This window comes from Cervus elaphus, chromosome 33 (genome assembly GCF_910594005.1).
Source record: "Cervus elaphus chromosome 33, mCerEla1.1, whole genome shotgun sequence".
NCBI lineage: Eukaryota > Metazoa > Chordata > Mammalia > Artiodactyla > Cervidae > Cervus > Cervus elaphus.
Genome location: NC_057847.1, coordinates 43,549,537 through 43,771,883, shown reverse-complemented (window position 1 = coordinate 43,771,883; position 222,347 = coordinate 43,549,537). Strand labels below are relative to the sequence as shown.

The window sequence follows — 222,347 nt, the reverse complement described above, 5'->3', positions numbered from 1 at the left end:
CTCCCTTGTTTTCACAATCCCATGATTTGATGATTTTCCAACAATTCAATTTTATGGATCTGGACTGAATGCAATATGCCATAAGAGACCATGGCATCTTAGAACAAACATGAAACGTGGTAAACAAACTGATGTTTCCACATGGGCACTATATTAGCTATTTCTGCACTTTGCCCTTCCATTAAGTTAACTGCCAGCCCTGGCCATTACAATCCAGCCTTCATCCCTCAATTACAGCCACACATTAACTCCGGACATTCTATGCCTTTCTAATAGAGCCATTTTCAGGCAGGACTGTGAGCTCTCCTAGGAGCGTCTCCCGTCTCTTCTGTTCCCATCTTGAACCCCCTCTGCTACTTGCAACTCTGAGTTCTGAACATGCTTATCACGAAGCCAGTTCCGGTCTCTATGGGGCATCCTTAAACCCAGGCATCCGTGTAAAGGAGAGCCCTAGTTATACAGACACATTATACTTCTCCCCTTTCAGAGAGAAGCCTTTCGTGCTTGTTGGGGGGTTTCTGTCTGATGCAGAGGGGCGAGGAAGAAGAGTTGGCTGGCTTTGGGGAGCAGATTTAGAGTCGCTTCTCATTGGAGGGGCTAGCTTTTTCCTGAGCTGCCAGACACTGCAGGCTCAACTGAGGCGCGGAGGTGCAATTCAGGCTGGTGAAACAGCGGGGGAAGCAGGACAGGCGGGGCTAGCGCGGCTCTGCAGCGGATCACAAGCACCCGCACACACACCACTCTCCCGCCGCCCCCCGCTCGCGCCTCGCTCCTTCCCACCCGGGCCGCAGAGACGCGGACCGGCAGTGGGGGGCCAGGGAGGGAAGAGGAAAAAGGCAGGCGCCGTGAAGCCGAGGAAAAGCTGGAGCGGCGCTGGTATTTCACCTGAGAGTCTGACCCGAATCCCGAAGCTCAGACCCCCTCCGGCAGCACCTTTGTCGCCAGCCAGGAGAGCGCGGCGGTGCCCAGGAGCCCTCGAGTCCCGCTCCCAAGTCTTCCCGTTGCCCGGTGCACCAGGATCCTCCCGCCGGGGGCCGCGCGGTGCCCCCAGGAAGGCGCAGAGCTTGGGGGACCGGCGTTGGCGCCCATCGTGGTGCGCCGGGAAAAGTGGAGGCGAGAAGAGCCTTGAGGGCAGAGTGCGAGGCCCGGCGGCCGCTGCCGCCCGCGGCGCCGCCTCCTGCCCTCTCCCCTCGGGTGAGTGCCGGGCGGTAGCGCACCGCCACGTCTCTGCCGGGCGCGGGGGCGGCCGGGGGGCCCGGGGGGCGCCCGTGGAAACTCCGCGGCCGGCGGACGGCAGGCGGACGCGTCTCTGGAGTCCGGAGAGGGGACTCTGAGCCGGGAGGACGTGGGTAGGGGCTGCTGCACCCGTGCCCGGGCAGACATGCCTTTGGGCGGGATTTGGGCCAAAAGATAGGAGGCGGGCGCGCCGGAGGGAGCCGGCAGCCGTCCCGGGGGGTGGGGGGGGCGGGCGAGCTGGGAGCGGCGGGGTGGGGGGGAGGGTCTGGTCGGAGCAGGTAGTGCCGCTTGGGCAACCCGGCGAGTTGGCCGGTGGGGTGGAACTCGCTGGTCAACTCGTTCATTTGAAAGCAGTCAGTTTGGGAGTGCGGCAGGATAGTCAGGGGGGGCTGTGAGAAGCGAGAGGTGGCCCCCGGGATGCCGGTGGTGGGGGCAGAGAGGAGAAGCCTGGAAAAGCTTGGAGGCGAATTCGCGCTTGGGTTCGTGGTCCTCGCAGCCCTCCTGCCTTGAGTGTGGGAGAACACTTTTTTCGGTTTTAAGACTCAGCGTGGAGAGAAAGCCTCCGTCCCAGGGGAGGAGAGACGTCTGCGGGGGGCAGAGACCGCAGCCACCGCCGGGTGCGCCCCCCACCCCAGGCGCGCCGGCTTTGGTCCCCCCTTTCTCTCCCGCCCCCACCTCCTTATTGGTGCTGGTTTGCAGCGCTCGGCTCCTGCGCCTTCGCTTCGCGTTTGAATCTGGCTCGCCCCTCCGTATTATGTCTGCACTCCGAAGGAAATTTGGGGACGATTACCAGGTAGTGACCACCTCGTCCAGCGGCTCGGGCTTGCAGCCCCAGGGGCCGGGCCAGGGCCCGCAGCAGCAGCAGCTTGTGCCCAAGAAGAAGCGACAGCGGTTCGTGGACAAGAACGGCCGGTGCAATGTCCAACACGGCAACCTGGGCAGTGAGACGAGCCGCTACCTCTCGGACCTTTTCACCACCCTGGTGGACCTCAAGTGGCGCTGGAACCTCTTCATCTTCATCCTCACCTATACAGTGGCCTGGCTCTTCATGGCGTCCATGTGGTGGGTGATCGCCTACACTCGGGGCGACCTGAACAAAGCCCACGTCGGCAACTACACGCCCTGCGTGGCCAATGTCTATAACTTCCCTTCGGCCTTCCTCTTCTTCATCGAGACCGAGGCCACCATCGGCTATGGCTACCGCTACATCACCGACAAGTGCCCCGAGGGCATCATCCTCTTCCTCTTCCAGTCCATTCTCGGCTCCATCGTGGACGCCTTCCTCATCGGCTGCATGTTCATCAAGATGTCCCAGCCCAAGAAGCGCGCGGAGACCCTGATGTTTAGCGAGCACGCGGTGATCTCTATGAGGGACGGGAAACTCACGCTCATGTTCCGAGTGGGCAACCTGCGCAATAGCCACATGGTCTCCGCGCAGATCCGCTGTAAGCTGCTCAAAGTAAGTGCTGTCCGCCCCCTCCCCGCCTGGCGGCCGCCATTCCTCACGCTCGGGGGAATTAACCCACCTGAGGGCTACCCTCTGGCTCCTAGGCTGTCTGACGCTACAGGCAAACTTGCCTTTTCGGGGTGGAGGATGGGGCAAAGAGAGTGCAGTCGACAGTTCTGTTCTTTTCCCACCCATTCTCTTGCACTTGTTTGCTTTATTCTTGTTTATATTAATCGGACGTACTTGTATCGCTTCTGGACTAGTAACACTGACGGAGTGGTGCTGGCTCCTGGACCTCTGAGGTACAGGCGGACCCTGTTCTGCTTCCCACCCTGGCTCTTTTCCTATTCAGAGAGCTTTGGGTTTGTTGTCAGTACACCACTCCAGTAAACTTGAAGTATTAAAACTGAACAGGCTTTTAGACAAAAGGTGCTGAACTTGCCTCAATGTTCACCTAAGGCTTTATTTATTTATTTGTAGTTCTTCCCTCTCCCTCCACCAACCCCGTCCCGCTCCCTAATAGTATCAGCAAGTGGATTATTGCTTCAGACCCAATAACTCTGTGGTCATCTTTTTAACAAGTACACAGATGGGAGAAGCAGTTTATCAAGTGGAAAAAGTAACACCTGGTTGTTGTCAATTTTTATTTTTCCTAAATATTATCCTAGAGAAGTATTCTGTGAAAGCTGAGTGCTTTTCCTGCAGTCTCTTTTATTCATTTTATTCTTAATTGCTTGTTTCTGTGAAGCCTTTGTCAATTACAGATTTCACCTGAAACTTCTTAGTGTGTATTAAAGAAGATTGCTTCCTACCAACAGCCCTGTAAATGCTAAGAGAAATCGCTTCTGGAGTGATTTTTAAAGCAAGGTCCATCTGGTCGTTAGAGGGCACCACTCCAAACAAGGAGGGAAGCCCCCTCTGCTCACTAACCCAATTAGAGTGTGGGAATGAGGGGTACAGGCCCAGTTCTCTCTGTGTTATTTATAGTTCATCTTTTTGAGGGATTCTCCCTAGTTTTCAAATGTTCATAAAGCAAAAAAGATGACCCGCAGTACAATCTCAACGATTTCTCTGAGATTCCATAGAAAGTCATAGCCCCATTCACAATTTAGCACTAATAAAATGAAAATCTAAAGTATTTAGGTTGACATTTTACCTTTGAGATTTCAATTCTACATCCCAGGTCTATATAGTTTTATACAGCTTCAGTTTACACGGCAGTTAAAGTAGTACCGTGTGCTTTTTAAAAGTTTGTCTCTTGGGTCATTTTTATCATTCATTTATAAGGTCTTGCCCTAATCAATTTTGACTATCTTGCTCAGTATAGTGTTAGAATTAAAGTAGCTCAGTTGTCCTGTCACTTCACATCATATGCATATTTCCTATGCTACAGACAGTAAATAAACAAATTGTGTGTAGCTTACTGGAAAAATTTTTAACCTAGTTCCAATGTATATGTTAATTAAGATAATTGTAAATAAGTAATTTGAGTGGATCATATTCTTTATAAAACTCCAGTGAGCTGCATGTAATTTTTAAAACATTTTAACTTAGTGTATCCTGCTATGGACCCCTGTTTGAACTGAGTTATTTGGATCAGGCTAGACATGCTGTAGACATGTTTGTTGTATGTGCCTGTTTCTATGTATAGAACAAGATACATAACCTCTTTTTTAGGTTAGGTGTACTGGGAACATTTTGTAAATATATAGCAAAAGTCTCTATTATGGAAGCCATGTTTGTGTGTCACTTTGAGATTCTTACTGAAGAATAGTTTACCATATTGATTGATCTACTAGAAATTAAAAATTAGACCTTAAAGGTCAGTTATTGCTATTCCCTAGTTTTTCAAAGATATAAATACATTTATTAAAACAAATATCTTTTTAAGGAAACATATTTGGATGTTTTTAGGTTGATCAGAAGTCAGAAATAAATAGAATTAATATGCATAGCATGTTTTGGTTATTGTTTTTGTTTTTTACAAAGTTATAGTGAATCTGAAGCCCCCCCGTCTCTAGTGGTTCAGGACGCTGATAGTGATTTTTCTTCATGAGACCATGTAGTGCATGTACTGTAAGAAGTGTCTTTATTAAAAAAATAGATTTCTAGTGTTGGCAAACTTGGAGCAAGGTGCTATATTAACACAAGGTGATTAAAAACATCTAATTAAAACAATATGTATACTATTAAAATTCTTTACTTTTGATATGTTGGGAAGACATCAGGGTTAAAAGTAAAATTGATTGGCATGTGGCGTCAGTTTATATCTAAACAAAATTATGATGAAATTCTGTCCTGATTTTTTTGTGAAGGGAGAGGGTTGATGAGTGGCAACTCTTCATCCAGTCACTTACTTGTAGTAAGTAGTTTGCTTGAAGTTGATTTCTCCAGTAGCCATGGTGACTAAAATGAATTCTCAAGAGTTCTTGTCATTTCCTTAGACTTCATTAAAAAGGGGCCATGTTTTATTGGGAAAATGATAACATACAGCAAAATTAGAGGGAAGATTTGCCTTTAGTAAATGACTCTTATTTTCTCTTAGGAACTGAGATGAAGTGACCCAAAGCAGCCAACTATATTTTTAAAGTGAAGCTATACCAAAAGCTTAAAGCAGTAACATTTTGATTTTAGTCTTATATATTCTTATTAAATATTATTACACATTTCAGTTTCTTCTCTTAACCCATGTTTGACATTTTAAATGTAAAATTTATATATCTTTAATACAAGGAAATACATAGACTTTTAAGGCAACAAAAGCTTAATATTTAACAATAGTATTATAGTCTGTATGAGTTCTTCCTATTACCTATTAATTTCATTTGTATTTTTTTCTATTACTGTATTCTTATTTGCTGAATAAAGCCTGTTGTAAATATTAATGTAAGAATTCTATTTGATGACTATAAAGCATGTTCTCTTCTTGCAAAGACAGTAAGAACATTCACGTGGCTTTCTAATCCTTGCCACTATGAGGTTTTTTATCTGTTTTTTGGGGTTCTCTTTCTTGATGGAAGTTTTTTATAATTTTTCTGCTTAATTATTAACTGTTGTTAACATACATGAAAGCAAATTTTATTTCAACTCTATTCCTATCTTCTGAGCTTGCAAGTACTGATTTTTATTTTGATGTTTAAATATAGATCTTCCAACTTTATGCTTGGAGTGATCAGTCCTTTTCTACTTAGGAAAAAATGAAAGTAGATTAAATAAAAATTTTAGGATATAACTGGAAATTATTCCTTAAAATGTATAATAATATTATAAATACAGCTATAGGAAGCTCTTTTAAGATGAATGGTCTTTCTCTTTTCCTCTTTTCATCCCCATATTGATGTTTTATTTGAATTTTCAGTTTATTTTAGCTATCTTTTTATTTTTTTTATTTATTTTTTTTAGCTGTCTTTTTAAAAAAATCTAAAATATAGGAACTAATGAATGGCACAGTTGTGTTAAGTTAGCATAACATCCAGTTTAAAATTTTAATAAAAATGCCTGAGTTAGGGAGTTGAGACTAATGGTTGGTACATTGGAGCTTGTAATTTAGTGTTGGGTCAAAAGGATTTGGAAATCTCACTCCTTCCCACAAATCTAACACTGATGGTTGACTGCCCTAGACTTCCATCTTGGTAGGGAAAGATTTCAACTTCTTGAGGCATCATGTAAGAGCTTGCACACTTACCGTCCGGAAGCCACTGTACTTACATGTATACATGTGTATATGTGTGTATATGTATAGATACTCAGTCAAACCTTGTTTACATACAATAAACATAAAATCAACTATTGTTAGATACATAATTTAAAATTAAGTGGTAAGGATATTTTTCTCATGGAAATATAATTTTATTTTTTCATATTTTTATTCATGGAAAATAGTCATCATCTTTCTTTCCTAGGATGCCAGCTATGTAACCTTTAAGCTCTCACTTAGTGAGAAGTAATGGTTCCCAGTTATCTTTTAATATATCACTTACATTATTTTTATGGTCATGTTTTCTATTCTCCATTTATATGGATACTCAAAATTGGATGTTATCTGGTTTCTTCATATGATTGTGATCCAGTGCAGATGCTATAAAAACAAAATTGAATCTGCAAAACTAATAAGCTCTTCATTCTCTTCATATGTCTTAATCTTTTAATCACAGTGATTCCTAGACCATATAATTCCTGATATTTTTCATATATTTATTAGTTTGTCTTCATTCTATAGCTTGCACTTAAATGTAATTATGATTTTGACTCTATATGACGCTATTTTATATGACTGACTCTTTTCCCCAGTTGATCTTGGCCAATTTGCACTTTAGTTTTAATCTTGAGATTATTAGTCATCTCTTTTAAATAAAATAATTCACAAATGAATATCTATTAAAAAGCCACTCTTTTCCTTAACATTATACATGTGACTAGTAAAAAGATTCAAGGAGTCTAAGACTGAGTACCCCAGAACTCTTGGGCTAGATCTTAATGTCAGTGAGGTTTTATTAGGTGGGTTTATTATGTCTTATTAAAAAAGTACAGTTCTTATTTAGCCTAGCTTTGCTTTCTCTGACAAGTACAATAATTCTGTAATAGGTATAGAACTTGGGTTCCTTTTAAAGACTATAATTATTCTTCTTCTTTTAAATAGTAGTAATATGTTGTTTTGTTTGTTTTTTATTTTTAATATGGTTCCTGCAAAGTACAGGGTGGCTTGTGCTTAGGGGACTACAGCATGAACAGAAATAAGAACATAAAGACCCACAAATACACAGCAGTAGGTAAGAACAAATGAGAAGCAGAGAAAAACACTTGATGGCTTTGAGGGTGTTTGGTGAGTAGGAGGAGAATGTGCAAGTAGGGTTACAAATCCCATCCACAGTTATTATTATAAATTCCATAAAAAGTCCCCAAGGAATTAAAAAGCTGTTCTTTCATTTGAATGGAATAAAAGCCTCACAAAAATTTATTACAAGATAAATTACATTCCATTCTATAAGTTACTTTCTTTTCATAAAAATGAACATATTTTTATGGGATAATTGGCTTAGCATTAAAAAGAATCTTTATTTTAGGCTTGATGTTGGTCATATTTTTTCCACCTGAGAATTGATGGAATTTCAAACTTAAGGAGTAAAAAATGTACAATTGTAGTTTATCCAGATGAAATTCTAGGTCCATACTTTTCTCTGCCTGACTCTAATTTTGGTCTGATCCCAAAACCATTGCCAGAGCAGCTTTGAGTCACAAGACATTGTTGTTCTTTATCCTTGTACCTGCTTTTGACTCATTTCCTAATTTCAGATTCCACGTGGTACCCTGACCTCATTGCGTGTAATTTTCTAACTTCAGCATATATTCAACATATGAACATACACTCAACATAGACACACACATTGCCCATTTAAAGAGAAGTGAAATTTCAGATAGAATAGTGGAGAGATGGTAGGCAAGAAGAGCCACCCTCTCCATCTTCACCTACTTTGCTTTCTTTTCCTTTCTGAACCACTGGCGCTCATTGCCTTTTCCAATGGAGACGTGTGAAAGGTGGTAGAGGGGTAGATCAAGTCTTAGAATATGATAAAGGTGCACCTCACATGTCAGATGTTAGTGACTAAATGTTTTTTTCTTTTTTCCCCAGATTCCCCTTGCTCACCTCTGAGCTGGGAAAGGGCACAATAGTTATAATTATAACACAGTTATGGGTTAGAGAGATGGGAGAAAGAGAGCAAAGAGATTGATTGTGTTGGTGAAGTTTGTCCATGTTGAATGAATGTGGGCAACTGACCACAAATTTCCCAGAAGGAGAATGAACAAATGTGGATCTGGTTATGCCAAGGGCAGTTGTAACTGTATCCCAGAGCAGTGAGTGTGTGTGTAAGTGTCTGTGTCTTTGGATATGTACTCAGCAGTCTTTCACTATAGGTAATTTGTCTGTAAAGTACATGACCATGATAATCCCTTCCAAGCATCTGTGACTTTTGGTTCTTTTATCACCTATAGTCAGAATTTGTTATTGATTATCTTGCAGGCCTTTTTGGACTCTAAGGGAGTTCAAAGTCATTTGACATTAGCTACTTCTTTGAAATTAGTACTTGTGACTATAGAATGAGTCACAAGCCTTAAGTTCTAGACATAGATCCATGTGACTTCTAACTGAAGTGTATATAACAGAAATAGTATATTTCAATAATAATATTTTATTACAAAGAATAACTTGGAAATTATTGCCAAGATCTAAATTGTATAAAATCATTTCAAATATCTATGATATTCTACTTATAATTTATTTGGACAATAAATCTAAACAAACTTTATGCCTTAGATTTCCTTGATTTTTCTCTTAATTCCCAGAATTTTCTATATGCAACCAACCAGAAAAGCTTTAAAATTTCAAAGAGATATTTATTTCCTTTTGAAAAGTTATTCTATACAACTGAAAATAAAAATATGGAAGTCATTCTGAAGTCCTAGTGTTTTCAAATTATGTTCTAAATTTTAAAGAATTAACTAATTTTCCATGGGCTGTGTTTCATTCCACCTTTCCCCCACTTATTCATCCAATAGTTTCAAGACTCTAAGTGATTATTTCATCAAGTAAAGTCAACCTCAGAAATTTTAACAATTTACCACATTAATCTTAACCTTTAGCAGGTGTTTTGAATTAATTTTTTTTTATTTTGACTGTATCTGTTTACATATTTTTATGTAAAAATGATCATGATTCTGTATTCCCTTTGGAATTAGGAGGTTTATACAGCTAAAAGATATGATGTAGACTAGGTGCAAACTGCTCTACTAATGAAAGATTCTTCTTTTATCATAATTCTTAAGATACCATAATAAATTAAGGTTAAATAGGTTTTTCTCTAAATTTTTTCTATTATCAACATTTCTGAGTGAAATACAGTAATTGTTATATAAATAAGGTTACTAGAAATAGATGAAATATTATTGCTCCTGATTTATTACATACTCAAGGTACAATCATAGTTTTAAGTTTATAAAGGCACATACGTAACTCCTATTTTTTCTTTGTGTTTGTCATGTATGTGTATGTATTACAATTCCTTGAGGAAAAGTTCTCAAACTCCAGTTATACAAGTTGAGAAACTTAAAACTATCATAGGCTTTTCTCCCCCCTTGCTCCAGAAAATCTCTAGAATTGCACCAGAATTAGAAAATCCTAGATTAGAATTCCTTGTAAGCTTAGAATAGAATGTGCCTGCTTCTAAAGATATATTTGGTAGGCATATATCAGTTTCTGGAATATTGTATTTGTCTGAGCGTTGATAAGATAACCTTGCTTTTGCCAGGAGCTCTGACTTCAAACAATTCCAATTCTACAAGCACCTGCCAATCCTTTCCCAACCTTTAAATAGAAGAGCTTTCTTTTTAATTCACAGTGATTAATAGGCTTCTCAGTCTACTGCAGAGTCAGAGAAGCAAACAGAAATTAGTGAGGTAAGCATATTGGTAGTTGAAATAGCTCTTAACCAAACAAAATGGAAGAAGACTTGAAAGATAAAATTGTGGATATATGTAGTACCTCAGAGTCCTTTAAAGAAAGGTTTAGGGTTACCCACTGGGAAATAATTTTCAATGAATGTGCAGAGAATTTCACTTATCTAAAAAAGATGTAATTGTGAGAATCTTTTTTCAGTGAAATGAAGTATTACTTTCCCTATAGTATCACAAAATAAATGCAGTTGTTAGCTTTGTTTCTGCCAAGACTTAGGATATAAAGCATTTGGAGGAGGGTATAGGCATAATTTTGAGTATATGGAACACATTTTTAAAATCAGAAGATAACGTAGAGTCTGAATGGAATAGATTCATACATATTTAAGTGTAAATTACCTACATATGAATTAACTGCTTGGCTAAAAATAAGACATTTCTTGTTCTAGGTTGGCATTTTCCTGATAGCCAGTCTGTTTCTAGGCCACTTCTTTCTATGGGTTGTAGAATAAGCAGAGAATATGAAGCTAATAGCTTACTCTGAGAATGAGGCACATGTATAAATAACAAATATATGAGTGAGGGAGATGAATTTCAGTCTTGGTGTATTATATAAAAGTAGAAACATATCTGTTCTTTGGGGAAAATTATTTTAAAATGAATGGGAAAGTGAGTTTAAAATTATACTTGTGAATATTTTTATTTCATGCAGAAAAAGCAGAGCTTAGAATAGTTGGTAAAATGACCCAAATTCTGATATTAACTATAAATGTCAGAATACCACCTTGTGTTTATATAGCACCTGTTTCTTAGTAGGTGGGAGAACAGTGACCCAGGATTTTTGCTTTTATTTTTGCTTTGTATTTAGCTTTTATTTTGCTACATAATCAATATAGCTATACAACTGTATACTTGGAAAGATACTGGTCTCATCTGTATTTTACCAATTTGAGAATATATAGTGAAAGATAAGTGAGTTCTGCTGGCTTAGAAATGATTAGTTTTCTCCAACATTAATTGTTAGAGCTGCTGTTTTTATTTTTGCACCATCAGGTTTTTCTGTGTGTGTGTTTTTTTTTTTCCTTGTCAGTAATCATTTTCTTCTTCTTTTTAAAAATTTAATCAACTACTCCTAGGGCAGAGAAGAAAAATAGTCTCTGTCTTTTCATTGGATGTTTTTCCTACTCAAAACTCCTGAGTGTCACTAATTACAAAGTAGCTTCATTAACTGACTAGCTTTGTTTTTAAGAATCTGCAATTGCTGCTACAACAATTTGTCACCAACTTTAAAGTCTTGGTTCTATTTTGCTATGGAGGGCAGGTTACTATATATATACCATAGTTCTCAGTGTTTTCAGGCTCATTTACAAAACCTCTGTCTTTTCTGGAACTCTGAGTAAAGACTCTGTGTTCAACCTACTGATTCACTGGACAGACCAGTGTTATGGAGTCTGTTTTGTTTATTAAATTAGCTTTGCAAAGAGTCTCTTAAAATATACTGGGTTTTTCCAAACCCCAGTTGACCAGCAGCAAGCCTCCCTCCACCCTGATTTTTCTGTATGTAACTGCTTAACCCAGCTTTTATTTTACCAGCATCATCATATAAACCTAAATACTTGCTTTTTGTGGTCCTTGTAAGTAAGATAAGGAATACAAATATGGAAAGACCAGATATGGAAAATGAATAGAAAAAGGAAATAAGTTTACTTTCATGACTTGCTAATTGTTTATAATCATGTGTATACTTTTTTTTCACCATGTAAGCAGTTTGTTGAATTAACCTTTTCAGTGATTTATATTGAATGCCACTGTCTTATAAAAATTTTAGTAAGCTACAAGTTTGTCTAATACAGATATTTTAAACTACATTTTGACTTAAATTCATTTGAGCATTAATTTTCACTATTTTTACAATTTGTTAAATAGGTAGAGAAATGAATAACTTTAATGCAGTTATTTAGTAGTAGTATGAAAACCACTAGTTAACAGCATCTGCCTTTATTTTTATTATGTGAGCTGTTGTGTATATAATGTTATTTAATATGATAACATCTTCACTATTCTATTCTAGTTTATATCTATTTATTACTTTACAAAGGTCCTAGAAAAATAAATTATTATGCTTGCTTTATAATAATGCAGTAAATCTGTTTTTAAATTATGATCAACCTTTCATCTTTAACTCCATAAGAATTGCCTACTTATATGCTTTGAGAGGAAGAAACATCTGGCATGCAGTGTGTTATTATTTAGTGATTTATGTCAAGCCGTAGCACATGTACAGTTAGTTCCACAGTTTGTGTTATCAGCCATTGTTGGACCAGGCGTTTCTCCAAAGCTCATGAGTTAGGGAATGGTAATTATAGTAAGTCGTGTATTATAAATAATGCATGTATGTTCCACATGAGTTATGTGGGATTTCGGCCCATTTGCTAGAACATAGCTGCATAATGATTTGTTTGGATTTTGTTGCAGATGATTGATAGTGCAGAATGTTGGCAATAATGTAAATTACTGTTGGGCTGCCTTGCAAATTTCAGTACAAGTGGTGATTTCTTCTCTTTTTCTGTGTGCTTGTCTAGTCTCGGCAGACACCTGAGGGTGAGTTCCTTCCCCTTGATCAACTTGAACTGGATGTAGGTTTTAGTACAGGGGCAGATCAACTTTTTCTTGTTTCCCCCCTCACGATTTGCCACGTGATCGATGCCAAAAGCCCCTTTTATGACCTATCTCAGCGAAGCATGCAAACTGAACAGTTCGAGATTGTCGTCATCCTAGAAGGCATTGTGGAAACAACTGGTGAGTAAAAACATAGCTATGCCATCGAATTTCTTTATTCCATGATAACTTTGTATTACATGCATAGTACCTCTCATAGGTTGGGCTAAATGTCTCAGCTCGCAATAATGAAAGTGATGATTTGTCTGTTATTTCTTTGTAACATTCAGTTGATACTGCTTTGAAAATGAAGATTTATTGTTGTGATGATTGCATGTATAATGTTAACTCAGAAATACTTACTGCAAGACAAAAAAGGGAACTGAGATGACTTCTAGAAATGATTATGATGTTCTAGTTTAATTGTGGAGTTGGATTTCCTATAATCATGTTTTTTAAAAGGTTTAAGGTTAAAATAGATTCAGGGCAATTAGTGAGCAGCCTGAACTCAGCAGGCATATTCTTGCCTTAGGGATGGTGATTCGGGTGTCACTGATAGAGCTTTGATATGCTACTAAGTGTAACCTCAGTGGAAAATTCCCTGTGTGTACATGTGTATGTGTGGGTGTGTGTGTGTGCGTGTGCTAACGCAGCATTTTAATTTCAAAGTAGGTCAGTAGATTTCCCCAGCTGAACCTTGACCAAAAATTTTTTAAAAAGAAAATTTCTTCCTTTTCTGCTTTGCTATAGCTAGCTGTGTGCTGTATGTTATTCTTTAAGATGCAATGTTGGTAGTGCTGCGAATACTCACAATTTACTACTCTCTGGGGAGAACAAGGATGGCAAAAGAAAAATAACAGTAAATCAGAGTATATTATTTGGGACCTAAGCATTGCCAGTTGGTTCACAATCTGCTGGATGCTTGAGACTAACAAAGGAGTATCTACATAGTTATATCTATCTGTCTGTCTATCTTGAGTTTTATCCTTGCTACAAATAGTGAGAAAGCAGAAATATTTTCACTTTCCATTTTTTTCTGCCAATATCATTCTAGTCATCTTAAAGTGCTAGTTATGTGTAAACTATAGCATTGAAAGTTTTAATAATATTGGCAATAACATAGATGCATTCAAGCCTTATGTCAAGGTAGGTGTTACATAAGGAAAGAATCTCCCACCTTGACATAAAGCTTTGTCCAAGGAGCAGGGGGAGGCAAGCCATTGTAATATTATACATCTGCTACATAATTCATATTTGAAATGTGGGCAAGATACTCAATCTCTATAAACTTCTTTTTCTTCTCTCTAAAAGGAGAAAGACATAATAATCACCTTGAAGCTACTTGTTGTATTACTATTATTTTGTTAACATTAGTGCTTCACTTTAAAATTTAAGGTTTAGAGGACAATGAGTAAAGACTTAATTCATCAATCTTTATCTGGAATTTGATTTCTGTGGACAATTTTATGGTTTAAATTCTCTAGATTTTTAACTTAAAATTGAAATCATGCTATAGTATATTTTTTACAATATATTGATAATGATGAAACCAATATGTAAAAGCTTCTAGTTCAAGAAATCTTTAAATTTCAGTTTTATTTGCCTCGTTTATTGAAGTAATAATATATTGTTAGTGCTTAAACAGCAGATGGTTTTTATTGATTTGTTTTTATAGCATATGGTTCTACTTTTGACACAGCTGGTTATTGTTTATTAATTACTTATTATTCTAATCACTGCTACAGTGAAGTTTCTGTTTCACTTGACAGTCTCAGAAACCTTTCACTAGTTCTTTCTGTCTACCTATCTATCCATTCATCCATTTTTCCCTACTTATCTCTAGTTAGTGTATATCTCTTAAGAATGAGAAAATTCTTCTACAAAGTCACAATGTAATTAAAAAAATCAGAATATTAGACAATGATACAGTACTATTATTTAGCGCATAGGCTCCCTTCAGTTGTTCTACTATCAGTTGTTCTAGTAATTTCCATCATGACTATTTTTTCCTGGTTCAACATCAATTTAAGGATTATGCCCTTATTTGTTTACTTGTCTTCTCAGTCTCAGGATGGAATAGTTCCTCATTCTTACTTTGTGTTCTTGACCTTGATGTACTTGAATTATAAAGGCCAGGTATTTAGTAGAACGTCTCTCAAGTTGGATTTGTCTGAGCCTTCCTTATTCATTAGTTCTTTCAAATTTTGACTTCTACATGGGCATCTTAAGGGAATACTGAAGCAGACTGTTTTTAAAATACTCATATGTGTTCTTGACTGAACTGATGTGTCTCCATCAGATTTCAGAGGATCATGGTTAGTAAATGATATTCTACATAAAGTAATTTGGAGTTTTGTAATGTTAAATTATTCATTAGGACTGTAGATTTCACTTTAACAATTTCTTCCTTCTCCTTTTTTAAAAATAATGAACTGGCAGAGAGTACTTTTCACAGAAAATGTGAAAACTTGACTGGAAACTGAATTTCTTATTTAGAGATTGCCTTTCATGGAGAAAAGAATAAAGTCTACCTCCTCTTAACCTCTTAACTTAAGCCTGTTTTCTAGATCCAGTATAGCAAGAAAAACAGCAAAACATTACTCATAATTTATACATGTTATTTCATGGAAAATTTATCTGACATTTTGTTTGTATATATGCCCTAACTAATTAAATCATGTACTGTTCAAACTCTGTAAAATCTGTCTATGTTCTCAGACCTTCCTGAGTCTGGTAAAAATATCATAAACGTTCTTATGTCCATATGATCATTTAAAATTATACTGAGATTTATTTAGATTCATTTTTCAGGATGTTTCCTCCTTTATCCTTTCATTCATAATACTTTCTCATAATAGTTATTTGCTTAGAATAAGGCAAATATGATCTTTGGGGATGTTTTGAACATCAGTAATACCATTTTAACTCCAGTGGTCTTTTTTTTTGTTTGTTTCACAGGCTTGTGACTAACTGTTTACTCAATGTAACTTTTCATGATACTTAACATTAAACCACTAAGATTTTTTAAAATCATTCATTCATTCACTAGATAAATATATGAATGCATGCTCTATACTTGGAAAATATTTGAAATTCTGGCAATATAAAGCATGCTTCCCAGTCTTAGGTTGACACTCAGGAAAGGTCTCTCTGAGAAGGTGATACCAAAGTGGAGACTTGCCTGTCAAGAAGGACCTCTGGGCCTGTGTGGAGGAGAGCACAACAGAGGCTGAGAAGCGACTGGTACAAGGATCCTGAGTCGGGAACCAACCTGATCGATTCCAGGAACTAAAAGAAGGAGGTGGTGGTTAGGATGGAGTGAGCAGTGTGGAGTGTGGGGTGAGAAGTAAGAGAGGTGGGGAGCACCTCTACATGACAGACGATTATATTGCATTGTTACAGCAAGTGCTGGGGTGTGATTCAAAAGCAAAGCCTGCATTGAAATGCTAGAGTAGTAATTTAGTAATCTCAAACTCTACATAACTAACAAAACACATTTTTTCATAAATAAACTGGATTGCGTGCAGTTTACTTATAAACAAGTGACCCCAACGCCTAGGGAGTGTATTAAACTTTTGACAGCTTTTGTATTAATAGTACTAAACTCACAGCCTTTACCCCCCAGCACAGGCACAGCATTGCTCACTTGGCTGCAATCCTCTGATGAGGATCTCCTGATGTCATTTGGTTTTTGCCTGTTTCCTTCCTGTAGTCACAGTGGGAGTGGTGCTGGTGATGAGAGGGGGGGTGGAAAATTAGAAGCTTTCTCATTTCTTTGAGAGTCTCAGCTTCCAGCTCAAGACTCACAAATAATTACTTTCCCCACCTCCTTGGAAATACTCCTCAGTGATCAAGTTCAGGGATGCTGCTTTGCTTGCTTCTAATGAGCTGGTCTTTCACTTCCATTAAGGAACAGAACATCCACCTCTTCATGAATAACCTCTGCTTCTTGGCTCACATAGCGAATTTCTAAACATAGGTTACCTCCAGCTCTTGCTCTCTTTGCTGCTTCTCCCAGGAGGGAGAGCACTGCTAGCGGCAAACAGCATTGCAGATTTGGCTCATTAGAACTCGATGCTTTCAAACTTCAATCTGCTCTCCGCTGCTGTTTGGCAGTCTTCTTAATTGTCTTTTCTGCACTCCCAGGCTCTGTCCCCATGGGATCTATTTTAGCCCTTTTCTCTCTTTCCATGCCCCCAGTCCCAGCTGTCCTATGCCTTCCTTAGCATACCAAGTCTTTCTACCTAGTCTATCAAAAAGAATGTGACACTTCAATTTTGATACATTTTTTTTTAATTTATTTTTTTTTGGTCATACATTGATATGAATCAGCCATAGATTTACACGTATTCCCCATCCTGATCCCCCCTCCCACCTCCCTCTCCACCCGATTCCTCTGGGTCTTCCCAGTGCACCAGGCCCGAGCACTTGTCTCATTGATACATTTCTTTTGCCCTCTTTGTCCATTTCTCATGGCTATCTTCTCTTTTTCTTTGCTAGTGTCTGTGAGTAAAATGTCTTTATTCTTCTTCAAAACCATCTCCTTTATCATTATATTTATTACCTGTGACTCAAGTGCCAATACTTAGCATACCTAATACTTAAAATAACTGACTCTCATTTCTCTCAAATGTATTCCAGTGTTTTCTTCATGAAAAATATAATCCAATTATTTATTCCTTTATACTCAAGGTACTTTCTGGAATTTAGAGACACCACATTCTCTCTCTCCTTCTTTTTTGTTTCTTCTAATTTTTATTTTCCAGTTGTTCCTTATAACCTGTATGACTGCCTCTCCCTGTACTTTTTTCCTGGATCGCTGCCCTTCCCTTCTTTCCTTTTGAATCAAACTACTTGATTTTTTTTTTTAATGAATCCACAAAGTACTTTCAAGTCCATTATTTCTCTTATCTCCAGCTATGAGAAGGAAATGGCGACCCACTCCAGTATTCTTGCCTGGAGAATGCCATGGACGGAGGAGCCTGGGAAGCTACAGTTCATAGGGTCACAAGAGTTGGACACAACTTAGCGACTAAACTGCTACTATGAAGTCTGTCACTGGCCTTATATATGCCATCAATTTCCAGGACATTCTTCTACTCAGATGTCACTTTTTTGATTCAGAGTCAACTTGTCTAAATTAACAAGTAATCATCTTACCCTCAAATTACATCCTCATCTGGAAAGTTTGTCCCTTTTAATCATGGCTGTTTTATCCAAGATCTCTTCCCCTTTCTTCCTTTTTAAAAATTATCCAATTAAATCATTTCACAAATATCTATTGAGTACCTGTTACAGGCTAAACAGTATTCTAGACTCTAGGGACATGTTAGTTAACAAAACACAATTCCTGTTATAATCACATGTGGAAATCAGACAATAAAATGAAGTGCCTCATTTAGAATGTTAGAAAATAAATGCTATGGAAAAAAAATAAGAAAACAAGGCAAGAGGGATTAGAGTTGTAGGGAAGTCAGAGTAGGCTGCGATGAGAAGAAGACTTTTAAGCCCAAACACAGTACCTTGAGTAAAGTAAATCTCTTTTCTTTGAAAGGGATTCTGGATAGAGCTTCAGCAGTTGTTAGAGCTCCAAGAGAGCTGGTAACTGGCTTCTGCTCTCTCTTCGTTATGTTTCTTAATTCAACACTTCCTGTCTAAGTTCACTTCTAAATCACAGTAGTTGTCTCAGGAATGGATTTAGTATTTGCTTACATGGAGACTGTGCACTATTGAATGGTTGCTTGGTGAATTTGCTTCAACACTACTATCATAATAAACCTGTGCTCAAAAAGCCCTAATGACTGCCAATCAAGATGCATGTGTTCCTTCCTGAGAAAATTAGGCTGCTCTGCTTCCTGTAATGTCCATACACTGATGCTCCCTTTTGCTCCTATGTCTGCGATAATACCATTTTCATTACCTAGGACAGCATTTCTGTCTTCTCATACATGGTATGAGAACTGCCATATTTGTTTATAGTTCTCCCTGGACTCTATAGTCCATGTGCTTTCCTTTAATAAACTCATTTAAAATGCTGTTTTATTTTTTTTACTATGAAAGGGCTATTAAATGCATTCTCATTATAGAAAAAAATTTAAAAATACAAATATGCAAAATAAACACTTTACTCTTATTTTCAGCTACTGTACAGTTAATGTATGGGTCATTAACCTTTCAAGTGTCTGTATTAAGATATATTGTTATTAAACATGTGCTGTCTTATAACATTCTTTATTGTATAATATGTGTTTAACATCTCTCATGTCAAATTACGGTGAATGCAATGGCAACCCACTCCAGTACTCTTGCCTGGAAAATCCCATGGACGGAGGAGCCTGGTGGGCTGCAGTCCATGGGGTCGCGAAAAGTCATACACGACTGAGCGACTTCACTTTCATTTTTCACTTGCATGCATTGGAGAAGGAAATGGCAACCCACTCCAGTGTTCTTACTTGGAGAATCCCAGGGACGGCGGAGCCTGGTGGGCTGCCGTCTATGGGGTCGCACAGAGTCGGACAGCGCCAGCAGCAGCAGCATGTCAAATTAGGGTTCTACACCTTTCATCTTAATGACTTTATTGTATGCCAATTGTGTGTATTTGAATTTTCATTATCTATCTCCTAGTCTGGAATTTTTAGTCATTTCCTTTTTATTGAGATAAATACCCTTATAGGCCATAGTTTTAATTTACTACTAACTTTACTATTTTATATTAATTCTTAGAGAAGAAATTCCTGGGTAAAGGAACATATATATATATTTGTTCTTAACATCTATTTCAGGGTTTCTGTATAAAAAGTTGATACCAATTTACATCTGGTATAAAGGTTCCCATTTCTTCATACCCTTGCCAATAATGGATTTTATATCAGCTTTATTTTTGCCAATTTGACATCATTTTATTCTAATTGATTACTAGCAAGGTTGAAATTATGGTATTTATTCGACTATGAATTTTATTCCATGAATTCTCAGACACTGTTGCTCATTTTGCTTGCAATTTATTGTATGCATAAATTGCCTATATAATTAGAACATTATTTTGAAAAACTCTATCCCTAGTAGTCTGTATACTATTATCAAAATAGTTTCTTTATTATGTATACATGTATATATTTTTCACATTCATCTCCCACATGCTTTATTAATATCTCAAGATAAACTGTAAACTGCCAAGATTGACTAAGGACTTTGTTTTGAGGCTATATTTTTTATATCACATATTGTATATCATAGATTGCAGAAAGTAGTAGATACCAGTAAACACTTCTAATCTGTTTATTGTTATTTTTAACTGATTTTAATAGAGTTGCTCTCTGTTTATAAGCTTGCTTTCTGAATCACACATTATTTTCTTATAGGAAATTAATCAACAAATCCTCGTTGATTATTCATGTTATGGTAGGTGTACGTTCGTGCCTACTCTTTGTGACCCCATGGACTGTAGTCCAGCAGGCTCCTACGTCCTTGGAGTTCTCCAGGCAAGAACGCTGGAGCGGGTTGCCATTTCCTTCCGCAGGGGATTTACCTGACCCCGAGATCAAACCTGCATCTCCTGTACCTCCTGCATTGGCAGGCAGATTCTTTACCACTGAGCCACCTGGGGCTCCCCTATCGTAGGTGTAAGATATTACAGAGGTAATAAAGGAGGAAGCCCACAGTCCAAAGGGAGAAAGAAGTTGAATGAAATTGACTATTAGCAATATGTGCTCAAACAGATGTATGTCATGCTATAGTATAGGCCAAGAGTAGTGGTTCCTGATGGATTCCTTCTTAAGCAGTCTGAGAAAGCCCCATAGAGGACACAGCATGGGTTGAGACAGTAAGGTGAAGGAGAAGATCATAAGGAGGGTGAGGAGAGCTGGACATTCCAGCCCAAGGAACAGCAAATGAGAATTCATTTTGTTAGAATCAAATCGTTTTATGTGGTCCAGATACAGGACAGGTGGAGGGGGATTGCCTGGAGATGAGCCTATCCCTGAGGCATGATTTGAACCTAATTCTACAAGCAGTAAAGCCCTCCAAGGATTTGAAGCAGGAGAATGCCACAGTCCTATTTGCGGGATTGAAAGCTCTCTCTGGCTGCAGGTGGAGGATGGATTGAGTGGGGCTGAGGCCGGAGGCAGACCAGTCATTAGCTGTTACAATAGGCCAGACCAGAGATAATTGGTTCGTGTGTGATTGTCTGACTCAGACAACTATATAACTGTTGAAAGTAATGAAAAAGGCCTCTGGTTCCAAAGTTGTTACTTATGATTAAACAGGAATGGGAAAAATCAGCTCTGGGATCTTTCCCACTGAAGTTCCTCTGGCTATTTAGAAGAAGCTGAGACAGAGAAACAATAAGATAAATTGAGAAAAATAAATCAAACAGCATGAACAAGCCACTGACTTCTCCTTACTAGTGAAAAACAGTTGGAAATTTTCTAATGAAAAAAATCACAGAGCAGAAGCTCAACTTGTGAATAATTGAGATGTGCCTACAATTTTCCTCTGTGAATGAGTCTATAATATTTAGCTTTATTGGTGGTAATTAATAGTTACACTTTAATGATCCTTTCAAAGATAGTGTTCAACAAACCCCTAGTGTTACTGCAAATGATGTAGCTCCCTCTTCACTATTGGAAATTTTATTCATCCTTCCTCATTGAAAGTACTGAATCATTAGCCTGTGAGCTCCTTGTCCCTTTTGTAGTCAGGACCTAAATCAGGGATGTCTTGTTTATTCTTTGGTTTCCCTGTTCCTGCCCAGGTTGCAGTTGCTCTTAAGGTAAGTGGTATTTCAGAAGACTTACCTTGCCACATAAGACCCATGGATGTGTACATTTTGGAAATCTCAAAGTACCCTCCTCCAAGTAACTTCTTAGGATTATATATTTGTTTGAAATTTATTGTTTCTTAATTGTGATTTTTTTCTCTTTTAGAGATAGCTTTTGAATAATTTGTTGAGTCGAAATAGAACTCAGGTTTTTGAAAACCATGGATTCTTTTTTAAATATAAGGGAATTTTTATGAATAATTCCTAAATAAAATCTTGGTTTATTATTTTCTTTTGATAGGCTATTATAGACATTTTCCCAGGGACTGTTTATTAACGCCTAAACAGTGAGGCATGAAGTAGGATGACTATCTCCACTAATCTGAAACTGAAAGTTTTTCTGGGGCATGTAGCTTTCAGTGCTATAGGAGCTCTGAGCAAACTGGGATGGTCACCGAGCTTCACAGTCAGGAATGTTAGTTAAGCCCTCCTAGAGGCCTGCTTCAATATAGAAGTGGAAGTTTGCTTCATTGGTAGTGGAATAGGTCTTCTCAAACTCATTATTGGAGTTACTCCACTGTTTTCCATATTCTGCCTTTGTCAATGCTGAATCCTCAAAAATACCTAAAAAGAGTATTTTCATGTTGTTTTCTCTGTTATTTCCCTATCTTGTATAGAATATTTAATTAATACAGCCCTCAGTGTTTTAGAATGAAGTTTATCGTTTGTTGTGCAGGAGGGTGGTATGGGTAAGTTACTGAGGCTAAAGTGAGTTGGGCAGGGTTGACACTATATTTGTCACAATTTGCCTATGGGGGATATGATAAAGTAGTAGTGTGTGTATGCTCAGTTGTGTCTGCCTCTTAGTGACCCCATGGACTGTAGCCCATCAGGCTCCTCTGTCCACAAGATTTTTCCAGGCAAGAATACCAGAGTGGGTTGCCAGTTCCTACTCCAGGGGATCTTCTGGACCTAGAGATCAAACCTGCATCTCTTGTGTCTCCTGCATTGGCAGGCAGATTCTTTACCACTGGGCCACCTGGGAAGCCAGCACAATAAAAGAAGTCTGCAAACCTTATAGATAATGTAGCTAATTGTTAAAATGTAAGCATGGGGGATTGTAATTGGGAAAAACAGTTTTGGTGAGGATGTGGCTTAGTCCAGTGACAAGGAACAAGATTTATACCTTAACTAGGTAATTTTCAGAGATTTTCAAGGTAAAGTCCTAGGACTAACTGCATTGGAGTTCCATGGGATACTTATTAAAATACTGACTTTGGGGCCCTCACTTAGTCTTAGAGTGTTCAAATATCTGGTATTTGTGAACCAAGAAATTTGCATTTGTAATAGGCACTCATGTGATTCTTATTAAGAACATTAAAGTTTGAGAACTCCTCAATCCAGCAACTAGTAAAGCCACAAATATTTAGTGAATTAATTACTCAACTGAAATACTAAGGACTAATGAAAGAGAACATAGCTCTTTAAATTTTTGAAGTCTTCATAGATGAAGCTTTGTGTCGACTCAGACTGTGCTGATCAATGTAGCCAAATGCAAATGAATGTGGGTGGAAAACAGTGAAAATCAGGAGTATGAATTAAAATGCATTGCTATTCATCATCATAACGAAGAACAAGATGTGATAGCTATTGTGGAACATTGTGTGAAGATATAATGTAAATGCCAAACAGCAGTTTTAGTGCCACTCACTGCTGGAGAGTATGCCGTTCACTGAAATCACTACATATGGGCTTGACCAGAACACTGCATGCAAGTATTTAATGCATGCAGTATTTACCATTTCATAAGAGGAATTATGCCTGTGAATGGCATCAGCCCCCAGTCCCCACCTTATTTCTGAGTCTTATTTTTCTTTATTCTTCTGTGGCACTGCTCCCTCAGGTCGGTTCATTGTTGGGCTGATCCCAACATTTGGCGCCCAAACAGGGACCTGAGCTTTTGAGGCTTCTTTGACAGTGCCAGAAGACGCAGGGAATTCCGGCTGAGAGATTGGAGGACAGAGAAAGTACCTGATGATGGACAACACCATTGGATACCAGGAAGGCATGTCAAAGAAAGGAAAGAAGAGGACATAATTTGACATCGATCCTCCTGGAGAGTCGCCTGGGAGGGGGATAAGAAGACTGACGATCAGCAACCACCCAGAACAGGCTCCAAGGACCAACAAAGCCAAACCATCCACTTGGGGTCAGTTGAAGAAATTGACCATTGAAGGGGAAAAATTGGTCAAAGAACAGAGACAGCTTTGACCTCGGCTACCTTGTTCTTGGCTATGTTACCCGTGATAACTACCACGGTAGGTGCCAATCATACTTATTGGGCATATGTACCTGGTCCTCCCCTATTACGACCAATTACATGGGAGGATTCTTCTGTTCCAGTTTTCATAAATGACTCTTCCTGGTTACCCAGACCTTTGGACCCGAGCCTTCCTTTAAAACCAGAAGAGGGCCGACAACTTTCAAATGTTAGTGTTAATTATACTGTGGGAACAGGTCTTACACCTATATGTATGGGAGACTCATTGTCTTAAGAGAGGATTACAAAGTTGGTTATCTATAAAGAACCTCAAGTGAACAAAACTCATTTTTTCTTATTAGAATTATTTGCCTTTAATATCACAGAAGAAAATACTACTATGTTTCCGCCTCATCTACCTAACTGTATTATTTCTATAAAATCTGGAATAGAATATTGGGTACAATGGAAATTATGTAAAGCTAATCTGGGCTTCCCTGGTGGCTCAGAGGGGTAAAGTGTCTGCCTCTAATGTGGGAGACCTGGGATCGATCCCTGGGTCGGGAAGATCCCCTGGAGAAGGAAATGTCAACCCACTCCAGTACTCTTGCCTGGAAAATCCCATGAACAGAGAAGCCTGGTAGGTTACAGTCCATGGGGGTAAAGAGTCAGACATGACTGAGTGACTTCACTTTTACTTTCAAGAAGAATTATCATTATGTTTACTGCAAAGTTCAATAGGACTTTTTTTTCCCCCCGTAATTTTACATTAAGATTAACCGTGGCTGTTGATCTTTAAACTAAAGATTTGGGGGCTTTGTTTTCTGGGATAAGTTTTGTGGATATTGCAGAGATTAAAGAGAAATAAAGTTATAATAGGAAATGGATAATGAGCGAGTAAATTTGAGATTCAGATGGATGGAGTTTGTCTTGACAAATAAGGATTCTAGACCCAATTTGGATTGCTTCATTTTGATTAGCTATTTCTTTGTCCTAGGCTCTGTTTGGAAGAGCTGAGATCATTAACCCATTCAGCTCGTAGTGGAGAGCTCAGAACTGCAGTTCAAGTGGGAAATCATGGCTGCCGTTGTTACTGTTGCAGTTGAAAATGAATGTTGAATAAAATAAAAATATATGAAGTTATTTTATAAGCTGTGCATTTTATAATTCATTAATGATGATAACAGGGTGCCATTACAAAACCGAGAAGCTATCATCCTGGGGCAGGAGAAAAAGGAGGATGATTCCTTCTTTGTTGTCCAAAGATGACTTACCCTTGGAGCCTAAACTTCATTTTGTTGATTATGAGTGGTGTGTATTTTCTGAATGTCTTGCACCAAAAATAACTCGCGAGCATGAGAGTAGCTCTTTTACAATCATTCCTGCTGCATAGTTCAAAGAGTGATGTCTGGCTGATTTGATCTTAAAGGCTTTTGAAAAAAGTGCATCTTTGTCTTCCAAATTACTATCAAGCAACCTTTTTGTACACCTCTAAATAATTTTTATTTTAATTTAGACCTTTTATTTTGTTTGATTTTGTTTTTACTTTAGATTTATTGTCATTTAAGTTGGAAACTTAATGACATTAGTTTTCAGGGCCCTTTTTAGGCACATGTAATATTAACTCTGTAGCTTATCTCAACATTTAGATACAGACAAAATCTGAGTCCGTGAGAGGAAATCTTTCTCCCAAATGTACGATATGAAGCGGTAACTTTGGGAAGGGAAGAGCTCATGGTGCTTTGATAATTAGGGAAGGTTTGGACCTTCGGAACAGAATGTACATATATAAGCTCCAAGCACTGTTTTTATTACTTTTTCAGCTAAGGGTTTACTTTCTGACTCATGCTCCTGATTCAGCAGTTCCCCAGAAATGGCTCCGATCCTTCCGTATTTGGCAGCACTGCTTAGAGAATGTAGAGAGAAAATGATGTAGCCTCTTTGTGTGTATTTATTCAGATTAGCATTATCGGTTCCAAAAATGTTTTAACATGTGTTATCTGTTTCTTTCTAGTTTTGCTTTGCTCTACATTTCTCCCAGTGGCTTTTTTTCAAATATGCTTCATTACCTTCATTTTAATTTGTATACATTAAATGCAAAGGTTTGTTAGGCTTATATGGCTTATTTTCTTCATTTAGTTAAGATTTTAACATTTTATAGCCTTTAAATTATAGAATGGTAGTGACTCACCATAATCCCTTATGAAAAAGTTTAGAAGTCTTGAGTTTTTAAGGCCCATTTGCCAAAATTGAGAACAGACTTTGCTCTTAAACTTTTAATGTCTCTCTTATACAATGCATTAATGGTTTGTTGTTTTTTGTTCAGTTATTTATTAGTGTTTACATTCAGTCTAACAAACTGAATTTTGCTTATATTTTTAAATATGTCTAAAACATTAATAAAGAAGGGAAATAACCTTTATAGAGTGCCCTTCTATATTCCAGGTTCTCCTAGACCAGTTGTGTGGATATCAGGTAAAATATTGTACCTTAGTTGAACTGGTCATTTAATCATATCTGCCCAATATCATGTGTTCCTTGGCTTGGATATGCTTGGTTAAGTCTAATATGCTATTTCAGCTTTGAAGAAATGTGTTTCTTTCTTTTCTTTACACTAGAAGCCATAATATTACCAAAACCAGAGAAAGTTGAGAGGAAGGAAAAAAAGGGCACATTTATTATTTTTAAAACCTAATAGAATTGAAATGATAATATTATAAAGATAAAGTGCACCTTAGTGATATTTTAGTTCAAATGGAAATGGAAACTCTCATTCGATGAGGTGAAATAACTTGCCTGTCTTTTGAGAACCAGTTGGTGGAAGAGTCTGGAATATATCTTTGCACTTTGAGTCTTTTTTTTTTTAAACAAATACATTAAATCAGCTGTTTATTTTTTTTTTTCCATTTATTTTTATTAGTTGGAGGCTAATTACTTTACAATATTATAGTGGTTTTTGCCATACATTGACATGAATCAGCCATGGATTTACATGTGTTCCCCATCCTGAACCCCCCTCCCACCTCCCTTCCCATCCCATCCCTCTGGGTTATCCCAGTGCACCAGCCCCAATCACTTGTCTCATGCATCCAACCTGAACTGGCGATCTGTTTCACACTTGATAATATACATGTTTCGATGCTATTCTCTCAGATCATCCCACCCTCGCCTTCTCCCATAGAGTCCAAAAGTCTGTTCTACACTTCTGTGTCTCTTTTTCTGTCTTGCATATAGGGTTATCATTACCATCTTTCTAAATTCCATATATATGCGTTAGTATACTGTATTAGTGTTTATCTTTCTGGCTTACTTCACTCTGTATAATGGGCTCCAGTTTTATCCATCTCATTAGAACTGATTCAAATGTATTCTTTTTAATAGCTGAGTAATATTCCATTGTGTATATGTACCACAGCTTCCTTATCCATTCGTCTGCTGATGGGCATCTAGGTTGCTTCCATATCCTGGCTATTATAAACAGTGCTGTGATGAACATTGGGGTACACGTGTCTCTTTCAGATCTGGTTTCCTTGATATGTATGCACTTTGAGTCTTATTCAGGCTTTCTTCTCATTACCAACAATGATTCACTTATTTAAATGTAATTCTTGTTTACCATCTTCAAAATAATTGATAATGATGGCAATTGTGTATCTTTTAAGACGTGTCAAGGATTTTCTCCCTGTTACTAGAGCTTTAGTTTTTGATCAGGTCAACTAGTTGCCCAGCTGAGGAGAGGGGAAGGTCAGTCAGGAGATATATGCCTTATAAATAGGCCTGGTCTTGAACAAGACTGCAAAATCCTTTTTTTTTTTTTTTTTTTAATACAATATGACCGGTAGTTATTGAGCTCATTCATGTTTTCAATAACTATGTATTAAGTAACTGTGTATTTCAAGCTCTGTGCCAGGCACTGGGTACATAGTGATAAATAAGAAAGTCTGAGGATGCCAGTTGGCAAAATTCATGATCCAGTGAGAACTAACACTTACCCAGGCAGTGAGAGTAATGTAAATTGGGAAATACACTGTTAGTGGTGTAATTAGAGACGTTTCAAGGCTACAACCTATGGTTAGAAATGGTAAGGGAGTTAGCCAGGCCAAGGAGGAGTAGTAAGAGCATTACTGGAGGACTGAACAAACTTGGAAGACCTCAAGTGTAGCAGAAAGAGAACACTTGCTTTGTTTAAGGTACTGAATGATATTCCCATGGTTAGAGATAGAGTATATATGGGGTTATTGTAGTTCAGCTGCTAAGTCATGTCTGACTCTTAGTGACCCCATGGACTGCAGCACACCAGGCTTACCTGTCCTTCACTATCTCCCAGTTTGCTCAGTTTCATGTCCATTGAGTAGGTGATGCCAACTAGGCATCTCATCCTCTGCCATCCACTTTTCTTTTTGTCTTCAATCTTTCTGAGAATCAGGGTCTTTTCTAGTGAATCGGCTCTTCTCATCAGGTAGCCAAAGTATTGGGGCTTCAACTTCAGCATCAGTCCTTCCAATGAATATTCAGGGTTGATGTCCTTTAGGAAAATATCATATGCAGATGATATATGGGGTAATGGAGAAATAAAGAAGTTTCAGAAGATGGTATTGGAAAAACAAAGGCTGGAAAATGTAGCACTTTTAAGACATTTATGTGTTTGCACTTAATTGTTTGAGCAATGAGGAACCACAGATGGCTTTTAAGTAGAAGAATGATGTGATCATAATTACATTTTAGGAAAAAAAATCACTCTGGCTGAATTTATCAAAAGTATTAAGCAGGAGAAAAAACTAAAGATGGGTTGATCAATTAGGGTGTTAGAGCAGTAATTTGGATGAGAAGTGATAATCTGTTGCTAGGGGAAGTTTGAAAATGCATTTGGTGGCTCAGCTGGTAAAGAATCCACCTGCAGTGTGGAAGACCTGGATTTGATCCCCGGATTGGGAAGATCCCCTGGAGAAGGGAACGGCTACCCACTCCAGTATTCTGGCCTAGAGAATTCCATGGGGTTGCAAAGAGTTGGACATGATTGAGCAATTTTCACTTTCACTTTAGCCAGCATATGGGGAAACCCTTGTTGAAAAGTCTTGTTGAGGTATTGCCCCTGATGAAATTTGATGTCTGAAGATGAAGACACTTAAGATGAGGAAATTGCAGACTTAGGGGTGCACAATACAGGGACTATATAGTACAAGATTTTCTAAATTCATATTTGGACTAAAGAGAGAGATGTATGAAGTGGAATAAGCCCAGAAATTAAAGCTGGGAAGGTATTGGGAAGTCGTGGATAGGTCTCAGGGCTGAAACTTCAATTTGTTAGGGAAAACAGAAGGTATAACAGGCTTTTAGAGCAGGAAAGTGCTATGATCAGATTTGTACCTAAAGGTCTCTGAATGATGATGTATAAAATAATAGTAGTGTATATATCAATAATGTTGTCTTTCTCATTTCATTGTTTTCTTTGTTCATTTTGAACCTCCTGGGAGAGGAAAGATAAGTAAAATGGATATGGTTTGAATTCCTTTACCTTTTGAAAAATGCTTTATATCAATATGATATGTAAATTTTGGAAATCAAATGAGATATGCTAAATACTTTAGTTAAAATAAGTGGTCCTAAATTATTATTTTCCATCAATATTCACTGCAAAAACTTATTCTTTAATTTAGATATGTAGAATGAGTTTGTCTTCAACATGATCTTTTTTCTAAAGACCTACTGTAGCGTGGTATATAAACCAAAGTGTCAAATTAGACTTGGAATTTAAAAACCTTTTTTAGATCTGTGTAAAGAAATCCTCTGTGTTAGTTGCTCAGTCATGTCCGATTTTTTGTGATCCCATAGACTGTAGCTCACCAGGCTCCTCTGTCCGTGGAGTTCTCCAGGCAAAATACTTCTCCAGGGACTCTTCCCAACCCAGGGATCAAACCCGACTCTCTTGTATTGCAGACAGATTCTTTGCTGTCTGAACCGTTGAAATGTTTATTTGTACTGTATAACTTAAAATTAAGTCCTAGAGAGCCCTGTTGAATTATGTTCCATTTATCTTTCAGAATTCTTTAGGAAATAAAATTATGACTCTGTGATGAAAACTAAAATCTCAGAAATTTGAAATGTGTTAAAATTAGATAAATGCTTTGTGTGAAGATAAATATTGTAATTTTATAGTTATGGAAATTAGTCTATTAGTGACAACATCTAAGATGATACTGTGAGTGTCTGAGCTTACAAAATGTTGATGTGTGTGTCTGTACAAATGTGTCTTCTGATGAACACACTTAAAATTAACCAAAAGCTGCTATTATTATTTTGACCTTTGCTATATTAAGAATAATTGAGTTCAGTGAGTGCTGAATATAGGTAAATTTCTGCCATGTTTCTTTGAATAAAATACTATTCAAAATGATCTTGGGAAAAATGATGTAGAAAAGTTCATTGCTCCTTAGAGTCAAGAATTTTCTTTCAGTGTGTTGCCATATTGAAATTTAAGTTGTTATACAAAATCCCATGGATGGAGGAGTGTGGTAGGTTACAGTCCATGGGGTGGCAGAGTCGGACACGACTGAGTGACTTCACTTTCACTTTCACAGTTCCTGCTCATGCAGTGGTTTTTACTCTGCAGGCAGAAGTGAGATTAGAACATACCTGTTGAAAAATGCCTTCCCTCACATCTTTCATTTCTTGGAATTGTACTAGCAGTCACATGTCCTAGGGATGGATTATTTCCTTTACGTGAACACTTTGCCTTGCCTCAATAGAGTATCATTTTAAATTGGATGATGAGAAGCTTAACTGGCCGGACGAATAAAACGTGATGTAATGGGTTAAAGTAAATTCTATTCCAGTGTTATATTATAAAAGTAATGTTTCACTTTACATTATTTATAAAGTAAAATGTTACATTTTACTTTTAACCTACACATGTACCTTTAATGCAGAGCTGAGACATGAAGTATTACTTAACTCTGAAAGAGTTTTTATGACTTATCTGGACTTTTAGTGTTTCATTTGAGAGATTCTTTTGCAGTTTAATGATTCATATTTCAAAAATAATGTTCTTAGACTTTCAAAATCTCCTTCAAGAAATAAAACTTCACTATTAGTATTATTAACTAGAACCTTTTGACTTTTTTCTTTTTAAATGAAATCTTTGAATTTTTTTTCTGGTTTTGACCGTATTCCTGTCATCACTCACTGGTCAGACAATAGATGTTTATTTTATTTTTTTTCCTTCCAAAATTCTCTTTTGGAAACTTGTCTTTTACTACTTTTTACATTTTGTATCTGGCAGCCTCCACCAGCTACCTGTGTACTTTGGGAAGATATCATTGAACAATTCCTGTTTTTAAAATTGGTAGTAATACCTTCTCCACTTACCTCTCTGTTACTATTCTAAGAATTCAAAGGGATGATGCTAAGACCATGCTTTGCAAAATTGAAGTTCTGTATCATAAAACATCCTCAAACTCACTGTGTCTTCCATTTTTCACTTCTCCCCACACCTGTGCCACTTGTTTGAAAACATAAACTTACATGGTTTTACTTCCTTTATTTTTCCCTAGTAATATTTGACTTAATTTTCTTGTGTCAAACTTTATTTCATTAACTCTTTTTTTTCTCTTTTTAAAAATTTTATTGCAGTATAGTTGATTTACAGTATTATGTTAGTTTCAGGTGTAGAGCAAAGTGATTCAGTCATATATATACCTATGTTTTTTGAGATTCTATTCCCATATAGATCATTACAGAGTATTGAGTAGAGTTCCCTGTGCTATCCAGTAGCTCTTATTTAGTTATCTGTTTTATATATAGTAATATGTTTATGTCTGTCCCAATATTCCAGTCTATTTGTTTCATTAATCCTTGGCAATACTCTTAAACTTTCCATTTTTAGCTGTTTGGTGTGATCTACACAGATCTGCCAATAACCTGAAGATTATTTTAATTTATGGAAAGATTATAAATCAAATCTACTCAGTAGCTGAATGTTTATGTGTTTACAGAATACTGTAGATTCTTTTACATGATATCTCACACTAACAGTTTGATTATATTGAAAACTAGAGTGCAGACATTATGTATGGTATTAACTTTTTCCAATGACATTTAGAGTAGTCTTCTACCAGCGTGGCCAGTTACTGTGCTAGAATGTTGAGTCAGAATCCAGTTCGGCCCTTGAATGGCCATGTTATCACTGCCAAGTCAAATAATATCCTTGAATAAAATTTTCATTATTGACAATATATGAATAACACTCCTTGTTCTGGTTTTTGCTAAGGCAAAGGGTAATTAATATTTTTTGAAATTATTAAGTGCCATAATATATAAAATATAATGATTTTGATGAATGGAAATACTAAATCATTTTTCATATTTCATATTTATTCATATTTTTTCATATGTATTAGTATTTTATTTATGTCACAGTTTTTCAAGTAGGCTCCTTTAACTCTTCTTTTTTTGGTTGTATCAAAATTTCAATAGTATTTTGTGTCATTTTGCATAGATGTTTAGTAAAAATTTATCTTTATTTTTTTGGCAATGCAGTTATAGCTAGTGAAACCTCTGATACTCTTGAGCTTGTTTATTTTTTATAGAAAGCCTTGTAGCTTGCTTTCATCCACCATGGTTTGTGCTTGTCTCTGTGTATTTTAAAATACTGTGCTCTGATGCTGGATAGCCATATAAATGCCAGAACTACCTTATATTGATGTCAGTTTGGAAGGGGAATATCTAAAAGATCATGCATTCTCAAAACTTTTGTCATGGTACAGTAAACCACTTCCCTATTAATCTACCAAGGATAGAATTTCACTTTCTGGGAATTATGTGGTGGGTTTCTGAAACCACTGGAACAAATTATTCATCCTTAGTGAAAAGATTCAGTATTTGAACAGTTGACTCATTGTAAAAGAATGTGTTGCATGATATTTCAACTTGATGATTTTTAAAATATGTCCATTAGTAAGAGGATATTGGGTTGTTTGTTAAATTTGAGAGAGTAAACTCACCTATAAGTTATAATCTATTGATTATAGATACAGACTTTCAGAGTTAGATTGCCTGACTTTAAAGACTATATGCTGTCTGTTATTCACATTGATTCTAGGAAAGTTGATTAATTTTCCTCTGTCTTGATGTCTTCATCAGTAAAATGAAGGTAAAAGATTTTCCCATCTCTTTTTCTTTGTGTGTGTATGGGGGGTATTAAACTAACAATATTAAAACAAGATAATGTCGTGATTGTGCTTAGTATATTTAGGACTTAAGGGCCACCCAGTAAAATGACCATTTGCTGTTGCTATCATCAAAATCCTTAGGTCTTAGTTGAACTCATTTTTCAATAACTTATTAACAGATATAATATATACCAATTTCTTCAGACTAATGCTCTAAAACTATTGACTAATGATAAGCCTTTATGTGAAATTGCAATGAAATTTTATTAATGAATGGCAGAAATGAAGCCTTCTTCAGTTTCAGCAGGTTTTTAATTGACAAGTGCAGGTTTAGCATGATTATAATGAGTTGAAAATTATATTTATTTATGCCAGTTTGGAAGAATTATATCCAAAATTTATTGCTGTCATTGTTCAGTTGTTGTTCAGTCATGTTCGACTCTGTGATTCCATGGACTTCAGCATGCCAAGCTTCCCTGTCCTTCATTATCTCCCAGAGTTTGCTCAAATTCATGTATATTGAGTTGGTGATGCTATCTAACCATTTCATCCTCTGTTGCCCCTTTTTCCTCCTGCCCTCAATCATTCTCAGCATCAGGGTCTTTTCCAATGAGTCGGCTCTTGGCATCAGGTAGCCAAAGTATTGGAGCTTTAGCTTCAGCATCAGTCCTTCCAATGAATATTCAGGGTTGATTTCCTTTAGGATTGACTGGTTTGATCTCCCTGCAGTCCAAGGGGCTCTCAAGAGTCTTCTCCAGCACTACTGTTCAAAAGCATCAATTCTTCGGTGCTTAACCTTCTTTATGGTAACTCTCACATCTGTACATGTGATGGAAAACCATACTGGAAAAACCATAGCTTTGACTGTACAGACCTTTGTCAGCACAGTGATGTCTCTGCTTTTTAATACACTGTCTAGGTTTGTCGTAGCTTTCCTTCCAAGGAGCAAGCATCATATATATATACATATACATATATATATATATACATATACATATATATATATATATAGTTTTTAAAATTACTAATAGTTTTTAGTTAGTTTTTAGTTTAGTTAGTTTTACTAATAGTTTTTGCTAACTATACATGGAGGAATTTCATCTTTTATTTGCAAGTGCTGTAAAATGTCATAAAGTTCTAACAAGAGTAAGGCGCTTTCCTTTAACTGAGTCAGCCATGGTCATTAATTAAGTTCTTCTTGAACTGGTCCATGAACCTGAATATAATATTCGGTGTTCAGAACATTCTTAGATATTTTATGTTTAACTCCTAATTGACTTAGGCTTTTTTTTTCTGTTCTGTGGTGCTATATTTTTGAAAGTGTTTTTCAGAAGCGTTATCATTTTATAAACCTCTGCCAGTAAATCATATTGGCATAAAGTGACTGATAGAAAAAGGTTAATTATTCTGACCTCTCATCAGTGAAAATCATGGACTTAGGACCAAAACACTACATGTAGAGAGCAATAGAGACTATATTTTGTTGTTGTTGTTTAGTCACGTCCAAATCTTTTGTGACTCCGTGGACTGTGGCTCACAGTCTCCTCTGTCCTTGGGATTTCCTAGGCAAGAATACTGGAGTGGGTTGCCATTTCCTTCATTGTGCTACCTGGGAATCCTAGAGACTATGTAAATCCATTTTAAAAACAAATGAATAAGAATAAGTTTTATTATAAAATAAACTATAGTAAAATAATTTAAAATCAGAATTACCTTAACTCAGAAAGCTTGATTTATATTTGCAGTCCTAAATAATACTGAATGAATTAGGCATGCATTTGATGGCAAATAGTAGAAAATCCAGTCAACAGTGATTTCAACAGCTAGAGCTTTATTTTTCATTTCTAACAAATTGTGCAGAAGCTGGCAGACAGGCTGGTCCAGCTGCTCAAAGACTGCTTAAAGACTCAGACACCTTCTTTCTTCTTGCTGTGCCATCTTTAACATATGTTTTTCCTGCCACTGGCCATTATGGCTGCCTCACTTTTAGACATTATTTAAAGTTACAAGCAGAAAGAAGGGGAAAGAGGAAAGGCTAACAGAGCTCTGTCCTAGTGAGACTTAGACATTATATTTAGGAGAGGAAATTTCCTAGCAGATTCTCTCTCCATTGCATTTTTCAAAACCTAGTCCAACTCTCTTATCACCCATGGAAGAGTTTTAGAGATTGAATATTTTGAGCAGTGCATAATTTCTTAGATTAAATCAAATTTTTAATATTAAGCTTTTATTTATTTGTTTTTTTGGCCGTGCCTGGTGGCATGTGGGATCTTAGTTCCCCAACCAGGGATCAAACCTGTGCCCGGAAGTACATAGTCTTCAGTGGACTGCCAGGGAAGTCCCTAGATTAAATAATACAAAGCAGTAGTACTCAGCCATAAAAAGGAGCGAATGTAGTCAGCTGAACTGAGGTAGATGAACCTAGAGCCTCTTATACAGAGAGAAGCAAGTCAGAAAGAAAAAAACAAATATTGTACATTAACACATTTATATGGAATATAGAAAAATGATACAGATGACTCTATTAGCAAGGCAAGAATAGAGACACAAATGTAGAAAACAGACTTGTGGACACAGTGAGGAAGGGGAGGGTGAGACGAACTGAGAGTAGCACTGACATATTACATTACTGTGTGTAAAACAGGTAGCTAGTGGGAAGTTGTAACACAGGGAGCTCAGCCCAGTGTTCTGTAATGACCTAGAGGGCTGGGATTGGAGCGGGGTGTTGTGAGGGAGGGGATATATGTATACTTATGGCTGATTCATGTTGTATGGCAGAAACCAACACAACATTGTAAAGAAATTATCCTATAGTTAAAAATAAATTTAAAAATACATTAAAAAATTAGAATGAAAATCTTGCTCTTTCTAAGTCAAAGTTTCTACTTAAACCTTGTAAGGTAAGCCAAGATACCTACCTAATAGTTTAAAACGTGCTGGCAGTGTACTTTATTATTTTTCCTACCATTCTGAAACTGTTTGTAGAGATAAAGCTTGATAGAAAGTGAGTTTTTCTGCTGTGTCTAATTCTGCTTATGTTTGTATTTTAAATTTCAAAATATCCTAGGTATCCCAGGACAGTTTTGTTGCTATGGAATTTGTCATTGTTTCCTAATTAGCATAGTATTTTGGGGCTTTTCTCTTTCTCAACCCTTACCTCCTTTTCTTCATATCAGTCCATACTTTTCTTACCCACTGGTGTTTAGATAAATGAAAGACAATGGCAGACTTCAATGGACTCTTTAGAAACATAAAAACATCTCACAGGGTCATATTCTGGAACAGGATTCAAAAAGATTTGTGGCTTTCATCAGTTTTTTTCCCTTTGTATCACCACTTGGTTTGAAGTTTTTCTTGGATGCAGTGCCAGGCTGGCATCCCAAGTAGCTCATTAGCTGTTCATTTCTGCCTTCTTTGCATTATTTCACTAACTGCCCATCAAAATTCAGTGTGTAGCTCTAGGCCTGCTAAGAACAATCTGGCAAGATATCATTCAAAAGCATGTATTATTTACAGATCACTTGAAAGTATCAGGGATTAATCAAGGATAGAAAGTACAAAAACACATTTAGCTTCTATGAGTGATTCATTTTAAAAGTGGAAAATAAATCAGATGTTTAGTGCATTTCTAGAAAACAGAGGCTAAGTTTCCCCACCATGATATTGGAAAAAGCAAGCAAGTAAAAGCTTTAGTATTGATTTTTGCTTTAACCTATTGATATGTAGACAGTTTGTTTCTTGAAATCTACTTTCCTTATACAGATTTGGAGACTAAACCAGCCAGCTTACCTGGACAACCGACTTGTGTTAAACAAGGTGAAACTAAAGAGCTGTCAGTGTTGTGCTCCCCTGCCTCTTATCCCTCCTCCTACTGTCCTTCCAGTTTTGCAGTACCAGCAGGTGGAAAAAGGGTAAGCGCGGTGATGGAGAGAGGGAATGATCAGACCACATGTCCCTACTTATTTGGAGTAAAAAAAAAAAAGTGACATTGAAGTTTGATTTTAGACAAGACTGAGCCATTTAGTAGTGAAAGTGAATTGTCATGATCAGCAAAGATACGATTCTTTCCATGGAAACTGAGATGTTGTCATTCATTGAAGAATCAGGAGCCAACAGAGTGAACTGAAAGGAATTAAGTAGAGAAAAAGGAAGCTTTTTCTTTTTCCTGTTCACCTCGCATTCAGGTTGTTCATTAAGCCGGTTCTGTTTGTGTTCAGTCAAGTAATAGCTCCAGCTTTAGCTTCCTGGACTTTACACCCAGCTGTGGTCTGTCTCCAGGTCACAGGAGTGAGTATCTCAATCAGTGTTCTTGTTGACACAAACCACCTGAGATTATAAGGCAATCAGCCTTCCAGGGTAGGAAGAGGCCTAGTTTTGTGGCAGCTTTTCTCCAAGCATGAAGGGAGACCCTGGAAATATGCTTAGTAAAATCCTACATTATTTTGTTTTCATCTGGGATGTAGTTAACTTAATTCGCTTGAATTATTAATGTAAGTACAAAATGTCTTTGAATATTAAGAAATTCGTTTAAAAAGTGAAACTTGGCATATGTAGACATGGTGCCAATTGCTCTGAGAATTGATTTTCTTTGTATGTTATTATAGATGGCTTCATTTATTTAACATTTTTATATTTATTTCCTTCAGAATAGTCAAACTTTACATTTGACTATGTAAAGTCATTGTGTATCACTCAGGTTTTCCCCCATATTATCTTTTAGGAGAAGCAAAAGAAAACTGTGAAATTTTGATTTTAAGTTACAGGTCCTGGACTGTTTCATAGAAAGATATTCTAGTTTGGCTTAAGAATTTTAGCTCTATCCTTCTAATTTGATACAATGAAGTAATAAATAATAAGCTCAATTCTGATTTTTAAGTTATAGTTTTTGACTATTAGAAGAATGTCCTATGCCAGTGTGTACCAGATGTGTGGCAATACTCTTTGGAAATTCGCAGTGTCTTCTGAATAATTCTTGGAGTTTCTGTTTCCTGTGCTTCTTTCTCTCTTGTTGCTATAAACTATATACGGTTTTCCTGAACTTCATTGGTTGGTATAAGAAATCATAAACTTAGTTATTGCAGCTCTCAATGCAGGCCACTTTAATGTCTAGAACCTGAGGCTGTTTCAACACTAACAGGCCCTGGAGACTTCCCTGGTTGTCTGGTGGTTAGGACTCGGAGCTTCTACTGCAGGAGGCCAGGCTTCAGTTCCTAGTCAGGGAACTAAGATCTTGCACGCTCACTGCACAGCCAAAAAAGGAAAAACAGCAGCAACAACAAAAAACCCCAAAAGTAAGAGATCCTCAAAGCCATAAGAAGTGGGAGAAAATGACAGGGTCACTGGTCCTAAGTATGAGAAACAAAACAAAATGAAAAGACCTAAAGATTGAATTCTGCTTGTGGCCACTCTGATTTAACTTGCCACGTCTGAGGGTTCACAGCGTGTATTTACTGAAGCAATAGAAATGGTAAAGAATAATGAATGTGGGGGAGGAAAGGACAGACTCGCTCTGAAAACTATACATTTGAAAGAAAAAAAAACCAGATTTCTGACTTAGCTACTAAATCATCATCATCATCCTGCAAAGACAGATTGACAAAGCATATTATCCTGCCTGAAACATCTGTAGAACACACTGTATTAGACAACAGGTTTCAAGACATTGGATATTAAACCTGGAAAGGCCCTGATTCCTGAGAGAGGAGAAACAAGTGAAGTGAGCCTGGCTGCCCTGCTTCCCCCCTGCGCAGGTTCCAGGCTGTGGTGCGGGGGAGGGCAGCAGGTGGAGCCTGGGGGTCCCCCGACTGAAAGGGAAGCGCCAGGAACCCAGAGAGAGGAAAGTGGTGGGATGTTCCAGAGGAGAGAGCTGCACAGAGACGCACTTTGGGAGGTCTGCTGAGGTCTACAGTCTTCAGACCCATGTGCTTGGGAACTACCTCAGGTGAGGGAAAGAACCACTGAAAAAGGTTAGCGGGACCGGACAGGGAGCATTCTTGTTTTCACTAGCCAGAGTGGAAAACCTCATAATTTACAGGGCCTCAGAATTCAGTCTTGGGGAGAATGCACACAGAAATATACCGGCCTACTTAGGCTAATACTTCAAGATATAAGCTGCAATGTATGCTTTGACAGATATGTTCTTTCTGCCTTTATGTTGATATTTGGGAAATAATTCAGTATTTTCGTTTGCATTTGGCAATTGACTGAGGTGGTATTGTGTCTTATAGGCATGTATATGAGTTTTTTCCTCTGTGAGTAGAAATGAAAGGCAGTGAGGTGTAGAAATGGAAAAGACTGGCTGATGGGAAGAAAATCTCCTTATCAATTTGCCTTAGAATGAAATGAAATACAAGGGGAATAATTAGGGTTTCTTAGGGTGAAGTAAAATTTGAAGTTGACAAAATATTCACCTATGGTACTTTTTTAATGAAAATATTCACCTATGGTACTTCTTTTATTAATTCTTTTCTTTGGGTTTTTTTTTTTTTTATTGGTGTTTGTTTTTTCTCATACATTAAAAGAGAAAGGAAAATTTATTTATTTGATTCTCTTTTATAGGGTTGTCTTTAATGGCTCATATCTCATTAAATAAATCGCTTACTCATGTCCAACTCTTTTGAGACCCCGTGAATTGTAGCCCATCAGGCTCCTCTGTTCATGGAATTGTCCAGGCAAGAATACTGGAGTGGGTCTCCATTCCCTTCTTGGCGGAGTCTTCTCAACCCAGGGATTGAACTTGGGTCTCCCACATTACAGGCAGATCCTTTACAGTCTGAACCACCAGGGAAGCCCATCATAGCTCATTACAACATAGGCTTTATTAATGATTTTATTTTCCTTTGAAACACTGAATAAGTTAATAACCATACTGGATTATTATTATTATTATTATTATTATTATTAGTGCTTCTTCTCACCTAAAACACAAGTAGAAATGTATGCTGTTTTGTTACCTTTTAGAAATAAAGAAATAGCAGCTAGATTTCTCTCATTTTTCCTTTCATTTCTTGAGAAATCTAGAATTACTTCTGACATTGGGGTGCTTTATAATCCAGTTTTCCCTAGCCAGTTTATATCTCTTACTTATAGAAACTGAACAGAATTTGCAAATCACAGGCTTTATCTTCATGTAAAAAGTCACATGATATTTGGATTGCATGGCCGTATCATACTTCCCAAACAAAGCAGAACAAACAAAACAACCTTCTTTATCTTTTCGAGTTTACTTAAATTTGAGACCTTTCAAGAGATTACCATCTGGCAATCTGTGTTAGATTTAGTTCATTGATGTATATGATGCCCATAGTTTTAAAATAATTCTTGGTATTTCTTTTTTAAAAAACAACAACACTTATGTAACTTGTGATAATGTAGATTGTGTTTTGCTAAGTCATGTCCAGCTTTTTGGGACCCCATGGACTGCAGCAAGCTGGGCTCCTCTGTCCTTCACTATCTCCTGGAAGTATGAATTTTCAGAATTTTACTTGAAAAGTGAGATTTAACTACACCAGGCTTGCTTTATCACACCAAGCTGAATAGCACTCATCTTCTGTCCTTGGGCCATTCTCTTCCCCACAGTTCTTACATTGTTGGCCTCACTCATCCATGTTACCTGCTTGGCACTTGAAGTTTGCAAGCTTATACTTTAGAACATAAAGCCCTAGTCGTCAAGTATACTTTCAGATTCAGTCTGATTGACAAGCAGCTGAAGACTATGAAACCTTTAAAGCCAAGTTTCTCCTCTGATAGAATGGAAATCTAAAGGGAGTAAAAAATCAAGTTCAAAAATATTTGAGCATGAAATAGGTTTTACTAAAGGCTATCTGTGCTTCTGGATCATAAATTCCCCATTGTAATGGTATTAATTATAGATTGTTTTTCATTTTTCTTGCTGAAAGCTGTCTTTGAATTATCAATTTTCATTATCAGGTCTCTATCTCTGTACTGTTAAAACAGCAGGAGAGATTTCCTTATTGTTTTTCTTCAGCTCTGCACTGTCATTAGAAACTATTTTTAGTAATGGCTTCTGTTATTATATTGCTGGTTGATCATATGTTCCCTGTTGTCACCCATGATTAAAAAAAATACCTCCTGGTCTCTTGGAAACCAGTTCAATCCAGATTTTACTTCCCATCCCACAAAGCAGTATGTTCATTTTTGTTAATAGAATTTTAGTAGTATAACTATTTAATGGAAGCCATTTTTCATTAAGAAGCATGCTTTTGTTTTCTTCTTAATACTTTGTTACCATTGTTACTGATGCTTTTTTAGAGAGAAATCATAGAACTCTAATGTCACGCCCTAGATGAGATTTTCCAGTTTTAGCATCTGTCCCCTTGGCATAATTCCTGGTGTTGACAGTTGGGTAAGAAGACACCCCTGGGTTTTAAGAAGTCCTCCTGCTACAGATGGTAGTTTTTGCTTGAGTCTGCTTTAGCAGTGACTCTAACCTCCTTCCTATGTTTTTTTTTTTTTTGTGTGTGTGTGTGTGAAAATTTTATATAATAAAAAAAAAACAAGTTTCTCATATAAAATCAATATAAAATTTTGCTATGGCATAGAACGTGAAATTAAAACCACATATTTTGAATTAGCCAAATCTACCCGTTCTGGCTTTACTTTCTACCAGACAGAAAGTGAAAACAAATTGCAAATAAACCCAAGACAAAGCGCTTTGGTCATTTTTCTTGAGCTTTTGGATTGAGTACAGAGTAACTCAACATTTTACTCACTATGACATAGCTTTCCAGGGAATCCTGTAACTGAAATAATTAAGGTTGAAAGGATATATGGTCTGGATTTCCAGGCATTGCCATCTCTATGCTTTCTGAGAAACACAGCTTTTTTTTTTTTTGCCATCCCGTGTGGCATGTGGGATCTTAGTTCTTCGACTAGGACTGAACCCATGCCCCCTACATTGAGAGCATGGATTCTTAATTAGTAGACCTCCAGGGAAGTCTCTACCTTTTAATAATCTTAAGAAATATTTATTGAGTAACTATTATAGAGTAATTCTTATTTTATTCATATATTATTTAAACCTCTTATTTAATTAGGTGGACACTGTTATCATAGGTGATGAAACTAATTGTCAGAGAGGTGAAGTAACTTCCTTACAGTCACACAGCTGATCAGTGATGCCTTTGAGATATGAGCCCTTGTGTCACATTTGTTTGATAAGTTTAATTCAAACTATCCTGTATAGAGATAAAAATATAATTGGTTTAGCTTTGCAATATTATTTTCCAATATTGTAATGAACATTTTGCTCACCACCCCCATCACCTTAGGCGGTTTTTTCTTGTCTTCTTGAAAATGGGTGACAAGGAATTGATTGTGTTAAAAATTCTAATTGTTCATTTCTCCATTCAAATCTTCTATGGAAGTAGGTAGAATAGGATGAAAATTTGAGCAAAAACTTTTCCAATTATTTGTGTTGAAAACTATAGCTGGAAACAGAGTATTGACTTATGGTTTCAGATGGCAAGTTTAACATGTGAGTTTAGCCCAAATTTCATTGAAATAGCAGACAGAGTAAGTGCAAAAAATGATTCCATTTAAGAATCCTAGGAAGCCAGAAAGGATACAATCAGTAAATAAGCTACTTTGATCAATTTCTAAAGTGTGTAAAACAAACGAAATAGAATAAGGGAGAAATCAGAGGAGAGAAATTCAAACCACAAAAGTTGAAACTGAAATTTGCTTCAGAGCAAAGAGACCTTGCTCCCAATGGACCTCACAAAAATTGTCTTCCCCTTAGGGAATAAACAGTGATAAACAGGAATTCTTAAAGACAGTCTGCTTAAAGGTTGGTCCATGTGGGTCCCTCTGGCCTTCTGCTTAATTTCAGTGCTTGTAACCTGGATACATCTGGGAGAACAGTTGTTTAGGTTAAGTGAGAATTTTCTCCTCTGAGATGGGGAGAAAGATAATGTTGGCATGGACTGAGGGAAGAGACAGACAAACCTCATCGAAGCCTCAAGACTCAAGAGGTGCATTTTCTGTTTGCAAGGAGCTCTTAGATTAGTTTGTATATCCTAGCTCTGTGATACTTAAAATGACAAAGAAAGCTCACTTAGGGAGATGAAGCTATTATAGCAAATGAATAGGCAAAGATATACCAAGCAAAATGAACTCAATGATTTTTTAAAAAATCAAGTAATGTGTAATTTAGAGTCTAATGCATCAGATAGAAAAACAATAGTAAAAAGTTCCAGTCTACCGGAAGATAGAGCTTAAACCTATTGGGTAATAAGTAGAAGAAACTTAAAAACGTTGAAATATTAGGAAAGAATTACAAAATACAAGGACAATTTGACAAATCTACAGTATTTCCAAAATTGATACTCATTTGACCACATTTCTTGCTACCATGACATAAAAATAGAAATTCAAAGCAAAAGATATATTTTTTACATCTCTAACCCAATTTATAGCGCCGGAAATTTAAAAAGTTTAGAAAATGCAAAAATCAAACAAGCAGCAATTTATTTTATGACATTCTGAGTTTAAATAATTCATACTAAATTTACAGACTGTTTGATTCAAAGTGACCAAGAATTCCACAAATTAAATCCTGTTTGGTGTGTAAATTTGTAGTCTTAATGGTATCTATTAGCAAATAAAAGGACATCACAAACTGACTTAACCTAGAAAAGAACAATGAAATAAAGCTACAGAGGTAAATGAAACAGAGAGTAAGACCGAAATTTGTTAAATAAACCTCTCCAGTCCCAAAGTAGAAGAGAACACAGAACCCTAAACCTGATTTGTTTAACTGGTAAAAAAAAAAAAAAAAAAGACAAATAATTGGCAAATCAGAGCGAGATGCACGGAGAGAAGATGTAATGCAAATGATTCTTTGAGAGTAAATGTGAACAATAGTCTTGGTATCAACAATAAATAAAGTTGAAGAATGTATAATATTATTGTAGAATTGAGATTTGCTTCTTATAAGACATGAAGCATATATGTCGTGTGTGGATTCTATTTAACTCACTTTGCAGTCTTTTGAAATTAAAGTCACAAAGGGCTGACTTTGAATTACTGATTTCAAGTTAAGTACATTCCTAAGGAAGAAATAAAGCCATCTATATATTACAAGATTGTATTGCAAGATAGTGTCTTCAGATGCCTTATGTTTTCTAAAATAACCTTATGTTTTCTAAAATAAATTTGGCAAATAATGCTTTTCTGAAAAGTATATGATTATATTCACTTTATAGATTGGAATATTTCATTTGTATTGTTTTGTTATGAAACAAAATTTCTGTATGCACTAAATTATTTGTGGTTATCCATTCCAGTATTCTTGCCTGCAGAATCCCATGGACAGAGAAGCCTGGTGGGCCATAGTCCATAGCATCACAGGAGTTGGATACAACTGAAGTGACTTTGCATGAATGCATACCTTACACACACACACACACACACACACATAGAGAGAGAGAGAGTTTCACTTTTACTAAGTGAATAGTTTCACTTTTGCTAAAATGATCTATAAAAAAAGCATGTATCTACAAATATGGGCTTTTGCATATGACAATAAAAGTGTCTTGACTTTTTAACAATGAATCTAAATTCCATAAATAAATATGTAATAGAGTAAGTATGCCAATAAAAGGGCTTAGAAATTAATGTGAATACCTCTTTGGTTCTTTATAGTACTGCGTAAAGTGTTAGGAAAAGTTAAGGACTAAGTCAATTGTCCTGCGATCATGACTGTGCCTCATAAGGACCATTTTCTCTATAAATTTCTTATTCAAATTTATAATGGAACTCTATTTGCTATCTCCATTAGGAATTCCAGTATATATTTCCAATTCAGTTAGGATGAATCTGGAATATGTGGATCTGGGCAAAGTCACAACTTTTATAAGCACAGAAAAGAAAGCATATTTGTTTTCAAATAGCACACCATTATATATTAAGATGAAAATGTAAGGGATGTAATTATTTATTTTTTAAGATTGTAAGGCAATTTAAATTACAGAATACAAAAGATGAGCTTTAGTCAAATATCTTCTAACCTGATGATTTTTTTCTTCTATATTATCGACTTGAGACACAAGATTTACATTTAGACTTGATTTTTATTTAATTTTTATAAGTAATCAACGTCTGATATCTCATTTGATCCTTATAAAACCATTGTATATTCAAAATATTCTAATTTTGTTAATGGAGAAGCCAATAACCTCAGAGGAGTTCAGAAATCTGTGCAAAGGTAAATAACTAATGCTTCTCTACTGATTCAGAGAATCTGAATCTGCCTGCCGGATTCAGGTTGATTGCCGGAGACAAGGTTCGATTCCTGGGTTGGAAAGATCCTCTGGAGAAGGAAATGGCAATGCGCTCCAGTATTGTTGCCTGGAATATAACATGGACAGAGGAGCCTTGCGGTCTATAGTCCATGAGGTCACCAAAGAGTCAGACATGACTTAGTGCCTTAAAAATAACAACATAACTCGTAAGTGGTGAAACAGTCAGTGTGCTAGCCTGCAGACCCATTTACTCTTGAACTTAATGTTCATAATGGTTTTACTTATAATAAACAATTTTGCACTCTTTTCTTATTACATTTTTAAATCCTTCAGGACAGATTTTATGCAATACCTTTCCCAAGTACTAAATATTTCTTGTAAGCTCTGCATAAATATTTATTAATTGATTTCTGATCCAGACTGGTGCTGGAGGAGGAAAGTTAGTTTTGTTATGTAGGTATCAACCTTTGAACCAGTGAAAGTGAAGTATGTGCCATCAAGTGCAATGTAGCCAAGTATTAATATTTGAAACTTCCAGACAATTTTCTGTATCTAAATGTTCTGCTTTCTGTCTTTCCCATAGTCTAGGCAGAAAACTTAACATTTTGCTTTTACTTTTTGACTTAGATCTCCTATTCTTGATTTTGCTTCTGACTTGACTTTTTCTGCTGATTGATCCGCCTGTTTTAGATCCAGTCATCCCTGCTTTCTGCTTACTTCTCTCATTTCAAGCTTTTGTTTAGATTCTGTGCTATACAGTTGGCCCTCTATATCCACGGGTTCCACATCTACAGATTCAAACAACCAGGGATTGAAAATATTTTTTAAAAATTCCAGACAGTTCCAAAAAGCAAAATGTTGCCACTCACTGGCAACTATTTCCATAACATGTACATTGTATTTATAATTAGTTATATAATGTTTATACTGTATTATATATTACAGGTAATCCAGAGGTGATTTAAAGTATAGGGGAGGATATAGGTAGGTTATATACAAATACTACCCATTTTGTATAAGAGACTTAAGCAACCTCTCAGATTTTGGTATCTTCAGAGGTCCTGGAATCTATTCCCTGTGGATACTGAGGAACGACCATATTCTAAGTTTGATTAACTCAGGCAGAGTGACTCATAAGAAAGAGCTAGGGCATCTTTCTAACTAATTTCAGAATCAGTTAGCATTTTTGAGTCTTAATTTTTTAAACTTTTTAAGAGATAATTGCAAATTTGCATGTACTTGTTAAGAAGTAGTACAGATCCCATGTACCCTTTACCTCATTTCCCCTAATGGTAACCTCTTGCAAAATTATAAACGTGACATCACAATTAAGATAATGACATTGGAACAGTCAGGATACAGAATATTTCTATCACTATTCTATAGATTGCTTATGTTGAATTTTGAAAGTTCTTTGTATATTCTAGACACAAGTCTTTTGTTGGTTATGTGGTTTGCAAATATTCTCACCCAGTCTGTAGCCTATCTTTTTATCATCTTCACAGGGTCTTTTAGAGAGTAAAATTTTTTAATTTATATGAGGTCCAAGGTACCAACTTTTTACTTTATGAATTATGTTTTCCAAGTGAAGTGTAATACCTCTTCCCCTGACCCTAGATCCCAAAGAATGTTTTCTATTTTTTTCTAATAGTTTTTGAGTTTTACATTTAACATGTAAGTCTGAGTTATCTTTTGTATGTAGCGTAAGATTTAAATCAAGTTTCGTTTTTCCATGTATGCCAATGAATGTTGAATTGATCTAGCGCTGTTGAAAGTGCCATCTTTTCTCCATCAAATTGCTTTTTGCACCTTTGTTGAAAGTGGGTTAGGTGTATTTGTGTGGATCTATTTTTGGATTCTCTGCTCTGTGCCATTGATCTATGTGTCTGTTGCTTTGACAAAACCAAATAGTCTTATTTCTATAGTCGTATGCTGCTGCTAAGTTGCTTCAGTCATGTCCGACTCGGTGCGACCGCATAGACGGCAGCCCACCAGGCTCCCCCATCCCTGGGATTCTCCAGGCAAGAACACTGGAGTGGGTTGCCATTTCCTTCTCCAATGCATGAAAGTGAAAAGTGAAAGTAAGTCGCTCAGTCGTGTCCGACTCTTTGTGACCCCGTGGACTGCAGCCCACCAGGCTCCCTCCATCCATGGGATTTTCCAGGCAAGAGTACTGGAGTGGGGTGCCATTGCCTTCTCCGTTGTATAGTAAGTCTCAAATCAGGTAGACAGATTCTTCCTGCCTTTTTCTTTTTCAAGGTTGTTTAGAAATTCTAGTCCTTCTGCCTTTTCATAAAATTTTAGAGTAATCTTATCATGTCTATAAAACACCTTGCTGAGATTTTGAAACATACTAGTTTGAACCTATAGATCAATTTGGGGAGAATTGACTTCTTTACTTCCAATTCAGGAACAATGTATGTCTCCCCATTTATGAGATATTCTTTGATATATACACTTAGCACTTAATAAGTTTTCAGGACACAAATCCTGTGTATGTTTTGTTAGATTTACTCCTAAGTATTTTCTTTTTTATTGATTGTTATGGTATTATTATTATTATTTTTTAATTTGAGTGTCTGTGTTCATTTCTAGTATATAGGGATAAAATAGATTTAAAAAATAAAAAAAAATAGATTTTAAAATATTCTACCTTGATATAGACTGAATATTTATGTTTCCTCCCCCCACCCCCAATTCATATATTGAAGTTAAATCCCCACTGTGATGGTATTAGGAAGGGGGGCCTTTAAGGTGGAACCTTCATGAACAGGAAAAGTGTTTGTATAAAAGAGACCTTAGAGCACTCCCTTGCCCCTTCTGCCTTGTGAGGACACAGCAGAAAGATGGCCATCTTTGAGCCAGAAAGCGGAAACTCAACAGACAACAAATTTGATGGTGCCATACTCTTGGACTCCCCAGCTTCTAGAACTGTTTGTTTATAAGCCACGCAGTCCAGGATAATTCTGTTATAGCAGACTGAATGGACTAAGAGATACCTGTAACCTTGCTGAACTCATTTATTCATTCTAGGACATTTTATAAATATATATATACTTTTGTGTGTGTGAAATTTCCTACATAGAAAATCATGTCATTTATAAACTTTTATTTATAAATTTCTTTCTGATGTGAATGCATTTTTATTTTCTTGCATAATTGCATAGGCTTGAACTTTCAGTACTATGTTGATTATGCATTGTTAGTATGGACATTCTTGCCTTAGTCTCTATTTGAAAAAGTAGCATTCATTATTTAACATTAAATATAGTGTTACCTATAATTTTGCAGATATTCTTTATAAAGTTGAAGAATCTGCCCTCTTATTTCTATTTTTGTATTTTTAAGTATTTATTTGTATTATTTATTTTGGCTGTGCTGGGTCTTAGTTGTGGCACGCAGGATCTTTTGTTGTGGTGTGAGAACCCTTAGTTGAGATGTGTGGGATCTTGTTCCCTGACCAGGGATCAAACCCTGGTCAAACCCTGATCAAACTCTGCACAGAGAGTGCAGAGTCTTAGCCATTGGACCACTAAGGAAGTCCCTATTCCTATTTTCTGAGTATCTTTAAACTTATGAATGGATATTAAATTTTGTCAAATATTTTTCTGCATCAATTAATATAATGAAGTGATTTTTCTCTTTTAATGGGCTAGTGTGGTAGATCATATTGATTGATTTTTTCACATTGAAAAAGCTATCATCCCTGGAATAAACCTCACTTGGTCATGGTTTGTAATTATTTTTTATATGTTGCTGAACTCTATTTGCTTATATTTATTAGAAATTTTGGCATCTATATTCATGAGGAATATCAATATTTTTTTTTAATTGACGTGACAGTTAACAGTTTATTTTCTTTATTTAAAAAATTTTTTTTTTTTCTTGGCTGTGCTGGATCTTCATTGCTGTCTGGGCTTTTCTTTAGTTGCAGCGAGCAAGGGCTACTCTCTAGTTGCAATACGAGGGCTTCTCATTGGAATAGCTTCTCCTGTTGCCAAGTGTAAGCTCTAGGGCGTGCGAGCTTCAGTAATTGCAGCACATGGGTCAGCAGTTGTGGCTCTTGGGCTCTAGAGAAAAGGTTCAGTAGTTGTGGCACATGGGTTTAGTTGCTTGAGGCATGTGGCGTCTTCCCAGATCAGGGATCAAACCCATGTCTCCTGCACTGGCAGGTGGATTCTTTACCACTGAGCAACCAGAGAAGCTTGGATATTGATATTTTTTGTACTGTTTTTGTTTTGGTATCAGGATAATCCTTGCTTCATAAAGTGAATTTGTGAGTACTTCCTTCCTCTTCGGTTTTTTTTGTTTTTTGGAAGAGAGTGTGTAAAATGGGTATTAGTTACTGCTTAAATGTTTGGTAGAATTTTCCAGTGAAACCAGCCTAAAAATTTCTATTTGGGGGATTTTTAGTTAGGAATTAAATTCTTTGTATCTGTAAGGCTGTTCATATTTTCTATCTCATATTCTATTTTGCTAGTTCATGGTTTTTTTTGAGGAATTAATTCATCGTATCTGAGTTGTCAAACATTTCTGTGTAGAATTGTTCATCGTATTCTCTTAAAAGCCTTTCTAATGTCTACAAGATCTGTGGTGGTAACCCTTACATTGGTTACATTTATTCTCCTCCTTCTTTTCTGTTAGACCTTTGATTAAGTTTTGTTGATTTTGGTAATTGTTTCAAAAAACCAACTATTTGCAACATTGATTTTTTTAGAGTGTTTTTCTGTTTTTAAATTTCATTTTTTATTTATTTTTTTTTACTTTTGTTTGTGCTCATCTTCCTTGCTGTGCATAGGTTTTATCTAGTTGTGGTGAGCAGGGGCTACTCCCTAGTTGTGGCTCATAGGCGCTAAAGAGTAGATTCAGTAGCTTGGTGCACAGTCTTTTTGCACTGTGGCGTGTGGAATTATTCTGGAACAGGGATCACACCTGTGTTCCCTGCATTGGCAGACAGATTCTTAACCAGTGGACCACCAGGGAAGTCCATGTTTTTAATTTCTTTTTTTTTTTTTAATGTACTTTATTGTTTCTTCCTTCTGGCTTCTTTGGGCTTATTTTACTTTTCTTTTTCTAAGTTCTTGGGGTAGGATTTTAGATTATTCATTTGAGGCCTCTCCTCTGTGCCAACATATGCATTTAGTGCCATACATTTCCCTCTAGTGTTGCTTTATCTATGTTGTGTGCTTTTTTCAATATGTGTGGGGCTTCCCTGCTGGCTCAGCGGTAAAGAATCTGCCTGCAGTGCAGGAGACTGCCTGCCATGCAGAAGACACAGATCCCTAGGTAAAACAATCCCCTGGAGAAGGAAACGACAACATACTCCAGTATTCTTGCCTGGGAAATCCCATGTACAGAGGAGCCTGGTGGGTCCATGGGGTCACAAGAGTCGGACAGGACTTAGGGTCTAAACCACCACCAGGTATATTATTTTTTTCATTTTCATGCAGTTCATTGTGCTTTTTTGGATTTCCTCTGAGATTTCCTCTTGGAATTATTTAGAAGTATGTTGTTGGATTGTCAAGTATTTGGAGATTTCCCTTGTATCTTCTGTCACTAATTCCTGATTTGGTTCCATTGTGGTCAGTGAACTCATGCTACATGATTTCAGTTCTTTTAAACCTGATGAGATTTATTTGTTGTTATTTATTTATTTACCTTGTTCTAGGTTCTGTGGGTATTGGAAATTAATGTACATTCTGATGGTTGTTAGTGGAATATTTTATAAATGTTGATTAGATTCTGTTGGCGGATGAGTCAGCTTATTCTGTATCCTTCCTAGTTTCCGTGTAACTGTTCTATCAATAGGACAAAAAGGGGGTTTTGAGTCTCCAACTATAGTTGTCAATTTGGGTACTTTTCCTTTCATTTCTGTCAGATTTTGTTTCACATGTTTTTCATCTTTGCTGTTTGGGTATGAGCACATTTAGGGTGGTTATATCTTCTTGGTGATTTGGCTTTTTATCATTATTTAATGTCCCTCTGTATGCCTGGTAATCTTTATTTCAGTTACTGTGCTTTATACTTCTAAAATTTCCATTTTGTTTATCTTTATATCTTCTATTTGTTTGATGAGATTGTCTTTTCCATTTATTTCAGGTGGCTTTACACTTGCTCATTAAAGCATTTTTAGGAAGTCTGCTTTCAGTTTTTTCTCAAATAATTAACAGCATCTTTGTCATCTTGGTTTTGGCATCTGTTGGTTGCATTTTATCATTTAGTTTGAGACCTTCCTGGTTCTTGGAATGACTAGTGGACATTTTATGGGTCTCTGAAATTTATTTAACCTTTCTGGTTTGGCTGGTTTCCTCTGACTCTGTTTGGATGGGAGAAGGTAAGAGGGCAGTAGAAATTTAGGTTCTCACTCAGCCTGCATTGTCTCCTCTTTACTGCTGAGCAGGAATGGGAATTCTGGCCCTCTACTCGGCTTCTGCTGGTATCTCTCTGTTGGGGAGGTGTAGCAAAGCCACCGTACGTCTCCACGCGTGGCCTCCGCTGACTGTAGAGGTGGAGGGGTGTCACATGGTTATGGCGAAAGTTCTGTCTCTCTACCAGGCCTCCTCTGACACTACCATAACAGTGTTGGGGGGATACCTTGTTACTGCCTGTTGGTTATACAAATCCAGATTCCTCATGTGGTCTCCACCAACACCAGAGAGGAGAAGGTAGGAGTTCCCTACTCAGCCTGCTCTGAGACCAGTAGAAGTGGGCTCCTTTGTTACCGCAGGTGAGGGTGGAAATCTGTATTCCCCACTTGACACTTGCTGGTGTCGGGGAAGTAAGGGCTGAAGGTTATTGTGTGGTGTTTGACTGGAGTAGGATTTTTGCCTAACAGCTTTCCATCTTGTTGGGCTGTCCTTTCTCTTTTTCTTTTGGTTAGAGGGACCACGCTTTTGTTGAGGCTTTTTATGTCTGTGTCCTTTGGTGTTTCTTAGTTGTGAGTTCTTTTGTTCCAAGTCTGGGATATATATGAAGTAAAAAGGAAATCCAGTGAACTAGTTACTGTGTCTTTTCTTGGGCCCTGAGAGCCACCGCTATTTTGCCTCATTCTCTTTCAGTTTTCTTATGTTTGCTTCAAATATAACATCTATGGAGTTTAGTTGTGCTTAACTGGAGACACAGGGATAAGTATATTTACTCCGTCTTCCCAGGGTTGGAAGTCCCTCTGAACTTTATTTTATTTATAAAATATATACCATAAAATCTATTAACTGGTTTTCTACTAGAGAAATTTATAAACATTTTTGATTCATAGATAGACATGTACTAAAATTATAAAGACATATAATGATATTATTATATTATCATTACTGGTGGTAAGGGTGTACATACACACATATATATGTATTTGAAATGTATGTATTTTGAAAGGAAATGACAGTGAGCACAAAAATGTTCATAAAAATGGCTAAAGCTACATAGAAAATTAATAAGCACCAAATTCTTCTCTCAGATGCTTCTTGCTATAACTTCCTGGAAAATCATTTGTGAAATGCATCTCCTGTCTTATGACATCATAATTATATGGACGGTGTTTTTATCTAAATAAGCAATAATTGCTTGCTGCTCAGATCATATCAATATAATCGAGTCTGCCCATTGTACAATGGCAGTAAGAACTTCTAGCAAGCAAACTACTTCCTGCTGTTGCCGTTGGAAGATGAGAGAAGCTCCAGAACATTATTTTTGTGCAGCAGGGGATACATACCAAGCTTATAGTACTTTTTCACTGCATAAACCCACTTTAGAGTTGTACTTTATAGTCTATTAAGTAAGAAGTGAATTGAAAATAATGCTTCTCTTGAGAGGTCAGTATTACATTTGTCATAAAATGTGTACCTTTTGAGCTGTTAACAGTTATTCCTTGTACTCATTTATCAGAGTGATTAGAGCTATATTCCCTAGTTCTTTTAGAATGGTTTGCAAACTAGAAGAGTTACAAACATAAGGCTAAAGAATTACTGAAAGGGACATTGAGAAACTTCAATTAGTATTCTACTTTACTTTTTTATTTTTTTTGTTTTTTCTTATAAAATTAATAAAACAAGGTATATTTTTAAGAAGAAAACTAGAGTCTAGGATTTTTTTTTTATTGTTGTTGCTGTGGTTTCATTAGGGACAAATGAATATAATATGTTTTTTATCCCTATTGTGGGAAAATGGGGGTGTAGTGGAGGGGTAAATTGGGGTGGTAAGGCACCACATTAATATTTCTAAAAGTCTGAACTCTGCTTACATTACCCCCATCACTACAGGTAAACAGCTTTGCCATCTTATGCCCTTTCCAGACAAGTGAAAGAAGAGTTATTTCTTGAATTCGAAAAGGACAAATAGCCCTCTGTGAATGTAATTTCTCAAGAGAAATGGGTTTAGAGCTGTAGATTTTTGAAATGGCAAGACTTTGATTGAGCCCAAAACACTATAGAGTCCTAGAGGAAGACCAGATGTTTGATGGAGCCAAATACCAAGGACCATGACTTTGGGAAATAAAGTAAAAGATTCCAGTGCCCAAGGCAGGAAAACAGTTAATCTTCAATGAACACGTGGGCTTGGTCAGGGAGCATTTTCTCAGTGTCCAATTCTCACTAAACTCAGTTCTTCTTCAAGTTTTCTAGACAAAATATGCCTCCCTGGAACTCTAATAAATCCCTAGAGATCATTAAGCTTCCTTGACTCTACCACCTACCACCTCAAAATATAATACATGAATAAGTTAGAATTTTCTGTGACCCTTTTGTGACAAGAAAAAATAAACCCTATTATGTTATTTTGATTGTTTTAAATTTACATCTTGACTTTTCTTCCACTTGAATTCATAACCAAATTCATAACTATCGCATATATGCCTATTAAACAATACTTAAAAAGATAATGTGACTCCTAGTTTAAAATTAGTTTAAATTGATAGATCACTTGTCCTTTTTTTTTTCTTTATTCTATTTCATGCACTAAAGGTACAGTGGCCTTTCAAATAAAACTTCTGTAAAATATAAAAGTATTAGTCACTCAGTTGTGTCCAACTCTTTGCAACCCCTTGACTGTAGCCCACCAAGCTCCTCTGTCCATGGAATTCTCTAGGCAATAATACTGGAGTGAGTAGCCATTCCCTTCTCCAGGAGATCTTCCCAACCCTGGGATTAAAGCCTTGTTTCCTGCATTGCAGGAAGACTGTCTACCATCTGAGCCACCAGGGAAGCCAATGCATTGGCATCTTAGAGGTGTGATCGCTTACCTTGATTATCACCTTTTAGAACTGAAAAGTTGAAAGGTACAGGTGGGTTCTCTGGCAGAGGCTAGTTTTTCTTTTCCAGTTGTTGAGGTGTATGATATTATCCAGCGAGAACAAGTAAGGAAGCAATTCTTTGTTACATCTCTAGGATGCCTGGGACCCTGTGTCTTATATCTTGGAACTAAATTCATCCAGAATTTAGTAAGATCTAATTTAGTAAGTAAGTAAGATCTAATTTAGAAGAAATATGAGTGAATTAAAAACTATCAGTCATACATTGATTGACAAATTTATTAGACACCTATACTCCTTTATTCATAAATAATGATTTACATGCTCAGGAAGCAGTGATAAAATTCAAATTTTTCTTTTAAATATTACTTTCAGTGAGAAGACTGATATTCTGGGAAACACAAGTTGTTTCATGTGATTTCACATGGTAAATATACTATAGGAATGAAAAAATTGACAATTCTCTGTCAGCTGCTTGACTTTTCCCTCACTTGGTGGTAAAAATGAACTGGCTTGCAAAGCACTGTACAGGTTTCAACTGACCAGACTCATTGAAAAAGAAACTGTTAATATTTTCACTATTCAACATTAGCAGGAATTGTTCTCATTCCATTTTTCAAAGTTACCAGATGCACTGCATAATGAGAATCACTGCTCTTATTTTTGGTTGGAATGGGCAATGGTAGGGTAAATTCTTGTCAACATAGATGTCAGTCTGTTCTTTTGGAAGCTATTAATTTTGTATAAATTATTGATTAGGAATTTTGCCACTGACCACTAAATAACAGATTCGCTGACAAGTAAAAGACCTTTCAAATACACTTAGTTGACACCAAATGACCTCCACCCAATATTAAAGTTTTCTCAGATGTCTACATTTGTAGCCAGCTCATCTGTATGTCCATGGAAAATTGAATTTGTTCAAAAGTTTTAGGAGATCTGCTTTATCATAGTTCATAAAGGTAGTTAACTTGCCAACCCCTCAAGCCAAATAATCTTTGGTTGCATCTGATTGTCATATGTTGCATAGGCATAACCCCAAATTGTTAAACTCTACAAGGATATAGTTATAACCCTCATCTCAGAGGGTTGTAACCCAAGATATTTTATCAGTTGCTTTTCTGTATTTTAAACTGTGCTTGAATACTGTTGGTTTTTTTTTTTTTTTTTCCTTTGCTTAGTGTTATGACCTTGGCAGAGTAACCTGACTTCTCTGATACTGATTTCTCTCTTCTAAAATGAAAACAGGTTACTTCTGAATTACTTGCTTCTATTATATTAGTTTTCTAGAGCTGCCTTAGAAGGTATCACAGACTGGCTGGTTGAAACAGCAGAAATTTATTTTCTTACAGTTTTAGTGGCTAGAAGACCAAGATCAAGGTCTCAACTCAAGTTTGTTTCTTCTGGCTTCTCTCTCCTTGGCTGGTAGATGGGCATCTTTTCCCTGTGATTTCACATGGTTTCCTTCTGTGTCTGCCTCTTGTATCTCTTCTTTCTATGACATCAGTCATATTGGAGCAGGACCCAGCTATGATCTCTTTTCAGTGTAATTACTCATTTAAAAGCCCTATCTGCAAATACAGACACATTCTGAAGTGTTGGGGTTTAATTAGAACTTCAGTGTATGAATTTGAAGGGGACACAATTCATCCTGTAACATCTACTAAAATTGTTTTTAATACATTTAGGGAAATACAGCTTTTTAATTTTATTTTCAATTAATTCCTTCTTAAACCAACTGTGCAAGCAAAATGGTTCTGTTTTAAAAATCTTGAATACAGAAACAATGGATCAGTGTACTGAAATTGAGATCACTTTTCTTTTAAAATAGACTATTGTCATTAAAAGAGTAATACCAATAAAGATCAATAGTTTTCCTTTGCAACACCAATAACCAATTAAGAAATGTGATGAGAAAATTAAACCCATTCATAATAATAATATAAACTGCCACACAAACTACAAAATATGTGTGAATAAATTTCAGAAGGATGGAAGTTACACAAAAAGTATGAAGCTTAATAGGAGGATATGAGAAACTTGAAGAAATGGAGATGCTTTTATACTTTATGATTTAAAATATTAGTTTACTAAAATTTATTTATTTGGTATATCCTTAACTAGAGGAAGAGGAAATATGAAATTTCATTTGATGATAATAATAATAATCATAGTAATGGCTAATCAGAAGCCTTTTCTGAATATTTACCATTTGTAAGTTCCTCAAGTTCCTCAAATACGTATTACTTGTTAGGTTCAAATATTTCTCAAATAGTTACTCTTTATAAGATCCTATGTAAACCTTCATATCACTAAATACATTGGTTTCCTTAACTGTAAAATAGAAATACTAATTGTTCTAGTAAGACATGAAGTGTTAGAAAGTTTGGGATTCTATTGAAACTGTTAGAACTCTATAAGAAAGCTATTGTTAATATGACTATATGAAGATTAACATTTTTGTAACAAAAGCATCATTAATAGAGATGAATGGCAGTCAGAAATAAAACATACATGAAATATGACAAATTGTGTCTAAAACATCTAATGTGTGTGTGTGTGTGTGCTCAGTCGTATCTGACTCCTGCGACCCCGTGGAGCCCACTAGACTCCTTTGTTCGTGAAATTTCCGGGAAGAATACTGGAGCAGGTTGCTGTTTCCTGCTTCAGGGGGTCTTCCCAACCCAGGGAATGAACTCACGTCTCCTGCATTGGCAGGTGGATTCTTTACCACTGTGCCACCTGGGAAGCCCAAATATTTAATAGATATAACCAATCAGTATATGAGACAGTTTAATGTAAGTAACATTGAACAGTTTTTATGTACCACATATTGTCCTAAAACAGCAATCCTATTTTGATTAGTGTTATTATTCACCTCAATGAAGACCTTAATCCTCTCTTATTGCACACAAATTTTGTCTAGTGATTATAATATAATGACTATTGTTTTTGTAGCAAGGCTTTTTGAGCTATTGAAATATTCCTTGTAATGGATTGTTAAAACTGTAATTATGAAGTCAAAGGCCAATAATGTGACAGCTCCCCATGCTTTCAGTACAGGTTATATCAATTACACTGCCCCGTTTATTTATGTTTATTTATATAATGTTTATTAAGAGCAGCCTTTCTGATTGATGTGAAACCACTTAGAAATAGCATGACAAAATTGGCTTACTAAGTTTTTGTTGACACTAACATTTGAGAAAATATCTCCTTTATTTCACATGTCGTTTCTTTATATATTGTTGTTCTTTCTTGAATTTAGGATGATAAGAAATCATGTTCATTGTAGTCTTAGTTCTGGACTCAGCACTGTAGCATAAATGCCTTGTCCTTCACCCAAATTTTAATTTCCAGTGAGTAGTTTTTTTTCCTCTTTGATTTGTTTTAACCATGTGAATGGCTTTGACTCGCAAATTTAAAATGGCATTTTGAAAATTGTATCTGAAAAAGGAAAAAATAGAGGTGGAAAAGGCTTGGCTTCCAGAGACTACTGAAAGGATGGGATAGGGACAGGAAAAAAAATTTGGCATTAATATTAATATATGACAGATTTTAAACATTATTCAGATGTTATTTCCAAGAATTTTTAATACATTTACTTCAATAGTATGATACATAGTTTCTTCTTTTTCCATGAAATTTGTCATATCCTTTCTTTTAAGAGGCATTATTTTGAGATCATTTTATATTTACAGAAAACTTAGATAAATAATATAGGGAGTTCCCACTTACATATCACCTAACTTCTCTTGATGTTAATATCTTTCATAACTGTAATATAATTGTGAGAACCATTGTATATGTAATAGTTTGCATCTACTAACCCCAAACTCCCAGTCCATCCTTCCTCTATCCTCTTCCTTCTGGGCAACCACAAATCTGTTTCTCTGTGTCTGTATGACTTTTCTGTTTCATAGATAAGTTCATTTGAGCTATATTTTAGATTCTACATGTAAGAATATCATATGCTATTTGTCTTTCTCTTTCTGACTTACTTCACCTAGTATGATAATCTCTCTAGTTGCATCCATGTTGCCACAAATGGCATTTTTTTTTCTTTTTATGACTGAGTAGTATTCCATTGTATATATGTACTACATCTTTATCATTCATCTGCTTTCATGTCTTGGCTATTGTGAATAGTGTCACTGTGAGCACAGGAATGAAGGTAACTTTTGGAATTACAGTTTTGTCTGGGTATATGCCCAGGAGTGGGAGTGCTAGATTATCAAGAAATTCTCTTTTTAGTTTTCTGAGGAACCTGCACCAACTTAACATTTCCACCAACAGTTTAGGAAGGTTCCCTTTTCTCCACACCTTCTCCAGCATTTGTTACTTACTGACTTTTTAATGATGACCATTCTGATTGGTGTGAGGTGATACCTCATTGTAGTTTTGATTTGCATTTTTCTAATAATTAGTGATGGGCATTTCTGCTTGTGCTTTTTAGCCATTGGTATGTCGTCTTTGTAGAAATGTCTGTTTAACTCTGCTGCCCATTTTTCATTTGTTTTCCTGTTGTTGAGTTGTATGAGCTGCTGGTATATTTTGGAAATTAAGCCCTTGTCAGTCACATCATTTTCATCTATCTTCTGCAGTTTCTTAATCCATTTATCTGTTAAAGAAAACTTTAGGTTGTAGTAGGTTTTAATTGCAAATCTAATTTCTTTATCAGTAATAGCACTATTCAGATTTTCTACTTTTTCTTGTATCAGTTTTGTCAGGTGTATTTCTAAGAGATTTGTTTAGTTATTCTAACTTGTCAAATTTGTTGATGCATAGTTGTTTATAATATCTTTGTTTCATCTTTGTAATATTTCTAATCTGTAATGATAGCTGCCTTTTCTTTCCTATAACTGGAAATATGTATTTTCTCTGTATTTTATTCATCAGTCTTGCATGAGGTTTTTCAACACTTAAAAAAGTTTTTCAAAAAACAGACTGGTGACTTTGTTGAGGTTCCCTATTTTGTATCTGCCACTTTTGTTACTGATTTCTTCTTAACACTATTTTTTCTTTTTTTCCTATTTCTCCTTGAGGTTGAGCTACAGTATTTTCCTAGCTTCTTGAGATGAAAGCTTAGATCATTGACTCTTGATTTTTCATTTAATTCAAAATATTACCGAATTTTCATTGTGACAAAATTTGTCACATAGGATATTTTTAGAATTTTGATGCTAAACATTAAATTATTGAATATTTTATTTAATCTGATATTTCAGGCATTTACAAACATTATTCTGCCTAAGATTGATGCTAAGCAATATTAAGACTCCCTGTGAATATTTGTGGCCAGAAAAATTACTCAAATTCAAATAATTTTAATTTTTGTTAGCATTTATAGGTTGTTTCTCTCTATGGTCAGCATTTTATGTTCATAAAACCTGAGCGCAATGATAGACATTTCATTTTAAGGTTCTCACTCATGTTTTTTTCTCACAAACCTGCTTTTCCTTTTAGTTTGATATTGAATCAAGATTAGTATATTCTCTGTTGCTTTTAAGTTTACATAGAAATGAAGTTACACAAAAGGAATATAAAGAATGTAACATGATTTCATCTAAAGGTTAGTGAGATAGATTGAATAGTTTGGGTTTGGAGTTTACCTCTAGTTTCTACTAGCTTTTTTATATCAGATAAATTAATTAAACCTTCCTAGAGTATCTTCATCTGTGAATTGGGGATAGTTAATATAGCTATGGGCTTCCCTGGTGGCTCAGAGGTTAAAGCGTCTGCCTGCAATGCCGGAGACCTGGGTTCGATCCCGGGGTCGGGAAGATCCCCTGGAGAAGGAAATGGCAACCCACTCCAGTATTCTTGTCTGGAGAATCCCATGGATGGAGGAGCCTGGTGGGCTGCAGTCCATGGGGTTGCAAAGAGTCAGACACGACTGACTCTTTTCAGTATAGCTATAGGTATCTGGAAGACTCTGTCACCAATTCTATTTTAAGTGTATTACTGTTTTTCCACATCATCTCCCCTTAAAGATGTCACTTTGAGGACCTTCACTGTTTACCTTTATTCCAATGGTCTTCAGTATTTTTCTGTTATGGTTCCTGGATTTCCAGACAGTTTATGTCTTGTGTAAATAGCATATATGGTACATGCCTTCTTATTATCACCATTTGATCAATCATAGACTAGAATCTGTCTTCCTTACTTCAAGTTGATAGAAATTTCATGTTTATATATAGATAGTGCCTCTATTCTATACTTTCTTATATTCTTCATTTAGTGTACAAACAATGGAACTTAATTCAATAAGAAGGGAATTAATTATTATCTATGAATGTAAATAATAATAATGATAATGATTGTAACAATTATTGTATATATTAATCACCTCCTATATATAAAGTTCTATCTTAAGCACTTTATATGTATGTAATTTAATTTTTCAAACTAACACTATACTATGTATTCAAGGGCTGTTATCCTCTAGTATAATTGTGACTCATGTTTGATAATTCATTGAATAATAAATAGATTCATATTTTATATATTGGAAATCCTTATACTAGATTTCTATAAAATTGCTTCTATAGATGGTTGTATGTTCACAGTGCCATTTTTATCAAATGTGCTATGTGGCATAAGAGAGCAGATACCTTTCTTTTAAGTCTAATTTAATATTTAGGATAAAAGAATTGGTTCAGATTTGTAAATTGTAAGAAATTTATAGTAGAAAGAGACCAAAACATGTGTGAGAGGATTTTGTGTGAGTTTTAGTGGGAAACTATGTAATCTTGGGAAGTTATAAAACTTAACAAATCTAGGCTTCTCTATCCTTCCAAATTAAATAAGTAAAAAAAAATATGATAACTTGACAGGCCATTACAAATACATTAATAATGAATTTAAAATATACTTTTAAGTGGGCATTATATAAATATTTTCACAAGTGTGGGTTTTTTAGAGTGAAATACAATATATTAATAGATACAGTATTACAAATGAAGAATATAAATCAACATATTTGAATGCAACGGAATGTTCTTCCCATTCCTCATTTTTTTTTTGGCTCTTTCTGGATGAGCAACTAAAGAAAGCTGCTGATTTTGTATTTGTGAGCAGCAGAGCGGTATAATAAGTGAAGTGAATATTTTGGGGGAAGAAGGTTTAGTATTGCGACAGCTGGTTCAGGCTGTTCCTTTATCAGAAATAGTGCCTCTAGACTATCAAAAATAGGAATAGGAACTTAAAATATAATTTTCACTCCATCAAGTAAACTTTGCCCTTTTCCCCTTCTTACATTCATCTCTGTATCTCCCAACTTACAACTGTGCACATTTTGGCTTTTTCCCCCTGCACATGAGATCTTATTATGTAGTATCAAATAGAAGAAAGATTTGGATACTTCAGTATATTTTGCAAGCTTAGTTTTAATCTCTGATTTTGATGGCCTCCTTAAAAATTCTCTGCTTAAAGTTGGAGAAATGCTCAGCATTTCAAGCTTATTGAACATAATCTTGACTAAGTAAATTTCCTTAATTTCAGGCATTTTTGTAAATCTCTTGACAATAGAGAATCTTTTGACAATTAGTCCCTACATTTAAGTTGAGTGGTTTTGCAGAGATGTTGGCAGGGGATCCCTCAGAATTTCAGAACAAGGATTATTTTAGTATGGGGAGGATGGCACTGGGTCAGCAACAGTGTTCAGAATTTATATCATGTTTGACTTCCAGAGAAGTCATAGTATTTGAAATGCAACTGATTACAAATTAAAGGCAACGACCAAAAGCTAGTGATGTCCAAGCTGCTTCTAGCCAAGTTTAGAACTTTGCTTAGTACTATTGGGTGTCCCTGGAGGGACTGTAATCTTGGACAACAGGCGAAATGTGACAAAGGAAAAAGAATCTTTTTTTTTCACATGAAACAAATGCCAATTCTTTAATTGGATTAAATAATAAACTCAATATGTAAGAGACAATTTAACTACTTGAGAGCCCAGGTTTAAGGAAAAGGGTACTTCTAAATTGTCTTGAGAGCTCTTTTTTTAGGTTTTTCTTCAGGGCATTATGCTTAGTGATTGTAAGTTTGCAGCTTACACTGATGATTGGACTCTTGAATTGGCCCTGGAGGCCTCTGACAACAGAAAACAAGGCTCAAAAGCAAAGAATTAAAATAGATGACAGAAATTCCCTGGTTTTGCTGACTCATGAACAGATGGTGCTCCCAATCCTTCCATTAAATGCTCTTTTATAACATTGCTGTCTGTAGCCAACCGAGAATGAGTCTCATGGCTATAAAGTCTAGGTTTGTGTGAAATTGGGATGAACTTCGGAACAAACTCAGAGTTCTGGGACACTAATGTCAATTCTTAGTCCGTCGTACAGTTGAACTGCCCTCCAGCCTAGTGTTTAGCCTAAGATGAATTTCAGATGTACCCGAGAGATGTTGTACTTTTGATGTTAACGTGGTTCCAAGCGATTTGCCATTTGAGCCACTTCTTTTTGCAATATACTTCAAGGACCTTCTTCATATTGGTTCTATTTCAGTTGAATTTTATTTATAAAATGTTTCAAACATATGGGTAAGAAGAAACATTTGTGTGTCCACTACTCAGTCTTAACATTTGTTTGAAAGTTGAAATGTTTGTTTGAAATTTTGTTTTAAAAACACAAATTGCTAAGATCTAACTGCACTTCTTTCTACTTCCTTATTCCCCCAAGGAGATTACTCTTCTGAAATGATGTGTATCAATACCATGCACAGTTTTTCTTTTCATCATATTTGTATGCATCTCTAAAATAAATATTGATTATTCTGCCCATATTTAAACTGTAAGTAAATTATATCACTTGTGACTTGTTTGTTTTTTTTTTTTATTGTTGACTTCACTGTGTGGTTTGAAAACTTAGATTAGCTTATCAGTCCCTAAAAAAAACCTCTCTGGAATGCTGATCAGAATCTTAATTTTAGACGTAAGTGGGGAAATTTGCAATTTTCATAATATTTAAATAATCATAATATTTATTTGGAGAAACTCATAATCTCCATAATATTCCCATCCTTTTATATTTTCAATATTTTTTTATTGTTTTATTATGCTTTCTTAGGATACTCAGCATTACAGAACTTGTGAATTATTAATATTACCTTACAATTGAAAGGGGCTTTGCAGATGTGTAATGAGTATTTTGAGATGGTGAGATGATCCTGGATTAGCCAGATGAATCCGGTGTCACTACAAGTGTTCTTATAGGCTAAAGAGGCAGGTAGGAGGTAGAAAAAGGACTTGTAACTGATGTAAGTAGAGACTAGGTTGATGGGGCCACAAGCCAAGGAATGTAGGCAGCCTCTAGAGGCTACAAAAGGCAAAGAATGGATTCTCTCCTAGAGCCTCTACTAGAAACTCAGTCCTACCATGTCTTGGTTTTGTATTTCTGACCTCCAGACATCTAAGATAACAAATTTGTGCTTAAACCACTAAGTGGTGATTTTTACTGAAGAAATGGGAAACAAATGGGCCTTCTGAAGAAATTGCTTTGCAAGGCTGTGATCTGATTTAGTGTGAGAAAGAAAATACCTTTAATATTATGTATCAAATATCAAATACTGTGTCTGTTTTTAAAAGGTTGTTATTTTGGTGAGAATAATCTAGCAATAAACATCTAGAAGAGGTTCACTCAGTGTTACCCAGTGTGTATAGGTGATGTTTCCACATGTGTCTCAGAGAATGGTCCAGAATTTTAAGCCTGGTTGAAGGTGAAGGAGGCAGTTACTTGTAATAAGTGAGACTTGGACTAGATGTTTGAAGATATGATGGTTACTTGTTTACATAAGTACCCCGGTAAAACCAGTTTGCCTCCTGGGAACTTGGTTTTTATTTTTTGTGCAGCAGGGTGTGTACTATTTCCAATATCCAAGAGTTGTTTGCAGAAACAAATAGGATTTTATATAAACTGTCAAGAGATACCACAGAGGGCTATGGTTAGAGGGACTCTAATCCTGGAGGCCTGCACCTAGAGAAATAGTATCAAAAAGAGAAAACAAACTGAAAATCAAAATGGATGATGGTCCCTTCTAACTGTGGCTGTCACATTAAATTGGGTGTTGACTTGAAAAATAGTGTAGGTAACCTCCACTGGTTATTGAGAAGGCTGGGAAGCTTTGAAGGAAATGGGCTGGGGGGTGGTTGGGAAAGAGTTCCTAGCAGGTGGTCTGCTGAAAATACAGAGAATTCCTTGTTCTGGTACCAACCAGGGTTCTTGTCCCTCACTAATCAGAAGAAATTGACCTGAGTCCAGACAAATTCGCCAAGGCTTTATTGGGGCTATGCTGCAGCAGAGGGGAGCAAGAATAAATAACAGGTTCCCTTGCTTGAAAGTTTGCTGAAGATGGGGTGGAAGCTTGTTCCTTATATGGAGTAAGGGTAGGGCTGTTTCCAGGGGTCAGGCTGGAAGTGTGACTTATGTGGTTTGTCCACCCCTGTCTGGTGGTATTGATTTCAGGGGGCATGCACAGTACCCTGCTTTTGCTCCCAACACCCTGTTTTTGCTTCTGGCTCTTCAGAAGTGGCAGGAGGGGCTTTTTGTATCTTTTGTCCAGAATTTATCTCCGTTGCTCCTTCAGTCCCATGTAGTTTCTCTATATTTTGTTACTGGAGGAGAAGTTTATCCAGGTGCATGCACTGCAGCAAAGGGTCCCAGGTCCCAGCCCGTCTCAGCTCTACTTTGAACTTACCTGCTGAGGCAGATTATTTAATTTCTCCAAGCCCTGGTTTCTTCATCTGTAACATAATGATTCCAAAGCTTTCCAGAACTGTTGTGATGATAAAATAAAATAATGAAAATGCCTTGTCCAGAATATTTATAATAGTAGCTTTGGGATTCATATTTCTGCCAATTTCTTTTGTTAGATTTTTTAACTTAGTTATTAAAAGTTTAAATATGTTATTGAGTGCCTTTTTAATTTCTTTTCAGTAAATCAAATCTGATTTGGACAGGTGACTTCTTTTTGTATGACCTGTTTTCTCTGCCTTAACATGAGGATATTTGAGGAGCTGAATATAAACAAGTGAGAAGTTTTAGCTCTAAACCTATCATATACAAACTAGATGTTTTGTATATGTATCTGCTGCTGCTACTAAGTCATTTCAGTCGTGTCTGACTCTGTGTGACCCCATAGACGGCAGCCCACCAGGCTCCCCCGTCCCTGGGATTCTCCAGGCAAGAACACTAGAGTGGGTTGCCATTTCCTTCTCCAATGCATGAAGGTGAAAAGTGAAAGTGAAGTTGCTCAGTCATGTCTGACTCTTCTTGACCTCATGGACTGCAGCCTACCAGACTCCTCTGTCCATGGGATTTACCAGGCAAGAGTACTGGAGTGGGTTGCCATTGCCTTCTCTGTATATGTGTCTGTGTGTATATATATAAATAAACCTATTACATATAAACTAGATGTTTATATATATAACATGTGTATATACATGTATATATATAAACATCCTTTCTCTTTGTTTTATCTATTGTGCAGCTGCTAATATTAGGAGGGCTTTTTTAAGAGTGTATGCTTCTTATCATAGCCTACATCTGATGGCTTATAGCTGGTGGGGATCCTACCTGAATTCTTCAAAGATGTTGTTTAAACAAATTAGTTTGTTGCGACATCAGTTTCTGTTGTCAGTTTACTAAGTCATTGAGTATGAAAATCCGCCTGCAATGCAGGAGACATAGGAGACTTGGGTTTAGTCCCTGGGGAGGGAAGATCCTCTGGAGAAGGAAATGGCAACCCACTCCAGTTTTTTTACCTGGGAAATCCAATGGACAGAGGACCCTGGCAGGCTATAGTCCATGGAGTCACAAAGAGTTGGGCACAACTTAGCACTTAAATGTCAGCAGCTACTATATCAATTACATTCTGGGGTAAAAGAAATATCAGTGTCAAAGTAATGAAAGTAATTATTTTAAATGGAAGCTAAAGGGTGAAAGTGTCTCTGATTATAAAATGCCCTCCTCTCTTTGTCCCTTCAGGTTTTTTGGTTTGACCAAAAACCAGAGTTATGCTTGATCAACTGTAGAATCTCACAGTTGCTCAGAGGCCAATACAAGCCATGACGCAGCCATTTAGTCCCTGTGTAGGCCTTTGTGTAGATCAGTATTTTCTTCACTGTGTCACATTTTACAGCAGAAGGTAAAGTTGAATGCTATCATAATATACTGCCCGATATTTCCTTGAATAATTAAAATGACAGCTACTGTGCTCCTCTTCTTTTTACCCTAAGGATTATTTAGGCAGAACAGCCTTTTTGATTACATTTTCCTCTAACTTTCTTCAGTGAATTTTAAGAATTGTTGCAGTTGTCTAAACTGGCCTCCATCTGTACAAACCCTCTCTTTGTTCATTGGATGTACTATGAAAGTGATAGTGAAGTCGCTCAGTCGTGTCTGACTCTTTGCGACCCCATGGACTATAGCCTACTAGTCTCCTCTGTCCATGGGATTTTCCAGGCAAGGGAGCTGGACTGGGTTGCCATTTCCTTCTCCAGGGGATCTTCCCAACCCAGGGATTGAACTTGGGTTTCCTGCACTGCAGGCAGACACTTTACCATCTGAGCCACCAGGGAAGCCATTGGATGTACTATAGTCTTACTATTTAAGAGTTTGTAAGTTCTGTTCCTTTTTTCTGGAATGCCCACTGATCCCCACCAACCCCAAACACACACACCTCCCCACACACCTATGTAAAAGCTTCTCAGCATCATGAACATTTGGGGTCAGACAATTCTCTGTCAGGGGTTAGCACATGTGGGCTGTCTGTGTATTCTAGGCTGTTGGCAGCATCTGTGGCATTTACCTACTGGATTGCCTGCAGCATCCCTCCCAGTCACAACAGCCAGAATGTCTTCAAGCTTTTCCAGATGTCCCATGGGAAGCAGACTCACCTTCCATTGAAAATCACTGCTTCAGAGTTTACTGCACATGTTATCTTTTTTTTAAGGGGGACTTCTCATCTCCCTTAAAATAACTTGATTCCCTCCACCCGTATTTATTCTCAAGTCAGCCTATGCTCTTTGTCAGTTTCCTTTGTAGCCCTTACCACACATAAAATGACATAATGAGCATTTCTTTAGATATTTTGCGTTAGTTGTTTTTGCTAGAATGTAAAGTGCAGGAGGGAAGTGGCTTTTTCTGCCTGGTTCCTCGCTGTATCCCTTGTGTCTCATGAGCTGCAGCCTCTGTGTAGGCACGCAGTATGCATCGGCCACCTTTGTGATCTTTGACTTGGGTTCAGTTGATATCCTACTGCATAAAATTAATAGTTTTTTGAAATGAATGATTGTTTTTGGCCACATAGCTGTGGAATCTTAGTTCCCGGACCAGGGATCAAACCCTGGCCCAGGGCAGTGAAAACCCTGAGTCTTAACCACTGGACTGACAGGGAATTCTCGAAATGAATGTGATCCTTGGAGCCCCAGCATTAAGTTTTGCTATTGTGATCCTAAAGCATCCTTAGCCCTGTGGTTTCTAAACCATGTGCCAAGGCACTCCCATTGAACTCACAGAGGCTATGGAATATTTTACAATTTCAAGGAAAATACAATAACATTTCCCATACACCCTACAAGCTACATGCTCAAGTTAGTTCAGTTTCAACATCAGACTGCATTACATTACTTTTGATGTTGTCATATATTTGTGAAATACAGGTTTTTGACAGTGCTGTGATACAAAGCTATTACGAGAAGGAAAATTAGTGTGTAATAGAAAATGGGGGTAATGATAGTCAAAGTGATTCCAGGATTTGAGATATGATATGATATGGTGCCAAACAGGTGTACACATGCCAGTTATTTAAGAATGAAATAAAATATTATTTTTCCTTTGATTTAGTTTTTAAAATGACTGCTAAGTTGTTAAGGGCATAAATAATTAGTAAATTGTTTGAATTTAATTGCTTAATGAACAGAACAAGCAGATATTTCTTTTGTATAAAAAGGTAAAGAAAAAAAAATTACTGAAGCAGGAAGGGAGCAATGAAGAGAGGAAGTGTGGAAATCTCTGCATTCACCAATTTAACCATTTTCATTCTAAACATTATTTTTAACTGACCCTAGTTTCTAGTTTCTTAAATAAGCAGTGACATATTTTAAAAGGTCTGACTATATTTCTCACCTGATGAATCATTATTTCTTATGAAAGAATATGTGATAAGAAACTTAAGATGGATATGAGTTACAAATTTTCTTTTGCCATTATGTGGAAATTCAGTCCTCAAGGAAAATGAGATTAGTTTTAGAGAGTTTTCTGTTACTCAAATTAGAAAGAAAAATATTTAGTTAAAATAATCTATTTTTTTATGTTCTCATTTTTATAGGGAGTGTCTGTTAATGTTGAAACTGAGCTTAATATATGTTTGACCTTATCATTGTATCTACTAGGGTTACTAAGCTACTAATAGGTTATTAATATTCTTGGCAGTACTAGATAAGGTTCCTATAAGAAGTTATTTGGAATAGGCCTTAACTGTCATTTTTAATTAAACTCCAGATCTCTTTGCTTTTGCCTTTTCAATAACTTTCAGTAAATTGTGCCATAGATTGCATAAATGCCATTATAATTAAAGCAAAATTATTTTAGCTGAAAATCTAAATCCTGTTTAATTGCTTTGATATTCTTTACATTTGTAATAGACTCTATACACTGATGCCAACATTCTGTGGTTATATGAATTACTGCAGACATGGGTAGAAGGGAAGCTTTATGAATCCTGAAACTATTAATAAATTTTGCATACTCATATTATTCTTCTATTGGTAGTTTTAATGCAGAAATTTTCAGTAATAAATTCAGGTCTTTTAAAAGATATTTATAATTGTGATTGTATCTACAGACATTACTATCGCTGGCTCTGGAAAAGTACTACAGTAAGGGGTGAAATTTTAAACTGAGTTCCACACTTTGGGGGAAATTCAATAGTTTACAATTCTCAGTGTTAAACATATTTACAAAAGATACAACTTTTTAAAAAATTATTTTATTATTGAAGGATAATTGCTTTACAGAATTTTGTTGTTTTCTGTCAAACCTCAACATGAATCAGCCACAGGTATACATATATCCCCTCCCTTCTGAACCTCCCTCCCATCTCCCTCCCCACCCCACCCCTCTAGGTTGGTACAGAGCCCCTGTCTGAGTTTCCTGAGACATACAGCAAATTCTCCTTGGCTGTCTGCTTTACATATGGTAATATAAGTTTCCATGTTACTGTTTCCATACATCTCACCCTCTTCTCCCCTCTCCCCATGTTCATAAGTCTATTCTCTATGTCTGTTTCTTCACTGCTGCCCTGTAAATAAATTCTTCAGGGCCATTTTTCTAGATTCCATATATGTGCATTAGAACACAATATTTTATCTTTCTCTAAAGGATATCGCATTTTTTGCTTTCTTATGCTTTCTCCATTAGTTCATATCTTTGAAATTCATTGCTGTTTCAACAGTTCCCTTTGAAATTCCAGATATTGTGCACCAAACTAATTTGTTAAAAAATAGTGTCACTGAGACTTCTTGGAAGGATGGGTAGAATTCATGTTGGTGGAAATCTTCCTAGTCCTAAATTCTGCCCCAGCACAGCTCTTGGAAACTGGAAGCAGCATATTTGACAGATTGAAGGAACTGAGAAAGAGGAATTTTTGCCTCTGTTTTTAAATTTTTTTCCTTGTCTTTCTTGCCTGCAGTGTTTTAAGGATTATTTATTATTTTTAAGGATTATTATTAAGAGTGATTATTTTATACCATTGCTAATTAGATGATTTTCTGAATTAAAGGGGTTGTGTTTTATGATTTTATTCATTCCATGACTGATTAATCTTACAATATTGTTCTTGTTATTGCTTTGAAGTACTGAGGAGGCAGTGAATTGGGGGAGGTCAGGAATCATAAGGATCCATAAAGATCCTGTAATTTTCATTAAATAACTTATTAGAAATAGTTTTGTTTTCCCCCATTCTAGTCTTCGGATGACAGCTTCTGCAGAGCAAAATACTGAAGCCAAACTTTTGAAGATGCTAGCAGAATTTGATTGATGTGTTAAATTTGTGATAAAATAAATATTATATTTATTTTCATAGATAATAAGCCTCAAGAAGATACATTTTAAAGGTTGTTTGTTAAAATTAATTTGTTCAGAAGATGGAAAAAGGAGAACCACCTAGGTCATCTCTTCTACACAGACACAGAAAACAGGCCTTTTTGATAAATGATACAGTACTTTTGATGAATAACACTAGAACAAGTGAACTGTCATCTGGAAAAAAATAAATTTGAATCGGTACCTCACATATGTGAGATAAATTACAAATGTATTAAATATAAGAAATGAAGTAATAAAAGTACTCAATAATAATAATAATATTGAGGGATTTTTGTGAATCTGGAATGGTGCTGTATAAAGCTAACTTACTGGCAGTAAAAACTTTTCTGTAGGAAAGTTTAAAGCCAGTGGGGTCAGATAGATGAAAAGATAGTGATAGGGAGGCAGAATAGGACAGACCCAACTCTGGGAATTAAGAGGTGGTGTATTCCATAAAGTAGAACCTGTCATACCTTGGGCCATTTATCAAGCCACTGTTACTCATTACTGTTGGTGTCAGCTGCATCCAACATGGTCACAGTATTCTGAGAGTTCAGTAGAAAAGAAACAAACACTTTTAAAGAGTATAGTAGACTCTAGATACTAGACAATGTCATTGATCAATAGCAAGACCATAGCCTTAGACTGAGGTCAGGATTTGGATTCCTCTAATCCTTAGAGGAGAAATTGGTACTAGCAAGGTAGACTATACAAGTTACTATGTAAAGAACTTGGAGCACAAAATTAGTGGTGGCTTCATGCAAAGGGTGACTTTTTAAGAAGTATCAGGTATAATATATTAGTTTGAATTTCCCTTGTTTATGTTTGAAAACAAGCGGAGAAACTACATGGGATTGTAGACATTTAGTCCCATGTGTGCTGGGAAATAGAGGCCAAGATAGAAGTGAAAGGAAATCTGTCAAGATGCTGGAAATACATACATTGATACTGAGAAAGATGACTGGTTTTGAGTGAGGTCATAAGCCAAAATTGACATAAAATAATCATCTGTGTTGAAAATTTGGATTTAAGGAGAAATCTAAACAGAAATAAAGGATTCTGAAATTGCTTGCAAAGATGCAGGGTTGTTTTTGTATTTCAGATGCCAAATAATATATTCAGCAGATCAGTCTAATTCCCTATCCCCTATCCTTATATTTATGTTCTCCCTGGGATAGGACATTGAGTAAAGAGAGGGAACAAGAAATAAAAGCTGAGAATAATAGGCAGTAGTTTCTCAGTTGTTTTTTAATTTGTTGCATATTCCTGGAATAAAGAAAACTCTAATGTGCAATTCATGGGTATTAAAAGCACATCATGGAATTTGGAATGGTTGGAACACAGAAATATAAAATCTACACTAACAGTTGCTTTTGTTCTTGAAGTATGGTTTTTGACAGTATGATGATGAATTGTAAACTTAACTTTTTCCTGTCCTTGTGATAAGCCATGCTGTGTCGTTTCAGTTGTGTCTGACTCTCTGTGACCCCATGGACTGTAGCCCACAAGGCTCCTCTGTCCATGGGATTCACCAGGCAAGAATACTGGAGTGGGTTGCCATGCCCTCCTCCAGAGGATCTTCCTGACTCGGAGCTTGAACCCGTGTCTCTTACGTCTCCTGCACTGGCAGGCGGGTTCTTTACAAATAGCACTACCTGGGAACACCCTCACTTTCCTTGTTACTTTCCCTTAATTTGTGGAAAAGAAAATGTACTTTAGCAAGAAAAAACACATATAAAGTACTTGATTGGTTTTAAGCTTTACCTCAGAAAATCGGAGCAATGTGAAAGCTGAGAATCATTCTGAATTATTATCCTTAAATTCTGTTTTCAGAGGCCAGTTCTTATAAGCTAGATCAGAAATGCTAGTGGCATCTTTCAAAGCCTTCTTGCCTTTACCAATCTCAGTGTCTTAAAAAGCTCAGAAAGTTTATAATTATTCGAACTGTACTGTTAAACAAATGTGTTGAAATTTTTTTTCTCAAAAATAGTTTTATTAACTCAGTATTATATTAAATGATATTTCTAAATTTAAATTTACTTTATTATAATTCCTGTGAAAAGCATTGGAGTATTTAGTGGTTTTTCATGTACCATTCATCAGCCTCCTGTACTGTACAGGAGGCAGTGATCAAGACCATCCCCAAGAAAAAGAAATGCAAAAAGGGAAAATGGTTGTCTGAGGAAGTCTTACAGATAGCTGAGAAAAGAAGAGAAGCTAAAGGCAAAGGAGAAGAGGAAAGATATACCCATTTGAATGCAAAGTTCCAAAGAATAGCAAGGAGAGATAAGAAAGCCTTCCTCAGTGATCAAGGCAAAGAAATAGAGGAAAAGAATAGAATGGGAAAGACTAGAGATCTCTTCAAGAAAATTAGAGATACCAAGGGAACATTTCATGCAAAGATGGTCACAATAAAGGGCAGAAATGGTATGGACTGAAAAGAAGCAGAAGATACTAAGAGGTGACAAGAATACACAGAAGAACTATACAAAAAAGATCTCAATGACCCAAATATCCATGATGGTGTGATTACTGGCCTAGAGCCAGACATCCTGGAATGTGAAGTCAAGTGGGCCTTAGGAAGCATCATTATAAACAAAACTAGTGAAGGTGATGGAATCCCAGTTGAACTATTTCAAATACTAAAAGATGATGCCATGAAAGTGATGCACTCAAATGCCAGCAAAATGGAAAATCAGTAGTGGCCACAGGACTGGAAAAGGTCAGTTGTTATTCCAATCTCAAAGAAAGCCAATGCCAAAGAGTATTTAAACTACCACACAATTGCACTCATCTCACACGCCAGCAGAGTAATGCTCAAAATTCTCCAAGCCAGGCTTCAACAATACATGAACCGTGAACCTCCAGATGTTCAAGCTGAATTTAGAAAAGGTAGAGGAACCAGAGATCAAATGGCCAACATCCGTTGGATCATTGGAAAAGCACAAGAGTTCCAGAGAAACATATACTTCTGCTTTATTGACTATGCCAAAGTCTTTGATTGTATGGATCACAAAAAACTGTTGAAAATTCTTCAAGAGATGGGAATACCAGACCACCTGACCTGCCTCCTGAGAAATCTGTTTGCAGCAAGAAGCAACAGTTAGAACTGGACATGGAACAACAGACTGGCTCCACATTGGGAAAGGAGTAAGTCAAGGCAATATTGTCACCCTGCTTATTTAGCTTATATGCAGAGTGCATCATGCAAAATGCAGGCTGGATGAAGCACAAACAAATCAAGATTGCCAGGAAAAATATCAATAACCTCAGATATGCAGATGACACCACTATTATGGCAGAAAGTGAAGAAGAACTAAAAAGCCTCTTGATGAAAGTGAAAGAGGGGAGGGAAAAAATTGGCTTAAAACTCAACATTCAGAAAACAAATTCATGGTATCTGGTCCCATCACTTCTTGGCAAAAAGATGGGGGAACAGCAGAAACAGTGACAGACTTTATTTTGGTGGGGCTCCAAAATCACTGCAGATGGTGACTGCAGCCATGAAATTAAAAGACACTTGCTCCTTGGAAAGAAAGTTATGACCAACCTAGACAGCATATTAAACAGCCAACAAAGGCCCATCTAGTCAAAGCCATGGTTTTTCCAGTAGTCATGTATGGATGTGAGAGTTGGACTATAAAGAAAGCTGAGCGCCGAAGAATTGATGCTTTTGAACTGTGGTGTTGGAGAAGACTCTTGAGAGTCCCTTGGACTGCAAGGAGATCCAACCAGTCCATCCTAAAGGAGATCAGTCCTGGGTGTTCATTGGAAGAAATGATGCTGAAGTTGAACTCCAGTACTTTGGCTAGCTGATGGGAAGAACTGACTCATTTGAAAAGACCCTGATTCTGGGGAAACTGAAGGCGGGAGGAGAAGGGGACAACAGAGGATGAGATGGTTGGATGGCATCACCAACTTGATGGACTTAAGTTTTAGTAAGCTCTGGGAGTTAGTTCCAGGGTGGTGGACAGGGACGCCTGGCGTGCTGCAGTCCCTGGGATCACAAAGAGTCGGATATGACTGAGCGACTGAACTGAACTGAACTGATTCATCAGCCTTTAGGAAGTCATGTGGCAAATTCCCATGAATAGATTGAGACAATGAAGTTAGCATGGGATCTAAGAGGCTCTGGATTAAAAGTTACTACATTTTTTTATGAGGTAAGTGGTGTATTTCAACAATTGAAATTAACTTTTAATTTATATTAATTTATTTATGCTTATTTTAATGTAGTCTTTGATTTTAAAATATAATCACCTCCTTAAATAACTCACTGTATTTCTTTTAAGCATAACACCATGGGATTTCTTTCTTCTTTGATAATTAGATAGCACCAAAAGATGAATTTTAGGAGTGTGTCTGAGGGATGGCTGTTAAATCTGGCAGCTTTTTGGAGTGTGGGCTACTTTACTAGGTAGTTAACTTACATGTGATTCTGAAAATAAGAATTTGGAGTAGTTTAAGGGATGCATTTGGAGAGTATATATGTACAGTTTGGTAGAGATTTTATGATACAGTGTTTTTTTGGAATACTTCTCAGTTTTGAGCAGATCCATGGTGCTGTCAGATTCATTTCTCTCCCACATGTTAAGAACCATTGAGTTGAGTTATTTGAAATCATGTTTCAAAACACCTTTTATTTCTGATGTGGATATCTCTAGTATTTTAATATCATTTTAATAACCCAGACTTTTACCTTTTTGGGTGCACATTTTTCTTTTATGCACTTTCAAAAGTTTTAAAGGGTTATTAAAGTGATTGAATGTCTAATATTCATACTTGAGAGCATATCTTAATATACCTGCTAAAAACATTTTTGTAGTCATTATGTTACATTTTTTAATTTAATACTTTGTCATAGAATGATTTTTTTAGATACAAATTCATTAATCGTCAGCTGTTTTTATACTTACTATGCGATTGTTAACACCACCAGTGCATAATTACTAGAGGGTTTTCTTTAACTGTTTTTTCCTATAAGTTCATATTTTCATTTATAGCATCAAAATGAGCTGCAAAAAAGGTCATCAAATGTAATTTTGTCATATTAAGTTGGCCAAGGATGGGTATTGGTTTCCTCTATTTTATTAAATTTTTTAAAATTAGTAAACTCTAGTATTTTAATCACTTACAAGTATATTGATCAACATTTCCCAAGCATAATTTGCTTTCAAGCATGTCTGAAATGACACATTTCCTCAAAATGAAAAAAAAAAAAATTCTGGTCCAGGGAAAATGCTTCAAAGGAAATCTTATAGAGTAGAACTAGTTCTCTCAGATAGAAACTAATTTCCATGCGTATAAACTCTGCTTCATTTTCTCACCAACACTGGATGAACAGCACTTGAATAAATAAGGTTAGACTTTTCCACTTGCATTGATTCAGTGTTTTAAGAAAGTCATTTATGATCAGATAGGTAAATTTAACATTTTTATCAAATATTTATATATATTCCAATCTTTATTCAGTTCAGTTCAGTTCAGTTGCTCAGTCGTGTCCGACTCTTTGCGACCCCATGAATCACAGCACGCCTGGCCTCCCTGTCCATCATCAACTACCGGAGTCTACTCAAACTCATGTCCATCGACTTGCTGATGCCATCCAACCATTTCATCCTCTGTCGTCCCCTTCTCCTCCTGCCCTCAATCTGTCCCCCCATCAGGGTCTTTTCCAATGAGTCAACTCTTCACGTGAGGTGGCCAAAGTATTGGAGTTTCAGCTTCAACATCAGTCCTTCCAATGAACACCCTGGACTGATCTCCTTTAGGATGGACTGGTTGGATCTCCTTGCAGTCCAAGGGACTCTCAAGAGTCTCCAATCTTTATTATACCCCAACAATACAAATATCCAATGTAAGAGAATTTGATCAGCTTAGTTTTATATTTGAGGCTTCTTGGGTGGCACTGGTGGCAAAGAATCTGCCTGCCAGTGCAGGAGATGCAGGAGACCAGGGGCTCAGTACCTGGGTTGGGAAGATACTCTGGAGTAGGAAATGGCAACCACTCTTTGGGTTGCCAAGTATCTTGCCAGGAAAGTCCCATGGGGAGAGGATCCTGGTGGGCTGCAGTCTGTGGGGATGCAAAGAGTCAGACACTACTGAGCTCACACACAGTTTTGCGTTGAGAAATTAGTATTATAATTCCCTGCAATGTCTTTGATTTATTTTAGGATTTAGTTATTTAGATTGATTCTTATTGGAGAAGTATTTATTTTTTTTACTTTCTGTCTTGTATTGGAGGATAGCTGGTTAACAAACAACTCTGTGATCATTTCAGGTGAACAGCAGGGTGACTCAGCCACATATACATGCATGTTTCCATCCTTCCCCAAACTCCTCCCCATCCAGGCTTCCATTTAACATTGAGCAGAGTTCCCTGTGCTAGTAGGTCCTTGTTGGTAATACGTTTTAAATATGGCAATGAGAAATATTTATTTTTGAAGCATCAGATGCTTTCAGTGTTTCAAAAACTAACTGTAGTAATAATGGGGCATATATTTTGATGAAATGGTGAAATCAGGTGGGGACACTATAATAAACAGGTGATGGAAAACATACTTCATTTAAAATTACCAATTTTATACATAATGTGTGGAAGCAATTCTGAAATACATGGGAAAGACTTAGAATTCTGAACATATTAGCAAAAGCAACTGCAGAGTAAGTTTTCTAAACCACGGTTAGCTTTTAAGGATGTTGCTTATTTTTAGCATTTATAATGACAATGTAATAACTGGGCACTTTTTAATTATTAAATTCAGATGAACAGCCCATGAGGCTATTCCTCTTTTTTTAACCTCTCACACTAAATTTATTTTTGCTACTTTTATTTCTTTTTAGATAAAAGAATTGTCTTCTCCATGATACTTTTGTATATCACAGAAAAGTGTCCTTCCTGTTGGATAGAATTAAAAAAAAATTCAAAGGAGCTTGGTCAGTTTATCTTGGTATTCAAGAGCCAGTATTTTGCAGAAAAGTTTTTTGCTAAACCACTCATCTATGTTATTTGTATCACATTCCTTTTTTCGAAGGCTGTTTGCTTCACAGATTTGGGTATCTATCTTCTTCTAGATGAAAGTTTCTTAAATACATAAATTCTTTATTTTTTTTCCTTTCTAATAGTTACTACTGCTAAAAAATAAAAGATTGAGTTTACAGCATATTTTATAAGTAAACATTAAAAATAATCAAATAGATTTTATAAAATATACTAATTGAATTAAAATACATTTTTACTAATGTCATTATGTAACACAATAGGCCTTTCCTGGTATTCAGTTCTGTTGCTCAGGAATGTCCAACTCATGTGACCCCATGGACTGAAGCATGCCAGGCTTCCCTGTCCATCACCAGCTCTTGAAGCTTGCTCAAACTCATGTCCATCGATTCGGTCGTGCCATCCAACCATCTCATCCTCTGTCGTCTCCTTCTCCTTTTGCCTTCAGTCTTTACCAGCATCAGGGTATTTTCCAGTGAGTGACACCTTCACATCAGGTGGCCAAAGTGTTGGAGTTTCAGCTTCCACATCAGTCCTTCCAATGAATATTCAGGACTGATTTGCTTAAGGATGGACTGGTTGGATCTCCTTGCAGTCCAAGGGACTCTCAAGAGGCTTCAACACCACAGTTCAAAAGCATCAATTCTTCAGCACTCAGCTTTCTTTAAGTCCAACTTTCACATCCATACATGCCTACTGGAAAAATTTTAGCTTTGACTAGATGGACCTTTGTTGGCAAAGTAATGTCTCTGCTTTTTAATAGGCTATCTAGGTTGGTTATAATTTTTCTTCCAAGGGAGCAAGTGCCTTTTAATTTCATGACTGCAGTCACCATCTGCAGTGATTTTGGAGCCCAAGAAAATAAAGTCTGTTACTGTTTCCATTGTTTCCCCACCTATTTCCCATGAAGTGATGGGACTGGATGCCATGATCTTAGTTTTCTGAATATTGAGTTTTAAGCCAACTTTTTCCCTCTCCTCTTTCACTTTCATCAAGAGGCTTTTTAGTTCTTCTTCACTTTCTGCCATAATAGTGGTGTCATCTACATATCTGAGGTTATTGATATTTTTCCTGGCAATCTTGATTTGTTTGTGCTTCATCCAGCCTGCATTTTGCATGATGCACTCTGCATATAAGCTAAATAAGCAGGGTGACAATATTGCCTTGACATACTCCTTTCCCAATGTGGAGCCAGTCTGTTGTTCCATGTCCAGTTCTAACTGTTGCTTCTTGCTGCAAACAGATTTCTCAGGAGGCAGGTCAGGTGGTCTGGTATTCCCATCAACAGTTTTTTGTGATCTACACAATCAAAGGCTCTGGCATAGTCAATAAAGCAGGAATAGATGTTTCTCTGGAACTCTTGTGCTTTTTCAGTGATCCAGTGGATGTTGGCAGTTTGATATCTGGTTCCTCTGCCTTTTCTAAATCAAGCTTGAACGTCTGAAAGTTCTTGGTTAATGTACTGTTGAAGCCTGGCTTGGACAATTTTGAGGTTACCCTGCTGGCATATGAGATGAGTGCAATTGTGTGGTACATTGAACATTCTTTGGCATTGGCTTTCTTTGAGATTGGAATAACAACTGACCTTTTCCAGTCCTGTGGCCACTGATGAGTTCTCCAAATTTGCTGGCTTATTGAGTGCATCACTTTCACAGCATTATCTTTTGGAATTTGGAATTCCATCACCTCCACTAGCTTTGTTCATAATGATGCTTCCTAAGGCCTACTTGACTTCACATTCCAGGATGTCTGGCTCTAGGCCAGTAATCACACCATCATGGCTATTTGGGTCATTGAGATCTTTTTTGTGTAGTTCTGTGTTTTCTTGTCACCTCTTAGTATCTTCTGCTTCTTTTCAGTCCATACCATTTCTGTCCTTTATTGTATCCATCCTTGCATGAAATGTTCCCTTGATATCTCTAATTTTCTTGAAGAGATCTCTAGTCTTTCCCATTCTAATGTTTTCCTCTATTTCTTTGCGTTGATCACTGAAGAAGGCATTCGTATCTCTCCTTGCTGTTCTTTGAACTCTGCTTTCAGATGGGTATATCTTTCCTTTTTTGCTTTGCCTTTAGCTTCTCTTCTTTTCTCAGCTATTTGTAAGCCCTCCTTAGACAACCATTTTCCCTTTTTGCATTTCTTTTTCTTGGGGATGGTCTTGATCACTGCCTCCTGTACACTATTACAAACTTCTGTCTATAGTTCTTCAGGGACTCTGTCTATCTGTCTGGTGTCTATCTATCTATCTTCAGGCACCAGTCTATCCGTCTGTCTGTCTGCCTGGTGGCTCAGTGGTAAATAATCCACCTGCAAGGCTGTATATGCAGGTTGAATCTCACAGTTTGGAAGATCCCCTGGTGAAGGAAATGGCAATCCAGTATTCTTGCCAGTACTGGCAACTCCGGTATTCTTGCTTGGGAAATACGATGGACAGAGGAACCTGATGGTAGTAGTCCATGGGGTCACAAAGAATCAGACATGACTGAGCAACTCAACAACAACAGTGTGGCACAATATTCATTTTAGAGTCAAAGGAATTCAGTATGTTTCTTTTTGGAATTGTATAGAAGTTTTTCAGTTAATGACTGTGCATAAGTAATTACACAGAATATAGAGGGGACAGACTGTAGATCCTGGCAATCTTAGGAAATGGAAAAAGTACAAGGAAGTATGGAGATAATAGAATTTTGGTACACTTGCCTTGTCTATGAGGCAGAGTATTGTCTTCAAAATTCTGAGCTTCTTTTTTTCTTATTCAGTTCAGTTCAGTCACTCAGTCGTGTCAGACTGTTTGCGACCCCATGAATCACAGCACGCCAGGCCTCCCTGTCCATCACCAACTCCCGGAGCTTACTCAAACTCATGTCTATCGAGTCGGTGATGCCATCGAGCCATCTCATCCTCTCTTGTCCCCTTCTCCTCCTGCCCCCAATCCCTTCCAGCATCAGGGTCTATTTTCTTATTAGTCCATTAGAAATTGCAAACTGAAAAAAAACTTTATGAGCACTTTTAATTGGAATTTGGGAGAAAGGAATTCTTAGGGTTTCTGCTGTTTCACTGTCTCGTGATTTCCTTTCTCATCCTCCCTTTGCCTGGAAGTTTGGAGAGTAGATTTGGAAGGAGCTTGAATAAAAGCAGTTGTTCACTATCGGTCATGATAAAGAAGCATATGTAACATACTGATATGCACATAATTAATGAATTAATTTGTAAACTTTTGAATTAAATTTATTGCATTTGAAGCTAAAGATTTCAGACATTTTTCAGTAATTTGTAGCCCTAATATTTGGTAAAACATGTTTTTTCCATACCTAATATAGGAAATGTTCTTTCAATTATGTGATCATATCTCTACAGTATAGTTCAGAAAGGACAGATAAGTACTTTACAAAATTATTCTTGATTATATTTAATAAATATTTTAGTCTAACTGAAGGAAAAAAAATATAGAGAGAGATAGAAATAGATATATGTACAATATTAGTTTTAAAAAATTACTATAGTTAAATGCTGATAATACCAGAAAAAGATGGCAATACTAAATGTTTAGCAATGTGCTGCAGATTATTAAACATTTATTATTTTTTGTCCTGTATATTCATGTTTGTAGCAATCCACTGGTAATAAATGCTGCAGTCCTTGCTGTCAGACAGTCAGACACGACTGAGTGACCGAACAACAACTTCCACGTTTAGAAAAATTAGGTTTTCAGAAAAGCAGAATTATGTTCTGGTGTTCTATTTTTAAATAACATCACACATACCAATCACTCGGTTTCTAAATATTCCGAAGAAAGATTTTCAGAAGTCTCTTCAACCAATTTTCTCTCTCTCTCTCTTTCTCTCTCTCTCTCTCTCTCTCTCTCACACACACACACACACACACACACACACACATCATCATCAAATTGGAAAGATGCAGTTCGGGCATGAGCTAAATTTGTCTGAATGATCAGAATGGTAAATCCAGCTTGAAAACACCTCTTCATACATAATGTACATAAATAAAAATTTTTTGTGCAAGTAGGATCTTTTCAAAGTTTTGACTGAGAATATGTCAGTTGAGTCACAATAGGCCTTGTTATTTACATTTGACTATGTATTCCTGGACTTTGTGTGAGTTTGAGTGTGTCCATGTATGTGTCAAACTTAAGCAAATATTCTTTCTTTTCCTTTTTATTCAATATCATGTGCATTTCTTAGTTTAGCCAGATTGATTTTGTCTGCTGTCAAAAATTATTGACCCATTACAAGCCAGACAACTATCAACAATCCTATGAAAGTCATTACTTACCTTCCTCTTTGCTGTCACTCTGACAAATCCTCTTTATCCTTTGTCTCTATTTCACTTTTCCCTCCACTCCCATTCTGGCCAGTGACCTGATACTTTTTATTCTTCTGCATGATGAAGGATGTTGAAAAGTGATAACCTTATTAATTGAATAAGTAACTACTCAACCCCCACCTCCATTGTTTGGTGTATTCTGTTTAAATATATTGGACTTTAGGAGTGTTTCATTTCTTAAATATATTTTTCTTTTGAAGTATATCTTTTAGTGATGCTTTTTCAAAGAATTAAAAGTTTTTTGTATAAACGTGCTGAATATTTCAGTCATAGCTGCTCTGAGTCAGTTGTTACATTTAATGAACAGACTAAGTTGACAAAAGGAAACTAAAGAGAGAAAGGAGATTGCCTTTCTGTTAACCATTAGGCAATACAAATCAGTGTGAATATGGAGCTTTAATGGTAGAGGACCAAAAACTAACTCAGTGGACCGTTTCTTTCACAAACTCTGTTTCCTGCATGCCAACTCATGGATATAGTTTACTTTGTTCATTGGTTTGTTTTTAATTATAAAGAAAAGGAATAATCACAAATTTTAAAAGAAAGATACCTAATGTGATAATCTGTAAAGTGTGTTATTTTCTAAATCTTTACTAAATAACTCTATGTCCGCTTATACAAGATGATTAACTAAAAGCTAAAGGTTTCTGAAAAATTTTTACAACTATATTTTATAGTCTCAGTATAGAGATCACATTTTGAAAAAAATAAATTTCAAAAAAAAAGTCATAATTCATTTTTTGTTAAAATATAGTTAATGATCAGTTACAGCTTCCATATTACTATGCTGTTACCAAGATTACTATGTAGAACTGAGATACTTAAAGGCCAAAGCAAAGCAACAAATATTGCTTTCAAGAACAAATGACAGATTTCTGTTCTGTAATTTTTATCTGGGAGACTAAAGCTCTAGTGTAGGAAGTGCTTTCTGCAGTATCACTCAGAGGGTATTGGTTTTTATTTTATTTATTTATTTTTGGCTGCTCTGGGTCTATGTTGCTGTGTGTGGGTTTTCTCTAGTTGTGACGGTTTCCCTTGTTGCAGAGCATGGACTGTAGGCATGCAGGCTTCAGTAGTTGTACCTCTCCTGCACGGGCTCAGTTGCTCCACAGTATGTGGGATCTTCTTAGACCAGGGATTGAACCTGTGTCTCCTGCATTGGCAGGCAGATTTTTAACTACTGGACTACCAGGGAAGTTTGAGAGTGATGTTTTTGATGATTTAAAATACTAAGCCTATTTCAAACTTTTAGCCTATTACATTATAAATATTTAAGAGTTAAACATGGTTAGTTTTCCCTTAAGACAACTAAGTACTATGTGAATATAAATGATATAACAGCTTTAGTAACTGAGATTAATTTTATTTAATTTTTATTATGGGTTTAATCATTATAACATGTATGCATGCATAGGTCTTTTTTGGTGAGCAGTAATTTCTTACGTATTTGAGACTGGAGATATTCTCCCTTCTTCTCTGTGGTCTAAGAGAGGTTTATCATTTTTTTCTCCTTTGTTTCAGGGAATGTAGGAAAGCCTATAGTTTAAGGGCATGGGCTTGTCTTTGGAGGGGACCAAAGCTTTGTGACTTTAGCAACAGGAGCTAGTATAATGCCCTAATCTTTACTTTCTTCCTATGTGAAATCAAAATGATAATATTCTTCTCAGTGAGATGTCATAAGGATTGGATCCGTCCTGTTATATGTGTTTGCTCGGTGGCTTCAGTCATGTACGACTCTTCACGACCTCATGGACCATAGCCTGCCAGGCTCCTCTGTCCATGGGATTTCCAAGCAAGAATACTGGAGTGGGTTGCCATGCCCTCCTTCAGGCAATCTTCCTGACCCAGAGATCATACTTACGTCTTCTGCATTGGCAAGCAGATTCTTTACCACTGAGCCACCCTGGAAGCCCCATAAGGATTAAATATATGTAAATCCAATACTTGCTTGGCAAAAAGTAGGTGCCTAGTAAAATGTAGTATTACTTATCTTCTGAAATGAAAAGAAAAACAACATTAATTCACTGATGGTTTACTTTTTCTTATGAAGTACAAGGAACATCACAATATGTTGATAATTCATTGCATTGTGTAGTTGGAGATTGATTACTTACCTCTAGCCTGGAAGTAGTTTCTGTAGACTTTGTGCAAAGGAATTCATGATAAAAGGAGACCATCCTGATGATGCTTTGGTACCTGAAGCTGCTCAAGGTTTTTGCTTCTCTAACATGTCAGCTCCCACTAACAACTCAATGAATTTAAACACTTGATGACTTATCAGGCTGGTTCTCAGAGTCAGTGTTACAATAATGCTCTGATTAGCATATTTCCCAAATTGCTTCCAAAGTCTGACTCCCAAAGGAGTTGGACACTTCCATATATTCTTCTAGTTTAGGGTTATGATGAGGCGTTTGAGTTTTTTTCTTTTTTCTTTTTTTTGGGGGGGGAGGGGTAGCAACTGAGATTCTTTATTTCTTTCTTTTTTTAAAATTTTTTTTTATTTTTTTTTCATTTGTCTCAACATAGGATGAATCTTTTTTTTTCATTTATTTTTATTAGTTGGAGGCTAATTACTTTACAATATTGAAGTGGGTTTTGTCATACATTGACATGAATCAGCCATGGAGTTCATGTATTCCCGATCCCGATACCCGCTCCCACCTCCCTCTCCACCTGATTCCTCTGGGTCTTCCCAGTGCACCAGCCCCGAGCACTTGTCTCATGCATCCAACCTGGGCTGGTGATCTGTTTCACTATAGATAATATACATGTTTTGATGCTGTTCTTTCAAAACATCCCACCCTCGCCTTCTCCCACAGAGTCCAAAAGTCTGTTCTGTACATCTGTGTCTCTTTTTCTGTTTTGCATATAGGGTTATCATTACCATCTTTCTAAATTCCATATATATGTGTTAGTATGCTGTAATGTTCTTTATTTTTCTGGCTTACTTCACTCTGTATAATGGGTTCCAGTTTCATCCATCTCATTAGAACTGATTCAAATGAATTCTTTTTAACGGCTGAGTAATATTCCATGGTGTATATGTACCACAGCTTCCTTATCCATTTGTCTGCTGATGGGCATCTAGGTTGCTTCTGTGTCCTGGCTATTATAAACAGTGCTGCGATGTATTTTTCACAGAACTAGAACAAATAATTTCACAATTTGTATGGAACTACAAAAAACCTCGAATAGCCAAAGTAATCTTGAGAAAGAAGAATGGAACTGGAGGAATCAACCTGCCTGACTTTGGACTCTACTACAAAGCCACGGTCATCAAGACAGTATGGTACTGGCACAAAGACAGAAATATAGATCAATGGAACAGAATAGAAAGCCCAGAGATAAATCCATGAACCTATGGACACCTTATCTTCAACAAAGGAGGCAAGGATATACAATGGAAAAAAGACAACCTCTTTAACAAGTGGTGCTGGGAAAGCTGGTCAACCACTTGTGAAAAAATGAAACTAGAACACTTTCTAACACCACACACAAAAATAAACTCAAAATGGATTAAAGATCTAAATGTAAGAACAGAAACTATAAAACTCCTAGAGGAGAGTAGGCAAAACACTCTCCGACATGAATCACAGCAGGATCCTATATGACCCACCTCCCAGAATATTGGAGTTTTTTTCTATTGTTCGAAATGTGTCTCAGCACTTGTGACCTGGTAACTAAATACTAATATGTTAATATACTAAAATAATGAATTATGTATTACATATATAAGGCAATGCCAAAGAATGCTGAAACTACCCCACAATTGCACTCATCTCACACGCTAGTAAAGTAATGCTCAAAATTCTCCAAGCCAAGCTTCAGCAGTACGTGAACCATGAACTTCCAGATATTCAAGTTGGTTTTAAAAAAGGCAGAGGAACCAGAGATCAAATTGCCAACATCTGCTGGACCATGGAGAAAGCAAGAGAATTCCAGAAAAACATCTACTTCTGCTTTATTGACTATGCCAAAACCTTTGACAGTGTGGATCACAATAAACTGTGGAAAATTCTGAAAGAGATGGGAATACCAGATCACCTGACCTGCCTCTTGAGAAATCTGTATGCAGGTCAGGAAGCCACAGGTAGAACTAGACATGGAACAACAGGCTGGTTCCAAATAGGAAAAGGAGTACGTCAAGGCTGTATGTTGTCACCCTGCTTATTTAACTTATATGCAGAGTACATCATGAGAAACTCTGGGCTGGGTGAAGCACAAGCTGGAATCAAGATTGCTGGGATAAATATCAATAACCTTAGATATGCAGATGACACCACCCTTATGGCAGAAATTGAAGAAGAACTAAAGACCCTCTTGATGAAAGTGAAAGAGGAGAGTGAAAAAGTTGGCTTAGAGCTCAACATTCAGAAAACTACGATCATGGCATCCAGTTCCATCACTTCATGGCAAATAGATGGGGAAACAGTGGAAACAGTGGCTGACTTTTTTTGGGGGGGGGAGCTCCAAAATCACTGCAGATGGTGATTGCAGCCATGAAATTAAAAGATGCTTACTCTTTAGCAGGAAAGTTATGACCAACCTAGACAGCATATTAGAAAGCAGAGACATTACTTTGCTAACAAACGTCTGTCTAGTCAAGGCTATGGTTTTTCTAGTAGTCATGTATGGATGTGAGAGGTAGGCTGTAAAGAACGCTGAGCGCTGAAGAATTCATGCTTTTGAACTGTGGTGTTGGAGAAGACTCTTGAGAGTCCCTTGGACTGCAAGGAGATCCAATCAGTCCATCCTTAAGAAGATCAGTTCTAAGTTTTCATTGGAAGGACTGATGTTGAAGCTGGAACTCCAATACTTTGGCCTCCTGATGTGAAGAGCTGACTCATTTGAAAAGACCCTGATGCTGGGAAAGATTGACCGTGGGAGGAGAAGGGGACAACAGAGGATGAGATGGTTGGATGGCATCACCGACTCGATGGACATGAGTTTGAGTAAACTCTGTGAGTTGATGATGGACAGGGAGGCCTGGCATGCTGCAGTTAATGGGGTCACAAAGAATTGGACACGACTGAGCGACTGACCTGATATTATATATATAGTACAGTAATCAAAGAGTAACTTTTATTTCAGCAATATTTATTTAGAAAAATCAGAAGCTCCATTTACATGTTGAATAGATTAAAAATGATGGTTGTACCATTCTTGCTCTTGAAGGGATTAGATTCTAGTCAGAGAGCAAGAGAAATGACAGAGACAGGAAGAGAGGAAAAGAGACAGAAAGAGAGGAGAGAAATATGTGTGTGATTATGTGAGAGAGACAGAGAGGGAGAGAGAGAGAGATGTGGGAACACATTTCAGAGCAACATGATAATGTCACTAATAGAGTAGTATATCCTATTATATAAGGGAATACAGAGAAGGAAATATCCTACTTTGGGAAGGCCAGGGAGGAATTTACTCATGAGGACTTATTTGAACTGAATTACTAAAAGGACTTTTTGAGGCACACAAAGAAGGGATTTTTATAAAAGGGAAAACAAGGTACAAAAGTAGGAGACAGCCTGGCACATTCTGGGCATAATAAGTAGTTCCGTATGGGGAGAGGTATGTATGTGTTTGTGCACATGTATGTATGTATATGTTGTGATAGAGAGGATTATGTGTCAAGTGATTTGACTGCTGGTTACTGAGACAGATTACTTTCACAAATGACTTAGTTTTATCCCAAAGTGATGCAGAACTATTTTAATCAAAGGGGACATAATAGGATTAACATCACAGAAACTGTCATCAGTGGGAAAGATGTTGAAAGAGGAAAAACCTGGTAATAATAAATGTGTGCTTGCTCAGTCTTGTCTAACTCTTTCACGCCTAGTTGCTCAGTCATGTCCGACTCATTGTGACCTCAGGGACTAGCCGGCCAGACTCCTCTGTCCATGGAATTTTCCATGTAATACTGGAGTACAATACTGGAGTATCTCCTGCATTGGCAGGCAGACTCTTTACCACTGACTCACCTGATTCTTTGCAATCTGCCAAAAGTGGACGGGCTTTAGTCCCAGGCAACAGAATTGAAGATGGTGGAGAGGAACCTGATTATTGCTGAAATGAGTTAGCTGGACTGAGAGGGGATGGGTCCAGTGAGAGAACCTGAATTTTGGTTTGCACAGTCTCTCAGGTGTGGGCTACAGGAGGTTTGTAAGATGATGTTCTTGTTTTATCCATATGTATTACATGTGATGCACATCTAATCAGAAGCTCTCCTTTCGGATTTCCTCTTTTTTGAACAGAAAGATTAGCATGAATAATTTCTCAATATCAAAGAAAAACTGGCTTTTTTTGGTAGACAGAATCATAGGCCTTCCCCCTGAACATGTTCACATATGACTCTCAGAGCCTCTAATTAAATATTACACTACAAGGCAAGGGGGAATTAAAGTGGAAGGTGGAATGAAATCTGTTAACAAGCTGATTTTAAATTTGGGTGAGTCTCCATGATTTCCAACTTCCTTAATAAAGTTATCTCTCCCTTTACCTACCACCCCAAATCAATAAATTAGGGAGAGTATCTTGAGTTATCTGGATGGGCCCAGTATAATCACTGGGGTCCTAAATGTGGAGGAGAAAAGCAGAAGAATCAGTCTCAGTTGTTGATTTGTGAAACTCAAGCAACCCTTGCTGGCTTTGAAGATGGAAAGGGGCCATGAGCCAAGGAACTAAGGTATAATCATTTTTATAAAATGAAAAAAATCAGGGAAATGAATTTTCCCCTACAGCTTCCAGAAAGGAATGCAACCTAGATGATACCTTGATTTTTAGCCTGGAGACAGTCATTTCAGATTTCTGATTTACGTAACTGTAAGATTTATTTTAGACTACTGAATTTGTGGTAGTTACAGCAGCACTAAAAAATCATTTCACCCTGGTACAACACTGAGGCTTATGACTGTAACTTTTGCCCTACAATCTTGTGTTCAGTTATTTACATGAAGATTACAAGTGTTACATTAGTACTAAAACATCACTCACAGTTTTCCAAAGAAGTCTTACCCTTGAATTTTAGTCTTTTGCTGATGGTAAAAGCAGTCTAGAGAGAAAAAAAGAAGTAAGACAACAATAAAACAGAAATACAGATGCATGAATTAGCCATGAGGACTGTTTGGAAATTTATACTTAAGTAATGTGCATTTTAATTACTGAAATGATAGAATTCAATAGCATGCAAGGTCTTGGCTTTTTATTGACTTGTTTCTTGGCTACTGATGATATAGTAAGACAAAAATAGATCTTAAAGGGAAAAAAAAATATTTGGATACCTCTTATTCGTCTGAACTATCTAGTAATATATTTACTGTTTCTGTATCTATAGGTAGAGGTTAATGATCTAAGTGTGGAGCACATCTGTGATTTTTTATTTCTCCCACTTTGCCTACCTTATACTTAGTGGGAACTCAGTAAAGACTTAATAAATTCAATTATTTTTATTTAGTGTTTTATTGGGTCAGACTAACAACGGTGAACTGGTGTGTACTGCTGGGCAGAACGTTCAGTGGTTTTGAGTTCTGCAAAGTTTTCTCAAGTGAGTATATAATTCTTTGTGCCTTTAAAGATGTTCTTGTGATTATTTGCCCTGTTAGTGAAATTGAATTAAGTATATTGCTGTTTTATTTGTGATATTTTAGGAGCTTCTTCTTGCTTATGTGCATTGTGATTATTGGGAAGTATTACTTGTTGAGGTAGTTTAAGGAAGCACTGTAGTGCTTGAGAAGAATAATTATGGAGCCAGAATACCAGGTTAAATGTGGTTCTGGTATCTGCTTACCATATAATTCTGGTCAAATTCTTTATCCTTTATATCCCTCACTTTCCTTATGTGTGAAATGATGATAATAATAGTGCCTATCTGAGAAGGATGTTGGAAGAATCAAATGAGTTAGTGTACTTAAGATACTCAGGACAAGATAAGTACTAGACAAATGTTCAGTCAGTTCAGTTCAGTTCAGTACAGTCACTCAGTCGTGTCTGACTCCTTGCAACCCCATGGACTGCAGCACTCCAGGCCTCCCTGTCCATCACCAACTCCTGGGGTTTACTCAAACTCATTGTCCACTGAGTCGGTGATGCCATCCAACCATCTCATCCTCTGTCGGCCCCTTCTCTTCCCGCCTTCAATATTTCCCAGCATCAAGGTCTTTTCAAATGAGTCAGTTCTTCCCATCAGTGGCCAAAGTGTTGGAGTTTCAGCTTCAGCATCAGTCCTTCCAATGAGTATTCAGGACTGATCTCCTTTAGGGTGGACTGGTTGGATCTCCTTGCAGTCCAAGAGACTCTCAAGAGTCTTCTCCAACACCACAGTTCAAAAGCATTAACTCATCAGTGCTCAGCTTTCCTTATAGTCCAACTCTCACATCCATACATGACTACTGGAAAAACCATAGCCTTGACTAGATGGACCTTTGTTGGCAAAATAATGTCTCTGCTTTTTAATATGCTGTCTAGGTTGGTCATAACTTTCCTTCCAAGGAGTAAGCATTAGCCATAATTATTTACTCTACACATGATTGCAAATGGGTGAAAAATCCATTTTAAACTGTTATGAAACATAGCATATGCATATTCCTACAAAGCTTGTGCAGACACACACACATACACACACAGATTCTTTCACTTCCAGCATATATTAGAAAATTGGAGGCAAAATGACATGATAAAATATCTGCTAATAAAACTGTGTCCCCAGCTGCCTGTCTGGTGCCATGCATGGGAACTAATAAAATGTTCCTTTGCATTCTGCCTCAGTGAAAGATTGGGAAGAGAGATAGTTTCTTTACAGTATTCTACTCAGATCAATCATCTACGAAGTATCCTTATTTATTTTGTTTACTTTCTTAGTTGACCAGGGTGTGTGAAGATACAAAAAGAAAATAAAGCTTAAAATTACTTCAGCCAAAATTTCATTCATCTTTTGAATGAAGAGCTCCACATTTAAATCAGGGAAGAGTGATTTTAGCATGTTTTGGTGAAGAAACACTCACAGGTGACTTTAAAGCAATGGGCTTGGATTTCAGTAGCATTGGAATAGTCATGGATGTTAACATTTTTATCTTATCTCCCAGTGCATTTTGCATGAGTCCAGTGAGTTTATAAAAAATGAGCTTAAATAATGTTCACAGGTCTATATCTTGTTTTTTGGTCTTTTTGTTTCGTTTGGAATCAGACAGAGACGAGGAAACAGGTTGTTTTTTCATGACATAGTAAGAGAATGACTCCTTAGCACATGTATTTCTGCCACCACTAACTTGCTAGATTAACCACAAAATTATAATATTTCCATGTCTTTAAAAAATACATAGTAGATAGCATGACTAAATCACAGTTTTAAGTGCCATATAAATGTAAACTTGTTAAATCCTCATAAATCTATCAAGTAGACACTATGATTTTCCACATTCATTTCCACACTTTTCATTCAAAAGATGAATGAAATTTTGGCTGAAGTAATTTTAAGCTTTATTCTCTTTTTGTATCTTCACACACCCTGGTCAACTAAGAAAGTAAACAAAATAAATAAGGATACTTTCCACATGAGGCACAGAGAGGTTAAATAACTTGCCCGATGTCTCACAGCTATAAAGTGATGGAGTCATATCTGAACTCCGTAACCTTCTACTCTACTTTTCTCAACTACAGGAGACAGTGTTTTGTTTTTATATTAGTAATTATTTCCATTATTCTATTTTTTTAATGCCTAGTTTAAATTCTGTGTATGCTACAGACTTAGGATATATTTGGATTACTATGCTTTTATTGAATTCAGTGGAGAAAGCTATTTCTCAAACATATCATAATGAAATTCAACTTGGATTTATGAACAAATGATGGAAGAGTTTGGTACTCTCTCCAATTTATAAACTTTAAAATATGTTTTATTTTTTCTTTATGGGAGATAAAGTTGGAAGTTTATAATATACTTCATTAAATTTTAGGGTATTACTTTAATGATATATCAATAATTGTGGCAAGGGTAATTTGGTTTTCCAACTGCTACTGTTACCAAGGATTTTCAAACAATTTTTAATATTTACAAGTTCTCATTTATCACAGAAATATTATTTATGACCATTTCTAAACTGAAAAATATTCTATTTAGCTTGTCTATCTGAACCAAAAAGCTATTGGTATTATATAAAAGAAAAAAAAAACTTTTGAGTGGAAAACAGGTATGACTTCTGTAATAAATATTCAGGTTGTGTAAGGAGAATAATTGAACCAAAATGGAAGACAACTGTACTTTCTAAAATGCAGAATACTATTTAAATCTTGTAATGTAAAATATAGTCCCAGTTGACTGCCAAAGTTTGTACTTTTGGCCCAAGTTTGTACTTTTACCTACCTCCCTATGTCTATTTCCCAGTTAATAAAATGATCATAAAAATAAATGTAACTATGGAATCATGAGAATTGAGTGATTCAGTAGGTCAAGCATTTAGAAGAGTGCCTATAACATACTAGTTACATTTTGCTGTTGTTGGAGTGATTAATGGTGGTGGATAGGAGGAAGGAGAGAAGGACTAGGAGGGGAGAGCTTTACTGGATTGTGATCTAATGTGCAGGTAGTACAAGGCAGCACAGTATAAGTGAAACATTCCTCCAAATGTTGCTGTCAACTGTTCTCTCAGAGAGAATATATGACGATTAAATAAACTGTGTAATGGTAAATTTCGTGTAAATGGTAAAGATGTATGGTAAAATTATTAGCATTAGTTTACTATGGATGCCATAACAAAATAGTCCAAACTGGGTAGAATAAACAACAGGAATTTATTTTTTAACAGTATTACAGATGAGATGTCCAAGAGCCAGGTGGCAAGTTTAGTTTCTTCTGAGGTCTTTGTCCTTGGTTTGCAAATGACCATTCTCACTGTGTCCTCACATAGTGTTTCATCTGTCTGCAGTCGTCCCTGGTCTCTGTGCAAATGTCCTCTTCATATAAGGACATCAGTCAAATTGAATTAAAGCCTTCCCAGTGGTCCAGTTTTACTTCATACTACCTTTAAAGTTCCTATCTCCATATGTAGTCACATTCTAAGGACTAGGGGTTAGGGATTGATTAAAAAAAATGAATTATAAAGAATGCATTTCAGCCCATAAGAGTCATATTTAGGGTAGATGAACTTAAGACCAATTGCTAAGTATCTGGACCAACCTTGTTGTTGTTTAGTTGATCAGTTCTGCCCGAATCTTTGTGACCCCATGGGCTGCAGCATGCCAAGTTTCCCTGTCCTTCACCATCTCCTGGAGTTTGCTCAAACTCATATCCATTGAGTCAGTGATGCCATCCAACCATCTCATCCTCTGTTGTCCCCTTCTCCTCCTGCCTTCCATCTTCCCAGCATCAGAGTCTTTTCCAATGAGTCAGCTCTTTGCATCAGGTGACCAAAGTATTGGAGCTTCAGCTTCAGCATCAGTCCTTCCAATGAATACTCAGGGTGATTTCCTTTAGGATTGACTGGTTGGATCTCCTTGCAGTCCAAGGGACTCTTAAGAGTCTTCTCCAGCACCACAGTTTGAAGGCATCAGTTCTTCGGCACTCAGACTTTTTTATTGTCCAGGTCTCATATCCATACACGACTTCTGGAAAAACCACAGCTTTGACTATGCGAACCTTTGTTGGCAAAGTAATATCTCTGCTTTAAAAAAAAATTAATTTATTTTAATTGGAGGCTAATTACTTTACTACAATATTGTAGTGGTTTTTGCCATATGTTGACATGAATCAGCCATGAGAGTACATGTGTCCCCCATCCTGAACCCCCCTCCCACCTCCCTCCCTATCTCATCCCTCAGGGTCATCCCAGTGCACCGACCCTGAGTGCCTTGTCTCATACATTGAAGCTGGATTGGCGATCTATTTCACATATGGTAATATACATGTTTCAATGCTATTCTCTCAAATTATCCCACCCTCGCTTTCTCCCACAGAGTTTAAAAGTCTGTTCTATACATCTGTGTCTCTTTTGTTGTCTAGCATGTAGGGTCATCGTTACCATTTTTCTAAATTCCATATATTTGCATTAATATACTGTATTGGTGATTTTCTCTGACTTACTTCACTCTGTATAATAGGCTCCAGTTTCATCCACCTCATTAGAATTGATTCAAATGCATTCTTTTTAATAGCTGAGTAATAGTCCATTGTGTATATGTACCACAGCTTTCTTATCCATTCATCTGCTGATGGATACCTAAGCTGCTTCCATGTCCTAGCCATTGTAAATAGTGTTGTGATGAACATTGGGGTACATGTGTCTCTTTCAATTCTGGTTTCCTCAGTGTGTATGCCCAGGAGTGGGAATGCTGGGTCATACGGCAGTTCCATTTCCAGTTTTTTAAGGAATCTCCACACTGTTCTCCATAGTGGCTGTACTGGTTTGCATTCCACCAACAGTGTAAGAGGGTTCCCTTTTCTCCATGCCCTCTCCAGCATTTATTGCTTGTAGACTTTTGGATAGCAGCCATTCTGACTGGCATGAGATGGTACCTCATTATGGTTTTGATTTGCATTTCTCTGATAATGAGTGATATTGAGCATCTTTTCATGTGTTTGTTAGCCATCTGTATGTCTTCTTTGGAGAAATGTCTATTTAGTTCTTTGGCCCACTTTTTGATTGGGTCATTTATTTTTCTTGAATTGAGCTGCAGGAGTTGCTTGTATATTTTTGAGATTAATTCTTTTTCAGTTGCTTCATTTTCTATTATTTTTTCCCATTCTGAAGGCTGTCTTTTCACCTTGATTTTCACTTTTCCTTCATTGTGCAGAAGCTTTTAAGTTTCATTAGGTCCCATTTGTTTATTTTTGCTTTTATTTCCATTACTTCGGGAAGTGGGTCATAGAGGATCCCGCTGTGATTCATGTCGGAGAGTGTTTTGCCTATGTTTTCCTCTAGGAGTTTTATAGTTTCTGGTCTTACATTTAGATCTTTAATCCATTTTGTTTATTTTTGTGTATGGTGTTGGAAAGTGTTCTAGATTCATTCTTTTGCAAGTGGTTGACCAGTTGTCCCAGCACCACTTGTTAAAGAGATTGTCTTTTCTCTGTTGTATATTCTTGCTTCCTTTCTCAAAGAGAAGATGTCCATAGGTGTGTGGATTTATCTCTGGGCTTCCTATTTTGTTCCATTGATCTATATTTCTGTCTTTGTGCCAGTACCATACTGTCTTAATAACTGTAGCTTTGTAGTATAGTCTGAAGTCAGGCAGGTTGATTCCTCCAGATCCATTCTTCTTTCTCAATATTGCTTTCTCTATTCGAAGTTTTTTGTATTTCCATATAAATTGTGAAATTATTTGTTCTAGTTCTGTGAAAAATACCTTTGGTAGCTTGATAGGGATTGCATTGACTCTGTAGATAGCTTTGGGTTCAGTTCAGTTCATCCTCTCAGTCATGTCCAAGTCTTTGTGACTTCATGAGCTGCAATGCTCCAAGCATCTCTGTCCATCCCCAACTCCCAAAGTTTACCCAAACTAGAGTCGGACATGACTAAAGTGACTTAGCAGTAGCAGCAGCATATCCATTGAATCGGTGATGCCATCCAACCATCTCATCCTCTGTCATCCCCTACTCCTCCTGCCCTCAATCTTTCCCAGCATCAGGGGCTTTTCCAATGAGTCAGCTCTTCACATCAGGTGGCCAAAGTATTGGAGTTTCAACTTCAACATCCAGTCCTTCCAATAACACCCAGGACTGATCCCCCTTAGGATGGACTGGTTGGATTTCCTTGCAGTCCAAGAGACTCTCAAGAGTCTTCTCCAACACCACAGTTCAAAAGCATCAATTCTTCAGTGCTCAGCTTTCTTTATAGCCAACTCTCACATCCATACATGACTACTAGAAAAACCATAGCCTTGACTAGACGGACCTCTGTCAGCAAAGTAATGTCTCTGCTTTTTAATATGCTGTCTAGGTTGGTCATAACTTTCCTGTCAAGGAGTAAGCATCTTTTAATTTCATGGCTGCAGCCACCATCTGCAGTGATATTAGAGCCCCCAAAAATAAAGTCAGCCACTGTTTTCACTGTTTCCCCATCTATTTGCCATTAACTGATGGGACTGGATGCCATGATCGTAGTTTTCTGAATGTTGAGCTCTAAGCCAACTTTTTCACTCTCCTCTTTCACTTTCATCTAGAGGGTCTTTAGTTCTTCACTTTCTGCCATAAGGGTGGTGTCATCTGCATATCTGAAGTTATTGATATTTATCCCAGCAATCATGATTCCAGCTTGTGCTTCATCCAGCCCAGCGTTTCTCATGATGTACTCTGCTTATAAGTTAAATAAGACTGACAATATACAGCTTTGCCATACTCCTTTCCCAATTTGTGACCAGTCTGTTGTTCCATGTCCAGTTCTACCTGTTGCTTCCTGACCTGCATACAGGTTTCTCAAGAGGCAGGTCAGGTAGTCTGGTATTCCCATCTCTTTCAGGATTTTCCACAGTTTATTGTGATCCACACAGTCAAATGCTTTGGCATAGTCAATAAAGCAGAAATAGATGTTTCTCTGGAACTCTCTTGCTTTTTTGATGATCCATCAGATGTTGGCAATTTGATCTTTGGTTCCTCTGCCTTTTCTAAAACCAGCTTGAACATCTGGAAGTTCATGGTTCACATATTGTAAAGCCTGGCTTGGAGAATTTTGAGCATTACTTTACTAGCATGTGAGATGAGTGCAATTGTGTGGTAGTTTGAGCATTCTTTGGCCTTGCCTTTCTTTGGGATTGGAATGAAAACTGACCTTTTCCAGTCCTGTGGCCACTGTTGAGTTTTTCAAATTTGCTGACATATTGAGTGCAGCACTTTTACAGCATCATGTTTTAGGATTTGAAATAGCTCAACTGGAATTCCATCACTTCCACTAGCTTTGTTTGGGTAGTATAGTCATTTCACTATATTGATTCTTCCAATCCATGAACGTGGTATATTTCTCCATCTATTTGTGTTATCTTTGATTTCTTTCATCAGTGTTTTATAGTTTTGTATATATAGATCTTTTGTTTCTTTAGGTAGATTTATTCCTAAGTGTTTTATTCTTTTCACTGCAGTGGTGAATGGAATTGTTTCCTTAATTTCTCTTTCTGTTTTTTCATTGTTAGTGTATAGGAATGCAAGGGATTTCTGTGTGTTAATTTTATATCTTGCAACTTTACTATATTCATTGGTTAGCTCTACTAATTTTCTGGTGGTATCTTTAGGGTTTTCTATGTAGAGGATCATGTCATCTGCAAACAGTGAGAGTTTTACTTCTTTTCATACCTGGATTCCTTTTATTTCTTTTTCTTCTCTGATTGCTGTGGGTAAAACTTCCAAAACTATGTTGTATAGTAGTGGTGAGAGTGGGCACCCTTGTCTTGTTCCTGACTTTAGGGGAAATGCTTTCAATTTGTCACCATTGAGGATAATGTTTGCTGTGGGTTTATCATATATGGCTTTTATTATCTTGAGGTATGTTCCTTGTATTCCTGCTTTCTGCAGGGTTTTTATCATAAATGGAAGTTGAATTTTGTCAAAGGCTTTCTCTGCATCTATTGAGATAATCATATGGTTTTTATCTTTCAATTTGTTAATGTGGTGTATCACATTGATTGATTTGCAAATTTTAAAGAATCCTTCCATCCCTGGGATAAAGCCCACTTGGTCGTGATTTATGATCTTTTTAATATGTTGTTGGATTCTGTTTGCTAGAATTTTGTTGGGGATTTTTGCATCTATGTTCATCAGTGATATTGGTCTGTAGTTTTCTTTTTTGTGTGTGGCATTTTTGTCTGGTTTTGGTATTAAGGTGTTGGTGGCCTCATAGAGTGAGTTTGGCAGTTTATCTTCCTCTGCAATTTTCTGGAAGAGTTTGAGTAGGATAGGTGTTAGCTCTTCTCTAAATTTTTGGTAGAGTTCACCTGGTAAGTCATCTTGTCCTAGGCTTTTGTTTATCGGAAGATTTTTTATTCCAGTTTCATTTTCTGTGCTTGTGATAGGTCTGTTAAGATTTTCTATTTCTTCCTGGTTCAGTTTTGAAAGGTTATAGTTTTCTAAGAATTTGTCAATTTCTTCCAAGTTGTCCATTTTATTGGCATATAGTTGCTGATAGTAGTCTCTTATGACCCTTTGTATTTCTGTGTTGTCTGTTGTGATTTCTCCATTTTCATTTCTAATTTTGTTTATTTGATTCTTCTCCCCTTTTTTCTTGATGAGTCTGGCTAATGGTTTGTCTATTTTATTTATCTTCTCAAAGAACCAGTTTAGTTTTGTTGATTTTTGCTATAGTCTCCTTTGTTTCTTTTTCACTTATTTCTGCCCTAATTTTTATGACTTCTTTCCTTCTACTAACCCTGGGGTTCTTCATTTCTTCTTTTTCTAGTTGCTTTAGGTGTAAAATTAGGTTATTTATTTGATTTTTCTCTTGCTTCTTGAGGTAAGCTTGTATTGCTATGAACCTTCCCATTAACACTGTTTTTACTGAATCCCATAGGTTTTGGGTTGTCGTGTTTTCATTTTCATTCATTTCTATGCATATTGTGATTTCTTCTGTGATTTGTTGGTTATTCAGAAGTGTGTTGGTTAGCCTCCATATGTTTGTATTTTTATTAGTTTTTTTCCTGTAGTTGACATCTAATCTTACTGCATTGTGATCAGAAAATATGCTTACAATGATTTCAGTTTTTTTGAATTTACTGAGGCTAGATTTATGGCCCAGGATGTGATCTATCCTGGAGAATATTTCGTGTGCACTTGAGAAAAAGGTGAAATTCATTGTTTTGGGGTGAAATGTCCTATAGATATCAATTAGGTCTATCTGGTCCATTGTATCATTTAAAGTTTGTGTTTCTTTGCTCATTTTCTGTTTAGTTGATCCATCCATAGGTCTGAGTGGGGTGTTAAAGTCTCCCACTATTATTGTGTTACTGTTAATTTCTGCTTTCATATTTGTTAGCATTTGCCTTACATATTGCGGTGCTCCTATGTTGGGTGCATATATATTTATAATTGTCATATCTTCTTCTTGGATTGATCCTTTGGTCATTATGTAGTGTCCTTCTTTCTCTCTTTTCATGGCCTTTATTTCAAAGTCTATTTTATCTGATATGAGTATTGCTACTCCTGCTTTCTTTTGGTCTCCATTTGCATGAAGTATCTTTTTCCAGCCCTTCACTTTCAGTTTGTATGTGTCCCTTGTTTTGAGGTGGGTCTCTTGTAGACAGCATATATAGGTGTCTTGTTTTTGTATCCGTTCAGCCAGTCTTTGTCTTTTGGTTGGGGCATGCAACCCATACATTTAAGGTAATTATTGATAAGTATGATCACATTGCCATTTACTTTGTTGTTTTGGGATCAAGTTTATAAACCTTTTCTGTGTTTCCTATCTTGAGAAGATCCTTTAGCATTTGTTGAAGAGCTGGTTTGGTCTCTGCTTTTGCTTGTCTATAAATCTTTTGATTTCTCCTTCATATTTGAATGAGATCCTTGCTGGGTATAGTAATCTGGGTTGTAGGTTCTTCTCTTTCATGATTTTAAGTATGTCCTGCTGTTCCTTTCTGGCCTGAAGAGTTTCTATTGAAAGATTAACTGTTATGCCTTCTAATATGTTGTCTAGGTTTGTGGTAGCTTTTCTTCCAAGGAGCAAGTGTCTTTTAATTCCATGACTGCAGTCACCGTCCACAGTGATTTTGCAGCCCAAGAAAATAAAGTGTGTCACTGTTTCCATTGTTTGCCCATCTATTTGCCATGAAGCGATGGGACCAGATGCTATGATCTTAGTTTTTTGAATGTTGAGTTTTAAGCCAGCTTTTTCACGCTCCTCTTTCACTTTCCTAAGATGCTCTCTAGTTACTTTTCATTTTCTGCCATAAGGGTGGTGTCATCTGCGTATTTGAAGTTATTGAAATTTCTTGCAGTAATCTTGATTTCAGCTTGTGCACCACTCAGCCCAGCATTTCACATGATGTATTCTGCATATAAGTTAAATAACAGGGTGACAATATAGAGCCTTGATGTACTCTCTTCCCTTTTTTGAACCAGTCCTTTTTTCCATGTCCAATTCTAACTGTTGCTTCTTGACCTGCATACAGGTTTCTCAGGAGGCAGGTAAGGTGGGTCTTACATTCCCATCTCTTTAAAAATTTTCCACAGTTTTTTGGACCAACCTGGAAATGCTTTCAAGGTCTCCTTTCAAGGTCTCAATCTTGAAATTGATGGCTATCAATTCTTTTAGGATTCTTTTAGGATCCCCTGTTGTGATATGAATGTTATCTTCTAAGGAAATAGATTGACTGCATTCGAATCACTGTTCTCATTCAGACTGAACCTATTTTAGAAATCGGGTGGAAACTTTTGAAATACAGTTTTGACTCTCTATATTTAGAACTGAAATGATTACTATTAGAATATTCAGTGTTTTCTTTTTACTCCTTCATTTTAAGAACTGAAGTGAGAAAGTTATTAAATTTTCCTTCATAGACCCTTGGGAACTTAAGGATACTAAAGGTCCTTTCCAAAAAAAGTTGAAGTGAAGTGAAGTGAAGTCGTGTCCGACTCTTTGTGACCCCATGAACTATATGTAGCCTACCAGACTCCTCGGTCCATGGAATTTTCCAGGCAAGAGTACTGGAGTGGATTGCCATTTCCTTCTCCAAAAAAAGTTTTTCAAACATAAATATTTCACTCATTTATGGGGCCAGAGACAATAGACATGATAAATGTTTTTCAGGATCAATGATGTCATCCACCAAAACTATAAAACTACCCATTGGTTATTGGGCACCATTTTATATGAGGAATGAAATGTCATTCTTCATGTTATTTTAAGTCAGTCAAATTGTTTCTTAGTACTCTGTGCTATTTTATTATATACCATTGAGATGCAGATATATAGTCAAGATTCCTCTGTTATTTATTACCCTGGCCAAATTGCTGTGCATCATTAATAAAACTGTGTTATCATAAAAGAGTTTCATTTTGATCAAGAAAAATACATATATTCTTTTGCTTAGTATTCTAAAAGCTGAATTATAAAATGTATTGTTTTTGATGAAGAACAAACCAAGAATGAATTAACCATAATATATCAGTATAATGCCCATTATAAGGGAAGCAGAAGATTTAATAGTTATATTTCAAATATAAACCAGAGAATATCAATTTGTTAATTTCAAATTTCATTTACTGTACAACATACAGGACTCTTGAGATATCAAGTGGTAACAGTGAATGATATTACTTGGCTTTTTACAAGTCTTCCAATAAATTTTTTTCTGCCACTCTAAAGAATGTATGTCAATTTAAAGACAGTAAAACATATATTGAGATGAAAAATATTTCCACACTTGGAAGATGGAGGAAAACATTTTTTTATATTCTGTTTTCAAATTAAGATTCCATCTTATTGTCCTTGCATTTTCTATGACATAAAATATTGCTGACACTGTATTGTATTCCTCTCATTTTTTCAGCTCCAGCAGTCACTAATGGCTCTATTTCCCAGCATTCTTTCTGAAAAAAATTGATTTTCATAATGTATTTTTCTCTTATTTGCTGTTTTCACTGTTTTTTTTTTTTTTTCTGTTAAACGTCAGTAGAATATTAACATATCTTTATGGAGCTGCCCCACACCAGGGACTGTATCAGCCTTATTTGTTCTTCTCTCCTTTTGCCTCCCTCTCTCCCCCCAACACATCACAGTAACCATTGGTTTCCTCTTGGAAACCCTAGGGAACCAGGAAGAAGATATGAATATGACTGTTGCAAGCATTACAGAGATATTCGTTTACCTCTTGTTATTCTTTCTGTTTTGATGAACTTCTCTAAGTCCAGTTCTCATGAAAGGAGTTTAATAAACACAAAAGCCATATCTGGGTTGATTTAGATGTAGATAAATGTGGCACACTTCCCCCACTATTCAGCCTGCACTTCTCAAGTTCCTTGAATTTACCCTGTGTCCTTCTGCGTTCATTTCTCCACGATTTTCCCTTTAAGTGGAACATAGCTTCTTCCATCTCTGCCTTTTGAAAAGCCATACATCCTTTGGCAGTTATCTCAAGTACTCTTAACTCTCATTCCCTGATGCTTTCCAACTAAATGATACTAGAAAATTATGATGGTAATCTTACCCTTCCATGTAATATAATACAAAATACACTTTGTTGTTGACAAAAAAACAAAATAAAACAAAACAAAAAACCTCCTTCAGTGGAGGGAAGATTTTCAGGGAAAGACTCAGGCATTCATCCACAGCCATTTCTTCAGTTTGGAATTTTAAGAAATAGAGTAGCTAATATTATTGTGAAACTATGCTTGAAAAATGAGATGAGAAGAGCTTTCAAGATAACCAATATTTAAGATAGAACAAAGAAGGTCAGTCAGAATGATCAAGAAGAAACACATACATATCACATATCTATATGCTGTATTGATAAGTAAGATCAATAAAGTTACATATATTTCATTCATAATATATACTTGGCAAAGTAGAAATCATGAGAAGATATAATAAAAACTACAAAACTATCCCAAATTATTGTATTCAGTTGCTTTTTGGTGTTAGTCGAGTAGTGTTAGTCACTCAGTCATGTCCAACTCTTTGCAATCCCATGGACTGTAGCCTGCCAGACTCCTCTGTCCACGGAATTCTCCAGGCAAGAATACTGGAGTGGTTAGCTGTTCCCTTCTCCATGACATCTTCGAGACCCAGCGATTGAATATGAATTCATGAGTGGTCTTGGCGTGTACCACAGACTGCTGGTATTTTAGAACTTGAATTGTGGTGTTATACCACTACAACTGAGAAAGTGGCAGTCTTTCCTCATTTTACAGAAGAAGCAATTTACTGTATAGCATTTTCTTGCACCTAAATGGATATTTTGTCATTTTCTCTTATTCCTTTGATACCACAGCTTGTCTGCTAGCAAATGTGGTCTTTTATATAAATATTGATGGAAAAATTTGAGATGGCTAGTGACATTTATAATAGACACGCATTTTGCATGGCCCCGTGCTCTTCTTATTTTAAAAATATTAACTTAAAATATATTTATGTTTTCTGAAATTAGTATTGCTATCATTTTTAAAATGGGAGGAAAAGATATCACTGGCTGAGTTTGAGGTATTTTTCAACTCAAATATGAGGACTACTAGTCAAATATATTTGAAGGGATAATTTTCAGAAAGTAAGGTAGCATGCTCCTTCCTTGAAAAATGTGAATATCATGGAGAAAAAAAAATGTTATCCAAAATTTGCCTTGATATGGCTGTGAGGGTTTTTTAAAAACCTTATCTTTTATTGATTCAGAGTTATTTGTGATTCTCACTCTGAAGTTCAGTTTTAGAGTTTGAGAAACCTTTGCCATATAGTCAAGAATGTGTTGATATGAATGTTAACTTTTGCTATTTTTGGCAGTTCTGTGTTATATTATTTTTATAACCCTTAATTTGCTGAAAACTCAGGGAGTTGGTGGCTGATATTTTTCTTAGCTGTATAATATTGCAATAAGATAAAGTACAAGAATTTCTGAATATTAGATTTTTTTTTCCTAACCAGCAAGTCCAGAAGTTATCATGTACCTAGGGCCTAATAATAATCAGCTTAAGCCTAAAATGAAGAAGACAGTGGCCCTAGGGGAAATTAAACCCACTCTTGCTTTGAATTTGTTTGTTGGAATATCATGAGGCTTATATATGAAGAGAACACTAAGGATACATTTTTACTTTTTCTAGGAATCCGAATTGTGCTAGTTTGTTTTATACAAGGCTTTATTAGAAACTAGAGAAGCAAAGGGATCTTGAAAACTAGAGTTACTTTCTTTGGAAAATACTAACTCTAAATATTATGATCTTAATAGACTTAGCAGAACACAATAGAAGTCTGCTCTGCTTACTGAGATAATGCACTCAAAACTGCCTTGAAATATACAAAACACCCTTAAAATGATAGATATCATTATTTTATTAAAATGTAAACTCTTCCCGACAAAACACAGTCACACAGATATAGGGAAAACAATTTTATTTATCCTTTGTTCTCAATATTATAGATGTGTATGTTTACCCAGGTGTTCCACATTGTCCTGTTGAATATGAAATCTTCGTTGACATTCTGTGGAGAAATGTATAGTATTGACACTGAGGAGCCCAAATAGAAAAGGCTTTGGATACTCAAAAATAAATGGGTAGATAGAAGAAGAAAATTTAAAGACAATGTGATGGAGAGAATAAGGATTTACAACAGGGAGCATTTGAAGCAAAACTGAAGTGAACAAATGAATACTATTGTGATCAGAGTTCTCTAATAAGAATATTATTAGCAATACATTCTAATATTTTAGAAATTCATAGGAATCAGATTCTGTTCAGTATGTTCAGTAACAAGCAGCTGTTTTATTTCATGTAGAAAAGGGGAAGGCATCATAAATATGACTGTCATCATGAGGCATGACCTTGTCTCCTTTTCTTGAACAGACATATATCTGATAGTACTTTGATAAAAGTCTGCAAATAGCACAGCTTTCAAGACAGGTTGACCAAATTATTCAAGGTAATACAGAGAACTAAAAAGATACCCTAGAATGTCTATTTTGTCATCACAGGTAATATAGTCATGTGTGGAACAAACCTTAATAGTGGTGAATCTTACTCTGACAACCAAATTACTAGGGAATAGAGCAAGAGACACCAGACATAAGTTGTACCTTCTTCTGACACTGTGGATGCTTCCCTAATTATATTGTTGCATGAACTTCAATTATCTCCTCCACTTGCTTTCATTATTCTTCTTAATGCTTGTCCTGAATCTGTCACTCTTAAATGACTCTGAGGCTTCCCAAACGAAAGATTAGTGAGGTAAGATGATAGATACACTAACATTTAGCTATTTCATTTGTCTTCATTTTTCACCATCATTTTGTTGTGAGGTTATGTGCTTTGTAGAAAGTTGCCTCTCCCTTCAGAAAAACCAAACAGCTTTATAAGGGTTATCATAAGATGTAAGTTAAAAAAGTGAAAGTGAAATCTCTCAGTCACGTCTCTTTGCGACTCCATGGACTGTAGCCTACCAGGCTTCTCTGTCCATGGGATTTTCCAGGCAAGAGTATTGGAACAAGTTGCTATTTCCTTCTCCAGGGGCCTTCAGGGATGGAACCCCACTCTCCCGCATTGCAGGCAGACGCTTTACCCTCTCAGCCACCAGGGAAGCCCCATAAGATGTAAGAGTATTTCCTTATTTTTGATGACTAAGATTCTGGGGTTTGGTGGGATGAATTTCCAGATAGGAGGCATATGTTTTCAAGTCTATATCCTTCCAAAGGTGGTGGTGCTATCAGGGAAGAGCTCTATGGAACGTACATCAGGAGTTGGATAAGAATCCGAGGGTTCTGCCAGGGAGTTTTTGCTCGTGTTGCCTAGGGATGGGTTGGGGGAGGATTCCAGCAAGGTTAGAGGGTGATCTTTGAATAAGTCAGAAAAATACTTCAATAAAGATAACTAGTACTTGGATCTCAACAGCAATGGTTAAGTGAGACCTTGATTTTATCCTTATTTCTCCTCTTCTTCAGTCTAGATAGTCAGAAGTTGTCCAGTGATAAGAGGTTAAGAGGAGAAGGTGAAACTTTGAGGAGGAGGAGAAAACACAGGGTAGAATACCAAAAAAAGATAAGTCCTACCTGCACTGTCAGCATTTGGAAATCATTAGTTGTGCCTGATTTAGGGAAGTATTGCAGTTTTAATTGGTTAAGATTGAAGTTATAGGAGACATTGGAACATATCCAGGGACATAAAAGAGGGTGCAAAGATTTCATGGTCTAAAGGTTTGTACCTTGTTTTATGCCCCTGGGAATATTCCAGTGTCATCTGGTTTATAGTCTGTGGGAACTTGAATAGAATTTGTACCCTGCTGTTGTGTGAAAGTTATATAAATCTTCATTATGTTGAATTGGTTCATAGTGCTTTTCAGGTCTACTATATCCTTCTACTTTTCTGTCTATTCATTCTACTAACTTTTGAGAGTTTGATATTGAAATTCTAAATATCTTAATTTATCTATTTAAAAATAATTGTAATATATAGTAGAACTATATATAACTTTGTTCTGTTTTTTCCAAGTCTCCTGTGTGTTATCATGCTTTCATAATTTAAAAATAAATATTAAAATTTTAGTAGCTTAAAATACATAAGAACTGCTAGATCATTAACTTCTGAAAGTGGTTAAAAATCTAAAGGATGTACCCCCCATTTTGTCCAGGAAAGAGGGGAAAGGGTGCAGCTAAGTTAATTTTGGAAGCTAGCATGTGAAAAAAAAATAAAGTTTCTTATTGCTCATTGAACTTTCTGGATCTAGCCTGTTCTGTGAACTGTTTACACATGGTTTACCTCATTTAATTTTCATGAGGTGGATTTTATTATTATTATCATTTTAACAAATGTAAGTCAAAGCGAGACTACAACACCTGTCTGAGTTCATACAGCTAGTAGCTAACTAAATCACATTTTGAAAGTGGACTTTGACCAAGAAATTCACTCTTTTAACCAGTATGGGCAAGTGTTCAGAGCTGGTTAGAAAAGTAAGTAAGGATCCAGAACTGTGGAGAACAGAAATGAAGTAGCGATCTAAAAACTCTGAGGGAGATAAAAGTGATAGTTAAAGCAAGGGTCTGGGAACAAGGGCATCCAGAGATGACCAGAGATGATCCAGAGAGACCAGAAAGCCTTCAGTATTAGTTGACATTTTGACATTAGTGACATTAGTTCACATTTTATCACAGCCAAGGATGGTGATTCAAGCAGAAAGTACCCCAGATTCAACTGGTTAAATCAGCAAGGTGCCTAATAGAATGGGACAAATGGCAGACAGAATTTATTTAATCATTCAACAAAAAAATAAATTGAACTTTTCTTAACCACATTAGACTTCCTGGTAGCACAGTGGACAGGAATCTGCCAGTCAATGCAGGGGGACATGGGTTGATCCCTGGTCCAGGAAGATTCCACATGCCGCTGAGCAGTTAAGCCCATGAACAACAACTACTAAGCCCACCATCTAGAGCCCACAGGCAGCAACGTGCATCGTAGAGCATGGGCTCTGCAACAAGACCAGCACAGTAAGTCTGAGCACCGCAACGGAGAGTAGCTCCTGCTTGCCACAACCAGAGGAAAGCTCCTGAGCAGCAACAAAGACCCAGGGCAACCAATAAATAAATAAATAGGTAAAAAAAATCTTAACCCTCAGTTAGAGTCCAGGTTCTATGTTTTGCCCTAAGATTAAATTAACCTAAGGAACAAATAAAATCTTCTGTCCTTATGCAGCTTCTTCAGAAGGCAAAGTGGAACTATAATAGAATTGGAAAATTTTTCCTTGAACAATTTTTTTTGGTATTGCATTGTTACGTATTTTAGATTTCTAGATCCAAAATATTTTTTATTCTACTGTTGCTGTTCAGTCACTCCGTCATGGCTGACTCTTTGCAATCCCATGGACTACAGCATGCCAGGATTCCCTGTCCTTAACCTTCTCCCAGAGTTTGCTCAAACTCATGTCCGGTGAGTCAATGATGCCATCAAACCATCTCATCCTCTGCCATCCCCTTCTCCTCCTGCTGTCAATCTTTCCCAGCATCAGGGTCTTTTTAATGAGTCGACTCTTCCCAAGAAGTGGCCAAATTATTGGACCTTCAGCTTCAGCATCAGTCCTTCCAATGAATGAATATTCAAGACTGATTTCCTTTAGGATTGATTGGTTTGATCTTACTGCAGTCCAAGGGACTCTCAAGAGTCTTCTCCAACACCATAGTTCAAAAGCATCGTTTCTTCGGTGCTCAGACTTTTTAATGGTTCAACTCTCACATCCATACATAACTATTGGAAAAACCATAGCTTTGACTATACAGACCTTTGTTGGCAAGGGAATGTCTCTTCTTTTTAATACACTTTCTAGGTTTATCATAGCTGTTCTTCCAAGGAGCAAGTGTCTTTTAATTTCATGGCTGCAGACACCATCAGCAGTGATTTTGGAGCCCAGGAAAATAAAGTGTGTCACTGTTTCCATTGTTTCTCCATCTATTTGTCACAAAGTTATGGGACCATATGTCATGATCTTCATTTTTTGAATGTTGAGTTTTAAGCCAGCCTTTGCACTCTCCTCTTTCACCTCCATCAAAAGGCTCTTTAGTTCCTCTTCACTTTCTGCCAAAAGGGTGGTGTCATCAGCATATCTGAGGTTGTTGATATTTCTCCCAGCAATCTTGATTACAGCTTGTGCTTCATCCAGCCTGCATTTCACATGATGTATTCTGGATAAAAGTTAAATAAGCAGGGTGACAATATACAGTCTTGACATACACCTTTCACAATTTTGAACCAGTCCAATGTTCCTATGTTCTGTTCTAACTATTTCTTCCTGTCCTGCATGCATGTTTCTCAGGAGGCAGGTCAGGTGGTCTGGTATTTCCATGTTTTAAAGAATTTTCCACAGTTTGTTGTGATCCACACAGTCAAAGGCTTTAGCATAATCAATGAAGCAGAAGGAGATGTTCTTCTGGAATTATCATGCTTTTTCTATGATCCAGCAGATGTTGGCAATTTGATTTCTTGTTCCTCTGCCTTTTCTAAATCCAGCTTCAACATCAGGAAGTTCTCCATTCAAGTACTGTTGAAGCATAACTTGGAAAATTTTGAGCATTACTTTGCTTATATGTGAAATGAGTGTAATTGTGCAGTAGTTGGAACATTCTTTGGCAGTGCCCTTCTTTGTGATTGAATGAAAACTGACCTTTTTCAGTCCTGTGGCCACTGCCTAGTTTTTCCAAATTCTGGCATATTGAGGGCAGCGCTTTCACAACATCGTCTTTTAGGATTTGACATAGCTCAGCTGGAATTCCATCACCTCCATGAGCTTTGTTCCTAGTGATGCTTCCTAAGGCCCACTTGACTTCACATTCCAAGATGTTTGGCTCTAGGTGAGTGATCACACCATCGTGGTTATCTGGGTCATGAAGATCTTTTCTGTATAGTTCTTCTGTGTATTATTGCCACCTCTTCTTAATATCTTCTGCTTGTGTTCAGTCCATACCATTTCTCTCCTTTATTGTGCCCATCTTTGCATGAAGTGTTCCCTTGATGTCTCTAATTTTCTTGAAGATATCTCTAGTCTTACCCTTTCTATTGTTTCCTCTGTTTCTTTGCATTGTTCACTTAAGAAGGCTTTCTTATCTCTCTTTGCTGTTCTTTGTAACTCTGCATTCAAATGGGTATATTCTTTCCTTTTTTTCTTTGCCTTTAGCTTCTCTTCTTTTTTCGGCTATTTGTAAAGCCTCCTCAGACAGCCATTTTACTGACATGTAAATTGACATATAGCAGTGTATAAATTTAAGGTGTGCAGCATCATGATTTGGCTAACGTAAGTCATGAAATGGTTTTTATTTCTTAATTCATTTGTTTTTAATTGAATGATAATTTCTTTGCATTGTTGTGTTGGTTTCTGCCATACATCAGCCATAGTTATACATACATCCCCTACCTCTTGACCCTACCTCCCACCTCCCACCTCATCCCACCCCTCTAGTTTATTGCAGAGTCCCAGTTGAGGTCCCCGAGTCATAGAGCAAATTCCCACTGGCTATCTATTTTACATATGGTAGTGAGTTTAGAGAACATCCATCAACTTGTATACATACAAAATTAAAGAAATAGAAAAAAATTTTTCCTTGTGATGAAAACTCTTAGGATTTAACTTCTTAACAACTTTCATATATAACTTATGCTGCTGCTGCTGCTGTGTCGCGTCAGTCATGTCTGACTCTGTGCGACCCCATAGACGGCAGCCCACCAGGCTCCACCGTCCCTGGGATTCTCCAGGCAAGAACACTGGAGTGGGTTGCCATTTCCTTCTCCAATGCATGAAAGTGAAAAGTGAAAGTGAAGTTGCTCAGTCATGTCCGACTCAGTGACCCCATGGACTGCAGCCTACCAGGTTCCTCCATCCATGGGATTTTCCAGGCAAGAGTACTCGAGTGGGGTATATATAACTTATAGTATGCTGATAATATTTACCATGGTGTAAATTACATCTGTGCTACTTTTTTATCTTATAACTAGAAGTTGGTACTTTTTGGTTACCTTCCTCCACTTCCCCTCCCTCCATCATCCACCTCATATAACCACAAATCTGATCTCTTTTTCTATGAGTTTGTTTTTAATTTTTATTTTATAGGACTTCCCAGCTGTAGGTGCAGGCAAATCACTTGTCAGATCTGTTGCCTGGCGGTCCATCCTGGTCCCCTTGACATCTTCCATGTCTTGCACATTGTGCCAAACCATCCTTTACCTGCGCTCCTTCTGAGGATTGTATATGCAGCTGCTGATTCTGAAAAGTAGGGAAACACATCCCAGGGGAGCACCGTTTAGTCCTAAACTAGACTTGGTCTCCCTGTGGGCAGACTGCATGTAAGATCAGCAGATTCCCTGAGCTTGGAGTTCCTCTCTGCTGACATGTCCCACTGCATGTCCAAGCTCCACATAGACTTTTGGGTTATCTTGTGGGATCTGGGGCTCAGAAACTTTTACCTCTGATTTTACTGTGAGTAATAAAGTTAATTTTCCTTGATCAAGGATTCCTTCTCTTCTGTGAAAATCCATGGGGCTGTGACAGACTAACTTATGAGCCCATATAGTTATTTTAATGAGAATTCTCCTGCTTCAAGCATCTAATCACACTTATTTTAGTAGTGAAAATTCAAAAAAAAAAATCTATTTGGAGCAATGAAGATTTTGTAAATTAGTTCATCACTGATGGGTGATTGTATTGACCAGGAGAATCATTCTGTACTTTGATCATAGCCAAAGGCAAAGGCAGAAGCTTTGTGGCCTCACAGAATGTCTGACCTTGTTTATTTATTTCTCTTTCAGTTATCCACATGTTTTTAACCATGTCTACCCACATGAAAAATATTAACTGTATTGTGCTGTCAAACACACTTCAACCCACTTGAATAGAAAAACATCTTCTGAACAAAGTTGCCATTTATGATTATAAACAAAATCATAGAGGTAGGGGAAAGAGAAAGGGAATCTCTACTACAAACTCCTAGCACAAATTTTCAGAAAAGTGAAAGTTAATCGTTCAGTCATGTCTGACTCTTTATAATACCATGGATTGTAGCCTGCCCAGCTCCTTTGTCCATGGAATTCTCCAGGCAAGAGTACTGGAGTGGGTTGTCATTTCCTTCTTCAGGGGATCTTCCCAGCCCAGGGATCAAACCCAGGTCTCCTGCATTGCAGGCAGATTCTTTACCAATTGAACCACTGGGGCATTAAAACTAAAATAAAATTTTGTTGAAAATGAAAACCCAGAGTTGTGCTAAGTAGAACTTTAGGAAATACTTCTTAAAATTGTCAGTTTAAACTTAGGCACCGGGCTGACTTAATTTTTTCTTTCCTCAGAAAATAGTATAGTTTCTAAGGATTCATTCCATGGCCCTTGAAAGTAAAAGACTGCAAGTACTTGGGGAAATAAATGAGCTAATGAAAAGTGAAAGTCACATCATAAGAATTATATTGGTGAGTTTCCACTGTTTTCCCCTCTCTTTGCGGCAATTCAGTACCTGCACTCTGCTTTCCACCACCTCATTTTGCTCGGTGGAAAACATCCACTGATGACATTGAGTCGTTTTAAGTAATCAGAGGCAACTGCATAAACTCCATCAGGATAACGCCTTCCAGGCACATGCTCATCAATTTATGGTGAAAGCTGGAAACTGCATGCATATATCTGAGCAGATGAAAACGAGGAGATGAAAATGTTGCTCTAGTGCTCTGCCTTTTCATGTCTTTCTTAAATCATGATTTCTAAGACTATACTCTACCATAAAAATTCAGAAAAATGTGATTGTGTGACTTTACCATAATCACAGAGTCCTCAATCTTTTGACGTTTTTACCCGCATGAAGTTTTCTAAAGTGATTTCAGAATGCAATATCTGTGGTTTAAAACCTATAAACAGAAATCTTCTGAATGAGAGCATTACAACATATAGTATTTATCATCTCAAACTTTTCAAATTTTGGGTTTGCCAAGTATTGGCTACTGGATAGCTCCTTTAAAAACACACAGACACACAGACACAGACACACACACACACACAGATACACACACCACAGCAGCTACATTGGAATTCAAGATTCCAGAGACCGGTGACTCGCCTTTAATACATATGCCTGTAAGCTCACCAACTAGTGCAAGGAGCCTGGCATCTAACAATTATTTGTTGATTGAATGAATAAATGTGAGTGAATAGCAGCACAAGAGATGGTCATGAATTGAATATAGGTAATTGGATTTAATGCCTCTAGGCATTCATACTGTAGATTCTGAGCCCAGACTTTATGTTAATTCTTTTTATTTTTTTCCTGAAGCAAATGCCTTGCTATTTTCAGGAACTGGTATATGTTCACTTCCAGCAATGTAACGTGGAGGTATCTGGAAATGCCTCCAACTAATCTATGAGGAAAGTTTGGTTTTGCTGAATTGGGAGCTGACAGTTCACATCTAAATGGAAAAATCAGATTAATACATAATTTCACATCCTGGGCCCTTGAGTAAGAATTTCTGTTGCCTCATTGATAGGAAGCTGTTGTTCACATTGAATTGTTTTTGTCAAATAGGAGAGAATATATGTTTTGTTGTCATTTCTCATTGATGTTTTTATTTCCTTTAAGGGAACTGACTTTAGAAACTTTTGTTCTTATTCAGTATTTCCTTTCAATGTTCTTAAAAACATATCTGCCAAGAAAAATAATTCACCTTCTTGCAAAATGTTAACATTTTCCATTTTAAGTTAAAGCCACCTTGCCAACAGTGTTATTTCAAAGCGTTTGATTTGTCATGATATGTTCAGTCTATTTTTAAGGTTCTCCAAATTATATTTTGAAGTTGGTACTTGTTCCAAGTTAAAGCAGTGTGCAATATGTTGCAGTATGACTGAGTGGAGGAGAGAAAGAGATCCAGGAATAAATATAACTAAGAGAAGAGCACTCACAGCTACATTCTCTCTTTTCGTTTCCTAAGCAAAGGGGATTAACCTGCCAAATGGCAGCTTGCCCTCAAAGTCATACTGGATCTCATTCATGAATGAATGTGATCATTACTTTTTAAAACATTTAATTTTTTTTTAAATTAGAGGATAATTGCCATAATGTTGTGATGATTTTTGATGAAAATTTTCACTGGTATGAAGCACTCAATCTTGTTGAATAATAAGAAAATCATCTGAATTCTCATTGTTTTCAATCAGAGGTAGTTTTGTGCCCAGTTATAGTGAAATAAATAATTGCATAATACTCAAAATGTAGTAGGTATTCTGTAAATATAAATGGATGATGAAATATTGATATCTATAAAAAAAAGCCTAGTTCTTTTCCTATCAAAGAATACTTGAAATATATTGTTTTTTCCCTAATATCCAAACTTTATGCCAGCCACTGTGTAATGGGATATAAAAATGAGTATGAAACAATTTTAGCCATCACAACACTTGCAATCGCAGTAAGCCAGGGACACAGGTCTAAAATCAGTCAGTTCAGTTCAGTTGCTCAATTGTGTCCGACTCTGTGACCCCATGGACTGCAGGCTTCCCTGTCTGTCACCAGCTATCGGAGCTCACTCAAACCCATGTCCATCGCATCAGTGATGCCATCCAACCATCTCATCTTCTGTCATCCCAGTCTCCTCCTGCTTTCAATCTTTCCCAGCATCAGGATCTTTTCAAATGAGTCAACTCTTCACATCAGGTGGCCAAAGTGTTGGAGTTTCAGCTTCAACATCAGTCCTTCCAATGAATATTCAGGACTGATTTCCTTTAGGATTGACTGGTTTGATCTTATTGCAATCCAAGGGACTCTCAAGAGTCTTCTCCAACACCATAGTTCAAAAGCATCAATTCTTCAGCACTCAGCTTTCTTTATAGTCCAACTCTCACATCCGTGCATGACTAGTGGAAATACCATAACTTTGACTAGATGGACCTTTGTTGGCAAAGTAATGTCTCTGCTTTTTAATATGCTGTCTAGGTTGGTCATAACTTTTCTTCCAAGGAGCAAGCATCTTTTAATTTCATGGCTTCAGTCACCATCTGCAGTGATTTTTGTAGCCCCCCAAAATAAAGTCTGTCACTATTTCCGTTGTTTCCCCACCTATTTCCCATGAAGTGATGGGACTGGATGCCATGAAGTGATGGGACTGGATGCCGTGATCTTAGTTTTTTGAATGTTGAGTTTTAAGCCAGCTTTTTCACTCTTCTCTTTCACTTTCATTAAGAGGCTCTTTAGTTCCTCTTCACTTTCTGCCATATGAATGGTATAATCTGTGTATCTGAGTGGCAATCTTTATTCCAGCTTGTGCTTCATCCAGCCTGGCATTTCACATGATGTACTGTGTATATAAGTTAAATAAGCAGGGTGACAATATACAGCCATGACATACTCCTTTCCCAGTTTGGAACCAGTCCAGTGTTCCATGTCTGGTTCTAACTGTCACTTCTTGACAGGCATACAGATTTCTCAAGAAGCAGGTCAGGTGGTCTGGTATTCCCATCTCTTTCAGAATTTTCTATAGTTTGTTGTGATCTACACAGTCAAAGGATTTGGCACAATCAATAAAGCAGTAATAGATGTTTTCCTAGAATTCTCTTGCTTTTTCTGTGTCCAGTGGATGTTGGTAATTTGATCTCTGGTTCCTGTGCCTTTTCTAAATCCAGCTTGAACACTTGGAAGTTCATGGTCCATGTACCTTTGAGGCCTAGCTTGAAGAATTTTGAGCATTACTTTGCTGGCATGTGAGATGAATGCACTTGTGCAGTAGTTTGAACCCTTTGGGACTGGAATGAAAACTGATCTTTTCCAGTCCTGTGGCCACTGCTGAGTTTTCCAAATTTGCTTGGTGTATAGATTTGTAATACGAAGGGAGAAAATGTTGCAGAGGATGCTTCATTAAGGAAGCCATCATTTTAGTAACATTTGTAAATATTTTGATATAATCTGATTGAAACTACCATTTTTGAAGAATCTGCTCTTAAACAGTCATTGTTTTCTTTTCTCTATGAAGCCTATATTTTAAGCTCAGCAAATGAATTTGCTTTGTTGAACAGTAACATGCATGTACCTTCTCACAAATCAGGGCTTTTCAGTAGATAACTTTGGTTTACACCGTATATCTATACTAGATTATATTCAGACTTAATTAAACATATGTTTGTTTCATCTATGTGTAACTTGTTTCAATTTTGTTCATTTTTTCTTTGTAAGTTCTGTGCCTAAGAAGGCCTATTATGTTGACTTTCTCATTTCTCCTTTAAATGACTTTGTGTGTACAATTATGTTTTCTACAGTTTTAGAAGAAAATTAGTGCTTTTTTAGAGAAAAATTGGAGATCATGAATCTATAATCTTCACCTAGAAAACAAAAGTCAAGTCAAACCGTGTCTTTGAGGCTGAAATTATATTTTGCTGCCTATTTTATCAATATATGTGAATATTATATACTACTTGTTAATATATTTATATGTATGTGTGTATATATATGTGTATAGTGAGTATTTTTATACACATTTGGTGGAGAGCCAACACTTAAAATTAATTTCCTATGGCTATCACTATTTTAATGTAATAATACTTTTTATTTTTATAAATGTTTCAGAAACTTTAAATGCTAAGACTCAGGTTTTGTTTTTTTTTCTTTTACTGTCTCCATGTATAATATTTTTTTTATTTCAAATTTTTCAAGTCTTTCAGCTTCTTAAGGATATTTTTATTTAGTATTCCAGAGGCGATCTAATAGTCTTTTAAATGCTTTATAGTACTGATTTACTACCTGTCTAGATGAAATAGATTATGATTGATATTTTTTGTCCTATAGACTCTTGAAAAGCAGACCCTTTTGGAGTCATAAAAGAAACCCTGGTGTTTTACTTTTGCATTTCTTTGTGAGGTGCTTTTCTTTTCATCCTCCCTGCTAAATCAGTGTGGAGCCCAAAGCATCATTACGGAGTAAGGAATGACTTAAGTAATTGGATTTCTACCTGGGAAATTGGATTTTGAGGAATTGGATTTCCCCATTGGAATGTGAATGACAGTAACACAAATTCTAAAGGAAGGGCATCTTTTGGAATATCCTTGCAGACTAATTCACAAACCCTGTCCTGATGTTATTTGCTACTAAACTGCAGATTTTTTTCATTGCCATTTCTCTTACTATCACTTGCATAACATGGATTATGGATTAAACAGCAAATTATGTTGAGTGTCTGAATGAAGATTGTGACATAGTGCTGAATTACATAATCATGTCAGGTTATCTGAAGGACTTGAATCTATCTGTAAGGTAGAAGATTTACAAAAAGAGACTCATTTTAGGAATGGCACTCAGGATATACAATACGAGAAGAAAAGATGCCAAATCAGGTAGATAATCAATAGAACTGTGGATTTCCATGGATATAAAAAATCCTGCAGAGTGTTTTCATGCAAAAGGGAAAAACTGAAGTTTTTCTAGTTATGTTGTTTAGACAATATTAATGTATTACATATTATTGACTATGCCAAAGCCTTTGACTGTGTGTATCGCAACAAACTGTGGAAAATTCTTAAAGAGATGGGACTATCAGACCACCTGACCTGCTTCCTGTGAAATCTGTATGCAGGTCAAGAAGCAACAGTTAGAACTGGACATGGAATAACAGACTGGTTCAAAATCAGGAAAGGAGTATATCATGGCTGTATACTGTCACCCTGCTTATTTAATTTATATGCAGAGTACATCATGAAAAATGCTGGACTGGATGAAGCACAAGCTGAAATCAAAATTGCCAGAAGAAATATCAATAACCTCAGATATGCAGTTGACACCACCCTTATGGCAGAAAGCGAAGAAGAACTAAAGAGCCTCTTGATGAAAGTGAAAAAGGAGAGTGGAAAAGTTGGCTTAAAACTCAACATTCAGAAAACTAAGATCATGGGATCTGGTCTCATCACTTCATGGCAAATAGATGGGGAAACAATGGAAACAGTGACAGATTTTATTTTGGGGTGGAGCTCCAAAATCACTACAGATGGTAACTGCAACCATGAAATTAAAAGATGCTTACTTCTTGGAAGAGAAGTTATGACCAACCTAGACAGCATATTAAAAAGCAGAGACATTACTTTGCCAACAAAGGTCCATCTAGTCAAGGCTATGGTTTTTCCAGTAGTCATGTGTGGATGTGAGAGTTGGACTGTAAAGAAAGCTGAGCGCTGAAGAACTGATGCTTTTGAACTATGGTGTTGGAGAAGACTCTTGAGAGTCCCTTGGACTGCAAGGAGATTTAACCAGTCCATCCTAAAGGAAATCAGTCCTGAATATTCATTGGAAGGACTGATGCTGAAGCTGAAACCCCAACACTTTGGCCACCTGATGTGAAGAATTGACTCATTGGAAAAGATCCTGATGCTGGGAAAGATTGAAAGCAGGAGGAGATTGGGATGACAAAGGATGAGATGGTTGGATGGCATCACCGACTCAATGGACATGAATTTGAGTAAACTGCGGTAGTTGGTGACGGACAGGGAGGCCTGGCGCACTGCAGTCCATGGGGTCGTAATGAGTCAGACACGACTGAACCGCTGAAGTCAAGTGTCACAGTTAGCTGCCTTGGTTATTTTGTCTCAGTGATTTCACTGAAATGTTGACATAATTACTTGTTTTGTGTCTTTTAAATACTAACCACCTTGCTCAATGAAGTGACATCTTTTTGTCCTTACTCACTTGATACTCCTGGGTCATGTTTTTCTATCAAGTGGAGGCAAATAATTTAATATTTGAAAAGCTAATATGGTAGTCTATGTTGCCCTCTAACTTTTGAGTCACTGAGTTCAAATCATGCATTAAAGTTTCCTTTGTGATTTTAATTATGAAAAAGATACTATTAATATATAACAGTATAATGGCTTTATGCAGACATCATTTAAAGTAGGTTACCTGGGTAAACAACTGAATACCTTATTAGTGTTTTTGCTGTTATTACTTAAAATTTAGTATGTAAGAGTACTTAAGAGTCATCTAATATATTTATTAGGGGGAACAATAAATTCAACCTTGTAAACTATTCCTTTAAAGATCAAGAATTCTTTTCAGAATACTTGCTTTAGGATCTGTGGTGATAGCTCGTTGAGTCTTTTCTATAGACCCATTTTCAAGCCTATTTTATTATAACATTGCTGATCAAAAGTCATATAACCTGTTCAGGAATGTCTAGAAAGGGTTCACCTGCCTGGGTATAGGTGAAGAAAAAGCCTCAAATTAGATGTTTAGATTCCTGGTCTCTAGAAATCTGTCTTTTATTTGTGTCATTGAGTACCTACTGAGATATACGATGTATCACCCGGTGTTCTAATTGCTTTGCATATAAAGGCAGCTGTCACCTTTCCAGTGCCTAAGCATTCCCATTGTCTTCTATGGAGCATTTTTTATTTCTTTTCTAATTTTGTGAAATTGAATACTAACATGTATGATTGTGTTTCATGAAGTTGATGTAAGACTTCAGTTAGATAATGGATATTCTTCAAAGAGCCTGAAATTTGATACCATGATACGTGTATAGATATATGTTTAATTACAAATGCAAAGCATGAAATATGTTCCTTGTTTAAAATTTCCAATAACACAGAACCCTAAAATAAAAAGTAAAGTCCTGCTTTTCCAAACCTCACTCTTCAATTTAGTGTATTCTCTGATATTTTTAGCCATGTGAATGTATACAATGCAAATGCATTTAATCTTGCTATTGTTTCTGTTTGAGTGTTAATATTTTATAAAAATGGGAGCATATTTTATATGTATGTATATGTATGCATATATGTGTGTATATATGCATATGTACATATATGTATGTACATACACATAGTATAATTTGCTTTTCTCCTGTAAAGAAAATATTATAGGCAGTCTTCCTTACACACTGTATTTTGTAGTATGTATGACAACTTATTTAATAATCTTCCCTAGGTTGAACATTTAGGTTGTCTCTATTATATTTTAACAATAAATGAAGTTGCAACAAATGTCATAGTTTATTTATCATGATGCTTAAGTCCCAACATTCATGGGCTTTATTCTTTCTTTCTTTTTTTGTTTTTGCTAATTCCTGCACTGAAAACACTATATTAATGACTACAACCTTTTGTACATTTGTACTTTTTTATATCAAGAAAGTCTAGCCTTCCTTATTATTCCACTTGGCTGTTCTTTCAGTTTTTCTTTCAGATGGACATCAGAATCAACCTGAAAAAGTCTACACACATACACAAACACAACTTTGTTGAAATTTTGATTGAGATTGCCTTGAATTATAGATGTTTTGGGGAAGGGTTCACATAATTAAATTGCTGAATCTTTGTCTAGGAGTCTTCGAAGATTAACCATGTGTCTTACATTTGGTGTGCAATGTGGCTGAGGAACAGACTGTGTGTGGTGTGTGGGTGTGCGTGCATGCCATGGTGTATGCTGGGGTGGGAAAGAAGCAGGGCTCAACATATAAGACTGGAGTCTTTGAGGATTGTATGTATGATTTTACAGATTTGTAGGAGGGTGGTGAAGAAGGGGATGCATAGAGAAGCCAGTAGTGTAATCAGGTCCTAGATGTTTCCAAGGCTCTTCTTGTTGGATTCAAACACCCACTCTTCTTTTAACTTGGGTAACTCAACATGTAAATCCTATTGTCTCTAGAACTGTCTCCAGAATTCTTAAAATCCTCTTCTTCGTTATTTGACTTCCATCTACCATTCCAGGGCTTCCCAGGTGGCACAGTGGTAAAAAAATCTGCCTGCCAATGCAGGAGACACAGGAGGCAAGGGTTCGATCCCTGGTTCTATTTTTGCCTGGAAATTTCATGGACAGAGGAGCTTGGTGGGCTACAGTTCATAGGGTCCCAAAGAGTCAGACTTGACTAAAAACTGAGCACGCATTTTGCCATTCCAACCACTTTTCTGTTCTCCAAATGTAGTTCTTGGGACCTGATATTTCTTTCTATGTATGTATCCTGCCCTCTGTCCCTTTCCTGAATGTTCCACTCCTTAATAAAACTGACACTTAAGTGATACGTAATATGTGTCCGGCACTGTTCTCTGTTCTTGGAACTCATCACTGAGTAGCGTAAAACATTCCAATCCCTCATGAATCCTATATTCTAGTAATAATATATAAGAATTTATATCATAGATTATTATGTGCTAAGCACTTAACATAGATAAAAACAGAGCGGAGTGGGATTGAGCAGAGAGTAGACTGTAATTTTAAATGGATGGTCAGGACAGAGTCAACAGAAAGGTGACATTTTTGTCACCTAGTCTTGAAAGTGACAAGGGATTAGCAGTGCAAATATCTGGTCTCTACAGTAAAAGGCTTATTTTCGTTGCCCCTGAAACCCAAAAAGGTCAAGAAAATGTGCACATATTGTTTCATTTGTGTTATACTTGTCTAGTCTTCAGTGACTTATTTTGATCTATAGGTACAGGAGCTTCCCACCCCCAGCTCTGGGAAGTTTACTGTCCAAAACTTTGAACATATCTTAGTTTGTTCTAGCTTTTTCTATAATAGTCCTTGGAACGTCACTAAAATTCAAGCAAAGTGAAGGTAAAAGATCAGCTTCTTTCAATTTATGAGTTCTATAAAAATATGGGTATGATTTTAGAGGCAAGGAATTTTAGGTTTTGAGTAGTCATGGGGAGGAAATATCTGTTGAATGAAGGGACAGAAATGAATGTGTAGGTTTGCCTCCCCCTACCCCCGACCCCGCCATTCTGTTTCCCCCAAGTCTATCATGTTTATTATATTGAACAGCTTTTTTTTCAGTGATTTTTTCTTTATGTTCAAAGTACTTATGTTTTTCCTCTACATCACTTATTTTCAGTTTTTAATTCTGCTTTTTATTGCCTATTGCCTTCAATATGGATTTTAATTGAGCTTCAGTATTTAGAATATTTTGCATCTTCTTCCTATTTCTGCCAACTTCTTTTATAATATCTTGTTCATTCTCACTTATTTTCTCCTTGTGGCATTTTTTTTTTCTTGATGCTCTTTTATTAAGCTAACCAATTATTTTTAAAAAATATATTTGAGTCCTATTGAAAAGCTATTTTATTTTTACTGTTGTGCTTTTCCCTGGTGACTTTAGAAGAAGCTTTGGGTTGTTGTATAGATTATGTTTTAAGTGAAAATTATATACAAAAGCCAAATTGAAAAATGGCTGTGCAAATCAGGACCTTTGGTATCATCCCCATCTGAGGAGTGTGCTCCATTGACTTCCTGTCCTTAAGAGCCTCCTGCCCTGCCTATTTGACTCCACTTGATTTGAAGTAGGCACCTAGTAGTGTTTTAAGAATCTGTGGTAGATGCTCTCACTTCCTCGAAATCCTCAGATGTATCAAATAAAGTGAATGTGAAGTCTGTGTACTCTGGAGTCAGATGCCTGAGTTTTAAATCCCCCTTTTGCCTACTTGTGTTCACTGCATGACCCAGCATAAATCACTTGCCTTAACTTGGTAAGTTACTTGACTTCATTTTTCCTATTTCTAAGATAGAAATAAAATCTCATTGACTATAGAGGATTGTCATTAGGGTTAAGTAAGTGGATATGTGTTAAATATTTAAAAGCATAATTGGCAAATAGTAAGAACCTAGCAAGAGTAGCGCTAAGAGTAACTAACTCTAAGCGTTAGCAAGTTCATTCTTAATTTTTATGATTATTTGTAGATCCCATAGATTTGTTTATGTTTACTCAAAACAGAACCTCAAAATTAGCCTTAGCCCCATTCTCTCAGCATATATGAATGTAGTTTGCATCTGTATACTGCCGCTTTGGGATTTTCTCCTGCTCTGGCTATTTGGTTCTGACTCTAGTTAAGTCAGGGTTAGTGTGTTGCCTGTTCATATGTGTCTTTGATGAAAGAATCTGCTACTCACAATGTGATGTTATCAGGGTTTTAAAAGAGTTCTTGTTTTTGACAACAACTCTTCAGCTGCACTGTGCCTCTAGGATTCTTGTCTATAGAAAGTGCTGGTGGGGGCAGAAGAGGAGTGCCACGTGGGGAGGTGTGATTCAGAGTGGCTGGGGGAGGGAGCTGAGTGTTGCTGCTGGTGCTCTGGTCCCTGCTGAGACTTGGTTCTGTTATCCTCATATATCCTTTCAGTTCCTCTTGCCAGTTCTGCAGTTGCATATCTCTGTAGTGTTTCTGAGCAGCAAGCTTCAGAGAAAAACTAAGAAAATCTGTATCTCAGGTTCTTTATCATGAGTTTATCCTTCATTCTTTAACTAAATTATTGTATCTCTTTAATCTTAACTTAAAAAAACCTATGATTTAAATTCTGGCTACTAACTGTATTCTTTTATATGAAGGTATGCTGACTTTTCTTCTTCTGTCATGTATTTGAAATTAGAGTGAAAACAGTTAATTAGAGCATCTTGTTAACAAGATGCCTGTAGAAATAAAGCTATTTTGTGGCATGGAAAGACAGTGTATTCAAGATTAATAGTGAAATTTGAACTGAAGTGTAATACAAAATGAGTTAATAATGCTGATTACCTTTTAGATGAATAAATAATGCTGCTGTTGCTATAGAAAATTGTTCTAAGTATAATTTTTGAATTGCACGAAAGAAATAAAAACACAAGAAAGGTTACAAAATCTAAGAGTTATCATAGTGTCTTAGTACATTCTATATTAAGGTATCTTTTAAAGTTTTTGCATTTCTAAGAAAGATTTATTTTAGGGTTATGAAGGCTATTTAAAAATATAGAGGGCTAGAACTTTATTGGGCATAATTGTCCTCAAGACATTTTATTTTTTGAGCAAGGAAATGGCAACCCACTCCAGTACTCTGGCCTGGAAAATTCCATGGACAGAGGAGCTTGGTAGGCTACAGTCCATGAGATCGCAAAGAGTCAGGCACGACTGAGCAAATTCACTTTATTTATAAAATAGTGAAAATAATACCTACTTCAAAAATATATAATATCTCTAAGGAAATAGTCTTAAGGGTTTCAACTTAACTGAAAAGTGCCAGTTTTCACTAAAGTCTAATCAGTAGATTTCCTGCAGAGCTATTTCTGATATGATGTCTTGTGCATTGCTTGCTAGTCACACAGAATTTTCTTTATTTTCCTCCATTGTCCTTATTTGAAAGAATTTTGCCTTTCTAGATTGTGTAGTGGATGTTTCACAATATTGAAATGTAGAGAACAGGTCAAGTAAATAAGAGTGAAGGAGAAATCATATTGCACCATCTTCTCATGATCAATTTTATGCTGAATTTCTCATGAGATAATAATAGATAAATTCCATTGTGATGAGTAAATCCAGGTACCATGCAAGTATGGTAGCATCCAACTCTGTGGAGCAGATGTTATTTACACCCTATTGATGAATAATTCTAAGTAGAGGGCATTGAGGAGTTTATCTGTGTGAACATACTAACCAACAGTGGTGCTGAGGTTCAGATCCTGATCAGATTCACTCAAATCTGTGCTCCCAGCTGGAGGAATGCTTGCCAATATTTGACATGTTCCTCACCTATTTAGTATTAAAACATAAATATGTTATAATGTAAAATAATTACACATGATCAATTTTCTATTATTACATCATTTGAGTTTTCCTATATTTGAATATAATTTTCTAGGCAGTTCCCAAGTTGCCAGTGGATTTTCTCCCTGAAATTCATTTCCAAATCAGATTTCAAAACATGAAGATAAGAAATGACTTTTTTTAAAGTTGACAAAAAGCAAATATAGACAAAGAGAGTAAATAGGTAGATTGAGGTATATAAAATTCCAAAGGGGGGTTTTGTATACTTTGAAGGACTAACAAATGGAATCCTGAGAAAAAATGAATGATTTTCTAAGAAGTCCCTTCAGCAGTTGGAATATGCATGCATGTGAAAAGCATAATCTATAGTTATGTGTACCAAAGAGGTGGATTTGATAACTGATAAAAGACTTTTAAAAATAGGTACTATTGTGCAGTATTTTGTACAAACCCTGTCCTAACAGACTCGAGGGGACAAGAGGAAGTAATGGACCTCTGGGGCAAAATAATTTCCTCCTGTGTTCTGGAGGTGGCACCTGTAGTCTGGGCTTTATTGTTGAAATGGTGTCAGTAGCTGGATAGGAGTGAAAACATAGAAGGATGTGAAGAACATTGAAGATGAAATAGAAGTCTTGTGAAGTTGACTTGTACTCAAAATAGGGTATCTGTGAATATTTTTTTTTCTTTTTCTGCTTCAGAAAACATATTAATAGCACTTTGAAATGATTTTAAATTTGTCCTTTTCCCTTTGGATTAATTAGTTAATGGTAGTACAGGGATAATTTCAAAGTGGCCACATCCTATGAATTGCAAATTGTAACAAAGTAACTAAAATATTGTATTTTTACTTCATAAATTCTTGACATCTAGATTTCTGGAACTTTTCAATGAAAGGACTATAGTATAACTCATATTATTTTTGATTTTGAATCAAACTCCTTTTTTAACTGTTTTATTCAAATGCTAGAATGTGATACAGAACATGAACATGTTGCAGTTATATAGTTTGTTTTTTAAAAAGTTTATATATCATATTCAAATTAAAGCAAATGATGATGATATCTGTCAAATTTAAAGTGATTACCAATTTAGAAAATAAGACTGAAAAAGTTGATGTTTAGTGAGTTATAAACAGAATTACATAATATAGACATGGGAAAATTAGTAAATAAAATGCGAAATGTTCCAATGTTTTTAAACTGCATCAAAGTACAAGGAAATATAGAAAAGTAGTTAACAGCATGTTCTGCATTTGTAGTTTTGATTCAAATTCTAGTCCGGCTACTTCCTAGCTAGTGTGCCTTTAATGCATTGTAAGGATATATTCAGATATTTTGGAAGATAATTAAGAGATGCTCAAGTAGAATATCTCATTCAAAATAGTGTTTCTCTCAAGAACTGTGAAGATTCTTAAATTTGATTTCACTGTATTTGCAAGCTACATCAGCTGTATTTGCACCAGACTCATCAGTTGGAGACAGAGGACCTTATTACACATGGCACAGAAAGCAGCATGAGCATCAGCACATTTGTCTGTCCCCTTTACCTCCTGTGTCCCAGTGGGGCTATGTAATGGATCCAGAGAGATGCTGCGGTGGGTTTGTTTCACTGCTGAGGAACCAAGTCCTAAGTACTTTAGGAGCAAGCAGTAAATATCACAGCACATGGCAGAAAAGCAGATCTTCTTCCGCTAGAGAGCAGGCAGCTACCTGGTTGTCCCACTCTGGTGGACGTGGCCTACTTAGCTGCTTATGTGATTACCTAGAAAAACTGCTCAGTATCAGGAGATGGATAAACTCTGCATCTGAAACACTCAGCAAGAATATGTCAGGAGGCTTAGAGTCCTGGCAGACAGCCTCTCCCTCAAACCACACCTTAACCCCACATATTCTCAGCTGTGTGGTCACATGACTGTCCTACTCTGTGGGTCACTCTGATTATCCTTACCAAGAGAGTAAACCTATATCAGTTCAACTTATCTTATAGTATATTGAATTAAAGGCACTATCAACAGGACTCCAAGCAGCAGCTTAGAGCCAACCTGTAGTATTGACCTCAGCCATGACCCTCAGGGCTCCAGACTCAGCCTACTGAACAAATTCCTGAAAAAACAGGGTATATACGTTAGAAAAACACGTGACTTTCTCTTTAAGTCTCTTCATTAACCTTTCTTTTTTTCAGAGGAATTACTGTAGGTGGAGAGATATATTAGGGATGTCATCTGTTCTATCTTGATCTGAAAGATGGATACTTAGGACAGTCTTCCATAACAGTCCTGGCCAGTGAGTTGAAACTGACCTAAATACCTTCTATGTTCAAAGTGGTATCACTGATAACTTCAGCTAAGTCAGGGACACATTTGTTAGCATCTTTTCTAATTGGTTGGCTCCAATTTTAAGGATGATCACCCAATGACTGTATATACCACGAGTCAGTCATTTATTAGTAACTAAGGTTGTCCAATCCCCAAATACCTCCACATTTATCTGAGAACTACATGATTCACTGGTAGTGTTTCCTTAAACACTTGAAGGGCTCTTTTGACCACTCTGAGGTACAAATCAAATCAAAGCAATGTATAGATAAATTAATGACTGGCTTCCACAGAGATAGTGCAGTCCCAGAGACATACATGGTGCCCCTAGAAAGAAGGTGTTAACTGAGATGGTTCTTCTGTCTAAGGGTAATATACATCAATCAGGGGACACAGGGTAGAGATACTTTCAACGTGGCTTCCTGGCTAGCTAGTAAATCTTAGGTTCCCCAAGTCCAGTTCAACCCATGTGTTTAGAAGGATTGCTTAAAGGAAGTCAGTCAGATCTATCATACTTGACTACACCACTGGCCAGGTGGCACTCATCCATCACATGTAAAAACCAAGCAAGAGAGATGGGAATGGATACACTTAGAGGTGCTGAAAGGCATTTTGCATGAGAGCTGCAGGAGCTGAGGCCACACTTCTTGCTTCTTATTGACTTCTATAAAGTTGTAGGGACTGGAGATCAAGTTAATGGTTTATCACCATTTAATGAGGAATGGCAGATCTAGAAGTCTTTTAAATATAAGCAGCTTACTACCTTTTGAGAGAGTGTATCAAGAGGTTTTCTTTTCTTTTTTTTGTAAAGAAGATTCCAGAGTGGCTTTGAAAAGATGAGAGATCGTTAATGTCTCTCCCTGCTCTTACCTCCTGAATTCTAAGGTGATTCCTGCCCCAGTGCTGGCATTATTCCTCCCCCTGTACACGGACAAAGTCAGTGTATTCTGTTCCACTAACTGTAACGCTCTAATCACCGTCTCCATGTACCCAGACCTGCCATCCAGAGTGTCTCATGCAAGAGGAATAAGGGCATTTTGATAAAATTTATTGAGATGCATTAATACCTTCCTTGCTTCATGTGGATCTCATCAGCTACCTTTTGACCAGGATGTCCCACCTGCACTTGCCTGGAAATTACCTGCCAGTCTGGCTTGAGGCTGTTGTTAGGGGGAAAAAAGGAAGCAGCATCATGGGCAGGAATGATAGGATGGAATGCTAAAATTTCAAAGAGGTCTGTATAACTCCTCAACCCTGTGGTCCTAATCACTACCCAGGAGGTGGCCAAGAAAAGAATTATTGGGGGAAACTTCCTTATTTAGTAATCAGACTGCCTTTACAAAGGTATTCGGATTGGAAAAAAGGTGAGGGAGGTGCAATCGAAAAGATAAATCTTTTTTCAGAGTATTTATTCAAACCATTCTACTTCTTAATGAGACCAACATTTAAGGATGAGAAGAGGCATGAATTGCCCTGACTGTTGGTTTAATTCTGGGTGACCTTTGTGATAAAAGTTACACCATTGTCAGAGGGTAAAACCCACCCCAGTCACCACCCCGAGACTGTTGCAGGCAGTTAGATGTGCCAGGAACTTTTCTTTCATTAGCTCGCCCACTATGACGATCACCTACAGCTGCATTGCAAATGGCCGAGCAGTCCTAGCAGAGCTGGCCCTAAACCGCAGCTCTTATCAGGAAGCAGAAACAGCAGTGCTTAAACTAGTACTTCTTAGAGCTGAACCAAAGATCATAATTCAAATAGGAAGCTTACACTTAATATAAAGACTGCTTCACTGGACTGGCAGTGAGGAGATACCCCACGTCCAAGGTCAGAGAAACCCCAGTGAAATGGTAGGCACTGGAGCGGCTGTGAGGAGATACCCCACGTTCATGGGTAAAGGAGAAGCCCCAGCAAGATGGTAGGAGGGTGAATTTACGTTTACAATCAAACCCCATCCCTGCCAGAGACGCTAAGAGGGCTTAAACAAACCTTGTATGCACCAGAATCAAGGGACCCCACAGAGACAGACAGAACAGTGTTTGAACATCTCCTGTGGAGGTACAGGTCAGCAGTGGACTGCTACAAGGACAGGGGCTCTGGGTGCAGCAGACCTGGGTATGGCATAAGCCCTCTTGGGGCTTCCATTGGGGGGATCCATCTTGGGGATCACCATTAACCCCACCATAGAGGCTGCCAGAACTTACACAGGACTGGGAAATAGACTCTTGGAGGACACAAACAGAACCTTGTGCACCAGGACCCAGGAGAAAGGAGCAGTGGCCCCAAAAGAGACTGACCCAGACTTGCCTGTGAGTGTCCAGGAGTCTCCAGTGGAGGTGTGGGTCGGTGGTGGCCTGCTGCAGGGTTGGGGCCACTGAGTGTAGCAGGTCATGCATGGGACCTTTAGAAGGAGGTCACCATTACCTTCATTACCTCCACCATGCTTTGGCCCCAGGTAAATAGATAAAAAAAAAAAAAAAAAGACGGTAGCTCAGGCAATAAAGCGTCTGCCTGCAATGCGGAAGACCTGGGTTCAATCCCTGGGTTGAGAAGATCTCCTGGAGAAGGAAATGGCAACCCACTCGAGTATTCTTGCCTGGAAAATCCCATGGACGGAGAAGCGTAGTAGGCTACAGTCCATGGGGTCACAGAGAGTCAGACACTACCGAGTGACTTCACTTTCACTTCACTTTAAATAGCAGGGATGGGAACACAGCTCCACCCATCAACAGAAAATTGGATTAAAGATTTACTGAGTATCAGTTCAGTTCAGTCTCTCAGTCCAGCCAACTCTTTGCCACCCCATGGACTGCAGCATGCCAGACCTCCCAATCCATCACCAACTCCCGGAGTTTACTCAACCTCATGCCTATTGAACCGGTGATGTCATCCAACCATTTCATCCTCTGTCGTCCCCTTCTCCTCCCACCTTTAATCTTTCCCAGCATCAGGGTCTTTTCAAATGAGTCAGCTGTTCACATCAGGTGGCCAAAGTATTGGAGTTTCAGCTTCATCAGTTCTTCCAGTGAATATTCAGGACTGATTTCCTTTAGGATGGACTGGTTAGATCTCCTTGCAGTCCAAGGGACTCTCGAGAGTCTTCTCCAACACCACAGGTAAAAGCATCAACTCTTTGGCACTCGGTTTTCTTTATAGTCCAACTCTCACATCAATACATGACTAGTGGAAAAACCATAGCCTTGACTAGGTGGACCTTTGTTGTCAAAGTAATGTCTCTGCTTTTTAATATGCTGTCTAGGTTGGTCATAACTTTTCTTCCAAGGAGTAAGCGTCTTTTAATTTCAAGGTTGCAGTCATCATCTGCAGTGATTTTGGAGCCAAAATATAAAGTCTGCTTCCTGAACATGGACCCACCCATCAGAACAAGACCCAGTTTCCCCCTCAGTCAGTCTCTCCCATCATAAGCCTCTTCACCTTCTCCAGCAGAGGGAAGACAGACTGAAAACCACAATCATAGAAAACTAACCACATGGACCATAGCCTTGTCTAACTCAATGAAACTATGAGCCATGCTGTGTAGGGCCACCCAAGACAGACGGGTCATGGTGGAGAGTTCTGACAAAATGTGGTCCACTGGAGAAGGGAATGACAAACAATTTCAGTATTCTTGCCTTGAGAACCCCACAAACAGTATGAAAAGGCAAAAAGATAGGACACTGAAAGATGAACTCCCCAGGTCATTAGGTGCCCAAAATGTTACTGGATCAGTGGAGAAATAACTCTAGAAAGAATGAAGAGACAGAGCCAAATCAAAAACAACACCCGGTTGTGGATGTGACTGGTGATGGAAGCAGGGTCGATGCTGTAAAGAGCAATATTGCATAGGAACCTGAAATGTTAGGTCCATGAATCAAGGCAAGTTGAAAGTGGTCAAACAGGAGATAGCAAGAGTGAATGTCGACATTTTAGGAATCAGTGAACTAAAATGTACTGGAATGGGTGAATTTAATGCAGATGACCATTCTATCTACTACTGTGGGCAAGAATCTCTTTGAAGAATTGGAGTAGCCATCATAGTGAACAAAAGAGTCCGAAATGCAGTACTTCGATGCAATCTCAAAAACGACAGAATGATCTCTGTTCATTTCCAAGGCAAACCATTCAATATCACAGTAAGCCAAGTCTATGCCCCAACGAGTAATGCTAAAGAAGCTGAAGTTGAATGGTTCTATGAAAAACTACAAGAACTAACACCCCCAAAAATTGTCCTTTTCATTATAGGGGACTGGAATGCAAAAGTAGGAAGTCAGGAAACACCTGGAGCAACAGGCAAATTTGGCCTTGGAGTTCAGAATGAAGCAGGGCAAAGGCTAATAGAGCTTTGCTAAGAGAACGCACTGGTCATAGCAAACACACTCTTCCAACAACACAAGAGAACACTCTACACATGGACATCACCAGATGGTCAACACTGAAATCAGACTGATTATATTCTTTGCAGACAAAGATGGAGAAGCTCTATACAGTCAGCAAAAATAAGACCAGGAGCTGACTGTGGCTCAGATCATGAACTCCTTATTGCCAAATTCAGACTTAAATTGAAGAAAGTAGGGAAAACCACTAGACTATTCAGGTATGACCTAAATCAAATCCCTTATGACTATACAGTGAAAGTGAGAAATTGATTTAAGGGACTAGATATGATAGACAGAGTGCTTGATGAACTATGGATGGAGGTGTGTGACTTTGTACAGGAGACAAGGATCAAGACCATCCCTAAGAAAAAGAAATGCAAAAAAGCAAAATGGCTGTCTGAGGAGGCCTTACAAATAACTGTGAAAAGAAGAAAAGAGAAAAGCAAAGGAAAAAAGGAAAGATATACCCATTTGAATGCAGAGTTCCAAGGAATATCAAGGAGAAATAAGAAAAGCTTCCTCAGTGATCAATGCAAAGAAATAGAGGAAAACAATATAATGGGAAAGAGGAGATCTCTTCAAGAAAATTAGAGATACCAAGGGGACATTCCATGCAAAGATGGGTTCGACAAAGGACAGAAAAGGTATGGACCTAAAGGAAGCAGAAGATATTAAGAAGAGATGGAAAGAGTACACAGAAGAACTGTACAAAAAGATCTTCATGACCCAGATAATCACAATGGTGTGATCACTCCACTAGAGCCAGGCATCCCAGAATGTGAAGTCAGGTGGGCCTTAGGAAGAATCACTACAAACAAGCTAGTGGAGGTGATGGAATTCCAGTTGAGCTATTTCAAATCCTAAAAGATGATGCTGTGAAAGTGCCACACTCAATATACCAGCAAATTTGGAAAACTCAGCAGTAGCCACAGGACTAGAAAAGGTCAGTTTAATTCCAGTCCCAAAGAAAGGCAATGCCAAAGAATGCTCAAAGTACCACACAATTGCACTCATCTCACATGCTAGCAAAGCAATGCTCAAAATTGTCCAAGCCAGGCTTCAGGCTTACATGAACCATGAACTTCCAGATGTTCAAGCTGCTTTTAGAAAAGTCAGGGGAACCAGAGATCAAATTGCCAACATTCGTTGGATCATTGAAAAAGCAAGAGAGTTCCAGGAAAAAATTTATTTCTGCTTTATTAACTGTGCTAAAGCTTTTGACTATGTGGATCGCAGTAAACTGTGGAAAATTCTGAAAGAAATAGGAATACTAGATCACGTGACCTGCCTCTTGAGAAATCTCTGTGCAGGTCAAGAAGCAACAGTTAGAACTGGACATGGAGCAACAGACTGGTTCCAAATAGGAAAAGGAGTATGCCAAGGCTGTATATTGTCACCCTGCTCATTTAACTTATATGCAGAGTAAATCATGAGAAATGCTGGGCTGGATGAAGCACAAGGTGGAATCAAGATTGCCGGGAGAAATATCAATACCCTCAGATATGCAAATGACACCACCCTTATGGCAGAAAGTGAAGAAGAACTAAAGAGCCTCTTGATGAGAGTGAAGGAGAGTGAGAAAGTTGGCTTAAAGCTCAACATTCAGAAATCTAAGATCATGGCATCTGGTCCCATCACTTCATGGCAATTAGGTGGGGAAACAGTGGAAACTGTGGCTGACTTTATTTTTCTGGGCTCCAAAATCACTGCAGATGATGACTGCATCCATGAAATTAAAAGACGCTTACTCCTTGGCAGGAAAGTTATGACCAACCTAGACAGCATATTAAAAAGCAGAGACATTACTTTGACTACAGAGGTCCATCTAGTCAAGGCTATGGTTTTTCCACTAGTCATGTATTAATGTGAGAGTTGGACTATAAAGAAAGCCGAGTGCTGAAGAATTGATGCTTTTGAACTGTGATGTTGGAGAAGACTCTTGAGAGTCCCTTGTACTGTGAGGAGATCCAGCCAGTCCATCCTAAAGGAAATCAGTCCTGGGTGATCATTGAAAGGACTGATGTTGAAACTGAAACTGCAATACTTTGGCCACCTGATGCGAAAATCTGACTAATTTGAAAAGACCCTGATGCTGGGAAAGATTGAAGGTGGGAGAAGGTGATGACAGAGGATGAGATGGTTGGATGGCATCTCTGACTCAATGGAGATGTGTTTGGGTAAACTCCGGGAGTTGGTGATGGACAGGGAGGCCTGGAGTGCTGCAGTCCATGGTGTTGCAAAGAGTCGGACACCACTGAGTGACTGAACTGAACTGAAGTGACTGAAATGGGTAAATGGTATGGAAAGCTGAAAACACAACAGTATTAAGTTTCCTAGGTCACAGTGATGTGACTGTTGTTGGCCTGAGCAGATTGGAATAGCAGTTGTTTCATGGTGTCCCATCAGCTTATTTCACTATTTATGAGCACCTCCAAGCATTGCTGGTAACTCTATTCAGGGTGGTCATCTGACCACATAGCAGAAAGAGGCAGTAGGAAGAAAACCTGCAACTCCTGAAAAATCACCCCATTCTTTTTCCTGGTCTCCACAGTCAAATAAGAAAGATTGGGTTAGAGGGGTTTCCCTATTATCTCTGAGAGATGAGAATCTTGTTTTAATTGTCAGAAAACTGGGAAGAAGAGGGGATGATATCACCTAAACAGTGCTAGAGAGTAAGCTAATTACATCGGAAAATCTAGTTAATTAACAAATTGAGAGGCAAATTGAATTGTCTACACAAGCAATTATCAGAAACACTCATACAAGGCTGAAAATAAGTAGCACTGGATGGGCAGAATTGTCAGGCTTTTGTTCCAGTAACATCTACCACAGAATGTCTTGACTTGGGATTTTTCTTTATTCACCATGTTTCCATCAGAAGCAGTGGGGTTAGTGGTGTCTTTTTTTTTTTTTAATAAAATTTTAAACTGAAACCCAAAACCTTCTTGACTATGTACTAATATAGAGCAATATTAAACATATTTCCTAGAATAAAATGCTACTTTATTTTTACCTAGTACTCAAGGAACTGGCATTACATACCTAGTTTTTACAAGTTCTTACACCTTTGTATGAATTTTTATAAAGAGATAACATTAGCTATTTCACATAATGAATATGAAATTCCACATCATTGAAAAATATATCTGTATATATGTACATGCACCTCTATATAATGTGTAAAATTTGTTTTACTTTTCTGTATTATAATTTTTTCAAAATTTAGTGCCACATTTATATGTGCAGAGCACTAATTTTTTTTTAAATCTTTATTGGAGGATAGTCACTTTACAATGTTGTATTAGTTTCTGCTGTATATAATGTGAATCAGTTATATGTATGCATATATCTTGTCTTTTTTAGATTTCCTTCCCATTTAGGTCACCTACAGCATTGAGTAGAGTTCCCTGTGCTATACAGTAGGTTCTCATTAGTTATTTACTTTATACGTAGTAGTGTATAAATATGAATTTAAAGGTCATTGAGACTCTCTACGTTAAGGGTCAAAGAATAAGAGAAACAGATAAGACAAGGGCATATTTAAAAACATGTCCTACTGTGTGCTTAGTCGCTCAGTCATGTCTGACTCTTTGTGACCCCATGGACTGTAGCCCACCAGGCTTCTCTGTCCATGGGGATTCTCCAGGCCAGAATACTGGAGGGGGTTGCCATGCCGTCCTCCAGGATATCTTCCCAACCCAGAGATCGAACCCAGGTCTCCTGCACCGAAGGCAGATTCTTTACCATAGGATCACCAGGGGAGCCTACTAGATAGGCTAAAATATGGGCCAGTAAAAGCAGTTTGTGAAATTACGAGATTATGTACTTAAAATAATACTAGCATAAGAATTCAGGGAAGCCTGGCATGCTGCAGTCCATGGGGTTGCAAAGAGTCGGATACGACTGAGCGACTGAACTGAACTGAGCATAAGAATATACAGAAAAGTTAATCAGAACAAAGGACCCAGAAATAGATTCAGCATATCTTAAACTTTGCATTTCAAATCACTTTATTTTTTAAAAATTATTAAATGATACTATAACAGTAGGTTTACTATTTGAAAAAATTCAAAAATATATAAAGTTCCCATGAATTAAAAAATAAAATCAAGCCAAAATTAACTAGATAAAAATGTAATTTAAATATTTATTTGAACTCATTTGTGACTAAGCTATTATTAGATCAGTAAAAAGAATCTATAATAGATAAATATATTAAACTTACTTTCCTGGAAAGGGCTTTGGTCTCACCCTTTAATAAAATTTTATCAGAATAAAAATATTTTATTTCCCACTGCTTATAGGTGGTTCTTTCACTATTCAAAAAATTTATAGTGTATGTCTCTTGCATTTTCTTGCCCAGGGTGGAAATAGAATGATTAGGTGTTTTTCAGTGTGGGATAAAGCCTTGGTAACATTTTTTCCATCTTTATGTATTTATTACATTGGCTGTATACTTACTATGTTCCAGGCAGTACTCTAAGTTAAGTGTTAAAGACTTACTTAAACCCAGCTGTAGTCTGATTGGGTTCAGGTGAGGGACGTGAGTGGGAAAGGCCATGCTGGAAGAATTAAGTGCCTTTTTGTTGTTATTTTGTCCCTAAGTCGTGTCCGACCCTTTGTGACCACACAGACTGAAGCTTACCAGGCTCTTTGTCCACGGGATTTTCCAGGCAAGAATACATCCCAGTAACTGGGATGCCATTTCCTTTTCTAGGGGATTTTTCAACCCAAGGATTGTACCCACATCTTTTTCATTTTATTTTATTTTTCATTTATTTTTATTAGTTGGAGGCTAATTACTTTACAATATTGTAGTGGGTTTTGTCATACATTGACATGAATCAGCCATGGAGTTACATGTATTCCCCATCCTGATCCCCCCCTCCCACCTCCTTCTCCACCCGATCCCTCTGGGTCTTCCCAGTGCACCAGGCCCGAGCACTTGTCTCATGCATCCAACCTGGGCTGGTGATCAGCATCGAAACATGTATATTATCTATGGTACCCACATCTTTTGTATTGGCAGGAGGTTTCTTTGCCACTGAGCTACCAGGGAAGAGTCTTTTGGGGATACCCAGATCTTCTGAAAGGCATGGTCAAAAGAGAGGTAGATTGGGGAGGTGTTAAATGACAAGCTGTGGACTTTTTTTCCTTTTTATTTATTTTGTAAAAATAATTTTTATTGGAATATAGTTGCTTTACAGTGTTATACTAGTTTCTGCTGTATAGCAGTGTGAATCAGTTATACATATGTCCCCTTTTTTATGGATTTCCTTCCCATTTAGGTCATCACAGAGCAGTTAGTAGAGTTCCCTGTACTATATGGTAGGTTGTCAGTGAAAGTGAAAGTGAAAGTCGCTCAGTCTTATTTGACTCTGTGAATCCTACAGGCCAGAGTACTAGAGTGGAGAGCTGCTCCGTTCTCCAGGGATCTTCCCAACCCAGGGATTAAACCCAGGTCTCCCACATTGCAGGTGGATTCTTTACCAGCTGAGCTACCAGGGAAGCCTGGGTTGCTATTAGTTATCTATTTTATACATAGTTGTGTATATATGTCCATCCCAATTTCCCTGTTCATTCAGCCCCTTCCCCCTGCTTTCTTTCCCACCTTGGTGTCCCTACATTTGTTCTCTACCTCTGTGTCTCTGTTTCTGCTTTGCAAATAACTTCATCTGTATCATTTTTCTAGATTCCACATAAAAGTGATATTACATACTTGTTTTTCTCTTTTCTGACTTACTTTTCTCTATGTGGCAGTCTCTAGTTCCATCCATATCTCTGCAAATGGCACTATTTCATTCTTTTTTATGACTGAGTATTATTCCATTGTGTACTACATCTTTATCCATTCATCTGTTGATTAACATTTCAGTTGCTTCATAGTCTTGGCTGTTGTAAATAGTGCTCCAGTGAACACTGGGCACATGTACCTTTTCGAATTGTGGTTTTCTCTGGGTATGTGCTTAGGAATGGGCTGCCGGGTCATATGGTAGTTCTATTTAGTTTTTTAAGGAACCTCCATACTGTTCTCCATAGTGATTGTATCAAATTACATACCTACCAACAGTGTAAGAGGATTCCCTTTGCTTCACAGCCCTCCAGCATTTATTGTTTGTAGATCTTTTTAATGATGGCCTTTTGGCCAGCATGAGGTGATACTTCACTGTTATTTTGATTTGCATTTCTCTCATAATTAGTGATATTTAGCATCTTTCCATGTGCCTTTTGGTCATCTGTATGTCTTTGGAGAAATGTCTATTAGGTCTTTTGTCCATTTTTTTACTTTTATGGGGCTATATAAGCTCCCAAATATTACTATATTTGGGAGTTTAATCCCTTGCCAGTTGCATCATTTGCAAATATTTTCTCCCATTCTGTAAGCTGTCTTTTTATTTTGCTAACAGTTTCCTTTGCTGCACAAAAGCTTTTAATTAGATCCCTAATATAACATTATAAAATGACTATAATTCTATTTAAAAATAAATTTAAAAATATATATATAAATGAATCTGAAAAATAAGACAGGTTGTATGAAGTTATAGGGAGTAGAGGGTGATGCCTCTCAAGTGATTTCCTATGCTTTTATTCTTTGGGAGCCTCTGCTAATGAAGTTCCTCAAGAAAGACAAGAATGTTTGGGAACAGTTTTCAAGTTTGTTTCAAGCCCCTCCATCACTTCCTTGGAGAGCGGCAGCTTTGTCTCCCTTTGGCATCCATCAACTAACCATGAGCCCTTGCTCCACCATGTCTTGTCTATTTTTTTTCCATTTATTTTTATTAGTTGGAGGCTAATTACTTTACAATATTGTAGTGGTTTTTGCCATACACTGACATGAATCAGCCATGGATTTACATGTGTTCCCCATCCCGATCCCCCGTCCCACATCCCTCTCCATCCCATCCCTTCTTGTCCATTCCTGTCCCACTGCCATGAGTTGCTCCATGCTCCCGTTTCAGCATGTCCAGGAAAGAAGCAATTTTCAGTGTACTTTGAGCTGTTAGTGAAAAAGGACATGAGAAGGAGAATTTCAGGTGTGCCACAAAGACTGGTGGAATTTCATCCAATTCCCAGGTGGCGCAGTGGTAAAGAATCCACCAGCCAATGCAGGAGATGTAAGAGACATGGGTTCAATCCCTTGGTTGGGAAGATCCCCTCAAGGAGGAAATGGCAACCCACTCCAGTGTTCTTGCCTGGAAAATCCCATGGACAGAGGAACCTGGTAGTCTACAGTCCATGCGGGTCACAAAGAGTCGAACACAACTGATAGAGCATGCATAGTGGCTGCCACACTTAACAAGCCTGGAAGGAAGGTGTGGTCCCTGTTGCTTGAAGTTCTCTTTAAAATAAAAATTTTAAAACTACCAAAAACTTTCTTGGGTTTTAGGTTGTTCCCTAGGTGTCAATTGTTGGGCAAAGGAAGTCTCACTCAGCAGCCTTTCTTACTAGTGACAATTAAATAGAAAATTCTGTAAGAGGAAAAAGATTTAATTTACCAAAAATATCTTGAATCAACTTGAAATTTTAGGACCTATTCTAAGAGCATGACAAAAATCACTGAGTGGAATTTATTTATTCCTTAGATAAATGCCTGTTGACTATTATACAAAAGAAAATTTGAATGTCATCACCCTTCAATGAGAGGAATCAGTATTAGAAGGGTGAAACTTTACTCAAATTGATCTCTTACCGCAGTGGTGATCAAAAGCTCAGTACAACCAAATAGACACTTATATAATCAAGAAAATTTTGACAAACTGCCTTGTCATAGTGTGGGGCATACTAAACTTGTTCTATTTGTTAATTGAGAAAGAAGTGTAAGGACAAAAGTTAATATACATATATATATACACATATGTGTATATATATGTGTATATGTATGGTTTTTAAAATTTTTTAAATTTTATTATTGAGGTATAATTGCTTTACAATGTTGTACTAGTTTCTGCTATATGACAGAGTGAATCAGCTATATATATTTTTTAAAAATTTTAAATAAGTGTTTAAAAAATTCAGTCTAAGTTTTCCTGGTATATTATAACCATTCTGTTGTGAACGCCACAGACTCTTTTGAATTTTGTTAGAAATTAGAAACTTTCTAAAGTTGTTTCACATTTTCTATAGGATATTGATTTCATGGGTAGTCAGTGATTCTGTCTCCATGGTACCCCCTTTTTTTCAGACTAAAGAATCTTTTGTTTTTAAGCATTGACAGATCTGCTTTCTCATTCTTAGAGGCACAGTACAATACTGGCAGTTGATTTGGGCTCTACAAAAGTTTGTTTTGATTAATTTGGTTCTCCCATAACCAGGTCAAGAGACATTAAAATAGTTTGTCTGCAGATTATTTTGCTATGTCATATGCAATCAGATTGCTCGACATATGACATAGTCAGTGAGTGAAGCTGGAAAAAGGGCAATAAAAGCTTCATTTTACAGATACTATGGATATTAATAATAATCAAAACTAAAATTTATTGAGCACTTTCTATATGTCTCCTGTATGCTTTTCATTCAGTGTCTCTGTTAATCCCAGCAATACAGACAAGCTAGGTATTATTATTGTCATTTCTGTTTTTTCAGATGCGGGAATTGATGTTAGTAAGGAATTGAAGTTAACTTATTAACCCAGGATATATAGAGAGTAAGTATTTGGAATATACCCCTAAGCATTATTTTGAATGGCTAAAGAGTTTTTTTCATATATTTAGTGTCAGCAGGGGCTGCTGTCCCGTGTTTTTTGTTTTATCCTAGTCTATGTGCCTTCACTAGTAACCAGCTTGCAGCCATGCCCCACTTTCTTTCTGCCTGGCACAGTAGTCTTTTCCAAGTGCAAACCTCCAGCCTCTACTTGAAGATTACTAGATAGGAACCTACCATCCATGAAGTCTCTTCTTGGAGAGCAGGGTATCCATGTCTTCTGAGATCTACTCTACTTTTTTTTCTGAATCATGAATTAGAGTTGCATTTCCATTGTCTGACTCCACATTCTATTTGACAGTTTTCTTCTGTTAGGATCCAGATTTAACTCCAGTTTTCCCTTCTCCTTACCTAGTTTTGCCTACTTCAGTGACTGCTGATGAGAGCATAGCCTTAGACAGATATGATGATATGCCACTGTTCAAGGTTAATTTATTATTTGGGGGTCAGTTTTATGACTATCTTGGCAAAACATGAAATAAAATATGTTAAATGTTGGCATCATTCAGTAAGTTGAAACAGATTTCACTATAGAAACTAAAATATGAAAAAATTGTTATTGATCTTATCAATTCAACCTTTTTGCCCTAAGAACAAAATGTTAGGAATGGGTGAGATTTTGAGTTACAGACTCTAATGGGGCCAACTGGCACCTTCCTCACCTATGAAGAACTATACATTATACCCTACTTCATTAGAGATAAATGCATTATCCATGTAATAATGTGTTTCAAAATTGGGTTTACTTGTCCCAGGTAAATTTTCAAAACTCACAGCTATAAAAATGTATACATTAATCAACTTGTTGTGGTGTCTACAGAGTTGTCACTCACTGCACACTTACTATTTTTCTCTCTAAATGATGTCACCAATTCCAATCTGAACACATTCTCTCCTATCTTGTTTCTTCCTCAAAATTTCTGCCAAGATTATTACCTGATACATACATTTTTTTAAAAAGAGGTAACTTTTCTTTTTAAAAGAGATAACTTTTCTTTTTAAACTAACTTTGGTGATTTCTCTTGGTTTTCAGTACTTAAGTAACTTTTGGCATTGATTACATATCTCCATTCCTAAGGGGACAAATATCATTTTATGAATTATTAGCAAAGTTTTCAAATATATCATTCTTAATATAATATGTAGGTATAGCAATAGTATGGCTTCCCAGGTTTTGCTAATGGTAAAGACCATGCATGCCAATGCAAGAGACACCAGAGGTGCAGGTTCGATTCCTGGCTCAGGAAGACTGCCTGGAGGAGGGAATGGTAATCCAGTCCAGTATTCTTGCCTGGAGAATACCATGGACAGAAGAGCCTGGCAAGCTAAAATCCATAGGGTTGCAAAGAGTTGGACATGACAAGTGACTTAACATACACACACACACACACACACACAATAATAGTATAAGTCATGGTGAAATTGTATATAAAAATGAAGTATTTTAAAGGAGGAGATCACAATATAGTAAACTAATAAAATGATTTTTGCTCACTCTTTGGTCTTTTTCTTTTATAATTTAATCTCAGTAGAAATGCCTTACAGGGCCTTTGAGTGAAAAAATATACAATCAATAATGTTATGTGCATTATTGTGAAAGGTGACCACCCAGGAACATTTTAAGATCTTTGTTAAATCCTAGGAATACAGTGGTAACAAAGGGATTTATTGTAAACCAGGCAATTTAACAAAATACTTTTAGAGCCAGATAGCAATTCTGGAAAAGATCACAGCCATAAATAGGTAAGACAGTTAAAAGCAGGCACTGTGACTTCCACAGAGACAAGGCTGGTGTATTTATGGCATGTTGAATGTGCAGGAGTAGCTGCCGTAGCCCCAGTAATTAGACAGACAGGAGAGTAGAGTTGCCTCATTTGTTTGACTTTTATTCAATATAAACGTTTCCTTTAGAGTCACGTCTGTGTGTGTGCTCAGTTACTCCATCGCATTCAACTCTTTGCAGCCCCGTGGTCTTTTAGCCACTAGTCTCCTCTGTCCAAGAAATTTTCCAGGCAAGAATACTGGAGTGGGTTGCCATATGCTATCCCAGGAGATCTTCCCAAGCCAGAGATTGAACCCTCATCTCTTGCATCTTCTGCATTGGCCGGCAGATTTTACCACTGTGCCACCTGGGAAGCCATGTTTCTATATAATTATTCTTCTATATCCTTGTTTTCTTTCTGCTTAAGGAAAGGGTCCTCCTTAGCTTCTTAAATATATGTTTTGAATTTAACTCAGTCCTAAGGAGGTGAACATGCATGGTTATTATTTCTGTTGTAGAGAATTCCCAGGAATTTAACAAGTATCAACAGCTAATTCTGTTCCAAAGGAGTATATTAATAATCAGTAATAGCAAATAGATTCTGTGGATTTTATTCAATTCTTTACCTCTTTTTATTTACTAAAACTGCCTTAGACATTAATATTGATTGTAGAGTTGGCTTTCAACAGTGTCCTTCTCTGTAATTTAATTATAGGTTTATTACACATGCCCTTGTTCACCAGAAAGAATCAATGTTGAATAGATGAAAAATGTGTGAGTCAACCCAGTTTTGACCTTATATATAGTAGGTGTCTATGAAGCCCTCCTGGGATTTGACTGGGTGTAGATGCCCTTCCTGTCTTCCTTATATCCTTCCTCCAATCTATGAGGTTCACATGAGCGGTCTCCCTGACTCCACTCTTAGTATTCATTGCCTCACATATTTTGCACTGCAGTCATGGTGGATGCTGCCTCCCCCACTGCCCCCCGTAACTACTGTTGTTCATACTTGCATCTTTACACCCTCCCCGGGACCTTTGCATTCATGGTCCTTTGGATGAACCCCGGTTCTGCCAGATGTTTTCATGGTTTCCTTTGCTTACTTTATTTACACATCTGCCCATCAGGGAGTTATTTCTTGACACCTAACATATGGATGCCTGTGCCATCAATCACACTGCTTTATTATTCCTGTCCTTATGGCTCAGCTGGTAAAGAATCTGCCTGCAATGCAGGAGACTTGGGTTTGATCCCTGGGTTGGGAAGATCCCCTAGAGAAGGGAAAGGCTACCCACTCCAGTATTCTGCCCTGAAGAATTCCATGCACTGTATAGTCCATGGGGTTGCAAAGAGTTGGACACTACTAAGTGACTTTCACTTTCACTGTTACTCCTCAAAGACCTTATCATTTTCTAGCATGATATTATTCAGTTGTCTATCTTTTGTATCTCTTTCCATTAGAATATATATTTTGTGAGGGTGTTCCTTTGCCTGGTATATAGTACTTTCTCGATTATTTATAATTGAAATAATTAAGAATTAATATTAAATAATTAATAAACATTTTTTATGATAAATTCAGAGTATTTTGATGAAAAGGAATAAATTAGTTAATGTAATCAAACAAAAACATTCTGCATAAAAGCTACACTGAGTAAAAATTGCTGTACATCATACTATGCAAAATAGAATATTGATTGTTGGGACTTGATCAGAATTTTTTAAAAGTTGTACATTTTTAGAAAACAGTTTTCACAGTACGGTATGATTATCACTGACTCAGAAGAAAAAATAATAGTTGTTTTTGGCTTTGACTTGTTTTTTTGCTTTTCCCTTCATCTGTGTTGCACTTTGGAGCTTTGCTATCTTTATGTGTATATAGTTATGAATATAGATATATGCAAGTATATGCATATGTCTATACCTCTGTCTACTTACCTATCATCTATCTATCTTACACAGTGTGGTGTTTGGATACATGAGATTCTTAAACCGAGGGAGATCAGACTAGAGTTGGGGAAGAAAAGCTCACCCACAGATATCATTCAGTATGTGTGAACTGTTGCAAATATAAAAGCACTAAAAATTGACTATAAAAAATTATATCTGTGTTATTTAATAAATATAAATGGGTATGTATTGATTGACAGTATTCTTCATAACTTTGGGTTATAAGATGATAGGAAATTATGAATAAATCAGCAAATGTTTTTGTAAATAACCTACCATTAAGCTTTCAGTTTATGGAAGTTTTGAAAAAACTTCCATGGAGTGACATTTTCATATATGTGGATAATTATTCTGTAGATGTATTCTGATATATTGTTTTATTTTTTTTTATTTTTTTTTTGATATATTGTTTTAAAGTGTAGTTCAGAGTTAGTTCTTTTATCCATATTGCAATTTCTCATTGACCTTTACTTTAGTCAGTAATAATAGTTTCATATTTTAAAGATAAAGCCTTGTGAGAGGTTGTAAACAACTCAGGACTTTATTTTTGTTCTCCCAAGTCATTTGGCCCTGAGGCATTATGTCGTATCTATGCATGTCCTCAGTTATAAAAGTGACTAATGTGACAAAATAACAAAACACCTAGTACATTCATTTTAGTTCATTAATTGCATTCAAGATACAATCTTTTTCTTCCACCAGATAATAAGAACTCATGTTTGGTTTTCTTCCCATTTACTGCATATTCCTTTTTCATTCTAATAATAACCTGCAATCTGCAGCCTTAATCATGATAAGCAGTCTCAAATCACTTTATCCCATCACAGTGTTGGATAAACACTTCTGATTTAAATTTCAATAATTCTACATTAGCAGTGCTGATATGAGCCTTAGATGTATGATGGAAATTCTGCACAGGGATTACTTAGTAATTATTGGTTTCATTGAGGTTTACATTGGAGCTATAGTTAGTGCGGTGCCAGTAACCCAAGCCCCAGAGAGCAAGCCAGGCCAAGCTTGCATGATCGCTGCTGTTCACCTATTAAATGTGTCATAAAAAATGAAATTAAAGTCTCTACAGGGTGAACAAGCTGTCTAAAAATCTTACAGAATTTTAGAATCATGGACATTTAAAGATGAGACAGTTCTATTACATTACCTAATCAACCTCCCACCCCATCTTCCTCCTGAGGGACTGTTCTCTTAATGCCATTTTTGATGATTTTGTCTAATCTATTTGAAATGACTTGGTTCATAAGACTTCAATACTTACCCCAGGAGAACTTTCCCTGCTCTAATAGATTTCCTTATTGGGAAGTGCTTTTTAATTGCTAAATCTCCCCTCTTTAATTTCATGCTATTGTCTTATTTTTTTTAGCCTTTGTTTTACTGTCTGGTTGTTTCTGTATTTTATATACAATCCACATCTCAAGTAAGTTTTACATTTATCCTATTGGGATTCAGAAAATGGGCAATAAGAAAACTTGCAAAAAGTAAAACTTAGTTAACCAGTCATATTTATTCATAAACTAAGAAACTCTGTTATTTAATATGTCTGTTGGAGACTGAACTAATCATTTTTATATAATTGTTTCTCCCTTCATGTTCCTATATTAAAACACTGAGCCACACTTGGTCATTCAGAGATGTTTGTCCCCTTACCCTTGGTGGTGGTGGGAGAGTCAGAACAAATATTCCATTGATATGTGCTGTGGGCTGGATTGCTCAGTTGCTCAGTCATATCCGACTCTTTGTGACCCTTTTGACTGTAGCCCACCAGGCTCCTCTGTCCATGGGATTTTTCAGGCAAGAATACCGGAGCGGGGTGCCATTTCCTCTTCCAGGGGATGTTCCCATCCCAAGGATTGAACCCATGTCTCCTGTATCTCCTGCATTGGCAGGCAGATTCTGTACCACTTAGCCACCTGGGAAGCCCCACGGACTGAATTTTAATCCTCTAAGTTCATTTGTTGAAGCCCTAAACCCCAAGGTGACTACGTTTGGAGATAGGATCTTTATGAGGTAATTAAGGTTAAATGAGGTCATGAAGGGTTGGACCCTGGTCCAATAGGATTGGTGGCTTCATAAGAAGAGGAAAAGAGACATTTCTCTCTCTCTCTCTCTGTCTCTCTTTCTCCCCCTCCCCACCCACCCATGTACAGAGAAAAGGCTATGTGAGGTCTTATCAAGACGGTGACTGTGTGCAAGCCAGGAAGAGAGCTCTCCCCAGGATTTGAATTGGCCAGTATCTTGATCTAGGACTTCCAGCCTCAAGAATTTTTAGAAAATAAATTTCTGTTGTTTAAGTCACCCCATCTGAAGTATTTTGTTGTAGCAACCCAACAAGCGTGACTGATGCATCTGACATTTTGTTTTTTGGAAATTGGTAGCATGCTGGTGTAATAAAAACCCCATAGCACTTGCGCTTTAGTTACTAAAACTTTTCTTTATTATATACTCGTGAGATTCTCCTGCAGACTCATAGTAGGCACAGAGATTGCCAGGCAGCCCTCACTGGTCATAAGGCAGTTGTGGGATTCAAAAGCATATATATAGCCATGAATGATGGGGGTCAGGGCTGAGTGAGCCCAGAACTCTGTTCTTATTGCATGACCAAGGAGAGGTTACAGAATACAAACTTTTTAAAAACTAACACAGATGTGGAAAGGATGTTATAATGAACTCCTATATACTTATCCCCAGATTCAACCCATATCAATGAAAAAGCATCAGTGTGAATTTTCCTTTTTTCCCTTCCTATAGAATTTTAAAGTCAAATCCTTGGCACCATGACATTCATGTCTAATTACATCTGTATTTGTTTCTTTCAAAATAATTTGCTCTCCTACATTCATAATGCTATTATCATACCTACAAAATTAAGTATATCTAGATTGAATTAATCTTTGAATTTCCCAATTTGTCAGGAAGATCTGGAGTAGGAAATAGCAACCCACTCCAATATTCTTGCCTGGGAAATCCCATGGACAGAGGAGTCTGGAGGGCTACAGTCCATGGTGTTGCAAAGAGTCCAACACGACTGAGTGAATGCACACACACACACACACACACACACAAAAGTTGTCTTAAAAAAATGTCTCTTTGTAATTTAAATGTTCAAATTGGGAAGCAAAAACACTGTGCACTTTGCATTTGTTGTATGTCACTCTTTCTTTTTAACTTTCAAATTTGAAATAATTTTAGTTATTTGAACATTGCAGATTACAGTAAATTGCAGAATAGCATTTACCCTCCTTCCTTTAATGTTACCATCGTACAACCATACATATATACCACTGTATAACCATAGTACAATGATCCAAGGGAAGAAGTTAGTATTGGTGCAATATTGTTAACTAAACTATACACTTTATTTGAATTTCATCAGTTTCTCACTGATTTTTTTACCCCCAGAATCCAAAGTGTCTCTTGTATATACAGTCCAGTCTCCCACTTTCTTATCTCCAGTCACCTAATTAAAAAAGCAAAACAATTAGTGGGCAGAATGTCTTACATTCTAACCTTGTCTGCTTCCTCATGGTCTTACTAAATATGTACCTGCATCTATAGGTGTATTTTCTGAGAACTGGAAGTGAAAGCCAAATACATAATTCAATTTAGGTTTATCTTTTTGACAAAAATATTTCAAAGCTGATACTGTGTAATTAATGTCATAGCACATCAGGGTACATGTAATATCTGCTTGTTCCACTTTAGTGATGGAGACAGGTTGAGGGATGAAGGTGGTCCCAGACAGGTTGTTTTGTTGTTAATTTCTCCATCAACTTTTTTCATGATTTTAGTATCCATTGATGATCATTGCACGAATCATTATTTCATCTGGAATTGAAAAATGGTGGTGATTTTCTTATTTTGTAGTTTCTTTTATAATTTGTTATCGGGAATGATACTGTAAAGGCAAACTTGCCCTTAATGACTAGAGGTTTTTAGTTACCTAATGTATCAGTTGGGTTAGCTGGGATGACCATAACAAATTGCCAACTACAGAGTGGTTAAAAACACTTTTAAAAATTTATTTGTCACCGTTCTGGATGTTGCAAGTCTAAAACTTAGATGTCAGCAGGTTTGGTTTCTCTTGAGCTCTGTCTCCTTGGTTTGCACATGGCAGTCTTCTCACTGTGCCCTTAGCCTGGCTTTTTCTCTGTGCTCCGGCATTGCTGGTTTCCCTTTCTCATCGTATTTTAACACTAGTCATTTTGGCTTAAACCCCACACTAGTGACCTCATTTGATCGTTATTACCTCTTTAAAAGCCTTGTCTCTAAATATAGTCACATTCTAAGATATGGGGGCTTAGAGTTTCAGTTTATGAATTTTGAAGGGACACAAATTCATTCCATAACACTCTGAATATTAATTTTCTATTTAATTGCCAGTTCTTATCTAAAGGGTTGGTGTTCCAGCTACCTCCAATAACAACCAGAAATTTTATTTTTTCTCTTTTATTCTGTTTGAGGACTTTGTCTCTCTTTGTAGCTGTGTCTGTCTATATCTGTTTCTATAGAGAGACATGTTTTGAAGTGTCGTTATGAGCTCATGGATTTTTGTACATTCAGTGTTTCTATTAATAGTACTTGTTATTCTTTTTCATGCTGAAATCCTCCATCTCTTATCAGTACTGACCGAATTGACTTGTTTCCTGTGTCCTTTTTACACGACTTTTAGATTTTGACAGGTTTCTTGTTTTTCAGTGTAAAAAGTCCAAGTTTCACCTTGTGCATTTCTTGTTTAAGACCTGGAATGAGTTATTTCTTCAAAGTGCCCAAGCTCTTTCTGTGTTAAAATGAGATTGAGACTCATAAGCTGAAAGCATGATTCAAAAACATAGACACTATTTCCTTGAAGGACCTTATTTCATGGGCAGATTACTGAGCAATTTGACTATTGCAAAATAATCTCCTGTAAAAATTAAAAGGTTGAACGTATTTTGAAAAAAATATTTTCCTGTAACTTTTCAAAATCAGATTATCTAAAAATCATTTTTCTACAGAGTACTTTAAACAGAATCCCATTAGTTATATCTTGTACCCTTGTAGAGATGGCTTTCTGATTTCAAGAAAGCAAAACCACCCACAGAAGCTTATGGTCACTGGATGGAAATGTTCGCACCAAAACCTTTCCAAGAAAGGAAAAGAGAAGGCACTAATTTTTTAAAATAAGTGTGCATCTGTATGGCAGCAGAAGCACACCAAAGACTGCAGCCATGCTACTTTTTTATTTTTGGGCTTAGACCACCTTAGCATGCTGCCGCTACTGCTCACTACATACCGTACAGTCCACTTGTCAAACTTAATGATGTTGTTCTTAGAAAAACCTTCAAAACCAGGTGCAGTGTAATATTTTTCTGACTCTAGTATGAGGTTTGGAGATGATCTCCACAGATGTTTATAAGTGAAACTGAGCAGGTTTTCAAATATCTGAGATGAAATAAGTCATATATGAGTGGTTATTTTATTTTTTTTCAATATGTGAATTTAAAACTACAACACTAAAGAAGGTATCCATCTTGCTTTCATCTCCAGTCTCTATGTCTCATAATTTTCTTGAACCACTGGGACATTTCAGCAACTCTAACTGACCTAGGATAACATTTAAATATGTTTTATTCAATTGCTGTTATTGACAAAATGAAACAGTAAGTGTGACATATAGTAGAAGAATTGGATCCAAGACAATCTGTCCATTCATTATAAACCAGAAACCCAGTCTCTTTCCATTTGCCTTTGCTTCATTGACAAGGGTGAACTGTAACCAGTGCAGTTGAAACTTTATGTAGCTCAGATTCCAAATATTTTGCTGTAATAATGGATACTATGTTTCCGTGGAAACAGAATATACCTGTCAGATTATAAAAGTAAATGAATCATTATTTTAATTAACATGCTAATTAGATATTATTAAAGCTATATTTTAATTTCTCAAGTTATTATAGTAAAAATATCCTTTCTAAAAGTATCAGCATTTGTGTGTACAGCATACCAATAAAGAATAGGATAAAAAAATCTGGTTCAATAGAAATACAGTTTGTAGTATTTTATTATAAATACTTTTAGCTTGACTAAGCAATAGTTGTCTTTAAATTTGGCATTGAATATTTTGTGAAAATATTAAAGCTTGGGATTCTTTTCTAACATGAAGGATATTATTTTAATGAAGTAGATGATACATATATATTTATTTTTTGACAGCTTAGAACTTTAGCAGATGATTCTTAATAATTTATATTGCATAATAATATTGATACAGCACTAATAGAAAGTATGACATTTAATCATGCATATGCAACCTTGAGTTGACTTTTATCCATTTTTACTACTATACACTAATGTAACTTTATGAATCATAATTGAAAAAGAAACAGACAGTGATACAACAAGGGATAGTCAATGTTGATATAGAAAGGAACATTGAAGGAGTGAAAAAAAGAAAATAAAAAAGAGGCCAGGGTAAAGTAGAGGACTGAGATAGCATAGCTGCTGCTGCTAAGTCACTTCAGTCATATCTGACTCTGTGTGACCCCATGGACAGCAGCCCACCAGGCTCCTCTGTCCACGGGATTCTCCAGGCAAGAGTACTGGAGTGGGTTTCCATTTCCTTCTCTGAGATACCATAGAGATTTCTCTTATCTACTCAGTGAACAAAGTCCAGTGATAATTCATAGTTTTATTTATTCAGTCTTTTTTTCCCTCAATCAACAAATATTTTTCCAGCACCTAACATGATAATCTCATGATCCTAATGCCTCTGTCTGTCTCATGTAATCTGTCTCTAATTTTACTGCCTTCATTATACTTTGAATATATTATATCCATTCCTTTTCTTATATTTCCCCTTTTAATCATATATGTTTTCCATGCATTTTAAGCTCAGTTCATATGTCTCCTTTTTTGAATGATATTTCTGATCTCACCCACAATGACCAGTATCAGTTATTTCCTTTTTTTGTTATCTCTCTATATATACATATATTTCTTGCTCTGTTCCTATTGCTTTTTAGTGGGGTATTTGTTTATAATTTTGCTTCTATATAAGGCTGTGATCTCCTAAATCGAAGGTCTTGTCTTATTTATTCATCTCTGGTCTGATGACCTTTTGGTATTGTGCACAAAGCAAGTATTCACATACTTGAATACTTTTGGTGTGCAGTTTTGATTTCTTTACTTAGGTTTTAAAGGAGTGAGAATTTGAGAAGCGTTTATTTGGCCCTAAATTATTTCATACTTGAGAATACATCATTGTGTTATTAATTTTATTAATATTTATTTCTTGGTATACTCATCTTCATCTCCTTAAATATTAAATACCAGGCTTTCATTTTTAACAAAGATTTGAGTACCTAACGTAATAGACATCAAAGTCACATTATACCAGTTTTCAGTCCTTTCAACGTTATTTAAAAGTCAAGAGTTCACTGTGGGTCTATCACTGAAATAAAATCAGTGGACAGTCTATTAAAAAAACTCAATGTATACCTCTGGCCTGCAGTGATATTCCTTTAACTTAGAAATATGTAAATCCATTTACAAAATGGGGAAACTATTTAAATCATATGACACAAATCATAAATATACATTTTCATGTATAGAAGCCAGAAAGCAGAATCTAGTCACAAGAAACCCAGATGAGGAATTGTGAATTAGAAACTGCGTTATATCAAAAACAGATTTATAGGTAACCTTCCAGGGGATGCAGGTCAAAGTAACTACCGGAAACTAATGACTGTAATAAAGTCTTCTTGAAAGGGCTTTAGTAAACCACATGTGATGCTCCTTTAAGGGAAAATAGTCATGTAGATTATTTGGTGCTAGCCATCCTGTGCAATTTATTTAAGGGAGACCTTTGAAAGGGAAATCAAACAAATCTGTAAGGGAAGTTATCACTTGCTAGGTATGTGACACATTTAATATTCTTCAATGCTTCTGTGTTTCTCTCAAGTTCACTCTGCTTAGTATGACCTCATGGCTCTCTATGACCTGGCTGTCCAAGACATGCCTCTCTATGACTCAGTCATGTCTAACTCTTTGCAACCGCATGGACTGTAGCCCACCAGGCTTCTCTGTCCATGAAATTCTCCAGGCAAGAATACTGGAGTGGGTAGCCATTTCCTTCTCCAGGAGATCTTCCCAACCCAGGGATCAACCTGGGTCTCCTTCTTTGCAGGCAGATTCTTTACCATCTGAGCCACCAGGGAAGCCTGTGGCCTGGTCACTACCTACTTATTTGTTATGTTATTATTGCTACCTTATTTTTAATAGTCTGTTTGTCCATAACTCATTTTATTCAATATATTCAGTGTTTTTTCTGGCTTCCACTTTCAGCATTTAAGTTTTCCTATCTCTTGGCCTGGAACAATCGCCCTCCCAATTTGCTTTTTCATTATCATTTCTCTGTGTACTATCTACTGTGGGAGACCTTACTTTTCCTGACCTGGGTGGGTACATCAGCCTTGTGTTCCAGAAGTGCCTAGAGGGAAGTTATCAGATTTTATTGAAATGTGATTAGAAATCTATTCTTTCCTACACTTTTGTGTCAACTAGGTGGGGATCAAACTGCTTTTATTGTTCTATTTACATTTAGTGCCTAGTGTTTAATATAATGCTCAATACCTAAATGAGTATATTAATGACATAACTGAAATATTTAGAAAATGTTAAGAAACAAGTAGTAATTTTGAGGAGTTAGTCGTGGGAATGAAGACTCAGGACCCAAGGACCCATGCAATATTTTTCATTAGACATCAGTGTTACAAATGAACTTAATTGTACATTCATACTCAACCAAGAATACTGGGATAGAAATTTTAAGAGTTAAAGATCAGTGGTAGAATTACCTAACATGAACTCACTCACCATTTGTTTTGTTGAAGACTTCCTAGGTAATACTTCTTTCTAGTTTTTGACCTTGTAGAGGAGGCATTCTCCCCTCTATTTCACTTAGAGGGGAGAGAGAGAGGTTGATTGAGGCTCTGATTCACTTCCCCATGACATCCTTGGTCACTTGGTACTCAGGATCCATGATTTGTTTAGTGAGGGTCAAATATACAGCTGAGCACAACTAATCATTAGAAATGGCACAGAAAATTACGGAATAGTCTTTGCCCAATTTGATATGTGAAAATATCCATAAAGAAAAGTTCAGAAAGCATAGCATTTGACTAACAACAGATTTTTTTTCTAAAATGTTATTGGAAATCTGGAAATTTTTCCAAAACTTATAAAATATTTAGAGTTTTTAGCTCCACATTATTTTCTTTTTATTTATATAAAAGGAAATTTGGTTAAGATATTAATTTACAATATAAGTTCATGGAGTTTTACTGATTTAACTTAATGTGGGGCCAACTTTCCCACACAGATAAAAAACTGTTTCCACACATATAATTTGAGAATTGTCACATTTGCTTTTCAGAGATAATGTTAAAGCTAATTTTGTATTTAACTAGAAATAAATACATGTGAATACTTTTGAACAGTTGTTTCTCTTTGATGAGAGCTTGCCAATAATTAGGGTATTTAGGTTAGATAGTATGGGTTCCAGCAACACAGCCTGTTCTAAAATGCTTTACAGTGAATCCAGAGAGTACCAATTCTGTTATGTGCATTTTGACTGGACATTTTATTTCTCAGATAAACCTACCTGTACCTGTATTTCTATATGTGTAAGTGTGTGTTTGTTTGGGGGGATATTTTCTGCAATTACATTTTAATGTAAAGGAGACATACTTGATGTAACAGAATAACTTACTAAATTTGTTTATATTAGTAGTAACTGTTCAAAAACAGCATACATGAATTGGGGCGTCTGGTCATCTTGCACGGTTTCATTTTCAAGAACAGGTTAGAATGTGTAACTCTCCATTCCTTTTATGTATCTGTGTATCTGAGCCTCCAGGATCCCCATTTCCCTTTATTATTGATACATTCTATTCTCTAAGGTGACAACCTTTCACCAAATCAAATCCTTCACTCCTTTTCAACTGAATAAATCTTCCTTTATTTCCCATTCTGATCATAAACATATCTTTTAATTAATTTATACCCTCCTTGATTTGCTAAGAAAACCTAACTCCTGCAAGCAAAGTGTTCTAGACATAAGCTTCTTTTTGGCTTCTTAGTTTTTTGGTTAACAGTATATATTTCTTTTATACTTCAATTAAAGAAGTTCTCAAAATGATCTCTCCTTTCTTTTGACTTATGTGTTGATAAAATCTATCACTTTTCTGTGGCTTAGTACTTAGAAATTTCAGTAACTCAGAAAATTCCTTTAAGACTTTTGAAAGGTGATATTTTCTTAAGTCAGTTTAACAGGTGTTCTACTAAATTAACTGCCTCATTCATGTTGATGACTCTCTCTGCATGTCAAGTATGAAGAGACCATTGCCTCTTTCCTGTGATGACCCCTACTTGAAATACAATTCATCACAACTCTAAACTTCTAGGAATCTCACAAACTAGTGATTGTTGGATGACACAAGGCAATGGAGATAGTAAACAAGTTGAAGACAGAAGTGTATAGGTGCTTCCTATGAATGTTCAGAAAATTGCCAATTTTATTGAAACAAATGCATTTAAGAGACTTCATGCCCAAATAGGTTTTTAAGATAGATGCTATCTCAAGTGTAATATATTCCAATCTAATATGTTTAATAGTGTATAAACATTTTATAAGCTATATAGTTCAACATAATTATGATAAGGAATTGTATTTTCTGATATCATTAGTAATGATTCTAATAATCAGATTCTGGAGAAAACTACTTTTCCTGTAATTCACATTTTAGAAAATGCAAGCAGACTATCAGAAGACTAATAGTATGTTAGTATGTTATGCATAACATTCATGTTATATATAATATATGTAAGAAAGCATATATAGGCATACTAATATGCAATATGTTAGTACAATCTAACAATATATTAGATTCAAGAACACATTTTTGAGTGTATTTCTATACTCTGCTAACCTTCATATTAAATTGATGACATGAGTTTGACATTTGAATTCTAGTTGTGCTAAAATTAAGTCCTAGAAGATTAAGTAAATGGCCAGAACACAATGACTCCATTTTCAAAATCACTACTACTCCCCTATTAACATATACATTAAAAATGTTTAAAGCATACTTTTCATTTGGTCACTAGATGTTAGGTTTCACTGACAAGAGCCATCTTCTGAAAACCTCATATACCTGAACCTACCCAAAACTTGGAAAACCTACCCAAATGTTTTAATAGACATCAAAATCTTTAGGTAGCTTCATAGAGATCCCAGTGACCTCAGCCCTGCCCCCCTCCCACGTGTAAGAACAAACAAAGCAAAGGGTAGATTCTCAAATACTCAAAGAAAGAGAGTTGTTACCACACATAAAATAAATAACCAGGACTAGTTTGATATATGATGCATACAAAGCCAGTGCTCTGTGACAACCTGGAGGGATGGGGTGGGGAGGGAAGTGAAAGGGGATTTCAGGATGGAGGGGACCCATGTATACCTGTAGCCGATTCATATTGATGTATGGCAAAAAACCATCACAATGCTGTAAAGTAATTATCCTCCTATTAAATAAATAAAATTAAAAAAAAATTTCCAGTTTGCTAGATGGGGAAGGAGTGTTGGCATTTCAGGGTATTGATTTGGGAAGACTGGTTGGGGAATTTGAAGTAATTATTGGCTTTAGTACCATCAGGGTCGAGAGATGTCAACATGGAATGGCAAGGAGAACACAGTGCAGATGGACTATTGGTCCAGTTAAAACAGAGCTATTCTGTTCTAACATGAAGCGTAAGTTTAGGACATAGGCTTCATACACGAGCTGCTCCCTTGCATGGTGCTGCTTCTGGCAGGGTGGGAAATTTCACTACTCTCATTTTTTTCCCATGTCTTTGGATGCGTAAAATCTTACATATCCTTTCACAATTAAGAACTTTCACTCTGTATTGCTAGAGAGATATATGTATAGAGTTTTTGAAACAAAAACAGTGGAAAGTAGGATTTACTTAACCAATCAGTTCAGTTCAGTCACTCAGTTGTGTCTGACTCTTTGTGACCCCATGGACTTTAGCGTGCCAGGCTTCCCTGTCCATCACCTTCTCCTGGAGCTTACCAAACTCATGTCCATTGAGTCGGTGATGTCATCCAACCATCTCATCCTCTGTTGTCCCCTTCTCCTCCTGCCTTCAGTCTTTGCTAGCATCAGGATCTTTTCCAGTGAGTCAGTTCTTCACATCAGGTGGCCACAGTATTAGAGCTTCAGCTTCACAATCAGTCCTTCCAATGAATATTCAGGGCTGATTTCCTTTAGGATGGACTGGTTGCATCTCCTTGCACTCCAAGGGACTCTCAAGATTCTTCTCTAACACCACAGTAGAAAAACATCAATTCTTTGGTGCTCAGTTTTCTTTATAGTCCAACTCTCACATCCATACATGACTACTGGAAAAACCATAGCTTTGAATGGCTGAACCTTTGTCGGCAAAGTAATGTCTTTGTTTTTAAATATGCTGTATAGGTTGGTCCTATACATGTTTTTAAATATGCTGTATAGCTTTTCTTCCAAGGAGCAAGCATCTTTTAATTTCATGGCTGCAGTCACCATCTGTAGTGATTTTGGAGTCCAAAATATAGTCTGTCACTGTTTCAATTGTTTCCCTATCTATTTGCCATGAAGTGATGGGACCAGAATCCATGATTAGTTTTCTGAATGTTGAACTTTAAGCCAACTTTTTCACTCTCCTCCTTCACTTTCAGCAAGAGGCTGTTTAGTTCTTCTTCACTTTCTGCCATAAGGGTAGTGTCATCTGCATATCTCAGGCTATTGATATTTCTCCCACCAGTCTTGATTCCAGCTTTTGCTTCATCCAGCCTGGTATTTCTCATGATGTACTCTGCATATAAGTTAAATAAATAAGGTGACAATATAGAGCCTTAACGTACTCCTTTCTCAATTTGGAACCATTCTGTTGTTCCATGTCCAGTTCTAATTGTTGCTTCTTGACTTGCATACAGATTTCTCAGGAGGCAGGTAAGGTGGTCTTGTATTCCCATCTCTTGAAGAATTTTCCATAGTTTGTTGTGATCCACACAGTCAAAGTCTTGAGCATAGTCAATAAAGCAGAAGTAGATTTTTTTTCTGGAACTCTTGCTTTTTTGATGATGCAGTGAATGTTGGCAGTTTGATCTCTGGTTCCTCTGCCTTTTTTAAAACCAACTTGAACATCTGGAAGTCATGGTTCACATACTGATGAAGCCCAACTTGCATAATTTTGAGCATTACCTTACTAATGTGTGAGATGAATGCAATTGTGTGGTAGTTTGAACGTTCTTTGGCATTGTCTTTCTTTGGGATTGGAATGAAAACTGACCTTTTCCAGTCCTGAGGCCACTGATGAGTTTTCCAAATTTGCTGGCATATTGAGTGCAGCACTTTCACAGCATCATCTTTTAGGATTTGAAATAGCTCAACTGGAATTCCATCACCTCCACTAGCTTTGTTAGTACTGATGCTTCCTAAGGCCCAGATGACTTCACATTTTAGGATGTCTGGCTCTTGGTGATCATACTATCGTGGTTATCTGGGTCATGAACATCTTTTTTGTACAATTCTTCTGTGTATTCTTGCCACCTCTTTTTAAGATCTTCTGCTTCTGTTAGGTCCATACCATTTCTGTCCTTTATTGAGCCCATTTTTGCATGAAATGTTCCCTTGGTATCTCTAATTTTCTTGAAGAGATCTTTAGTCTTTTCCATTCTGTTGTTTTTCTCTATTCCTTTGCATTGATCACTGAGGAAGGCTTTCTTATCTCTCCTTGCTGTTCTTTGGAACTCTGCATTCAAATGCATATATCTTTCCTTTTCTCCTTTGCTTCTTCTTTTCTTTTTTTTCTCCTTTTTCTTTTTTTCTGTTCCTCCTCCTTTTTCTTTTTTTCTTCCTTTCCCTTCTTTTCTTTTCTCAGATATCTATAAGGCCTCCTCAGTCAACCATTTTGCCTTTTTGCATTTCTTTTTCTTGGGGATGGTCTTGATCACTGTCTCATACTTAACCAATGCACTGTATCAAAAATGCGTTATGCCAGCTATGCTGCCTTATATATAATAGATTTTTTATAATGTTTAGATCTAAAGTAGTAAACTTTAAAAACCCTCTGCTTAATGGTACCATATCACCCGCTATACCATCCAGGTTCTGTTACTTGCTTCCTCGCCTAGGTAAGCAAAGGTTGAAAGTATCTGAAAGGACCTTAGAATAGGTATAAAGATTTGAAACACAGACATTATTTTTAAATGGCAGTAAAGAGAGAGACAGATGGCTGTTCCCTTTACATATTGTAATAACAACCAGTACTGTCAATTAAAATAAGACACAGCTCAAAATATAACTAAACCTATACTGAGAGTGAAATTACTTAGACAAGACCATAGCTTTCTTCACTTTAAAGCAAGGCTTTAGGTTGTGTTCACTTTAGTTGGTCATTGAACTCACATTCCCAGTTCACTTACCTAGTGTTGAAATCATCTTCTACGTAAATCGTGTTATAAGTGAAAAACAGATGAGACTGGCACCTTTATAGGAAGTTGTTCTTGTGTCTCAGTTTCCCTCTTTAAAGCAAGTTAATGTTTTAGATTGTTTCCTAATTCAAGTTATTCTGAGTTTCTTTCATTTGCTACTCAGGCTAAGATTACTCAGCTTACCTTAGATATTATTTCTTTGTCACAGTTCTTAATAAAGTACTTTTTATTTTTTTGGCCTATTTTGCTCTTGTATTCCTAGAAAAAATTCACAGTAGTGAATTGTGGCTGTTTTCCAACAGATTTCTATTGATTTTAGGAAAAGCTAATGGCTTCCATAAAAACTATGTTTTAATATCACCAAATCACTATAATATTATTGATAGCTATTTGTCCAGAAAGGAGCCTTGGAAAAACAATTGCATTGATGTGCATCATGTACTTCAAACTCAATGTATTTAATCTGACTTACTTGGCTGAGACCTAGTCAGTGCTTTGTCAGCATATCAGGAGTAAAACAAAGAAGCTATAATTAATTAAATAAAGGCTAGATATAGAAACTTGAGATTTGAGGTGACATTTTGGTCATAACATTTCCTTTGAGCTTAGCAGAATGGACAGACAGCTTAGTTGAAAGTAATTGTTCTTGGTTTAATGGCACATGATTAGATGAGGATGGTTATTTTTCTCATGCTACTGGCTGTTAGGACTCAGTTGGCATGCAGGATGGTACAAAACTGTCAAACATTTAATCAAAAAGTTCAGAAAATAAAAGGGTATGATTTAATTTGCTATTATTATCTTCTCTTTCTTATGAGAAGTACTAGTAAAATTTCACGGCATGTCCATCCATCTTCATCTCTCTAACAATATGAAATTGTTGGTCTCCCGTCTTTCTCACCTTCTAAATATAATCAGTTTTCAAGTCTTGTTAAATTTGCCTCTTAAATATCTTTTCAATCTATCTCCACAGTCATTGTCTTTTAACACAGCCTCACAACTGGTCTACTTGCTTTAGTCTAGACCTGATCAGATATTTTCTCCAGGAAACAGTCAAGGTGATTTCTGCAAAGCCTATCAGACAGTGTCACAACCTTTGATTAAACACATCAATTACCCCCCACTGAGTGGAGCAGCACATTTTTTTCCAGGTGATAAGTACAAATTTCCTTCAATATAAAACAACAGATACTCCTTGTCAGATAGAGGCTTTTCACCATTCCAAGGAAATAAGAGTTTAACCTTTTACTGTAAAAATAGTTTTGTATAATATGATCTTGGTCCCTGAAAGTAAACATTGAAATCTTGATAATTGTAGTAGTACTAATAACAGACAATATTTATTGAATTTTCTATGAAATCAAAGGATGGAAATGGTGAGGAAGAGTCCTTAGGCTAATTGCCAGGTGCTGTGGAAGGCTGTTTTCTGAATTAGATCTGAGGTGGGGAAACATGATGTCATGTTTGAGCAGTTTGTACAGATAAGTTATGTAGTTGAGGTGAAATAGGGAATGCCGGTAAAAGGTATGCAGAATGTGTAATCTCCTTCCAAAGTTAAAAAATACTAAGAACAGATAAATTATAAAATAATTGCACCAAGATAATGGAAAATCTTTTTAATTGTGCATGCAGTCTGTGTCACTGAGCATGTCACTTTGATTGTATGTTATAGCACTTTGTGGGTGCAAATCTAGGCAGGAATGGATGCTCTCATAATTTGAGGAGGAGGTCTTTTTAAGGAAAAAGGAATACAAAATGATGAAATCAAGTATGTGAAAATGAAAAGGACATGTGCTAGTGGAAGTCCCTGAAGCATAAGCTTCATAAGTATCATCTTAAATCACCTCTGGCAGATTGAGGTTTTGAATGTTTACTTTCCGCTTCTCTTGATGAATAGTCTATGTACATTTCCCTTTCTCTTCTGATGATAGGAACATTTCTTCATTAAGATCCTAGAATGTTCTCATAACAGTCCTAGACTTAGATCTTATTTGTTAAATACTTTGCAGTAAGCTCTACTTCTTCCACTGTTTATTAGATATCATATGCACTTAAAGAATTCATGTCTGAAGAAAGATTAAAAAAAGAGTATGTATTGCTTAAGGGAAGAAGTAGATTAAAAAGAGCTTGAGAACAGCCTATAAATAACTAAGAACTGTCAGTATCAGAAGGAATGGAGCTCCTGTAGATGGTACAAACAGTAATGATAGCTTAAAATTACAGATGGAAACTTTTGTTTATATTTTTAAAGAATGGCTGCATACTTATATCTTTGTTTGTGGAAACTTTGACTTTAAACTTAGGTTTTGAAAATTAACTTAGACTACATAGAAAATATACCTATTTCTTACTTCCATTCATTTTGTGCAGATAAAATATAGGCACAGTAAGAGAGATGTGCCCATTGACACTTACGTGAATAGGCTAGGTCTGTTGTGGTGAGCAGGATAGTTAGAGTGTACAAATGTAAGAATAGCAAAATAGGGTATTTAATTATGCAACTTTTCATTCCACCCTTAAAAGTAATGTTTTTTTTTTTTTAATTTAAGTGTTTCAGACCCCTTTGTGAATTATAATATTCAAAATTTAGAAGCTGTTAAAGAAAACAGATTTGATAGTATATCTCTGTCAATAGTTTTTTTGTTTTGTTTTTCCCACCATGTGCATCATGGCACCTAGTTTCACCTTTAAGGCAGACTAAAATGGTTGAAATATAGCATGTAAGCACTGATAAGGGCTCCTGAGGTGTAGAAGAGTTAATTCCAAAATAGAAGCAATCTGTTTTCATCACTTACAATCAGTGTACCAACACTGACAAGTCCTCGTCAGTCTACATCCATAGTTTACATTAGGGTTCACCTTTTGTGTTGTGCATTCTAAATTTTGACAAATACATAATGACATCACACAGAATAGTTTTACTGCCCTAAAAATCCTGGTGTGCCAGCTCTTCATCCCCAAACTCTGTACTGATTAATCTTTTCACTTTCTCCATCATTGCCTTTTCCAGACCAGAATGCCATATAATTGGAATCATACAGTATGTAGGCTTTTCAGATATACTTATTTCACTTAGTAATATCCATTTGAAATTACTCCATTTCTCTTTTTGGCATGATAGCTCATTTATTTTTATCACTGAATAGTGTTCTTTTATGTAGATATACACCAGTTTGTTTATCTATTTATCTATTGAAGAACATTTTGGTTGCTTCCAAGTTTGGGCAATTATGAATAAAGTTGCTGTAAATATTTGTGTGCAGATTTTTGTGTGGACATAAATTTTCAATTCATTTGAATAAATAACAAACTTATTGCTGGATCATAAGTAAGACTACATTTTGTTTTGGAAGAAATTGTCAAACTGTCTTTCAAGGTGGCTGTACCATTTTGCATTCCCATAGCAGTGCCTGGGAGTTCCAGTTGCTTCGCAACCCCATCAGCATTTGCTATTGTCAGTGCTCCCGATTTTGGCCGTTCTAATAAGGGGATAGTGGTATCTCTTTGTTATTTTACTCTTCAATTCTTTAATGACATACAATGTAGAGCATATTTTCATATGATTGATTGCCATCTGTATATCTTCTTTAATGAATTGTTTGTTCAGATCTTCTGCCCTTTTTTTAGATGCAAGTTTATTAGCTAAAAATGAGATAGCAACTTTACACAAATTTTGAAAATAAAATAATTCATTTCAAATCTTAGCATAGACTAAAATGTGTATGTACAATAAATTTTAGGTGATATTGCTATAAACTGTGTATATTACATCATAATAACATGTCTGCAGCAAAGCTTACTCCCCACACCTCATCCCATCAACCAACTTCCGTTTCCTCTTTTAAAAATCAATACTGCCAATATTCTTCCTTTTGATTTAGTTTAAAAGATTTCTATTGTTCTTTATGTAGTCCCAAAATGCAGACAAATTTATTTCACTTTTTTTTGAATTCTTGATAAATGAAGGTATAAATTACTGAATGAAACAGTCTCAGGATAACTTTGGATACTTTCGTGTCAGTGTATTTCAGAAGATTTAATAATACACATTTCATGTATTTTTAAGGTCAGTCAAATGAAATATAACCTTGTTTAACTTCAGGAATGTTTATTAGGAAGAGTAAAATATTTCTTGAAATAAAATAACTGCAAGACGTTATTTTCTAACCCTTGTTTTAATCTTGTTCACAGTCATGTATCCAAGTATAAACATCAATAGCTGCAAGCCTATTAAAATTGGTAGAATATTTGAGAATGTAATTTCTGATGATGATTCATATAAAAATTGATACATGTAGGTATTGGTCACAAAATGAGCCTCTTCTTTACCAATTATTAATTCTATCTTATGTTTCATTAAGTGGACAACTATCCAGAGAGCTTGAGTCCTAACATTCTAAGTGGATTAATTTACTTGCCTTTTCTCCTTTCTCTTTCTCTTCTTTAGTTAGACCTTGGTTAAGAGGTCATTATTTAGACCTTTGTAATATTAAGAAGTCTTTGAATATTAGACAGTTATATATTGTATACCGAGCATCATTTATATAATATAAATAATTCTTTTTATAAATGTCAAAACTTTCTGCAAAGATATATATGATAAAATTTCCCCACAAGGTCACCAAACCAGTGGGGACCACTGTGCGGGGTCACCAGTTGAGAATTTTTCCTCTATGTCTTGGTTCCCTTCATTAACAAAATGCTGTAGAGATCATTTTTTACTTAAAACATGGGAAAAAATTTAGGGTGCCTTAGGAGTTGAGCTGTATTTTAGCAGAAAGCTATAGAATTTGGCTTCTTCTGAAAATGTCAGTTTAAGGAAGTTACTATTCTCATCTCATATGTTATTTGCCTTAGCATTTTTATATCTGACTTTTTACTTGAAGTGATTTTATTTTTTTAAATTCAGATAATTTTAAGTGTTATTCATGGAGATGAGGAACAATGTAGTTTAAGGAAACCTTTAATAGTTTGACTTTTAAATACCTGTTTATGTCATGGAAGATAAATAGAATATTTCGAAAGACTTGTGTATATGTGTTCAAAACAATCATTTTCCTATAAAATACCATATATTTGTGATTATTACTGTGATGTGGTGTTTTTCACTCTTAAAAGCTCCTCTGTAATAGTTCTCATAAAATTTTAGGGACTTTATTTTTCATTTAGGCTTTGTAAATAACAACAACAAAATTAGAAGCAAAATTCTCTGACCTTTTACTGCAAAGCGTAGAACCAGAACAACCGCTGAATTGCAAATATTTATTCAGGCTCTGTTTTAAGCCTGCAAGCAAACAAAATGTATTTGAATTTCTGCCAAAGAAGATGTTAAAAAAATAGCCATAGTTTGTGATGCATAGAGATATAGCAGCCTATATAAAAAGTCAATCTTATGAATTAAAGGGAAAATAAGGTTTCAAATATCCGATAAAAATGGATTGTCTTCATTTTCTAAGGTGATCGATTATAGTTGCATAAGGGGTAGTTTCCTCAAAATTTTAGCTATAGCTAGAGGTTACCTAATAATTTAATTATCTTAATACTTCATGGTTAAATGCAGATAAATCTAACCTCTAGTAGATGTATCTAGTTGTACATCTCTCAGTGTATAATTTCACAAAAATGTGAGGAAAAAACTGACTGGTTATCATTGAATATGATTTATTAGCAAGTATGTTTTGCTTCTTTGTGTAAGAATCATTCATATTCTACATAGTGATTATATATAATATATTCTAAGATTTTCCCCTTCCTACTTTACTAATCAAAATAAGAAGCTCTTAATATAGTTGTTTCAAAGTGAATTTTTGAGTTCATGTGATGAACTAATTAATAGATCATCACCTTAAAAGCATAGAAAGTAATCAATATTGTCATATTACATGTATGTATATTGTAGTTATATCACTTCCATTTTGTTGACTACAGTCTCTCCTGGTGGTGAATAAATTATCCATGTGTATGGGAACTCTGATTCATTCAAAAAGTTCACTTTTCTTTCACTGCTGTTTTAAGCTTCCCATTCTTCCCTTTCCCCTATTCCTTTTACTGTCTCTTCCCAAGAAAGCATTAAGCATCCAATATAGGCACAGTGTTGGATACCAGCAATGTTATGTTGATAAAGAGTTCTCTTAAGAAGCTTACTCTAATATTTATCTGTAACCATAATGAATGAACAAAAAGGAAGAAGTGAAGCTGCTCAGTCATCTCCGACTCTTTTGTGACCCCGTGGACTGTAGCCTACCAGGCTCCTCTGTCCACAGAATTCTCCAGGCAAGAATACTGGAGAGGGTTGCCATTTCCTTCTCTAGGGGATCTTCCTGACCCAGGGATTGAACCCAGGTCTCCTGCACTGCAGGCAGACACTTTACCCTCTGAGCCACCAGGGGAGCGTATACAGTATAAGGTACATAGTAAATATGGATCAAATATGTGATTTGTCCATTACTCATCATTGCATAAAAAGGAGCTGTATCCTAAATTCAGGTACAATTGGTTGTGCCCTTACATAGCTGAATGTGTGCACAAGTCTGTCCTCATCCCAGAATGTGTTTTTTCACGTGGTGGGTGTGAACTGTGTGGTAGACTACTAGTCATTTTTCAGGCTAGGTGTATTTTTTATTTTATTTTTAATTAAAAATGTAAATGTAATGTTCCACTGCATCCTAAGAGACAGTTGCTTTTATTTTTATTTATTTTTAAAATATTTCTGGCTGTTCTCTGTGGCATATGGTCTCCCTGTTCCCCATCCAGGAATCAAACCTGTGCCCTCTGCAGTGGATGAGCAGAGTCATAACCATTGGACTGCCAGGGAAGTACCCCAAAGCTTGGTTTAAACATGGAGGTTGAGAGTGTTGATCTTTCATACCATTGCCATAACACCTTGTAATTCAGCACCTAGAAGAGTGCCTGGCAGAAAGGAGATGTTTAACATATTAATAAATGTTTAACATTGTCATTGATCAATATGTATATATATATATGTGTGTGTGTGTATCATTGAGATATTTAATACACTTACTTGTCAAAGAATGTGAATGTGTGTATCTGTGCATGTGAGCATAAAAATAAGACACATTTAAAGCATAGTAAATTAAAGTAGAAAAATCCTATTAGGAAAGACTCCATAGAATTAATGACATTTGATCTGAACTTTCAGTTCAGTCGCTCAGTCATGTCCGACTCTTTGTGACCCCATGGACTGCAGCATGCCAAGGATGCTGGGAAAGATTGAAGGCAGGAGGAGAAGGGGATGACAGAGGATGAGATTGTTGGATGGCATCAGTGACTCAATGGGCGTGAGTTTGAGTAAACTCTGGGAGTTGGCCATGGACAAGGAGGCCTGGCATGCTGCAGTCCATGGAGTAGCAAAGAGTTGGACATGACTGAGCGACTGAACTGAACTGAACAAATAGGACTGGATGCCATGATCTTTGTTTTTTGAATGTTGAGTTTTAAGCCAACTTTTTCACTCTCCTCTTTCACTTTTATCAAGAGACTCTTTAGTTCCTCTTCACTTTCTCCCATAAAGGTGGTGTCATCTGCATATCTGAGGTTATTGATATTTCTCCCGGTAGTCTTCATTCCATCTTGTGCTTCATCCAGCCTGGTATTTCTCATGATGTACTCTGCATATAAGTTAAATAAGCAGGGTGACAATATACAGCCTTGACGTACTCCTTTCCTAATTTTGAACCAGTTCCTTATTCCATGTCCATTCTAACTGTTGCTTCTTGACTTGCATGCAGATTGCTCAGGAGGCAGGTCAGGTGGTCTGGTATTCCCATCTCTTTCAGAATTTTGCAGTTTTTTATGATCCACACAGTCAAAGTCTTGAGCATAGTCAATAAAGCAGAAGTAGATGTTTTTCTAGAATTATCTTTCTTTTTCTATGATCCAGTGGATGTTGGCAGTTTGGTCTCTGGTTCCTCCGCCTTTTCTAAATTCAGTTTGAAAATATGGAAGTTCACAGTTCACCTACTGGTGAAGCCTAGCTTGGAGAATTTTGAGCGTTACTTTTCTAGCTTGTGAGATGAGTGCAATTTGTGGTAGTTTGAACATTCTTTGGCATTGTCTTTCTTTGGGATTGGAATGAAAACTGACCTTTTCCAGTCCTGTGGCCACTGCTGAGTTTTCAAAATTTGCTGGCATATTGAGTGCAGCACTTTCACAGCATCATCTTTTAGGATTTGAAATAGTTCCACTGGAATTCCATCACCTCCATTAGCTTTGTTTGTAGTGATGCTTCTTAAGGCCCACTTGACTTCACATTCCAGGATTTCTGGCTCTAGGTGAATGGCCACACCATTGTTGTTATCTGGGTCACTAAGATCTTTTTTTGTATAATTCTTCTGTGTATTCTTACCACATTTAATTAATATATTATGCTTCTGTTAGGTCCATACCATTTCTGTCCTTTATTATGCCCATTTTTGCATGAAATGTTACCTTGGTATCTCTAATTTCCTTGAAGAGATCTCTAGTCTTTCCCATTCTATTGTCTCCCTCTATTTCTTCCAGCATTATCTGAAAGATATTCTGTTTTCTTTTAAGCTAAAAATCTATTACATTTTTCTTTTTGAAAAGTATCTTTTATGATTTCAGTCTAATAATATAGAATATTTTCCTATATATTGGTATATTCCTAACAGCAATTAGGTTACATTATACCTATACCATTAAGATATTTCAGAAGCTAAAAATCGTATCTTAACAGGAGAAAACAATAGCATGAATGGATTTAGGTAGCTTTGATTCTATAGTTGTCAATGCTAGAAAGAATGTTTAATAGATGCCGTGAAGGAGAAAAAGAAAAAGATATGCAAGAATTGAGCATTTCCAGTTAGTTAAGGAAACGATAATCATTTGAAAATATATCCTTTAATATCTGCAGTGCTTCTGTATGAAGTGAGTATGGAGAGCTGAAGATAGTGCCTTGTCAACAAAGTAGAGAATTTAATTGTATTTTGAGGGAAATAGTTGCTGCTGTAAAGTTAGTCACATTTGTGCAGGGCAATCCAGGTTGACTATGCTAGACCTGACTCACTTTATTATGTATGCATTAATAGATATTCCCTCATACTCTAGATAAACAACCTGGAATGTATCAGATTAATAGAAACAAGATGAAAATTATTTACCTTGAGTTGATTCTAAGGAAGTGTTCACTAAAGAATTGAAATGATCTCTTGTCTAGTTGAAACACTAATAATAATAATAATTGATAATAGCTACCAATTATTGAACCTTTATTATTTATCAGATATATGGTAAACCCATCAGCTAGATAATATCTTATAATAATAATAGCCTTATAAATGGTATATTATCCTTGATATATTATTATCCCTTATTACTGTTGTTTTTTTTAGTAATCAAAATTCAGATCATTAAAGTAATATGCCCAAGGCCTTACTAATGAGTGGTTAAAACAGCAACAGTCTCATTTATATTCAAGGTCCATGTCCTTTTACTTAATATTACCCTGATTCTCTTTACTATATTTTCATCAGTATGATGATGAATTCCACATCATATATTCCATCTGCCATTGACCCTTAGGACCTGCACTTATATTCCTTTCTGGGAAGCTAACATTTTGTTCTGTTGGAATTGGATAAAAATCTATTTTCTTTTGTTCTTCTGGGAACTCAGAAATCTAAAGTAGTTCATTTGAGACATTTATTGCTAAATGCCCTATTTACACTTTATTCTCTAACAAATGTAATTGCTTTTTTCTTCTTGTTTTTATTTTTTTATTTAATTATTGGACTTTGACCTAACTTAGGCAATGATAGCAAGTTGATGTCTGTGAGCACACTGTAAGACCAAGTGCTTGTAAATAATAGAGGATAATATTTGGTTGAATGTATGCCAGAAACATCTTACCAAAGTCTGTCTGATCAAAATATGCTGAGCTTTAAAGACATCCATCTTTTTGAAAACTGCAGTTTCTGGAAGCCAATGATGTATTTTTAGGAACTTTGCAACATATATCCCAGAAGAGCCTGATGCCATGACCTTAGTATTACTGAGCAGCAGTGAACACAGGGTCTTTATGTTTTGTAAACAAGATAAAGCCCCAAACATCATATGCTTCCTCAGAACCTGTATCCTTTAGAGTTCAGCTCAGTGCAACGCAATAGGGAGCATGCAGAGAATGCCAAGTGAGCTTTACAGTTGTTTCATCTTGGGTGATGGGTGAAATTTTGGAAGTACTTTAGGAAAGGCACAGCTATAGAACTTATTCAATAATCCTCAGAGCAGTGCATAGGGCAGACTAGGAAATTACTTTGTGATATAGCACATGGGCTTCCCTGATAGCTCAGTTGGTAAAGAATCCACCTGCAGTGCAGGAGACCCCGGTTCAATCCCTGGGTCAGGCAGATCCGCTGGAGAAGGGATAGGCTACCCACTCCAGTATTCTTGGGCTTCCCTGGTGGCTCAGCTGGTAAAGAATCCGCCTTTAATGTGGGAGACCTGGGTTGGATCCCTGGGTTGGGAAGATCCTCTGGAGAAGGGAAAGACTCCCCACTCCAGTATTCTGGCCTGGAGAATTCCATGGACTATGTAATCCATGGGATCACGAAGAGTCGGACATGACTGAGCAACTTTCACTTCACTTTCATAGCACATGACATGCATGCTAAGCTATTTGTCAACTCACTTATAAAAACCAATGCCAATTTAAAGAAAAAATAGACAAAGAGGATAGAATTAAGAAACAAAAAGATGTAACTTGGCTAAATATTTCAGCTGTGTGTGTATAAATGCATAATGAAATTTGTAGAGTTGTATAGCCTATAAGTAGGGACTTCTGGATGAAAGTGACCAATTTTTATTGTATAAGCTATATATATATATATATATATATATATATACACACATATATATAATTCAATTTAATTATACATGTAAGTTACATAAATATAACTTAAGTACATATATCTATTAATTAATTTCATTTAATTCTCAGAATATTCAGGTGAAATCATTTGTTCAGTCACTCAGTCGTTGCAACCCCATGGACTGCAGAACGCCAGGCTTCCCTGTCCTTCATCATCTCCCAGAGCTTACTCAAACTCATGTCCATTGAGTCGGTGATGCCATCCAACCATCTCGTCCTCTATCATCCCCTTCTCCTCCTGCCTTCAGTCTTTTCCAGCATCATGGTCTTTTCTAATGAGTCTGCTCTTCACATCAGGTGGCCAAAGTGTTGGAGCTTCAGTATCAGTCCTTCCAATGAATATTCATGGTTGATTTCCTTTAGGATTGACTGATTTGATCTCCTTGCAGTCCAAGGGACTCTCAAGAGTCTTCTCCAGCACTACAGTTCAAAAGCATCAATTCTTTGGTGCTCAGCCTTCCTTGGTCCAACTCTCATATCCATACATGACTACTGGAAAAACCATAGCTTTGACTAGATGGACCTTTGTCAGCAAAGTAATGTCTCTGGTTTTATTACACTGTCTAGGCTGGTCAGAGCTTTTCTTCCAAGGAGCAAGTGTCTTTAATTTTACAGACGATGAAATTGAAGATTAAGAGATTTAGTAGATTTTTTTAAAGATCATACATTAATTAGTGGTAGAGCTGGGATTCACATACTTTCTTTAAGGAATTGTGAGGATTCTGAAAAGTGCTTAGAATGATATTTGACACACAGTTAGCCTTATAGCAATGTTATTTATTATTATTATTATGTCATGGCTTATTTAAAGGAGTTCTGCTTTTGTCTTTCTTTTTATTACACACATAATAAAGCACAGTCACAACCACCATTACTGAAGAATTTCTAACCCTCCACCTGTCTTTCTCTCTCATCAACTTCTATACTGAGTAAGGTTTAGATAAAGCTTCCACTGTGCAGAAGTTATTGATTATTTGATATTTTTGCATCACAGCACCCACTCACCTTAGACTGTGGTAATACTGTATTTAACTATCACATACTCACTGCATGTAGGTGACATATTCATCACCTCTGGCCAGAAGAAGCAACAGAGAGCAGCTAACGTAGAGATATTCTGATAGCTTAATTAAAGACTTATCAAGTAACAACTTACTTTACCATTTTTACTTTAAAAGCTTTCACACTTCTTATCTGAATGAACATTCAATTTCGTTAAGGAAATGAATGTAATGCTATAAAGGCAGAATCAGGAAAAAGAAAAGTCAAAAATAAAAAGATTAGACTACATTGCTTCTATCATTTTAAGTTAAAACACTGACTTTGGAATAAATTAAACAGTAATATATAGTTTCTTTGTCCGTGAATCAATGAACAGATAAGTCATTTTTTCACAAAATGTTTTTCATCTCAGGATTCAAAAGTCCCAGCTATTTCCAGTTAAAGCAGCATCTGTTGCTTTGCCAGTTTCCACAGAGATGAGCTCGTGTTGATTTTCATCACATTTGTTCAAGTCTGGAATCTGGTTAAAACATGCAAACAGTTGCATTGCAAGTTAAGAGGCGCAATCAGATAGTATCTTTTCACCTGCATTTATTTTGATTCAAATGGCATTTGTAATTACGATTCCAAGCATGGATTATTTTTAAATAATTTGGTTGGGAGCAGGAATTTCATAAGTTAAAGCATTCAAGAAGGAAGAATACTATGATATATACATGTTCTTAGAAAACATAGTTATGTTTACATTAAATCATCTCTTGGATTCTGTATTCTATTTTTTTTCAACACCGTTTTTGGTGTTACTTTTTTAGTATAATTGTAAAAAGAAGTAGTTTATCAGTTGTATCTTGCAGACTGACCATCATAGACATTTTCCTGTTATTCAGTTTATAACGTCATTATCCATATGTTGATTGTACATTAATATTCTAAGGTGAAACCAGATTTTTTAAAAATGATGTTGTTGAATTGGAAATTTCTGATATTTGTGTACCTACTTTTAATGACAGGGTAAAAGGAACAGAAGAAGAACAAACAAAGGTTAAAGTGCTGGCAAATGTCGTTCATTACCAAAGTTTATAGTGGATTGTAGTCACTTACCTTGTCTTGGCCTTTTTAGTACACACCAAGTTTCCACTCTGTCTCCCCTGCTATTCTAGATAATTAGGTGGAAAATGCTGAGAATCAACCCTAAAAATTGGGAAGATGAGTAACATATCTTTTTCTGCATTTTTAAATATTTCAGATATTTAATTGACCATTTCAAAAGAAAATTGCTGTGTGATACCTGGCAATTTTTAAGTGAATTTCCCCTATGGGACAAATTACTAAAATGACAAAATTGTCCAGTTAGAATAATGCTTTGTCACTAATGTCTAGGAAAAACAGGAAATGCAAATGATCACCCACAGAATGATTAAAAAAAAAAGTAGTTATGTTTGAGCATTGTCTAATACCAAGCACTGTTTTGGATACTTCACTTATCTCAAACTCTCAATAGCTTTGTCAGAGGATACTGTTATCCTTATTACATAGAAGAGTAAACTGAAGCCCAGAGAGCTTTAAGTGATTTCCACAAGCTGTTTAGTAGTGTGTTAGGAAGCCAAATTTATATATTTTTCAATTATATAAAGATGTTGCCTCACAAGTATTAGGTCACTATGGAAGGAAGTAAAGTCAATTTCATATAGTAGAATAAAATTACCACCTTCTTTTTCAGTCAGAATTAACCACTGGCATTTTAGTAACAAAGCTTACAGGTATTTTTATGCAAACAAATATCTGAATTTGAAATACCTGTTTCCATTGTAGATGTCACATCACCTCAGTTATCAGTCCTGTTTCCTCAAAGTGAAAACTTTACAAGATTTTATTTCCCCATTTTTTTCCTTCCATTTAAGTTTCTCTTTCTGATTTCTCATAACTTCATAATAAACAACTCAAGGTAGGCATTGAAGATCAGCAATGCTGTATATTATAATAAGTAATGGAGACAGAATTTTGATTTTTTAATTTCATAGACCTTTCCTAATGTTAAAAAAGGGTCACTAAATATGGGCTTAGATGGTGATAGGAATCAAATTTTGTTTCAGTATGTACTCTATTCTTAGAAATAATTGAACAAAGTTCATGATATGAATTTACTTCAGCTGTTAATATATACATGCATTTAAAGTGATCAAAGGACAAGCACACAGGTCTCTGTTACAAAAGTAAATACCGAGTTAGTTATATATGCCCTCCTGTCAGGTAATCCCACCCACTATCAATTTTCAGTGGTGTGGTTTTAAAATTAAAATGAAGTTGTAAGCGAAGTACTGTCACTTAACAGTAAGTATATATTTATAATCATTTTTCTTTAATTTGTATTAATATCCCATACTGGAAACTATTCATAAAGAATTCATGAGAATGATTGATCTTGGAGAGAAATTAAAGGATACTTTTAAACTAAACAAATAAAAGGTATTTACTCACTTTAATATTCCTATTTTGATACTAATGGATAAGAACATCAGTATTTGTTTTTCTAAGTAGTTTGCTCAATATTTAAACATCTTGAAATTAAACCAAGTAGATATATCAGGAAATACATTTTTTATCATTTTTAAATAAGTGATGATCTATAATTTTTTGTCATGAAATATTTAATCAGAGGCTAGAAGTGTTTGAAAATACAGAATGCTACTTACTGTGTGCATATCTATAAAATGTACAAATCATTTTTAAACTATTTTGTTATTTTCACTGTACATATTTCTGGAGGTGGGAGTGCTTCCCTGGTGGCTCAGTGGTTCAGAATCCACCCACCAGTGCAGGAGACACGGGTTCGATCCCTAGTCTGGGAGGATCCCACATGGCATGGAGCAACTCAGCCTGTGCAACTCAACCATTGAGCCTGTGCTCTAGAGCCTGGGAACCACAACTGCTGAGCCCACACACCACAGCCCCTGAAGACAGCACGTCTGTGCTCCACAAGAGAAGCCTCTGCAATGAGAAACTCATGCACCACAGCTAGAGAGTGGCCCCCACCCATGGCGGCTAGAGGAATACCTGCATATTAACAAAGACCCAGCACAGCTTAAATAAGTAAATATTTCTGGGGGCTATTCTTGATATGATAAAGATTATGAAGACTAATATTGGATCACTATTAGATATCCACCATAACAGTGAGATTGATAAGTTGTTTAGAATCAGGTTCCTAACTGAAATAACAGAGACATCGTGGCAAGGTAAAAATAGCAACAAAAAACGTAAGTTAGAATAAGGCTGACATCTTTTCTTTTCAGCTTCCTAGATCTGTGTACTAGGAGGGCAAGAGATTTAATCTCTCTGAGAACTATATTCCTTATCTTTAAAATGGACATAAGAAGATTTTCTTAGCAAGATAATATTGATGATTAGAGATAATATATAGAGAGAGCACCTCACATAGTGCCTGAGATGGGCATTTATTTTCTACATAAGTTTCTTTAAAACTGTCTGGAGAAAACCAATATATATGTCATAATAACTGATTTCCTGGTCATATAGAACTGATAATAATTATAAGGTAAGATTTTGGAAGGATTTCAGTGAAGGATTTAATTTCTCTTCAATATGGTTTTTGAATTATGCCTTTTATCTTCATTCTTACTATTATATGTGTGATTACTAGTAAGGGGAAAAAAGGAATATCTCTTTATCCAAACTATTCCAGGCTTAAACACAATAGAAATTATTTATAAAGTGGCAAAGAGAGAATAGAAATGAAAGAAGAAAGACTGTCATTACTTGTTTAAATTATACTTAACTATTGAAGAGATGCATTTTTAAAATTCATCTTTTATTTTACACTTTAATAGCCTTTATGAGAAGTCTGATAGTAAAGGTAGAGGACAGTAATGACTTTTGCAAACGATACAGAAAATCGTACCTTTTGATGAATATAAAACTAAAATATAATATATGGCTTTAATTTATTCATATATTTCCAACCTTCACAAAGGAATATTGAAGTTGACTGATTTAACAGTAACTCAGTTTTAACATATGATTTATGAGAACAGAGCTGAGTAAATCAGAGTAGCATAAGGTAAATGATATCCAAGCAACATAATATTCATATACAAATAGCAACATTTCACATCTTAAATGCAACATACAGTTTCCAAAGCTTTTATAGCAAGAATAGAACTTGTAACATCACAGTGGCCCAGAGTACTGATTTTATAGGTTTCTAAAACTTGAGCAAAAGTTTGTTCTGACCTTAAAAGTCCAGAAGAAGGGAATCACTACAGTAACTTTACATTATGCAACAGAAATGTTTTCAACTTTTATTCATTTAGCAAATACTTGAGATGGTTATTATGCTCTCATTTATAAAAGGCAACCATTTTTAGACATTATAAGATATGTTTTACATTTCTGTATGAATACTTTGGGAGCTTACCTGGTGAAAAAATGTGAGTAAAAGCTGACTTAAATTCAACATTCAAAAAATTAAGATCATGGCATCTGGTTGCATCACTCCATGGCAAATGGGTGGGGAAAAATAGAAACAGTGACAGATTTTATTTTCTTGGGTTCCAAAATCACAGTGGATGATGACTGCAGCCATGAAATTAAAAGATGCTTCCTCCATGGAAGGAAAGCTATGATAAACCTAGATAGCATATTAAAAAGCAGAGACCTCACTTTGCCAGCAAAGTTACATATAATCAAAGCTATGGTTTTTCCAGTAGTCGTGAACATATGTGAGATTTGGACCATAAAGAAAGCTGAGCACTGAAGAATTAATGCTTTCAAATTGTGCTCGAGAAGACTCTTGAGAGTCCCTTGGACTTCAAGGAGATCAAACCAGCAATCCTAGAGGAAATCAACTCTGAATATTCATTGGAAAGACTGACTGATACTGAAGCTAAAGGTCCAATATTTTGGCCACCTGATGGGAACAGCCAAATTACTGGAAAAGACACTGATGCTGGGAAAGATTGAAGGCAGGAGGAGAAGGCAGTGACAGAGGATGAAATGGTTAGATGGCATTACCAACTCAATGGACATGAGTTTGAGCAAACCTCAGGAGATAGAGAAGGACAAGGAAGCCCGGCATGCTGCATTCCATGAGGTCACAGAGAGTTGGACACAACTTGGCAACTAAACAACAACAACATGAGTGATTTTATTTTGTACTCACAGCATTCCTGGGAGATAGGTATTGCTTTTTATGCTTTACTCTTCAGAAGAGGAAGCTGTACTCAGCTAAATATCCTTACGTTTCCACAGATGTAAAGTTTGGATTCAAAGTCAGGTTTGTTTGTTTCATATATAATATTGCTTCTTCAATGATGGCAAATGACTATGTGATTTTTTTTTCCACTTATCTCCTTATAGAAGAGACATACATTATGACACTGTTCTATGCCATTTTTACTTTTGGTTTATGATAATAAACAATTAGTAATGCTTTGATGTACTATCCTTCAAATATATACACTAAATGTACCCTTCATTTTTATGGGAAGAAAGTATATGTATCAAAGTTATTAACACCACAACTTTGAACATGTCCTATATTCGGTCTACTCAGATAAACAGTCCAGAGCTTAAATAAGAAAGCAAAATGAATTCCTTAATGAAAAGTGCCTGAACATGTGCTTCTACTATGCCTAATTTATCAAGGACTTTCTTTTTGCTTTCAGGAATGACTTGTCAAGCTCGAACATCGTACACTGAAGATGAAGTTCTCTGGGGTCATCGTTTTTTCCCTGTAATTTCCTTAGAAGAAGGATTCTTTAAAGTTGATTACTCCCAGTTCCATGCAACATTTGAAGTCCCCACCCCACCTTACAGTGTGAAAGAACAGGAGGAAATGCTCCTTATGTCATCTCCTTTAATAGCACCAGCCATAACTAACAGCAAAGAAAGACATAACTCTGTGGAATGCTTAGATGGACTTGATGACATTAGTACCAAACTTCCATCTAAGCTGCAGAAAATTACTGGAAGAGAAGACTTTCCCAAAAAACTCTTAAGAATGAGTTCTACAACTTCTGAAAAAGCCTACAGCTTGGGCGATTTGCCCATGAAACTTCAACGAATAAGTTCAGTACCTGGCAACTCAGAAGAAAAACTGGTATCTAAAACCACCAAAATGTTGTCTGATCCCATGAGCCAATCAGTGGCTGATTTGCCACCAAAGCTTCAAAAGATGGCAGGAGGAGCAACCAGGATGGAAGGGAATCTTCCAGCAAAATTAAGAAAAATGAACTCTGATAGATTCACATAACAAAACACCCCTTCAGGCATTATTTATTGTTTGATTTAGTAATAGTCCAATATTTGGCTGATGAGGTAATCCTCTCTAAGGAATTTGAAAGGTACATTTTTTTCTCCCAGTCATATATGCATATTTGAGAACCCTACCTTTTCAAGTATTGCTACTGTGCAGAAAGAAAATATTATAAAGGGAGGACATCAGAAGGAAGTTCTTAATAATGGGCATGTATTATCACATCAAGCATGCAATAATGTGCAAATTTTGCATTTAGTTTTATGGCATGATTTATATATGGTATATTTATATTGTATATTATGGAAAATGTATATATATATTTAAAGGGGTGGTACTATCCACAATATTTCTAACATATGTATTAAGCCAAACATGAGTTGATAGCTTTCAGGGTGATAAAACTATATATATGTGTGTGTACACATAGTTTTATATATACACACACATATATATGTACATATATATATATATATTCACACATACATACATATATCTGATAAAATTGTGATGTTTTGTTCAAAGTTGTAGTTCTTGTGCATGTTTACTTTATTAGGCTAGGAAAGCTTCTGGCATTAATTATTAATACCAAATATTTTAGCCTTAAATTATTTGTCATTTTAAAATCTGATTTAATGTTTTCTGCTGTTTAAGGACCTGGAAGGTTTTCCATTGTACTTTTTATGAGGGAGTCACACAAGTATGTGCTACTTATGGCCCTGCAAAAATGTAACCATTATATATTTGACATGTAAATTTTGAAGCATACTAATACACTGACAATTTCTAATGATTTTTAAAAGTTGCTAGTACTGGGGAAAAAATAAACATTGCTTATTTTGAGAGTTGGTCCTTTCCTGGACTAAAGTCTGGAAATCTCTTTTGTATATGATCTAATTTAAATATGAGCTCTGAACAAATGCTGAGTCATTGTAATAGTCAGTAGCCAAGTAATATTGAATATATTGGAATCTGTGTGAAATTGCATAATGAATGGTCCCTGTTTCGAGCTGAGTGAATTGGTAATATTTTTCACTCTTTTTCTCGAACTTTTGTCATTTTAAAAACCAATAATTAATCCTTGAGTAGACAAAACAACACAATGAAATAGATGATAGATATTTATGCATAAAATATGTATGTCTAATCGTGTCTCTCATTTTATGCCATTTTCTTGTTTGTGGCATTTGTTATAACAGGAAAGATTTTTTCCTCACCTGGGCAACCTACTTTATCCCATACCTGTCACTCAATTCAGACAGAATGTTTTGTACATACCTGAGAGAATTTAAAATCAGATAACTTGAAGATATTTTACCCATGTGACTTTTTTGCTTTGTTTTGTTTCAGTAAACAATCAATTTATTGGTGTGTTGGATCTCTGGCCTACCAAAATAAGTGTAGCAGTACTATTTTTTTAACCCAAAGGTCTGATATTTATGACTCATTAATGGGAATTAAAACTATTCCTCAAAAGAACACAGGCGAAATAAAGATTTGGAATGTAGAGATTTTAATGAAAATTTATAAGTGCTCCTTATCAAAATATCATGGACTTTCCTATAAAACTTCTTTGGGTGTTGTACTCTAAAGTCTGTCCAGAATTAATCTATTTCTCCTTATAAATATGTAAATCCTTAATAGCTGGTTTGGAGTCCCACTATTTTCCCCTTTTTTAGCAATCCTGTGATGATTTTCATATTGGAAAATTATTATATCAACAATTCTGTCATTGACTACAATAATATTAATACCTTCTGGCTACCTCTGTATCAATCAAATTCTGCAGGTGCAAACATATACCAGGGAATTGTTACTGGCAAAATGATCAACTTTGGGCATCCATCCACTGTGAATAGACCTGGTTGACCTAACCCTTTACCCCCAAACTTTCTTATTTGCTGGATACAGGAAATGAAATAGTAGCAGAGCGAGAAGGGGCCCGAGGGGCACAGTATATTTGTTATCAGTGGAAGAAACTGCACAGATCATTTAGTCCAACCACTTAAAACTAAAGAGCCATAATTTAATTTGGAGAGTCATTTGAGTTTGGTTTTGGTGCCAAGGGGAAAATGGGACCAAAAATAAACTCTCCAAATACATTCAATCATTCATTCAGTGAAATTTCTGCATGTCTTTTAAGTTCTAGGCATTTTTAGCTCCTGTAGATTTGGATATGACTAAATCAGAGGTGGTCCTTGCTCATTCAAACACCATGTATCAGTTGGAGAGGGGGGAGGGGAGATAAAAATAACATAATTTCAGAGTCAAAATATCAGTTAATGGAAGGAAAGCAGAGTAACACAATGGAAAATGATTGGGTGAAATAATTGATTATTTTGGAAGGGGGAGGTGGTGATCTTTAAACAGAGACCTGGATGATGAGAAAGAACCACTGTTGCCAAATTAATTTTTCTTAGTGAATGCTATTCCTTTCTCTTTCCCACATATATATGGGAAAAGTATGATTTCTGCATGTAATTGCAGTTTAACTCCTGTTACTAAGTTGATCATTGGTCCCGGTTTACCCAGGAGAGTTCCAGTTTTTACCTGTTGTACCTGTGTAATTATTAATAGTACTCCCTTTCACTCTTATAATGTCTTGGTTTGGATGATATATGGTGACTCTACATTTTTGTTGAGACTATATTATGAAGTCTGATATATTTGGATAAAAATAAAGAATTGATTTTTCTTCTCATTTTGCTGATTTTTTTGACACTGGCATTCCAAGCAAAGTCATCTCAGTTTCATATATTTCTTCCTGGAGGACTTCTTAACAAAGTTATTTCCTGTAACATTTGTTTAATCTGTACATGACATGTTTTCCTAGCAGTGAAAAGTTATGCATTTTATTGACTAAATAAAAGGTAAACCTTTGATATTTCCATTTCAGGAATTTGTAAGAGCTCAAATCAAACAGAGTAAAAGTCAACTTAAGTCAAAATAATTTTCAGCCCACCAATGTGGCAACTGTTGTAAAGCAAAATATAGTATTCATTAAACTGAATAATTCAACTTAATTAGAAGCTAGTCCCTTTTAATGGGATTTTCATGGGTAGTTCTGTCATGGTAAAATATTTCATTCTATTTATTTAAATGTAAATGAAAATACAATTATTTTGATAATGCCTATCTTCAATTTAAATATCCTTCTCAGCAATATGTGGATACATTTTTGTAAATATATATTCAATTAAAAGTTAGAATATTTTATCATTAATTATTTATGAAAAAATTCTTATGCTGTTTTAAATTCATCCATATATGGGATTAAATACTTTGGAAAGTATTTAGTTGTGTCAGTTCTCAAGAGACACTTTGTAGAAATAGGATGGAAACATAAAGTTGTGATTTCTTTTGGAGGAAAAGTGAGATTATGGGGAAGGTGGCTTACATTCCATTTTAGTGAAGGTTTCTGCTATTTCATACCTTGAAGAGAGTTCAGCTTGACCACACAGCACATCCATGAGCTCTACTTCAGAATTTGTGCTTGAGTTATGTTGTACATATTTAAATTAGCATCAAGCTAATTTCATTGTCTGGTAAGCTGTTTATTATTATTTAAATGTGCAAGGTCATTTAGGTTACATAAGTAGTAACTTATGTATTCAATACTGCAAGTTCAGTTTTATAAAAACTGTTTTTAAACTTTGAAAATATGATTGGGTTAAATTTTTGTAGTGTGCTCATCCTTTTTCTACTTCCCAAAAGTTGATGACTCACATTACTTTATTTGGTCTATCATAAAACTCTTTAACTCCTGAAAATCAATAATTCAGTCCATTACAAGTCTTTCCTCAAAGGTTACTTTTATTTTGGCTCCTTACTGATGAGATGCTTCAGCAATACAGAACCTGAACTTACTAATACAGATCATTTGAGACCTGCATTTCTTGGAAGAAGCTTCATGACCATCCTACCCTTTGCTGAATCTGAGTAGCAAAAGCCACAGTAAGTAAAGCAGACAAATACACAGTTTTCCTAATTTTTTTTAAGTATCAAATCACCTTTTGGAAAAGTTGTCATTTACTTTTTCTGATAGGGTTTCAAGGAAAAAGTGTTTTCCTAATTTTAGATCAGATGAGTTTGATGATATGTCATATGTTCAAGTCTCTGGTGCCTCACAGAATTAATCCACAAAGTTATGTTCCTACAGATTCTGCCATAGTGGAGTTCAAAATGGATGATCTGCATCATCCAGTAGAATTTTTTTCCAAATTATGGTTTTTTGTACCTGAAAATTTTCTCAAAATCATGGCTGGTTTTGAATATTCAGGCTGCATGTGACCAATGGACAAAAGATATTAGTAGGGCCCATTATCTTTCCTCATTACTTATTAAATTCAACAGTCAATTTAACTACTCTTTATCCTTTTCCAGCTTCGCTAGTCAATCACTTGCATCAACTTTACATCAACTTTACGTGGTGGAGATTATCCCTTTTGCACTTGAAAAAACTGATTCTAAGTGAGGTTGTTTAGAGGGTTTTTAATTAAATGAAATCCACAAAGCTGAGTGGTCCTTACCTTCTTGGGTGGTTCTATTGCTATGCTATTGCTTCTGGATTTTCCATTTGGGGCATTATCTGTTTACATTGTGGCAGATGGACATATATTTCTACTTCTACACTTGCTGTTCACCACACCTCTACTGTGTACACATGTGCATGTTCAGTTGCTCAGTCATGTCCAACTCTTTGCATCCCCATGGACGACTATAGCCCACCAGGCTCCTGTGTCCATGGGGTTATCCAGGCAAGAATACTGGAGTGGGTTGCCATTTCCTCCTGCAGGGGATCTTCCCAACCCAGGAATCAAACCCATGTCTTATGGCTCCTGCATTGACAGGTGGACGCTTTACCACTGAGCCACCTGGGAAGCCCCTACTGTGTACACCCTACCCTAGATTTCCAATATTGTTATATATTTTCATATTTTTAACTAGATTAATTAGCAGTGTTTTAAGTTCTACTGTATGGATGTGAGAGTTGGACTGTGAAGAAAGCTGAGTGCCGAAAAATTGATGCTTTTGAACTGTGGTGTTGGAGAAGACTCTTGAGAGTCCCTTGGACTGCAAGGAGATCCAACCAGTCCATCCTAAAGGAGATCAGTCCTGGGTGTTCACTGGAATGACTGAAGCTGAAGCTGAAACTCCAATACTTTGGCCACCTCATGTGAAGAGTTGACTCATTGGAAAAGACCCTGATGCTGGGAGGGATTGGGGACAGGAGGAGAAGGGGACGACAGAGGATGAGATGGCTGGATGGCATCACTAACTCGATGGACATGAGTTTGAGTAAACTCCGGGAGTTGGTGATGGACAGGGAGGCCTGGCGTGCTGTGATTCATGGGGCCGCAAAGAGTTGGACACGACTGAGCGACTGAACTGAACTGAACTGAACATTTGAATTCATGTATTTTTATCATTTTTCTCATCCTTCACAGCTTTCCCCCCTAGAGTTGGTAGAGTCATTTTTCCTTTGCTTATTCATACATATACTTGTGGAACTAGTGGTAAAGGAATCCATCTGCCAGTGAAGGAGACACAAGAGATGCGTGTTTGATCCCTGGTTTGAAACGATCCCCTAGAGGAGGACATGGCAACCCACTCCAGTATTCTTGCCTGGAAAATTCCATGGGTAGAGAAGCGTGGCAGGCTATGGGCCATAGGCCCCAAAGAGTCAGACCCAACTGAACATACACCGGCATAGATCACAAATTTAGCCATAGTGTCTTTCCCAATTATAAATATTTTCCTATCAATTCCTCAAACACATAAAATATTGGAACAGTGTTATCTTTGTGATGAAATCTCTATCAAAACATCCTGATCTGCTCAGTTGTGTAAATTTCTCTCCATTTACTGCACAGCTGTTGTCTTGGGATCTCCCTTTATAATCATGGGAATTTCAGTCATGTCTTTCTAGGTATAGAAACCCAGTTTCATGGACCATACATAGCTTACTTGGTCTACTTGTATTTGTTTTTCTGGCGTGCTGCATGGCACATGGGATCTTTCTTAGTTCCCTACCAAGGTTGGAACCATGCCTCTTCAGCAGAAGGGCAGAGTCTTAATCTTTGGACTGCGGGAAGTCCTTACTCTTTCAGTTTTGATGAATCACATTTTCCAGGGGTTTCTCAGGAGAAAAAAAAAAAAAAACAGCTAGAAGTAAACTTTTTGAAAGCTTGAGTTCTTTAAATAAGATAACTTGTCCCTAATAATTAACAGTTTGGTCTAGTATAGAAATTATGATCCTTCTGAATTTCAGCAACATTGTTCCTTTTACTACTATACTCTAATATTGCTATATCTAGATTGCTAGAGATGTCTAACACCATTAAGTTTTAGTCCAGTGTGTAAACCTGATTTCTCTGCTTAAAGCTAATAGGATATTCTAATCCTCCCTGGTGTTCTAAAATGTCAAAGTTTCTGCCTAAGTGTGCACTAATTTTAATCTATTTTGCTGTGCACTTTCAATCTGGAAATTCATGACCATCAGGAAAATGTTCTTAAGTTCTTTTTCCTTTATTTACTCCTTTCCATCTTCCTCTAGCCCTCTTTCTGGAATCTTCATTATTTGGATGTCAGAACTCCTGGAATGATTTTCTAATATTCTCATATTTTCTCTTCTATGTAACTCTTTGTATTTTTTCTCCACTTTCTTGGAGATTTTCTTAATTTTATCATCTATAACTTACATCTATATGCATCTATTTGATTTCATTTATCTTCCAAGATGTTCTATAGTAGTCTTAATTTTTAAGAATGATTTGTTGTTGTTGTTTTCTAAAAGTTTCCTTTTTTTTTTAAGAGTCTTTTTCTTGTATCATAAGGGAAGGATTTTAGTGCTGTCAAACTTTTGACAGTGTGTTTTAACTGTTTCTTCTGTGCACATTCTATTTCTAATATCTATTAATATATATGATTTTGAATTTAAGATTGTTGAGACTCTGCACAATTGTATGCAGTAAGTCTGTCGACTTACATTTTCAGTGATGTGGTTCGACTCTTCACCAGAAGTTAGTGTCTTTAGACGTCTTCTTTAAAGTCAATGACATTGTCCAGGTAAGACACTTAATCACCTTCCTACAGAGAGGTGCCTTGCTGTCATTGTTCTGAAAACAAGTTGAGTTGATGAAAACAAAGGTAAGTGTGCTTTTTAAACAGGCCCTCAAGGAGTTCTTTTTACACTCTGCTTTCCTGATCTTTTTACTCTCCTATGCTTTGAAAATTCCTCTACTGTTGTTTCAGTAGTTTCAAAAAGTAGCAGTAATAAATGCTTACAGTTAACCTTCCATTTTGAGAAGAAAGGCCAGCTTTCCTGTATTAGTTTTCTATCACAGTTATAATTCCCAGGTGGTGCTATTGGTAAAGAACTCAGCTGACAATGAGGGAGATGTAAGAGACTCAGGTTCGATCCCTGCGTCGGGAAGATCCCCTGAATTAGATAATGGCAACCCACTCCAGCATGCTTGCCTGGAGAATTCTATGGACAAAGGAGCCTGGGGGGCTACAATCCACTGTGTCGCAGAGTCTGAGAGAGCTGAAGCGACTCGGCACTACACATACACTACAGACTTGAAGCCTCAGTAGCACAAACGTGTAATACTGCAGTCTGTACGCAGAAGTTTGACATAGGCCTCATTGGGCTAAAATCAGTACGTTCCCAGGGCTTAAGTTCTGTCTGGGAGCTCTAGAAGAGAATTAATTTCCTTGATGTTTTCAGTTTCTAGAGACCATCCCTATTCTCTGGCTCATTGCCCTCTCCTTCCATCATCAAAGCCAAAAAATTTGCATCTCTCTGTGCTTTTGTTCATAGTCACATCTTCTGACTCTTCTACTTTCTCCCTCCAATTTTAAGGACTGTTGTGATTACACTGGCCTCACCTAGGTAATCTGAAATAATCTTCTCATATCTGTCCTTAATATAGTCACATATGCCAGTCACTTTTGCCCAAGTAAGGTAGCATATTCACAGGTTCCATAGATTATGATGTGGATTTCTTTGAGGATCATTGTATTTCACTAATTTTTCTTCTTTCCTCCTTTTATATCAAGTGAAATATTGTCTCAACAAAATATTTTTTCCAGTGTCTCAGTATATGTAAAAATAGGGGCAGTATTTATTTTCATTAATAACATCCTTCCTTATAAAGAAACATGTTTAACTAGACATTATTTAATTATTCTCTTAGGAATTTATTTTTGTCGTAGTCTATGAGCAAGCCTCATAGTCTATGAGGTTTTATTTTTCCACTTCTTTAGAGGGGAGAAAAACAAAACAAAGCAGTGTTTCATTAAATAGATTGAAAATAACATCCAAAACTTCAGTATCCTGAATCTGAGCTTGTATATCAAGTTCACTTTTCTTGATAAGAACCCTATCCTTTGGACTTAAAAAAATATCAAAGATGGATTTACATTTCAGTACATAACCTACAAGCTGGTGTCAGTATTTATTGGCAGAAAACTATCTGCCATATAGACACTTAAAATGTATGAAAGCTTGTGACCTAGAAGTTAATTTTAGAAGTAAATCCTGTCATATCTTAACCAAATGATCAATGAACAGTATGCAGAAACAGTGGATGGGCCCATGAGACTTGTATTCTGATCAAGGTTAATATTTCAGTGGCTGACTAAATGAGAAGGGAAAATCAGAAAATATCACTTACATGAAGGTTTATTTTTGTAAATGAAAGGTAGCAGCGTGTCTTTTACCAGTAGTCTGTTATTATAATGATATGGACTTACAGTAATATAAATTTTTTAAGTGTGAGATATATGGCTTCCTTTTTCATTAAAGCTTCCTAAATAAATGACTACTTTTTATTATCAACTTTTATCTCTTCCCCCTATTCACTGATGATATAGCTTCTTGGTTTCATAAGCTATTTGTATTAAAAGGAAAGTTGTGCACAGAATAAGACAATTAATGATATCATAGACTAGTTTTTTTGTAACCCTGTAAAGGTTTGACTTCACTGGCTCTCACTTCCCCATGTGTACAATTTATAGTGTGAAACTGTATTACACTATATTCTGAGATTTATATTCCACACTATTCAGAACTTCACTTATTAATAAAATATTTAGATTTGCACATGTGGATGAATCCTCTCATCCAACTGTGGTGTTTTGACTAAGATGACTCATGTTTATCACTAGACACTTTCCATTCTGGGTGATTTACTGAGTTGATATTTAACAGTAAAGAAGACATTGTGGCAGATATTTGGTAAATTGAGATCTATGCTGTGATAAGATATATAGTTTCTTAAAGAAAGTAAGGATTAATCACAAATTTTAGGCTTATTAGAGGATAAAATAATTATTGATGATCAAGTTGGAGGGCAAAAAGTTTGCATGGGAAAGTGTGTACTTATGTGCAGATGATTAGTCATGTCTGACTCTTTGTGACCCCACAGACTGGATGTAGCCCACCAGGCACATCTATCTGTGGAATTGCCCAGGCAAGAATGCTGGAGTTGGTTGCCATTTCCTCCTCCAGGGGATCTTCCCAACCCAGGGATTAAACCTGCATCTCTCAGGTCTCCTGCATTGGCAGGCAGATTCTTTACCACTAGCACCATCCGGGAAGCCCTTGGGGAAGTATACATTACAGTTGGTCTTGAAGAGGGTAGTTTCCTTCTCCACTGAGAATCTAATGTTGGTAAGGTTGGAATGGAGCACTACTGTGAATGACCAGTATTTATACCAATAATCTATTCTGAATCCATAAATTATTTTTAGTCATTGGTTATATATTTTACTTTGTTTCTTTTCTCAATGCCCCCTTTTAATTATTAAAACTTTCCAAATTTTCAAGCATGCCTTTCATATGTGGGAGCTCTTATTTGAAGATGATGTAATCAGTTTTACCATATGTAAAATCTATGCCACCTTTTGTCCATTGACAGCAATTTTCTGGGTACTCATCCAGTTTGAAATTTTCTGCAGGGTTGTTATATCCAAAGACCCATCAACTTAAAAGTCAAATCAATAAACACTTGTTTGATCAAGTTTGTGTGCCTATTATGTTGTGGGTGTTATTATAAAAGCATCTCAAACATTCAGTGTTCTGAATGTTTTGAAGCGTAACTATACATGATACTATGGGCACAATGAGGAAGACAGTGATTCAACTCATATCAGGTTTGGGATTGGGGTGGGTTTAAACATTGTGGGAGGATCTTGAAAAGCATTTTGTAGCAAGGAATACTGGGACTGTATTTTCAGAGATTTGGAGAAATTACATAATGAAAAGAAGAGTAAAAGAAGCTCTGTTATAGATTAATACTTGTAAAAGAATGAAACTAGAACACTTTCTAACACCATACACAAAAATAAACTCAAAATGGATTAAAGATCTAAATGTAAGACCAGAAACTATAAAACTCCTAGAGGAGAACATAGGCAAAACACTCTCCGACATAAATCACAGCAAGATCCTCTATGACCCACCTCCCAGAGTAATGGAAATAAAAGCAAAACTAAACAAATGGGACCTAATGAAACTTAAAAGCTTTTGCACTACAAAGGAAACTAAGTAAGGTGAAAAGATTAATACAGTTTGGAAAACATATTATGTGTTGCAAATATAAATAGTTCAGAAAGACTAGATGTTGGGTTATGAGAAGTACATTAATATAGGTGATAATTAGAGAGGTAAATAGGGACCCATTCATGAATATTATAATCCTCAAAAAGAGTTGAGTTTTTATGTTGAAAACCAACTTTTAGAGATTTTAAAAGGATGGTGGAATCAGATACGTATTTTAGGAAGTTTACTCTTCCAGTATATACATGGGATTAATGGACTTCACAATTTTTATTTCAATGGAACCAGTATGTTTCTCATTAAACTTTATTTACAGCTTTAAATCCATCAGAACTTATGGGGCTTACAAAATGATATAAAATACAAATAAGTTTGAATGCATAAGAGGTGAGAAAAACAAAAAACATATTCTTATTGCAATGATTAATATAGATACAGTAATTGATGTAACATTTCACTCCTGAAAAGTAGGGAGGAAAAAGAGAACCACTTTATGTGGTTCCCTTTACCTGAAAAGGAAAACACTAACATTTCCCCAAAGAACAGCCAGCAATTTCAGATCTTTTTAACTCTCATTATATTTTCACAACACTGTCTCCTTCTTCAAACATTGTAATCAAGCACTCCAAATTACCTGAACTGCTCCCCAAAGGAAAATGTTATTTGAAAGTTTATTTCCTCTCTTTACTTTTCTTGTGTGTTTAAGAGCATTAACTTGATTTAAAGAAAGATTGTAAAATTCAGGCTATGAAGAAGCAAATGAAACAATAAAACAGTTTTGATATTGGCCGTTTGCTAATCAAGAGGTGATTTTTGCATCAGGTATGTGTTTCAGAGGGATAATTCCTATTGATTTCTAATCCAACATGGAATTTAAGAAAAAACAATATCGGGTGTTAGCATATAAGTTAGAATCATCTGGAATATTATTTTAGATTTTCCACTACTTAAAATTTAATAATTAATTATTCATTGGTTAAATCACTTGAATTTAAAATTTATGCAACAAAATGTATTTTTCCAATAATTATTTGTAGGAAAATAAAAACTTGATTGTTATTCAACATCACTCAAGGAAATAAATGTTCATATATTGACCCTTTCATTCAACCTTAGGATTCAGCATAGTGATGCACCAATGTAGACCACATATAGACTGATATTCATACACAAACCACATATAGTTAAATCCCTGCAACTGTGTGAGCTTTGATGAGGTACAAATCAGAATTTCTTCTTTACAATTTTAATTTATAGCTAACTTGCTATAATATAGCTAATTTCCCACATCTGGGGAAAGAGAATCAGTGGTATATATCTTGGTCTCCCCCAGGTCATATAGATCATTTGAAATTTCAATAGAAATTGAATTGAATAGACCACTCTACACCACTCTGCAATATCTGGGATGATGGGCACAGATACAATGTATTCTCTGAGTATCCTGGTTGGGTTAGACCAATGCCATTTGACAGATGCCAATCTCCACCCAGTTTCACCATGTAAATTGGTCTAATTTATATCCAGTGAAAAGTTAAATAAACATGGCAGACATTTTTTTGCCATACTAAGATAATTTTAATTTTAATTAAAGGTTTAACTTTCTTTCAGGTTAAGTCCTCAACTTAATGTGCTCTCTTGAAAGAAACTCATTCCTGAACTATCTGAGTATTTAGTGTGCTTAATGGCAGCTGACTTGGCAAAACCTAAAAGGGAAATCTGAGGCCTGATGACAAGAAAGGAAGTCAACAAAACTCTCATCTCAAAGTAATTTTTAAAAAATCTAAATTTCCAGATCACTATTCCAAGTACTTGCTTTAATTAATGTTAGAATTCACACCTATTCAGTTCATTAAAAATAACTAAATCATCGTTTCAAAATAATAAAATGACCTGATAATTCTGATATATATATACATATATATCTGTATATGTATTCACATAAAGTTTGAAATGTGAAAATGATATTCTTTGAGATGGAAGAAAGAGACTACAATCATTATTTTAGATATTTGCTTGTCTTTGTTGTTATTCAGTCACTGTCAGACTCTCTGACTCTTTGAGACCCCATGGGCTGCAGCAGGTCAGGATCTTCTGTCCTCCACTTCTCCCAGAGTTTGCTCATATTCACACCCATTGTGTCAGTGATGCTATCTAACTATCTTACCCTCTGCTGCTCCCTTTTCTTTTGGCCTTCGATCCTTCCCAGCATCAGAGTCTTTCCCAATGAGTCAGCTCTTCTCATTAGATGGCCAAAGTATTGGAGTTTCAGCAACAGTCCTTCCAATGAATATTCATGGTTCCTTTAGGATTGATGGTTTGATGATTTTACTGTCCAAGGGACTCTCAAGAGTCTTTTCCAGCACCACAACTTGGAAACATCAACTCTTCAGCACTCAGCCTTTTTAATGGTCCAACTCATATCCGTGACTACTGGAAAAACCATAGCTTTGACTATACAGACCTTATAAATTATATTCTTTGAGATGGAAGAGACTACAATAATTATTTTAGATGTTTGCATTCATGTATATAAATGATTTCAAAATCAGTATGCAAGTTTTAAGAGAATATGTAAAATAGAATAGTCAGATAATTTTTAAGATATTAGGAAAACTGTTTTTGTATTTACCTATAAATGAGAGAGTCAGGTCAGAGAATAATTTTAGCTCAGTTTAGAAGAGGAAACTAATCACAATGCAAAGAATTTGGTGACTCTAGTTTGTACTAGGCATCCATGTAAACAAACTGAATGATGTAAACAGATTGCTTCATTCTGTGACTTGATTGCCATTCATTGTTCTCAGGAAACAGGTGACCCCTTATTTGCCAAAGTGTAGAACCATTTTTTTTCTCCATACTCATCTTCCAGATAATCATTTTCCAGTAATCATGTAAGATATAAGAGCTGGACCATAATAAAGGCTGAATGCTGAAGAATTGATGCTTTCAAACTGTAGTGCTGGAGAAGACTCTTGGCAGTCCCTTGGACTGCAAGGAGATTCAACCAGTCCATCCTAAAGGAAATCAGTCCTGAATATTCATTGGAAGGACTGATGCTGAAGCTGAAACTCCAACACTTTAGCCCCCTGATGTGAAGAGTCGACTCAGTGTAAAAGACCCTGATGCCAGGAAAGATTGAGGGCAGGAGGAGAAGGGGGTGACAGAAGATGAGATGGTTGGATGGCAGCATCATCAACTCAATGAACATCAGTTTGAGCAAATTCTGGGAGATAGTGAAGGACAGGGACGCCTTGGCATGCTGCAGTCGGTGGGGTCTCAAAGAGTCAGACACAACTGAGTGACTGAACAACAACAAATCTTCCTGATATGTTACTCCCATGCCAGTGAGGACATATTTGATAGTGAATTATATCCCACTCTCTTCCAGAGCTATGGAATTGAATGTGCAACTACTGTTTCAATCATCCTATGGAAGATTTTAGATATATGCTCACTGAACTCTTACTTAATCTGCATTCCTTTCACATCCAATAAAATGGTAACTTCTAACATAAAATATGTAATATAATTGATGAATGCTATTTTCCTGATAAAGTCTAATTAAATTGACTCTTTTGATCTCTGGCCCTTGAATGAGAAGTATATGGGTCTGTCTTATCTTTGAATAATAATTAAGTTATGTATTATAATAACCCTGCTATTCAAAAGTAATATGAGCAAGGTAAGTGAGAAATATTCGTTTTCTTGTGGCTGTAGGATTCATAGAAACTTGCTTCTTTTTATTATTATTATTTTTTAATTTTTACAATGCTGTGTTGGTTTCTGCCATACAGCAATGGAAAGGAGCTTGCTTCTTTAAAGCCAGCAATAGAAAGAGAGACAGGTGCTGTCACATCGATGTAACTATCTAAATTCCTTTGTCTTGCCTACATTTTCTCTATGTAAGCAAGCCACAGGTGCTGCCCACATTCAAGGGTAGAGATTACATAAAAGCATTTATATCAGGAGATAAGTTTCAGAGACTTCTTTCTTCATTCGGTCTATCTTGAAGACGATGATAATTTTGAATAGTTTAACAATCTGAAGAGATAAATTCCCAAAATTATAGGTCATCAGGAAATTTCCAGAATGCATCCTCTGCTGCTCTTTCCATCTTAAAAAATATCAAATGTATAGGACTACACGCAGACTGCTAAGTAGCTCACTTTTATTTAGTCCTACAGAAGTATCAAGATTTCCAAAATGACCTGAAGAAAATGTGTCTACCTCTGAGTCAGATCTTACCCATGATGTTAAGTGAGAATTTTATAGGGAAAGAAAAGTTGTGTAACAGTAACTAGAAAAGGTAATTTTCTGTTTATCCTTATATTAATATTTTCCTTCCTAATATTAGTTATAAATAGGGAAACTTTCTTTTTACTTGCTTATTTACTCATTTATAATTTTATTATTTTCCCTGTGTTTAGAATCCTTAACCACAGAGAATCTAAGGTAGTTTTTAAAATACAGTAAAACTTTAAAATTATTTTTTAAAAATCCAAACATAGAGGTATGCCAATACTGAAAAGAACAAAAAATAAACAGAAACATGTGACTTAAAAGACCATTGTATTTTAATTGGGCTGAGAATTTGGATTGAGTTTGGTGGCAAAGTAATATGAAGAACATTTATTTCATTTTTATATAGAAAACCTCGTTGAAAAATATGGCTGTATGTGTTAAAGTTGGAACTATCTATATCTAGAGTCAGTATTTCCTCTTCTACGTATAAGCACTAGAGAAACTCAGGAATATTTTTACACCAGGGTACATGTAAAAGAATATTTACAATGTTATTTTCCATAATGTTGAAAAATAAAAAGACCCAAATGCCCTTCAGTAGTAGAAAGAAAAAATAAATTGTGGTAAATATATACAATCAAATCCTATAAAATAATGAAAATTAAAAAACAAGACTACAGATAACAGTGTGGATTAATCTTGCAAGCATAATATTAATATAGGAAAAATAAAAAATAGAAATTAACTTCATATTAAGTTTTTGCAAACGAAAACCAAACAGATACCTTATATGATGTCACCAGTCAAACTGTATCAGCAACCATGTTTTGTAATAACCAGGCTTGTGTAGCTTTATCCCGTAGCTTCTGTCTGTAGGTAGCAAAACATAGCAGCTGCCACCATCATTACAACAAAACCTCTCAAGCTAAAATTTGAAAATTTCAATACAGTTGTTTGGATAACCACTTATAAAACTCAGAAAGAAATGTGATATTGCATTTCTCATGAAAATGGTCAACAAGAAAATAGTCATTTTTGTGCACATCCATAGACTATAAATATTATCCGGTTTTCAAAAAATGTGACTTATTGTCTATGTTTTAAATTTTTTTTTTGGTGTTTTTGAGTCTTTAGATTATGTTGCTTTTGTTAAAAGGGAGCAACTTATCAAAGAGTTATTCCTTTGATAATTTGGACTTTCTGTTTCTCCTTAAAATCTTTTCCTACAAAAGTAACTCTAGTATGAGTGTAAGTGAAAGCATACAAGTGCACTCAGTCACTGAATTCACCATCTATTTTCAAACAGCAAGCATTTTAAAAACTGACTTAACTACAAATACATTTCTTTGTGTTAAGGTTCAAGTACAACTAAATTTTAACAGTACAACTATTGGCAATGTTTATTTCACTAGAATATTTTTTTTAAAAAACAAAACAATCTTTGATTATAACTTTGAAAATCTTCCTTTTTCTGGGTTAACAAGGTAACTTTTTTGTTGTTACTTTGCATATTAAAACTGTGTTGACTAAAATTACTGAAAAAATAGGCCATATCCATATTTCAGCTTCTAAGATCAGTTTTTTAAAATCAAATGTTGAAAAGTTAATTTGCAAAGTTCGATAAAAGTTCATATGGAATATATTTAAGACAGACTGATAATGTACCTCAAAATTAGTAAGATCTTTAGATAAAGCTGATTGCAGAATGGTAGTAATAATTTTGACATGTGTATCTATATACCTATTTGATAAAGTAATAAAAGTATCACTAAATTGCTAAAACAATTGTGTCCAATTATCTAGAGAATGAAGTTTTAAGCAGTGAAGCAAAGAATAAACACATATAATTGAAGATAACAGTAAGGATGAGTGTGGATATATAAGTAACAGCCCAATAATGTGGAAGGGAAAGTAGTTTTTTATTCACCTGAAATGGAAAACTTATAAAAAGAAGTTATATTTAGTGATATGATTTGGTAACAGGGGCCAGAGCCTGTAATTGCCTCTGAGAATCAAAACCTTGAGAAAATCAAATGTTTGCCTCTATGTTTTAGACTGCATGGCTTGAATAATGAAACATGTGAAAGGAGAATCTTTTGTTTCAAAAGATGATTTGTTTGATTTGACAGTGTATGTAGGACGGAGAATTATGATAAAATGAAGCAGCAAAGCAGAGAAGGAGACAAATTATACATTTGAAATGGACCTCCCTGGTGAATGTAGGATAACCAGCCAATACTAACAAACCCTGATTGTGAGTCTTTAGCTCATCAGCTTCTAGTTGTTCAAGCTCTTTTTCAGGGATAGGCAATGAGCTTTTTATTTTGTTTTTTGTATTTCAAGAGACCAAATCCAGCTAAGTATTCCCTGAATCAGGTAGCAAACTATCATTCATCATTATTATGGTACTTATAAAGTCGTATTTATGGAGTCCTTACTGTGTTCCTGATAGTGACAATTTTTATGGGATTTTATTCTTTTTAACCTTCACAAACATTCAATACGTTAAAAGAATTGTTATCTTCATATTAAAAATGATAATATTGACACACAGAAGCATTAAGTAGCTCTTTTAAGGCAGGAAAGTATATGTTCAATGAATGAAATAAATATCTTTCCTAAACAAATATACATTTCAGAAGACTGAATACCCAAAACAGAAATGTTTTATGGAGTCATGTATTATTTTGTTGTAAATATAAACAATAACTTAAAATAGGTAAAGTAAAGAATACGCCTGCCAATGCAGGAGACACAGGAGAAGTGGGTTCAATCCCTGGGTCGGGAATAGCCTCTGGAGGAGGAACTGGCAACCCACTCCAGTATTCTTTCCTGGGAAATCCCATGGACAGAGGAGCCTGGTGGACTACAGTTCCTGGGATCACAGAGTCGGACACAACTGAGCAACTAAATGCAACACCTGTATAGACTGATTATTGCTAGACAGAAAAATGTAGGAAGGATGGTAGGAAGTACTAGAGGGGGTATACACAGGAAGTGCTTACTAAGATAGTGACATTGGAATAAAGACCTGATGGAGGTCCCAGAAGCTCTGTGAGAAGAAGGCATCCAGAAAGTAGGCATATTCTCCAGACATGAACATGGTTAGTAATTTGATTTCAAGAAACAGCAAGAACAATTTAACTAGAAAGCAAAAGCAAAAATAAACAGATGGGACCTAGTTAAACTTGAAGGTTTTTGCAGAGCAAAGAAAACCAACAAAATGAAAACATCTATTGAGTGGGAGAAAATATTTCCGAATGATGTGACTGATAAAGGGTTGATATCCAAAATGTGTAAATAGCTCATACAATTCAATTTAAAAAAAAAGTCCCAATTCAAAAATAAGGAGAGGACCTGAATAGACATTTTTCCAAAGAAGACATACAGATGATCAACAGGCACATGAAAAGATGCTCAACATTATTAATATCAGAGAAATGCAAATTGAAATCACAATGAGATATCACCCTTTGATGATGGCTATCTTCAAAAAGAACACAAATAGCAAATGGTGGTGGTGTGGAGAAAAGGAAAACCTGGGACACTTTCTGTGGGAATGTAAATTGCGGCAGGTTTCTGAAGGTTTCTCAAAAAGCTAAAAACAGAACTATCATATGACCCAAAAATTTCACTCCTGGGCATCCAAAAATACAAAAAAATACAAATTCAAAAAGATAATATGCCCAAATATTCATAGCAGCGTTATTTAGAATTGCCAAGATATGGAAGCAATCTAAGTATCTATTAACAGATGAAAGGATAAAGAAGATTAATATATATTTACACACATATGAATTTTACTGACATGAAATGAGAAGTTATTGAGAGAACTTTCTGCAAAGAAGTGACATTTGATTTCATTTACACTTTAATATTATCACACCACCTGCTGTGTTGAAAGTAGATCAATAAGGAGCACAGACAACTCAGGGAGGTCATTTAGATGTTTGTCATAATCCATACAGGAGATATTGACACAAGAAGCAGGGATTCAGCTGTGGATTTAGTGAGAAGTAGTTGTACTCTGTATTTTTGAAGATAGCTGACAAAATGTGCTGGCATGGTAGCATGCAATTGCCTTTGTAGTTATAAGATGCATGCTAAGTCTCTTCAGTCTTGCCTGACTCTTTGTGACCCCATGGACTGTAGCCCACCAGGCTCCTCTGTCCATGGGATTCTATACTTGTGTGGGTTGTCCTGCCCTCCTCCAGGATATCTTCCTGACCCAGGGATAAAACCCGTTATCTCTTATGTCTCAGGAATTGGCAAGTGGGTTCTTTCCCACTAGCACCACCTGAGAAACCCAATTGACAAATTAAGCTTTATACCTATTTCATAACTCTTGCTTTCCCACCATTTTTTAAGTGAAAATTATCAAGACTCAGATATAAAAGAAAAAAGTTTGCTTTCAAAGAAGTCTACAAGACAGGTGCTGGCTCACCAAATAAAAATATCTCAGGTGTTTAAAGGAAGAAATAATCCACAACAATAACAAGATTATTGATGAGAACCAGTTGTTGATAGAAGCTGCTATTCTCCTTGTCAGAGATTTTCAGAAATCAGCCCTCCAAAATTGAGGGAAAATGGGGCTTCTTGAGGGAAGTTTCAAGTAAAGCTCAAGATGACTTTATTTAGCAGACAGGAACTAAGTAGAGATAGGGTTACTACTCTGTTTCAAGGAGAAGGTTATTTATTTATATTTATTTAAATATACTGATTTATCAGAGAAACCAAAATTCTTTTTTTCTTTTTCTCTGACATAGGTCCTGTTGCTCTGCTCACTTGAAGTGAAGGCAGGCAAGGTGTCAGTCTTCTTTGGCATAACTGGTGTTAGCTTATATTAAGTGGAATAATAGCTCTGAGCTGCACCTGAACTTCATCTCCATCCCTGGGCTGGCCAAGGCAGCCCCGTTGCTCAGAGTTGGGTGGCTTGGACTCTGGTCAAGGGGCTGACATCCACCTCTGCACACTCACTAAGTTGTACCCTGAGCTCCTCACCAGATGGGAAAACTTTTTACCTAATTGCTCAGTTCAGAGAGGAATTTTTTATCCAATATGTCTTTGGACAGAGAGTTCCTTTTTCAAATTTTCACAGAAGAGCTGATTTACTTAGCTTTTGAAAGTATTGAATAGTATCATACCAGTACGACTAATCCTAGATCAGAGGACAGAATCCTTATTGTCAGGTTCAAGTGCTCTACTTGTGATACTCTAAAAGATAAATAAAAGAAGCAAATATATCAGCTTTCCTAATATATTTTAGTTCATATTAACAGAATTATGCAGTTTATTAATTTAACCCAAAACAGGTAATGAATAATCAGAGGATTCCTGGATGGCAAACTTAGATACCACATCATATCATCTGCTCAAATATTCCTATTCATTAATCTCATGTAGATAGAGACTTGTGGTTAAAGAAAAAATTTAGGAAATGTTGACTAAAGTCTTTATCTGAAGTAGAGACAAATGTTTTGTTTTTTTTTTCAATAAAATAAATGTCCATGTTTGTTACTGAACTGCTGTTCAGAAGAGAGAAAGTGATGAAAAGAATAAAGAAAATGAGAAACAATGCCTTAGCTGTTAGGAGAGACACATGTTATCAGCGGTCAGGACACCTAGAACTGTTCAAAGAACTCCAGAAAATCTGACCACTCAAAAATTTCATATTGAATTTAAAAAGAAATCAAATATCCATTTCCAGTGACATCTTAAAGGGTTCTCCAATATGACATAATGGATATGACTTTGAGTCTCAATATTTTTGGTTCTTAATGTTATTTTTCAAATAGTTAATACAGTTACACTGCACAAAATCCAGAATTTACAATAGGCTGTGTAATTAAAGGGGCTTCCCTAGTGACTCAGATGGGAAAGAATCTACCTGCAAAGCAGGAGTCCCGGATTTGATTACTAAGTAGGGAAAATCCCCTGGAGAAGGGGATGGCTACCGGCTCCAGTCTTCTTGCCTGGAGAATTCCATGGACAGAGAGTCTGGCGAGATGTAGTCCATGGAGTGGCAGAGTCATACAAGACTAAGTGACTAACGCTTTGATTTAAGGGCTTCCCCAGTGGTCCTAGGGGCAAAGAAGCCACCTGCCAATGTAGGAGACATAAGAGACCTGGGTTGGGATGATCCCCTGGAGGAGGGCATGGCAACCCACCTAGTATTCTGCCTGGAGAATCCCGTGACAGAGCAGCCTGGTGGGCTACGGTCCATAGGGTCACAAAGATTCAGACGCGACTGAAGCAACTTCGCACACATGCACGTGTAGTAAAAAGTGTGACTCCTATACTTTTCTCACTGAACAGTTTTGTTCCCATCTCCTGAGGCAAAGACTATTGCCAGTTCATTTTATGTGTGCATGCTCAGTCTTAGGTATCATTTCTTTCATTACAAGAGGAATTAGGCATATTTTCACATTTTAAAGTCAATTTTTTGTTTTTCTGTGCATGTCCAGTTTATAACCTTTGGCTTTTTCTGTGGAGTTTTTTTCCTTTATCTCTCAACTTTTACATCCTCCTATGGAAACAGATCTGATTGTGTGGATGGTAAAGTCTCCCACTTCGAGTTCTGTGAAACTTCAATTTGAGCTTATTCTGTTTTGCACAAGCACAGTTACAAGTTTGTCTGCTGTCACAGATTAGATTCTTTGGAAGGTATTTAGTGTGAGATATTTACTAAGAAGTGCTTCAGGCGTCAAAGTTTATGGAAACAGCAAAGCCAAGCGGTGATGTAGGTTCCAAGACAGTTCTGCTGACTCTATAAAGAGCTCTGCGGCTAAAATGACCCGAGATGCCAGGCCTGTGTGTATCTTCAATGTTCAAATGCTGGATGTAGTCACCTGTGAAAGAAAATTACTTTGACACTTAGGAACTGAGGCAAACCCTGTTGGATACATTTATTTGTATCTGTATTGTAGTAAAATATATTCAAATGGAGTTTAGCAAAAATTGCCTGTAAATTGGATGGGAGTATGAACCAATTAAATAAAAGGAAAGGCCTAGCAATTTCAAGAATTAACACAATATGTATCAGTGAAAGGGGTTAGTGTTTAGGATACAAAATGAGAACAAGAATAATTTTGAAAAAGATATACGGTTGGTTAGAAAGTATTAAAAAGTAGAACTTGATTTCAAAAGTACTTCTATATGCACCAGTTTTTTACTCTAATTTTTCCTTTAATTAATTAAATAAAAAATAATTATTCTTATCCATCAATACTTCATACAGTGCAAATAAAAATGCAATAGAATGTCATAGCTAAGAGGGAGTAAGATTGTAAAACTGATTAAATTCTGCAGGTAGGTCTTAAAAATAGCTTTGGTGAATAATGTATTATATTTTGTTACAAAGGAACATTTAAACACACATTGGCATAATTAATACTTCCATAGCTCAGGAATCATTTGGCAGGTCTCCTAACTTCATTGTCATTAAAATTACAAGCCCTAAAATAATGGATTTCTCAATTAATGCTATTACATGCTTGTACAGTGGACAAAATTTAACTCTAGGCATTTTCTAAGACATGCAAGTCAAGGATAAAAGTAGATATACTGATAGTAATGCTTCCCCAAATAAACCAGGGGTAGCTGTATTCATAACAGGCAAATAGACTTTAAGGAAAATCACTCTTCCAAAGATGATGAAAGGCATTACTCATGAGAAAATATGACACTTTTCAGCCACAATGACCTAAAAATATAAACTAAGTTATATAAAGAAAAGTTAATAAATTTAAAGAAGATATAGGCACATTCACAATTATTATGGAAAAATTTGATGCACCTCTTTCAGTAATCAATTGAAAAACAGAGACAAATTATTAAGGATATTAGAAAAGTAAGATTTATAATAAATTCACTGACTTTACATAGGGCCTGAGTGAGTGAAGTGAGTGAAGTCGCTTAGTCGTGTCTGACTCTTTGCGACCCCATAGACTGTAGCCCACCAGGGTCCTCAGTCCATGGGATTTTCCAGGAAAGAATACTGGAGTGGGTTGCCATTTCCTTCTCCAGGGGATCTTTCCGACCCAGGGATCGAACCCGGGTCTCCCATATTGTAGGCAGATGCTTTACCATCTGAGCCACCAGGGAAGTCCATATAGGGCCTTGCACTGCAGGGAAAAAAAAAAAAAGGAACAAAAGATAATTTGATAGCTCAGTTTGTAAAGAACCCGCCTGCAATGCAGGAGACCTGGGTTCGATCCCTGGGTTGGGAAAATCCCCTGGAGAAGGGAAGGCTATCCACTCAAGTATTCTGGTCTGGAAAATTCAACGGACTGTACAGTCCATGGGGTCGCAAAGAGTTGGACATGACTGAGCAACTTTCACGCTGTTACCTGGATCATTGACAAGATTTGATCAGATACTGAGTCATGAAACAAGTCAACAAATTTCAAATTACTAAAATAAAAGGATCTGCTCTCTGATCATAGCAAAGTTTAGCTATTAATCAATACAACAAAGGTAACTAGAAGTTTTTATATGTTTGAAAATTAAGAAGGCACTTCAAATTTTCCATGGTTCTATTAGGTAGGAAGTTACGCCCAAGCACAAGGAGTGGCCTAGCTGAGAAGGATGCAACCTGAATCTCTAAACACCACTTAGACATGCCCTGGAGAGCTCACAGATATGCTAGAAAAATAACCACAATGACTTTTCCAACTTCTAAGCATGTGCCCTAGGCATGCAGTGGGTACAATGTAACCACAGGCGCTTCTCCAATTCAAGTACATGCACCCTGGATGCACAGCTGTGGCCTTAAGTAACCTTAGGCACCCAGGAGCCCCATTAAGGGTTCATAAATATTCTATATATACATACATCTGATTATAGCAGACTGAATTATGGGAAAGATGTGCAATAGAGTCTGTTATATAATTTGCAACTGTCAATCAAAACTCTCAGTCCATGCCTAGATGAATATGTAGAAGCCTTATTTTGCGTGTACCCAGACATGCCCCCTTTCATGATTGGCCTTGATCATGCACCCAATTTACATTTCCTTTCCTGATTGGTGGCAGGTACAGTTCTATCTGCTTGAGCTGTAACCAGTCTGTTGGTTTGAATCCTTGCTCGGATGAGACAGAAGCCAAGAGATCTGCCTGCTTGAGCTGTAATTAGTCTGTCATTCCAAATCTTTTTTACTCCCAGAGAACATACTAATATCTGTGCATAAGATCACAAGACGGCCATGTCTTTTTCAGCCTCCTTAACAAAGGATAAAATTTCCTAGTGGCCAAATGAACTAAGGAGTATCTTTTACACTGTCAGAGAATTTACTGGTAGCAAAAACCTCTCAATAAGCAACTCCACCAAGTCTGAAATATTTGATATTTAAAAAAAATATGATCCTTGTATTTATGGGGTTTATAGATAACTACCATTTATGTGTAATATATCAAGTTGTAATGATGATACCTGGAAGATAAAACATCCAAGAACCATCCACTTTTAAATAAAGTACAGAAAATAAAAAAAGGGCTATAAATAATCCTACCCATAATGGACAGTTTTCTACATATATTGATATCTTAATTTAGTACACATAGATTTCATATCCTAGTGTATTTCATTAGACCTTTATCTGATTTTTCTAAGCCAAAGTCTAAATCACCAAATATATAACAATACATCTATTGAGAAAGTGCATTAGTCTAAATGCATTAATGAATGTTATAAGAAAGTCCAATGTCATACAGAAATACAAATGTATTTTATGTAGTATTTCCCAGATATACATAGTATAAGCAGATCTTTCTTGGTAACTTCCAAGAATTTACCAATTATAAGAAAATTGTAATTTCTTTTCTATGTCCTTTTATATTATTAACTTAGAGATACAGTATAGGGGGGAAAAGGATACATAAAATTGATGTTCAATGAAAAAGTTTAGCTGTTAAGATCCTTTATAGACAATATATTCATTTAAATTCCTTTCCATGGTAACACACTCCTCAGTAAACTGACTCTGGCCTATCTCGCAATTTTCAATTTCTCCCCCCACTTCTGAATCCAACTTGGCAGGCAACCAAAATGTATTCCTTGAAATACATCTCATTTGAGTAGTAGTAAACATAAAGAGAAAACAAAAGTTTTAATAGGTACAGAATTTTTGGAGAGCAAAGACATATTCAGGTATTAACCTCTAAAAAGTACAGAGACAGGCATGATTCATTTAAGTCACACACAGTCATGATTATGCAACAATCACAAACTCATGTCACACAAAAACACTGTGTTTCTGTACTGATTTCAATGATAACTCTTTGGGGTTCACATGAAATTTGATTTTTAACCATTTTCATTTAAGTGCATTTTACACACATTAAATTCACTCAGTTTTATATCAATAGCTTTTAGTATGTACATAAAAGTTCAAGAGTCACTTAATCCAGTTTCAGAATATTTCTATTTTCCTCAAAAGATCTCCGCTTTGTAGTCAGTACTTTTTTCCCAACTGGGGTTGCTGCAGGTGATCACTAATCTCCTTTCTGTCTAGGTCTGCCTTTATCTGGACATCTCATAGATGTAGAATAGTAAAAAATGTACTCTTTTGTGTCTGAATATATTCACCTAGCATAATATGTTTGAGTGTCATCCATATTGTAGATTGATACATCTGTAGTTCCTTCCATTATGTTGCTGATTAATATTCCATTGTACAGTTATATCACCTTGTGTTTCCCTATTATTCTGTTGATGAACATTTAGGCTGCTTCCAGTTTCTGGCTATTACAAATAACACTATAATAAACATTCTCATACATATCTTTTTGTGGTCCTGTGTTTCCATTTCTTGTATGTAAATTTATGCTCAATATTTTGAGAATTACCAGTATTTCAAATTGTGTCCACCATTCGACAAGTCCACTAGCAAGATATGAGGGTTCCCATTTCTCCATGTTCCTACCACACTTACTATTGTCTAAATATATATTATCCTAGTGAATGATATCTTATTGTGGTTTAACTTACACTTCCCTAATAATGAATAAAATTGCATAGTGCTTACTGGCAAAGCATATATTTTCCCTTGCCTAGGAAATCCCATGGAGAGAGGAGCCTGGCAGGCTACAGTTCGTGGAGTTGCAAGAAGAGTCAGACACAACTTAGTGACCAAATAGCAAAAAACATGTAAGATACAAGTAATTTTATCATATCTGAATTATAATTTTCCCTATTGCTTTTCATTTTCTTAATGGTGTCCTTAGAAAGAAAGCTTTTAATTTTTATGAAGTTCAATTTTTCATATTTATTTTATGGGTCATGCTTTTAATCACATTTTAGAAATCTTTGACTAATTCAAAGTCATGAAAATTTCTTCTGTTTTCTTATAAAATATTTACAGTTTAGCTCTTGCATTTAAATCTGTTATCCATTTTAAGCTGATGTTTGTATGATGTGAGATAAGGATAAATATCTGTGTGATTATATCATACTGTCCCAGGATGTTGTGGTGAAAAGTCCTGCTTTTTCCTATCAAACTGCCTTGATGCCTTTGTGAAAAATCAATGTACCACAAATGTAAGAATTTATTTTTGGATTATCAAACCTGTTCTATTGATCTACTTGTGTATTCTCATGATATTACCAGATGGTCTATGTTACTATAGTTTTAGATTGAGCAAGTTTTCAAAGTGGATGAATAACTTAACACAGGTGTACAGTTAGGTAAATCACCACAAGATGATTTGTTCTACTACGGGAAGAAATGCAAATTAAAATAATGTTAAGATTCAAATAAATTCTTATTAAACTAGAACAATGAATTAACAAGTTATAAAACCAAATATCAACTTAGACTGTGAATTTATGTTTGAGTCTACACCCTGGAAATATATATGAAGAAAAAAAAGCTTTTAAAAATCTTTTAGCAAGGAACACTTTACAATACACTGTATAAAAGTAAGAAAAAAAAATACTCTCCCAAGAAACCAAGAAAGCGAGGAGAAGCCATATTTAAAACGATAATGTCAATAAACAGAAGAATGTGCCCTCTGTCAGACATGAAAATACAGTATAAGAAATGTATTAAGTTGCATGAACAGAACTGAAAATAAAACAGAAATAGTGACAAGAGCATTTTACTTCATTGCTTCAGATAAATGATAAAGGTCAGATGTAATTTGGTGTGATTAAATAACTTATCTGCAGAGTATATCATGCAAAATGCTGGGCTGGATGATGCACAAGCTGGAATCAAGATTGCCTGGAGACATATCAATCACCACAGATATGCAGATGATACCACCCTTACAGCAGAAAGCAAAGACCTAAGAGCCTCTTGATGAAAGTGAAACAGGAGAATGAAAAAGTTGGCTTAAAACTCAACAATCAGAAAACTAAGATCATGGCATCTGTTCCCATCACTTCATGGCAAATAGATGGGGAAACAATGGAAACAGTGACAAACTTTATTTTCTTGGACTCTAAAATCACTGTAGATGGTGACTGCAGCCATGAAATTAGAAGAGGCTTGCTCCTTGGAAGAAAAGCTATGACCAACCTAGATAGCATATTAAAAAGCAGAGACATTACTTTGCCAACAAATGTCCATCTAGTCAAAGATATGGTTTTTCCAATAGTCATATATGGATGTGAAAGTTGGATTATAAAGAAAGCTGAGCACCGAAGAATTGATGTTTTTAAACTGTGATGCTGGAGAAGACTCTTGAGAGTCCCTCGGACTGCAAGGAGATCCAACCAGCCAATCATAAGGAACTCAGTCTTGAATATTCATTGGAAGGACTGATGCTAAAGCTGAAACTCCAATATTTTGGCCACCTGATGCAAATAACTGACTCTTTTGAAAAGACCCTAATGCTGGGAAAGATTGAAGGCAGTAGGAGAAGGGAACGACAGAGGATGAGATGGTTGGATGGCATCACCGACTCAATGGACATGAGTTTGAGTAAGCTCTGGGAGTTGGTGATGGACAGGGAACCCTGGCGTGCTGCAGTCCATGGGGTCACAAAGAGTCGAACACAGCTCAGCGACTGAACTGAACTGAAATAGCTTCATTAACCTTTTGTTTGTCTTGTAAATTTATCTTACATTGAATGTATTTCTTCTGCATAATTGCCTAAGGTCAAAATTATACACAAATGCATATTGTAAAATACTAACATAACTTCAAAAAATGCTCCTTTTCTGTGAGTATGTGTGTGTGTTTGTGTGTGTGTGCATGTGCACATGCGTCATGACTAACAATAATATGTGAAGAATGGAAACAACAAAGAGTGTACGTCCTTATCTTATTGGAGAACAGACTCACTGACCTCAGCATTTTCAGAGAAAAAGTTGAGAAAGGAGTATGGATTTCCAGTGACAGGTTAGATTTGGTGAGTGAGGGAGACAAATTGACAGCCTTAAGGTCCTAGAGAATATTTTCTCAACAGTGACCCTTACATTTTTAATGCTTTCATTATTTTTCAATCTTCCATTTCTTACACTTTGTGTCACTTAATTTCTTTGCCTCCCAGTTTACTCTCATTTATATCTCACTTTCATTACAAATATTCACCATTTTTTCTGTCCCCATCTCTTTAATTATCTCCAGATTATTGTTGTTGACTCCTTCTTTAAAATTAAAGATGTTACCATAAGTTAGGATCTCAGCACTACAGAGCATTTATTGGCAATAAGCCCAAGGAATAAATAGCAAATGAATGGGTGTCTCCTTGTGGCCCCTGAGGCAAAGATAGCACAGTTAGTATTAATATTTTTCCTACTGTGAAAAGAAAGACCAAGGGCCAAGCTGAGACCTGGAACAAGAGATTCCTATAAAGACATCTGTAGCAGTTCAGTTTACTTTCCAGCATCCCAACACACAGAGCACGGACATGCTCTGTGCAAAAATTCAATATCAGGAGATTTTAGAAAATAGGCATTGAGGTATAAAGTCAGACATGCTTTACTAACCCAGGTGATCATCTGTATTATTCTCTTAAAAATGAATTACTGTTGTGAAAGGAGGAACAGAAACATTTATTTTCCATTCCTGAGGTGGCCGTTATTTAAACAGTTTCATACAAACACATGCTGTATTAGTTGTAATTTGACTCTGGCAATTTTGGTGTGTTTTTTTAAAAAAAATATCTTCCTTTATCCCTCCTATAATCATTTTTGGGCTTCCCTGGTGGCTCAGACGGTAGAGAATCTGCCCACAGTGCAGAAGGTTCCAGTTCAATCCCTGGGTCAGGAAGATCCCCTGGAGAAGGGAATGGCTACTCACTCCAGGATTCTTGCTTGGGAATTCCATGGACAGAGGAGCCTGGCAGGCTATAATCTAAGGGGTCGCAAAGCATTGGACATGATTGAGTGACTAACACTATTATTACTATTATAATCTTCCTATGGCTGGACACAATAGCATAGTCTTTTGCATTGTTCTAACAGCCCAATGTAACCTGTATACCTTTTCCATTTAGGTCACGGAGATTAGTTGGCACTGTACCTACTGAGTTATTATTGATAGCTAGCTTGCAGAGGACTTTTTTTTTTTTTGCAGAGGACTTTAAATAAACCATACTGCATTCAATTCATGATACTTGTGGCTCATTATGACTTTATAATAATGTTCTAACTTTAAGAAAGTTATTTATGATTTTTGATTAAGAAATGAAAAAGTCTTTGCATCGCCTTGCAATGTCAATACAAAAGAACAAGAAAAGCATAATGTGTCTTCCAAATGCATTTTTCACAACATAGTTGTAAACAACTTGAAAACAGCACTTTTTTCCAAGAGTAAACATAATTGCCTTCTACTAGTAAAGTTAATAATAACCAATAATTTTAATTTTTGGTTGTTAAAACACAAAGTATAGTGAAATCTTTTAAGACAGGGGTCCCCAACCCCCTGTTCAGAACAGGGTTGTATAGCAGGAGGGGAGTGGCCAGTGAATGAGTAAAGCTTCATCTTCATCTGTAGCTCCCCGTCACTCCCCATTGCTCATATTACTGATGGAAACGTCCCCTTCTTCCTCTGTGGAAAAATTTTCTTCCATAAAATCAGTCCCTGGTACCAAAAAGGGTGGGGACTGCTGCTTTAAGATGTAAACCTGTAGTTATCTTAGTCATTTGGATGCTAGATTTTATGAAATTGGTATGGTTCTCTTGATTGCTCTCAACGATTACTTGGGGATGAATTCATTGCTTTTGAAAAAGGGTCATTTGATAGATCTTTACTTTTCTGCTCATCTATAAATTTTAATATCAAATATAGACATCACTAAAATTATTTAATTATAACTGTATGAGATTGTAGAGTCCTGTTCTGAATGTATCTGAATGAAAAGATGACTGGTCTCTCCTCTTCTGCGTATGTACATAAACATATGGTTCTATTTATGTTTCCATTCCATTCCAATGAATAATATGGGAAGACAGTCACTTGTATTTAGACAAGTAGAATGAAAATAAAGGTTCAAAAATTTCATGAAGAAAGAGAAGAATAAGGAAGATTAAAGGAAAAAGGAAGAAAAAAAATACTGTCCATAAATAAAGGCAATTTGGTATGTGGTTATTTACAGTTTTTCATTCAGGTACATTTCAATATATATGATAATATACATAAAAATACAATACTTATATTTTATTTAAAAGCCAATATCAATCAATTAAAAACACAAATTAATTTTAAAGCCTTGATGTAAGAAAATTTCTTTGTAAATAATGAGTGAGAGAGTGGAATTCTTCTTTGCAAAGTGACACATATGGGTTTGTACTATGCATTCATTTGACAAGATGGATGATTTGGTAAAAAATTTATTTGGACTATTGCCACAAGAGAATCTATGAAGAAGGAATTTTTACTAATTTACTTATTGTTTCTATTTTGAGAGATATACTTTGGTCAACTGTGCTGGGAGGGCAAATCTGGGCCTTTGTGATTTGTTCTGTATAAAACAAAGAAATACAGCCACACTGTTATCATAAAACACTGATAAGGAATTTGTAATTTGCTGTAAGAAGGGAGAAATTGGAGTTGGGGAAGGGAAGTAGGCAGGCAACGAGGCACATAAGTCTGGGCTCTCTGGGGAAGGGTGGCCAGACAAAAATCATCTATGAGGAGGCCAGAGAACTTTCAAGGATAAAAGGACATGCAAGCATTTCTGACATATAAAGGTTTTTCACCATGAAAAATCTTTGCTAAAATTTGCCATGCATTACTAACTTTGGACGCAAAAGTTTAGGAAAAAATGAGCAAAAGTGATTCAGTTGTCTATCTAGGTTAGAGATGTAAGGTAGAAAGTAAGTGCTCGTGGAAAGAATTAATTTATCAGAGTCCAGAATTGGTAACTTTTATAACTGCCATGAAAATATTAACTGTCAAAATCTTGCTAACCTTTCAAGGAAAACTTCCCACTGTTTCTGGATAACACTGGAAATTGAAATCAACTCAAAGACTCAAGCAGATGATTTGGGGTTTGTTTGTTACTTTGTGAACAAGCTCCCTGTACCTTAACAATGCCACAGGTGTAACCAAATGGGTTAAAGTTTTAGAAGCCCGACCCTGCATTACTGACAGGCCAAATCCACGCTGTGCCCAAAGCAGAAGTGAGATAAATGCTAATCCATGATTTCTCATCTGGACATCTGAGAGCTATTTGTGCCTTGTGCCTGGTGTAAAAACAACTTTTTATTTTTTAGCCTAGAGTTTCTCTCTCCTTAGGCCCTCAAGCACAAGTTCATTGCCCCTGCCAGTGAATTATTATCTAAGGCAGGCACCATGCTATCTGAAACACAGAAATTTTTTCCCTAATTTTATTTTTAGGTTTTAAAAATATCCATCTTGCAAATAACTCCTGGTGGACTCTCAAAATGTTTATCAAACAAGCCTAGAAACTAGCTGGATCAAAATCTTGTAACATTATATTCAATTATAAAGTGATACAGTGGTGTGGTTGGGAGAGAGGTCTCTAAAGCTACATTGCCTGGGTTTGAATCCTTTCTTTTTCATTTACTTTCTGTAGGATCTTAGGCAAACCACAAAATGTTCCCTCAATATCCTCATCTATAAAATGGAGCTAATTGTAGCACCTATATATTAACTGAGTTAACCTGCGTGTGTGAGTGATAACTTGCTTTAGTCGTGTCCGACTCTGTGCGACCCCATGGACTGCAGCCTGCCAGGCTCCTCTCTGTCCATGGGATGTTTCAGGCAAGGATACTGGAGAGTGTTTCCATTTCCTCCTCCTGGGAAATCAGGGGATTTTCCTGACCCAGGGATCAAACCCGCATCTCTTCTGTCTCCTGCATTGGCAGGTGGGTTCTTTACCTCTAGTGCCATCTGAGAATATGTGAATGTATTTTTATCTTGTTTGGTTTTAGAAAATTTCCCAGTATAGAAAGCATTAGATAATATTAAATATTAGAAACATTATATATTAGATAATGTTGAATGACAAATACTAGATACTATTGCTTCCCTAGATAGCAATAAAATTTAGTCACTAATTCTCCAGGCAAGAATACTTGAATAGTAGCCATTCCCTTCTCCAGGGGGCTCTTCCTGACCCAGGGATTAAACCCAGGTCTCCTGTATTGCAGAAGGATTCTTCACCATCTGAGTCACCAGCAAAGTGCATTCATACACTCAATAAATATTTATTAAGCTCCTAATATGTACTAAATAGCTTCCTAGGTGGCTCAGGTGGTAAATCTGCCTGCTGATGCAGGAAATGTGGGTTCAATCCCTGGGTCAGGAAGATCCCCTGGAGGAGGAAATGGCAACCCACTCCAGTATTCTTGCCTGGAATATTCTATGGATAGAGAAGCCTGGCAGGCTACAGTCTATGGGGTTGCAAAGTCAGACATGCTGAGCATGTCCATCCCATATGTACTATGACTGTGCTAGTGTCTAGGAACACAGTGATGAGAATACTTAATCCTCAGGTGATAAAGAACCCTCCTACTAATACAAGAGATGTATGAGATGCAGTTTTGATCCCTGAGTCAGAAAGGTCCCCTGGAGGAGAGCACGGCAACCCACTCCAGTATTCTTGCCTGGATTATCCCATGGACAAAGGATCCTGGTGGGCCACAATAAATAGGGTCGCAAAGAGTCAGACACAACTGAAGCGACTTAGCGCATCCACAAAAAAGTATGCAGTTTATTAGATAGGCAAGCTAATTATAAAAACACTAATAATAATGAGTCTAATATATGAGAAGAGGTGGGAAAATAATCGAAGAAACTATTAGGCTGATTTGTAAGCACAGCATAGAGCATCACAGAACAGGCAACATTAATCTAAGATTTGAAAGAAGAGTTAGATTTTTCTGACTAGTCAGCTTGAGTATTTCTGAGAAAAAACATACAATGCAAAGATTTTGCTGCTAATGTGAATTGTGCTTTGGAAACTTCAAATAATTATAAATTCCTGTAGCTTAAAGTTTGGGGATGCTGGTGGTGGACAAGGCGGGGGGAATTATAAAGGCTCTGCAGGCCATGTAGTAAACATTAACATTTCTCTTCCAGGTGGTGAGAACCATTTAAGAGTTTTGAACAAGGACATTACAGTGATGTGGTTTACATTTTGGGTCTCTCTGTAAGATGTGACGACAGAAGGACTCAGGTGCCAGGAACCAAGGAGGCAGCTATTGGGTGTTCAGGCAAAGTATGGTGATGTGTTTGTTGATTAAGGGAAGCTAGTGGGAGAGAAGACAAGCAGTTTAAGAAATATGTAAGTGGGAGGAAAGTCACAGCCTACATGATTGCCTACATGGTGTGACTGTAGAAACGTGAGGAAAGAATGACTTCTGTGTTTCTAGCTAAATGATGTTTAATAGATGGTGAAACTGACATGAAGTTCTAACTTCTCTTCTCTAGCCTGAAACACTCAGCAATGTGGATGATCTTTACAAGGTCACTTAAAAATAGGAATGACCTTCATGTGGATGATTGTCACCTGCCATTTCTATGTAAAATACATTAATACAATTCATCACATTAATCATCACATTGAAATATAGCTTAATGGCAGAACCTTGGAAATATAAACCATAAGACACATTTAGGATTTAGGTACAGAAGACAGCACTGTGAGAGCCCTGCTTCAGGAAAAGCAGCAGATACTGAGGGTGGAAAGTGGAGGCAGATAAACTAGAGACAATACCAACAGACACACACATATACTATGAACAGTTAGGAATAAAGTGATAGAGGAAGTGATGAGTAAATTAAAACTCATAAAAAAGCAAATGAGGGTCAATAGTATCTCACACTTTCATTTGGTGGGTCTGTGCTGATTATTTAGGCAAGTGAATAGGAGACAGTATATAATAGTAAGAAAAATGTATATAATCAATAGACATTATGTAAAATAGTTAAATATTATATATTAGTATAACATAATAGTAAACAAAAAGACATAGTATTTAGACATATTCATATGGACTAACTACAACTCGTATCAGTTTGTTAGCCAAAAGTATTGCCTCTACATTAGGTCATCATTAAAGAGAAATATTAATACAAGGAGGTCAAGGTTGATTTCTCACCTGTGAATCTCAATACTCATTTTTCTCCATTCTCTTGTAGAGTTTAATATTAGAGTTTAAATATTTTTCTTTTATGATTTTTAAACATATAGTTTAGCTTCTTCATGATATATGAAAAGTAGTTCACAAAATTATTAAAATGTTGGAATAAATTTGGCTACCCATATGCAACTAAATTCAGAAACATTTCTCAAGCTCTGACTTGTAAGACTCCAAGATATTAATAATTGCATATAAGAGTGAGTGATAAAACTTAACTTTTATTTTGATACAGTGATTGGCTTTACAAAAATATTAAACTAGAAGTAAATTGAATTACATAAAATCTGTGGTCTTACTCATATAAATATTGTATTCATATCCTTAAATTGATTATTGTACGCCCTGAACTTGATATGGACTTCCCAGGTGGCTCTAGGGGTAAAGAACACTCCTGCCAAGGCTGGAGTAGTGAGAGATGCTGGTTCGATCCCTGGGTCGGGAAGATCCCCTGGAGGAGGGCATGGCAACCCACTCCAGTACTCTTGCCTGGAAAATCCCACGGACAGAGGAGCCTGGCAGGCTACAGTCCATAGGGTCGCAATCAGACACGGCTGAAGTAACTTGGCATGCTCACATGCACTTGATATAAGGTGTTTTTAGTAACTTGAGGAATTTTCCCCTTGATCCCAGGAAACATTTGCAGAGTAACAACCGTGCATTAGATAATGGTGCTCAGAGATAAGACATGGTTTCTGCTCTCAGAAACTTACAGTTTAGCAGGCAGACATAGATAATGCAGTGTTTAACTATAATTCAGCTTGTTAGGTGGTGTTATCTGCAAGGCCAACTTTATGATAAACACCGTAAATAATAGTGTTTCCTTACTTCTTTTGGGTCAGGCACTATATATGACATTATCTCTAATTACCACAAAAACCCTGTAAGGCCGATTTTCTTGTGACTTTTATAGATAACAACAAGGAAGATTAAAGAGGTGATAGCTTACTAATGTCATTGCTGCAAAAAGGATGGTTTGAGTCAAGATTACATTCCAGAGCCAGCTGCCCGTGTTTACAACTTCATGAGTTATGTGTCGCTCTCTATTCCATGAAACTATTTTTTAGAGCATAATGATATAAAGGCAACTTATATGTGTAAAATTTATTTTCTTGGATTATCGAAGTAATTTGTATGTGATCGAACTGCCAAAACTGCTATATCTGTCCAAAACAAAGAATGACAAACTCTAGCTTCTTATCAATAAATAAATTGTCTACTGCATTTGAAGAATTAAAGACATCTTGATGATATATTTTGAAGCCAGTGAGTTTTGTTTGGTGTCTTTCTGTCTTCACTGGGATTTGCTGAGCTACAATAAGTCTGTCCCTTTCAAAATCTCTTGGCTTTCAGAAAATACCTGCTGTCTAATGTGGAGCAAAGCAGGACATAAGCCCTACAAGTACATGTAGACAGCTCTAGGAGGGATGAATTGGGACATGGCCAATGTAAGCTGGCAGCTGAATCATTTGGCACTAAAATTAAATTCATCAGAATTATGCTCCCAAAAATATAGGCTGAAAATATATAACACATTGCTAATTTGAAACAATAACACACAGATAATTTTTTGTTATATGAACTTATCTGAAGCAATGTAAGCATGTGTTGTTTGAAGAAAGCAACCCTTCTATAAACTACATTGACTTTACACCGTTTTGGCTTGAATTTCTTTTTAGGTATTTAAACAGTGCAAATTCCCACTTTCCATCTCTCTACTTCAGTCTGTGTTATTCAAACTTGAAAAAAGTTTTCACCACTTGAATACTCCTAGTCTCTATCTCAATAATGGTTAGCACTGTGTCAAAGTGAGTTTCCTGGCTAGTGGACATTCCTCAAAGTCAACTAGTATTGGATAAATGGAAACATTCACACATTTTTGATGGGAAGAGTCTTAGGACAGATTATACTGAATGGCAATTTCACAATATATTTCAAAAATTAGGACACACTTATCTCCTAAGCAATTTTCCTATGGGAATGCATCTCACAAAAATACAGAAGAAAGCATGAATAAATATTGAATGGATATTCATCAAAGAAATATTGATATTTGTAATAGTTGGGAAAAATAAATATTTACTAAAAGCTGAATGGTTATTGTTAATATGAATGATACTATTAACAAAAATAACAATGCACATACAAATTACCACTTTAAGTATAACATAACATCAGTGTTACAAAAATATTGTAAAGAATCCATATGGCAAATTCTCTCCAGATCAATAAAATTTACATAGTTCAATTTATACTTGAAATATACATATATTTCATCGATAAATGGATGTGACAAGTGTATTTTTAAGTGCATAAGATAGATTTCATTCATATAGTCAAGATGCAGAATATATTCATCACAACAAGAATCCCTCATGCTGATCTTTAACTACACCACCTCCTTATTTGTCTACTCCATCTCTGACTCTTGGTGACTACTAATCTGTTGTCCAGTTGTATAATTTTGCTATCATTAAAATGTTATATAAATAGAAATATGGAATATGTAAACTTTGCTGCTGCTGCTGCTAAGTCACTTCAGTCGTGTCTGACTCTGTGTGATCCCATAGATGGCAGCCCACCAGGCTCCCCCGTCCCTGGGATTCTCCAGGCAAGAACACTGGAGTGGGTTGCCATTTCCTTCTCCAATGTGTGAAAGTGAAAAGTGAAAGTGAATTCGCTCAGTCGTGTCCGACTCTTAGCAACCCCATGGACCACAGCCTACCAGGCTCCTCCGTCCATGGGATTTTCCAGGCAAGAGTACTGGAGTGGGATGCCATTATGTAATCTTTAGGGATTGGTTTTTTCATCCAGAATTGTTTGAAAATGCATTCAAGTCGTTGCATGAATTCAAAAGTGTTTTTTTTTAAATTGTTAAATAATTTTCCCTATGTGAATGTAAACACAAGTTTACATTTTAAAGTTGCAAGTTTACATTTTAAAGTTGCAAGTTTACTTTTTAAAAAAACTGTTAAACTATGTTCCAGACTATTTGTATTCTTTTATGTTACTACCAGTAAAGTATAAGTTATCTGGAATTTCCCAGTGGCATTTGTTTTTGTCACTATTTATCTTTGCCAGCATTTGTTGTTTATTTTAATTTCAGTCATCCTGATAGGTGTGTGGTGATAGCTCACTGATAATTTCATTTCTTGATGGCTAATGGTGTCAAACTTCTTTTGATGTTCCTTGATTCATCTTGTATTCCCTTCAGTGAAACATCTATTCATTTTTTTTCATAATTTTGTTCTATTTTCTTTATGACATTTAGATTTACAACTCTAGCATCCTAAGTCAAAATAATAATATTCATACAGACATAATCAAATCTTAGTTTTTGGAATAGTTTAGGTAACTTTCCCATTTAGTCAAAAATAGTGTGGAGTCATATGGGCTAGAAAATAAAATTATAATACACCCAGACCTAAGAAATTCAGATTAGCCAAAAATACTTAGATGAACTAAAATGTACATTGCAAGAGATCAAATATATAATTATTGACACTACTATTCTGTGGGATATTTCCACTGAATTCAATCTTTTTTTATGATATATTATTAATAGCTTATAACTGTTAGATGACATTTATTCCACTTAACTTTATTTCACACCTACATTGATGAGAATTTTATCTCGAAGTACTGGTAGACTATTGCATAATTTTTACATTAATTTTATTTTTAGGGTGTTTCATTATCAATTTCTAAATATGAAAGCTAATTCTTCCAAAACATGTTATTACTCGCTAAAATGCAGAATATAAATGTGATATTATTCACATGTTAAAAGTCTTGTATTTGAATGAGATATAATGTAGACTTTAAATTATTTTTTGATATACTAACCTATCACTGCTGATCATTTTGATTTCTTGGCACAGAATTATAACTATGATCTGTATGTAAATGGTTATATTTTCTTGAGTTCATTTTTAAAGTAGACTATAAAAGATCATAGAAAATAATGCGCTTCATATGCTATTAAGCTCATATATTATACTTCTACATACATACTATTAAGCTTATACATTATACATACTATTAAACTTCATATATTATAAATGGAGAACATTTGTACATAAATTCTGCATTTATAAATAAATTCTCTATGCATTTAGCTACAGTCCCTCCTATTGTGCATTAACCTCCTTCCCCAACCTACTTACAGACATCACAGTTGGAGAGGAAGACAGGAGACTTTTTATTTGAAAACTATAATGTGACATTGGGAATTTAAATTAAAGCTTTTTATAATAATAACAAAAAGATGAAATATTTAGAGCGTTCTACCCATTAAAATCTACAAAATATGTGAAGATAATATTTTGGCCACCTGATGCGAAGAGCCAATTCTTTGGAAAAGACCTTGATGCTGGGAAAGATTGAGGGCAAGAGGAATAGGGGATGACAGAGGATGAGATGGTTGGATGGAATCACTGACTCAACGGATATGAGTTTGAGCAAACTCTGAGAGATAGTAAAGGACAGAGGAGCCTGGTGTGCTGCAGTTCATGGGGTCACAAAGAGTCAGACATGACTTAGCAAATGAACAACAAGTAAATTCAAATATGTACCATGATCAGGGATTGGAAAAAAATATTATGTTTAGATATTGAATTTCTTCCAAAACGATCTATAGTATCAGTGCAATATCAGCCTATTACCTGAAATTGTTTTTGTAGAAACTGACCATTCAATTATGAAATTCATATGGAAAAGCACAAGAGCAACCAAACAAATTTAAAAACTAACAAATAAGTTAGATAACTCAGACTATCAGATAGTAAGAAAAAAAAAGCTAAGAGAATTCAAGATAGTATTGTTTTAGAAAAGACATATATACCAATGAAACATAACAGAGTTGAGAAATATACCCACATATATAAATGTATTGATTTTTGACAATAGGGTCAAATTACTTCATAGGGAAGGATAATAGTCTTTTGAACAAAGGGTGTTGTAATAAATGGACTTTCATATACAAAAGTAAGTAAATTTTTACCTTTACTTCACATTATATACAAATTAACTAGAATAAATAGATATAAAGATAAAACAACAGCTTTAGTCAAAATATAAAAAGTTTTTGTATCATAGGCAAATATTTCCTAGAACAAAAGAACATGAACCATAAAGAAGAAAAACGAATACATTAGATTATGAAAATTTTAAATGTATGCTCTTCAGAAAACATTGTAAAAATTAAAACATAAGCAGTGAATGGCAGAAAACAGTTGCAAAAAACCTATTTGATGAAGAACTTGTATGAAGAGCTATATGAAGAGCTCTCGTAACTCAATAATAAAAATAAAACACCCCCCAAAATTATAGGGCTCAAGATGTGAACAAAAGAGCACATATGAATAGCAAATAAACTCATGAAAAGATGCTCAGCATCATTAGTCATGAAGGAAATGCAAATTAAACTCATTATGAGATACTTCTACATATCTGCTGTAATGCTTAAATTTATAAAAACTGGTGATTTGGTAATTCCAAATCCCAGTGAAGATGCAGAGCAACTGGACCCTCCTACATTATTTTGGAAAAACAGTATGGTACAGAACTTTGAAACACTGTTTGGCACTTTCTTATAAATTTAAGTATATATGAACCAACAATTTCACTTCTAGGTATGCAAGAGAAATGAAAACATATATCTACATAAAGACCTGTACACAAATAGTTATGGTGGTTTTATTCATAATTGCCAAAATTGGCAACAATCTAAATGACTATCAATATGCAAATGGATTAAAAACAGTGGTTTTCTATACAATGGAATATGTGTGTGTGTATGTTCATTTGGTCGCTAAGTCATTTCAGACTCTATATAATTCCATGGACTGTAGCTGCGAGGCTCCTCTGTCCTGGATTTCTCTAGGCAAGAATACTGAGTTGTCATTTCCTCCTCTGGGAGATTTTCCCTACGCAGGGATCCAACACATATCTTCTGTGTCTCCTGTACTGGCAGGAGGATTCTCACCATTGAGCCACCTGGTGGCCCATACAATGGAATGCTTCTCAGTAATCAAAAGGAATGAACTACTTATATATGCAACAGTATAGATGAATCACTACAACATTATACTGAGTGAAACAAATCATATATAAGGTTACATATTTTATGATGGCATTTATAAGGCCTTGTGGAAAAGACTGAACTATAAAGACAAATTAGATCAGTCATTTTCAGGGATTTGGGATGTAAATGAGTACAAAATATATGATGGAAGTTTGAGGTGATGGAAATACATCTTGATTCAGTTTCAATACTATATTCATTTGGAAAAACTCAATGAACCGCATGCTTTAAAAAAGATGATATTAATGTAAATTATACTACTGACCTTAAAATGCATTAAATTAAAATAAACATAGATTTCATAAAATTTGGAAAAGCATTTTTAATTACTAGATTGGTATAGTCTTCCTTATTACTTATAACTATGGCCAATCACCAGTAGTATTTCAAAGGGCATAGAATTCTAAAATTAGTGTATTTTCTATCTTCTGGGAACTTATGACAGAGATCATTGTAACTGAAGATGCTTGATTATTGTCAAGGCTTAAAATAATATCATGAACAATCAGTGGTACAATAAATGTTTTGGGGGTGATAACACTATACATATTTTTGTTATTTACATTTTTAAGTCAGTATATGCGTTTCATTATTAGAATTCTTACAGTTAAGTATGCAATGTTTTCTAATTTTAGGATCTCTTTTCAATTTATGCAACAAAAGAGGTAGAGAGCTTTCCAATAACTCACTCTAAAATTTAAGGAACAAAATGCTTATCTAAGAAATAGATATTCTGAAACCGAACTCAATTAAAATTACTTTTCCACTTTGATTAATCTGCGAAAAACATACTACACATTACTATTTAGATCAAACTGAGCAAACAAACGAGAGTAAACTGTTTTTATTATAAGGGGAATGTGGAATGTGCCTCTTCTTTGAACTCTTAACATTTAACTCCACTACAAATACCAAAATTTAAAACAAAGTAAAAAATTTTCTTTCTACAATCATATTTGAATATTACCAAGGTGATGCTAAAGCCAAGAAAATGTTACATTCTCTAGTCAAAAGATTTTCAATTATTTTGAAAAACTGAAATACATTTAATCAAAATTAAACACTTAATGGCTCTTAGGAGTTAAAAGTGTTTCTAAAGTTAAGCACTAACAAAAGCAGTTTATTTACAGAGGAGCAGCCAAGTACATATTTAAAATCACCTTTTTGTTCATGCTGAATCAGACTTTGCAATCTATGGATGCTCTGTAATTTAGATAGACTTACTACAAACTTTTCCGCCCTTTTGCTTTTATCTTTATTTCTAATATGAAATTTACCAATTAGTCTCAGTGCTTTGTTATTTATGACTATGGTAATGGAATACCTCATGAAATTATTGCTTTTGTCTCATTAACTGCAATGAGATATAAAACCTTACTTATAGTTTTAAATAAATATAATGCCTAACATATCAACTATTACCAAATGGTGAGAAGATGACCTACTTCTTGTTCATAATTAGATTTATTCTTTGTGATAAATTCCTTGCTCTTTAGTAAAAAACCCTACTTGGTGTTATCACTAGCAAGGATTGAGAGAGAACATATATATTTCTAAGAATATTTATTTTCATTAGTGCTTTTTAGATGAATAAGATATATATATATATATATAAAGGATTAAGAATAAGATATTTACTCAATTTCTTCTCCAAACACTTCCTCTAAATGTTAAGGAGAAAGGATTTTGTGATTTAACTAAGTGTAGGAAGGCAGCTATCTTTTTCAGCCTTTTAGGCCAAGTATTTAAATTAGAGTGTTTCTTACAAGTTATAAGAAATATAGCTCAAACTATAAAAATATACACATTGTAATCAAATGTGTTCCTAGTTTTATTTCTGTTATAGTAAAACAACTACCAGTAAGTTTCATTTTACACTTTCGCAACTTCATGAATATAAAAAGAAAAGGGGCACCTGGCCAGTTTGCAGCATTTCACCCCACATCTCCCTCACAAATCCCCTTTCCTCTCATTGCCCCTTATTGGACCATATTCCAAGCCCCAAACCTATCTTATGGCTAGAATACTGAATTACTCTAACTGGTAAGGCCTCAGTCCATTGCCCACTTCTATAGAAAGAAGTGGAGTCTTCCCTCTAGAAACGCATAGACTGTTCTTCCTAGAGAATCAGTAGGAGGTCACGGGAAGAGATGTAAAAGTACTATCAGATAGAAAAGCAGCAAACGGTTAATTATTCTCTATGCTAGGCTCTATTATATGTGCTTAACAAATATTCATTTTTTAATAGTCAGAAAAATGCTATGAGATAGATCTTTTATTGTAAGGGGAGGAAACCAAGAATCTCAGAATGTAACAACTTGCCACAGCCTGTATGGATACTAACAGAATTTATATTCTAATCCAGGCAGTCTGGTTTCCAGGTAAAAGCATCTGTAACCTTCTTTGGGAAATAAAGAGTCATAGGTATATAAAAAAAAATATTCATTTCAAGTATAAACCAGGCAGTGGGAAGTAAAGAAATTAGGGAAGACCATATAGGAGATCTTCTGAAGACCTGGGGAATATCTAAATCAGATATAAACCCATAAATGCCCTGGAAAAAGGAGAGATCAGTAAATAAAACATACTCTGTGAAGGGACTTCCCTGGTGGCCCAATGGCTAAGTCTCTGTTCCTTCAATGCACGGTGTGCAGGTTTGATCCCTGGTCACGGAATGAAGGTTCCCACGTGCCTCAGAGGGGCTAAAAACGTATTCTGTGACCAACTCAAACACATTGTAGTGGTCTGGAATAATGTCGATTCCTCAATCAAGAAAGTGTAAAACTTCCATTGTGATGCAGATCTGTATTTCTAGTGGGAAAGAGATTTGGGGAGTAGAAAGTTAGGCAGGATTTATATCATTAGCAAGTAGCTCTAATGATATCGTCCTTGTTCTCGTTCTGCACTATCCTATATCTAGTGATGAAGCTACTGGACAACAGTAATTGATACCAGAATATACCCTGTCTGGAGCCACATCCATTGTGGGACCAATCAAATACAGTACAATTATAAAGACTGGTCTTTCCTGATGGCTCAGATGGTAAAGAATCTGTCTGCAATGCAGGAGACCTGGGTTCAATCCCAAGGTCAGGAATATGTCCTGTAGAAGGCAGTGGTTACCCACTCCAGTATTCTTGCCTGGGAATTCCCAAGGACAGAGGAGCCTGGTGGACTACAGTCCATGTGGTCACCAAGAGCCGACATGACTGAGCAACTAACACACTTAACGACTAATAAAGAAAAACTCAATTTGTTCAAATTAGGAAATATATACACATCAGCTACTAATGTCTCTGACAAGTTTCAAGGCCCATTTAGTCTCTAATACTATCTTCTAAATGCCTGGTTATCTCTCGCTTTGTTCCAGAATACAAAATCTGCTCCTTCCAGCAAGTCCTCATTAAATAAACCTTAGTAATGTTCACTTCGCTAGCTTATCTTGTTTCCTTATCTTGTTAATGACTTCGCTTGCTTTTATCAAATTCTTTGATTTTTGAGGCTTATTTGAGATTACAAATTCTTGCATGTTTAATTGTCTTCATTTGTGTCAGTTTCTTCTCCCCTATCTATATTTCATATTCACATTTCATTGCATTTCATGTCATACGTATTTCACAGATCATGACATTTTCTGCTTATAATGATGTAGTATCGCTTGAGAATGAAGATAATATTTTATATGTAATGTTTACTCCTTGCAAATAAAGTTGCTCAGAATAGATCTTTTATATGTAGTTGTTGATTGAAGTAGAAACTACCAAATCTAATACATAAGGGACATTAATTATGAGATGAAAACCATATATAAAAATAAAGCATTTTTATTTTGATACTTTTAAAGTAATAGCAATGATAATAAAATACAGAGTAAGGTGTAACTGAATCCAAGTATGCCCTACTAATATTTGTCAAATGTTAATATGCAATTTCCTTTAATTTTCTCATGAAAGTAGAACGTTATGCATAAATTTTAAATCTATTTTTTTCCTCTCCACAAGTCTGTTGCCCTTTTGCTATTTAATAAGTATCTTTTTAGATTGTGAGTATTATAGAAATCAGATTAGTTAATTCATATAATATTACAATTTATGGTTTTGTCATAAATATGTACAAATGAGTATACATGTGCATAAAAATAGATATATGTGTGCCTATCCTATATGTACTCCAAGAAGTGACATACATACACATATGTACATATATGTATACATATAAGAGCAAGAAAGCTATGGAGCATAAGGTCCAGAAAGCTGAGAAGTACAAAGCTAAAGATTAGAAAGAGCAGGAAAAAAGGTGTTTTCCAAGTATTTGCTTGAATCTTATGCATGATAGAAGCTGTTGATGATGACAAACTTCAAGGCAAGATCAACAATGAGGGCAAACAAAAATTCTTAGTAAGTGTAATGAAATCATCAACTGGTTTGAAGAGAATCAGACTTCAGAGAAAGAATCTGAACACTTGTAGAAAGAGCTAAAAAGTCTGCAATTCCATTGTTACCAGACTCCGGAGTACCGGAGGCATGCCGGAGGACATCCTGGTGGTGGAGCTCTTCTATCTGCGGAGGCCTCCTCTGGGCCCACCACTGAAGAGTTAAGTCAACCTTAGCATAGATTTAACATTTTCCCATACAGTGAAACACTGAAGGATCCAAATTTATAACATAACATTACATCTTCCCTGGAGGCCCAGATGGTAAAGATGCCTGCAATATGGGTGACCTGGGTTCAATCCCTGGGTTGGGAAGATTCCCTGGAGAAGGGAATGGCTACCCACCCCAGTATTCTGGCCTGGAGAATTCCTTGGACAGAGGAGACTGGCAGGCTACAGTCCATGGGGTCACAAAGTCAGACATGACTGAACAATGTTCACATCTTAAGCACTCTATTCTAAGTGGAAAATGCAGTGTCTTAAATAAAACTGTATTTAAATTTGGCATCATAAAATATGTACTTATGTGTACATATGTGTGTATACACATGTATGTATAGGGATGTGTGTGTATTATTTCCAAGTTTCATTTCTTTTCACTATTTCAAACAATGCTGCATCTAATATTCTTCACAGCTCTCCTTGTGTACATGTTGTATTTCTAAAAGCAGAATGATTACCAAAATTGCATTGGTTATATGCATTGCAAATATTTTTCTCAGACCGTTGATTTCCTTTTAATTTTATGGGCTAATTTTGTCCTTTTTTTTTTTTTTTTTTGGTAATCTTTCTGCATTGATGTCACAAAGATGCTTTCACATATATTCTTATAAATGTTACAATGTTTTGCTTTTTATATACAGGTATTTAACCCATCTGGAACTTATTTTTGAGTATGGTGTGAGGTAGTATCTAATTTATCCTTCTCCATATGGAGAACCGGTTGTCTTAACGTCATTTACGGGAAAAGTGTGTCCTTTTCTTGCTGATGCATAGCACTTCTGCCAAAACCACCTTCAAAATATTCAGAGGTGTGTTTATGCCACATTGCCGTGAATTTGTGTATGTATGTCTTTTACTAGGCTATCTTGTAGCATAACTATATACTTGGCTAACAGTTCTCTGAAACCGCATTGTTTTAATTAGCCAATAAAATTTGAAATCTGGACAGGTTTGTGTTATGTATAACTTTTAAAAATTGTCTTGCCTACCCTTGCCTTTCTTTACATACCTTTTAGATAGCTTGGTAAGTTTTATGAAAAACTCTGCTGGAATGTTTTTGCAGCTATATTAAATTTATGAGTAACTTGGGGAGAAACAACTCCAAAATGTTGAATTTTTCCATAAAATGTTACATTTCTCATTCTTTCTTTCTTGTCCTCTAATAATACTTCATTTAATTATACTTTTAGATGTTGGACAACATTTGATTTCCTTATTTATAGATATGTTATAGTTAGAATAGATCTTTAAAAATTATTGTAAAATTGTTCCTGGCATATTAAATATATTTATTTTATATCATTTTATAGCTGATGATATTGCTGAAATTTCTCATGAGTTTTCATGATTAGTTTCGGTTTTGGATTTTCTGTGTTTAAAAATCTAACATCTATGAACATTAGATTTGTTTTTTTCTTTCAACCCTTAAATCTCATTTCTTTCACTAATTAATTGAATTGACAAAAATATCCTCTTGATTCAGTTTTAAAAATGCACAATTTAGATTAAGGAAGTAATTCTTTATTTTTCAAATTTATTTTTGTAACATAGTTTATAATACTTGCTTATAATTATTTTCTTTTAACTGTCTTTTTTTTTATTTCTAGCATTACTTTTTAACTTTCTGTTGAAGACTAACATATACACTAGTCGTAACTGTATGACTTGTTAAATTTTTACATACAGATACACCCAATTTTCTAAGTGGTTAAATCAATTTAAACTCCTTCCAGAAACATATGAGAGTTCTAGATGTTTTTCCTTGGCATACACCTTGTATCATTAGCCCTTTTAATTATAGCTTTTGTGATGGGTATAATTATCTCCTGGTTTTACTTTGCGTTTCCTTGATGACTAATGATGTTATGCGTACTTTCCCATGCATGTTGGACAATTGTCTGGATATATTTTATTCAAGTCTGTAATTTTCCTTCT

At 36.2% G+C, this 222,347-nt stretch overlaps 1 protein-coding gene across 12 annotated transcripts; it reads left to right on the top strand.

Annotated features, from left to right (window-relative positions):
- The first annotated feature begins 1,072 nt into the window (after positions 1-1,072).
- On the top strand, positions 1,073-178,011 carry KCNJ3 (potassium inwardly rectifying channel subfamily J member 3). Of its 12 annotated transcripts, XR_006339429.1 has the most exons (5): positions 1,203-2,695; positions 12,715-12,733; positions 12,846-12,931; positions 138,776-138,836; positions 174,721-174,781. XR_006339429.1 is itself a non-coding variant. In XM_043894368.1 (4 exons), the coding sequence occupies exons 2-4, from the start codon at positions 1,991-1,993 to the stop codon at positions 175,305-175,307; spliced, it is 1,509 nt and encodes a 502-aa protein (XP_043750303.1). In that variant the 5' UTR covers positions 1,073-1,194; positions 1,936-1,990; the 3' UTR covers positions 175,308-178,011. The 12 variants fall into 12 exon arrangements, 9 of the variants coding, with proteins under 9 accessions (XP_043750303.1, XP_043750310.1, XP_043750308.1 ...); XM_043894368.1 differs by lacking the exon at positions 138,776-138,836 and adding an exon at positions 1,073-1,194 and having other exon boundaries at positions 1,936-2,695; positions 12,715-12,931; positions 174,721-178,011; XR_006339428.1 differs by lacking the exons at positions 138,776-138,836; positions 174,721-174,781 and adding exons at positions 23,452-23,866; positions 63,158-65,544 and having other exon boundaries at positions 12,715-12,931.
- Positions 178,012-222,347: the final 44,336 nt, after the last annotated feature.

Excerpts from the sequence above, each read along its gene's own strand:
- KCNJ3 (XM_043894368.1), top strand. The coding sequence starts at position 1,991 with ATGTCTGCACTCCGAAGGAAATTTGGGGACGATTACCAGGTAGTGACC. Across the intron at positions 2,696-12,714 it reads TCCGCTGTAAGCTGCTCAAA|TCTCGGCAGACACCTGAGGG; the intron begins GTAAGTGCTGTC and ends GTGCTTGTCTAG. Across the intron at positions 12,932-174,720 it reads AGGCATTGTGGAAACAACTG|GAATGACTTGTCAAGCTCGA; the intron begins GTGAGTAAAAAC and ends TTTTGCTTTCAG.